General features: G+C 41.6%; 37 protein-coding genes, 3 long non-coding RNA genes and 1 pseudogene across 66 annotated transcripts; 25 read left to right on the forward strand and 16 right to left on the reverse strand.

The window, feature by feature from the left end:
• The first annotated feature begins 9,004 nt into the window (after positions 1-9,004).
• LOC6527787 (DNA N6-methyl adenine demethylase) lies at positions 9,005-13,486 on the forward strand. Its single transcript, XM_002088824.4, is given in 1 exon segment — positions 9,005-13,486. A coding segment is annotated over 1 exon segment (2,334 nt). The 5' UTR covers positions 9,005-10,599; the 3' UTR covers positions 12,934-13,486.
• Positions 13,487-30,884: 17,398 nt separating this feature from the next.
• On the reverse strand, positions 30,885-34,443 carry LOC120320786. Its single transcript, XR_005560341.1, has 2 exons — positions 34,148-34,443; positions 30,885-31,188 (listed from the first exon to the last, which is right to left on the reverse strand). It is a non-coding gene; the product is annotated as an uncharacterized LOC120320786 (long non-coding RNA).
• Positions 34,444-48,006: 13,563 nt separating this feature from the next.
• LOC6527789 lies at positions 48,007-49,127 on the forward strand. The gene has a single exon (XM_002088826.4). It carries the CDS (start codon positions 48,075-48,077, stop codon positions 48,951-48,953), a length of 879 nt encoding a protein of 292 aa, XP_002088862.1. The 5' UTR covers positions 48,007-48,074; the 3' UTR covers positions 48,954-49,127.
• Positions 49,128-49,216: 89 nt separating this feature from the next.
• On the forward strand, positions 49,217-50,396 carry LOC6527790. Its single transcript, XM_002088827.4, has one exon. The coding sequence runs from the start codon at positions 49,307-49,309 to the stop codon at positions 50,078-50,080; it is 774 nt and encodes a 257-aa protein (XP_002088863.1). The 5' UTR covers positions 49,217-49,306; the 3' UTR covers positions 50,081-50,396.
• On the forward strand, positions 50,396-51,199 carry LOC6527791. Its single transcript, XM_002088828.4, has one exon. The coding sequence runs from the start codon at positions 50,400-50,402 to the stop codon at positions 51,174-51,176; it is 777 nt and encodes a 258-aa protein (XP_002088864.1). The 5' UTR covers positions 50,396-50,399; the 3' UTR covers positions 51,177-51,199.
• Positions 51,200-51,330: 131 nt separating this feature from the next.
• Positions 51,331-52,211, forward strand: LOC6527792. The gene has a single exon (XM_002088829.4). It carries the CDS (start codon positions 51,415-51,417, stop codon positions 52,165-52,167), a length of 753 nt encoding a protein of 250 aa, XP_002088865.1. The 5' UTR covers positions 51,331-51,414; the 3' UTR covers positions 52,168-52,211.
• Positions 52,212-52,224: 13 nt separating this feature from the next.
• On the forward strand, positions 52,225-53,194 carry LOC6527793. Its single transcript, XM_002088830.3, has one exon. The coding sequence runs from the start codon at positions 52,335-52,337 to the stop codon at positions 53,061-53,063; it is 729 nt and encodes a 242-aa protein (XP_002088866.1). The 5' UTR covers positions 52,225-52,334; the 3' UTR covers positions 53,064-53,194.
• Positions 53,195-63,963: 10,769 nt separating this feature from the next.
• LOC120320800 lies at positions 63,964-65,268 on the reverse strand. The gene is made up of 3 exons (XR_005560362.1): positions 65,125-65,268; positions 64,676-65,062; positions 63,964-64,316 (listed from the first exon to the last, which is right to left on the reverse strand). It is a non-coding gene; the product is annotated as an uncharacterized LOC120320800 (long non-coding RNA).
• Positions 65,269-69,089: 3,821 nt separating this feature from the next.
• On the forward strand, positions 69,090-71,184 carry LOC120320804. The gene is made up of 2 exons (XR_005560374.2): positions 69,090-70,938; positions 70,997-71,184. It is a non-coding gene; the product is annotated as an uncharacterized LOC120320804 (long non-coding RNA).
• A 6,940-nt stretch (positions 71,185-78,124) lies between these two features.
• On the forward strand, positions 78,125-78,617 carry LOC6527796 (kunitz-type serine protease inhibitor homolog alpha-dendrotoxin). The gene is made up of 2 exons (XM_002088833.3): positions 78,125-78,259; positions 78,339-78,617. The coding sequence occupies exons 1-2, from the start codon at positions 78,181-78,183 to the stop codon at positions 78,536-78,538; spliced, it is 279 nt and encodes a 92-aa protein (XP_002088869.1). The 5' UTR covers positions 78,125-78,180; the 3' UTR covers positions 78,539-78,617.
• A 6,867-nt stretch (positions 78,618-85,484) lies between these two features.
• Positions 85,485-121,144, forward strand: LOC6527798 (pneumococcal serine-rich repeat protein). 15 transcript variants are annotated; one of them, XM_039371177.1, is made up of 13 exons: positions 85,486-85,655; positions 102,839-103,338; positions 110,410-110,958; positions 112,744-113,078; positions 113,163-114,579; positions 114,787-115,081; positions 115,142-115,300; positions 115,667-116,350; positions 116,531-117,195; positions 117,254-117,917; positions 118,008-118,074; positions 118,572-118,637; positions 120,459-120,590. In XM_039371177.1, exons 2-12 carry the CDS (start codon positions 103,114-103,116, stop codon positions 118,588-118,590), a joined length of 5,079 nt encoding a protein of 1,692 aa, XP_039227111.1. In that variant the 5' UTR covers positions 85,486-85,655; positions 102,839-103,113; the 3' UTR covers positions 118,591-118,637; positions 120,459-120,590. The 15 variants fall into 15 exon arrangements, with proteins under 15 accessions (XP_015053802.1, XP_015053805.1, XP_039227111.1 ...); XM_015198316.2 differs by lacking the exon at positions 118,008-118,074 and having other exon boundaries at positions 85,485-85,655; positions 118,572-119,858; positions 120,459-120,540; XM_015198319.2 differs by lacking the exon at positions 118,008-118,074 and having other exon boundaries at positions 85,485-85,655; positions 102,936-103,338; positions 118,572-119,858; positions 120,459-120,540.
• Positions 121,145-121,493: 349 nt separating this feature from the next.
• Positions 121,494-124,060, forward strand: LOC6527799 (CD63 antigen). Its single transcript, XM_015198331.2, has 4 exons — positions 121,494-121,600; positions 122,513-122,603; positions 123,092-123,694; positions 123,817-124,060. The coding sequence occupies exons 2-4, from the start codon at positions 122,535-122,537 to the stop codon at positions 123,889-123,891; spliced, it is 747 nt and encodes a 248-aa protein (XP_015053817.1). The 5' UTR covers positions 121,494-121,600; positions 122,513-122,534; the 3' UTR covers positions 123,892-124,060.
• A 1,143-nt stretch (positions 124,061-125,203) lies between these two features.
• Positions 125,204-127,708, forward strand: LOC6527800 (tetraspanin-6). 2 transcript variants are annotated; one of them, XM_015198332.2, is made up of 5 exons: positions 125,204-125,275; positions 125,402-125,513; positions 126,518-126,706; positions 126,847-127,017; positions 127,081-127,708. In XM_015198332.2, the coding sequence occupies exons 2-5, from the start codon at positions 125,433-125,435 to the stop codon at positions 127,564-127,566; spliced, it is 927 nt and encodes a 308-aa protein (XP_015053818.1). In that variant the 5' UTR covers positions 125,204-125,275; positions 125,402-125,432; the 3' UTR covers positions 127,567-127,708. The 2 variants fall into 2 exon arrangements, with proteins under 2 accessions (XP_015053818.1, XP_002088873.1); XM_002088837.4 differs by lacking the exon at positions 125,204-125,275 and having other exon boundaries at positions 125,325-125,513.
• A 244-nt stretch (positions 127,709-127,952) lies between these two features.
• LOC120320428 (argininosuccinate lyase) lies at positions 127,953-130,061 on the reverse strand. Its single transcript, XM_015197521.2, has 3 exons — positions 129,198-130,061; positions 128,416-128,816; positions 127,953-128,346 (listed from the first exon to the last, which is right to left on the reverse strand). Exons 1-3 carry the CDS (start codon positions 129,922-129,924, stop codon positions 128,065-128,067), a joined length of 1,410 nt encoding a protein of 469 aa, XP_015053007.1. The 5' UTR covers positions 129,925-130,061; the 3' UTR covers positions 127,953-128,064.
• A 103-nt stretch (positions 130,062-130,164) lies between these two features.
• LOC26535576 (dTTP/UTP pyrophosphatase) lies at positions 130,165-131,468 on the reverse strand. Its single transcript, XM_015199155.3, has 4 exons — positions 131,310-131,468; positions 130,998-131,242; positions 130,723-130,869; positions 130,165-130,667 (listed from the first exon to the last, which is right to left on the reverse strand). The coding sequence occupies exons 1-4, from the start codon at positions 131,397-131,399 to the stop codon at positions 130,520-130,522; spliced, it is 630 nt and encodes a 209-aa protein (XP_015054641.1). The 5' UTR covers positions 131,400-131,468; the 3' UTR covers positions 130,165-130,519.
• A 178-nt stretch (positions 131,469-131,646) lies between these two features.
• On the reverse strand, positions 131,647-137,193 carry LOC120320720 (glycoprotein-N-acetylgalactosamine 3-beta-galactosyltransferase 1). Its single transcript, XM_039371184.1, has 4 exons — positions 137,137-137,193; positions 133,508-133,550; positions 132,407-133,296; positions 131,647-132,344 (listed from the first exon to the last, which is right to left on the reverse strand). Exons 2-4 carry the CDS (start codon positions 133,548-133,550, stop codon positions 132,111-132,113), a joined length of 1,167 nt encoding a protein of 388 aa, XP_039227118.1. The 5' UTR covers positions 137,137-137,193; the 3' UTR covers positions 131,647-132,110.
• LOC6527802 (dTTP/UTP pyrophosphatase-like) lies at positions 133,751-135,054 on the reverse strand. The gene is made up of 4 exons (XM_039371185.2): positions 134,896-135,054; positions 134,584-134,828; positions 134,309-134,455; positions 133,751-134,253 (listed from the first exon to the last, which is right to left on the reverse strand). The coding sequence occupies exons 1-4, from the start codon at positions 134,983-134,985 to the stop codon at positions 134,106-134,108; spliced, it is 630 nt and encodes a 209-aa protein (XP_039227119.1). The 5' UTR covers positions 134,986-135,054; the 3' UTR covers positions 133,751-134,105.
• LOC6527803 (glycoprotein-N-acetylgalactosamine 3-beta-galactosyltransferase 1) lies at positions 135,233-137,235 on the reverse strand. The gene is made up of 3 exons (XM_002088840.3): positions 137,094-137,235; positions 135,993-136,882; positions 135,233-135,930 (listed from the first exon to the last, which is right to left on the reverse strand). Exons 1-3 carry the CDS (start codon positions 137,134-137,136, stop codon positions 135,697-135,699), a joined length of 1,167 nt encoding a protein of 388 aa, XP_002088876.1. The 5' UTR covers positions 137,137-137,235; the 3' UTR covers positions 135,233-135,696.
• Positions 137,236-138,473: 1,238 nt separating this feature from the next.
• On the forward strand, positions 138,474-140,680 carry LOC6527804. The gene is made up of 2 exons (XM_002088841.3): positions 138,474-139,230; positions 139,291-140,680. Exons 1-2 carry the CDS (start codon positions 139,188-139,190, stop codon positions 139,458-139,460), a joined length of 213 nt encoding a protein of 70 aa, XP_002088877.2. The 5' UTR covers positions 138,474-139,187; the 3' UTR covers positions 139,461-140,680.
• Positions 140,681-145,337: 4,657 nt separating this feature from the next.
• On the reverse strand, positions 145,338-150,898 carry LOC6527805. Of its 3 annotated transcripts, none has more exons than XM_015197519.3 (2): positions 150,784-150,898; positions 145,338-147,464 (listed from the first exon to the last, which is right to left on the reverse strand). In XM_015197519.3, the coding sequence occupies exons 1-2, from the start codon at positions 150,881-150,883 to the stop codon at positions 145,897-145,899; spliced, it is 1,668 nt and encodes a 555-aa protein (XP_015053005.1). In that variant the 5' UTR covers positions 150,884-150,898; the 3' UTR covers positions 145,338-145,896. The 3 variants fall into 3 exon arrangements, with proteins under 3 accessions (XP_015053005.1, XP_015053004.1, XP_002088878.2); XM_015197518.3 differs by lacking the exon at positions 150,784-150,898 and adding an exon at positions 149,335-149,915; XM_002088842.4 differs by lacking the exon at positions 150,784-150,898 and adding an exon at positions 147,563-147,701.
• A 1,011-nt stretch (positions 150,899-151,909) lies between these two features.
• LOC6527807 lies at positions 151,910-154,643 on the reverse strand. 2 transcript variants are annotated; one of them, XR_005560247.2, is made up of 3 exons: positions 154,223-154,643; positions 152,416-154,165; positions 151,910-152,348 (listed from the first exon to the last, which is right to left on the reverse strand). XR_005560247.2 is itself a non-coding variant. In XM_002088844.4 (2 exons), the coding sequence occupies exons 1-2, from the start codon at positions 154,615-154,617 to the stop codon at positions 152,548-152,550; spliced, it is 2,013 nt and encodes a 670-aa protein (XP_002088880.2). In that variant the 5' UTR covers positions 154,618-154,643; the 3' UTR covers positions 151,910-152,547. The 2 variants fall into 2 exon arrangements, 1 of the variants encoding a protein (XP_002088880.2); XM_002088844.4 differs by having other exon boundaries at positions 151,910-154,165.
• A 124-nt stretch (positions 154,644-154,767) lies between these two features.
• Positions 154,768-156,876, forward strand: LOC6527808. Its single transcript, XM_002088845.4, has 3 exons — positions 154,768-155,185; positions 155,248-155,533; positions 155,604-156,876. The coding sequence occupies exons 1-3, from the start codon at positions 154,776-154,778 to the stop codon at positions 156,846-156,848; spliced, it is 1,941 nt and encodes a 646-aa protein (XP_002088881.2). The 5' UTR covers positions 154,768-154,775; the 3' UTR covers positions 156,849-156,876.
• Positions 156,877-158,161: 1,285 nt separating this feature from the next.
• LOC6527809 lies at positions 158,162-163,324 on the forward strand. Of its 3 annotated transcripts, none has more exons than XM_015198333.3 (3): positions 158,162-158,687; positions 158,764-159,061; positions 161,801-163,324. In XM_015198333.3, exons 1-3 carry the CDS (start codon positions 158,248-158,250, stop codon positions 163,061-163,063), a joined length of 2,001 nt encoding a protein of 666 aa, XP_015053819.1. In that variant the 5' UTR covers positions 158,162-158,247; the 3' UTR covers positions 163,064-163,324. The 3 variants fall into 3 exon arrangements, with proteins under 3 accessions (XP_015053819.1, XP_002088882.1, XP_039226334.1); XM_002088846.3 differs by lacking the exon at positions 161,801-163,324 and adding an exon at positions 159,568-160,859; XM_039370400.2 differs by lacking the exons at positions 158,162-158,687; positions 158,764-159,061; positions 161,801-163,324 and adding exons at positions 159,154-159,469; positions 159,568-160,859.
• Positions 163,325-164,603: 1,279 nt separating this feature from the next.
• On the forward strand, positions 164,604-167,829 carry LOC6527810. The gene is made up of 3 exons (XM_002088847.3): positions 164,604-165,075; positions 165,835-166,132; positions 166,534-167,829. The coding sequence occupies exons 1-3, from the start codon at positions 164,636-164,638 to the stop codon at positions 167,794-167,796; spliced, it is 2,001 nt and encodes a 666-aa protein (XP_002088883.1). The 5' UTR covers positions 164,604-164,635; the 3' UTR covers positions 167,797-167,829.
• A 1,409-nt stretch (positions 167,830-169,238) lies between these two features.
• LOC6527811 lies at positions 169,239-172,029 on the forward strand. The gene is made up of 3 exons (XM_002088848.3): positions 169,239-169,808; positions 169,876-170,173; positions 170,734-172,029. The coding sequence occupies exons 1-3, from the start codon at positions 169,369-169,371 to the stop codon at positions 171,991-171,993; spliced, it is 1,998 nt and encodes a 665-aa protein (XP_002088884.1). The 5' UTR covers positions 169,239-169,368; the 3' UTR covers positions 171,994-172,029.
• Positions 172,030-172,352: 323 nt separating this feature from the next.
• Positions 172,353-174,664, forward strand: LOC6527812. The gene is made up of 3 exons (XM_002088849.4): positions 172,353-172,878; positions 172,941-173,226; positions 173,321-174,664. The coding sequence occupies exons 1-3, from the start codon at positions 172,469-172,471 to the stop codon at positions 174,584-174,586; spliced, it is 1,962 nt and encodes a 653-aa protein (XP_002088885.2). The 5' UTR covers positions 172,353-172,468; the 3' UTR covers positions 174,587-174,664.
• Positions 174,665-174,867: 203 nt separating this feature from the next.
• Positions 174,868-178,081, forward strand: LOC6527813. The gene is made up of 3 exons (XM_002088850.4): positions 174,868-175,887; positions 175,965-176,262; positions 176,772-178,081. The coding sequence occupies exons 1-3, from the start codon at positions 175,457-175,459 to the stop codon at positions 178,032-178,034; spliced, it is 1,992 nt and encodes a 663-aa protein (XP_002088886.1). The 5' UTR covers positions 174,868-175,456; the 3' UTR covers positions 178,035-178,081.
• A 406-nt stretch (positions 178,082-178,487) lies between these two features.
• On the reverse strand, positions 178,488-183,654 carry LOC6527814 (adenylate kinase isoenzyme 5). 2 transcript variants are annotated; one of them, XM_002088851.3, is made up of 9 exons: positions 183,133-183,654; positions 181,290-181,601; positions 180,980-181,122; positions 180,398-180,580; positions 180,170-180,278; positions 179,779-180,079; positions 179,503-179,719; positions 179,236-179,400; positions 178,488-179,171 (listed from the first exon to the last, which is right to left on the reverse strand). In XM_002088851.3, the coding sequence occupies exons 1-9, from the start codon at positions 183,152-183,154 to the stop codon at positions 178,770-178,772; spliced, it is 1,854 nt and encodes a 617-aa protein (XP_002088887.2). In that variant the 5' UTR covers positions 183,155-183,654; the 3' UTR covers positions 178,488-178,769. The 2 variants fall into 2 exon arrangements, with proteins under 2 accessions (XP_002088887.2, XP_015053003.1); XM_015197517.2 differs by having other exon boundaries at positions 179,779-180,278; positions 183,133-183,653.
• A 2,610-nt stretch (positions 183,655-186,264) lies between these two features.
• LOC6527815 (protein rolling stone) lies at positions 186,265-193,274 on the reverse strand. 3 transcript variants are annotated; one of them, XM_015197516.2, is made up of 7 exons: positions 193,185-193,274; positions 192,276-192,418; positions 188,412-188,654; positions 187,218-187,443; positions 187,029-187,148; positions 186,786-186,969; positions 186,265-186,721 (listed from the first exon to the last, which is right to left on the reverse strand). In XM_015197516.2, exons 3-7 carry the CDS (start codon positions 188,511-188,513, stop codon positions 186,388-186,390), a joined length of 966 nt encoding a protein of 321 aa, XP_015053002.1. In that variant the 5' UTR covers positions 188,514-188,654; positions 192,276-192,418; positions 193,185-193,274; the 3' UTR covers positions 186,265-186,387. The 3 variants fall into 3 exon arrangements, with proteins under 3 accessions (XP_015053002.1, XP_002088888.1, XP_039226335.1); XM_002088852.3 differs by having other exon boundaries at positions 193,122-193,238; XM_039370401.1 differs by having other exon boundaries at positions 193,100-193,238.
• LOC6527816 (sex-regulated protein janus-B) lies at positions 188,920-189,776 on the forward strand. The gene is made up of 3 exons (XM_002088853.3): positions 188,920-189,098; positions 189,165-189,329; positions 189,387-189,776. Exons 1-3 carry the CDS (start codon positions 189,047-189,049, stop codon positions 189,608-189,610), a joined length of 441 nt encoding a protein of 146 aa, XP_002088889.1. The 5' UTR covers positions 188,920-189,046; the 3' UTR covers positions 189,611-189,776.
• A 1,324-nt stretch (positions 193,275-194,598) lies between the features above and the next one.
• On the reverse strand, positions 194,599-198,147 carry LOC6527817 (protein rolling stone). Its single transcript, XM_002088854.4, has 4 exons — positions 197,635-198,147; positions 195,631-195,982; positions 195,293-195,476; positions 194,599-195,223 (listed from the first exon to the last, which is right to left on the reverse strand). The coding sequence occupies exons 1-4, from the start codon at positions 197,734-197,736 to the stop codon at positions 195,034-195,036; spliced, it is 828 nt and encodes a 275-aa protein (XP_002088890.1). The 5' UTR covers positions 197,737-198,147; the 3' UTR covers positions 194,599-195,033.
• On the reverse strand, positions 197,773-200,601 carry LOC26535663 (annotated as a pseudogene).
• Positions 200,602-200,730: 129 nt separating this feature from the next.
• On the forward strand, positions 200,731-202,401 carry LOC6527818 (protein rolling stone). Its single transcript, XM_002088855.4, has 4 exons — positions 200,731-201,163; positions 201,466-201,567; positions 201,623-201,809; positions 201,867-202,401. Exons 1-4 carry the CDS (start codon positions 200,842-200,844, stop codon positions 202,081-202,083), a joined length of 828 nt encoding a protein of 275 aa, XP_002088891.1. The 5' UTR covers positions 200,731-200,841; the 3' UTR covers positions 202,084-202,401.
• A 62-nt stretch (positions 202,402-202,463) lies between these two features.
• LOC6527819 (protein rolling stone) lies at positions 202,464-204,399 on the forward strand. Its single transcript, XM_002088856.4, has 4 exons — positions 202,464-203,550; positions 203,710-203,811; positions 203,871-204,057; positions 204,115-204,399. The coding sequence occupies exons 1-4, from the start codon at positions 203,229-203,231 to the stop codon at positions 204,329-204,331; spliced, it is 828 nt and encodes a 275-aa protein (XP_002088892.1). The 5' UTR covers positions 202,464-203,228; the 3' UTR covers positions 204,332-204,399.
• Positions 204,327-206,144, reverse strand: LOC6527820 (COP9 signalosome complex subunit 2). The gene is made up of 6 exons (XM_002088857.3): positions 205,985-206,144; positions 205,705-205,899; positions 205,521-205,646; positions 204,979-205,460; positions 204,585-204,917; positions 204,327-204,527 (listed from the first exon to the last, which is right to left on the reverse strand). The coding sequence occupies exons 1-6, from the start codon at positions 206,036-206,038 to the stop codon at positions 204,383-204,385; spliced, it is 1,335 nt and encodes a 444-aa protein (XP_002088893.1). The 5' UTR covers positions 206,039-206,144; the 3' UTR covers positions 204,327-204,382.
• Positions 206,145-206,447: 303 nt separating this feature from the next.
• Positions 206,448-207,383, forward strand: LOC6527821 (UPF0585 protein CG18661). 2 transcript variants are annotated; one of them, XM_015198336.2, is made up of 2 exons: positions 206,448-206,577; positions 206,630-207,383. In XM_015198336.2, the coding sequence occupies exons 1-2, from the start codon at positions 206,492-206,494 to the stop codon at positions 207,291-207,293; spliced, it is 750 nt and encodes a 249-aa protein (XP_015053822.1). In that variant the 5' UTR covers positions 206,448-206,491; the 3' UTR covers positions 207,294-207,383. The 2 variants fall into 2 exon arrangements, with proteins under 2 accessions (XP_015053822.1, XP_002088894.2); XM_002088858.3 differs by having other exon boundaries at positions 206,450-206,577; positions 206,669-207,383.
• Positions 207,384-207,516: 133 nt separating this feature from the next.
• On the forward strand, positions 207,517-208,371 carry LOC6527822 (trypsin-1). Its single transcript, XM_002088859.4, has one exon. The coding sequence runs from the start codon at positions 207,525-207,527 to the stop codon at positions 208,326-208,328; it is 804 nt and encodes a 267-aa protein (XP_002088895.2). The 5' UTR covers positions 207,517-207,524; the 3' UTR covers positions 208,329-208,371.
• A 3,680-nt stretch (positions 208,372-212,051) lies between these two features.
• LOC6527823 lies at positions 212,052-212,828 on the forward strand. The gene is made up of 3 exons (XM_002088860.4): positions 212,052-212,183; positions 212,245-212,430; positions 212,497-212,828. The coding sequence occupies exons 1-3, from the start codon at positions 212,126-212,128 to the stop codon at positions 212,703-212,705; spliced, it is 453 nt and encodes a 150-aa protein (XP_002088896.1). The 5' UTR covers positions 212,052-212,125; the 3' UTR covers positions 212,706-212,828.
• Positions 212,829-213,811: 983 nt separating this feature from the next.
• Positions 213,812-214,515, forward strand: LOC6527824. The gene is made up of 3 exons (XM_002088861.4): positions 213,812-213,936; positions 213,999-214,175; positions 214,238-214,515. Exons 1-3 carry the CDS (start codon positions 213,879-213,881, stop codon positions 214,453-214,455), a joined length of 453 nt encoding a protein of 150 aa, XP_002088897.1. The 5' UTR covers positions 213,812-213,878; the 3' UTR covers positions 214,456-214,515.
• An 11,110-nt stretch (positions 214,516-225,625) lies between these two features.
• LOC6527825 (mitochondrial 2-oxodicarboxylate carrier) lies at positions 225,626-226,642 on the reverse strand. The gene has a single exon (XM_002088862.2). The coding sequence runs from the start codon at positions 226,549-226,551 to the stop codon at positions 225,649-225,651; it is 903 nt and encodes a 300-aa protein (XP_002088898.1). The 5' UTR covers positions 226,552-226,642; the 3' UTR covers positions 225,626-225,648.
• A 26,820-nt stretch (positions 226,643-253,462) lies between these two features.
• LOC6527826 (lachesin) lies at positions 253,463-273,866 on the reverse strand. Of its 3 annotated transcripts, none has more exons than XM_039370804.1 (10): positions 273,657-273,866; positions 268,252-268,943; positions 264,519-264,625; positions 262,788-263,004; positions 261,767-261,925; positions 261,542-261,670; positions 257,216-257,366; positions 256,975-257,117; positions 255,288-255,419; positions 253,463-255,135 (listed from the first exon to the last, which is right to left on the reverse strand). In XM_039370804.1, the coding sequence occupies exons 2-10, from the start codon at positions 268,574-268,576 to the stop codon at positions 254,891-254,893; spliced, it is 1,608 nt and encodes a 535-aa protein (XP_039226738.1). In that variant the 5' UTR covers positions 268,577-268,943; positions 273,657-273,866; the 3' UTR covers positions 253,463-254,890. The 3 variants fall into 3 exon arrangements, with proteins under 3 accessions (XP_039226738.1, XP_039226737.1, XP_002088899.2); XM_039370803.1 differs by having other exon boundaries at positions 273,638-273,866; XM_002088863.3 differs by having other exon boundaries at positions 253,463-255,075; positions 273,638-273,865.
• Between the last annotated feature and the right edge of the window lie 3,833 nt (positions 273,867-277,699).

Below are 277,699 nucleotides of genomic sequence, written 5' to 3' on the forward strand. Positions count from 1 at the left end.
CCATTAGAAGGTCTTTTTGATGCGCTTGCTTCTTTCTTGTCTTGGACTGCTCAAAGTGTTTTAAAAGAATTTCTTGGCTCGTTATACTCGTATTTTATTTCCAGTGAATAAAGACATAAGCGAAATTATTAATATGTGTCGCCATGTGGCAGCCAAATGAATTCATAGTTCATTGATATTAATATAAATTTATCGCAGGTGAGAGATAGTGATTTGAATTTTTCTACCTCGAGTGTGGTTCGTTTTGAAAACAATTAATGTGACAGGCTCTCCCATATCATTGGATATTTATTGGGAACTAATGCTCTTCTTCAACCTCATACTTTTTGCATTTTTAATCACGACCTCTGTCTGTCTAAGTTATGCGAAATCTTCGAATATCCACATCGATGGGATTTGGTACATAAGTTTCAAGTCCAAATAAAGTCTATAATATATTGCCCCTGCGTCTTAACTGTATGCGTTGTAAATTACAGACTCTTAGGCCTATGGCTATTAATGAAAAGGGCAAACCAGCCTTTCGTTTCCCTCCGATATTTTATCAATATGAATTAACATATGAACGGATCTCTGAAATCTGTGGAGCATGCCACACTCGACAGATATTTTGGGGCAAAAGGCTCTATCGCAGTCGGTATTATAATGGATTTATAGATTGCGCTAACCCGATTGATGAAAGCTTCGATAGGCTGTTAACATTAAAATTTATCTGCAGAATAATTAGGCACACTTGTGCTGGAATTTTTCTACATGGTTTCTTAGTTCGATTGTTGTCAAATGGGTTGGGTGAAAAGGTGAAAAGATTCTAAAGATTCAGAGGCTAAAAATATTTATATGTAAATATACCGATTATGTATTACAATAGCATACACCTATATAAATGGTTTTTGTTTGGCTAAACTCTTTAAGTCAGTGATTGTGCCATCTTAATAATTTAATGTCATTTCTTATGATAAGATCATAAACTCTTCTGGTGGAACTAATCGTTAAAACTAAAGATTGAAACAGAGTGACCTTCTAGAAAGTGGACTGCTTGCTACAAATTCAATTTCACTTAGATGTATATAATTTGCAAAATTGTCCCGCAAAACAAAGCAAAAGCCACATCACATATACGATTAGCTCCAGTTTGCTTGGCGATTTCAGCGTTTCGAATCCGACGACCATAACCAGTTTGGTGCGGCACATATGAAAACCATTATTCACATTGGCCGCAGTCAGCGCCGGCCATTAAAAACTCATCACCAGCCAACTGGAATGAGCCGTGGGGTTGCCTCTGCTCCTCACTCTTCACTCCTCACTTCGATCTGCCACTAAATCCAAAATCAAGAGGGGAGTGTCCAAGACGACGAGCTCCTAAAACTTAAACATGCTGAAAAGTTCACAGTGTGTGCGTTTATCTGAGCTGCGCCATTTTCAAGCTCCTAATTCGATTATATTATTAAGCGAATTTCCTGCCGGGAATTTAGACGCCCAGCACTCGGGTGGACGCCCACAAATTTACAAAATATTTAAAACCAAACTTCCGCCAACTGATTTCTCATTGCATTGTCATTGTCATTCAAATGCCTCTAATTTGCCGGATAAAAGCGGGTTCAGATCGGATGGTTCGAGAACGAGATCGAGGATGGATTCTCGGTATGGTGATGGGCAGGTCACTTCTCACGACCAGTTCCATAATTACAGGGCGATCGCTGTAAGGGCCAGAGATGAGGAGCATATCACTGGGTACACATCTTGCGATCCTTCGGCTGCGGCTTCGTTTTTCGTTCTTGGATCTAATTGCAGAACGGGGCGACCTTTTTCTCCTTCCCTACTCGTATTTTATTTTTTTTTTTTTTGCCCAGCTCCGGCGACTGCAATTAAAATGGAACCACGAGCAGGGCAAGGCAAGGCAAGGCCCATGCCAGAGCATCTAGATGATGATTTCAGACGAAGCGAACAGCATGCCGGAAAAATCGACTCAAATTACAGAGACTTAGCATCGGATCTCGGGTCGCTACTGGCATAGCTACTGGTTTTTGGTACTGGTACTGGTACTGGCACTGTGTGCACTGGTACTGTGGTGCTGTGGTGCTGGTACTACCCCTACTCATACCCCAGAAAATCTCGACGGAGGAGGGAGTTTCGTGTTTACAGTAGAGCATGGTATAAAATTTGCGTGCCCTAATTGCCAGCTGTCGGCCGGGAGGATTTTGCGCAGTGTATAGTACTTTCTGCTAAATTTGAGCGATCCCTTTGCTGATTGATCTCCAGCCCCGTTCCGATGAGTAACTAGTTTGTAAATTGCCGGGGATTTTCGATTTCGCATCGCTTTGTTTGTTGTCCTTAATTTCATGCGGTCATGGGTTTCTATGAGTACTTATGGAGTTTAATGTTACCCTAAACGATACTTGGGCCAGGCGTAATTTTATGTCTTCATTGGGGATAAAGAGATGCGACTGGGTGATAGTGCCGATACAGGTGGTCTAATTATCTGCCTTACATAAGGCGGCATCAATTACATCTTGATCCCGAAAATATTCTCATTTGAATGCATTACTTTTGCCGGGTATTCCTTTCTCAGGAATCTAAGGTATTGGGTAAGGATAAAACTGTAATTATTTTGTAAGATTTCTGCTTCAGTTCACCACCATGTAAGAATTAAGTATCTGTTCATGCTTAGTAATAAATACATTTTCAAAATTATACCTTAATCCGTTTTCAATTATCAAGATTACATTTCGCAACTATTGATTGCCAAATTCATTCCTAAATTTCCCATGAAAATACATAATTATGTTTAAAGTAGCCACTAACATCAAATATGAGCCGCAAAACCCGAAGGCGTGTTTAACTTGAAACAAAAGCTCGCTTCGCTTAACAATTAGATCAGGCCCAAGTCAATTACAAAACTTTTGCTTAGTAATTACCTATGAATTAGTGAGTGGGCTGGTCAGTAAGTAGAAAACCAAACAAAATTCAACTGACCTTAAATCATTTAATCAGCACAAAAGTCCCCGGGCCGTTTGCTATATTTGCGAAACTCAAACTGGGATGACAACTGTTTGCAGATTTTAATCTTTCACAAAAAGTCCACAGTCCGAGGACTCAGCCGGAATACTATATGCATGGGGTATATATATCCATGTTCATGTCCAGTTCGGTGTCCAGAGGAGAGCAACAAAAACTTGCTGTGACACTTGTTAGACGGGCTGACAGCTGCTGGACTTTGGCCAGGAGCCGGGAGCTGGCAGTCGGGAGCTGGGAGTCGGGAACTTGGATTGGGATTGGGATTGGGATTGGAATCGGGATGTTCGGAGTGCAGATGTTGTCGTCATCGTGGCGATTCTCGTTGTCCTTCAGCCGCTGTGCAGCTGCCGAGAACTTGGGCCACCGGACAATGCGAGATGACGACAAGTTTTTCTTACCCGCCCAACGACTTTGACAGACGCCATAACTTGGGCCGCAGAGCAACGCCTTAACCCAGGGGCAGCAGCAGCTTCCTAGTAACACCATTCCACTTCCACTTCGCTACCCAGTATTCCAGCTACCCAACATCCCAACAGCCCAACATCTCGACATCTCGAGTAATGAGGACAAAGTTTTGCATTCGTAATGCGGACTATGGACTGTGGACTTGGACGACTGAGACTGAGACTGCACTGCGCTGCAGCGACTTGGGCTGCAAATGTTTCGGTGTTTCTGTGTTTCGGTGGTGGTCAGGCGTGGTGCAATTTGCAAACTTCATTTATTCACGCCCGGAGCGAAGCGCTAGATGAGCCCTTCCTTGTTGTTTGCCTTCCAGTTTCTGGCCAAAAGTTTGACGCTTTCGACAAGGCATCGGAGCCCAACAACTGAAGACTCTTCACCCTGGGCTTCCTTCCCCATTCGTTTCACATTATTGGGCTCGTCGTGGAAGTCAACGATTTGTCTGTCACTCGGCTGTTTAACCAGACTTTGTTGCATAAATGCCTCAGTTTTGAGCTAACATTTATGGGGTAATTTGTTCAGGATAATGTACTTTATTGATGTGATGCAAAGTATTTACTTACAATTTGAAGTTAAAGAGATTTTGTATCTTTAAGCTGTAATGTTGAACCTACCTTCTTCCATTTTGGATTTAAGTTTAACAGAAATACCCAAAATGATTCACACACATAATGCAATTTATCGCTTTACCTCCTCAGGCATTCGTCTCAACTTATTTCAATTGTGGCACTCAAACTTTAACTACGCAAACACCCTGAGAAATCAGGCCTGCCGGTGGATAAGTCTCTCAACTAGTTCAACGCATTTTAAATTTATTTAAATTGAATTAAATGGCTGCAATTTGCGCGGCACCGCCAATCGGAGTAGGCAGCGACAACAACCTTTAACGAGCTCGTCCCCACATCTCGTTGATAATAATGATAATGATGCGATAAATTACGCCCTGCCCATGAACAAAGAACTTCTGCAGTCGCCAGCCATCGTCGTCATCTCAATTGGTTGTATCCGCCCAAGAGCCACTAAATGGAAATATGGCGACAGTCATGCGACAGTGGGTCTTCGTATTCCATCTTTCAAAAATCATTCCTGCACCTACGATTCTTTCTGGGTATCCAGCAACTCAACGAGGTTCATATTAGTTTCAATAAATGGGCAATTCCGATTCGGATGCTTAGGAATAAGAATTAGTAATTAGTAGTAAATGGTGGCGAGAGACATGAACTTCGAGTCATTTTCTAATAATAAACATTTAAAGAGCCAACTATCTCTAGATTTTAAAGTAATATGTAATCTTTTTCAGAGATAAGTATACTTATGTATACAGAATGATATAAATCCTTTATCCCCAATAAGCTTTAAGCTTTAAAATCGCAGTATCAATGACTTTAAGTGCTTGGAAATGAAAAATCAATTCCGTAATCGCTAAATCTCGACTGCATAAAATGTCTGGCGATCTGTCTGCCGGAGGTCTGTGAAACATTTAAATTTCCCATTGTGTGGGTGGGTGCTCAATAACCATTTGGGGAAGTAAGTAAAAGTGGTATACAAAAAACAAAAAAAAAAAAAAACAGGCTGGGTAAAACAATTGCAGTCTTCCTCCTATTCTATTGATTATGATTGCCCTGGCTCGTCCTGTCCCTGCTGTCCCTCCTGCGCCGTCTAGCCATCCCGCTCATTCATATTCCGATGGCCTTACTCACTTTTCCTTTATGGCGAAATAAGTTCAATGACACAAAAATAATACAGAATAACAATAAGATATAATATCTTTGGCTCATTGTTCGCCTTGGCTGACAAACACGCCCCGTCTGTGAGCGGGATGGCAGTACTGGATGGCAGAAGCGAGCCATTATTTGCATCTTTCACTTTTCAACTCTTTGGGGGTTCGTCCTGTGAATAGACTCCATGGAATGTGGGGCAGTTCTCTCGCGCTCTCAGTCGCTCTCTCTTTCTCTCTCTCTATCTCTTGTTTCATCTATTTCTCTCATGGGGTATATGTAGATGCGGATGTGTAGTCCTCCTCTCGTTTGACCGCATAAAATCGATGACAGGCCTTCGCCGCCCCACTACCACCTTTATTGTTCAACGCAATGCCCTGCATCAAGTTCAGAGCCCAAAAACTAATGCCATTTTATTGTTCTGCTGGCGACAGACAGACAGACCATCCTAACTATTCCGATTCTGATTCCAATCCCTATGCCCACTCCCATTCCCATTCCCATTCCGATTACGACCGACTTTCACTTTTAGCCAGCCGGAACCAGAACAGAACAGAATGGGAATGGGGAAGAATGGCAGCGCCGACAATCAAGGCGAGTGAATGTCTGACTGACTGACTGACTGACTGAATGAATGAGTGAATGAATGAATGAATGCGGTACTCATCAACACGTTCGCAATTTCAATGGCCAGAACTTCGCGCTTATCATCATCATGCAATCAGGATAAACACACACACACACACAGGCAGACACACATCCAGGACGAGAGCCTTTTGTCTCCCTGTGGCAGGAATTCAAAAAGCTAGACGCCGAGCAGAGCAACCTGTTGCCAAATAGCCATACACTTGCACACTCGCATTGCCATACACATGCGAAACGAACGACCTGAACTTCGCCAGGGAATGCAATTTTCAACAACGTCATCATCATCATCATCGTCATCATCCTCATGATCCTCATCATCGCCATCGCCATCAGTGGCAACAACAGGGCCTTCCATAGCCACAACGCATATAATACATTCAACAAACAATTGAAATTTCGTATACAATTGCGAATTGAATGAGGAAATGAATGTGTAAAATGAATAAGTCTGAATAGGGTCTGTGGATGTGTCTGCGTGTGAGTGCGAGTGCGAGTGTAAGAGTGCCTCTCCTTCGCACACACGCCCCATCTCGCTCGCTCTGCCTGCAATGCGAATGGTCGTCTACAAGTGTCGAGACGGGTCGTATACGTAATATACGTTTTTCTGCACTTGTTTTTGTTCTCGGCCCGGGTGAGTGTTTGCAGATTTTTTTTATTTTGCGCCACTTTCTTTTTCGGGCGTTGTTAAACGGATAAACTCGTAAAACAGTTGCCGGCAAAGTTGCAAGAGCAAAGCATTTAGGGAACATTCAGATCCGAGTTTAGAGTCAACACGCCAGAAAGCTGGGAATGCTGGGAAATCTGGGAAAAGAGCGGACGAGTTGCGCAGAATGTGGCAGCAAGGAGTGGCCCAAAGTTTGGCCAACAAAGCGGATGCAATATGGCTTATATCACTGGAGGGGTGCCAATATCATCACAAGAACATTGACTCCAGTCAACAGAAAGAAAATTAATAATTGACTTGATGTTAATATTTGACATGAAAAGGAGAAATTAATAAATACTTAATTGATATTTCCTGTTTAATTTTCTTTAGAATTAATTTTAAGCTGTTAAAGATAAATTATTTACCTTAATTAATATTAGATTATAACATTTCCTGATCGGATAGCATTAAAAACTATTCAACTATTTGAATAGATTTTAAGTTGTTAAAGTTTGAGATTAAGATAGAATCTATTGATTTGTGGTCTGTTTAGATGTTGGCCAAGTCTTGAACGGCACCAAGTCCATAGATTCTCTTGGCTTTATTCAGATTTGCTCAACTTGTTTGCTGCCAATTCAGTGTTTTGTTGTTGCCGGCGCTGCTCCTCCTGTTGCCATTTGGCCATTGTTGTTGCGTTTTTATTTCTTTTATTATGTACGAATGTTTGCCTGTTTGTTTGTGCAATGCTCTCCCGCCCATTGTGTTTTTCTGCTTTATTTCCCAGTGGCATAGTGGTGTGTGTGTGTGAACGAGAGTATTTTTATTTCGTATTTTCATTTGTATTTTTTGTGTGTGAACAATTAAAACTCTTTACAATGACCTTGACTTTGTTTTTTGTATGGCTCATGGCCCGCCAGTTTGCGAGTGTTTGTGAGTGAGCTTCCTTTTCATTCACACGCGCCCAGCACGCTCAAACGTCAAACATAAAACATGAAACACAAAATACAAAACACAAAACACCAATAGCAGCAACAATGCCATGTCTGAGTGTCTACTCGTCGCTCATTCTGGATCCGAATCCGAATCAGAATCGGATTCAGAATCGGAATCGCAATCTGCATCGGAGTCTGAGTATAAGTCTGGATTTGGTTGGGTTTTTCGGGTTTTAAATTGTTTGCCCATTCGCAGCAAAATACTTTCTGAGCAGCAACAGTCTTCCCATCAAAAGAATCGATGCCTCGTACTCGTTCTCGTACTCGTACTCGTACTCATACAATAGCAAAACAAACAGGCAGGCCAAGTAGTACATTGATAATGAACCGAGAATTGTATTTCTTTTTCTGCATTTTGTATTTGAAATTACACAATAGCCGCCGTAGAATCAACAACGACTTTGACTTATTCCGTTTCTTTGGCCAACTTTTTGCGGTTAAGATTTGCGTTCTTGTTGTTTTCGATGTTTTTGATGTTTGGATGTTATGATGTTGCTTTGTTGTAGGTCAGTTACTGGGGCAGGTTTTGCATTGTTTGCCGGTCTTGCCTTTATTATTGTGCCCGCTTGCCCCAGTGTTTTCGCTCCATTGTCAAATGTTTAGCAATTGGCCATAAATTCATTAAGCCGACGAGCCCACATATCGGCTTTGTTTGCATTATACATTTTTAATGGGTTAGTAGCTCGATTCAAGTGTTTGATGACTTTGCAGGAAATGTGAAGACGAGGCTTAAGGAGTCGTACAAAAGAAATGTTGATTGCGCTTTAAAGGGAGAAATTATGTATTATTTATTATTTATCGAAAAAATAAACTTTGGCACGCCAAATTTGTGTTTTAATTATTTAAGAATAAAAATATTCCTCTGTAATATTTGTAGTTTACGGATGCAAACGTTTTATTTCAGCCAATTGCAAACAAAGGTATTTTTGTATATATACATATGTATATAATATTGGGCCTATAAGGGCCTATAAATCTTGGTTTAGCTCTACGAGTTTGCAATAATCTTGAATTAATCGACTTGCACCTGCCTGGCGAGTCGCTGAGTAGTTTGCACCAGCTGAGAACTGGAATCCAATCACTTTGCACTGAAATCACTGCTGAAAGTCGCACAAAAAACAAGCCCGACATTTACTCATGGGAAACCCAAAAGAACTGAATGCCAGAGTCGGCTGAAGAAAAACGCATTCATCGAGGGGTGCTAAATTAAAGAGGGGGTCGTGATGGGGGAGATGGTGCCCTAAGACAATGCCGTAGGACGGGTCGGCTCATGTGGCGGATACGTGATACGTGAGATACGTGCATGCCAAACCGCATCAAAGTTCTGAGATACAACTACCGACTGCCGGCAGCAAGATACATTTGCAGCTGCACTTGCTTAATAAATTTTTCCATCTGCCGACTGCCTGCCTGCACAATTATTCGTGAGCCACCTTGGCAAACCCATTAGGTTAATAAGAAGCGCAGCGCAAGACGCACAGTGACTATATCTATATATATATTATATATCTTTTTGTATGTATAGCTGGGCCAAAAAAAATTTCAAAAAAATAAGGAAAAAGAAAGAAAACCAGGAAAAACTATGCGCGTGAGACGCGCTCTAACGGCGAAAACGCCGCAAACACTAAGGCCCCTGGGTCTCTGGATCTCTGGACTGGGTTGAAAGTACCCCTAGCCCCCCTAGCACCCCCCTCTCTATCGTTTCGGCCATGTTTAAAGCTCGAAATTTATACGAGAAATTCCTGCAGAGTCTCTTTTGGCAGCGGAAAGGCGGAAAAGCGGCAACAGCGCTTGCCATAAACGCAGAGACGACATTTTTATGGCAGCGTTGAGCGCAACGCGGATCGATAAAGCGCCGAAACGAGATACAGATACAGCCGCACCGCTCTCACCGACCGCTGATTGGCCGCGCAGTGTGCGCAAAATCCAACCCAGCCAGCGCTCACCGCACACAGATGCACACATGCACAGCTGCGCGTTTATTTGATTTATTAGCAGGCCAGCCAGCTGTATATTCATCTCGCTCGCGCGCAGGCGACGCGCAATGGAAATGCCGACGCACACAGGGACAGCAGCGCCGCACACACACACACAGTTACACCGATACACAGATGCACGCGGACTCAAGACCAGTTTTTCCAGCCACCCTGTCTGGCGGTCCGTGGTCCGTACCGCATTTACCGCCTGTTCGAGCGGCCAGCGGCAGACGGTCTCTCATTCGACTCTCGCATTCGCCGTCGTCAGCACACGCGCACGCAACGCACGGCAGTCGCAGCAACTTCAACTCGTTTGTTCGCTGTTTCGAATTCGTAAACTCGGTTTCGTGTCGCATCGCATCGCATCGCACATCGTATCGTATCGTATCGTATCCGTATCGTATACGTACGTATCCGTATCGTTTCGCAGCGCACCGCATCGCATCGCATCGGTGGTTCGTGCCTCGTCATCAGCTAGCCAAAAAGCGGTGATACGAGAGAAAAAGAAAAATATAAAAAACAGTCATCATATAGCCAGGGAAAAAGCAGCGTAGAACGCGCACCTCGAACAGGTTTCGCCGTCGTCCGGAGAAACAGAAAGGTGCTTAATTCCGCCCAGTGTGGAGGTATTTTTTCGGTGTTCCCGCTTCTCGCTTCTACGAAAAAAAAAAACAAAAAATATAAAAACACAACCAAACCAAATATATTTACAACAAATTCAAATACAAACAACAGCAACAATTCACTGAGGCACTTTCGCGTCGGGTTTTAGCAACAATTTTCAAGTGTTTTTCGCCGCCACTCGTTTGTTTGCTAGCAAACAACATTAATACCTATATCTGATATCTGATATCTGTGACTGTGGAAAAAACGCAATTCAAGCTGTTTAGCTACAAATCCAAAGCGAGCCGAGCGCTACATTTTTGATACGCGTTGAGATACGTAAAACTACGCAATACAAACTACAGCAAAAATCTAAAATCACAAGTGCAACATGGTTTCCCACAAAATGTTCAAAATGTCTAACTAAGAAAAGAGTAAACTAAAGCTACAAAAAAACTGCATCAAAGAAGGCGAAAATCCAAGGAGAATCAACTTTGAATCAAATCAGCTTTGTCGCACTGAAAACTGGAAGCAATCCCCGCAAGATGCTGACCATGGAATCGGATATGAAGGGCAGCCTGCTGCATGCCACCATGCCGCCGCATCACACAAGTGCCGCGTTGCACGGCCATGCGGCATCGCCGTACTCCGCACTGGCACCACTCATGAACCTGGGCCAGTCGCACCTGACCCACTCGCAGCTGAGCCACCACAATCACCACCACCACCACATGAGCGCCCACATCGCGGCCAGCCAGAGCCCCAATCCGCTCAGCTCGCTGCAATCCTCCATGGCGAACACCCTCAATGGCAGCCAGGTGGGACAGCAGCAGCAGCAACAGCAGCAGCAGCAGCAGAGCTCCCCGCTGCACAGCTCCAGCGAACTGAGTCCCACCCAAAGCAGCATCGGGAGTCACCACATGACCTCGCCGGTCAGCCACCAGCAGCACACGCAGCAGCAGCAGCAGCAGCACGCGCAGCAGCAACATCTGGGCGCCGGATCCGCGCTGAGCAGCCTTACTGGAGGATCCAGCAACAACAACAACAACAGCGCCACGGCCAACAAGAACCAACAGCACGCGGATCGAGTGAAGCGGCCCATGAATGCGTTCATGGTGTGGTCCCGGGGCCAGCGAAGGAAGATGGCGTCGGACAACCCCAAGATGCACAACTCGGAGATCTCGAAGCGACTGGGCGCCCAGTGGAAGGACCTCTCGGAGTCCGAGAAGCGACCATTCATCGACGAGGCCAAGCGCCTGCGGGCGGTGCACATGAAGGAGCATCCGGACTACAAGTACCGGCCGCGTCGCAAGACCAAAACGCTGACCAAGACCAAGGAGAAGTACCCCATGGGCGGCCTGATGCCCGGACAGACGGTGGGCGGCGGAGCGCCGGGTGAGCCAGTGACGCCCACGCGGGTGCAAGGTCAGCCGGGCCAGAACCAGTCGCTGAACGGCAGCGGAGGCAGTGCAGCTGCGGCGGCGGCGGCAGCAGCGGCGGCAGCGCAACAGGCGCGCCAGGATATGTACCAGATGAACGCGCCCAATGGATACATGCCCAATGGCTACATGATGCACGCGGATCCCGCCGGAGCGGCAGCCTACCAGACCTCCTACATGGGCCAGCACTATGCGGCGCAGCGGTACGACATGGGACACATGTACAACAACGGGTATGCGATGTACCAGACGGTGTCCGGCGGACAGACCTCGCCCTACGGCAGCAGTCTGCAGCAGCCCGGATCCCCATCGCCGTACGGCGGCAGCAGCTTGCAGCAGCAGCCGGGCAGTCCGGCTCCGTATGGCGGAGGAGGAAGCGGTGGCGGCCAGGTGTCCTGCCAGAGCCACAGCCCCAGCGACTCGAGCATCAAGTCCGAACCGGTGTCGCCCAGTCCCAGTGCCATAGCGCTCAACAACAACAACAACATCAACAACAATCACATCATGAAGCGGGAATACAGCTCCGCAGCGGCGGCGGCAGCAGCAGCAGCAGCGGCAGCAGCCGCCGGCGGCGGTGACCTGAATCACCTGATGAACATGTACCATCTGCCGGATGAGCAGCGCCACCTGCTGCACTACCAGACTGACTCGCCCGATCTGCAGCAGCAGCACCAGGCGATGCAACAGCAGCAGCAACAGCAGCAGCAGCACCTCCCGCAGCAACACCTTTCGCAGCAGCACCAACAGATCCCGCAGCAACACCAGACCATGCAGCAGCAGCAGCAGCAACACCACCTGCAGCATCAGCAATCGCTGAGGGCGATGGCGCCGCTGGCACACATGTGAGAAATGGCCAGCGCCTATGGAGCAGCAGGCTCCAGTGTGAGCGTTTCGCCTCCACTGCCGCCGTACATGCCGACGGCCCCGCAGCAACAGCAACAGCAGCAGCAGCAACAACAGCAGCAGCAGCAGCAACAGTTGCTCAACGGACGGCCTAGTCCGACGGCATCGGGGTCGTCGGGCGGCCGCTCCTCGGCGCATTCCAGTGGCCATACCGCCGCGCATTCACCCGCCTTGGCAGCCGCCTACCAGCTGACCCCCTCCGCTGCCACCTCCTCCTCCTCCGCCACATCGGCTGCTGCTGCTGCTGCGGCGGCGGCGTCTGCTGCGGCCGTTGCTGCTGCTGCGGCTGCAGGCAGCTCCTTCGCCGCCTCGGCCAGCATGCTGGACATGCAGCAGCAGCATCTGGAGGAGCAGCAGCAGCACCATCACCTGCACTATCAGCAGCAGCAACAGCAACACTACCAGCAGCAGCAGCAGCAGCTGCAGCAGCACCTCCCGCAGCAGCAGCAGCAACACCAGCTGTACCATCACTATCATCCTGGCCACGAGGCAGCGGTGGCTGCCAGTGCTGGCCTCCTGGATATATCCACATTGTAAATTATTGAATATATTAACTAAAGCCCTAGGATACGCACACCCACGCCCACACCCACACCCACAACCACAACCACGCCCACAACCACACACCCACACACAGACACAATTTTAGCCTTAGTTCTTAAGCAGGTTTAATTCGAATTTCGAAGTGGCAGAGTAACAACACACGCGCATATAAATAAATGAGAATAGGATTAATGTTTAGTCATTTAAATGAAGCATACGCACTGTTGTACCACAATAGTAAGATGACAACTCACTTGCATTCCATACCGTTCTGCTTCGATTTCCCTTGATTTCCCGCTTGCTGCATTGCTGCATTGCTAAAAACAATTGTGTGATACAAATAAACTGTTGCCAATTACTGGGACAACAAATCGTTGGGTTTAGCATTTCATTTCCACTCACCTTTTGCTGTACAAAACATTCTCAGACATTAAATGTGCGTTCAATTGGACGCGGAATCCGGAATCAAGCACAAGTTAAGTAGGAGTAAAGGCAGTTGAGCCGAGAGAAAGAGAGGCGATGAAATTGAATAATTCAGAAAAGCAAAGAAAAATGTCAAAAAACATTCTATTTTATAAATTCTCTTATGCATTAAGTAATTATAATTATTATCTATTATATAAACAATTTAATTATTAATTATGCGTACAAATACCAGACAAGACAACCATAATTAATTGTAATAAAGCGAAAACAAAATTATTATTATTATTAAAACATAAATCGAATCGAAGGCAAGCATCTACTGCATAATACAAAAACCACAACCAGAAAAATGTTAGTAAACCTAAAGCAAATTTAGTAAAAAACAAACCAAGAAGCGTGCAAACGTGATTGTGAAACATGGCGCAAGGCAGCGAAAACAAACAAATCCAACAAAACATTGCCAAGCACCTGGAGATAATAAAAACAAAATCCACAAAAAATCCACAAAAAAACAAATAAAAGAAAAATCTTTACAAAAACTTCTCACCATATTTTTATTAATATTTGCCGTCGGCAAAATGGGAGGAACCGTGAGTCTTGCATACCGAATCGCTATGCAGGCTCACTAATGTGGCTCAGATGGCTTGAATTCCAGTTTGGATTTTATAGCTCCTATAGCTTACTTTTAAGTGGGATGCGTAATTCCTTAGACAAAGGCGATTAGAGTAGTAAAAATCAAATGAAATTCACGCATTGTCAACATAAATAAAAATGTCATTAAGCAAACCCTAACAAATTAGAACAAAACATGAAACGAGACGCCCATAAAAATGGTATCCCATCTACATTTATAAAATCCAGCCATGGCAATTACTTGGGAACCCCATGTGAATCGCATGCTGCACTCCGCATGCTTCAATATTTATTTAAGTGCATTTTGTCAATGATTAACTGCGATTTTCGTGACCGGAAGGCGACGCTTTGTAGCCGACACCGTGCGCACCAGTTCCACCGATCATGCATCAAGGTTGAAATACAATTATTAGGAATTTGGATAATGCGATATACAATATACCATATACCTTATTTTCAGAGCCGCTCACCAGACCCAGATTGTCCAATCACTCGACTGTCGCGACGGTGAATGGGCCTACAAAACCCTATAATATCCACTTAATATGGCTAATTTATGCTGGCCAAAACCATCACAGCTGGCCCACGCGCTGTGCCAACATTTCAAAAAGCTCATAAAAAATTATGATATGTATTATTAATGAAAATTGAAAATTCAGAGCGACTGGGGCCGAAACAAACACATTGCCTACAAAACAATTTATTTATTATGTGCAAACATTATACACTGTTTACTACTCCTCTTTCTTTTTTTTTGTGTCATTCGAAAGCTGCTGATTATTGTAATTTGGGTAAATGGTTTGGCTTAAAATGAAAGCTGCCAGGGAATTTCAATTAATATATTTTCAATTTTTCACCACTGCTTGTTCCCCTGCCTTTTTCTATTATTTCCACTTTGCAATCAATTAGTGGCAACGATTTTTAATTATAAAATTTCGCATCTAAATTATTTTTCGCTTCGGATGCTTAACCCTTACCCATACCCTCGGATGATTAAAAATGTTTAACCTTTTCCTTTGGCTTCAAAATATCCATTTTGTTGTTGTTGTTGTTGTTGTCTCTGCTCGAAATAGTTCGCATACATAAAAAACGAGCTTCGATTTGCATTTGTCGCAATTTTCATAATATTCACAGATTTTTCTGTGGGCCCTGCTTATCTTTGATTTTGAGGCCTGTTTATTTGTGTTGAAATGCGAGATTGTCGAGTGGCATGTTCGAGATACATGCATAATTTGTGTGTATATTTCTACTCGCTGTGTGAAACAAATGCAAAACGAGAAATTTATTAATGCCATATGGGTGTCATTTGAGCTAAGTTGCAGCAGATACAATCTAGCTAAAAATGCGACTTCGTTTGACATGCAAATCGTAGTGGAGAGATCGTTTCAGTCAGTTGCGTTTGCTATTTGATTTGGATTTATTTCGGAATTGTATGCATTTGGCTTGTTCTCTTGTCAGCCAGCTGTGTTTGCTTACCTTTAATTAGCTACAAAAAATTGTTCTGCTTTCCGTTTTATTTGAACGCTATTTCTCCGACTAATTTTTTGTGGCGCTGTCATTTGTTGCAATCAGTGAGAAAATTAAACGAAATCCCGATGACAACATTTTTATTGCCGCTCGCTTGCCATTAAAATTAGGAGCTAATCACACGTTTAACAAGATTTTGTTGTGTGTTTGGTGTTTGTTTATTCGGTGGTTTCTGACTTCGATCACTTTTTATTTTATTTGTCGCTGGCTTTATAGTGGAGACAGCAGACAGGTGCTTAGCTTATTTTTATTTTTGGCTGCAGCTGAGTCAGCAATCGCCGATCGTGAGAGTTTCTCGCTGGCTTTGTTTTGGATCTTTTGATTTAGTTCATTAATTGGCCATAATAGTTTTGCTTTATAACTAGGTCTGCAGCAGTGGTGAACTTGAAAGTCATTAGAACTGGTTGACATGCTCGTCAAGTGTTAGGTAATTAAATTTTAACAGTAAGCAGCGGGATTAAAATATCCATAAGTACTTTGTGCGGTTCCCTAAACAGATGTATCTGAGCTTACTCTCTCTTTCGTTTGGGGAACTTCTACTTCAACCCTTCAATTATGGATACAAAAGCTCAGCGAATGCCAGAAAGAGATGTCGAATGGGATGCAGAGATAGATGGAAAGAGTTGAACAACTAATTAAACTTGAACAATGGCGCAAAGTTGGCAAACAAATGTCATTACTTCGACTTCAGTCTGGTCAGTAAGTAGTAGACGCTGAGTGGTTCGAGTTTTTGGTTTTCGGTTTTAGGTTTTCGGTTTGGGCTGCTGGTTGACACATTTTCTGGAATGTAGGTTAACCGAGTGAGACATGCAACGAAATCGAGTGGATTCGTAAGCCTAAAACTGTAACCAATTCGGATTCGGATACGGGCCTTTTCTACACATTTTTTATTTTTTGGCTACATTTCCGAGATGCGAGTACATAAACAAATCGGATTAGTTGACAAAAATCCAATTAGCCGTGAGCCCCAAAACCCAAAACGTTTGACCATTTTCAACCGGCAGTGGCAGGAAAACTAACTCGAGCATTTGATGGATGTGTGGCAGGCGTAAGAATTTATAGAGCCGTGATTTGATCGATAGGCTCGATGATTTACGAGGCAGGTACTGGTAAATGGTGCAGGTAAATCTCTGGGGGGTGCTACATACCACACATGCAAATTCTCAGACTGCTCGGCGACCCCGGAGATAAGCTGACATCCCGTCCACCTGCACCGGAAAACGGGAAAATGGGAAAACCCATTCGCCATCGGCAGGTCGACACTCATACCTGTGAGCACGGATAATGAACCTCTAAAATCCACGCCTCGCAAATCTTCGAACGGATGCTCAGATCCGCATTCTGGCACTCATCCTCGCTTTTGGGCAATAAAGGGCTAAACAAACAAGGGCACGACAATAAGTCCCTATAGATCCCAGTGCATATTATCATAATCACCAATAAAACCCTAGTCGCAAACTAATCCACAGCAACCCATTTCGAGCCTTCGCTTGCATTCAGAGATTTGCGGTCCACTAGAACTCCCAAAAGTTTATCTGCATACGAGTAATACTGCATACTTACATTCGGTATCTCAAAGATTCTCGGTATTTCTCGACCACCACCCGCATTTTCGCCTAGTGTAATTCAATCACAGAACGCGTTCTTCCCGGAGAATAAGCGCCTGCATAAAATGCGCAATCTGAATCCCATGGGGCCATTGGCTAATCGCTGTCTAATTATAATTTTGCATTTTTATCGCTAAGGGTTTGGGTATTTTGGGTATTAGGGAGAAGGGAGAGGGGGCTGGCAAGGCCGTTCTGTTTCGGATGCGGTTTGTTTTGCAATTAGACGATTAGTCACGCCCTGATTTGTCATTGATACTCCGGTTCGCTCGATTGCTCAGTTCTCGCCGAATGTGGCACTAGATGGTACTAGATGGAACCGATGCCCTGTAACTATATAAACTATGCGGGTTAGTGGTACATCTGACATGGGGGCGGGGAGAAATATGCAGATAACAGGAAGGGAACACGATATGCGATGCCAAAGGGAAGGTCCATCACATTAAAGTATCACAGAATAATATCAGACTGTTGTAAGCTACAGCTATCACTTACACAAAACGGTGGGGCAAGAAATGCATCATATGTTTACGCAAATGTATTAAAATATCCTGGATTCTTTTTACCTAGATTCAGATGTATTGCATTTAAAAATCAGCATTCGAATAAACAAACCATCCAAGCGCCTTGATTAACTGTTATGAGCCTTTTAGAAGCGATAAATATCTTTTTAAACTTTAAATTAACATTGCACTGCAAAGTTCCCATTCAAGCGAGGCATAACTTAAAATCGCAATAAGTTTCAAGGTGGGTGGTGGGAGGTGGGAGCAAGAACAACAACTCCATGCGAGAGGAGCAGCAACAAGGCGATGCACTTGTGTCACTTAATTAAGTCGACGTTTTATTGTCGTCATCGCAGGCAGCATCGTTGCTCAAGTTAATTACTCAGCAGAGGAGGTGGCTGACTGCGAGTCTATCCCCCCAGCAAATCCCTACCTGTGGAAGGCGAAGGCAATGGCACTGGCACTACTTTTCAACTGGCTGCAAGTGAGCATAACAATTCCCCACTCTTCCCAGGATGCCGACTCCTGAGTTCTCAGTTCTGAGTCCTGCACTTTGGCGCATTTGTTGATTCGCGCACTTGAACAACGTGATGGTGATGGACCTGCCGAGGAGCAGGGAAAGTGCCGAGGGGCTGGGGCAGCGAGTTGGAGGCACAACAACCAGTAGCAGCAGCTCTTATCTTAATGAGTTTTTATGCATCTAATTAAATAAATTGCACCCTCTTTGGGCTGTTGGCGCCATGACAACTAGCAAGTCTGCACAAATCTCTCACAACATTTTTATTCGCTAGTCAGTCCCCAGGTTTTTGTTGTTCGAGGGCGTGGTCCGTGCAACTGCCCATGGCCCCTTGGTCAAAAAAAAAATAAAATAACACACCCACTAGCTGAAATTCAATTTTAATTACAATTTTTTACCTCAGTCTCTCGCCCTTTTCGCCACTCAAATCGATTTTACTAACCAATTTTTTCCGCAATTTGTACATGCTCGTGTGTGTGTGTAATGTTTTATATATGCATATATACATATATGTATATGTATGTGGCTGGTGCACTTTTGTGTATATATTTTTAATCAACCGCGCCCAGACACAAATGCTTAACAACATTTTCAGTGGCTTTCATTTCGAATGTCCGGCAGTTTGTTGAGCCGCAAAGCAGCTACAGATTGTTTTTATATATCGTACACAACTCTTTTTATGAACCGTATGGATTTATTTACTTGACGTAGCCCCTCGCATACTCGTATACCCCGTATCTACTGTACCTCCCCCATCCATCACCGCTCATCACATTCGTCGTCGTCGCATTTTCAATTTTTCGCTTGCAAATTGGAAAAGTTCAAACGCACACACGCTCTTTGGGGCTTGGGGGGTTTGGACATGGAAAAATTGGGGCGGGGACCCTATCCCCAATCCCCGAATGGCGACTACGACCTGACCGGACTCCGAAACTCAGACTCTGCAGCAGGACCAACACAGAATCACAGACACATGAGTGCAAAAGCTGCCGATAAATGCGACGAATTCGGGCGTTGCAGCACTGCAATCAGGCTGACCCATGCACAGTGGTCGGAAAGTGATTAATTTGGGAGAATTAACACACGTTCGTTTTCATGAATGATAAAGTTCCTACAGTAAGTTTAACATAGAAACTTTTTTTGTAAATAGGAAAATTAAATTATTTTAAAATATAAATAGTTCCACTGTGCAATGGTTTACTATGCGACTCAGGCATTCTTTTTATGAAATGTGTGATATTCTTAAAGATAATATTTGACTCAGTTAGAACTGCATCCGCACCACTGTGCAATGGCAATTCGGTTGTAGCTTATGTTGCATTAAGAGGGGCAAAATGGGAATGGGGCGGACAGCATTTACATACGCACACCGTCTCATACTTATTTCGAACATTTCGCCATGTCCGGCAAAGCGACGTCATTTGAACAGCAATGTCAGCCCCAATGAATGACTGACTGACTGCGAGACTGAGTGACTGAATGACTGAATGACAGACTGACGGACTGACGGACTGACTGACTGCTGGATTGATCAAGCGTCGCAGTGACCAATGAAAACCGACGTCTGTGCCGTCTAGATAGGGCGTGCAGCTTTTTTTCTGGAATGTGTGTGTGCTGATTGATTGATTATTTGTTCCGCATCACTCACCTGGAAAATTCAACTGAAGTGGCAACTTTAATTAATTTGCTTATGTTTGTTGGCCCGACTAGCCTCAAAGGCCGGGCCAAGCCACTGCAATTTATATGGCGAAAATGTACACCATACGAGTATATATGTACATATACATATGTGGCATATAAGATCCGCACGAGTATATAATTTAATAGGCCTGGGCTGGGCTGCAAGTGAACTTAATTACAGGGGCATATAATTTAATTTAAACATATACATCGTGCATATAGAAACTATCTGTCTGTGACCTGAATTCTCATCGGAAGTCAGAGTGAATATATAAATTCAAGCATACAAGTATGATGTCATGTCATGCTAAACTGGTTTACTTGCTTGTCTGCCAGGCAAAACGTCATAAACAAATCATCCTCGTAACTTATCCCCAAGTACGATTAATCGATATTAACCTAGTAAAGAGCATTGATCATTCAAAATTCCGGAGTTTACAGCCCAACTGTGTGGTAAACAAATCCACAAATCAAGATAACTGTTTTCACACATCTTGGCCTATTAACAATGGGAAACGAGAATACAAATGTATCCAAAACAAAGAAGCTGACCAAAAAACTAACAAAATCCGAGCGTTGCGATGACAAGAAAATATATTTAAAATACCAAACGAGACTTGACAAAAAGCATAACAAATTAAGACTTATAATTTAGCGTGCGCCAAAATACCGTTTTTCAGATGGATCCAACCAACCGACCGACTGATGAAAACAATGGAACCTGCGGAGAGCTTCGGTTGATTTGTTTATGAGGAAACCCGACGGGGCATCGTACCTGCATTTCGAATCCCCCGATTTCGTTGTCATTTTATAGCATTTTAAACGCCAAATTTATCATATCCCCTCTGTGTGGAGCATCCCAAATAGTTCCAACTTTCTTTCCACCCAAATGGAACTCGAACTAAGCTGCGATGTATCTGTATCTGTTCCCAACCCGGGCATTAATTAAAGACCCAATGAATTGCCTATTTGACAATGATTTCTGGCCAAGAGTGGTTCGATCTGTGCGACAGAACATAGATTTACGGACCCACTTGTGTCTCGAGCGGATTTTGCTACTATTTTTGGGTAGCTGTCTCAATCGAGTCGAGTGGCATTTTCATTGCCAATCGACAGGTGGAGAATTAAAGATTTCATTTAATATGGCTTTAAGCTTATAATAATTATGTGCATATTTTGTTTGTGCCCCCTGCCAACGGATTAATACCCATTTAAGCCACTACAAGTAGTTGCCACTTAATCATTGGCCCGCCTCAGTTGAGCCACTTGGTGCAATCCACTTAGGCTAAATTAGTTTGCTGACTAGTTGCATACCGCAGAGTGAACCAATTGAAGGCCCAAAAATGTGGGCTGGCCAAGCAATCGGGGAAACAGCATAAAAAAGGGAGATTTAGCAATAAAAAGAAAATTTGGCAAAGGCGGCAGCTGCCGAGGAGCGTGGTGTTGTCAACAAACCGCAGCCCTCTAATGAGTCGGACTCGCTTTTTGGGGGGTGATAAATGGGAGGGATGCAGTTTTGGTAGTTTTTGATTGACATGTCGTCGTCGCCGACGGCTGGACGTTGACTTGCGTGTCAATTAAAACTAGGAGACTGACAGTGACAGGAAAAGCGACGGGATGGCGGAATTGCGGGATGAGGATCAGGACGGGAATCAGGACACGGACGAGAGCGATGCCTGTGGGAGAGCTGGCCCACTTTAATAGGCTCAAAGTGGATTTTAATTTATGTTTGATTTGATTTCATACGATTCGAACATGGGCACGGGCTTGCACAGCCCAGCAGGCGACCTTTGGGGGAGGGTGGTACCAATTCCCTGGTACCAATAGCATTTCCATCCCACGGTTTCCACCCATCTGCCCACCGGGAACCCCTTTCACCGATGACTTGAGCCCGTCGGCAGGATTACAACAGCAGCTGCCTGTGTTGGACAGTAATTCGCATTAATAGCGCTAGACTGGTGCCGGCTCCCAATCAATGCTAAATACTCACGAACTCGCATTCCCAACCAAAATGCAAAGATGGGATGATGGGATGCTGGGATGAGGCTCGTAGTCCATCGCTCAACTGGCCGGGTTCCCACGCACTTACAACTCGCATCTCGAGAAAAAGTGCGACGACAAATGCTCTCGGTTGATAAATTGGGTGCCAAACCATGGCACACAGTGCGAAAGTTGTGAAAAGTTAAACGCTTCCCCTGCAAATGCCTGTGGAACACGCAATTCACCGGTCCAAAAACATTACTTACACGGCGAGAATTTTGGGGGTGATAAATACATGCGGTAATCGGATTAGTGCGCAGATTATGGCCATTGGAATAAACTAAACGAGGTCAAATTAGGCAATGAAATAATTAAACCAAAAGTGTGCATCATGGGCAGTGCAAGCCACAAGTTCAAAGTAACATTTCCTTAAGCTTATCATTCATTTTAATCTTTAAACACCTCTGTAAGCTTTATTTAACATTAGTTTCATTTTACAAAACTTTTTGCCATCGAAGGCATCAAGTATTATTTGTTTCCTTATGACTGTTGTTTATTTTGTTATTTTATATACTACTTATATTACCAAGTTACAGTTTAAGGGCAATTTCCCCCAGTGAATCTCGCATTTCCCACCTTAATATGGCAACCCAGCATAATCTCAGTGCATTGAAGTCATTATTTTATATGGCAATTAATGAGCTGCCGTGGGAGTGCAAACATGTAACACATGTAAGCATTTAGATCAAATTGTTGGACGCCAGTGGCTCTACCTTGCTGCGGCTACCAAAATATCTGCTCCTGAGTCCCAGGCTCGGGACTCGGTTTTCACTCCGAGTCGTCTGACAGTTCGTGACTTGGTCTTGGCGCTATGTGAGTTATGGCTACGTCGTCTGCACGCCAACAACGAAATTATATTTAAAAACACATAACTCAGGAGATTATCATTAAAAGCGGTGGGCGCAAAGAGGCAAAAACGAAATGGAGCAGAGTGCGAACTGAACTGGGACCCCAACTCGATTCCAGATCCCAAATCCGAAAACGGAGCACTCCAGGCGATTCGCGCGTGCGCAAAGCCCAAACGGAAGTCGTTAGGTCGAGACGTTCCAAGGCGGCCAGAGATACGCAATGCGGTGCGAGGCGATTTGAGGCGATTCGAGGAGAGGCGGCTAATGTGGCAAGGAGTTGCCCGAGGGCCAAAGGATTACCCCGGCGAGGAGGGATGAGGGCCAGTTCGGTTCGGAGCAGGACAATGCCCATGAATGAATGAAATGCCCGCGCGTTGACAATAAATTGGAGTTGCATTTAAATAAGCCAGCAAAGGGTCTGCGCGGCTCTGGGTGTGAAGTTGCTAATGCGTTTTTGAAGATGCCCTTTCCCGGACCAGGTAATCATCGATATGGCCAGGTGGGGTGGAAGGTAGCATTCATATCTATTTCACGGAAGTTGCCTCGAAAAAGAAACTTTATGTGGAAAAATAACTTAAGTTAGCAGATAAGCGAGAATAAGCCACATGTATCATGCAAATGAGCATATTTGAGAAATGATTAAATAAGAATTAAAACAATGTCAATGTCTGACCAGAGTTTTGACTTATCCACTCTAATTAGCAGCACGTAACCCTTTGGGTCACGTTTACTTGCCACCCGACATATGCTCATTTCTGGCCCGATAATTGCCATTTCAAAGGGCCTGTCCCGCACAGCCACACAAGTGTTTCGCAACCGAGCTGTCTTTGCCACAAGTTGCATGCTTAGTGGCGGAATAGCTGGCTGGATGGCCAGGACAATGCTGGATAGCTGGTAGCGCCAATGACAGACCCTTTCGTAACTTTATCGATGACAGCGCACAAAGACGGTTAGCCCGAAGACGCTATGCCACACAATTGCATTCGCTGCAGCTTCAGTTTCGTTTCTGTTGCAGATGCAGTTGCAGTTGCAGTTGCATATGCAATTGTGTTTGCTCGCTGGCTTGTGTGCTTGTTTATTTGTTTGTCGCTTGGCAATTTGTTTGCTCTGTCACACGCTTCATTGTGCCGAACCAGGGCTGCTAATTGCACTTGTTGATTGTGTGATAACAGGTTGCTTACCAACTGCAAGTGTCCAACTTGCACAAGTGCCACTGCATAAGACGAACTTGAGCCGCCCGAAGTGGGCGTGGTTGTCACGCAACCAACTGCCCAGCAGACAATTGTAAATTGCACATGTCCTTCTGCGATGTCAAACAAACTTAAGTAGGTAATATGCAACTAATTTTCAAGTGGCACGTATCCAGCATTGACATTGCCACAATTACACAAATGTCTCCACACATCGCATTGCTCATACGCAGCGTTGTCTGATTTGCCCATGCCACATCGCCTTGCATTCAGATGCTCCCCACTCGATGTCCTCCAGGTGACACCGCCTTCGGCTGCCGGTAATGAGTGTGAGATGCCTGATTGCAGGTGAATCGAGTTGCCGGCCGTGTTTGCCAAGCAGATTGCAGATTGCAGAGTACAGTTCGATCTGAGAAAATAAGGTGAAATTGTATTGTAGCAACTTGGGCGCCAAGAAGCTTGGATAAATGTCACAGCAAAGTAGTCGGTCTTCAAGGCAAAATATTTAGATTGCTGAACAATTGTTCAAACGTGTAATTCCTAATTTTAAACAATACTGTAAATGGGAAGGTATTAGTAACGTATAAATAAATATTTTACAGAATGTTAACCAAGAGTATTATGTGAACCAAAACTGTTTCCGCAATAGCTTAATTTAATTCAGGTTTTTCAGGCCGTTTACCAACCGATCAACCAGATAAATGTTTTTGAGAAAATTTCAAATATTTAATTTATATCGTGCCACATATCCACCACTCAACCGCATCCTTCGCCCTCCATCTGCGGCTGGGAAAACGTATAAATTTGAAAAATATGCGTGACAAATAATTTGCCAGGCCAAAAATTGGCATTTCTGCAAGCGGCGGCAGTATTGGTTTGGGGCTAATAAAAGTCTTCAAAGCGAACGCATAAAATTAAATAAAAATTTCACGCAGCCTCCCCGAAAACGACAGACTCCAGCTGCTGTGCGTGATTTCCGCCCGGCGATGTCGCCCATGTACGCGCCATTAAATAATTTCCGCCCTCGCCGCCACCCAAACATAAAAAAGTCAAAAAATAAAAAAATTCCAAAAAATGGAAAAAAGGAAAAAGAAAACAAAATGCGAGAGGAAAAAGTTCTTCAGTCAAGTTCGGAGTAAAGTCACGCGCCGCTGAATGCATTTCACAAATCAACTAGAAATATTGCCACGAAAAATCTCGCCGGATCGAATCTCAATCTGTATCTGGAATCGAGACACGAGAAACGAGTAGGGCTGTTCGCCGAGGCACTCTCCAGTGATTTCTCTAAAAAGGTTCGAAGTTATTATGCATAAGATGGGGCCATTAAAGCTGGCTGATGCTGCTGCTGCTGCCGGTGGGCCAACTTCACATAATTAGGGTACATAGCGGTACTTATTATGGGTGTTAACGGTTTCGCAGCGCCATAGCCGGCAGATCAAAACCCATTCGCAATCCCAAAAACCGAAAACAGAAACCGAACAGCTTGAAAACCCGCCTGTCAACTCGACAAGCTTGGCCAGAGCAGCTAGAGCTGCTAGAGCTGGCAGAGCTTTAATTTAAAACAGAAAATAAACGTCTGTCACCGGCTGCTTTTAACACGAAACTACAAAACTACGAACGCCGAGAGCATTCACAACCCAAATAGAGGCAAAAGTCGACAGAAATTTGTATTTAAAATTATGCACAACACTTAAAAATCAACGCGCTTATTTATTTCACTCTGGCGTTTTCAATCGATGGATCAGTCTGACGGCGAAAACGTCGCCAAACGAGTTTTTATGAAAATTTCGAAAATGCCAGGGCTCCGTTGCTGGAAACCTAATGCTCATAAATCCACTGGGAGTCGGGGTACATTAGCTGTTGCAATCTGTCTCGATGGCTTAGCCTAAACGACCATCGAAAAAGTTTCCATTCGATTTGATGGAAAGTGAAAATGCGCCCAGAACAGTTATCTTGCGGTAGGTCTGCTGGGAAACTGTGATGGGAAAACTTCTACTGACCTCGGCCAATAAGACTTGATGGGAAGGTCAATGGAAGATGATTCTGCAACGAACATAAATTAACTATATTTAATATAGAACCTGCTGGGAACTCTTTTAGTTTCTGGCCAATCAGGATGTGTAGTTCATATATAAGCCTGACTTTCGCCGCGATTAGGCTTATCTCCCTCGCTGCGCCCTCATGTCTGAACGCCTCCGACCCAAAACAGACCTCCCCGCAAATGAAATGGAAATGGAAGTCCCTCGCCGCATCCAAGCCGCAGATTTCAATGGAAAGCGACAGGCAGTCTGGCTGCAGTACGCCCAGCTAATCTTATCGCCGCTGACGATGCAACTATAGGAGATCGATAAGAGATCGCCAAATCAAACGAACCGCAAACGCAGGGCAGGATCCTTGGATTCGGAGCAGGATCGAGTGCACAGTAGTCCGCAAGCAATGATTACCCATGCACAGTGCGTCCTTTGTCTCTCAAATCGAATACCGCAAAAAACACACAGGGATTAGAGGAGAAGTGGAGATAAGAATCGAAATTGTAAAATGGTACGTAAAAATGCGAGGATTCATAGTTCCCAGAATAGGGCCAGGACCAACCCCCTTCCCTCCAGGATTTCAGGACTTCAGGATATCAGGACTTCGGGACAGGACCAACCCTCCCAGCTCTGAAATACTCCTACGCAGCAGCCTCTGCCTGTTACATCCTGTGTGCAAAGGTGGCAAAAACTCGGAGCTACCTGCGGAGCATCGGCGTAAAATATGTCCCTCGTCCTGGGTCTAGGTAAAGATTTATTATCCTATACATTTCATGAATGCGATATGCGAGTGAGCCAGCAACTGTATCTGCATCTGTATTCGTATCACTATCTGTGCCTGTGTGCCTGTGAGGGTTTCCCTGGAAAACTACTACTACAACCACTGCCAACTAAGGCAGAAGCAGCAAAAGCAACAACAACACTGGGAGCACAAAAGGTGCGCACCATAATGGCTGACAAAAAGTCGGCCTTAGCCTTTAATAGCACTGAGTTTAACTGCCAACACAAACGTGGCCCAACTGCCATGCACTGCACGAAAAAACCCGTCTGCGGTTGGCAACAAGTGTCACTTTAACTGGGAGAGAAAGTTTTTTATGAATTCGATTTAGAGGGGTCAAAGGGTTTTGAGTCTGAACTTCAGATGAATGATTTTATGAAGCAAACATTAAATAACTAAAATGGGTTTCATTTATTGCAAAATGAAAAAACTATTATTTTTATTTATCAAAATATAATAGGTTCTTGTACAAAAAGCTTAAGAGCTGTAAAATTTCGTTTGGAAAAGGTTCAACTTCAAAGGTCAATCACAATTTTTTTAAATTTATATATATCCACCTACAGATTTCTCTAAGTGCACAGCTGGCAACTCCATAGAACCCATTCGCTGCAATCCAACAAAATGGCAACATTCACTTCTCACTTACAATTGAAGCTGGGGCTTCCTTCGCTTTTTCGCATGGAAAAAGTGAAAAGTGAAACTATTTGCTGTTGTTTGGTTAAGCGTTTTAAAGTCCGTCCGTCTGCGAGCTGAGTTCTGGCCGGATAGGTGAGTGCGTGCGGATGGACTCCGCCAACACGATGGCACTGGGATGGTTAAGGATGGCTGAGGATGGATCTGTGTAAATGCCAATTAGCATAACAAAAAACTCAGCGAATGTCTGAGCGTGTGGGGGGAGTGCTGAGGAGTTTGGTGGCATTATAAACCGTCAAGGCAGAACCCTTACCTATTATCCCCCGATTCCAGGGGTCCCCTAAATGCGGACTCAGGTGTCGTTCCCATGTGGGCGAGATGATAATTTGGTGCTCGGGGCTGCGGACTCTCCGCTGATGTAGATTATGTTGGGACGGCACAATCAGCCAGCCAGACGTCAGTGTGGGCGCATAAATTGTTTACTTTCCACTGATATGAAATGTGAAAATCGTGATAATATACGCAAGATGTATTTGTTTGGGGAAATAAGAAAACAAAGTGTGGGAAAAGGTTTGAAAGCCCTTAAAGGGCCGAAGGCGAGGGGCATCTTTAAGTGAGTCCATGCTCATTTAATAGGCCTTAGTTCAATAAGAGTGAATTAAACGCTTACTGCATTATCTGACTAGAGATTTCGGCATTTTAAGAAAAAAATTCCATATTATGATCAAATATATTAATCATCTAAACATTAACAAGTTTTCACGAATAAAATTTTATTGGTCGTTTCGTCGAGTGCTCAAATGACCCGTAAAAAATCAGAAACCAGACCCATCCATATGCATAAAGTGCTATTTATGACTCTCAGTGATCGTCCCCACAAACAGCACGAAGGTAGATACAGTATAAAATTTACATTTCTAAATAGTAACATGAAATTCGGCAAACTATTAAATTTAGAGCCGAAAACCAAACAAAAATCTGTCAAAATGTTTATTCATACGCGGCAATTTATGTGGCATTTCGGAGAGGCGGTGACATCGGCTAGCCAGCCCATATTCCCAAAACCAATTCGAGTGTATCTTTTTCGGGGTGGCTAGGACAGGACGAAGCGAAGGATGTTCGAGGATACGCTATGTTCGCTTGGGTAATCAATTTTCCCAGCCGTGACGTCATCATGACGAATTAACACTTTTCCCCCATCGGCCACATCGAGTATTCACATTTTGGGCATTCGGGCTTGGGAATCTCGACTTGGTCGCACTGACATGCCCAACATACTCGATTCGATACGTTTGTTATAACATTTTTACTCCCCTCGCGATCCTACTTGAGCCACCCTCCGAGAAACGCCGCCCATGTCAGCTTTTTCCACTTTAGTTCAGTGTTCAGTACTCAGTGCAGTACTTGCGGTCCCCTCCGAAGTCTTACTATGTGCTATGTGCACCGAGTGGTCGAGGTAAGTGCTTTGTGCTCTGCGTTTTTTCCCATTTCGTTCTTGGATTTTGAATATTTTCGAGTGCTCGAGGGAGGGCGATACAACATTTGATGGTGACTGTGTAGTTTTGCTCCTGCTTGTGGCAAAAGCGTAACGAAATTCTTATGAATATTAATTGGCTGGCCGTGTGCGTTGGCGTCTGTTGTCACTATGTTATTTTAGAGTTGTTTTCGTGGCGACTGTGGGAGTGGCTGAGTGACAGGTTTAGTTCTCTAAACGATCAGCGGCTTAGCTGGACAAGGACTGGCATTTTAATGGCACTCAATATTACACAAATGGCAGCTGAAATTGGTTAAAGAAATTGTATCTTTAAGCGGGAGTTTTTATTCATTTATTTAACAAATCGAAGTATGGTTACTTAGGTTATTACGTTAATGACTTAAATCAATTTGTTTTCATGTGACCTATTTTCAGGTCAAGCGTTTAGTCCTTTTTATGATTCAAAATAGTTCCACGCATTTTAAGGTTTCAGACCAGTCCCTAAAACTTTCCGATTGACTGGCCTTTACAAGCAACTCAAACAAACAAAGAATGCCAGCGAATTCAAACAAAAATATTTCTTTCTAATTCACTTGTCAATAATTTGCGCTAAGCCTATAATTATGCCAACAATGCAGATGGCCGCCCAGGACTCGAGTTTGTGTACTCTCGCAAACTGGAATGCTTAATTGGTGGCAATTTCGTATCCGGCCGCAACTGACTGACAGATCCAGGTTGTGATTCACAATCAGCATCGGTTTTGGATTCAGATTCAGATTCACATGCAGGCGAGTCCGAAACGTTTAGCGAAGTAGAAGGATCGGCGCAGCAGCTTTGATTGAGAGCAGGACCAATCCCAATCCCAATCACAATCCCAATCCCCCGCAACCCCTAAGATGTATGGTTGTATGTTAGTGCCAGCTCTTGGACCTCAAGGGTTGTTTGCGGCTTGGGCTTGGGTACGGATTGGGTACGGATTGGGTTCTTTCTGCCTCGTCTGGGGAGTGGAATCGGGACGGGATCTGGATGAGTGTTGTGCGTGGTTATTGGCGGCTGTGCCCACTCGAACATCTCTTGGCATAATTTCAAGTGGACCGCGGCACTCGAGCTGAGTTGCTTGAGGTCTTCGTCTGGAAACTTGATATTTGTATTCGAGGGCACACACAGTTGTTCCTAAAAAGCTGAGATATTCATTGAGCTGCTTTAGAGATTTCATCGCATTTACACAGAGTGATTAGTAAAGGCAGCAATTCGCATAAATGTATCAAATAATTACGCAAATACATCTACTTAAGCTGATAATTGTGGGTAATATGAAAGTCCAATTAAATAACCAACTTGCGACATCAAAAATACATGTTGATTCTTTACCCTTATCATTACCTTTTAAAGGATATTTATTTTATCTTTTCGAATCTCCTTACCGCCCACCTTGTCATACTTGTGTCTACCCACCAATAAAAAGTCGAGAAGCGGTCGCATTTGCGTATCGCTGCTCAAATCCGTTTAATTGGCGGTGCACCTTGGCAACGGGCAATAAGGTTCCCATAAGTTGGCTCTCGGCAAAAGGGGGTAAATACTTGTGGGTAGGTGCTAACCATGACAACAAGCGATTGATTGGCTTCGCAACATTTGTGCAATTTATATCAACCGACCAGAAATGTGGCACGCAAGCCGCTTGTCAGACAAACTGAATGTGAATGTGAATGTGAAAGCGGCGTGTGCGCCTAATTAGTCAACCGCCGCAAGAATATTATCCTTTTGTCGGCTGGGCTACTGCACGGAAATCGGCGATGCCAATTAACGCGATTTGTGCATATTTGAAGAGTCCAAATCCAACATAAGCCACCTGCCACTCTAATTGGTTAGCCCGCAACCAAATCAGACTCGTAATGCTATACCCGAAAAGCCAGGATGGGAACTCGTTACATACTTACTCATGCGTTATGTCATAAATACTTCTGTTACTTTACGATACATTTAGGCAAGAAGTAATTACGTAGCAAGCGCAGTCAAAAAATACCTCTTTAGAGTCCAGAATTGTTGGCAATAAACTTGTGCGTTCCTCTTTCCCCGTATTTATTCAACTGCTAGTCAGCACATATTTACATAGAGAGTCGTGTTTATTTGTCCGTGGTAGCCACCTTTGCGACCTTTACCACGCATTTCACCGAACACTTGACACCTTTTTTTTGGCACGGCAACCAAATGTTTTTGAGTTTTATGATCTATTTGCATTCGACAAGCCCTCTGACCTTAAGCAAACACTAATGGCACAGGACACTTGAAGAGTGTGAACGGAAGGTGAAGGACGATTTGGAATGTCCCAAATGGGAAGGACAAGTGTTTCGATTTGGTGAGAAAATCTGCCAGAAAAGAATATATAAAAATATAAGGTTAAGTGTTATTTTTACTGATAAATCGTCATAATTCCTTCAAAATAAAATAAATGCATTTTCTATTTATGTTTCTTAGTAATACTAAAAATTATTATATTTGTGCAACTTGATTTAATAGCAGCAATAAATTACATTGATTGAATCGAGATGCAAGATCCTGAGGTAATTGCTTATTTCCCGAGTTAACCATTTGGCTACCAATTCGATTAGTCATTTACGACCGGCTCCAAGTCCGTCGTCTCCCCGGCCAGGGAAGACCCATTACCCACTACCAAGTACCCAATATCCAAAAGCAAATAAAAGCGGGGCCCGCATCTGGTTCCCTGGATTCCTGTTCTCTGCCATTGAGGAGACGAGAAGAGACGCACACGCATACAGTTGCTAATGATGCCGCTGCCAGTTTGTCTGGGCCGAGATATGGATATGGAACAGAAAAGAGTAAATAACGTGGCCCTCGACGGAGGAAGACGAGCAGCTACCTACCAAACCAAACCGAACACAACTACCTCTACCTACCTGCTGCAGTCTGGAAATATTTATCGATCGGCTCATCGGCGAGTTATGAAAAATTTACTTTCGTTACAACGACGGACATTAAGCGGGGACGTCATGAAGTCTGTGCCGACCAGACATCAGACACCAGACTTCGGAGCTCGGATCTCTGAGTTCGGAGCTCTGAGCTCGGAGCTCGGAGAACCCTCTGCACAGCATGAGGTGGTTGCCTTGGAGGTGCAAAGTGGTCGGGGCAGATGCATACGTTACTTTTATAATTTTAATGGCCCGGTCAGGTATTTTTACAGCTCTTCTCCTTCGCTCAGGCGGCTCTGAATGAGCATTGAGCCGTCGTAAACTCCTGATGAACATCATAAATAATATGTGTGTTCGATTTTTATTCCAGTTTCCAGTTTCTTCACACATTTTACGCACTCTTGAGGAAGGGACTGTGTGTGTGTGTGATTGTGTCCAGGGGCAGGAGATCAAGATCGCCACGAACCATAAAACCCATGTCAAAAAGTTAGCCCACATCCCTGCAGCCAAAAGTCAAGAATGAAATCATTGGATTTGGATTTTCGATTTTGTCCACGGTCCAGCCTACTTAACATTTCCTAACAATTTTCCCCCAGATATATGTGGAACAATGGGAGAAATGTCCACTAGCTCTCGATGCAATAAAATTTACTTGTAGGTTCCGTAGGATCCCCGTTGCGTTCAGAACCGAGCAGCTGCATTCAGCACCAAATTTATTTTCGGCCATGTTTGGCTCTTCAGGGATTTACTTCAATGTAAATAATAATATTGTCAAATGGGCTCATGGAGGCTGTTCAAATACTGGGATTCGTGTTTGGGTTTCTTCTACCAATTTGTCGCTGACGATTTTTACTTAAAATATTCATTACTAACGATTATATATCCCTTTTAAAAGGCAGCTCAGCAGTGAAATCTGCTTAATATCAGCTCACTTCGAGAGGAAAAAACTTTCTAGTTTTGTTTTTATTTTAACAACATCTCATATTTATGTACGAGGCTAAAACTAGTACCGTTATAAGACCCACACCAAAGACCTAAACTAAAATCGAGTTCAAGGCAATCACTAAGTCATCGCACCTCATAAAAGTCGATCGTAAAGTAGCCAGCGACATAAAAGCTCAACTCAACTTAGTCCAACTCAACAGATTGTCATAAAAAGCCATATCTTATTGAAAATTTGAAAATCGCAGACCAGAAGAGAGAGGGAGGACCACCGGCACGGATTCCCTCTATCTGATACGATTCTAAGTAGTCGAAAGCCATTTGGAAATCAAATTACAAAATTACGCTAAATGACAAGTTCCTTCGCATCTCAAATGTAGCGGCCCTAACGATCAATAATGTCACATAAGTCACCGATTATTTGGGGGCCAGCGGCTCTCAGAATATGGCGGTTCATTGGTTTTATGTGTTTAAGATCCATCCAATAGATCGAAGGTCGTAAAAAGTTTGAAACCCATAGATCCAGCAATCGCAGGTGCGAAATGGGCTTCGAGACCAGCTCTGTTGTGACTTTTTGATATGGCTTTACGACTTTTTCGAGACAGTCGCATAGCATCAAGTCGCAATGAACAAAGATCCCCACTCATGTCTCCTAAATGTTTCTGTTTTACGATCACACGACCGATTCCCGCGGATCGAACAAATCGCTTGGCACCGACCCTCGTCCCGCTGGTGACCCCGTCCCGAAATTCGGAAATTATGCAAATCTATGAGGTCCACCCAAAATTCTTTTCGTCTGGAATCCAGTGTGCTCGTAAAAAATCAATAAAAAATATCGTTCAACATATATTTTTCGCTTTAGTTGAGGATGTTCAGTCCGGTTTACCAATATTCCAAGGGTCATCAAAGTCGCATAAGAATATAATTCAAATTAAATAGAGCCGAATCATCATTGATAACCTGGTAGCCATTGCCTCATTAAGATTTGCCTATCGCTGGCCCCTATATTTAGAAAGAATAAAAAAGCTACAAAATCTTAAATGCCACAAAGCCGCATACCGAAGACAATGAGTTCGTCTTGAAAGCTTGCCACACACAAAGACCATAGACTACCTACGACTTAAAGTAGCTGAAAGTGTCTTTTCTATGCTGATTTTATGGCATTCTATTATGATCTATTAGTGACCATTAATTGATAAGCCAAATGAAAAGGGCGGTCTACTTTACAGCATGTGAATGCTTTCAACTCGATGTGGATTTCTATTTGTACCTCGAACATGATCTATTAGTCAGCATTAGGTGATATGCAGTAAAATGGGACATGTCGTTAGAATAAAAACCTGATTGAATCCATTTAATTTTGGTATATAAGTTTCTATCTAAATAAAACTACATCTTTTCACTAGTATGAAATCCTAGCTGAGTAGATTGTATTGGCAACCTGTTCACGTTTTACCTGATCCGTGACCAATTCCAAGACGCCTAAGAGTCTGGCGATTCCGCCGTGGTGACCATTTGGCCAGGGCGTCCTCCGCGGGTTCCACTTCCCGGACAGTTCGCAGCGTGTCCTCGCACCAAGGCCAACTCCCAGCGCGATCTGGACAGGAATAGGTCCAAGAACCTGGCCAGACAGCTAGACGCCCCGTTTAAAGTGCCTGGAAAGCGGCTGGACTACAGATTCGCTGCACAGCATGCGGCTGCTGAGTGCCGAGGATGTTGCAGTTGCACTGCTAGTTGCAGGTGTTTCGGTGCGGAATCTCCCATGCGTTTGAGCAGCGTCATGTTGTCTGCGTTGCATTCCCGGCCTTTTTTGAAAGTCATGGTCATGGAAGGGCCCTAATGATGCTTGAGACGAATTGTCATTGGTTTTGCCCGGTGTTTGGCCATCTGAAGGGTTGCGTTTGCCTATATAACTACTTGTGAATTTCAAGGCTGCCATCAGCTGCCACCGAGCATGAGTGGTGATTATGCGTATTATTCCCATTTTAGATCCTCTGAAATGCTCCAAAGTACCAGCTGAGTCGCTTGAGTTATGATCCAATGCAAAAATGGACCACAACTCAGATTTAGCTGTAATCGATTTATTAGGAATGCTGCGTTTAACTTTCACAGGACTCACACCCAACTGGGCAACATCAGATGTCGATGCAAGGATGTGCCACAACCAATGCCACGCCCACACAACCGCCGCCCACAACGATGAAGAAGAGCAAAAGCGATATAAAAATTGTTGTACATATGACAGGGCGATGCTGTGCATTAGTGTGTGTTTGGGTGTGTGTGCTGAAGCATTGAAAAAAGTAAAGAACTTCGACAGACGGAAACAGGAAACCGGAAGTCCATCTTGCTCACAGTGTCGACGACAGCAACATGGCGGGGAAAAGTGGCGGGGTGGTTGGATGTAGGGGGATGCTGCGGGGTGGCAGGTCCAAGATATTTTTATGCGTTGAAATTTTTCAGCTGGACCAAATCGCATACATCATAAATATATATATATATAGATACATATAAAATATCCGCGTGTGTGGGCGCCGGCAACTTCAATAATCATTATCAGCAGAACGACAACGTTGTCGCTGCCCCATCGCCTCACACTTTGCGGCATCATGTTGCGGAAACAGATAACGCACGGACACGACTACGGACATCTGGTGGATGGAGCGGATGGTGGGCAAGGAGGTGGGAAGCAGTCGACGCAGCACACAGCATTTAATGCGGATAGTTCGGGGTCCTGCCAGATTCTGGTCCTGCCAAGACGACAACTCGAGCTTCAAATTGAAATCAATGATGCGCAAGCTTATGTCGCAGAACCAAGTGCACAAAAAAAAATAACTACAAAATATGAGCGCTGGCTGCTCTAATGTAGCATCAACATATGGATGGGGAAGTTCCCCCATATTCCTCCCATCCAGGAGCAACAAATGATGCGAAAAACCATAGCCGCTTGCCACCCGCCAGGCAGTGACGCCGGTGTCCGGACTTCGGAGCCTGGAGCCTGGAGCTCGGAGTTTGCAGTCCAGCCGGAACCATAAAAAAGTGTTAATGTATTTGCAATCTCCAGGAAAGGTATGGCGGACAAAAAAATACATTTCGCAGAAGAAAGTATGATAGGGTCGGAATTTCCGATGCCAGAGTCTGGCCAAAAAGAAGCTTAAGCTTACAAGTTTCACGGCCGAGATAATCTCGCTTTAAGAACGAAGCCAAAGAGGTGATTGTGCGCTGGGAATGAAATTTAGTCTGTTTTTACGCCGAATACTCACATATTCAATCAGGCTGTCCGGCAGGTATATAAAAACGCCACCATGGAGTCTGAAAATAAAGTTATTCGATGCCGCCACAAGTCAACGACGAATCAAACAAATCAAACTACGGGGTACTTGGTAAAATGGTTCAACATCTACCCACGCAAAATAAATAAAACTCAGAGCTCCGAAAAAGGTGGACAAATTAGTCGATAAACTCCAATTAACATAATACATGGCCCCAAGTCAGATACAAGAGACTCAGAGACTTGCTTTGCAAATCAAATCCCATACAATCCAATCAAAATTTATGCAAAATCAACACTTTACGCTAATGATTTGCGACCAGTCAAAGATCGTCGACAGTTCCCGGACTTATCTGCATTGAGAGCATCGTGTCTGTGCGATATTATAGATATTATAGCTACGACTTTCGGACCATTAACATATTCCGATTCCAATGCGTATTTCTCGAGTGGTAGCGTTTTATGAATGATCTGGATCCACTTGACCGGGCCGGCAGAACTTTCTGTAACATTTTTCTTTAATGCCCACTTATAAATAGTTAAATATTTAAATTTAACTGTTAGTTAATGATTGCCAAATTATGCCCAAGACAGCGGGAACATTTGTGTGAAATCCTAATCCGCAGACAGGTTACCAACTCTTTTTTGTTCCTGCATTTCGAGTTGGTTGCCCCATAAATTCTGCTTAAAGAAGTTGTTAGCTGACAGCCCGAAACTGTGAATGGAACTCAGTTGGCTTTCAAATTGTCAAAGTTAAGAGTTCGACTAGAAGTCGGCTGAGAAGTGTATTGAAGACCATATAATGAGCTTATCACATAGTGGCGAAGAAAGACTTTTATACATAGAGAGGGTATTAACCAATTTGCTTAACTTAGGGGCTCTGAATATTTGAACGAATCAAAATAAACGACTACTATAATCAATCAACTTAGCTAAGACTCTAAAACAGATTTCAAGAATATTTATCAGTTATTATTAGAATCTCAATTATCATATGATAAGTAATACAAGAAATTTAGTTGCTCCTAAAAATGTAGCCATTATCTATTTGTTACAATTACAGGTGCCATTTATTAAACAGCACATTCTTTCAAGATTTCCCATTTTTATGCAGTGTTCATTCCATGAGAATACCCCTGCATGTGCAACCATAATCCAACATTACACGGCTCGGACACCCTTGAAGGTCCTTCGAGGAGTGCTCGTCAGCCGACATGTCCTAAGTCCTTGTCTCTGGCTCTTGGCAGGCTTTTATCAGGCTGTTTTGCGATGGAGTGGGGTTTTGGTGTGCGATGTTTGGTATTTCGTATTTGGTGTTTGGTTACACCACCGCAGTCCAAGCTGGAAGACGTGGCAGAGATGAGACCCTTGGGCTCGGATTCCCGGGTTCGTCGACTGACTGATGTTTGGGATGTGTAAGTAACGTTGTAGGCAACATATTGTGCGAGCATACATACTTATTTATCGATGGACGCGTGTCTGTTTATTAATTGAAGTATTTGTTCAGTGTGTTGTCGTCATCGTCAGCGGCGTCGCCGCCTGTCGTCTGTTTGTTTTTCCTTGGTTGTTGTTTCTGCGGCGCGTCAACACTTGAAATTTGAAACATTTCTTCTTTTCAGTTCGATCGGCGGCTAGAGCTACTTGTTTACATTAACCAATTAGCGTGTGGCGGGGGTTGGATTGGCAGGTTGGGGGTTAAGACCTTTGACATCCCATTGACATGTTGCGACTCATATTTGTTTTGACAGTTTTCCAAAGTGCGGCGGAGTACGTGTGTGTGCCGCTGAACAACTGGCACATAAACCGTTGGAAAACTGACACTTTAACCCACGCACTTTCGGAAAACTGTCCTTTGTGTGTCAGGTGCCCTGCATCGATTTCAATCTGAATATACTACCAAAGTTATAATAAACTCGCATGGCGAGTGTACATAAGCAAAAATTCCATATTCCACAACATAACTTAATTTTCTTGCAAAAAAGTATGGTACTATAAGTCATTTTAAAGATGTCTCAGTGATTTTCCTTTGCGATTTGCAGAACGCGGACCGATTAAATGGTTGGGAATTTTCCGTCCTCCATCCACCAACTATCTATTCACCCCAACCCGAAACGATGGAGTCCCGGTGCTTTGCGGATTGGTTTTTGTGTTATCAAAACAAATTGCACTGCCAGCAGCAGGCGCAGAATCAGAATCGCCGAAGATTGGGGCAGGAAATTTTATTTGGCAACCCCGCCACTTAACCCAGACCCCCAAAAACCCCAGAAAGCCCAGAAACGCCAGAACCCTCACCTTTTCGCCCGTCGGGGCCACATCCCACATAATGATGATGCGCAAGTGTCGCGTGCACCTTTTTTCCACCCGGATTCTGTGATGGGAATGGAGGGCACAGAATTCAGGACTCAGGATGCGATGTATTAGCCGTGGGTGAGTGGGGCTGCGGTTGTGCCTGGGATGCCTGCAAGGAGATTGGCCATAAAAATTCCATAAAGATAGCGATTTATGTGGAAAAGGGTTGGCAAGTCGATGCGTAAATTGATGTGGCTTCTGCTGTAATGGCACTTCTCATCTCGGCAGCTCTGCAACGCGGCATCATCAGCATTTGTTGCTGACATTTTCGCTACTTAGTGGGGTGCGAGATTTCGGAAAGTATATATTCTTTTTCTTGTCAATCGTGGGTTCTTTTGTGTGTGGGAGGGCGCAGTGTGGAAATGATTTGCAGGTGGTTATTAATCAAATTAATGTGCTTATTGATAACGGGCTGAATGGCATGCCGTAATGTTGTCGCCTCGCCATTGTTGATGTTTGCCGCTTTAAGTGGCGGACCAGACGAGATTGGCCTCAGACTGGCGCACATTTTACAAGCTTTTAAAAACAGATTATCTTATCCCATCTGAATGGAACAGGAACAACACGGGGCCGCACTTAATAGAAACCCAATTCCGAGCTAACCAAATTTACATTCGAATCAAAACGAAAGCGCCGCCTCGTTCGCGTCCGCGGCGGTGGGGAAAGTGTAGAAGAACCATTCCGAATCCGAAAACATTGGTAATCATTTCGACTCTGTAGACTCTGAAATTGAGACATCAAATTGGTTAGGGATCTGAGGAAAAACCACTTAAATCACCTCAGAGACAAGCGGCGAGATAACGAGAGTAGAAAAGAATCCACAGCCCCGAATAACCCGAAAACAAATCAAGTGCCTCGGTCGGAAAACCAATTTCCCGAATAGGAAGGCAGGCTGATTTATTTAGAGAGACTAATTATGTGATGTCTGTTTCGGTATTAGATTCGATTTTGAAGTTCCCCTCCCGCTCAAAGTGGCTGAAACAAATGACGACAACGGCTAGTGACCACAACAAACACACCGATGACAGCCAAAGTGCATCTTAATTTCTTGACGATGGAAGACATGGTCCAGTGGCCAGGGAGTGACTCCGATTCCGTCTCTGGGCACGCGATACTCGTTCCGAACTGAAAAATGCAACAACTGACAGTTTGCTTGGCAGACAGGTTGACAACTTAGTCAAGCGAGTGAAATGTGCAAGTTACGTGGGGCGTAATCGAGCTGGAAAGATGGGAAATATGGAATACAGCTCTTTTTGAAGGGCAGTTGTCGACAGTTTTCATTAGTATGGGTGGGTAAAACCACATCTATTCGGCTGAGACATGTTGATTACCTACCCAGCTACATGGCATCCCAGAAGATATGTGATTGAGAGCAAATAAAGAGTTAAGACTTGTCAGCACAATTTGTATATTTAAATGTGTTATTTAAGGAAGCAGAGTAAGACTACTGAAAAATCATAGATTAATAAAAAAATATTATAGATAGCACAGTTTTCTGTAAAGAAATATAAACATGAATGAATACTACGTGATCTTATGTCCATAAGAATCTGTTTCATTAACTACTTAATAATTTTAGTTTTATTTAAGGTAGAATATGTATGAAATATGTTGAGATCTATGCACTGCTTCATGCTATATTATAACAAGTAATTCCTTATTACCATTTATATTTTATTGTGAACTAGAGCCCCAAGTTATGCATTCCAACGTTCCCTTCTGGACTGCATTCCACCACGTATCTGGAAGCCAGCCGATGGCCCTGTCCCAAATCGGAGGCCCCGCCAAACCCCTTTGTCCCAATAGGCCAAAATGCGGTTCAATAACTCAGCAACGTAAACAACTTAATTAGCAACCAGGTAGCAGCAAAAAAAAAAGGAGAAAAAATGAAATAATAATGAAAGAAGCACATGTGCACACCAAGAGCGAGAAGTTTGGGCGGTAATTAATTTCGAACGCATGCCAAAAGCAATCCTGGTTGCTGTCCACCCGCTGATTATTATGTGAGTCCCACATCGATGGCTCCAGCTACAGCTCCAGACCCCCAGATCGGTTGTCTGGTAGCACTGCTCAGGGGGTTTAGCTTTCATATATATATATCTACATATATCTATATATATCAGTATTTTTTGAGAACTCGCCTACGCGCGGGGCTTTTAGGAGCCCTCGAAGCGTTGGCGGTGCGTGCGTTTTTTGCCTAATTAATGGCGGCAATTTGTAAACGTCGCAAAATGCGCGAAAATGTATTTGCCAAATGTGAGGCGGCCGGGGCCAAGTTGGTAATAAGAAACTGGTATGGAAGGGTACGGCTGCAGTTCGCTTTTTAAGGCGCTGATTGATCAGCAGCCCAAGCTGAACTGGCACCAACTTTTCACCGTCCCAACGCACTGGAAAACAAGTTTTTAACTTCTGTTTGTGTTTTTATAAAAACTGCACTGAAGTTAATGTTACAACAGTTTCTCATATTTAATAATAATATAATAATATTAAGTAACACCATTTTAGAACATGTTTTAATATGGCAAGCATGAGATTCTCAGAATTCCTCCCGGTGCACTGCCAATAACGAGGATGATGGAGATGATGATGCGCTGCATGCTGATGAACGATCATCGGAGGATCGGCCTGGATCGACGGTTTGCCCATCGCCGATCGTTTGCCACGTAGCGTGATAATATTTTTTCGAAATTATTCGACTGGCATACATAAGCAGCACGCGAGCGCCATAATCCATAATCCATAATGTCACCAAGTGTCGATCGACGATCGTCCATCGTCCATCGCTGATCTCGCCTAATAATGTTGTCGCGTCAGTTCAATGGCTTGTGACACATCAGAGGACTGCGAAAACGAGGCACAAATCGGGGAGAAATGTGGCGAATTGAAATGGAAACGGGTGATTTACGAGCCAATGGCCGACAATGCCGGTGAATAATATCGAAGGTGATTTTGGGTTCTGGGGATCGCTTGATCTCGCCGGGAGTTGCAGTCCTCGATTTATGGCCCCCCATAATTGTCATGGCTCTCTGTATGGCCAACAAGTAGCTACCGCTTGGGGTTTGCGAGTTACTTACTGGGCGATACTGGATGATACTGGGCTACCAGTGGACTGATTTCGAGAATACCACAGAGACACCACCAGCTGGGCTACCGTTTAAATTTTGATAAGGGACCCACCGACGCCACATGTGGCGAATCTGCAAGCAAATCTCCACGCGAATCTGCAGGCAAATCTGCAGGCGAATCTGCGCAACAAGATCGCAATTAATTCACGCGGATAAATCTTCAAGTGCTAACTACATGACAACAACAAAGTAGTTACACTTCTTTTCATACACCCCACACACAACAAAAACTCACGAACTTTCGTTCTCTTCTCTGATTGCATTCTGCGGCTGCAGAAACTGCAGAATCTGCCGATTCTCCTCGGGAAGATTTCGCTTCGCGGTGTCTGTTCGTTTAATTTCAATTTGTTGCCGCTGCAAAATTTATGATGGTTATTAGCAAAAGACGTGCGGCCAGCACATTCCTCATCATGATGTTCGCCCTCTTTTCTTGGGGCTTCCTGTCGCTTCGGCTGCAGGATCCCTTGGCTACCGAAACCGAAACTCCATTTTCTGCACGCCTGCGCAACTTGCAACTGGCAATTGACAACTGGCAACTGGCAACATGCAACTTGCAACTCTCAACTGGCAACTGGCAACTTGGGCCAACGTGCGGTGGCAATGTTTACTCGCCTCAGACAAATTTCATTGTAACCCGAGTAACTTGGTAGTGGATCTTTGCTCCTTTTGCCTTTTGCGTTATGTAGACGCCTTTGTTGCCCCGCGTCCGTTTGTCTAGGTAATTGCGTTTATAGTTTGTCATGTGGACTGGCTGGTTAGGGGAGGTAGTTTCCAGTTTAGCTCTCGGCTGGGGACTGGACTTCTGTTACAGTTTCAATTGAAATCGTTGAGGTAGGATTGTAAGCTGGCGCTTGTTTTGGCTTATCAAGATCCCACTGATTGATAGACGCTCGAGTATTTACGGATTACATCTGCACTGCGCAAAATACGGTTACCAATTGAAAGGGAAGAGATATTGCATACTTTCTGCTAAAATATTCCTAGTACATCGCTTACTTAGAGAGCTGGAAACTTAGAAAGTCGGTAGGAGTGCATCGTAAAATATATATTTATTACAGCCGCTTATCATTCCACTTATTACTGATGCCCGACACCGTCCGAGCTCGGCGATAATAAATTATTTAATTAGCACTCATAACCATTTTTGATCACCTATGCCCAGGTGCGTGGCAGCTCACCAAACTATTGGATAAGATCGCCAACACGTCGGCTGGGATGGCACAACGCGGTGGATCATCACTCATAGTGGAGATTGGGGACTGGGTTGTGGGTTGTGGGCATGGGGGTACCCCAACCTCGAGGGCGTGACAAATTTTCGGTCATCCCGTTACCGATTCCCCAGGGATTGCCCGGAAAATACAGATCTCGGTGTGTGGCTGGCGACGATCGACAAATGCGCTGTTTACCTGCAGCAACACGAACTCTGCGGATCTCTGGATGGGCGAGAGTAAAGTATCCCCATCCGAGAATCCATTAAGTTGTTAATCATATGCGCAGCGCGGCTCCACCAGTGCGGAGTATCCAGTGCGCAGTGTCCTTTTCGGGTATCCTTTACGTTGACTGCCAGGCTGGCTGCCACAATTAATATGCGTCCAGCGATCGTAATCAATTCTCGCCGTTCAGCGCGACGCATAGTCATCGTAGAAGTCGTAGAACTCGCACAACTCGCACCGCTGCCAGTCGGAACACGTGCGGGTCATTAGTCGCAGTCACGCATTTTGAGTCGAGCCGGTGTCCGAGATGGAGTGGAGTATGGAGTGGCCCAACCCCCACCACTGACCATCCAGATCCCATAGCCCATGCCATGCCATAACACCTCCGCCCGTCCACTCGAACAATCCACCGACATGGGCGACTCCACCTCTTCTGTGGCATGTCCGTTTCGTTGATTTTAGTAGGAAATGATTTTGTACGCTTCGTTCAACTTGGATTTCGTTTTCGGCTTTTGGCGCTCAGCTGCGAAATTTTATGAGTAGATGGAACTGAATACGGCCGGCATCTCTCGGTTCTGCCGGTCGGTTCTTTGTTTGCTTTACCTTAATGGGTTCTAATGAACCATGGCAGCCAGCCGCCTATCAATGACTACTGATTCAGAGCTCAGGGTGTTGGCCATCAGTTGACAGCGGGAGGATCTGGAGGTGCAACCGAATTCGGCGGACTTGCCCAGATACATTTAGATAGTAGGCAAATGAAAACTGGCATAAAATGAAGGACAAGAAAGCAGGACTTAAAGTAATAACAAACTTCATAAGAAAAGATTTAAACTTTAGCAAAACTCTTGATTAGGTTCGAACCAGTAACATGTTCAACATATTTGTGGTGTATTTAAATCGACTGTTTACCAGTGCTTTTAATGCATTAACTCACCAACATTAAAACACTTAATGAGTCTGCTGCCATCAATTTCCCCAGTCACGTGTGAGGAAACCACGCAGCTAAAAGCAAACAATTTAGATCCCATAAAGTGCCCTCCTACACCCCCTAGTACCACCCTAGTACACCGCTAGTAAAACCCCTAGAACCGACCCCATCGATTGGTATTCCTAGTCCTGCGAGGACGAGGCAAGGATGTGGTCTATGGGGCACCAGTAGTTTGGCTTTCTTGCGCGCTTTCATGATGGCAAAATGCCAGCAGTAAGCGGGCTTTTAACCTTTTTGGCCTGTGGGCAAAAGATTTCTTGTACTTTCTATTAATGGATACTAATGCATTGCTAATACATTAGAGGGACTTTCGGGCCTCAAAATTGCTGGCACGTGCGAGGCAAATATCGACAAATTTGTTATGATAAATAAACAAACGGTGACACATATGGAAAAATATATATTTATTACTAATATCTGACAACAATTTATGCGGCCATTAACAGCGGCAATACAACGTGTTTATTTCAACATTCTGCCAAGCCATAAAAAGTATAAAAATATGTAGCCAAAGGCGAATGAAAAATAGTAAATAAATAAATATTAATATCTTGAAAATCAATCAAAATTCACGGCATGTCCGTTTGGACGGCGTGGCGTTCCGGTTGGACGAGTGCAAAATTCGCCCATAGCCCATAGCCCACAAACTGTTCATAAATTCAAACACCCACGAAAAGTATTATTCACCCGAACAAAAGACATTCAACAATATATGGCAATATGACTATCGATCGTCTGACCAGCAGATTTGTGTGGGCCTTCAGTGGGTCAGCTGTGGGCCTCCAAGAAAAGTGATAGTAATCGATCAGAAACTGGAGTGTTAAGCTGGCAAATGAGTAGAACTGCTGGGTAAAATGTCATTACCTGGCCAGCAACTTTTATTTGAAATCGTAAATTGCATTTCCCCTGATCTACATATAAAATATGCTAATGTATTTCCTCCACTGGTTTGATATATTCAACAATTGAAGAGGAAGTTGCACAGCGGCCACCCCAACGTGGAATGCTTCCAGAACGTATAGTAAATTTATGCCACTAATAAAAATGTTGGAAAATAAATTAGCGAAATTCCGGAAATTGTAACAAATTAACATTAGCACAAATGTAATTAGTAACGCCGTGTTGGGCGGTTGGGCTTTTATACCAAGTTCATTTCTCCGTTGCGGTGGAAATGAGTCAAAATTCGTTACTAATTAGAGCACCATAACTTAAATAACTTATATACATATATAACTTATAAATATACTTAATAACTAAAATTCTAGACTTACCTTTCGGTATGGAAAAAAATGAGTTGCATATGGAATATTATTTTAAATGCATGGCAGGTGGCAGCTCATCGAAAAAAAACATTTCCATGCCTTCTAGAATTTTGATTACAATTTTATTTTTAAAAACCTTTTCACTTTCTGGCTGGTGGGTGTGTGTTTAAACAGCTTTCCAGCATTGTTGACACGACATTGTTTGTTTGCTCAACTTGTATACATTTTCGGTGACGAACTAGGAAGACCCCGAAACAGCAACCGTCGAATCAGAAGGTGTTATACAATAACTCATTAATATAATACAACGCTGGACAGGCAGCCAGCCATTCATTTCCAGCTGCCTGGCTGCCTGTGTGCTGGCTTCTGGATTCCCCGATAAGATAGTGGGGTTACGGGTCCCGTGCCGGAAAAGCCGGGAAAGTCATGCAGAACTTCCGTTTCGAAAAGTTCAGGAAGGGGCTGCTGGAACATAATTACCCGACTTTGCGAGGTGCAAGCTCCATTTGAGCTTCCGTTTTGGAGCAAATGCAGCAAATTTACCAATCCCCCACATATGCTCTCCCGCTCCAAAAATGCATTATTAATTGCTTCGCCTTTGATTTATCTAAGTAGCAGGCACCCCTTAAAACCCCTTAAAACCCCTGAATCCCCAGAACCTCCAGAACCCTTCTGAGCCCCTCCCTTCCCCCCAAAACTTATGCAACCCTTGGAGCATTCGCCATAACGCTCCACTCACAATGTTTAATTGTGGAAATGAGAAATATGCGGAAGCGTTGACGATTCCGCTCCAGCGTCTGCTGCACTTGTCGCATCACTTGATGCGCCCAGCCCCATTTTCAGATTCAGATTCAGTTCCAGTTTCAGCCCGTGTCCGTGTCCATGCACATGCCCCTGCCCCAGCTCCTGCCCCTGCCCACTCCTCCATGCTCGATGCTCCTGCCCCTGCCCACTCCTCCATGCTCCATGCTCCTCCCACCCCATCCTCCGGTTCACCCCTCGTTAGCTGGCATGTCAGCGGCATTTGAAAGTCTGCGTCTACGCTGAAAAAAATATGTTGGTGTCCTAAAAATAGTTTAACTTATATTTACAAGTTTTCAAAGTTTTTACCTTCTTACGAATTCTGAACAAAAATCATTACATGCATACATTTAGATTTCCATAATCGCAAATAGCTCATATTCGCTCAGTGTAGCCAGCATCTGTGGCTGTTGCTGTTGCTGTCTGTTCCACTCCCACACAAGCGGTCTCGGCACTTGCCGCACTGCCCCGCCCCTTAACCCCCGTCGCCCCACCAACTAAATGACACAAAAATATGGGCTTAACCGGAAACGGATGTATTATCTGCGCTAACTGCGCTGCCACACACAACAGTCAGTCGGTCGGTGGCAGCCGGGGCTGGGCCCAAACTCGGGATCGGGTTTGAGCTGTGGCTCGAGCTCGGGCTCGGGTCGTGGAACTAATAGAATATTATAAATCGTGCTCCGAGCACGTAGAATGAGACAACCTGTCTTCTCCACTGACCCACGGATGAAGCGGTGCCCTGCCCTGCCCTGCCTTCTCCTCCTCCAAATCTCCGGGCGGTTCTCGTTCGTTACGCTTCTGTAAGCTTTTTGGCTTGTGCTTTTTGCGGCTCCCGAACATTTCGTGTTCGCATGCAAAATCCCAAATGAAGTTAGGGCCGGGAAAAGTCGACGGGGGAAATGCCGTTAGTTTGTCTGAGTTGGGGTTAGGATGGCGATGGTTGATGGGGATGGTGATTGTGATTGTGATTGTGATGGTTTTTGGTCCCGGCCTGGTCCACTGCATACGCTCGCATGTCGTTGTTGTCAAGCACTTGCCAACGCTTTCACTTTCCTCCCGACCGACCTCTCGTCGTTGGCCCTTTCATCGTTGTCAGTCACCCAGTAGTCTGTGGGTGCAAAAATATAAGCCGAAAAAGTTATACCATAGTACATTGACCCGAACTGAAGGGGCCTTTGTTGAATAGTGAATAGTGCATATACATATATCTGGCCCAAGGCCGAAAAACTGCAAGGGAAAAATCAATAAACAAGGCATATAAGTTTCTCCAAATAAGTTGCTCTTTAGGCTGAAAACCTTAAAGCTTACGTTATTTTATTAGTGTACAGAGAAAATAGTAATACATCCACTGCTTGAATGGAGTTCACTTTTTACCAACTCAATAATCCAATCATGAGCAGCAGGCGAGTTAACGACTTGATTGGCAACTCAAGGGTTACACTCCATCGACTGCAAGCGTATCTATTGCATTGAGTGCAGCTGCCAGATAACTGACATTCTCCCCGATCGCCTGCTGCCTTGGCATTTGCATGTCTTTAGCGGGTATCAAGGATAAGCGTAGCCAGCTGATTGAGATTGAGTCATACCCGGAACAATGCCGTCCAACCGTCAACCATCAGCAGCCATCAAACATCAACCGTCTGTGAAAGTGATCGTGATCGAGGCCGCAGATGCGGCAGTAAACACATCCTTTCTACTCCCGTGTATCCTTGCATCCTTGTATCCTTGCAGTCTTGTATCCTTTGCTTTGCGTGTCACTCGAGCGATCGGCTAAACAACAACAAACAATGCAGAGAGGGGCTGTGGCTGTTTTGTTAGCTTTGATCGAAGCTACTTAGCATTTTCCTTTCTGGCTTTGTACTCCTACCCTTGCCATTCCACATGCCTCGCTGAGTTTTCCGCCCCGATCGAATGGAATAATACTGCTTAGACTTGGAAAATGTACAATATTATGCTTGCCATGGCATTTGTTAAGTCACCATTATTATCTCTCACGAGAATCTTAATCTTGGGGCGATTGCAATATATACTGTGTACATAAATATTTTCAATTCTTAGATCAAATTTGCATCATATGTATTGTTTTCGTTTTTTAACACTTTTCGTGGTGTGCCGTAAATATTTTGTCAAAATTTTCAAGTGCTCGCGCAGAGAATGTTAGGTGACAGTTTAAGAAACGACTGGCTCCTCTGGCCCCCTGCCCTCCAGCTGCTCAACTTTCCCTCGCCACAGCAGCAGGAGCAGGAACCTGGTCCTTTGGTTCGGTACGAGTATCCTTCGATACCCCAGCTGCGCCTGGCAGCCCGTAGATTGGGGCCTTCGCGTTTGGTTGTGGAAGGTTCCGGCGAGGGCTCCGGTGGACAGGAGAACGGAAGTGGCGCCTCACCGAGAGTGATCTTTGTGCGGAGGTGCTACATGATGGCCGGCCTGTTCTCGATCAACACTGCGATCCCCGCCATAATCCTGTCCGAGGCCATTCCTCCGCATACAGATCTCATAATGCCAGGCTTCATTTGCGCCATGGTTTCCCTAATGGTGCTCTTTGTCTTCTGTCTCTCGGCCAAGTTGCGGAAGTTCTATTGGTTCAGCTTCATCATGGCCGGGCTGTTTGTGAGTCTGGCAGGATTGGGCGTGAATCTGCTTCTCGTGGAGCGGATTATTGTCCGCGTGTGCAGTGCCCTCCTGGCGGCGTCTGCCATGACTGTGATCTGCTATTGCGCTGGTGCATGGTTACCCAAGATCATTCTGCCCGGAGAGAAGACTATGTTTCTCCTGCTCGTCATCTTCGTGATGGCCTCCATCTTTGTGATGACCGTGTTTATTTTCACGGACAATTGGATCTACCAGCTGGTGTACTTCTCGTTATTGGCCACTTTGCTAATACCCGCATCCGTTTATCACGCTCAAGTGGTTCATTCCCGGCGATTCCAGCTGCCGGAATACGAATTTGTGATTTGCGCCGTCAACGTGTATCTGCACTTTCTGCTGTTCTTTGCGGCCTTCTACTTTGTCATCTGGCCGACCAAATGGTGACGAATTCAGGGACTTGGAGTCCTTAGGAGACTGGTTACTACTGAAGGTCCTTAAACGGAATGATGGCCATGTAGTTAGCTGAATCTACTGTTTTTGGCTAAATAAAGGAACACTTTTGTAGCCATAATGTTAATATATATCTCAGCAAGAGTATCAGTACAATATTTTTATACAGCACTTATTTCTTAAAATAAAAATATTATTTTGTTAAATAAAAAGGAAAAAGAACGTTATGATGAGAAAGATAGCAATTTGTTAATAAAAGATGTAGCAGAGCTGCTCTGCCGGGAGATAAGTGTCAGGGTGCAGACCAGACGTAGTCTCAACACTCAGTCCATAAGGATTTCACCGGGATGGACAACATCTACCACCAGGACAGCGTCCGGCCGACAATCACGCAGCTGGACCCGATAACGCAGTTCATCCGCAGCATCTACAACATTGGACTGATCTTCATCGGAATTACGGTGGGCGCCTGGCTGCTGCTCGTGCTGACCAATACTCACCTGCACACGCACCTTCCGTTTCCCAGCTACGTCCTGGCCGCCATTGTTTTCCTGGTGATAATATGCATGCACTGCATCCCAAGGTTATCCTACTACTGGTTCACCAAGTGGTTTCCGGCTAGCGTGGTGGTTGTGTGCACCACCTTGTTCGGCACCTATCTGATTGACGACTTGACCACGTTCGTCATCATTGGCGTGATGATCGGCGTGGCGCTGATCATACTGATTCTCAACTTCGCGGGTGCCATGTGTCCGCAGGAGTTCCTGCCCGGTGGTGTCTGTTCCACGCTGCTAATGATGGCCCTGCTGTTGTGCTTGTTCATCGTTGGAATCGTCCAGATCTGCACCGGAAATGTGTTCGTACTCGATGCCTTCGCTAGCATTTTGTTCGTGATGGTGGTCATAGCCATTCCCATCCAGGCGCAGCTCAACCACTGCCGCCTGGACACCGTGGAGATTGTTCCCAAGGAGCACCTCATGGTCTGCACCCTGACCTTATACCTGCACTCCATGATCTTCTTCTTCTGCGTGTGCTACTTCATCCTGGTCGAGGAGAGGAAGGAGGCCATGAGGCAAACAACGGAAGGGCCAAAAATCTCACTAGAAAATGATTTTGATTGAGCGAAGTCGCGCTGCCATCCTGTGATCGCAACTGCTTAGCGATCTGACGAGTGAGTCATTGTGGATCTGTAGACCAAAGGACACTGTCTTCCAGTCTAATCACTTCGCTTGGTATAGCGTTGTTGGCACAGAAAATACACATACTGTCTCATTGTAAGGCAATTAAAATGAAGTGAGAGCACTTCAAAAGTCTGTTCCCTCAAAATAAGAAAAAGTATTCATTTACTTTACTTAGGAAAGTTTTCAAACGCTGTAATTTGGTATCCAAGCTTCATTTGTCAAAATTGCATTATATTGAATCGAAATCCTTGATCAACACATGAATAATCCCAATGGGCGCTGGAATCGTTTGGGAAGGAGCGGAAGAGATGATGGCGATGGTGGTGGTCCTGCGGAGGGACCGGAGATCTTGGTCATCAACGAGCGCCAGTTGCGGGCCTTCATCATCCGGGTGTACCTATCCTCCGTAGTGCTGTGTATCCTCTCCTCCATTCCGTGGATCATAATATCCGCACTCAACGTGAAAGTCAAGGAGGACATTCCTGTGCCGGCGTACGTGTGGCTCATATTGACTTTCATCATTCTCATTGTGCTCAGCTGCATCCGGCAGACTCCGGCACTGACCCTGCTCTGTTGGGGCTTGGTGCTGGGATGCGTGTTCTTCATCACCCTGTTCGGAACGTATTATATGCACATGATGCGCGTCTGGGATCTCTTGGCGATCATTTTGTTGGCCGGCAGTCTGCTGGGTCTGCTGCACTTGTACGGGGCCAAAGGTCCGGAGATTCTGCTGCCCAACGTCCTATGTACCTGCTGCATTTTCCTGCTGCTCACCGTCACCCTGTTCGTGTTGGTCATACTCTACTTGGTCATCAAAGACTTGCGTTACCTCCTGGCCTTTGCCATCCTGTTCGCCGTCCTGATCCTGTTCATGGCTCCCTTCCAGGCCCGCTTCATTTGTGGAAGGCTGCAGCATGTGCCTTATGGGGAGACTGCGGATTGCGCCCTTGGCATTTACCTGTACTTTGCTTTCCTGGTCAATGCAATTTTCGTCTTTGCCCTCTACTATGATCACACCCATAACAAAAACACTTAGAATATATTCTTTGCAGAAAAGGATTAGTGACTATCTTAGATAATGATGAATGTGTGTTGGCTTAAATTAAATTATTAACTGCTGAAATATTATGTTATTGTGCACTATGGATCTACAATTTCTTTAATATTCACAATTTATAAAATGGGCAGCCTAAACACGCAAGTTGTGAACAATCTTAGCAAAATGTAGAAATACATCAATTTTTGAAATTTCTCTCTCTTAAAATTCCGGCTCGATGTCTTGTTGTTCGAACGAGCTAGTGAACACGGTAGAGGGAACCGACGAGGAGTTGCTAGTGTTTATCCGTACTGTTTACGTAGAAGCCGGAATATTGTGTTTCGTATCGACCATTACTTTAATGGTCATCTCATCGCTGAACATAAGCGTTGTCAACGTCCTGCCGGTTCCGCCGTACGTGTGGCTGATCTTCGCCCTCGCCCTCCTGTCGGTCCTGATCTGTCTGCCCGTCCGGCGCATCCGTCGGCTGATCCCCTGGACAATGGTCGGCGGAATTGTGGTGTTCTTCACGCTGTCCGCCGCATGCTTTATGTGCATCTATGACATACCCGACTTGGTGCTCTACTTTACCATCATGGTACTGGTGGTGGGCGGACTGATGATCTGTGGAGCCAAGTGTCGGAAATCGTGTCTACCCAATGGCTTCGTCAGCGGAGTGATTGTGGCCCTCTGCCTGGCCGTCCTCATTCCGCTCCTCTTTTTGTCCCTGGCCTCCATCCGATACTTTTTTGTGAGCTTCTCTGCTGTCCTGAGCGCCCTGGTGATGACACTCATCCCCCTGCAAACCCAGTTCATCCACGGACGATTGCAATACTCCCCGATTGGCCTCGAACCGATCTGCTCCACTATGATCTACCTCACCTCATATGCCCTGTTCATCTGCATATGCGTGTTTTCCATTGCCATTGAATCGGAGATTCTCGGGTCTTTCGGTTTGCATTTATCAGGCCTATCCACTATTCCAATGTAAATGTGATTAATAAAAACGTTAGCTACAGTATGCGGGCAGAACAAGATACGTTTTCTAAATCGATCGAGATAGCTCTGTAGCAACTTTTCGGGTTTCAGCTTTTTACATTTTCGAGAAACCAAGTCCAGACATCGACAATTCGAATTTTATAACTCTATTAAAGTCCAATGCTAAGTGTTACCGGAACAAATTTTCGGATCAGCGCTCCGGAGGTCTATGGCGAACCGCCGGATGAGAGCATCAGTCATGCGGCCAAGATATACGGACTAAGTGCCATCCTGGCCGCCATCGCATTGACGCAGTGGCTCATCATTGGCTCCACCGAGTTGCTGACCCACAACCGATCGGAGGAGCGCTACGGCTGGTGGCTTCTGTGCACCTTCTTTGCAGTCGCCACTCTATCGTGGACCAAGTTTGGACGCAAGGTGCCCTTCAACTACATCATTATCGGTGCGATCGTGGAGAGCTCCACTATATATATAGCCATGGAGCAGAGGCACAATGAGAACAGGCTCGTCAACTTCTACGCCGGCATTGTGGTGGTGGCCCTGATGTTGGTCTCCATTTTTTGGGGCGCCTACTTTCCCATGTTCGTTGTTCCCGGCGATCTGCTGCTCAGCTGTTTGGTGGTCATAGCCAACATTATGATGATCATATTCTTCATCAATGTCCTTTTCATCAACTACCAGGGCATATACTACGCTGTTCGGAACACATTCGCCCTGGTGGCCATCTGCATGGTCATGTACACGGCCACCATTATCCACGATCGCCAGTTCGATGTGCCCAAGAACGAGTATCTGTTCCTCAGTGTCCTGCAGTTCTTCTCCTACATGATCCTGCACGAACGCATCCTGGCCATATCCTTTACAAGTACGAAAAAAACAGGTTGTTAGGTGCATGTCCTTTTTGGCAGTCGTACGGAATTTGGAATCTTAACATATCTTAAAAATTTGTTGCATAAATTTACTAAATGTTAACCTGTATCGACTAGACTCTTCAATGCGGAAGATATCTTAAAAAGCTACTTTTGGTATTTTTCATGGATGTGCACGTGCATATAATTATTGTATTGTTCTGATCGAAATTTTCGGCTCATTATTTTGGGACCACGAACAGGGTTCCTTGGCATGCGCCAGATGCAAACAATGGGGGGATTGTCTGGAAGTGAAATAAATAAATAATAAATAAAAACCGCTAAATTGGCACTGCAACGTGTCTCAATTTCGGTGGGGCGTGTGTGGCGATGCCTTTCATTCACTGCACATGTGATTCAGCAACCTTTATTGGGTAGGTAAACAGCAGGCAGGGGATTTCGAAACCGGATTCATATTTGCCATAGATTTCGTAATAACTCAGTTCAAATAGATCTTTATAGATTTTTTAAAGATTTGTGTAAATAAAGGTGCACCCGAAACAGCTTCCATTGTTAGGAAATCTAATTATTTAGGCGTGAAGAATAGCAAACTCCTCTGGAATTCCGTTTGTCCGAGATCATAACCATCCCCATAACCATCCAGCTTTAATGAGAAACTAGCGCATCGATTTGAACTGGATTAATCCGGCGGAAAACGTAACTCTCATACGAAATTTACATAAGGAATCATCTACTCCACCACGTCTATTTGATGAGCTGCCGTAACACAAGAAGTGCCACCGAAAACAGGATTAATCGAGCAGGGTACTGGACTGTCCAAGACCAAACAAAGCGGCAGCTGGCTGAGACAAAGGATCGCGAGTCCCTCGACAATGCAATATCCACTTAAGGTCCAAGCGAGGCGAGAGGAAACTCGTTATGAGTCACACAAATCTCAAGCTTCGCGGCGAGGGTCTTCCATCCACATCCACATCCAAATCCAGATTCAGATCCACCTAAGTATCTGCCGTTTCCTTTGGGAGTTGCAACCCTTTTATTCGAAGGCGTCGCGGTCAGTCGCGAAAACAATCAGCGGCCATAAATGTTGATTATCGGGATGATAGTGTGCATAGCGATAGTGATGATGATGGTGATGATCAACGGCTGCCACCACCCTGCACACTGCGAGAAATAATGGTAGTCCTTGTAAAGGGGTTACGTATGCAACACATATCTTATTCAAAATCAAGAAGAATGTGTAATTAATATTATATTATTAATATTATTGCTGTAACAAATTTTCAAGGTAATATCTTTATTTAAATATCTTTTTTATTACTTACATTTTGGTTTGTACTTTAAAGCACAAAAACCTTGTATTCAATAAATGGAATATAATTTTAAATATTTATCTAAGTGCATTCGCTTGCAGCAGCTTTCGATCCAAGGATCTGGACCCGAGCTGCGCTTAACTGACCTGAGCTAGTTACCTTTCGGAAAATCTTACACGAAAATCGTGGGAAAATTCCGAAAAGCGCATATCGAATGCAATTAAACGTTCGCGACGTTCGCGGCGGTGGTTACTTTGCCACCCGAAACCCAATCCCGATGGCCAGGGGTTGTTAATGCGCGCGGAAAACTTGCGCGCTTTCCAAACTCTCATTTTCACCCTCAAAAGGTGCGAGTGGAAAATGGGGAAAAGGGAATAATTCCGCTTGTTGCGTGGTCAGCTCTTGTGATTTACCTTTCCGGTGACAAAAAAGTAAAATAAAATACGCGGAAGCATTGTAAATCGAGCCGAGAGAAGGGGGCTCGACTTTTCCGCCCAACTTCTGCTAACGACTTTGGTAGGCGGTTGCTTGTGTGGTTGTGTGTGTGTGTGTGTGTGTGTTAACGTGGGAAACCGAGACTTCAATGTCAACTGGTAGCTGGCTATCGAAGGCTTTCGCATAATTAAGTGCAACGAAATGTGGCAGCAGCAGTTTGATTTCTCTCCCAGATAACTGCGCCCAGGGTGGTGGAATTTGTCGTAATCGCTTACATTAGGTCGTGGTCCTAATGGCCAACGAAAACTAGGTTTCGGCTTACTTTAAATAAGTTCGAAACACAGGATTAACATGTTAGTATCATTAGGCGTCAGGAAACTGTTCATAACAAGTTTTTGAATCCTTAAAATAAGTATTAATCAAATATAAGTATAATACAGGAATTTCCGGCTAACAATCTCTGCCAATGGAGTTATCGCAAATCAGCATATTCCTGTGCCATTCAAATAACTTTAATAAAGTTCGTAATTGAATTTTTAAATTAAGATATTTTATTTAATTCCCACACTCCAGAAATTCCTAATAAGGAACCCAAATTATAAATAATTTGGCGCTTATTTAGTTAACTGTAACTTAAAATTTGTATCTTAAGTTAAATTCTTAAAATCCTTTCCGCTTTGGATTCCTCTACCCGATTGACTTCCTGCTCCTGCAGAGGTTTCTGTCTTGAGAGGTTTGCTTCTTGAGAGGAATTGTGGAGGGGAAATACCAGAACCAATGGCCAATAACTCGGTGTCATCAGCATATCTTCGTTTCGCTGCGTTCCGCGGCTTAATGCGAAATAATTACAACTTGTTCGCACATCATTCAGCACAAGCTGAAAAAAATTATCTGTCAGCTCGACGTCCCCTTCATTTGTTTGCCCAATGACGAATGTGACCCTCCAATGACGAACGATGGCGATGGTGATGATGATGATGACGGTGATGATGAAAACTTGAAAACGACACTTGCCTTATTTGCTTTTTGCGTATTTTTTTATTTTTGCAAAAAGAAACTCTTGTGGGCGCGTCGGTAAAATTTCAAAGTCGGCATCATTAACACCAATGCGCCATTTTGGTATTTCGATGTCGATGAGTTGTTGAGTGCTGATGGTGATTGATGTAACTTTTGAGCCAGCCAGCCAGCACCACTTGGAACGCGATCTCGAGTGAGTGTACCAAATTGGTAGCTTGCTGGCAACCCATTCCAGGCCAACTCATCCGCCCTCCTCCCAAAAACCCTACGGCTGTGTATTTGTTGTTTTAGTCCGTAGTCCCAGGGCCGCGCTTCCCCCGGCCTATGCTAATTTGTTATTTTAAGCATGTTTGTTTGCCTACAGCCCTCCAGTCCTCCAGTCCAACAGTCTACCATTCCTCCAGTTCACTAGTCCTCCAATCCTCCGGCTCTGCAGTTCCGGACCAAAATATTGACAAATGCAACGGGCGGAAGGGCGCGGATGTGGTTGTGTCTGCACCTGAGGCGAAATATACTCTGCAACAAATAACAAACAAGTAAACCAATTAAAGCAAAAGATACAATTTGAATGCGTAATGGACTTGGGAAAGGGGAAACCGTGCTTAAAACTAAATTTGAAACACATTTAACCGAAATTTTTACTTGCTAAAGGGAATGGAAGATTTTCTCAAGGGTGGTAATCGAAAAACCTAAGTAAATTAATTAACAAATAATTAGGTAAGAACACTCACTTCAGCAATTGGCATGTTAACCTTTAACAGGACAACCTTAAGAGCCTTTAAAGGTTTCCTGGGACAATTGAATCAACTCTGAATAAGGCAGATTAATTGGAAAATAATTTAGACAATTCCAAAAAAAGATAAAGGGGTAACTCAATAACACCCAAGAGGTGTTTTGCAACTTTTACCACTTATAGGCACTTTTGAACCGTGTAAGTTTTAACCAGATCCTCAATAGCCTCATTAACCCACTTCCGAAGTCTGGGACTTTGACAAGCCTAATCTGGTTATAGACAGACCCGGGTGGTCCGGTCCTATTCCGGTATAAAAATCACCCAAAACTCTGCCCGAGAAGGGATAACAAGTTCTAACCCCAAATAAACTATAACTCAACGCACTAATTACGTGAGAGACAAAGGTGGTTGCTGGTTGGGTCTAACCAAATGGCAATTGCACATTGACTTCATCGGTGGGCCCAGAACCAGATCTCGGCATATTCAATTACCGCAAATTTGTCGGCGAAGAATAAATGCAATAATTAAGAATCAAGTTGCCAACGAAGTGGACCAGACCAGATCAGACACTCGTAAGCCGACCCTCAAAGGTTCCTCCACATATATGTGTGTACTATACGATATATGTATATATTCTTCTGCCTTTTGGGGTGAAGTGATACATTCGCACAACTTCCGTTGAAAGTCATGTAACTTATTTCGTGTTACGCTTGAGAAACTCTGGCAGTTGACATCGAGACCGGCAGGAGTAACTGAAAACTCAAAAACTAACCCAAATGGGTTTCGGAAGCTGCGGTCGACCGAACCTCCGACCCCTAAAGAGGGTTGGCCTCTTCGCTCCTTGGGTTTTTTGTTTTAGTGGTGGACGCATTTAAATGTCTTTCCAATTTGTTCGTTCTGTGGGTCTGGAACCGAGAACCGAGTCTGCTCCGTCTGTCCCATATCCCATATCCTTATCACAGCCTGGAGTGGCACTCGTGAGAGAATTCCCAGCTCGACAGACCTCGAACTGACTGCTCCGGGAAACCCCTGATTTCGACTCGAATGTGACACCACCACCTCAGCGGGCATTCGGCTCTGTGGACTTTAATTATGGGTGACAATGGCCTGCGGAATTGATTTTCGATATTTGATCATTCGCTGTGGTTAGTTAACGCTCTTTAGCGATGAAAGCGCGACAACCGCAGGCGCTGGCAAAATGGGAACGGCAATGGGAATGGATGTGGAAGTGGAAATGGGAGTGGAAATGGGGTGGCAGGGGACTCAGATGTCGCAGATGGAATTACGCCAAATGAGGCGAGTGCAGCACTTGAGGTGCACTCGGATCTCATTTGCAAGGCACTTTTTTTTAAACCCCAGGCAGGGATGATGTGGTCGATTTATTACGGTTAAATAGGTGAGGAAAAATGGTCAATGTTTTTAATGATGAATTTAAATTGGAATAAGACAACATTTAGACTTGATTAAAAGCCATTTCAAACATTTGAATATTCTTTTTAGCTATCAAATAATGTCCAGGGATGTAAACTGCATTTAGAGCCAACTGATCGGACATTTCCCGAATTCATTCCACTTGGCCAGAGTCCATTTTCAAGCGGCTTAGTGCGGTTCGTGGAAAATGCTGTAGACGCCGTTCTGTCTAAGAACTTCCACTTGGCCAAATGCCCGAATCAGGTAACTGAACAATTTCCCATTGCCCCCCGCAGCAGCGACCCTCAACTCTGCAGAGTATACCTGTTTACTGAGGCCGTGAAACGCCTAAAACTAATTGAGACCGCCCTCATTGAATAATTTCTGAAGATTTTTCTTTCGTTTTTTTTTTTCTGAAGCCAAGATTTTCCGCAGACAGAAAGGGGCCAAGAGAAGCGAGCGGAGTGAAAATTGGAAACTGGAAACTGCGGAGGGACACTGAGTTGAGCTGTGGGTAATGATGATGTATGGGTAATTTGAATGATTAATGGACTGCGCTTTATGCCAGTGTTCCGGTCACAGTTGAAGGTTTGCCCGGGTCTGTTCCAGTCACTCGGCACTCGGCAAAAGGATATCTTGAGCGTAGATGTGAAATTTAATTAAAATATTTTTATGGTAGCCCGTAAGAATGGAAAAAGGTGTGTAAAGGCAGTTGCGAAGGCATGCAAAAAGGTGCCCCTGGGGTCACTGATTTGATTCGATGCAGTAATACAAAGGTGTGAGCCACGAAGATTCGCTTTAATTAGGGAATAGTATTGTAAAATAGCAGCACAACTCTTTGTAGAGCATGCTGGAATTACCAGTTGCCTCGTTCAATTTGTAACACACTGAAAGCTGAACCCCAACTTCACTTGCATATCGCATAATTTAAATCTCTGGCGCTGAAATTATGTTTCCCAAGTGCGTTGTGTGTCCTGGCCGCATAATCATTGCCAACTATCTGGCCACAAGCCAAAGCCAATAAGGCGGCATATCCTTTTGGGCCTGTGGCCATAATCAGCACACAATCGGGCCCACGGACCGTCGAGCGGATGGTAAAAATTAACTTTTTTAATGAATTACGTAAAGGGTAGGAAATGGGAGCAGTCTGCCCTGTAGACAGTTGCAACGCAACGTAACGTGACGCCAAACGCATTATGTCATATCGCAGATTGAACCAGCGAACCGGACCAAACCGACCTGAACTGAACTGAACTGAACTGAGCTGAACTCAACTGGCAAAATGTTATGGGCCAAGAACAAAGGGCCAGGCCAAAGTGACATCCCAGTGGCCATTAAAATTGTATATTTTAATTTGATTTTCCTCTTGCCATTTCATTGGCAATAATAATCATGTAAAGCGACCTCAAACCGCGCCATCCCCTGAGTTTCCCCACCCATTTGCTCTCATCTCATTTCTCGATTGCTAAGCGGATGAAATTGGCACCGAGCGAGCTGCTTATAAGGCTATTATATCTATCGGGCCTAAGCCGTAATGGCAGGACCCCAACCCAAAGCGAAAACCCCTTCTTTTTCACTTGAATTGGAAGAGCATTTGAAAAGACAAATCCGCGTGTTAGGCTTTTGATGCATCAGCAACTGCTGCTGCAACGCCTGCAACTCCCTGCGTTTTGTTTTTTTTTTGTGTATCCCGGTAGCGTCTTTGTATCTGGATCGTTGTATCTGTATCTTCGGCGCGGCTCCTTGCCGTTGGACATGTGCGGATTTATTCTTGCCTCTATTTTCGCGCAATGAATACGCGGCTTATTCGATTATTGTATGTGGAAGTCTGCTTTCATTTCCTTTTCAGCGGCCGTGATTGAACGCGAGTTATCCTCGACGACTTAGGCGTTGTCTCTTCCAATACCAATCGGAGTGGCACAAAAGGAGGTCACACACAAGCACTCGATGCGACTGTCAGCAGATTATCCTCATTCCCCCCCTTTACCACGATACCCCGATACCCCGATACCCTGACACCCTGATACCCTGTTACCCCGATGCTATGATACTTGGGCTCCCCCGCCTCCCTGCAAATGTGTGAAGATAATTGTCAAGGTTCACGGCTGCCTGACTCGCTGATGGCTAAAACCTTTCATCACATTTTTCATTTCATATTTCATATTGCTTTTTTAATTAAACCATTTTTTGTGGCTTCTCCGACCGGCTTATGGAAGCCATTTTCCTTGCCCTGCGGCGAAGGGCGAGAAAATTATAGATATTCCGCTGAAAAGGTAGTGGCGGTAATTGCAAATGTCTATTTAACCCCAGCGTCAATAACTAAATTTCCTAAAAATACTACTAGACGGCATTATCAATCGGTTGGGCAAAAAGTTTGGCAATGAAACGTTGGCGCAATTGTGTCAGCTGTATAAATATTGCTTTTTATTTGCCCAAGGTACATAGACTAATTTTTATGCATGCCATCACATTTTCACATCTTCTTATAAAATCTTTGTGTTGTTAAATAAAATGGTACACTTTCATTTATTGAAATAAAATGGTATACTTTCTTTAATTGAAACAGAGAAGTATAGTATTAGTGATTCTTTAAAGGAATTCGCGCCACGAGTTTTTCCGACGCCAACAAAATGGCACCCAAGTGGACAAAATGGCGACTGCCATCGGTGCGGTGACCCCAACTTTGTGGATGTGCATGTATGCATGTGTGCATGTGTGCATGTGAGTTTGTGCTAATTTTTTTCCTGGCCCGGGCAAACAATATTTTGAGCGTTAAAACCGACAAACAAATAAACAAAGTCACTGGCAGCAGCGACAGCCCGACCATATACACTCATGTACATACGTACATATGTGTGTGTTTGTGTGCTGTAATAAATTATGTTTGCTTAAAATTTATGCCCATATACGTATGTTTGTGCATAACACAAACATGTATGTGTGTAGGCAAGTCCTTTTGTGCGAGAGTGTGTGTGCTCCGGTCCAATATTAATACCTTCATAATTAATGAGCGTCCGCTGCGGCCTCGTGCGCAAAATGCATATGCCCAAGCCGCCGCCCAAAAACCATCCTTCCCATCATCCCCCCCAGCACCGCCCGCTACCCCTCGAGTGTGTACTCGTATTTGTTTATGCATTTTGTGGCTGACAGCATCTGTCATTTGCCATTTTCCATTTGCCATTTGCCATTGGGGACGACGTGTTCGGGCCTGGTAATGTCAACCGACCACCGACAACCGACCCGGCTACCCGGCGGTTTAAGTCAATATCAATCCCCGCCAGTCGCCCACCAGCGACTCACTCCATCCATCGATCCATCCATCCATTCCTGGAGCAGAAGTGTCTGTGAGTAATTGCGAAATGTCCACGGAAATAAATGAAAACAAATTGGCAGGGGATGGCCAAATATTTGCCTAGTTCGGAACATTTAATCGTTTTGCAATTATTCAAAAGTTTGCAAGGCTAAGTAGGGAATTCAGAATCATATTTTAATGTGACTAAAGAAGTAACTGATAAATAAAAATATTATTTTGTGATGAACAACACTGACAGATAAATGTGTTTGATATGGCTGCTATATATATATTTTTATTAGATAATAATAAAATATAAAAAATAACAACAAATTTTATCATGAAACCCAAACAATTGTTTAACCACCTGGGAAAAAAGGAAAGTCGGAAAATTTGAGTGCATTCCCATGCAAATAAAATAGGCAAATGTTCGCACAAGGCCGTGTAGAAATTTCCCACACCAGGTGGGTCCCGGGATTCCAGGACACACAGCATGATCCTGGATCGCAGACCCCACCGCCCAGCGGGGAGAGCACTTTTCCAGCTAAACCGAACTAAGGATCGTAAAATCCTTCACACCTCCGGCGCTGCTGGGCGTCGCAGGACCAAGGCGACAAAAGTCGACTGATTAATCGGAATATATCGATCAGGCCCGAGGCGATGCAGCAGACAGCCTGGCGTTAATGTTCCGCTTGCAGGCCTGCAGGTCCTTCGACTGCCTGCTGCTTCTGTCTCGCAGTCCGAAGTCCTGCACCTGTGCGCGTCCTGCGACGACTCAGGTGTGCACATTAGTCACAGACACAGACACAAACTCGCAATACCAGTGTACGTTGACACAGGGTGGGGGTAGCAAAAGATAAAGCCAGGCAAGGACAACCACAACGACAACGACGAGGACGAAGAAGAGAACGAGGACATTAACGAGCCAGGCAGTTAGTTGCTTTGCCTTCGATGATGCAGCACTTTCCATGGTAATTTCTGGGGGGGATTGTGCTCCTCGAATCCCCTTGGTTTCGGGACCTCGACTACACCACCACCACCACCCCCTCATCCAATCGCGGTGCGTATGACAAATGTTTTTCATTGCCAGAAATTTTCACAGTCATGGTCATTTAAAGCGGTTCTCCTCATAATGCATCGGCGGGCCCTGCCGACCATTTATGCCAAATCATTTGGCCAAAATAAATTAAATATGATTTTGGTTTGTCAGCCGGACGAAAGCTGATTTATAGGGCCCATCATTCCCTCAACCAAACTGTAGTAAATTGGTCAGGTTGGACCACTCCCACATGTTGCTTAAATGTTTTGTATACCAAAATTCATGACCACCATTATCGGATTTGGATGTAATTATATATTTCAAAACTTTGGCTTAAACATAAATCCCTACGTATGAATTAGATTTTCCAAGCTGTAAAAAGAAGTTATTTTATCCCTGTTTTCTGTCCCGTAGTTTCCTTGTTGATTAAAGCATTCAGAACACATGATCTTATAGTACGATCGTATACAGTTTCACTTAATCCAGAATCCAATAAAGCTTAAGTAATGCTGAATTAATTGCAACAGAAATCAGTAAAGTATTTAATTCAATTACACTTTCAGCCTACACTTCATTAAGGAATGATTATAAAACACACAAAAGCAAGAAATACAAAATTAATACAGCTTAATAACCATGAACAATAACGGCTGCAGGAGTATTAGTGGTTTTGCGAGGGAGTTTTCTTGTTTGCTGAGTGCACGAAATTTACGATCAATTTTTAATATATTTTATGTGAATTTTTAATTTGTCGCATTTGCCCGAGAACCTCACACCAACGAATTAGGATTATGCATAAACGTTTTGCCTTATTTTCCATTTTGGCGGCTACGCTTGTTGTTTGCGTGCATTATTAATATTTTAATAATGTTGAGTGTGGCTCCCAGCGAGACGGCGACTGCCTTAATTTAATATTTATTTATATAGCTCCACGAATGTATTATAAGCAGCACCCAGCTACTAATTAATATTGAAACAAGCGAAGCGGCGTCGAAACTGCCAGTAATCAAAATTCTAAATACAGCAGCAGGCTAAAAAAATATTTAAATGGTGAAAATAAATTCAAAGCACCAACGGCGCATAAAGATTCAATAAACCCTCTGACTTTTTGGAGGAACTAGCCCCATATCATCCCATCTAGTTCCTCAGCTAAATAGTCTTGTAGGTTTTAGGTCTGGAACTCAAACTTAACTCGTTATCGAAGAATATCATCTCGAGTCTGGGCCTTTGACTATTTCGGTCATGGAGATTCGCCTATGGAGATTTTTTGGTTCCTGTGTGCGGCGCGTTGACTAATTTCAATAAAATACCAATCGATTTTGGAGTCGAAGAAAAAGGTGTGAAGTATTAATAAGATGTCAACGAGAAAATGTTAATTTCGTAAATAATTCGAATTGGGTATCATCTTCTTTAAGTCGAGGCAGGTTGTTTTGTCTTGTTTTGGGCTTTTTGGAGCTATACGCCAGACCATTGTTTTTATGCAGAAGCCATCATAATTTAGAGTTTTAAGCCCTTTGCGTATGCATACTTAAAAATAGCTTAGACTGGAAGTTCAAAAACTTTGTCAAATGAATGAAATGAGTTTTATTCAAAGGGCCTTCTTGTGCTAGGATAAATATTTGTTATGAAAACATTATGCTAACTAATCAACTGGTTTGGATTGGTTTTTAAATACTTGTAGTATATGGAGATGTTCGAAAGCTATTTATATTTGTCAAGAGTATTTCTTCCATTTACAGTTTACCATCTCCGTATCACATTACAAATGGATCGACAAGACGTTTCAATTCCTCATAACTACGGTCTCCTAAAATTTACATAACTCTCTCGTTTTCGGTCCTGAAGCCTGCCACAATCCATGAAATATCATTCCACGGAGTTATTTCAGTGTTCTGCTGAACGGGCCGAGTAACCGCATTTCTCATTTGGTGTTGCTGCTGGTGCTGTATTGGGTTGTTCAGTTTTCAGTTTTCAGTTTTCTCTTGTGAACACCCTTTCGGACCATCATCGACTTTAACTTGCACTCGATGTCTCACCTTTCGAATGATTTATTAAAGTGTCATTAGTGCACGAATGTTGGAAAAATGAAACGAAACCGAACCGAACTGAACCGCACAACCGACCCGACTATTGAGTAGCTGCCAGAGTGGCGGTCGGGAATTTGGGGGACTGGACTGGAGTGTGGTAATGAAGTTACCAAAGTCCCCATCCCATATCCATACCCGTTCCCATCCCCATCGACTGGGCCTCATCATCGATCGTGTAATGGCTGCGTTAAGTAGTTGATGTCTGAGGTGGTTGCCTCTCGTAAATTTAAATGAAGCGAGCATCCATCTCAAACGCAACTCAGACTCCGATTTCAGTCCGATCTCAATCACACTCTCTAGCCCATTACCGTTAGCCATGATGTGCAGATGCCATGATCTCTTGCCTTTGACCCATAGACGAGTCGATCTCTGACAGCTCCCTTGATTTATTCACACCCATAAACCCGACTACATTTTCGAATCGAATCGAGTCGAGGCGAGAAAATTAAGTTGTTGTCGGCAGAGTGCTGCCCCGATCTGATAAGCTCGATAAAGGCGACTATAAACCTTATATACGACTGCGCCGCACTTGACCAAACAGATCAGTTGCCAACGGTTTGTCAGCTGCTTGTATCAGTTGTAATCATCTTCTGTAGGAAATGTATCTTTAAGCATTTGGAAGTATCTCAAAGGAATGTTTGTTTATCAGAATGATGCAGCCTAAAATATTCCGTGTGGTTTCTGCTGAGGTTTCTCTTCAAAGAAGAAATGCATGTTTAATAAAGGAAACATTTTATAAATTAAAAATATTGTATACCCTTCAAGAGGATGTTTAAGCCAATTTCTTCAGGTTAACCTCCTTGTTACTGGAAAATAAAAAAATCCATTTCATTTCTTGTCTGTTTTAAGAGATACTATATATCACTGTACAGAAAGGGAACAATTTCAGGTATTTAGTATTTTAGACAATATCAAAAGCTTCTTTTGGCAAAGCCACCCTTGACCGAGACCCACGTATTTGGGCGACTTCCGATTTTGGATCAATGGATCGATGGATCGATGGCTGGAACACCTGCGCATGTCACGTAGCCCTCCTCCTCCTCTTGGCCAACTTGCACGGCTACCTTAAAGCAGCAGCAACAACAAATGATAACCGTTCACGCCGCATAAATTGACGATTGAACCGGAGAGTTGACTTGGAGCTGGCAGCTCACAGCTCGCAGCTCGCGAGCGTCCCAATCAAATATTCAAATTGGGATACGCTTATTTCTCGATTTTTTTCTTTTTTTTGGTGGGGCTTCGGCGTTCATAACTTCATCTTTAAAATGAATCGATGAAATATGTACCAAAGCGAAGCGAAGCGATGCGGCGAGGCGAGTCGAACGGCAAACGGCAAACGACGACAGTTAGTGACTGTCCCGGCTCATATATTTGCTGGCCAACTTGTTACTGTCAAAATAGCCGGGGAGTGAGTTGGGCCAAGAAGCGGATCGCTATGGGCCGCCTAATACCCCATAAATAAATGCCTGCCAACGAAATTGTAGCGCACAAAAACAAATGCCCCCTAAGTCCATGGTCGATCGCTCATGCCCACTAAAACATCCAAAAAAATCTGACCACGGGGTGCTCTATGTGAGGGAAACCCATTGTCACCCAGTGGTTCAGATCGGATCGGATTGGATTGGATCGGATAGGAACGGAACGGATCGTACTGGGGGAATGCTGGAGCAGAAGTGCCATCGTGATAACTTCATAACTTAGCGCATTTGAATAATTTGGTATGCGCATTTCAATATTGTTTTGTCGCAATGGAAATGGAAATGGAATGGGTCGGTCGGAAAATATTGACAGACACAAATGTTAATGGATGGATATGCATTCGAAATTTGATTCATCTGATTGAATTGGGAGTTTTCAAAGAGGTTCTCTTGCTGTAAATACACGTAAGACTTAAAGGATAATGCTGGCTTTTAATATTCAAAAATATTTTAGCTTGACTTGATTTTTGTTGCCCAGCACGATGCCTTAATTTTAAAAATTTAGTAAACATTTTATTCGAACTTTAGTTGTAATAAAGCGACCACAAATGTATCAACATTAATTACAAGCAACCACCAACAATAAAGTCCATAATTGCCGAGCGAAACAAAAATCGCATACAATAAAAATAATAATATTTCATAATAGTGATTTCAGCTAAAACAAAAAATGGTAACGGTTCGCAAACCTCACATTAACAAACATAAATCATCGAAATATGTGAATAAATTTCTGAAATTGGAAAATTAATAATTTACGCCTTAGAATGAGTCACAATTAACGAACGAATTGCTAGCGATAAATGGGAAATAAAAAACACGAAAAACAATACACGTTTTGTAAACAACAACTTTTTGCAAACACAAACAAAACATGTTTGACAAATTAGCAACATTAACTAAAAATTCAAAAGCTTTCAGCATTCAAGAAAATATTTAGCAGGGACTTAAATTAATACATTATTAGTTGTAGAACCGTTTTAAATTGCCTCGAGTCTCATTTCTTTTTGTCTCTAGGCCTTTTGATTATCCGCGGAGCTAATCTTTTCAATTTATCAAAATCAATCACCATTGACTTACTGACTAGTAGCGCTTTTTTTATAGGCGAACAGTTAGTTATTAGCGAACGATATCTAAATATACATATTCATTTAGATATATATATATATTTTGAAACCCGATATATTTATCTTTGAAAGCGTTTTATTCGGTTAGCTGACTGGTTAGATGTACCTTCATGTTGAACTGCGACTGTATATGAAAGTAGAGCTACAGTTATATCGTTCTCTCGCAATCGTATTCATTAAATGTTAATTTCTACATTTACGTTTAATTATATAGTATGCTGGGGTAGCGCCTGCTCAGGCCTCAGAGCCAAAAAGTCATAGCCAAGTCGGCAAAGACGGGGCCGCCATTAACGCAAATGACTCTGCAAAATGGCGGCCATATTAGGCAAGAAGCCCAGGCCAAAGCCCAAGAGCCAGTATCCAGTACCAGTAACACTACCTTCGCCTCAACGTCCACCAGCCAGCAGTAGGTTGGTCTAACCCAACCAGAAAATACGAAAATACGGACCCAGTCTGGTTTGACAAGCGCACGTTGATTGGGGCAGCGAGATTGGCAAACGGCAACAACTGTTGCCACGTTACCACGATGATGGTGATGGTGATGATGATGATGTTGATGGTTATGGCGATGATTAAGGTGACTTTGATGATGGGAGGGAGTGCGCAGTTGCCGCAGTTGCCGCCGCTGACAGTGATGACTGTCAAGAGCAATTAAAGTCAAACTCAAGTCCGGGCAACTTAGATTTTTCGCCGCCGCAAACGCAGCTGCGCATGGTCAGTGGACCATCCATCCATCTATCCATCCATCGGACTAGCCCCGGACGTGAGCTGTCGTCCAGCCGAATGCAAGCGCAGTACACTCAGAAAAGTCACAAACCACATTTTTATTTTAGAGCTAAGAGCAACACCTAAAAGTTTCTAGTTGACCTAAGCTTAAAATGCTGTCTAAGCATAATGGAAAGTATGATAAGAAATAACATTCTAATATAATATATATTTTGTATGCTATTTTTCACTTTCAACATATACCATACATATTGTTATCAGATATAGATTTGTATCTACATATAAAGAGACGATTTAAAATCCAAGTGCAATTCCAACGGCAGCCGCAGATCCAAAACCTACAATTAACAAAGGTAGCAGCTACATCAACAGCTACAGCAGCCTAAACTTTAATTTCTTGAGTTTTTCCACTTGAAAAACTATGTAATTTAGCACTTGAACAAGAAGCAGACGATGTGTTAAAAAGGAGGGCGGCAGCGAAGGTGGAAAAAAAATTTTAAAAGTAAAAAAAAAGGTAACTGGAGAAGTGCGTCATTGTCGTCATTATGATGATCGTCATCATCATCGTTATCGTCGTCGGCGTGGACAACTCAATCAGCGTATAAATTTCTGCGTCTGCATTTTGTGTGTGACATGAAGTGTGCCCAATAATGAGCAATTAACGCCTTACAGCCCACTTTTTTCATCATCCTACCTCATCATCCAGCTCGGCATCAGCATCATCAGCTGGCGGTACGGGTCGGCGGTACTGGTACTCCATGGCTTTTTGATTGCCAAACGGTAGTTTTTTCCTCTCACACTTCAAATGCTCCATAGCATAGCCATACCATAGCCATCCAAATGAATTGATGTGTGATGTGGAATATCTAGCTCCATCTCGTTTCGACTGCGGTGGAGAGGGATGGGGAGGGGGGCTCTCCAACGCCCAGTTGATGGAGGCGCGGCGGGTAGAAAGCAATTTTGTAGCGCCTTTTATCTGGCACCGCCAAGTCTTCAACACCTCTCGAGTGCGCCGCAAAGGAAACGCGAGGGGGCAAAAACAACAAGCCAAAACGAGAGAGAAAAAAACCAAAAAACCAAAAAACCAGCTGTAATAAGAAGTTGGTTAAAAACAGTAATAATAATAAAGAAAATCACCAAATCATCATCAACATCATCATCAGCAGCAGCATCCACGATCGCCGGCATCAAACGATGAATCGATTTACACATCGTTGTCGGAATCTTGGAATGCCTGCATCAGCCAACCAGTAAGTAAAACGATCAGGGAGTGCGAGGGCGGCTTTAAAAGTTCGGATCCTGAACACGAAAAGCGTTTATTGAAACGGGAGGCAAATCTTTGAACATTTTACTAAACTATCTAACTGAATGTCTGTTTGTATTAAATTCTCTTCTGATTTAGAATTACCTTTTCTTTACCCCACTATAAGCGAGAAAACAAGTTTGTTGCCTAAGTTATTCGTTTTCAGGCTACGGATAACTGCTCTCCGACACTTGATTTGCTGTGGGAGGAAAAGCGCCGACAAGCAAACGAGGCAGCTGAAATGGCGTAAACCAGGTGAGATGTAATTAATGCTGAACAACTTCATCTTGATGAGCTGTTAATTAAAGTCGTCCGTTGGCCACTGCGAAGACAACCTAAGCCGCTTAGAGTGAACAAGCCAGCGTGACTATTATTTCGCCAAATAAAAAGTGCTGCAAAATGGAAACGTCGCAGAATTTGTCATTATTCGCTAAATACAGCTCACAGCGAAGTGGAATGGAAGGAATACGGGGAAAGTGTGTTCAAAGTCACTGCTGTTCTGGGCTCGATCTCTAATTGGCCGCCGATATCTTTTTTTCGAGAGCCACTTCTGGGCTTTGGCCATCGGACATTTACCATTGTTGGCGGAGGCCACCGGGCCACCGGCTTAGCAACGCTCCAGTGACACAGATATTACCGTGATTGGCACGAAATTCATTTTGGACTATGACCGATTCGAGAAACCGCACGACCCATTGCAAAAGTCTGGCCCGAAGAGAAACTATGTGGCATCTGTCTTGGCCCAGAAAAACCACAGTGCCAAGTACCCAGTGGCACTGGCTGCATGTAATTGCGACTAAATCTAGGCATTTAAATCACATTTCCAGTCAGCAGCCGGTGTCGATCCTCTGATCCTTTTCAACCAACAAGTGCTGCCACACAGCTGCCGGTATTGCCAACCGCAAATTACGAAGCAAATGAATTGGCGAGCAAAAAACGTGAATGCAAAGAGCTGCTGGAGAAAAAAAGGGTTTTGCGGCGGAACCTCTATAATTTACCCTATGCACCCTAAACCGCAACAGATTGCAAATTGCGGGCTAAAGTCGGCTCAAGACCTAGGACCACTCACTCAATATGTCGTGTGCGTGGGCGACGAGAGTTAAACGCTGCCAAAGATACTAGATCAACAGAAAGGGTTTTCGAACTTGAAAGAGGAATTTATTTAAATCAATTTATATTCTTATTTTTCATATTCCTAGACAAAGTCTAGAAATTAAATTCAACAAATTAAATTTCACCCTTTTTTGTTCATTGCTAAAAACTCCATGTCTTTCAAGTACTGATCAACTTTCATTGCCTCTCCCCAATTGGCGTTTCCCCGCAACCATATATTAAGTATTCACAGTTCAGTCCTAATGAAGTGACAACAACCATAACTAAGTGGGCGTTGAGGATTTTTATTTGATTTTATTGTTTCTGGCGAACGTGCCAAAAGCTAACAGTTAATCTGGGGCCACAGTTTCCTCCCCTCGAAGGCACGGGCATGGCAAATTAAATCAAATGAAAAGTCAAACCCATAAACACATGCTACGCGGCAGTGAAGCACCCACATTTAGCCTGCTCTTCGATTTCCACCCTCTTGGAAAACAGTTGCGAGGGTTGCCAAGCGAAACCCACCCATCGAATGGGCCAGAAACAATTGCGATACATTTTGGCTAAATTTATGCACCCCTTTTCACCTTACACTTGTCATTTTTTACGGCCCACCGATGCGAGGGGTGCCGCCAAGTGGTAAAAAACGGGGCTGAGCTCACTGCGGTAATTTGAGCGGATCAAGCCGACTGCTGATACTCCCAGGCTAATGCCACTAAATGACCTCAAAGCCGCTCATCGATATATCACTTTATTTAGTGTCGGATTCAATTTGGCGGGATTTACTTATTTCGAACAGTTGTGGGTGGCTTTGAACGGATTTCCCAGCGATTTGTGCCAACAGAGTAACGATCATAACTTCTGCTTAAAAAATATCTTATAATTATAACATATATTTCCCAGCTGACTAACAATTACTTTCATTAAGGCAGCATCAGATGATCTCCGAAAAGTAAAAATTGCCCCAACGAGAAACCAACAAAATGAGTGAGACATTTATTTTAATGTCCAAATTACAAAGCCAGCAAGAAATGCGGTACATTTTTCCAAATACCAAGTGTAACAATCCGAAACTCGAAATTTTCCTTTTACGTTTTTCCTCTTTTTTGTCGGGTCGTTGTGGGCGCAAAATGCAAAGGGACAGAAAATACTGATAAATGAGCAGGGTAAATGTGAAAATAATGACTCCAGCCCCGAGTCCACCTATATAGCAATGATTTTAGCTGAAGCTGAGATATATACTTCTACCAGGCCGCCAATCTGATTGATGAACGGACATTAGGGCAGTAGTTAGAGGTGGGTAGCTATGTACAAAGGTAGGTGCCTGAAAGTGTTAAAAAATGGTGAGTGATGATGCGCTCTAATTGCATGCATCGATGCAATCACCCAAAGTGTTCCATCTCGGGCCTCGCAATTAAATGGAGTCTTCGTGTTTGACTTACCCAGCATCCATAGCTCAAGTTTCCGTAGATGAGTGCTGGAGATAGCTCCACATAGACGTCGAAATGTCTGACTTCGATGGAGAACCCAGATCCAAGATTCCAGATTCCAGATCTCTCACATTTGTGCGCCGCTAATTTCGGATTTTATTAAACGGTCATCGCAGCGCATATAAAAATCGGTATTCCTACTCATCTTTTCTCACTCATACCATTTTTGAATATCATCGTAAATAATTAAACATACTGGGCACGTCGTTATGGGTATGCGCCATAGGAAAAGCAAAAAAAAAACTCACATAAATATATGAAGTACTCATATTTAATTTCAATTTCATGTCACAGACTTCTGGCCGTTCCTCTCCAGATGCTGCAGATAATTATTATGCCGACTGCATTAGAGTTCTGCGCTGAAATTCTGCGCTCCATTCCAAAAGCCATTGCCAATTGCAATTAAGTCAAGTGACGAGCGAAATGCGAAATCCGGCTAGAAATCAAACATCCTTCACGGTTTTCAGGGGAAGCACAGCATTAGGAATTTGTGGACCCAAGAAACTAGTTTTTTCTCAACTATTTCTATATATGTTTTTACTTCACTTATTATTGAATATAAAAAACATTTATTTTTTCTTAGATGCTTATTTTTTTGATCAACAAAACAATTTAAAATGGCGCCCTTCCTGTTTTTTTACAAGAAGCAAATCAACTTAATTTTATTCAATTTGCGCTGGGCTTGGCGCAACAAGTCTCTTAGCGGAAAGGAAAAGTCTTCAAATTAAGTGGATGCACTGGGAAATGTGCAACAAAGTCAAGGGAAAACTCAGTTCTGCCTTCCGTGTGGAAATCGAGGCAAGGCAGTTGAAAAGCTGGCGGGAAAAACAAAATTGACAACGCGCCGCAAAATTCAATTACTTATTCATGTATGCAGAAGAAGGAAGCGCCAAATACGCAGCCAGCACAACAACAGTGCCAGCAACAACCACAAGTGGAGCCAGCCCCCTGACCCAGACCACGCCCACCACCCCCCATCTTCCCACAAAAACGCCCCTTCTCGTTCTGACTGGGCGAACCTGAAAGTCGTACAGTGGAATCTATTGTTGTACTATGAAATATTCTATTTATTTCAGAAATAAACAGTTGCTAAAGTCGTTGCATTAGTTCAATAAATAATTATTTACGGAAATAACCTTGGAGATAGTAGCCTTACCATATGATATACCATATAAACAAGTGATACACTTATAGATGCGTTATTCCCTATAAATATTCTGTGTACCTTTTTTATTACATTTTAACGTTTGCTATTACTGAATTGTATTGGGCTGCAAAAAATGTATCTTTTGCTAGTCCAACTGTTGTAAAATTCTTCCAAATATATTACTGCGCTCTCTATTATAATTTTCCTAGCACTAGCCCGTAAATTATATACAAACTTGGATGTTCACCACTGTGCAGCGCATTTTCGGTGGGTGAACTCCCCCAGGAACGCCCTTTCTTGGCACTAGACAGCATTTGATTGTTTGCCGGAGGTCTGAGTATGTGCCTGGTAGGTCTTGTGGGCATGGGTGCTGCTGTCAGTTATGCAAAATAGCTGACTTGCCAAGGAAGCAGGGTCGCTCGACTCCTTCGCCCCAAGCCCCACAAGCCCCAAACCAGCGGGCTTATCTCGGCTGGCTTATTGATAAAGGCGGCGGAAGGGCTTAGACAGTCCAAAAGGCGGCCGACGGAAGAAGCAGGCCGCAACAAAAGTATGCCGGGGAAAAAACGAAAGTCTTCTGATTTCTTTGGATACTCGACATTTCTATTAGAAATGCCGCCAATGGGGAACCCAAATAGATATGGATCCGATCGGAGGTGGAGAAGGAGAAGGAGTTTTGCGCGTGTTTATGTATCAATCAGAGGAGCGGATCCATTGGCATGATGCGGCACAAACCGAAGTAGCTGGAAATGGATCTGGGATCTTGGATCTTGGATCTGTGGAGATGGAGTTGGAAATGGAGATGGAGATGGAGATGGAGATGCACTGACTCAGCTGCGAGTTCTCTGCGATCATGAGAAAGACGAGATTAGCGCAACGAATTATGAAATTGAAATTACTCTAAAAAGTGTTTGGCGATCGAATGCGATACGAGTTCGAATCCGAAGACCAAGACTCAGCATATTTCAGCAATACAACCGAGTCATTGTGGATCAAATGCGCTATGCCGACGCCAGATATTTGTGTTTACATGTATATACACCTATATCTTGGGGGCCCATCCTCTCGAGATGCGCTAATCTCGTAGTAAGAGGAGTCTCCCGCCATCTTGGCCAATCCAATTCAATCGTATCCAATCCAATCCAATCCCATCCACTCCGATCTAATTAATCAACATTCAGCGGGCAAAGAGTGTCAAATAGTTCGGGGGTCGCCTTTTGTAATTGCTACCATTTGAAATGGAAATCGATGTCGATGTCGATGTGGAATATCGCAAGTGCCTCGCCCAGTCGACTGTCTACTGTCGATTGTGGATTGTGTGTCAACTGCGACACGGACGGTGACTGTCACCTCGCGTTCGCGTTGAGGTGACTGCAATCGATCATGGGTCCATGGAACCATGTTCATGGGGCCCTGGCCTCCACTCCAAACGGGTGTCTTTGTGGCCCCGGTCTCTGATTAGCCGCCGCATTTACCCGGCATTCCACGCTTGACATTTTTCCGGGCTCAAAACAGCTCCATTGTCGGCCAATTAAACGGTTACCAAAACTGATTGTATCCAAGCGATACGCATTCAGATCAAGCCAAAAACTCACCGTCTGCAGTGTAAATTTGCTGGAATTACATGAGATATTAACTGATTTCATATTTCAGTACGTTAATTTGGGGAAATTATGATTTAAGTGAGCGTAGTTATTATAAACGAAGGCATGCGAGTTTATTTCGGGAATTATAGGTCACGTAAATGTATCTGAAATTAGAAATGAATAAAATATTTCTTCTAAGGGATATATTTTAGACTCATTTGGTATTCCGTCCTCTTTTCCAATTAACCACTAAATGAATCTTTTATCGCCGGATCCCCACCAAAAGAAATCGTAAGTTGAGCCGCACAAACATTTTCGTTGGCACCTTCCTTGACCATTTTGGTTGGCGTCACCTGTCCATCGCACGTTCGAAGCTGTCGCTGGTGCGTTAAAAATGATTAATTAAGGCATTTGAAAATCATTTGTCATTCTTAATTTATTAATTAATTAGAATTGCCCAACACGTACATTGACACCTAAGGCGGACCCGAAACTCCAAGTCCGAGTCCCTCATCGGGGATGTCCGACTGGTAATGCGATATGGAACCGGTTCGCGACTGCCCACAGATACTACAGATATTGTCTCGAACTAAGCAATATAATGCACTGCAAAGATATTACAAAGGTCAACTTTATTTTACCCTCAACTTAAAATTTTAAATATTAATATTAAGCAACCGAAATAAATCGAATGAATTAGATTTGAAGTTCTGTTTAAGACATCAGTGCTTTTTAAAGTTGTATTAAATAAAGGTAGACGATAACACAAAATTTATAAATTAAGATGTTAGTCAACTTCTTTTGGCTTTCAATATTTACATAGTACGTATTCCCTTTTTATAAATAAATATCTTATCTTTTATACAATTATTCAATACCCACAACGCAGTTTGAAATTAACGTACTTTTGCCACAATCGTCGGTATTTTAGAGTTACCATCTCGATTTCTACACATGTCAGTAGTTGCCATAGAGATTACTACATACAAGGAGAGCTGCCATATCGATTTCTACACATTTCGAATGCTACCATGCACATTTCTACACAAGGGTATCGTTAACACCGTAGAAATCAGGACTGCAACTTATGACTTCATTAACATAAAGACAGCAGCCTCCGAAATCCTTAAAAACCAGGATGGCAATTTCAAAATACTAAAAAAGTACAAGCAATGTACAATGCACCGCAGCAAATACAAATTGGTTTCCATATCCACTAATTTCTACAATGGTTCGCCACTTGGCTGGAAAGCTTTAATGGTTCGGGTCTTTGATAACTATTAGCTAAAAAAATAGCATAACGATCATTTAATACTCTAACTGTGCCGCTGTTTAGTGAGCAGAGAAGAAGACATTTCTAACCCCATTAATATGCAGGATTATATAGTAGTCGAAATAGCCAGGTTCGGTCAACTAATTCTTCAGTTATCTGCCTTAAGCCTGTTTTAGGAAATAACTTTAAGTGATAAATGCAAATTTGTCTTGACCACAAATCATTCTTAAAATATTTACCTATTTTATTACTTCGAGCAGCACAAGCACTTGGTACGGCACTTCGTCAAGGGACATTCAATCACGTTCTAGCCTTTAGCGCTGATGAGCAAATAAAACTATAATCGCGTCATTCATTATGCGCAGTCACAGAAGTGCCATTGTAATGTGCCTTGATTCGCTTCGATTTACGATCTCAACGCACAATGGATCACCGATAGCCATAAGGAAGTTCCGATCTGACAGCAGCTGCCCCCCGATTTATGTTTTTATAGTTAAATGATAAATGTAGACGCCCATCTCGAAGAAAATCAACGTTTAGGTGTCACTTTGAAGGCCCTTTGGTGGCACCACCGATCGAGAATAACTCGAGAATAACTCGTAGTCAACTTTTAATGTCGTTCCCTTCTGCGGTTCTTGGATCCGCATTTCCTGAGCTACCCAGCATTATTAAGACATTAACGATAAGGTTTTCAAGTTTCGGCTTAGCTTGCACAGCATGTACTCGAACTATTATTATTTAATGGTATTTCTTTGAGCAATTCAAATGTTTACGACTTTACGAGTTGATTCAATCGCCTTAGAGAACTGTCAAATCATTCAAATAAATGGGCCCCCTGCTTCCCACACCCCCAACTCGGCGGTCGAAGGTGTTTGTATAGTCGTGAGGCACTAAACAAAGAAATCTAATATAAACAAATATAGAAAATCAATAAAAATATTTTGTATTGATGTTTATGCGATTTATGCGAGCGGCGCTAAGAATATCTAAGATTTGCAGATGAACAAAGAAAGCCAAACAATGGTTAATAATTTAATGATTAATGAATAATTATTAGATATTATTCAAAATAGTTTTAGTGACTTAAAACCCTGAAAATGTCAATTAGAAAAATAAAATAATTTATGTTTAACACATAATTTTTGACAGAATATAACAATACCTCAGTTTAAAAAACGGGGAATTACCTTTACTTTATAAGCACTATTAAAACAATTTGAAAAAAAGAACACAAAATTTATATAATTTTCTGCTGTTGCCAAATTTGGAGAAAACAAGAAAATTAGACATCTTATGGAAAGTTGACAAATAGATGCCAATAAAATAAATCAACAGAATTTGGGCAGCTTTGGGAATTTCTAAAATCAGTTAGCAACAGAAATCTTTTAAGTTGGTCAAACTTATTTGTGGAAGAAAACATATTTCTAAAATGTTTTCCAGTTAAAAAATAATCACTTTTTTAGGTGATTAGTTTAGGTGATCAGTTATACAAATATTTAACTTTTGACGGGCAATACATTTTATTTAACAAACGTTGTGATATTTTAATGGCACTGCACTTAGGAGTAGGTGTCAGTCATGAGTATAAGTTCTCGCTCAAACTTTCTCCCAACCAAAATGCAAAACCCAGAGCATCGTTACAGCCTTTAAGTCAGTCGTGTTCAATGCATCGAAAGGTGTCAGCTGCAGTGATCTGGAACTCGACTTGTGGCAGCTGGGGCGTATGATTGATGTGATGATGACACCACTGCCAAGTTGGTGGTAAATCACAGTTTAGAGGCAAAGGCGAAACCGTTACGAATCGCTAATGGCAATCAATCATCGCTGCCATCGATATCCATATGGATACAGATAGCTTTCTGCGTCAAAGAGTTGGCGTTGGCAGACGAATCGGTGCCAGGTCGTGTGATTTCGATTGCCCAGAAATGATGGACAATAAAATTCTGATCTTTATGGATACTTGGCATCACAAGCCGAGCATTTCCATTGGGTTTACGTCAGGTTTAAAGACTCTGTCCCGCTTTTAGGGTACCTGCTTTGAAGTTAAGTCCACGATTAGTGGGCGTTACACGGCTTATAGTATTTTATTTTATATTTAACTTACGTATTAAAGTTAATTCTGGTATTTCGGGGAGTTTATATGTCCACTTTTATTAAATGAGAATTCTGTGATTTAAGGAATCATAAATCGACAAAACTCGTTAACTTCAGAATTGGCCCATCTTTGTAATATAAATTTTGGTAATTATGGCAGTCCATTGATCAAACATTGCTAAACAGTAAGTTGTGAATACGTAGCTTACTTGTGTTTATATTAATAAGGTAGCTGAACAATGGTCTTACCTACAATATATTTAAACATTCGTATTGTGAAATGGCACATGGGAAAACACACGCGACGTACGAATTACGTTCAATGAACTAAAATTGAGTATCAGTTGTGAAAATTATTTCACTTTATATTCCCCGTATTGAAAATTTCGCACGTGTTATTGCAACTTTTAAGCGTTTGTGAATATTGTTCCTATATAAGCGTCAGTTAATTTTTTAAGAAACAGTTCAAGTCGTCAATTCGAAGAGATACCATTAATATGAAACTCCTTTTGATTCTGTCCAGTGTGGTCCTCTATGTGGCACTCATCTCGGCCCAGTCTTGCCCAGGACGTCCACGTGAGTTGCTAATGCTAATGCTAAGAAATTTTAGGAATATTTATATCGATATATTAATATTTAAACATTTTCCAAATAGCCTTGCAGGACTGTCTGCACGGCAAGGACGAAGGAGTTGAACGCGCAAGGCTTTGCATTAGAGATCCCAACCCAGAGATGTGGTACTATAACCACCACGAAAATAGGTGCATCAAGATGAGGTACCTCGGCTGCTTGGGCAACCGCAATCGCTACTGCAAGTTGACCGACTGTCAACGGGCCTGCGTTCGACGATTCTAGGCAGTGAAAATATTTCTACTCCCCAGATGACGTTATATAAAAGAAACCAAAAAATAGTATATCTTGTGCAAAACTAAAACATTCTTTGCTTGTTTCACCTTGGTAAACATCCTGGGCAAGAACAAATCTTACAAATCTTAATCATTATTTGAAAGGATTTTACATAGCTAAACGAATCATCAGAGATTTCTTTAATTTGTTTGTTAAACGTCCAACCCTCTAAATATTTCTTTGCTAACAAAATCAATTGAAATACCAGACACTTGTGTAATCTCTTGCAGCACATCGTGCTGCACCTAAATTAATCAGCACACCAACAATCGAAATAAAAGCAATTACAAGGAAAAACTCACGCAATGCATTTTGACATTTAGCCGAATGTCTTAAAGAGATCCACCGATGCAAACGCAATCAATCATTAGCATCTTTTCAGAAATTAATTCTCTCTCTCGTTTTTTCTTTTGTTGTCATGAAACACCGCCCACGAAACTCGTGTATCGAATGCTGCCATTATGTCTGGGGCATATAGAAAATCGAATCGTTGTGCAGTGTGTGGCACGCATACAATTAACACAATTGAATGAATAATTAAAATGGAGAAAGACTTAAGCGACGAACTTTATGCCAACGCTGGATGGCATCGCGTGGAGTTCGAGGGAGCAGCCCGTAAGTAAGTCAGTCAATCAGTTAGTCAGTCACTCAGTCAGTCAGCCAGTTAGTCAGTCAGTCAGTGAGTCAATGAGGCAGTCAGCTTCCCACCAGCCAAAATGTTAAATTACAAAAGAGCAGACATTGCATGTGCTTTGCAGATTTGGTGAAGCTGCTGAAATGATGCCATCAGCGCCAACGAGCGACAACAATAGACAGTTCGCTACAGTAAAACCTTAAAGGCTTATAAATGTTTAAGATGAATATAAATTAATTTTGTATGGCTTCTGGGTACTGCCCATTGCAGCTGAAAACAAGCCCTAACAATTAAGAAGAACCATTTTATTAAAACAGTTAAAAGAAGTATCCCTTGTTAATTGAAACAGTTTACATTATTTGTAATAACAAGATATATATTGCTTTGCTCTCTTTTAATACTTCAACTTGCACCAGGAACTAATTCTTCTTAGCGGGCTTCACTGTACCCATCTGGGGTGTGGGCTGCCTCAGCGAACTCTAAAGGGGCCAGATACAAAGTCGCTCCAGAGACAATGGTCTACTGAAGGATTACCCAACACCTGACCCGGCAACTCCCCCTTTGGCTCGCACTTAATGGGGCGCATAATTAACTAATGTAGGTGAATCAGCCCCCGAGACCCGTGGCACACATGAAGTGCGCAATTGTATTTTTGGAGCCCAAAACCCGCATTGGGCAACCCCAAAATCAAAGGTGTTTATGTAAAGAGGAAGAAACGCCTACTTGGACCTCATTCATTTACGGCAATTAACAGAGTGTTTAATTATGAACAACTGCCGTTCGGTGGGTAACATATAATATGGCTTTAAGCTCGCTGTTTCCACATCTTAATTGGATTATGTAATACCACCTAAACTGGGCTGAAAAATGAACATAAGTGGGTCAGAATACAAGAGAACCAGTAACTATGCAATCTCCAGATTTAATTAGCTTAAATGATATCAATCAATATCAGATTTATTCCCAGCATTGAGATCGACTTCAGCTAGTACTTTATCGTTTATTGATTAGATCATGGCACAACACAAAACTGAGCTCACCTCACCCAGCTTTCTCAGCTGGTCGGAAAAACAAGAAATTCGCATTTAACCATCTACCAACTGAAGTATTTCTTGCAGTCCATTTACGGAGACCTAATGAATAACAGCCCAGCTTACTGAGTAACTGAGTAACCGACTGACTGGCACAGACTTTATGGCATGCTGTACTCACTAAAGATGAAGAAACATTGCGAAAGTCACCAGCCAGTCCACAAATGAAAATGAATAGTAACGACAACCCGGGAAGGAAATAATAAAACTGCCATATAAACTAACCGTTTGATATCGAGAAAAAATTCAAAGTGTCTTCCAAACACATGCCTTTGGTGAGCCATGTGGATCGAAATTCGAATTTTATTCACATTGACAACTTTTCATGCAGCCTCCAGTGATTTTCATGTAAATGGCATAAAATTATAAAATTCCATTGATTAATTGCTGACATGACAAATACGTTGCGTCTAAATGTGACACAAGTTGCGCGCCTCACACTATAAAGAGTAGAATAAAATTAAAAAATTAGAAACACAAAAGTCTACTACAAAATAATGCCCACAATGGCAAAAACCACATCAGCAGCAGGCACAACAAACAATTTGTAATTAACACGCGTGGGTCTCAGACTGAGACCATCCAACGAGCGAGAACAAACGATATAGAAATACTTGAACAAGCTGAAACTCGAATTGATATTCACTTTTGCCACATGGTCCAGTTGCCATATAAGGCAGATCGATCCACTGACAGCCTATGCCAAACTTACAGTTGCCAACGAAACTGTAATGCTGCTTATATTAAATACAACTTCTTCTGCAGTTGCTTTGCATTGAAAACTAAAACGAGATTTACTAACTTGATATGATTCAATAAATTGTAATAATGTCAACTAATAGGGCAGACTCTTATAGCCATGAAACGCACTGTACGTTTTCCATATACATATATATTTGCGCTTCTCGGTAAAAACTTGAACTTGTCCAAAATCGTTCGACTGACTGATTTATATGAATTTTATTTATAGAATTTGGCAAGAACTAAGCAGAACAAAAACATTTACATGCCATGTAAATTGGCTGTCCGTGTCGGGCATTTATTTAATTATTTATTTATAATTAAATTGTTTATTTAGCGGCAGATGTGGTCTTTGCCATTTCGGTTCGCCAGGAAGCCAATTAGTTTAGCTGTATATGGCCTAAACTATTTGACGTTTCTTCTTGGCAGCATCTCTAAGCCGTTTTCCATATAGTCTGAAGATTTTTATCGCCTGATCTTTGGCTGAAGTCGTAGGAAATATCAAATATCCACAATTTAAGTTAATTAAGTGATCATCGAAAAGTCAAATGATCTTGAAGCAAACAAAAAGGACAGGAAGGAAGTCTATGGAATGCTGATGATGGCCAATAACTTTGTTTTGTTTTAAACCAAATTGGTGTAGAGTGTGGCTTAAATATTGTGACTGTAATAATCTAAAATTAAATGAAATTGTGTAAGGGCTTGTTTGGAGTACGCCGCTCTAGTATTAGACATACAATCTGTTTACCTTTTCCTTTCGCCTTAAATTCATATAATCTTTTCACTGGCTCTTTTTCAATTTCCAAAGCGTTTTTTAGCCGACTTCTGTCTTGTCAGTCAGCGAAGTCAGAGACAACGCAATAATTTTTTTGCCGGCTTAACTCTGGCATTCGCTGTTGTTTCTGTTACTGATGGCAGGCCGCTTTTGGGAGCCCGTTTAATCTTTTGGCTGCAACATGTAATAGCTCTTTAAAAGGTTCAGAGCCCAAGCACACACTCTCGACTCTTGAATTGGGTCAGCAAAGTGTTATGTACGCGACTAAGTATTTACTTATAGAGCATGTGAGCTGCAGCGTCTAGTTTGGCCAACCAACTTGGTTGCCAGCCAACCTATGTAACTTGTATGCAGGCTTTTTGGGGCATGCCACACACATCAGGTACGGAGATGAACAATGATTAGCCGGGGTCAAAGTTTACGGGGGCTAATCGTGCGCCAAACCAAGTGAACTAAGCGAAACCGAAACCGAAACTTTTGGCAAATAGGCTTTGGCAAAAACATAGCACAATATGACTCAATTTGTGGTGCGAAAAAAAGAGTTGGCTGCTTAGAGTGTTACTATGAACTACAAGGTTTGCCTAATGCTCAAGGGTTCGGTACTAAAAATCAGTCATGAATCTATCAATGCTATTTTTAATACCACTGAAACAATGATCCTGCATTGTAACCACATTCATGGTAACAGCCCACACTAATAAAATCTAGCGCGTGGCCAAAGACGATCTCCAATTAAATATTCAAAACATATTCCCACCATAAATGTCTCATAAATACCCGATTCCTTTTTTTATGTTTTTGTTTTTTGACAAAAAGGGCACGTAGCTTCGGCGAATGCAAATTGAGACGTAAATCAAACATAAATCCACACCAGACAAAAAACACTTGTACGACTAAATGTTAAACATGTTCAATAGTTCAAATATAAAGTAAAAGTATAGATATTTTCAATTGCAAACACTTATGCAATACAATGTCCATTTAACAAGTGAATAAGAGGCATAATTCCCAGAAAAATATAAGAGTGACACGTACCTTCAAGCTAAAGTATAAATTGTTAAAAAAATTGCAATTAATAAAGTGCCATGCGCTTCCTAAAACGTATTTTACCAAATCAGCTGGCTCACCTGTTTGAGTGGCGGCACCGGAAGCCTCTGGCAAACGTGAACAGGTAAACCTTTGCCCATTAGCAGGGCGTGTCTCCAAACCCAACTGAAAAAAGCCAAATATTCAGCAAAAACATCATTTTCATGCTTTGCGGCTAATTAAACATCTTCTGTGTTTTTATACCCTTTTTTTGGGTACTTTGATTTCATATTTTGCATAGCAAATCACACAATGACTTAGGTTTCTGCAGAAACAATTTATTATAACATAAAATATTGTTAAACTCAATTGGCCATGAAATAATAGTTTTTGTTAGGCATAACTTACTATTAAATAAAGACTAGCAAGTATAAAATATGCTTTATGTTTTAAGAATGCACAAAAGAATTTATTCATTAGCTCTGCAATCTGTAAGTAAATCTTTGTCGCACGCTCTAATTATCAAATTAAAAAGCATTACTAATCAAATAGTAGTGAGAAGTAAATGCTACTATATTGGCTGGGATTAGAGTGTATTTAATTATTTAATTTCTCACTTGTTTTGGTCTTTTTTACGGTTTTCTGTTTAGCAATTAGTCAGGCATGCAGTGTCTGCTCAAAATCAGGAAGATTGTCAAAACACGTACAACAATTTGTTTGAGGAAGCACCCAGGTGAACACACAAAATTTACTTGCTTACCTTTTTGGAGAGGTTTTTTGCATTTTGTTTTCTTATGTTTATTTTTGTGTATTTTTTGAAAAATATCTATGCGTGTGGCACGTGGTGAACCCAATGATGGAGTGATACTATCGGTTACGCCCATTTGCTGCCCATTAGTTGATGCATTAATGTGTGAAGCTCAAGTTTTTTTGTCGACAAGTCATTGGCATTTGAACTTGTATTATCAAATAAACGCTTTATAAGTAGGAAATAAAACATAAAGACTCAAATTTTTCCACTTTGGCCAGCTTTAATAATAAGCCTTGGCCAAAATGGATATCTTTCATTTCGCCAGGTAACACTTCTTTCCTTTTTCAGCAGCTACATTTTACTGGTATAATTCCTATGTAAAGAAATGATTGAGGGCCGAAAATGGAACACCGAAACTCTTACAGACATAGGCAAAAATAACACTTCCAAATGCAATTTGTAGACCCAACGACGACAGCTCACAACTCGTGCCATAACTTTCAAATGCGATTTGTTCAAAAATTTGTTCCAGAAAGAGGCGGAGGAGGAGAACGGCGTGACACCAGTTGGCCAGGCTACCAAGTAACTCGGGGTAAGTGCAACTCCAAGTCCAAATCCAAATCCAATTTCAATTGCATTGCGAATGCGAGTGCGGCAGCCAGAGACACGTTTTTGAACTAAGCGACCCCGAAAGGGTCAAGTGGCGCGTGTAGCGAAAGCCATGGCTAAAAGCCCAAACCGCTGCCAGCGGTAGCCGATCCAACTGGGTTTTACTGCCAACGTGTATTATATGGCCACCCACTGAAGGGTTTTCCAAACGAAGGAGAACCGATCTCCGAGCCGAGCATTCGATCTTCATGCCCCAGTGCGTGGCGAGACCTTACTTGCGTCTGAACTTGACATGCATATGTACCATATACTTATACATATAGTCTAAAACCCCACTGATCTTCGATTTACAAACAGATCGTGATTAACCGGCTGGTGCGTGTTGCATGAGTGCTGTAGGTAGGGTAGTAATCAGTCTAGACTGCATTGGGCTCATCCCACGTTCAGCATTGAGATACGTTCGCATATCGAAAGTGTGCTGTTCCAATTAATGGCTTCATTTGCTCACCCAGTCGGACCCAATGACACCTTAAGGCTGAGAACAATAAATGTTTAATTAGCCCGACTCACATGCATCGTAAAAATATTTATAATAAAGTCCAATTTCGGTGCAAGACCCATAAAGACTGGTTCAATGGCACACTCGATACGTAACGTAACGTAACGTAGGCTGCCTTTACGTTACGTTAAAAACGCCGGTTGTCTGACAAGCAAAAGCCGGCTGAAAAGAGAGAATTGGTAAGAGAGCGCCGAGTAGGGTTGTCGACGCTTGCATAAAACTTAAATAATAAAATAATTTAATACAAAATTTACATTACAAGCACTTAGTTTTTCAAGGTTTCCCATTGAGTTGACAACAGAGGGTGGAGTTGCGATAAGATATGATATCATTGGCTAGCGTTGAACTTATAGAAATCATTTCAATTGTTATTAACTTTTATTGTTCAGCTCCTTTTTGAGATGGAGACATAAATCACCATCTACCACAATGCGTTAAGCAGAGTGTGTAGGTATGGTTATTGTAAGCCATAATAAATACACTTATTCCTCTGCGAAAAATATGGAACTAACCCAAAGAGCGGCTTTAACATTTTGGCCAGGCTCTCTTTTATTTGCTTTGTATGGGGCCTAGGAAATCTCTTTCCAGCAGAGAGCCGCTCCCAACGAGGCTGACATCATCGAGAGTCTCCTCCGAACCTGGCCAAGTCGAAAAACTATAGCCAGATTGTCGGATTGTCGGCTATTTAATGCGCGGTGCGAGCGCGAAACTCTTTTAGTACAGCGTTGGCGTGCGAGACAGTCGGTTCGGTTTCTGGGTAGCTTTGAAGCCTCAAAACGAGTTCGTTATAAAGCAAATATTAATGTGTATATAGCTGTGTGTGCCAGCGCAGACACTGCATGAACACGCACACACACACTTTTCTGTGCCGAAAACAAAAGTATACAAATAATCTAGAAACAAAACACGAGTAAACATTAAACAGTGCTTGAATGTTGTGACTTCGAGTGTAGCCAAGCGTTGAGTGTGAAATGCAAAACGGGCAAATTCAAGACCCCGAGATCACAAAGTTCGTCTCAAAGACTAAGCAGCCCGGAGTCCCGAAAACAATTGCAAAGAAAGTGAAAGATCAGAGACTGACAAAAGGAAAAGTCCGAGAAAGGGAAAGGAAAAGGTTGTGGCTACTCGAGTTTTTCTTTTTAGATGCTCCGTCAGGTGCAGCGAGATTAGAAGCCTCCGGTTACCCTTTTATTCCACTGAAAGCAAACAGCTGTTGCACTCAGACAATCGCCCACTGATCATTGAAACTTTTTTGCCAGAAAGCTAACATTTTCAATAATTTTTGTCCAATGCCTGGCTGACTACGCGTTTTTCGTACTCACCGAGAGCTAACAAAAATTATTAAAAATAAGTACAAAATATCGCGTATACCACGCGTTTTTTTATTAAGTCGATTTGCCATTGATTCATTGAGCCCCCTGTCTGTGTGCCTTTGTGTGTGTGTGTCTGTGTGCCTGTGCGTACGTGAGTATTGGTGAATACAATCAATGGAGCACGGAGAAAAAAGGAAAAAAGCGGCCAAGCGACATTGATGCCAATCGCCAGTGCATTTGTTGTTGCTGTATGCATCGGACCAGAATATAATGAAAATAAAGCCAAATAAAATATAAGCTAAAACGCCTTCAGTGGACTTCAGGCTGTAAAGAGATATCAAACGGACAGGTACGTGCAATTCGTCTCATTTTGATTTATTTCAATTGAACCCAGAGCCATAAATTGTTGTGTATATTTTGCTAGACTGGCTAGGCATTAAAAATCACATGTATATTTTCAGAAATTCGGTGAGAGGAGTTAGTATCTATGATAAATTGCTGCCAGAATCTCAAACAACTAATGAGAAAATAACTATAGTCGATGATGCAATATATCAGTCAGAAAACTTAGCAAAATTTAGATATTCACTATGAAAATAATTAAGAGATAACTTGATTGAGCTTGATCATAAATTAAAACAAATAAACATATGTACACTGTACTTTATAAAAATATGCATATTTTAGTTGAGGTCATTGACTAGCGCATATTGCTTGGAAGTGCTGTTCATTTATTTCTTATTCAAAACTGAGAAACATTGCAAAAGAAAGAAATACATTCTCTTTTATGCCTAGAAACCATTCCCATAATTATAATTATGATTTCCGAAGTCATTTCGCCCTGATCCATTTTAAAGCATCCAACAATAGAAGAGAACATTCTTATGCTTTCCTTTGTCTGATTTATAAAGTTATTTTTCTCAGTTAATTATTTGGTCTGCCATGATATTTTGTTCACTCCCAAGTTTGCCAATTTATCTTGCTACCACCTCCACCCAACTCATCAGCGATCATTGGGGAACCAATTCACCCTATCCATATATCATGAATCATTAATATATTTTTGAACAATTAGGGTTCAACGATTCCAGTGCTGGGCCTGAGTTCCCAGATTGCCCATTAGTCATCAGAATCTACAGACCAGATTCCAGTATCCCACTCTAACCAAATCGGGATAGTTGTCTCGCTTTTATTATTTACACATCTATTTATATAAGAAATTCAACACTAACGGTTCATTTAATGTGCACCGAAACTTAGTTATATTTATGACTATATCCAGTGATTTCGTGTGACTAGAAGTGTCGCATTAGGAGCTTGTGGCGTGCATTAGTGCAAATTACCATTGGGGCTCAAAAGGTGTTGGCCCCAATTGTCACCTCAGAAAGATATTGAAACGGAAAACTGGGTGTGGGACTCGCAGCTTATGGCATATTGCATTACTTCGTCAAAAAACTGCGATAATACTCGATTTCTTTACCTCTACATGGTATTTTATATGTATTTTTATGGGCACGCGCCTGCTGGTCGTTTTATCGGTCGAGCTGAATGTCAAATATAGAACTTGAGTTGCTCATGGCAGCCAAAGTTGACATTAAGACCATTTCAACACCACAGCGAGAGACTTTTTAATCAAGCTGAAGTTATCCATGGCTTATAGAAAAATAAAACGAATAATCCAGCCAATTCCCAATTGAATGGATTGCAAATTAGTGTAGCTCCTCACGTTTATTGTCGCATTTGGTATGCCGAAATTGCAACTGACACTTTGATTTACACACCCTTTTCGACCGAAAATGGTGAATGCGGTCCAAAATTCATTTTTTGTGAAATTTTGCTTTGTATTCTCAATAATCATTTTTGACTTTTTCAAACGAAATATATTTCTATTGTTATGTTTAAAAAATCAAACAACACACATAATTTATAAAAACAAAGCATTCTGTTTTCATAATTATTAGCTGTACCTTGTATGGCTGGAGCATAAATAAAATTCTTTATAAATCATTTTCTAGCTTATGCTTCCAATGAACTTTGCCAGGTCGTTTGCAATTCGTTTGCATTTCGCATCCAAATATTTATCTTTTGGCATTAACTTTTCGGGTTTGAACAGGATGTTCAAATGTGATTCATAGAAAAATGGAATTAAAGCCTGTGTCAAGGTCTTTTGCTGGCTATGATGAGCTCAGCAGGCTTCCATTTAGATACAAATATTTTGGGGTGAAGCATACATTTATTGTGATTGTTTTCATAGTTTGTTATTTTCCACTTCTATCATTTTTCATCATCGCCACCCATAATTGAACCATAAACACCTCAAAACATGCTACTATATTTAAAACACTGCAGAACCCCACACATCGTAGTGGTGACCGACCCATCACAACTGGCGAACGACCCACACGACATCGATTGTTTCGCTTCATTTTTCATTTTTTCCAAGACAATGCCAAATCATTGAGCAGCCAAAAAACTGCAGCAAACAAACACCTCCGCAAAAACAGACAGCGACCACGATCCACTGAACAGTGAACAGTTAACGTTGGGGCCTATAGACGTGTTTAATCAATTTAAATTACCTTCAATTAGGCTCTTTGTTCGCGGTCCCGTGGACATTGCGAAAAGTCTTCAGTTCGGCATCTGCATCTGCATAAATGAAATGCAAATGAGGAAATGCCACTAATTTGTTTAGATTCCCCGAGTCTGAAATGGATGCATGCATATCAAACTTCGGCATTGGCCAATGGCTGGCAATTAAACGTTTAATGGCTTCATTCGATATGCATAATGGACAGAGTTGCGGAGTTTGGTGGGTGTCGGCTTTGTTTTTTAGATTTAAAAAATGCAAATGTACCACTGAGTCATAAAGTTATTTCATAGAGAATCGAGTGCGGACAGTTTTAGGAGGGACTGTGGATATTGTTATTGGAATTTATTGTAGCTCGGAGTGATTTTTGAAGGTTTTTAAGCTGATCATGAATGGGATTTATGTATATTACTATCTGATTCCTTGTTATCATGGCAATAAACATTTAATAAAGTGTATGTATAACTTTTATACAATTTTAATGAATAATTGATGGAAAATTACATTTATTTATACTCATTTTTTGTATGCAAAGCAATTAAATTTGTACATTAAGACTAAGTAGATTTAAAGATGTCAACAACCCAAAAGCTGAAAATCCTCTCAAAATTTCTTAGCTTGGACAAAGCCATTAACAAACTGGCAAAGCAGCCACTCCAAAACGAAAGACTTAGGAAACAAACTTGAACAAAATTACCTTGCCGCGAATGCATATAATTAATCTCTTTATCCAAACTCGGCGACTCTGCTCTAAGTGAAAGTTTCCATGGCCAATCGTCTAAATATCAAAGTGTCTGCGATCGTCAGCTGTCACTTCAATCCACCTCCCATCCTGCTGGTACCATTTAAATGAGCCGTCAAATCGGCACCCCAACCGAGACGCGTCTCCCAACTTGTGTCATTGAACCAACAAATCAAAGCCGCTTACCAAAAAGTCGCACAAAAACTCTTGCTTTACAGTCGTCAGCGCTCGGGATTGATGACAAGCCAAGTAATGGCAAATGACAATTATTTACGCGGCAAAGTGTCATAAAATAGTGGAATGAAAAAGGCTACAACAAACCTCATCTATAGTAAAACCAGAAACCAAATGACAGCGAACAAAAAGCCGAAATGTTTTCATTGACGTCATACCATGGAACCACCAAGTCGACAGGCAAAAAACTCTTAATGTGGAGAAAATCCAGGCTCCGTCCAGATTTTGCGGGAGGATCCAGGGGTGAGTTGCTCTGGCCAGGCCAACCAACCCCACCCGCTGAGCCGTAACCGAAGCCAAGCCAAAGCCAAAAACTGCCAGCGAATTGTAATAATTGCAAACAATTACAGAGACACTAAAGCGAGGTGAAAAAATGAGATCCGTGGAAAGGGGTCTATTTTAATAGGACTATTTGATACCCCGCTACTAAAAATGAATGCTTGCAGTTAATAAAAATTAAATATCTTTGTAAAACAGCTTGGACAACCAATTTAGCTTCCTAACAAATATCCGAAGTCTTGTAGATTTTTTTTAAATGTTAATAAGATTACCATTTAGCCACATAAAACTGACTACCCTTTTTTGAATATCACCCATTGGTTACCATTTCGCGGACATCAAACTCTGGCCATTGTCTTGTCTGAGATTTTGCCATATTTTGTGGAGCATATTTTCTCTGATCAGGGGTTAACTCATTGGAGCCATCACATGGGTGCAGGGAAGCCATATTAACTTCCATTAGTTCAGTTTGAGTTCAGTTTGGTTCAGACCTGAGTGGGCTCCTGTCCCATGCCTGGCTTTTTGCTTATTTAGTTTAAGTTGCCTGCATAAATTATGTTCACGATATTCTCGTGTTTAGAGGGACGTCACCTTTGGACTCTCGCCTTGTGTCTTGTTTCTTCGGTTTTTGGGGGGTTTTTCGGGTATGGACTTAATGTGGGGCTGCCAATTACGAGCATGAAGGTCTTTGACTGCGCAATCTAAGCAGCGCCAAGCACTACAAAACAGCTAGAAAATTTGTAACATTTTTTGTTGTCTTAGTTTTAGTTGATGTTGTTATTTCATTTCTGGCGTTTTATAGCATTTTCTGACTTGTGTTTCATGGTTTTAATTTGTGCGTCGCTGCTTATCCGATGAAGTCAAGCAATTATATTTCTTATTATTGCCTATTTTTTTCATCTTGAACGTTTTTTCCCAAATATTTTGTGAATACTTTTCACGCTCTTGAGTTGATTGGCTTGCAAAATGCTTGAGATATGGCAATGAAAATGGTTGTACAATGTGTAAGAGATAATCGCGATTTTACATGCTGGTCCAATGCAAATGCTATCCATGGCATAAAGATATAAATATTTGTTTTCCAACAATTTTCATTATTTTTTCAAGCATTTCCCACTTGCACTTTCTGTCATCATTGCAAGAAAACCGACGGCCGACAGAAACAATTTTTTTCAATTAACTCTGATCGCCAATCGCAATTAACTTTTACACGATTTCTAAATTGAAAACTTTGACAGACGAGCGAAGCTTTTCCGTTAACCCACATAACTTACTTCATCAATTGTTTGTGTTTGTTCAGCTAAATTGTTTTACCATTAAAATGTTAATGTTTTAATTAGCTGCAACCACTACCTATTAATCAGATAGAATTTTTACAATTACCTATATAAATTCCCATTCGAAAGAAGCCAACGTATGTGGGTAAATAATTGCCAAGCTTGAGGGCTTTATTGCCAGCCAACTAATTAAAGTCAAAGTGACGAATTGCACACAACACGCATTCCATAAAACAAATATATAAAAAAAATTTATTGTTAGTCTGCCTTCAAAAATGAAAATTTTAATAAAGTATTCGTGTAAATCTGTACTTTGTTTGTTGTGGCATTGTTAAACAAAGACAGAACAGCTTTTAAGCTGCTAATAAATAAACAAACGTTTTAAAACCATTTCTTAAATTGACTACGCCAAAAATATACATGATCTTTAACTTGAACTTAAGAGAAAAATGTTGCAACAGTTTTTTCGTTTCTAGTTCATTTTTGTAGCGTCGTTTTGAGCGTTTTTTGATAGCTCAATTTCCTCTGTTTACATTTTGGTCGTTAGAAAAGTTCAAGTTGATATTTAATAATGCGGGCTAATTGGATGGAGTTATATAACCGTGTTTATATGGGGCGATATGCAAATTTTTGTCGGCACACACGTGAAGGTCGTCGCTGACCTAGAATTAAAAACATAAATGGCTTTTTGTGACTATTGAGGTGCGATAACTGGGCGAGGAAATAAGCAATTTCAGGTTTCATTTTCGGGCTGCTTTCTGCGCCCTGACCCTGAAAATTAATTGACTTCGTACTGCGGGGAAATACTCAATAAAACTCTCTATCTTTGTACATTATTGACGGCTTGCCTAGTCAGGTGGTAATAATAAGTCCAATGGCCCAGCGGGTTGAGTTATCTGTCTGAGGGTGCAGTACTATACTTTGTGTTACTCAATACCAAAATGCGGAACTTCGATCAAATTTTTCCTATATCTTGCGGCTGTGCCCGACACTCAGAGACAGTCAGACATAATTTCCTTAAACTTTTTCAACTTCATTCTGCGTTTGGGTGGCTTTCACTTTTCCATTTCGCTGTTCACTTTTCCTTAACAACTCACTCTTGTATCGATTATTGATTATTGCTCTCATTTCGGTCCATGTGCTTTTTTTCTTCTTTGCTTTTGAAATGAAAAGTTTTCGTTTCGCCATTTGTCATAATTAATTTTTGCGCTTTATGATTTAATTGTTGAAAGAAATGGCAACAACTGAAAATCACCGGCTGCACAAAGTGAACATTTTGAAAGTCATTAGCTCTGTGGCTGGATTGAAGTTTGCCCCCTAATGTTGCCTTAGACGTGATGCGGTGTGATTGAGTGTCGTCGTAGGTGATAAATCGACCGAAGCGAAAGTCTCAATAAAAGACTACCTTTGGGTTGGTAGAAATACTACTACTTTTCTTGAGACTGCAGATCTGGGGAATATGTGGGTTGTGGGTTTTGCAAAACCTAATTTTAAAGCGCAAAAAGCCTATGAGTACCAAGAAAATCGTCCTCAATTGTGCAATTTCCACCACTGATTGCTGGCCATAACTACTTAGCAAAAATACAAGTCATCCTCCGGTCAGATTTGCATTTGCTCAAGCCACCTCATTATATTCAGTTTGAAAGTTAGTCGATCGGGCAGGCAAATGGCGGCGTGTTGATCAGCAATTTAGAATATTTTTCCGCCTTCAGTTTGTTTTTTCTTTGGCTGAGGCCAAAAAGCGCAGCACAAAAGACCTCAAATGGTGGAGGGCCCAGATTTCATTTCCTGTTTCTTGGACACTTTGTAGCATTGCTGCTGCTGTTGGTGGCACAGCTGTTGCATTTATCATGTAACTCACACAGCGACGGACATCTGCGAAGGGGAAAACGGGGGCCAGAGGTGGTAAGAGCCCTTAGAGCCCCGGCCAAACAAGCTGCTGCATTGATTTCCTTTTTGCTATCTTGACAGCCTCAACTTTTGGGCTCTGAAGGGGGGCCAAGGGGGGCGGATGGGGGGCCAACACTTCGACAGAGACAAACGAAATAAATGCGCGATCGGGCGATAAACTATTTTTAAAGACAGCCACAAAAGGAACAAACGACGCAGCAGCCGCAGAGGTAATAACAACAGGAAAGAAATCATTTAAAAGGAGTGTTGGGCTGTACTGATGCCCTGTGCATATCAAGGGGTATGTATAGAAATTCAAAAAAATATCTGGAATATTCCTGATCAGAAGGGGATTCAAATACATGAAACATACCATGATTTCTGTAAATTATTCATTATATAGTTATATGATTTTAGGTTGACTTAGTTATTGAGAAGGTAAAAACCCATTCTTACATTCCAATTGATATACCCCGCTAAGAACTGCCTTAGCACGGCAATCAAAAGACACCTTGAAATGATTTCTCACACAGCGAGACAGAGATGGCCGAAACCGTGGAGTTTTGGCCCTAACAAGCTGCAGCACTTAGGATGCTCTGACCAAGACCCCTTCTTCGGATTCTGCTGCCTGCGATTCTGGCGGAGGAGAGCCGTGTGCCAATGGCTGTTTGTTTAAGGCCTTGGTTAGCTTTAAAAGGAGCTGCAGCTTATTTCCTGCTGCTGTCGCTGTTGCTGTTGCTGTTGCTATTGCCATTCTGCACAGTCAGTTGAAAGAGGCATCCTTTTGTCTTTTGGCCAAAAGGCATCAGAGCTTGTTAGCCAGCCAGTCCAGCTGCTGTCTGTTTTCTGCCATTTCAAGTTTGTCGCTTGTACGTTCTACGTACTTGCAGTATTGACCATTTTAAGCCTTTTAAGTACACTTTGGTCATTGTTAAGTACTTTTGCGTGTCAGGGGCGCATTCGAATCTACAGTTCTTTGGCTGCCTTTGGGGGCACATGTTTTACCTGGTTATTTATGGGAAAAGTGTCAGTGCTAATCAAACGGCTGAATCACAATCTATTTGGTATGTGCATTGCGTTGTTGCCAGCTCGTATTGTACGAGTATTGGTCGCAAAAGGTCGAAGAACTAGAGTTTCTATAAAAAAGGAGATTCTACCACCATATTCCGTGCACTTTTAGGTCCATCCGCCAAATGCGATTCAAATCTTAAAAGCAAAGACGTGCAGTGGTAGTGTCAGGCTAGTTTTTGGCCATTTTAACTACCTGTTCAGTTCCTTGATATGGTTTCCTCCATTCACAATCCCATAAACTGCAGTTTTATGGCCCGCGTGTGTGGCGACCCATGCGGAATAATCCAAATGACGCAACATGCCGGCAAATCCAACAGCCACAATTCGTTTGATCTTTTTGCACAGGCACGTGTGCCCCGAAAAAATTTGTCATCGCCCACGCAACGGGATTATGATAGAACTCTCGGAAATCTGATCTTTAGCTCTCGTTCATTGACTGACATCCATCAGAGCTCTACCTAACCTAACCTCTACCAATTGAAGATCTGGCCAACTGATGGCAAAGCCTAGCCAAACAAGTTCTACGGGTCAACGATTCGTGACTTAGCGGCGAAATTGGCAAAAAATAATAGATAAAGTCGCAAACCGTGTGACGGACAATCAATATGGAAATTAGCCAAAAGAAAGAAGAGATATCGTAATCGGAGCTGGAGATTAACCGTCTTAATGATCAAATAAGATCGGCAACACACAGGAAGTTATAAAGATTAATCATTTTGAGAATAACATATTTGAGAATAAAAGCCTTAATGCACTTGCAAATATGCAATCTTTGTAAAGTAAAGAACGGTATCTTTGAAGTTGCTCATCATGCAAAATAAACGAGAACACAGTATTACATTTCTTCAAAAACCCACTTACTCGGCAGTCAAGCAACGTAAAAATGAAGCTGTCATCGATTATCTGAATTATTTCCGCATGCAACTGTGAAACGGCAAAACCGAAAGCAAAATAAATAAATAATGAAAATTAAATTTTTTCTTGACCGAAACAAAGAATGAACAAAGAGCGGAGCGAAATTCCGTCAAAAGCATTTCAGCTGTCAAAAGCCTGTCAGTCTGACGGATTGCTCGACCGTTTTGTCTTTTATTTTGGCCCTGTCTGTTTTTCAGTTTTTTCGGTTTTTTCAGTCGTTTCAGTTTTTCTCTTTCATTAAGTGCAACAAATGCCGCAGAGCTGCCCTTTGCGCTCGTTATTTCGTTTTGTCCAGACAAATAAAACGCAAATTACGCAAAAAAATACGAAATTAACCGTTAAGTTGTGTAATTTCACCCAAAATGCTAACGGCAATTCATAATTTGAGTTTTAACAAGTCATTCCGCTTTATTAACTGCCATTTTTCTTTGCCGTTCTTGAATGAGTAAGTGAAAACTCAAGCGACGAACTTGTCGAAATGGGCCCATGCAAGTTGTAAACCGAAAATAAAGAACGATATTACTGTGACTCAATGGGAACAGACCGCCGATTGGGCCAAAAGGGGGAAATTTCATGACAAAACGAAAAGGCTGAAAAAATCACATTTTATTTGTCTCTGTCCGTGGATGATTTCCAGTTTCCAGTTTTAATTAGCATATTGATGCGAGCCGCGTAGCCATGAGACGGCAGCCAACTTTTGCCCCCAGTTCTTTCTGTCTGATGACGCCCCCACATTGCCCGTTGATCAGTAACAATAAGTAAAAAGCAAAGCAAAAATTAACTTTAATTTCCAACCGAACGACCGGACCGTACCGTACCTTACCGACTATGAGTGACCATCGGGGCAGCGGCAGACGCTTAGAAAACTGGTTTCCACTGGCCAACAGATGTGACTCCGATCCGAATCTGAATCCGAATGCGTTTCCAACTGACACCGAGTGTGGCAGAAGGAGGCGGGATTGCTGGCTCTGGTGAAGATCTAGAGCTAAACATGGTATTATAAAGTGGAACGCCTTCAAAGTCAAGTTCAATGACGTACTCATGCCATCAAGTACTGAAAATACTCGCGGCAAGTATCAGGAAAGGTTCGGGCGATAAGATAGGTTGTTGTACAACCATAATCATATATGGCAATGACAAAGCAAACAAAAGCAGCTAAGCTCAGCTAAGCAAAGCTTAGTTGGGCATAAGGCACAACAACATCGACAACGGCAACTTGTTAAATAATTTATGTGATAAGGCTGATTGCGAATCGTGTTCAATTTGCATATCTAATAGGCCATAAACTGCTTCTGTTGCATGAAATTAGTCGCACAAAATGAGGAATACTCACCGTAGAATAGAGACACTGAGCACTTTCCCCTTCCATTGTTAAAGCGATCCGAGTTCCCAAAGAACACTCCAATATTGTGCTATTACCTGGTTTTCTTGTGCTGCCTTTGTCACGCCTGACAAATCACTTCACTTCTGACTTTCTTCTCGCTGGCACTTAAATAAGTATCAAGTTATTTTATTTTACTCTTTATCGTGCATATAATTACGGTCAGAAGACTACTGCCATACCGAAGTACTGCTCGCTTTTGCTTTCTGTTCAAGCCATGGCGCCCATTGTACCCGTTGTTTGTGAAGCACAATTGACAGAAAAGCGACACGAAGAATGTGTCATAAAATAGTGCAAAATAAAGTGAACTGAAATCGGGAGAAATGTCAGAGATTTCTCACAGCAGCGGTAGCAAATGGTATCTGGTAGCAGCCGCCAGCTGTTGGGTGAAAGTCGTTTGCTTTTCGGTATTTCACTGTGCAGTGGGTACTTTAGATATACTTCGGTGTATAATTTTCTGTAATGACATTGAAAGACACGATTGGTGTCGACGATTTGAAGAATGAAAGTTCTGTTTTCGGGCAAGGGATGCTGAACTAGTAGGAACTGGTTGGACGCAGTTATTTTATCTTAAGTAAGAAGAAATTAAACCAATCATTAAATGTGCTATTCTTTGGGATTATTCCCTTAATTCGCTTAAAACTGTATATTTCATGAGATCTACAACTCACTATTTGAAAATTCCAGCCAGTTCATATAAATGGTCCCGGACCTGATGTATAAAATATTATGTGCTAGTTCCAAAAATAATTCCAAATCAATCTTAAAAGCATATCTCTGGCTGTCAATTAACATTCTGTGAGCCGTGGGTGCTCGCCAGCAGGAGTCTTTCACCTTACTTAACTCCATTTATGTAAATGAAAGCCTAATCTATCTTAATCTGCAAGCAAAATTCGCACACCGCCCATGTCATTTATCGTGGCATCCCCAACTTTATATGCAAATTTGGACACCACTTCTTTTTTGTTGCTTTCTTTCGGTATCTATGGCAAAATTTTGCATGTTTTTCTCTACCTTCTCTTGCCAAAATCGAAACCAATTAAAGCCAAACAAAAGACTGGGGCGACAAATGCGCGCACACAGCTTGTTCGAGGTGTTCAAGGTGTTCAAGGCTGCAGATTAGCTGGCGACAAGAAATAAGCGACAAGCGGCGCAAATCAATCAGCAAATAGCGCCAAATTATTATGTAAACTATAATTTCTTACTGACCGCGTTGCCTTGCCAAAAAGTAAAAGTTTTAAACAATGATGAAATTATGTTTCAGCAGCTGACAAAAAGGAAACCATGAAAAATTCGCAAAAATATATGCTTGCAGCTCATATTTCACTTAACCAACTCAGGAGTTTGTGGGCCACCCAGCTGGTTCAGCTCAGTTCCCTGGTAGGCGTCACTTGTAATTAACTTGGGGCCCTGCAGCGGCCCTTTCCACCGAAAACCCCATCCCATCTTGGGTTGGATCATGTGCGGTTACCCCTTCCGTTTTCCACTCGTTACGCTTCATTTAATATGCAGTTCCTGATTTTGGTTCGCTTTTTCTTTTCGCTCTGTCTGTTCGCATTGCCAAACGGCTCATTTATTTTGTCACATTGTAGTCCGAAATGCATGTGGGAGCCCGAAAAAAAAAGAAGGGCGAAGCTGGGCCACAAACTCACATTTTGCGGCCTGATCTCTTAACTCCGATAAACTCTGGATGTTGGCTTTATTTATTGGCCCGTTTCACTTTCGGTGCAAACCGCTGTGAGGGCGGTTATTTTTGTTGTAAATGTTGCCTGACAATCGCAGGCGCCGTGGCATGCAACTCAATTTGTTTGCTCCGCTGAATGGTATTTATGTGACGAACTTAACTTTAGTTTGCCAAGACAGCTCTGTAATATGTTATTGTTAACTTGGAAATACTAATGTCTGTTCAGTGACTCACGAAAGATTTGAATAAAATAAGCAAGGACTGATTCGAAGTTAACCGAAAAAGGAACAACAACTTTTGAGTCTTAACTCTACTTACTATTTCATTCATATACGTCTATAAGGTAAATTTATGACTCCATTTCTCAATGTAAACACCTTTGATTGTTTACGCAGACATAGCGCTCCTTTATGTTTACTGTTGATTCAGTCTATGCTTGCTAATTGAAATCTCTAATATTTGGTTTCAAGCCAACGACAAGTGCAAGTGTTAAAGCTAACTGTATTTGATTAACACCCAAAAAATGTATAATTTTCCAACTTTATAGAGCGTCATAAATATGGAAGATGGTTGAAAACTTTCGAAAAAATTAGCTTTCAGCTTTTGCTTCAGCAGAGAGTTGTTGCACAAGTTGGATATAAAATTGCACATTACGCATACGCATCGTTTGCATATTACGCATACGCACTGACTTATGTGTGGTGCCCGTTGTGCAGGTAGCGGAAAATTGATCGCACGGGCTGCTTGTGGGCGTCAGCAGGAAATCGTAAAATTACAATTTTCATTGGACGGAACAAGTAGATATATCATTATACTTATATCTATGATATGTCTGTACATTTGAGACACGGCAGCAAAAACAACGACCACAATTACCTGTTTCGTTTCGTGGGCAGAGTGTGAATGGCTTAGGGGCTGGAACCTGTCTCTGCTTTTGGCACTCTGGCGTGCCCAAGTTATGTAATTGTGGAATACGAGTGAAATGCTCGAAGGAACCATTTACCTGAACAACAAACTGCACATCATAAGTATTTAGTTTTCCATCTAATTTGCCTAATTAAATAAAAATGGGAGAACACACTGATACCTTTTACGGTTAATTCCAGTGCGGGTGCTGCTAATTGGCTGGCATCGTTACAATATTCCAGCGTCTATATAATTAACTGATTTGCGCATTTGTCTATGGCTCCACATGTCTCATACGGAAGTCAAACAAAGACTCAAAGATTATTTTGCGTGTGACTAATAACGACGGCTAAACGAAGTCTGCTCCTATCCAAGTTCAGTTTCAAGTAAGCAAATCAGGAAAAAAATATTAAATATAAATTATTTTCCAAGCCTCACAAAACCCATTCAGTCATAGTGTATTGAAAACCCAGCCCAGGCAATAAAAGACGGAAGCTTGCCTCACTTGTGTTTTTTTTCATATGTAGATAGATATATTTATGGTTAGATATATCAATAGACACATAGAGGCGTTGCTGTTCAATTGTGGCGGCGATCAAAAAGTTTTTATATTCTGATAATTGAATTGTAGCAACGCAAAAAAACTGCCTTTCTTCAAAAACGAAGCCAAACATTAAAAGTTGATTGAGACACACAAATCATGAGGCCAAAGATTACTGTTGAAAGGCAAACGAGATAAATAAGAAATAAATAATTATGAGCGGGTGAGATTTAGGAAAACTTGTGTATGCCAACAAAGACAGCGAGAACGTGAAATGATTGATCAGATTAAAAAACTGGCTGTGAATAAGTTCTCTTTTAACACATGTTTGAAATAGGTGTCTTCCACTAAAATTAAATTATTGCGACTTTGGATTGGCATTGTCTACTCTGCAGCTGTCTTAGGTATTTTGCAAGACAGCCTTTGTAAAAAATAAAACTGACAATTTATTGTTGTGCCAACTTTTCTGTTCACACTTGTTGTCCAAGTCTTGTGGAGCGTGCTGCTTCTGTTTTTGTGTCGCACAAATCAAATTCAAATTAGAACACACGAAAAACACGCGAATGCGGGCCAATTATGCAAATTTTCAACTGTCTGAAAGAAAAAGAACGATTTGCATATCGGTCAATTGCTGCACGATTTTCGTGGACTGCGCACGCGTTGCAAATACTGAAAAGTGTGAATTACATTTTCAGTTTCTCGCTAAAATTTTGTAACACAAATATTTTTCCTGTCACGCACTTTCAATGTCAATTAAACAACCTCACATCTCTGCTGTCTGTTTTTAGGCTCATATCTTTGTGTTTATTAATAAACATGGACCTATTGTTTTTTTCGCAGCCCACTCATTTCAAACTATTTTTAAATAGTTTGCGTGTGGGTGGGGAAAAAAGTAATGCAAAACCAAAAATGAGGGATTAACCTACATAGGGACACTTAACCCATGAAAAAACAACAATAATTCGAACGAATTTCTGGCGAATTACGCATCAAATTGATATTGAAATAACTGGAACCCAATACAAAATCAACCGCAGAAACCTCAAGCAAAATGACTTTCGTTTTGGCCAAGTATTGCAACGGAAATAACCGTTGTGAACGGCCAAAGCATTTTCAGTATTTCCTTACTGCGGTTGGGTGACAGCCAAACTGTAAAAAATACAATAGTAATAATTACAATAACCTTCATCGTCACATCATTGCTGGTATGGGGCCTAAAGTCGCCAAGTGGACGTGAACAACTCAAGTTGAAAATTGTACTTCTGTGGTTATTTCTTCCAATGGCTAGAATGCGACTATCGTCATATTAACTGGTTGAATACAGCTTAAAATTTAAGCGAAACCAAAGACTTGATCATCTCATTTCTTACAGCGCCAAAAAAATATAAATCAACGATAGGATAACACTAATAAATTGGCCATGCTTACGCCCCAGCGCCCAGTTCCATGTCATTAAATTTATGCCATCGCTTAATTACACTAAATTACGCCTAATTAAATTTTAATTAACACAATCAACTAGGGCGCATACACTGGGATGCATAAACACAGAGTCACCAAAGAAAACCGGCAAAACGTGTCCGAAATACGAATCCAATTTGTGAATGTGGAGTAAGTCTGCGTGCCGAAGCAAAAACAAAAAAAGGAAAAAAAAAGTTTCAAGCAGCTTTTATTTCTAGCCAAAGTGCTAAAAGATTCAGCGACGCACTCGCCAAAACCAAAACCAAATCCAAAAACCAAAACGAGTGCAAGTTCAACGGGGAAAACAAGTTTCCACCGCCTGCTCTTTGGGCATATGAGGAAGTTAATGGCTGAGCAGCTCGGCTAACGAAAGCCAACAACATACAGCCAACAAGCGAGTCGAGCTGTGGAAAATTTACTAACAGTTACTATTTAGCGGCCAGCCAGAGCTAAAATATTTGGAAAATTGGTTTTCTCTCTCCTTTTGTAAGTGTTTTTGGCGGGGGAGGAGGGTGCTGTCCACCCAATTGCATCCGCTGTTTTTCTTTCCACTTGAGACCTCGGGATGGGGATTGGGCCAAATTTGACTTTGCTCGTTTTATTTTTTTTTTATGTTGCCAGAGCTACAAAACACAGGTATTTCAGTGTTAATGCCGACCGACACCTATTTGGACAGCCTAAAATGGGGGGAAACAGTGTGGTGATAGTGGTTATTTCAAGAATGAAAAATGTATTTATTGTACATATGTAAATAACTTATTACAACTATTCCCCAAAATAAACAAAATTCAAGTTAACAATCGTTTTCCTTTTTGGAAATATGGAAGAAGTTCTTCGAACAACGAAAGACTTAAGCAATGAACTTGATTTCCGAATTTTCGAATTTTCTTAACGCAAATGTTAATAGAAATATTTATGCTTATATGCTCAGTAAATCAAATTCCATGACCAAAACTCCATTAATTTTGTCATCTACCGAACTGAAATCATTAGTTTACCCTAATAACTTTTTGGAACCTTAACCTTACCTTGATGACCAACCACTGTGCCCCAAAATAAATGAAGTTCTTGCATAACTTTGACAATTACAAATGATGTGTCTGACATATGACGACAACGCCAAAAAAAAAAAAAGACACGCATTGGAGATGCGGACTTATCGCCCGACTACCTGAAATAATAACGAAACAGCAGAATAAATTGAATTAAAAAGAGAAACAACAAGTGGACACACATGTCCGCCATTAACTGAGGGATCTCTGAGGCGGAAATAGACTGTGACATCCGCTGACAGCGAGAGAGTGGATTCAAAAGAATCCCAGCCTCTGCCGCTGGCGGCTATCAGTCTCCATGAGTATAGACTGGTCTCATATCCGTTGGTCGTTGGACGTTGGCCGCAAATTTAATTAGAAATCTGCACGACGGCGGTTCAAAGCACTTTTGCTTCCGCTAGAGATCAGCAAAAAGTTACTTATATATACCATATACCCATATACCCTATAGCTCCCAGTTTTGCAACATAATTAACTAACGAAAATTCTATCTACTCTGTTCTTGTCATTTCAGCACTCAACATACACCAAAGGCACACAGAGAAGTCTCAAATTAGACCGTGAAAGCCACAAAGCAAATAGTTAGCAAAGCGTGCAAAAAGAAAAGTCGAGGAAATTATTATAGGTGTGGGAGGGATGAGGGAGGCAGCCACGTGCACACACAGTAGCAGGGCTAGAATAGCTAGAAAATTATTATTATGATAATGAATTAAAGTTGCCATTAATTTAGCCAAAACGGAACGGAACGCGAACGCGAACGAGGCCTGGGAAGCGGCCACGAACAGCTAGACGGTAGCATAATAACAATAAATAATAATTTGAAATAGGCGAGCACCAGAAAGCAGAGGAAGACGACCACAAAGCACTGGCCAAGTGCAGCCTCCCATTTCCAGAGGAGCAGCCAGCAAAGCAGCAAGAGTAAAAAAAAGTGGAAAAGGCAGCTCGAGCGCATCGAGCGTGCAAATTAAAAGCGCACCACAGTAGCCCCAGCTCCATCTTCTCGACATGGAAGTGGCCACAACAAACAATCACAGTCAGAGCCATCATCATCACAATCATCATCATCATCTGCAGCCGACGGCGGCTGTCGGAGGAGCGGGGGGCTCCCGGTCCCCCTTCCAGAGGGAGGTGCGTGAATGGCAACGCATCGATCCCAATACCGGAGCCCTTTTCAGCGGACGCTTGGAGGCAGACCGCTGGATAAACGGACCGCTGAACAGCTACGGCAAGGTGAGTGGCTGTAGACTACAGACTAAAGGTGGCAGCGTGATCTGGAGTTGCCCATCAGTGGGTATGTTTCCGGAAATACAGGGTATCTGCGGCTTATATAGGTCTCAAGAAGCTGCAATACCTATATTGATTTTACAAAACTTTTAACCCTTCATATTAAGCCGTGAATGAATCTTTTTCAAAGTTCACTTTAAAGAGTATTTAAAGCATTTTATATTTCTTTGTTCTATATTTAGCTTAACAGCAGTTATATTTAGTCTAATTTTGATCATTCATCAGTTTCTCGAAATGACTTCCTAGGCTGTAGGTAAACACCGGTAGCACTTCTTCCACTCACGAGTTAGGCACTCATCCCTGAAGTATGGCCCCGACCACAATGCGATTACTTTTGGCTCTGATTGATGGAACCAGTGGCTCCAGTCCATGACTAGCTGGTCGCTCTAGTCTGCTCAGCTCCCCGCGGGTCTAGACCTAATTGCTGGGCTCTCTGTTTGTCCATCGTATTTTAAATGAAATTGAAAGGTCCAGACTCTCTAAATGGGAAGGCGTTCACTAATTTAGTAGAGTCTGCGGCAATTTAGGCTTGATTGCTAGTTTCGGTTTCCTTGCTGTTCGATTTTAATCAGTTAATAGTTTATTTAGTTGAATACTCAAAGCTTGGATCCATGAGCAAGCAAACAGAAACAGAAGTTGATCGATAAAGGTGCATAAATTACACCGGAATTCAAAACGAAAATAACTTAATAGTTCAATTTAACAGTTTTTAACTTTATTTTCAAGTAACATCTGATGGTTAGATTGCTGAGCTCTTAAGAAATGTAAGCGCAATTAAATTCAACACAAATTCTCGAGATGAAAACTCAAGCAAGTGGCTTTCAATAATTCGGCAAGAACGCAACGCTAACTACGCATAGCATAGTTAATCGCTTGAGAACCCGTCAGCTGCTCGATGGCGGTTACGGAATACCGCGATTTCGATAAGCCAGTTGAGACTGTTTTGCGTGACAGACGGCTTTTCCCCAAGTTCCCATTGAAACACACACATTGAGTTGCACATGGACGGAGATTCGTTGACCGTTTTTACTCAACCATGATTAAGAGGTCACACGCATGGCTCTGATAAGTTGGATGCGAGTTCCAATTGCTGCTGAAGAAAAGAAATAAAATACAATTAATAGAAAGGAAAGGAAAATAAAGAGCTTTAACGCAGTTGCACACGCTGTGCCACTTACGGTTCGATTTCGCATCAGTGAGATGTTCAGCAAAAGGCGAAACACTTTGGCGTTTTCGTTACGGCCGTACTTAATTAATTCGTGCTATTCTTCTGCAGATTTCAGATTTAAGATTTCACTTGTCTTTGGGCTACGCTTCAGCATTGATTGCTCTAGAATTTGTCGGTTAATTATAAATGCCTTTGGCTGGATGGCACAGCAGCACTTCGGGGCCTATCGTTAATTTTATGCCATTTCATCCACTGGCAGCCGTCATCAACCTAGCCCATCATCATCAACTGGCCATGTGGCCATGTGGCCATGTGGCCAGTTGTCCATTTGGCCATCCAGTCATGTTTACTGGCTGGTAGAGTGTGTGTGGGGCCAAGTTGGAGTTCGCGCCTCGAGTGCTCGGCCCAGAACCAAATCGAAATAGAATCTTGAATCTTAGTTCGTGGCTCTGCTCGTGGTCCGGTCAAACTGAAATAGCCCAAGATACTTAACGAGATCTGGACTTTAAGATACTCTAGCCAACTGCGAGCTATTCGCTTTGGACTGCCCGGGAACGTCCATCAAATGCAATGACATCATGGCTTTGGTATTGCCGCACTCGAGCTGAAGAGATTGATCCAAATAATTAAGTGATTTTTTGCTCTAACTGAATACTGATCGGCTTACGAAACAATGGAATATCCTATTCCCCCGTCGATGAGATCATAGCGAAATATCTAAAGACTGTTGACCTTAGGATTGCCCAAACATCCGAGAAGTTTTATGACATTTTGAGCTATTAGAATTTATCTGTACTTAGATTTGGGAGCAGCTCTGAAACAAGTGGTCTGATTTGTATGATCCCGCAGATGATGAAGACTATACATTATGGCAGCTTATTACCTCTCATTTCCGTACCAACATTCGATCGAATGCGGCTCAGTTCAAAGTTGACATTTTAAATGCATTCTTCCTGCAGCTAAATTCGAGACTATTTAATGGCCAGACAATCACTCAATTTGGCAACTGTTACATTCACCCGATCAGTGTTGATATGCCCTTTTTGAGCCATACTTTTATGGCTGCAGGGTATTCCGCGGAGATACACCGAAACCCGAAAGAAAAATACCTCGGAAAGTTGTTTTATTCCGCTGACTTTGTATCTTATCGCGATTGAACTTTGTTGCCACTGCGGCTGACGATGCAGAGAGCCTGGCCAAAAGATGAAAGGGTAATAGAGTGGGGGCACTGGCTGGGGAAACGATCAATACAATCAATTGGAAACGATCAGTCGAAAGAAGACACCAAGTCCTTGCCAGTGATGCGAAAAGTTATCCTTCTTTGGTGTCGGGGGGAATAGAATTTAAGCTATAAAATGAAATAAAAACCATATAAACATATTTTGTAGTATGTTATCGAGAAGTGCTTATAAATAGAAATACTTTCCAACAATTAATTTTCAAACAAAATAACAATATCAGAGGCGTTTTTAATAGCACAGGGTCTTTAAATAATTATTGTAGTTTCTAGTTTCTTCTTTGTAAACAAAAATTCAGACCTAGAAGCTTGCCATCGCTGGTCCTAGCCCGCATTAGTTTCAGTTTAAAGAGCTCGACTCGGCTCTTTTTGATGGCCAAGTCCGGGATTTATATCACCGATGTCCCGCTGTTCATTCGAAGCGCTTTTGCCGACAAAGACAAAGTCAAAGGCAGCGATTGCCGCCACGGATCGCAGGGAAATCAATTTGGCAATAGCCATTATCCAATATCGAATTGCCACGGTCTATGGAGCAGAGCATTGGAGAGCAGAGCAGATCTCTATGCAGACGCACCCAGACACCGTTAGGCAGCCAGATGGACGGAGCAGGGATCTCCTGACAACTTCTTCATTAGCATTATGGTTGGCGGCTTGTGGAGAAGGAAAGGCAATGCAGAAATTTACATTTTGCTAGATTCTTTTTTAGTTTTTTGTCTTGGTTTTGCAGCATGCAAGCGCAGCAGAGTTTGAATTATTCGCCGGCAGTTGCAGTTGCTTCGCAGTTGGGGCTTCAGTTGCTGGCCATGTTGCCACAATGTTGCCGCCTAACGGTACCGGGCCGCTGGCAATGCCGCCGCCTTTGTGGGTCACTGGGTTGCCACAAGTCTAACAAGAAATAAAAACAAAAACGAAATAAAATCCAGAGACGCTGCCCGCGGAGAAGATGCAACCGGCCACTCACGGGACTTACCTGTGGTCAACTGCCAGCATTTCATTTGTCTTTGTACCCGAGTGCTCTTCAAGCCATTTGGCCGACACACGTAAATTACTTGCAACTAATTGAGGATGTCAACTGACGTGTCTTGCCGCAATTAAGTGTTTCCTCTGCCGCTAATGAACTCCACACTGAGACCAAGACTGCGACCGAAGTGAGTTTCAGGTGGCTGGTAGAGGAGTCAATGACGCAAATATAGGCACTCTTATGATATACCGACTGCACTCAAAAGACTGAGCATATATAGAGATATGAAGCCAACGAGATCGTGACAGAAATAATGCATTTACAAATGTATATTATTATGGCTTAAAGCACAGGTCGTAAGGTACGAGGTTCACAAAATGGCACAAACCAGAACAGAAAACACTTCACAGTGCACTGTGGTGATGCTCAGAAACATACTTCATATGAGTCATTCAGCACGACCTTGAATAAATGATTAACTACATATGCCTTAATCATTAAAATAATATTTTAATAAGTGTTTACCATGAATTTGTAAAAATCGGATAAGGAATGGTTTTTTGGCTATAAGAAAATGCTGCCTGGGAAAACGAAAGCTCTGTTCAAATGCACTTGAAGATATGGCAATTTATGAATCGTAGACCCTGTTTTCCTTTTGCCATTACTTAGTGCCATGAGATCGCATCCCACTGTGCAGTGATCTGCTGCAAAGTACCAAAGTCAGTGCCAGCTAAAAATAAAAAGAGTCAATGGTTTGGCATGTCTATGCCGACGATCTGTGCGAACTGCCAGCCAGAAAAGCCAGAAGAGCCGGGAGAGCCAGAAAAGGTAGAAAAGGCGACATGCATGCCACGAACTGGAGGACATCTGGACGATGGGCCGGACTGTATGCCACATGGAAGACACGGACGTACATGGCAGATGCAGAGGCAGAGTCACAGAGTCACACGGCAGAAGTCGGAGTCGGGAGATAGACAGTCAATCTTATGGCCACAGACAGACTGAACCGAACACGACCAGGCAGACGACTGCGTCTGATGATGATGATGACCATGATGATGATGCTGCAGCATCATTAAATTCGTTTCAAGCGCAGGCAACGAAATATTTCGGCATATCCATGAACTGAACAAAATATTTGTACCTTAACATATGCTTGTTAACATACGCTCTAAAGTATTTAAACGACTTTTTACTTGACAGATTGATTTTCGTATTTAGATAGTTTCAATAGTCTTCAGCGATTTGTGTCAGTGTAGAGCCGAAAGCCAAGTCTTCCTCTACATCATCACGACTTTGGCTGGCATATAATATATGCGAGTGCTGGGCTCCGTGCAAATCGTGGCAAGTCTCTGCATTTCATTGAACCTTCAACTTGACTTTGCGCTTCGGTTCGGTTCGGTTCGGAACGGTTTTGGATCCAGCGCTTTCAATTATGTGGTTTCCTTTTTTTTGGTTTTTGGTCGGGTGTACATCATCAGCTGGTCGTCGGAGGCTGTACAAGATCATGACACTGATCGCTGGCTGACTAGCTGGCTGGCTGATTTTGGCCAGGTCGGAATAATTCATTTACAGTTGGCTTTCGTTCATCGCCAGCTGTTGCCATGATTGAGCCACCCCCTGGGCCATGCAGATTGGTACCAAACAGCTTAATTAGCCTGGCCAAGATCAAGACCAGCCAACCAGCCAACGAGCCAGCCAGCCTACACATGCTGGCCTAAACTAAAACGGCGCAGCCAGCTGGAAAATCAGCGAGCCAGCGAAAAGAGGTCATCGATAGATAGACAGGCATACACATATTGCAGCGTTCACTCCATAGGAAATTGCGAGGCATTACGGAAAAGCGGTCCCGAATCGCCAAGAGTCTCCTTCTGACCATCGTGAGAAACTGCGGCAGAACGTGCATGGCCGCGGGTGCCAAACTGGGCTTATAATTTATGTCTGCCACGCTATTCTGCACTCTTTTGTTTTTGTCTTTCCAAGTTCCAAGTCCCAAGGATGAGTGTGACTTTAGGGAGCCGCTGAAATTATTATGCATTGTCCGTTTGCCCTCGGGTCAATGGGAAGCTTGAAGAATTAAAATCACCAGCCAGGCAGAAATCGAACCAAACTGCATTGTGAATTAACCTGAATAAGTGAAACCGCCTGATGGAGAACGTTGAAAGGGATTACCCTGAACTCGTACAGTATCCATATTAAAGAACATATAGCTGTTGCCAAGTCTTTAAAACTTCCCAGAATTTGCGTATTCCTATTTATATTCCGTTCTTTATTCAGCCACCCGCAAAAATTCCCATCTAATGAAGCTAATTACCAAGGGTGGAACCACAGAAATTATTTTCGCCATTCGCCAAGTTATGAGTTATGAGTTATGAGTTACAGCACAAAAAAGTCAAAACTTCCAGTGAGAACCTAGAACAGTGAGGTGACTCAACCCACAACTTGCATACAATATGCAATTTTCTTTGTTTCGAACCGCCTGGTGAACATTCAAATTTTTATATTCTATATAAACAATGCTGCACTTTGACTCATAGTCAAATGTGCGGCTGCATTTTGGTCATTGACACGAATACGCCGCGAACTGGACAACCGGCGGGTTAAAGTTTTCATTTGGAGCACATTATGCATTTTAGCACTATAAATCATCAATGCAATCGATTGCCACAATCGATCTTTTGGCCAGTTCGATTCGAGTGTGTTTTGTACATGTATTTCTTTTTCTGTTTCTGTTTCCTAGCTTCGATGGTGTGTCATGGCACGATCCAATGAACGGATCTGCTAATTGTTCCAAACGATGCACAAGAAATAATAAAATATAATCAGAATAATTTCTTAAATAATTTTTTATCATTTATTGGAGACAGAGCCTTATTTATTAAATATTTCGCTATAATAAATGAAGCTGATTTAAAAATCAAATTTGATTATATAGCTTAGGAGTTAATAAATATACTTTATATTGCAGTAGTGCATAAAATAAAGCGTTTCTTCGAGTGCATTACGACAAAAGGGTGCAGTTGCTGTTTTGTTTGCCGCTGCAATTGCAGTTGCTCTCGAGAGTCTTTTGATTTGTGGCTGGCGTTTGGTCACGTGTGCCAAGCGGGCGAACTGAGCACGCCCAGCTGTCGAGATAAGAGGCATCTAGAGGCATTTTCAAGGGGGGGGCACCTTGGAACGGGGGGGAAAAGGGGGGCTGACGGTCAAGTGTTTCGTCTGGCAACTTTCATACGCCCCGTTGCCAACGGCCGACTGCCATGCGACAAAGCACTTTTACGCCTCGCATGGGACACACCCACACCTCTTGTGGAGTTTAGACAATCACATTAATGTTTTATTTATCTTATTTTGCACCCATTTATATGCTATTATGGGTAAGAAATCGATATAACACGGCATCTCTTGATGTATTAATTAGATCAGGCAACGTTAAAGTGGTTATATTAAATTTGAAAATCAGATTAAGATATTTGGTAAAATTATAAGTATAAGTTTATCCCTAGAGCACACACCAACTAAACTTTAAAAAATCGTACTAAAATCCTAATACCACATTATGTTTGTATTAATACCGTGATAAATCCCCCTGGAACATCCACTCATTATCCTGCCACCACTGAATCCCCCTCTCTCTCTCCGCTCTCTCCCCAGATATCCGACTCCCAAAACATCTCACAGCCGAATGGCACACAGCACACGCAGCGCAAACAGTTGGAGGTGCTGAAGGCCCGCACCGCCAACGGCGCCATGCAGGTGATCCGCACCCAGACGGTGCAAAAGAGCTCGTCCTCGTGGTCCTCCTCCACATCCACCACCACCACATCCACCACCCACCACCACCACAACCACCGCACGAGTCAGAGTAATGGCCACGATCCACCTCCAAAGTCCACTATCCTCCTATCCCCCATCAGCAGCCAGGGTGTTGACATCTGCGAGCTTAGCGACGATTGCAGTCTCAGTGGCAGCGATGCTGGCATTGTTCATACTCCATCCGCATCCACATCCGCGGCCACATCCGCCTCTGCCTCCGCGTCCGCATCCGCACTCAGCCAGGAGCTAATCGACGATCATGTTGATTTTGTTGTGATTAATGGCGAGGCGAGCGATAAAGAGGACGCTGCCGACGAGCCTTTGCACAAAGGCTGCCACAATTTGTTACCCGATACGGCTCCCAGTCTGAAATTAAGCAATCTAATGGTAAGTTTGGGCCAGGCTCAAATGCAGTGGTCCACAGTCAGGGTCTCGTTTCCATCGTCTTTGCTGCACTGCAATAAATAGAGAGTTCTTAAGACCCTAGAAAATGAACGTTTTTGAAAATATTTCAGTAAACGCTTTTAGTTTATTCCACACTTCCATAATCATAGAACTTGTCTTTACAATAACAACACTCTCATATTGATTAAAACATTTAAAGTAGTGTACCTTAAGGCTTATCGTAGTCTTAAAATAATAAAAAATGAAATTTTAAGCAACAGTTCTTAAATAATTCAGTTTAGCAGGTAGCTTATATTTCTTGCCATTTAATACAGAAAATATTTAAGTTGCTCATCCTGTTCTCTCCGTGTAGTTGGCTTTGTTTAGTTAGCTCATTAGCATGAGCCAATGTTTGCTTTCTTCCACTTCGTCTTTTATTCAGAGGTAATCTTTTGACCATGGCCATGGCAATGACCGAAAATGGCCAGTTGTTAACAGTCGCCGATTGTCGTGCTTTGGGGAAAATGTATGGCTCTGGGAAATTCAAGGAAAACGTGTAATGAACAGGGATCGAGCAGTATCTTGGAAAGTCCTAAGGTGGTTGTTAACTTTACAACATTAAGATTTTATCGGAGTGCTTAAAATAAATAATAGAGCTGCAAGTAAAATCAAAAAAGATTTCTTGAAAATGTTAGTTTCTTGCGTGTCGCTATAGTCCAAATCTCATAGTCCAAATATTCTAAGCCAAATGAAATCAGTTATAAATAAATGGCAATGTTATCTCATACAGTTACCAAAATAAACTGGTAAAAGTAGCTTGATCTCTGCAATTGGCCATAGCTCATATATCAAATTCAGCTTCACCAGACTTTCCACAAACTGTCTGGTACGGCTGAGTATTTGACTCATCAATCGAATCGAAATCGATTGGAAATATTTAATAATAGCGTGGCTCAATTAGGCGTTGCTTAGCACTTCAGCTGGACATTTGGGTCATGACCACAAAGGAAATTTCTACGCCAACTCTCTCAAAACGCCATTCGCATAGTTAAAAGTGTCTAATTATTGGGCGGCAAAAAAAAAAGATGAGAAAGTGTCTTGAGACAAGATCAACGCCCACAGTCACAGTCACCTGAGGTTCTGGTCATTAATCTTGCTGCGAAAACGTATTCGGGGAATTCCAATTTGTTGCTCAATTTGTTCAGCTTAGAAAATGTACAATAATATATGTAACTTTATAGAGAAAATATAAAATATATTTATTTTATTTTAAATATACCCTAAGTTCTATATACTTTATAATTGCGAACTTTATATTAAGATAACAATCACCTAAGCTACTTAATCTGCATTATATTATAGGACTTCGCCTTATAGCAATGAGCTCTATTTCCATAAGCTACTTATGGCCTAATCTGTTCCATTATTAGTTCTTTATTTATTCGAGGACTCAATGCTTCTAAAGCCATTTGTCTGCAATGCGGAAATTCATTTGCCACGGCTTATTCAGCGCTTATATGCGACTTGAGTGCCCAGCTTCCTTAAGCAGTTCCTGTCAAACACTGCACCCACTCCTATATAGTATAACAATTCCCATGACAACGGCATCAATAACGATAACCATACGAAAGACACCCGCACTCAAGATCGCCATATAGCCCGGCTATATAGCTATATAATGCGCTCAGTCGGACTGAGCTCGTCTTTGTGCTGCTTTTGAATATGGCTGATATTGTTTAATTTTGCTTTTAATTTTTCGCCTCTCGTTGTTGTGCTTGCCATTTACAGAAAAGCAGCTCGAGCATTTCCAGCCAGAGCAGCAACAATTCGAACCTAACAACTGCAGCGCAAGCGGCGAGCAACACCCACAGAAGTGCGGGCAAAATAAGCCTACATGCAATTGTGGGACCAGAATCATCATCATCATCATCATCGCCAGCATCGTCAGCGGTTTGGGCCAAGCAGGCTGACTTATATGGCCAGCTACCAAGTGGCGTGGGCGGTTCTGGCGGAGCTGGTGGTGCTGGTGGTGCTGACGTAGCTGTTGCCCCGCCAACGCAGCGTCGTGATTTGGAAAGTTTCCGGCATTATAACGATGACGACGGCGACGACGACGATCTGCGGTAAGTCGCGCACACAAATTTCGGTCCATTAGCCGATCGGCCCTGAATCCAGTAACACATCCCCATCCCAATCTCCACACACAGACTCACCGCTCGCCATCAGCGTCGCCAGCAGGTGTCCCAGTCGGTCTACGCCCCTCCATTGCCCTCGATTGGATCCACACTGCTCCAGCGCTCCCGCTCCATTTCCACGGATGATCTCAGCAACGACTGGGAGCGAGAGGATCCCGCCGAACAGCCGGTGGGTGAGTGGCGCAGGGTCAGCAAACTGCGTCGCTCCTTTCAGTCGCAGGATCACTACAAGACTCCAGCATCCTCCGTCCGACCACGACCCCTCGATTTGCCGAGTAATTCGGTGAGCGTGGCCCGGCTGCGGGCGGAACTGGAGAACGGACGTCGCCTGCACACGGCCATGCGGAACAATCACGTGGATCTGGCCGCTCTGGACAACATATTGAACACGCCCTCGACCAAGTCCACTGTGGCAAAGAGGAACACCTTCCTCACCGCCGAATCCCTGCAGGAGATACGCGGCAAGCTGAAGAAGCTCTCGGACGAGAGTCTCTACAAAGAGGACTTCCTGGCCTATCACCAAAAGAAGCCAGTGGTGGTGCGTGAGATTAGCGTGGAGAAGATAGATCCCACACCGCCCACTCAATCCACGCTCTCGGCCTTTCGACCCGTCCACAATACCCACAGCTTGGAGTCACGCCAGCGGCAGAAGGACACCAGTTCCAGCGAGTGGCATCTGCGGCGCAAGTCGTACGGCTTCGAGAAGATGTCGCCGCCGGAGGATAAGAGCATCTTCCGGGTGGACGCCTCCACGGACAGTGGCCTAGGCCGTTCCGGTGAGCAACTGGGCAACTGGTCGCCCACCGAAAGGGAGCGGGAGAGGAACGAGAAGAATGCCGCTGCGGCACAACAGCAGAATGGCGTTGGCACAATTGTGCATTTTGGCCGTTCCGGGAAACCCCACATCCCGTCCTCCAGCCCCACAGAGGGGGAGCTGAGTAAACGCCATTCGATTGCCGTGGAGGAAACCTGGCGTGATGTGCGCAAAACCTCGCAGGTTCATGTGAATGGAGGCACTGCCGTTGCCAGCACCTCCTCCTCCCACACCACCACCACCAGCAGTCACCTGGGCAAAGGTAGCGCCCAGAAGCGTGTGGAGTTCTGCAAGACGGAGGTGCACTTTGCCGCCGAATCGGGTCGCGTTAATATCGTGGAGACCGACGGCAAGCCGCCGCCAACGCAAAACTTTCGCCGACGCCGCCGCTCCAACACCACCACCACCACCACCACCAGTGGTCCGCTGCAGAGTCTGGTTAAGTCGGCCAGTGTCGTCGGCGGAGGAGGGAGCTCCAGCACCAGCAGCAGCAGCACTCCGAGCAGCGAGGTGACCCACTTTGGCGACGACTCACAGCGCCGCAAGACGATAGCCACCAGCACAGTGGCCTACCGAGCCACGCTCATGGATCCGCCGGAGGTGGTTAGCCAGCCGGTGAGTTAAATTCCAAGGAAATATATATATATATTATATATATAAAACCAGTATGAGTTTCAGCCAAGTGAATGAATAAATGATATACAAGATGTATGATATAAAGATATTTGCTTAAAAATTCGATGTACTGAAATGGCTGAACTTGAATTACTTATATAAATAATTTTATCAGAATCCAACTAATATTCCATTCCGTTGCTGCAGATTTCCAATAGCAGCAGCAGCAGTCAAGTGACGGTGACCACGGTGGCCAAGCCGGTGCACGAACCACGATACAGCCTGATGGAGTCCACGTCGCGGAACAGCTACACCTCCACCAGTGGTGTGGACACCACGGACAACGAGACGGACGAGCTGTCTAACATTCGGGGCATCCTGAAGAACAAGCCTGTCAAGCCGAAGCCCTATCACCTGGGCGAGAACATAGAGAGTGCCGACGTCCTTTGGAGTGTTCCAGCGATGAAGGCGGATCGGGAGAGTCCTTCGGCAAGGGATAGTGGTAAGTATACCGAATAGTATGCAAGTAATGAAAATAATAAATTGTATTTTTTACCACAAGGAATCACCAGTGATTCACCCATTAGTCCCAAGTCGGTGGCCGAAAGGATTCGCATCGTGGAGCAGCGCCAGCAGCAGCAGCAATCCTCGCCAGCTGGCAATGGGTACTCGACCAAGATCAATGTGAGCCTGGGATCCGAGGATTGGGCTGCTGAGTCAGGTTGGTGCTTTAACTATACCCAAGTATACTTAGTTGTACATTTGATTAGCTAGTTGGAATGCCTGTAGTTTGTAGTACCTTGTCCACTGAATTACGTTGTATGATCTAGTCTATCTGGGTTTTAGCCATGGACTCCTCTACTTGACTCGAACTCTGAACTCTGTACTCTGAATTGTATTCTTAATGCATGTTGTGAGCTCTGACTGCCGCTTTTCTAAACCACATCTAATGCTACATCTAACACCACCACCGCTAAGCTCAGCTCGATAACCACGCTCTAAAAAAAAAACTCAAACAAAAGAAAAAGAAAAAGAAACATGAATTTCCAAATCCACCAACGACACTTTCCGCACATTTCCCACACAGGCACCGCAATGCATCACCATGCCAGCTCGAAATACCGCCAACTCCGACGACCCAGTGCCCAGGAGCTGTTGCTGGAGGATCTGCGCCAGCATCAGCGCATCCTGGACGAGGGCCTGAAGTCCACGTCGCTGATTATGAGGACCATGCGATCGGCCAGTGAATTCGATGAGGCCATGCGTCGCCTGAGCATAGCTTCGATTGAGTCCGCCTTGGTTCAGCCCACGATAGTGGTTCCCACGCCCATGCTGCGATCGCACAGTTACCAGGAGGAGGGCTCCTACTCCTCCTCGCGCCGTCCCTCCACCATATCCACCACCTCCATTACGAGCAGCGATCTCTTTGGCAGCGCGTTGTACGATTCCCTGCCCCGCACTCCGTTGGCTCCACCGCGTCTGAAACTCCTCGGAAACACCCAAATCCCGGTGAGCCAACAGTTGACTCAACTGCGCCGGCTCTACGATGCCGCCGAGCAGGATCAGGAAGACAGTGCCGATGAGGAGGTGAAGCGGTACTTCCGGGACAGCAACAGTGACAGTGGTGGAGGCACCCAGGCCAGTTCCTCACCGGATCAGCAGCCAACAGAGACGTTCAGGGGCAGCGAGTACTCCAGCAGCTGGAGTCGCCTCAAGGCCAAGCGAACCATCTGGAAGATCGAGGCACAGGATCAGATGCTGAAGAGAGCAGGTAACGCCTGCCCAAAGTACAGAGCAAAAAAAGAGGGTTGAGTTAGAGGAGTTCATTTAAGGCTTTTGAATAGAACATTGTTGGGTGCTGCATACAAAATAATAGGGATTACACCATAATATACTTAAGTATAAGTAATATTTAAAAAGCTCCTCACTTATTTCCTCATCTCCATTCCAGACCTTCCCAAGTCGAATGTGATGAACATAGCGCTCCATGCTCCCCAAATCGAGAAACCTAAGGCTACACCGCCCACTCTACGAATCGGCCAACTGATCCCAGTGGCCAAGCCAAGAACCCTCTTTATTCAGCCGCAAATCCAAGCGCAGACTATCATGGACAATGCCGATGAATCCGGCAGCGAGTCCTTGAAGATTGTGAAGGAGGCACGCGGTGCCCGCAAGTTGCGTGAGCACGAACTCTCCTACTTTGGAGTGCAGCAGAAGCAGCAACAGCAAACGAAGCTCTCCACAACGACCACGACCAATCCCAGAAGGACACTGCCCAGTCGCAGCAAAGTGAGCCACAATGATGAGCTGAAGGCAAACACCACGACCACGACCAAGTGGCAACTGCTCAACGATCGACCCGACCTGCTGAGGCACAGCAGTCCCCAACATAACGACAACGACTACAACCACGACGATGATGATGATCTGGATGAGGACGAGGAGCACTGTTACGAGAACATTGCCACCGAACTGACCACCACCTTCAGGGTCAAGTCACCAGTCCACTCGCCGGAGAGATCCCGATCGCCGGGCAGCTATGAGCGAAAGGCCGACCTGCAGAGGGACGCCCAGATCCTAAGCGAAATGACCCGCAACGCTGATCAGACTTTGAAGGCAAGTTGCTTACTTATAATTATACCTGAAGCTTAACTAAATTACATTTCTGTAACAGGCTCTCTCCGACGAGGCAGCCATCAAGGATCAGCGGCGCAGATCCTGTTCCCTGCAGCGGCGCAGCGCCAAACCATTGGAGACCATTGACGAGAAGGTGAAGGTGTACCCGCAATCGATGGGTGTGGCCCGCGGCACCTTCGCCTCCGAGGCGCGTCGCAACTCCAGGCAGTCGACTCCTTCGCCGACGCGGGCTCGCAGCTCGTCGCAGTCCTCCATCGAGTGCTGTCCACGTGACCGTTCGCGCTCCAGTTCGCGGGAGTCCATGACCCACGGCGGCGGCTCCTCCGACGACCAGGTGGCCACCAAGCAGCGCGCCGAGCGTCTGCGCTTGCGTACTCCGAAGAGGGAGAAGTCGCGCCACGAGCCAATCGAAGTTCGAGTCCATCGGACCAGCAGCAAGCCAAGGAGCAGTTCCAGTGCCACCGGCGCAGGATCATCTTCGCTGGAGTCCAAGCGCAGCTCCCATCACAGTCGCCACAGCCGCGAGGTGGATCAATCCGCTGAGTCGAAGACCTCGTCTTCCAGTCGCTTGATAAGATCCTCCCGGGTGGCGGATGAAAGTCGCTCCCGGCCGAGCAGCCATCGGGATCGGGAAAAGGAACGCGATCGGGAACGCTCTCGTGGCAGCGAGAAACATCGCGATGAACTCACGCGCTCCAGGGGTAAGATCAAGAAAAAAGGTTACAAAAAGGATATTAAAAAGGATGCAACCGAGTGATCGAATCCGGTTAATCTGATCCTGTCTCTTGCAGAACTTCTTGTTTTGGGCTTACTCATTATGGGTGCCACACAGCCGCAGAGGCTGAACAAACGTTTTAGGTTCGCCAGATGAATTTCAGTTTTGATCAGATTAATTAACACTTAAAAAACACACTTATATCAAATAGAAATCACACTGATCAAATGATCTAAGCCACACTTTGCATTGTTCTCACGAGAAGAGTTGATACACAAAACTGATAAATTGCTTCTTTTTGATCTGAATTTCTTGCAAAACACACCCACATAAGTTTTACACGTTTTTACATTTAACAAATTGTTAGAAACTAGAACTGATTAAATTGTTAATAATTTACTTTTACACCACCGTCACACACACTCAGCACAAAGTAATTTAAAACCAGGCCCACACTGAGACTGCTTAGTTTGAACTTTAAACTAAATGAAGTAATTTGTAATAATTATAAAAGGCAATCGTAATCAGAAATTTTATAACAAAATATGATAAAAAATCCTTTTTAGCAACATCTTATATTCTAGTTTAAGGTAATATTCCCAAAACATGTTCTAACAATACTCCATTTTCCCAACTACAGGTCACTCCAGTCGCTCTAGGCACAGTGAGCACCCGTCGTCGGGAACCCGGGAGAGCAGTCGGCCAAGTAAGACGAGATCGAGTCGCAGTAGCCATGACTCGGCAACGATACACAAAAAGTCGACCACGAGCACAACAGCCAGTTCGAAAGCATCGAAAACCACAGCGCATAAACCATCTGCATCTGCATCAGCCAGCACCACCACAGCACCACCCACGCACCACCACGAACTGACGTACGTATACGTAACGAATTTAGCCCCTACCGAAACCAGCGAGGAGTCACCCGGACAGCATAGTGCCGAATACGCCGCAGAGCCCGCCAAAGAGGCGGACTACGCGAGCATTGATGAGGTGGAGTCGGTGACGAAAGCACCGCAGCCACCACAGCCACCACAGCCACCGCCGCGCAGCAAACGAAAGAGATCCCTGATCCCAGTGCCAGTGAATCCGCCCGCCAGCTATGAGTACCGCACCAAGCTGCAGATGATACCGCCCAGCTACTCGAATCAGTCCACCCTGCGGTGTCGCAGTGTGGCCCGCAAGAAACCCGCCCTGAAGGCCACCCAATCGACCAGCTCCAGCTTCGCCTTTCTGCCCTACTTGCCGGCCAAGCGGAACTCCAGTGTTAGCCATGTCTACGACAACTATCTGCTCTATGCCACCAGCGAAGAGCTGGGCAAGGCGGACAAAGCGGACAAGCTGCGTCCTTACCAAAACAATCTGAGCAATGAGCATGCGCAGCTTTTTGGTGCTTCAGCGGCGGGGGCGTTGCCTCGCGAGGGGCGTGGCCGGCTGGGCGGCTGGCCAAAGAGGCTGAAAATGCGGCAAGTGCGCAGCAGTGTGTCCACACACCAGCCGTTCGGCATCTGCACATGTTCATAGTTAGCGCGGGACAGAACTAAGAACTAAGACCACAAGACACCAAAAATATAAATATAAATTAAATACATATTTTTTGGCTGACAGGATCTCGTCACAAAAATCACACAAGCACACCCAAATAATTCCAAATGCACGATTACGTTTGATATCCCACAGCCGGGCAAAAAGTGAACTGCATTTTCCTAACCACCACCCAAAAACCACCCAAAAACCACCCAACCACTGTGTTCCCCATACTAATACTAAATCCCCAAAAATAATATTCGAGTGCGAGAGAGACTTTCGTTGTTAATTTTGATTATTATTTATTTTGGAGCGCACACACAATCAAAAACTCGGCCAATGCACACAAGCACAAAAAGAAACAAGGGCCTGTCTGGGTTCTGTTTTTACTTTTCACAGCGTAAGCGTTTTTTCCAAATTCCTCTTACTTTTCTAACCCCCAGTATTGCATGTTGGGATGTTGAGATTTTGGGACTTAGTGGGAAGTACGAAAAGTGGTTTGGAAATGGGCATTAAAATATAATTTCACTACTATCAAATGTAGCACTACTATCAGCGTTTTATTCGAACAGAACTCAAACTCCACTAATATAACAATTATATAATTTAACCAATTAATACTCGTTTCTCAATTGATCTTGCATGTTTGAACACTATTAATGAACTCACAGCACTCAAATTTCTAACCCCACGCACACTGCGCTCTATCAGTAGAATCAACTCTAAAAACTGACTATGAACATGTTGCTGGAAAGCAGAAAAAAAATGAATCAACAGAAATCATCAATGAAATTGGATTTGGAATTCAAAAAACCAAAACACAACATCAAACGGCCTTGCTCTATTCTATTTCTCTCTAGCAACTGGAACTACGTAGCAATTGAAGTAGCAATTTGGCAACACTATCCTAAGAAACAAAACCGTAGAAAAATCATTAAAAATTATTTGTACTATCAGAGGTGTCATCTGAAATCTAACAGGGTATTCTCCTCCTCCACAGACACGGTAAAAGCACACTGAATGGACACCAGCACCATCAGCATCATCAGCACCAGCACAGCAGCAGCGGCAAGCATCAGGGATCTGGACATGGTCATCGGGAGCAGCAGCCACATCATGTCCACAGCCTGACCACCTCGACGATGGCGAGTGGCAGGCATCCGCGGGATCGCCACGGCAAGGATAGGAAATAGGATGTGGGAACTCCGGCGCAGAAGCAACGAACTACTAAGAAAAGAAAACATCTAATTTAAATGATTTATAAATGAATACGTTTGTAATACGCACTAACACCTGAACGACCAACCCGATTCGATGAGACTTTCTTTTGGTAATTTGCGAAATTTTCTGGCAATGCGATAAATTTCAAACAAATTACTCAAGGTTGACGGCACCCCAACTAACCGACTTACTAATATTGCAAAATGTGACTTTGAAAGTGTTCCAGTTCCCAGTTCCTGTTCGCATTTCCACATTGCATTTCCCACACACTGAGAAAAAAAACATGAAATCACACGCTTTGGCATTGCACTCGAAATTCAAGTATTAAAATTATGCCAGCAACTCCACAAAATTAAACTACAAACTAAACATATAAAATAACAAATGATACTCATATATATTCTTCGATAGCATTTAGTGTACGACAAGCAAAGTGAATGAAAATAAATATAATACATTTTTCAATTATCATTTTTTGAAATACAAATAAAGTTACTTTATTTTCTATGAAGAATTGGGATAAATCGCGTATGCGACGCGTATTCCATGTTGGCTGATATAAAGTCACGGCGAACCATAGTTCTATTTGCAGTCCATACTTTAACAAGAGACAAAAGTTCGATAGAGTGATGAAATATAAAATATTTGCCCATGCAATTCGAAACAAACAACGTGGAAGTTCTCTTTTCGCAGACCCGTGCTAACTCTGTGAAAAGCTTTTTCGCAGCTTTTCCCCAAGGTATTTCGTTATTTATTTCACTTTTTATCACCAAACTCACGCAAACCAACAACTCGATAGGTAGCAAAGCTTATGGGTGCTCGCAATAATAATCCTCTGCGAGCGATTCGGTAAATGGAAGAGCCTCTCAGTTGATGTCCAACTGCCGTCAGGTTAAACTAAAATTGTCCACTTTCAGTGCCGTGAGTAGATTGAAAAAACAGTAAAAAGTGATAAAGTAAAACTCAAGTGTCGCTGCGTTATGCTTAAACTGGGCCACTGATAAGAACCAATACAACTTTAAGATAACCGATTGGTAGCGATCCGAAAAGAAACTTTCGAAAAACCCACATAATTATGAATGCCAATGTGCGAAGTGATTTGAGGCACTCTGATGCACTGCAGCACCTGGTCTGGCATATAAATGAGTCATCGATCCGATAGGCAGAGGAACCCTTAACACTTGGCTTTCTTATCTATAGGCATGATTATAATCTTCACTATCGAGCCTAATTAATACATATATGTGTCTTCCAAGGAATTTTAGTGTGTTTTTAGAATGCTTCCCTTGCCAAAATGAGTCATATGAATTATTGGCACAAAGTTCGTTCAATTCCTTTTTTACATCCAAAATACAGTTTATATATAAAATGAAGGGCCAAGTTGTTAATCAAATGGTACTCGCAAAAATAAAAAGCACTTAGATTGAGTAGGTTTTATAGATATTATTGTTACTATTTATGGTTATGTTTTGTAATTTAATGTGCAAACTTTTCTATCAAACTTTATCATATCTTATCTTATTCTAAACGTTCGTTTATCTTGTCTGAAATGGCGGTCTCGGCAACATCAGCACATTAAAAATACAACAGTTGACCACCTTTGGCTTAGACAAAAGCTATGTGCCATATCATTTACTGATAAGTTAATATATATATATTTATATATATATTGGGTTTTGTTGATTAGGAGTCAAACCTTCATTGGTGTCTTAGTTTGGGCTGCAGTCTATTTAACTTTTGGCATCGATTTGCGTCGGTTGTGTTTTATTTTCGACACGTACATAAAATCTATCTTTATTGGTCTAAAGCATTTTACTAATATTGATTTTACAGCGCATTAACTAAAACAAACAAGATGTCGCTTCTAACGGGCAGCGCCAATGCCGTGAAGTACACGCTTTTCGGATTTAACTTGATCTTTTTGGTGAGTAAATGATTTGTTCTTTGTTTGGATGAGTCAACAGTCACAGGGCACTGATAAAGCGAATAACATATATATTTTGAATAAACGATTGTTGGTCATTTATCAAAAACAACACAACATATACTAAATAGGAAGAAAGAAGATCCAAAAGGTTATTCCAGCCATTATTGGACTTGTCCATAAAATATATTGGGTATTATTACAAATAACTACAGGCTTATGGGCTATTTTTCCTCAGCCCTATAAACATCAATAAGTTGCCTTTTGAAAGGGGCTTAAGCCGCCACAATTAATTTATTTTTATTTTTGGAAGTCTTACAAGCAATATCTTATCTCTTCGACAACAAATTTCATTTAACTTAGATAAATAATGAGATCTTTTCCTAGAAATAATTGTAAATGAATCAGTAATGATAAATCCAAATGATGAATTGCTAAAAGACCGCAAACAAAGACGTTGATATTGATCACTATATCCATCCATCCAGATCACTGGCATTATCTTGATTGCCGTTGGAGCCGGAGTTGGCGCCGTCTACACGGGCTACAAGCTCTTCCTGGCCGGAAAGTTCTTCGCGATACCCACGTTCCTGATCGTGATCGGATCGTTCATCATCGTGATCTCCTTCTTTGGCTGCTGGGGTGCCCTGAAGGAGAACTACTGCCTGGTGCTCAGCTTCTCGGTCATGCTGGCCATCATCTTCATCCTGGAGCTGGCCGCTGGCATCAGTGGCTATGTGCTGCGTAACGACGCCAGCAATTTGATCAAAAATTCCCTGACCTCCTCTCTGAACCAGTATAACAGTGACACTCAGAATGCCACCACCAAACTCTGGGACGACATCCAGGAGGAGTTCGACTGCTGCGGTGTATCCACCTACAAGGACTGGAGCGTCGCCTTCCCCAACGGCGACCTGCCCATCTCCTGCTGCAACATTCCGGTTGGCGCAGTGGGCACATTCACCTGCAATGCCTCTATGGCCAGCGTTGACGACCGACACAAGGTCGGATGCCTCGACGGATTCTCCGCCTACATTTCCGCCCACGCGGTCAGCTTGGGGGCGGCGGGCGTGGTCATTGCCATCCTCCAGGTGAGTTAAGCTCCTTTTCACTAATTACTGGATGTATTGACATATAAATAGACCAACGTTTGCGAATTTCTATTTATTTTCTAGTACCTTTAATAACAACTTTTTATTACGTTACTTTCCAGTTCTTTGGAGTAATCTTCGCCTGCTACATTGCACGTGAGATCAAAATCCGCAATGGAATCACTGGCTTTATGTAGGCCACTGGAAGAACTCGATTCTGTAGGATCACGAACCAGTTGAGGGTAGTGCCGATATTTACTTTAAGACACTGCTGAATTCGATGATGTTCTTAGACATATACTGACTTTTAGCCTTGCTTGTATAAATAAATAAATATACTTCTAAACCAAATCTGTAACAAATGTATATCACCTTTGTTTTTGCTATTTAAAAAGGCTTATCGTCTTACTGGTGCTCTTTATGATATCGGTCGCATTTAGCAATGCAATCTTATCGTTCGGATTGCCATTGCGATCTATAAAACTTTTAATGCATTATTCTGCTCCTCTAAATCTTGTCGTATCCCTTGTATACTTACGAACAGATAATGGAAGTTTGTCGATCAAAATACTGCGTTCTCACGATTTCAACTTAAGCTTTAAAAATGATATAATAATAATATATAATCTTATTGAGTTTAATCACACTTTTTAATTATATTTGAGCCGAGGTGTATTAATATTTATAATATAATATTTATATTATAAGATCTATATATGAAATTTTAAAAATAGTCATCGCAAGTATATAAAAGTACATAAATAAGTATTTTTCCTGCGAAGCCAGGCAGATAGCTAGCATGCTTATGAGCAAGCACACCTGTGTTTACCTGTAAATAATTCAAGCAATTTTGAAGTGCAGCGCGATTAAAAAATCGATAGTCCATAGAAGTTGACTCACTTAAAACTGAACTTAAATCGATAATATACTCTACTCAGCCACTGCCATTGACATGTGAACTTGACCAGCACGGCATATGTGGGTTTATGGGGAGTGAAGTCTTATAAGTAGATGAGTTCCTGTTAGTTTCAGTAAGTTTAACATTTTCAAAATCACTGAATAGTCGATATTAGAAACTTCGTATTATTGCAAAAACTTGCCTAATGAAACGAGGAAATCCCTATCTTATCACATATTTGTCCAACTGATAACGGTCGCTTGGAAAGCTTTCCAGAGAGTCGAAGTGGCACATTCACTGGAAAAGTAAATGCCAGCTAAAGGTTTTATTTTATTTACGGCTCAGGAATAGTAAATATAAGTAAAAAAATATATTTATTACATATATTTATATAATGTAAAACCTAAATTATATACTCAAAAGTGATACTTTTTCAGACAAAGCATTCAATTGTATACAAGGAAATAATCTATTTAAAAAGCGAATATTTATATTACATAAAACTTGTATTTAAGCTTGAAATTTCTCGCAGTGTGTGAGCGAGTGGGAGTGAGAGGGCGGCAAGGCCGGACGGCCCCTTTCGGAGCGTGGGAGAGAGACGGCTGGCTGGCAATTGAAATCGAGTTGGCCGATTGCCTTAACCGTTTTGCCACTCAGTTCAGGTGAGACTAGCAAAAGTTAAAGTACGTGCACTGTCGGGTCGGTCGACGGCAAATTAAAGCGAGCAATACACTATACTATATACCATAGTGTTTATATATATATATATATCGGAATCGGTCTGGGATTAACACTTCCACAAATTGCAGCTAACACCCAAGCGAGACTGCGAACAGCGAAATGGCGAACAGGGAACTGCAGCTGAATTCGGGCATGAGGTGCGCCAAGTACATGCTCATCATCGTGAGCTTCATGTTTGCGGTGAGTAGATCCTGCATCCTGCATCCTGCGTCCTGCATCTTGGATCCTCGAACATACTCCTCCATCAATGCCAACCATGAATCACTACTCCGCCATCTTGGCTTATTTTCCATTTTCTGCGATTGCCTTTTTTATCACACAGAGCACCTAGTCTTATCATGGAGCTAAATTTGTGTGGGTGCAGCACTTTATTTTGTGTTTTGCACCTACGTAAGTCGCTGATAGGAAAATAAATGAGAGCGAAATTGGGAAATCGGAGGGAAAGAGAAACATGTCAAGAACCATTTTCTCTTACCAACTTTTTTTTGTTTGCTTTCCAAACACACATAAATTACCAACTAGATCAAAAATAGTAGAGAATTTACCGTGTCAACTGTTGATAAATATATTTTTGGTACTAGAAAAATCATGAGGTTCAACATTACACTCATACCAATCCGGTTATAAATATTTTTATTTCATATTTCACCATTCCTTACGATAACTCAGCTTTGCAATTACTCATTTTGATAAGATAGCCAGACCAAAATGAATTCATAGTGTGGGCTGAACAATGATGTACACATGTGTGTATTTCCGGGCCAGGTGATAAATGTTTTCTGCACTTTGTTGTTGATCTACAATATTCAAATATTAACATACTTGTTTCTAAACAAGCCAATAATTACGTTAGTGTGTAAAATGAGTGGGTGTGCGGTTGAGGCAAATATGCTTTAAAAAAGCTAACAATGCCAATCCATTATCTGTATCGACATTGCAATACTTTTATTATTTAAAATATAAGTAGAATAAAGTGTTAGCACTCTAAAAAACAAAGCTAATTCGCCATTTTTGATCGTTCAGAATGGACATAATTATAGATGAACAACCCACTGAATGCACTCACTGCAAATCAACTGCATTCCATGTGCTCACAAAGTCACACTGCATATCTCACCGCAAATTGGATTTGACATGCGATTCCCAACGATTTCTTACCCTGTTTCCCATTTTCCCCCTCCCAGCTCACAGCCATACTCCTGATTATGGTGGGGACCACGATCCAGACCATCTTCGGCGACTTCAGCCTCTTCATCGATGGTCACTTCTCGTCGCCACCGGCACTGCTCATTGCCATTGGATTCATCCTGATCGCAGTCGCCACCCTGGGTGCCTATGGAGCCGTCAAGGAGAGTGTGATGGTCATCAATCTGGTAAGGGCAATAACTCCATGGAATATCCCATGACTAGCTAAGCCTTTTATTCTATCAAGTTGAAAGGACTTCATCTAGCTCTTACAATCTCAACTGATATTTAAATGGGTTCTCTGCTAATATCCTGACTTTTCTTGCAGTACGGAGTGTGCCTGTTCCTGGTGTTCATCCTCGAGGTCTCCGCCGCCATCGCCGCCTTTGTGATGCAATCGCAGGTGAGGGGCATGCTGATCCGAACCATGAACCAGGCCCTGGCTGATTACGAACACGATCCTTATGTGGAAGCTGGAGTGGACTTCATGCAATCTATGGTGTGTACACTGAAAGAAAAAGATATGAATCTAAATGTAATTTAACGTACTTCCTGACTACAGCTTGAGTGCTGCGGAGTTAATGAGCCGGAGGACTGGAAGAACTACTACTCCCCCAACATCAACTCCACTCTGGCAGCCGATGACGTGGTGGTGCCCAACTCCTGCTGCGGCACACCGCCCAGGAGTGTGGACGGCGCCACCGAGATGACCTGTCTGGAGACCTTCGACTACGGCTGCTTCCGCAAGATGAACTTCATCGTGTCGCAGAGCGCCATGCTGATTGCCACCGGTGCCACCACGGTGGCCTTTGTCCAGCTCCTCGGCGTCCTCTGCGCCTTCATGCTGGCCAAGACGCTTCGCCGTAACAAGTCCATCCGCGAGGCCCGTCGCTGGCAGCTGCAGCAGAGCCTCGGCGTCCTCATCTCCGGCGGCAAGGTGGGTCTGCCCCAGAACTCCGCCGTCACCGGCTACCAGCAGCTGGACAACGGCGAGCAGGGCTCCCACGAACCCTACACCTACACGCCCCAGAGCCCCAGCGTCAACTAGGCAGCGATTGCGATCGAAGCCCTATTTATACCGTATAGCATTCCCAAAGAGATACCCTTGTAAATGTAACTTTTTAATTTGTTAACTACACTTACAGTTAAACGAAATAAACGCGGTGGTACTAGACTACCTGCTAAAGGTATAGAGGCATTATTTTAGAAAGGACGTGGCAGTGTTTTAATAGCCTTGCATAGAGTATATTGATTGCAGTTAACAGCGAGGGATACTAAATTATACATATTCTGGATCTGGAGGCATATCCTCAGTTTTTCAGTTCCAAGCCTAACTCCATGAACAAAGAAATCTTTTTCTGATCAGGACACTATATCATATAGCTGCCAATGAAATAATTAGGAAATAATTTGGAAACAATTTTCCTTGTTTGCTATTATTTTTAGTATGTTATATTTCGGTAAGCACCAGTTTTTTTGACAATATATAATTTCGGTTTTCATTTGATTTGCAATCGGAACAGTCGGATTTTGCAATGTCTGCGTCCTAGGACTGTTTGGCCAACTCCCTTGCGAACTTCTTGAGCAATCGCAGTTGTTCCACGATGCTGCTACTGGAGGTTCCACCAATGGCATTGTATTGTTCGACATTGTTGGAGTAATCCGCCACCGCAACGATATCCGATCCAAAGAGAGGACTGAATGTCTGGAGCTCTCCCAGCGGCAGATCGGTGATGTCCACACCTCGCTTCTCCGCCTCCGAAACCACGCGACCGATAATGTGGTGCGCCTGGCGGAATGGAACGCCCTTCTTCACCAGATAGTAGGCCTGAAGAAAGATAATGTTTGTAATGTATTTTATGCAATTTTAGTTGAGAATCTCTTTAGGCGCACTCACCCAGTCAGTGGCCAGCATGTCTGTGCTAAGTGCCGCCTCCATCGATTCCGGCTTCAGCTGCATTGTCTGCAGCACACCATCGGTAACCTCGAGCACTTGGGTCAGCTTGTCGAAGGACTGGAAGCAGAACTGCTTGTCGTACTGCAAGTCCTTGTTGTAGGTGGACGGAGTGCCCTTGATGGTCATCATTATGCCCGTCAGATTGGCGGTGATCACTCCGGCCATGCCGCGAATCAGCTCCAGGCTGTCCGGATTTCTTTTCTGGGGCATCAGACTGCTGCCACTGGAGAAGCCATCGGCCAGTTTGATGAAGTCGAACTCCTTGGTGCTGTAGATAATCAAATCCTCCGCCAAGCGGGACAGATGGAGGCTCACCAGAGAGCAGCAGTAGATGAAGTCAACTAAGAGAATAAACAATCAACAAATCTAATTAAAGTATATTTGAAATCCATAGAAGTCAATTATCAGTGTACGATGTTTCTATTAAAAATATATCAAAGCCTAAAGTTAATTTAAAAAGTTGCATTGCGGCGCTGTTAGTTAATAATTATACAAAATTTTAAACAAAACATGCTGTTTTGTGGGAAAAAACCCACAAGCCAAGAAGCGCAATCAAGTTTTCTATTTTTGTTTAATCTGAGCAATTATACCAGCCACACCTATCAGTCTCTCCCCTTAATAATCAAAAGTGGAGCGATACGGCGATAAGAAATCAATCGAAACCAAATCCATTATCAACGACTTTGAAATGACTTAAGTGGGCGATTCTCCGCCAGACTCACCCACAAAATCTCGATCTCCCACGGCGTGCATGCTGTTGGCTGTGACGCCCGCGAATCCCAGTCTCTCGGCCAGCCACAAACGATCGATGCCGAGGGGATTGCCCGCCAGAGCGCCGCTTCCAAGGGGCAGGACATTGGCCCGATCCCGGAGCTCCACCAGCCGCTGGCCATCTTCCCGGAGGGCAAAGGCGTGCGAGAGCAGCCAGTGGGAGAACTGAACGGTCTGGGCTCGCTGCAGATGCGTGTATCCTGGCATGAGGACGCCCAGGTGGAGTTCCGCCTGCCGGGTGGCCGTTTCGATGATGCGACTCAGGCGGCCCAAGGTCTCACGTATGGCCTTGCGAAGCCAGAGCTTCATGTCCGTGACCACCTGGTCATTTCTGCTTCTGCCCGTGTGCAGCCGCTGGCCCAGTTCGCCGGTAATCTCCACCAGCAGTCGCTCGTTGATCGTGTGCACATCCTCGTCACCGGGCAGGATCTTCACCGTTCCCTCGATCCAATCGAATCGCAACAGCTCCAGATTCTTGACCAGCTTATCCGCCTCGGCCGCGGTGATGAGACCAGCTCGATGGAGCGCCTCTGCATACGCCTTGCTGGCATCCAGATCGTCCGCATAGAGGCGGGAATCGTAGGGCAGGCTGTTGTTGAGCGACTGGAGGGCCTCATGCGGCCCCTCGCTGAACCGTCCGCCCCACATCTTATAGCTGCTCTCGGGGATCTGTGTCATGGTGGATCCGATTGGCGCAACAGTTGTTTGACTACTGCGGCTGTGCCGGTTGCTCTGCAGCCAAGCTCGTAAATACAGCACTTTATTGTGTCGTAGAGCCCATCTTATCTTTAAAAATAAAATCGCACACTTTTAAATGGTTGGGGCACGCCGAAAGCGAGATTCTCTCAGTGTTAACAGTAGGTTCAAACAAATGTGGTAATAAATAACAATAGTAAAAGAAGTCTAAGAATACCAAAGTTTGTGAATAGATGGTTTGGAGTCAAATGCCATTGGTTTATGTCCATTTGCCAACTGATAACATGTATTAGGTTTAACAAAATTATAAAATCTAAGTCAATACGGAGTTTACATTTTTCTTCAGAGTTCAAAGCAATATGACCACTGTTCCCTGCTCTCTCGTACAACATGTACTATAATTCTTCTGCTCGCTGTTGTATGACTTTTTATTTTTAATTGCCTTGGGCTAAAAAGAGACATATAGCCGCTTATCAATCAAGATTAAAATCGCTGGAGTGTGTGTAGCCTCTGACGCTTGTTTCCGCATAAAGCTCAGATAGTTTGGTTGTGATGACGGCGACGATGACACCAGCTTTTACGAGAACAGATCCTCTAGGAAAAGCTTATTCAGTTCACAGCACAGTCGATGCAGTGGCAGTCCCATGACACAGTAAAAGTCCCCATCGATCCGGTGGATGAGCGCACCCCCAGGTCCTTGGACACCATAAGCACCAGCTTTATCTCTGTAATTTAAAAGTTACAATATTGCTAATAATATCTTCTATGGAAGCTGCTTACAGAGGATCTCCGGAGTCCACGTAGCTCTGAATTTGTTCCGGCAGCAGATCACCAAAGTATACGTCCGCCGTGTCCGTAAACTTGCGAATGCCGTTGGCATGTTTCAGCACAACGCCGCTGAAAACGCGGTTGGAGGTTCCAGAGAGACTGCAAGACCATTTAAAAGCAATTATAGCAAAATCTTATTAGATGTAGGCACTCCTACAACTGCCTGATATACAAATTATTGTATAGCCTTCAGACATTGTATGTATATCCTAGGGAGAGGGCATTACTTGGTCAGCATGCGTACGGCATCCGCAGGATCCTTGGGTTTTCCATAGATCTCCTTTCCCAAGGTCACCATCGTATCTGCGGCTATGACAATTAGGTTTCTGGAGTCCCCCGCGGAGCTCAATCTAGTGTACACCTCCTCGGCTTTTCCCAGAGCCGTGGCTTCTATATAATCCGAGAACTCTTTGAAATCCTCCAGGTTTAAATTCTCCTCAAAAGTCGATGGGCACAATTCCGCATTGAGGCCCTTAAATGTGAAAATGGTGAAAATGGGTTATGCATTGAATTGGATTTCGATTTCTGGTGTTGCCTACCAACATCTTGACCAGTTCCTGTCGCCGTGGAGAGCCGCTGGCCAAGACAATGCGATAGTTCCCCAATAAGTGCTTAATTGGCGCCAACATTATTACTAATTTTTATTTACAAACAAAACATGTGTTAAAGAGATGGCAGGCGAACCGATAACTGATAGCTGAACCGATTGTGCACACATACCAAGTAGCTGAGACACACACCGATATCAATAGTCTCACCAATTGAATCGATAGAACAAAGTTGCAGTGCATTGGAAATTAAAATTTAAAATTGTGGCGGTTACATCCGAAAAATAGTTACGTGAAATTCATTTACACATCAACAAGAAAAATCACATCCGTTGTAATACATTAGCATTTTATTCAATACATGTAGAAGATTAAGATCTATAATACGTAACAATCTCAATCACAAAGGAGATTAAATATACAACTACATATGTATAAGACTTAATGGCCAACTTAGTGACGGAAAACCAGAATGCAATAGTAAATGCGCCCTATTAGTGATGACTTTATACGGTTATAATTACAACCTAGATTTAATTATAAACTACAGTAACGTAACTAAATTATACCTAGTTTTGGTATTTGTACAAAAGGAACGAGCTCTACAATAGAGCCCAAAACGAAACCTTTCGGGATGTGGATAAATGGACCGACGACATAAAGTTGATTAATGGAAGTGGTAATGGCATTGCTAGGATAGCTTGCAGCGATTTATCATGTAGGATTACACAATTATCTATTCATATATACAAAAGCTATATGTACATTGAAGAGTCTACCCGTGTGTCTCTATTATTGCGTCTTTGTCTCGGCGGATCTCTTGGAGACCCCATCACTCGAACTTTCCGTCACTTGCTCCTTAATCTCCGGCATCAGTTCGCCCACGGCCAGCTTATTGGGCAATGCTTCGGGTGTGTTTATGATGCCGTACGGTCTCAGATGGTAGATCAGATAGTCCAGCACATACATTTGATTGGGAGAGACGTAGTGGAAGGATATGGCATTGTCCGAGCAGCAGTCGAGACCCTGAAATCAAAAGTGTTAGTTTTAACGAATGTAATGAGACTTTTAACTGATTCTGGTCTTACCTCATCCGTCTTGTAGAAGATGTACTGCCAGTACCAGAACTTCTTGTCCGTGTGCGATGGAATCAAATGGTGCTCCGGAACAAATGGAAAGAAGCGACCCCGACCATTTGAGTCTCGCGAGTCCCCAGCGAGCACGTTTACATTCTGCAGGCACTTGCCAATCTCGACGTCCTCGGCACCCGAGTTGTCCGCCTTGCACAGCTTCGGATTGGGCAGGGCTTCGACCACAAAGCGACGCACAGCCTCTCGGCTGAGGACGTATCCGGCACCGCCGGACATGTAGCCTTGTTTCACGTACGGCTTGAACTTGCAGCCGAAGTAGACTGGAGTTTCCGGATTGTACGGATACAGCATGTACCGCATGTTCTCCACTATCGTGTACGTGTCATCGTCCGCCTTGAGGAACCAGTCGGCGTCGTTGATGTGGTGCTCGTAGATGTACTTGTACGCCTCTTTCGTCTTGCCCCACAGGTTGTTGCGACCCTCGCCCACGGGCAGAGCCACTGCGTCCAGCTCGTCGTCCTTGGCGGAGCTCATGAAGATCAGCTTGTTGCACCGCTTGCCCCAGGTGCGCTTCACGTGGCGCGCCTTCTTCTGATGATTGCTCGGATTAGTCATGATCCAGCAGAGCACCCGCACCTCGCTATACAGTCGCTCCGCAATGGTCGAGTTCTCGTGCACGTGCTCGTGTCCACCCACGTCCTGTTCCGGCCCGGACATCTCCATCATGTCGTGGCTGTGATGGGCATCGTTCACGTCGCCGTGCCGATGGCCATCGTATGGCATAAACTCACTCCGCTCCGGCGTGGAGTAGACAAACAGCTCCGCCAGGCAGAAGCCCACGATCAGACCCACGATGAGGGACACAAATGAGCGCTTGTTTGAGCGTCCTGCGGAAAATGTAGGCTGTATTAGTGCGGATGTTCATTCACAATCACATTAGCATTTCTTTAACGCTGAGTTCTTAAGTTTTATAAGGATTTATAAGAGCATGCCTTTAAGATGGCTTCAAACTTAATGCAAAAAAAATTTAAACTGAGGATACATATCTGAAATGTCTCTTGAATTTAATAAAAGGTACTGCATTGCAGTATTACTCACCTTCATTGAGTATGGACCTTCCCAGCAAACTGTTGGCAGTCATTTGGCTTTAGTTTGAGTCAGCCAAGCTCGTAAATACAGCACTTTATTGTGTCGTAGAGCCCATCTTATCTTTAAAAATAAAATCGCACACTTTTAAATGGTTGGGGCACGCCGAAAGCGAGATTCTCTCAGTGTTAACAGTAGGTTCAAACAAATGTGGTAATAAATAACAATAGTAAAAGAAGTCTAAGAATACCAAAGTTTGTGAATAGATGGTTTGGAGTCAAATGCCATTGGTTTATGTCCATTTGCCAACTGATAACATGTATTAGGTTTAACAAAATTATAAAATCTAAGTCAATACGGAGTTTACATTTTTCTTCAGAGTTCAAAGCAATATGACCACTGTTCCCTGCTCTCTCGTACAACATGTACTATAATTCTTCTGTTCGCTGTTGTATGACTTTTTATTTTTAATTGCCTTGGGCTAAAAAGAGACATATAGCCGCTTATCAATCAAGATTAAAATCGCTGGAGTGTGTGTAGCCTCTGACGCTTGTTTCCGCATAAAGCTCAGATAGTTTGGTTGTGATGACGGCGACGATGACACCAGCTTTTACGAGAACAGATCCTCTAGGAAAAGCTTATTCAGTTCACAGCACAGTCGATGCAGTGGCAGTCCCATGACACAGTAAAAGTCCCCATCGATCCGGTGGATGAGCGCACCCCCAGGTCCTTGGACACCATAAGCACCAGCTTTATCTCTGTAATTTAAAAGTTACAATATTGCTAATAATATCTTCTATGGAAGCTGCTTACAGAGGATCTCCGGAGTCCACGTAGCTCTGAATTTGTTCCGGCAGCAGATCACCAAAGTATACGTCCGCCGTGTCCGTAAACTTGCGAATGCCGTTGGCATGTTTCAGCACAACGCCGCTGAAAACGCGGTTGGAGGTTCCAGAGAGACTGCAAGACCATTTAAAAGCAATTATAGCAAAATCTTATTAGATGTAGGCACTCCTACAACTGCCTGATATACAAATTATTGTATAGCCTTCAGACATTGTATGTATATCCTAGGGAGAGGGCATTACTTGGTCAGCATGCGTACGGCATCCGCAGGATCCTTGGGTTTTCCATAGATCTCCTTTCCCAAGGTCACCATCGTATCTGCGGCTATGACAATTAGGTTTCTGGAGTCCCCCGCGGAGCTCAATCTAGTGTACACCTCCTCGGCTTTTCCCAGAGCCGTGGCTTCTATATAATCCGAGAACTCTTTGAAATCCTCCAGGTTTAAATTCTCCTCAAAAGTCGATGGGCACAATTCCGCATTGAGGCCCTTAAATGTGAAAATGGTGAAAATGGGTTATGCATTGAATTGGATTTCGATTTCTGGTGTTGCCTACCAACATCTTGACCAGTTCCTGTCGCCGTGGAGAGCCGCTGGCCAAGACAATGCGATAGTTCCCCAATAAGTGCTTAATTGGCGCCAACATTATTACTAATTTTTATTTACAAACAAAACATGTGTTAAAGAGATGGCAGGCGAACCGATAACTGATAGCTGAACCGATTGTGCACACATACCAAGTAGCTGAGACACACACCGATATCAATAGTCTCACCAATTGAATCGATAGAACAAAGTTGCAGTGCATTGGAAATTAAAATTTAAAATTGTGGCGGTTACATCCGAAAAATAGTTACGTGAAATTCATTTACACATCAACAAGAAAAATCACATCCGTTGTAATACATTAGCATTTTATTCAATACATGTAGAAGATTAAGATCTATAATACGTAACAATCTCAATCACAAAGGAGATTAAATATACAACTACATATGTATAAGACTTAATGGCCAACTTAGTGACGGAAAACCAGAATGCAATAGTAAATGCGCCCTATTAGTGATGACTTTATACGGTTATAATTACAACCTAGATTTAATTATAAACTACAGTAACGTAACTAAATTATACCTAGTTTTGGTATTTGTACAAAAGGAACGAGCTCTACAATAGAGCCCAAAACGAAACCTTTCGGGATGTGGATAAATGGACCGACGACATAAAGTTGATTAATGGAAGTGGTAATGGCATTGCTAGGATAGCTTGCAGCGATTTATCATGTAGGATTACACAATTATCTATTCATATATACAAAAGCTATATGTACATTGAAGAGTCTACCCGTGTGTCTCTATTATTGCGTCTTTGTCTCGGCGGATCTCTTGGAGACCCCATCACTCGAACTTTCCGTCACTTGCTCCTTAATCTCCGGCATCAGTTCGCCCACGGCCAGCTTATTGGGCAATGCTTCGGGTGTGTTTATGATGCCGTACGGTCTCAGATGGTAGATCAGATAGTCCAGCACATACATTTGATTGGGAGAGACGTAGTGGAAGGATATGGCATTGTCCGAGCAGCAGTCGAGACCCTGAAATCAAAAGTGTTAGTTTTAACGAATGTAATGAGACTTTTAACTGATTCTGGTCTTACCTCATCCGTCTTGTAGAAGATGTACTGCCAGTACCAGAACTTCTTGTCCGTGTGCGATGGAATCAAATGGTGCTCCGGAACAAATGGAAAGAAGCGACCCCGACCATTTGAGTCTCGCGAGTCCCCAGCGAGCACGTTTACATTCTGCAGGCACTTGCCAATCTCGACGTCCTCGGCACCCGAGTTGTCCGCCTTGCACAGCTTCGGATTGGGCAGGGCTTCGACCACAAAGCGACGCACAGCCTCTCGGCTGAGGACGTATCCGGCACCGCCGGACATGTAGCCTTGTTTCACGTACGGCTTGAACTTGCAGCCGAAGTAGACTGGAGTTTCCGGATTGTACGGATACAGCATGTACCGCATGTTCTCCACTATCGTGTACGTGTCATCGTCCGCCTTGAGGAACCAGTCGGCGTCGTTGATGTGGTGCTCGTAGATGTACTTGTACGCCTCTTTCGTCTTGCCCCACAGGTTGTTGCGACCCTCGCCCACGGGCAGAGCCACTGCGTCCAGCTCGTCGTCCTTGGCGGAGCTCATGAAGATCAGCTTGTTGCACCGCTTGCCCCAGGTGCGCTTCACGTGGCGCGCCTTCTTCTGATGATTGCTCGGATTAGTCATGATCCAGCAGAGCACCCGCACCTCGCTATACAGTCGCTCCGCAATGGTCGAGTTCTCGTGCACGTGCTCGTGTCCACCCACGTCCTGTTCCGGCCCGGACATCTCCATCATGTCGTGGCTGTGATGGGCATCGTTCACGTCGCCGTGCCGATGGCCATCGTATGGCATAAACTCACTCCGCTCCGGCGTGGAGTAGACAAACAGCTCCGCCAGGCAGAAGCCCACGATCAGACCCACGATGAGGGACACAAATGAGCGCTTGTTTGAGCGTCCTGCGGAAAATGTAGGCTGTATTAGTGCGGATGTTCATTCACAATCACATTAGCATTTCTTTAACGCTGAGTTCTTAAGTTTTATAAGGATTTATAAGAGCATGCCTTTAAGATGGCTTCAAACTTAATGCAAAAAAAATTTAAACTGAGGATACATATCTGAAATGTCTCTTGAATTTAATAAAAGGTACTGCATTGCAGTATTACTCACCTTCATTGAGTATGGACCTTCCCAGCAAACTGTTGGCAGTCATTTGGCTTTAGTTTGAGTTTACTGGCTTGAGGATGGAAGGAACTTTGAGGAGCCTTTTCTGAGGACTGGCAGCTTCTTTGGTTGCGTTTCTTCGGCTGGGGAACTTGGTGAGGCTTCTCCTTACATTTTCTGCAATAAAGTCGGGCAAATTCCCAGTAAATTAGCCACGTGTGTGTATTTTTAGAATAAATCGTTGCGTTTTTCGGCTCGCATCTGCACTCGGTCATTTGTGTCAACTATCTGAGCATGGAGCTGCTTGTTTCTCCGCCCGGTTAACTCGAACTGTGTTAATCTCATGCAAAACGTGACAATTGCCGCCGCTCGGAGTTGCATTCTGCAAGTGCGGCGACGTTGCTGATAAATATTTATTTCAGAAAACATTTTAATATTCCTATATTTGCTCTTTTTGAGTTTTGCACGTGTCTGCGCGTTTTTTCCTTCCGAGATAACTGCAATACGTTGCCTTTTTGCCCTCGATGGTAAACATTGCAAAAAAAGCCAGAAAAATCAAGAAAAATAAAGAGTCTGCGCAAAGAATATTTTGCTATTTTCGAGTTTGTGTCATAAAACAGCGGACAACATGGAGAATCTCATGGGATTTTAGACACCAAGTATTTGCCTATTTTGTGGCAAAGTGCAAATAGAAACGCAATTACACTTTTGACACCGTAATAAAGATAGCTTTTTTCGTCATGGGTTTCTTTTAGTTTCACAGTTTTGTTTACTCGTAGTTAGGAATGAGCTAAACGAGCACTAAACCAATATAATTGAATGCTTTTTGTTGGTGTCGTTGAACTAGTCACACAATTAGTGATAATTGCATAATTGATGTTAATTAATAAACTATATTTCAACTAGAATTCACTGGTTTGAATGAACTATGTTTAAGTGGTTTTAGAAGTGCACATTAACCCCTAAGAATGACTTCATTCACTGACCAAAAATAAACTTTATTGAAGAATAATTAGTTGCAGTTGTCACATTTGTTAGAACCATTAAATCTTTGATTTGAGCACGAAAATCTCTTTGTTTCGACTCGACTCGTCTTGTCGCAGTCATTGTTTAGTGACTCTTTTGTTTAGCACTTACTTAATAATTTTGTTTGTGTGGATAAAACAATAATATTGGTAGTAATACTAGCAGGTGTATGCAAACCAGCTGCGCCAGTAAATCAAACTTGACTGCAGTTTTGGACCCGAACAAGTTGGCACTTGGTTTATAAATGTGGCTAGAACACCGAAATGCAGATGGTTTTTAAGCAATTTACAATTACATTTTCCGCCAGTTCGCCGCTTTGTTCTCTTTTCATTTCTCGCAGTTGTTTTCACTTATCAGTAAAATAGAAGTAAAACAAGTAAAGGGCCTTGCAAATGCATTTATGTACATACATCTGTACATACATATGTAGATATTCATATGGGCAGTTTGGTAATTGATTTTTGGTGAATCACATGGGCTTGTCCATTATCAAGGACGGGTCTTATCATTCTCCACACTACCTGGACTTATCAGCAACATATTATTAGTGGTTATCACCAACATGCATTGCAGATTACTTCGGCTAATAACATTTTCTGGGTCAATTTCCGTTGCCTCTATAAAATTTTGGACTAACAGACTATTTGCGGCATATATTGATTTCGGGGAATTGGCCATATAGATGGAAACATACTTCAAGTGCCCATGGTGGTAAAAAAATAATTATCTTGAGATAGTATCTATATACTGTACACGACTTATTAATAGTTTAAAGAAAACAAAGGTTGTTTTGAATCTAGATGTATAGGATTCTTTTCATATCCGGGTCTTGTACTTGTATATACTGTACATGACTTATTAATAGTTTAAAGAAATCAAAGGTGGTATTGAATCTAGGTGTATAGAATTCTTTTCATATCCGGGTCTTGTTCCCTTTATCTGAGAGATTACTGTATGTTTGAATGCCTGGCGTAATTTTTGTTTGATCAGTTGGTGGCTCTTTGAACTCGATATTTCGTTTTGACTTTATTTCTCATTTGGAACTCTGTCATCAAAGTGTGAAGTGTGATAAAAATGACATCGTCTTGGACTAAGCTGCCTTGGTCCTCCAGCCAGGGTCTGCAGAGTTTATAAATTTAACAAAAGACAGTATACTAATATATGATGTGTTTTCTAGTGCCGCCCAGTCAAGTGATTCTGACCATTTTCCTGTGCTTAGCCATCTTTTTTGGCCTGGTTAAGCTCGTCGCCATTCCGCTGCGCATCGATGACTTTGACAGCTTCAGACCAAATCTCACTGAGGATGTGCAGTCACCAGATACCAGGTCAAGGATTTGGAAAATCTGAGATAGACCCCTGAGCCCGGCCAGCAATCATCTGCGTTCTGTGGCAATGTGGGAATGCGATGCCAGGTTGTGTGGGTGGCACATCGGAGACCAAAGCTTGGCGCTGCGCTTTGCAATTGCAATTGTAATTGCAAATTAATTAAATTTAAGCATGAACAACATGTCAGACGGCCCTAGCGCCGTTCAAATCCAATTTACGATGGGAATTAAACGCAATTTAACAGCGTATTTGCTTATCATTGTAGTCTACTGAGCAGATTCGAACGCTTTTTGAACGCCCGATTTGCGTGGAGTGAATAACAAACAAAAGTTTGCGAGTTTGCGAATCGCGGCAAATATTGTGTCTACAAATGTTCTAATATTAGATCCATTGCCAATCCAAAACTATTCCCATGCAGTGCAGCGGCCAATTGAAAAATTACTAGACGAGCAAAAAAGAAAATTATATAATCACATGTTGTTCAGTAGCACGAATATGAACGTGTGTATAATTCATCCAGCAATTCTGGCCTAGCAATTCTATTTTAGTGATCTATTTGATATCCATGGTGATTAGCTTTATTCGTGCAATTACGTTTTTGAGTAGTTATCTTTGAAAATTCGGATTTTGTGGCGCACTCAGATAACGCCAAAGATAATAAAACATTATAACACCAGACTGTCTCGTGAAAAAGGTAGCAGCTTGCGAAGATAATAACAACAAAATATATTTTGTGACATTGTAAAGCTTAAGAAATTCTCGAAATGAATGTGTGTAGAACCCTTGACATAAAATGTTTTCCTCACCGTAACTTGAATAGATAAGAGCAACTATGTTTTGCCTAAAAGTCGACCTATGTAGTTTAAATAGTTACTAACTATATATAATTTTAAGTTCCGAAGCTACTTTAAAGAGCTACATTCAAATATGTTAAATAAAATTGATTTTCTAAACTAATTAAGCGAAAGCGCGCAATGGAGCATCTGTTAATAGAAATTAAGCTAAACTAAATTTATTATTATGTCATTCAGTTAATAGAGTGTTTTTTTTGCTGTCCTATACTCAGACTAGCGTGACAGTCTATTCATCGTACTTCAACAAATGAAAACAGAAAGACCAGTAACCAAAACCAAAACCGAAACCGAAACCAAACCAATTGTACAATTGTTTTGTTTGGCCGCTGTTCATCTGCGGTCAATAAAATCAGCCACGCTCTGCGATCCCGCAAATATTTCAATTCAGTAATTGTTTTTTATTTTTGGGACCCTCTACTAAATGTTCCCGTTCTTTATAGTTCTCGTTTTATGTCAACTCACTTTCAGTAACTTCCTTTTCTGATAAGCAATACAGTAAGGACTGTCACAATGGAACCAGAGTTGTTTATCAAAGTGGAAGCTATCAGGCATAAAACAGAAACATGGCGTTCGTATTTAAAACTCAGTTTCTTTGTTTATTCATTACAATTCATGATGATTTATATACGGAAATCATACTATGATTCATTTAAAGAACGAACACAAGTTGAAAACCCATAAGAAAACAAACTGATTACAGTATTAATACTCTTTAAAATTCCATTCCTTAAAACTTGTTCTACCGTATGGAGTAGAGAGCTTATCTACAAGTGTTCTCAAGTAACTATTATTTTCTGTCCCAATTAACAATATCTATTACTCGGTTGTTCAAATGACATGGACAAAAGCAATGGATAAGAAGAAACGTCGGAATCTGAGTTCTTAATTAAATATTGATTAAAATGCGTTGCTGATAGATAATTGATTGCTGATTAATGAATAGGTATTGGTCTATTCACGTCAATCTTATGTGAAATGGCACCTTTCGAAGGCCATTGAACATTATTCTATAGTAAAGCCCGCAGGGCACAGCTGATTTAAGGTTATTGGGTTAGTCCATTCAAATTCAAATATACATACATTTGCGATGAAATACACCCAATCCAAGCATAATGAATTAAAAAACTTTTTGAACTCGCATTGTATAGTTTTAAAAATATTGTTTTTGAAATAATTTAGAGTTAGCTTTGAAGACATTCATAATCAAAGCAATAAATTGATGATAGGGTTACATGCATGTAGAGCAATGTTAACATAGAACTAGCTATTATCATTATAACATCCCATATGCTGTAAATACAGTTCATTATGTTGATGTCAGACGGTAATGGTAATGGCGATAAAGTAATACTTTATTTCCACTTGACACAGGAAGAACATATGCTTGTAGTGCAAATTCCAGCTTCCATTATCAGTTGAATTTGAATGGTAATCACTAGGTGCAATCTGCATACGAATTGTGCCCACAACAATAACAACAGGAGACTAATCAGAGAGCAGCGGCGAGAAGTACAAACACAAATGCAAGCACAATGACATGTGCAGCTCTCAGTCGAGAGCACAAAAGAGAGGGAGAAAGTGACGCCCACTGGAACCACAAATAAATTAAAGTAAATGCGTTTCGGCTGCAGTTAATTCACCCCCCGGATGCAAAAGAGTGCAGGGGGAAGCAGAGAGTGCATGGCAAGGCATAACGGAAATGACAACTGAAGAGAGCCGGAGAGCGAGAGACCGAAGTGCAGCTGTTTGGGAATGTCAATGCATTAATAGTGACAACAACAACCACCAGGATAAGACACCACGATTTTGAAACCCACTTCTCGCCTCTTTATCAACATATTGCTTCTTTTTAGCGAGTTTTTAAATATACTTCAGACCAACGACCCTCGCACAGATAGCATGTTAGAGTTGATTGTGCCGCCTTTAATGACTCAAATACTCCTAAAATAGCACATTGCATTTTAACAATAAATTTAATAAATTCTTTTTTGGTCCCTTATAATTTGAACTCAATATATAAATTCGATATTTAGGAACTGGCATAGGATCAGAGTTCACTAATAAATTAGGAACAGTTGGAAAGATATTTGTTGGGACTTAAGATCCTAACTGGTCACTGAAACTGTCATGTTTTTTTTTGAACTGTTCCCAGTTCTTTTCACTGGCCTATATGAACATCCTGCAGCAAAGGGGCTATGAAAGTGTGAGAGGCCGGACTGGAAGAAGGGCCGTCAGCGGCGATTCTTCCTTCCACTTCCTTCTAGTCAATTTCAGTTGCCATTCCAATCCATCCAGTTGGAAACCAATATACATATGTATAAATGTATGTACATTCTCGTGCGTTACTTGCCGTAACAGTGACTTAAACTTGTCTGTTCTTATTGTTTTGTTTTTGTTCACTCTTCACCTTCGTTTGGTCTTCACTGGCACGTTGTTCTGGCACCCTATGTACATACATATGAACATCATATGCACAATTGTATATAATATTTATTGCGCTTTCTGTTTTGGCACAAAACGCTATTTCTGCTATTTTTGCTGACCGAATGGTTTGGCGTTCAGGTAAATTCCGCACGCGTTTCATTTCAGTTAGTTTTTAAATCACCGTTTTCCGCGTCGCCCATTTACTTACGAATTGATTTTTCCTCACGCGTTTCTCCATCGCAGGACGCTCCCAAAAAGCTTTTAATTTCGCGATGAGTACGTTTTATTGACTATTGCATTCACGTTTTACACATTCGCTTAATTGCTGTGTTAGTCGAGGCACTCAAAATATTTAATTAAAATTATTTTCCGCGCCCTTTCCTTGATTTTCGAAAGCGCATCAGAGAAGCAAGCGAACGCGCCGGACAAACAAAAACAACTGCCGCGAATTCTAAAACTGAGCACGAACGAGAACGAGAAGAGGGTACACAGGCAAAAACAAGTTCATAGTTGCAAATCCAGAAATTATATTATTTCCATCGAACTTTAAACAAGATATATAGATATCTTTGCTTTCTAGTGCAAATTTAACGAAATCAAATTTTATAATTAGTATTTTAATATCAGTAGTATTAGAAGTATTTATAATATTAGTTTCCAATAAATAGTTGTACCTATTTAACATTTTATTAGGCAATAGTTTAATAAATAGATTTAATTACCCCAGAAGTATTAGTTATTTGTTTTTACCTGTGTAGCCAACAGAAAGCTCTCTCTCTCTCTCAGCTCTCTCGCTGTTCTTGTAGTGACAGTGTGTTGAAAAGGGGGTGTAAACCGGTACCGGCTTTCTATGAAGAGCGAGAGTGATGATTTGGAAATTATACGAAAACTTAAATTAAACCTAAAGATTCTAATTATATACATAGTTTGTATTTATAAGTGATGTTAGATTTGATTTTTACTTTGATAAGGCTTATCTCTCTTATCACTCGCTACTATTCACCCTATATCGCGCAAAACAGCTGTTGGAAACTATGTATGTTAAGGGTTTGTAATTGGGGTGATTTTAGGACTTGCAATCTCTTAAAATGAAATAAATTGCGTGAGTCCGCTCTTTCGAATATTCATTCATGTTGTTTATTTTGGTTATAGAAATGTCTCAAAGAAGGTTTAAAAAATATAATATATGTGCATTCAAAATTGTGAAGCTTTGTAACCTACGTACAACAACGTTACAAGCTCCCAAGGACATAAAATACACAATTTTTTAAATTTAAAAGCAAGAAATTTGTTGCATCGTATGTTCGTGACAAATTGGAGAAATTGCTTTCTAAGTGAGTAATAATTGACCTTTCCAAAATCATGTTAATTGCTTCGATTAGACTGTATGTAAACAAGTTATGTATACGCGATAACTCGTTAATATACGTCTTTGTTTGATCCGTTATCTTCATTAACAACCGGCTGAAATGCTAAAGACTTCTAATACTTCATTTTCGAAACCTGAACCTAGACTACTTAAAAATTTATTAAAGATATTGCATGGCGTCAGTCCAAAGTAATGAATACACATTAAGTATTTTAAAACTCAGAAATTGAAATTATTGCAATTAGTGACGAATGCCTTGAATAAATATTTATCGATATGAGACTGGCTAATGACTTCACATAACTTTTTGCAATCGATCACTTCAGATAAGATAGTATTTCTTGTTCACATCCAACAGACAACCCTGATAAGGCCAAATTTGATCATTTAATTAGTGAGAAACGAATGAACGCTCGCCCCAGCAGTAGTTTTAAAACGCAACAGTGGAGTTCCTTGACCATCAGATAGTATCTGGATAGTATCTACTCATTACTTAATTGGAGGAGGTGCGTAGGAGCATCAACATTTTTAGGCACATAGTTATGAATAGGCAAAAAAAACAAAAAATATTAATTATATAATTATTTAATTATCTGATATACATTTTCAACGAATCTAGTATACCCTTTTACTTTACAAGTAAGAGACATACAAATGGTTGACAAATTTTGTATTTTTACTGTAATCTTACATATTATCTACACAATACACAGTGTAGATCTTTCAGGGTAGGAACCATAGATTTATAGCAATCAGCTTTATTTCGCTGACGCTCCCACTGATCTGCTAAATTTGAAAAGGTTTTTCTTCCCGTTTTCTAAAATACGCTTTATTGCTTAATTCTGTTTATACAATTTTATTGATTTCTTTCTTACTTACTCTAATGAAACTATGTTAATCGGATAATCCAAGGCACTTTGTTTACGCTGCTCAATTGAGTGAATAAACTAAAAGACTAGAAAGCGAACTAAACCATTTTTTAATGACAATGTTATTCTCCCTCATTTTTTATGTCAACTGCAGGCATGTGTACATTAATTGGATGTAAATATTTGCATTACTCCCGTGGCCAAATTAGGAAACGAGTCACACACAAAACGATCGGCAAATTAGCTTTGAATGCCAGACTTGTGTGTGAATTAATCGAAAATAACTAGAATCAACAAAATTGTTTTCTGTCCTGAAACTGGAGCCAGTGGAAAATATTCGGCGGCAGCGATAAAATGTAGGCTTTAAATATAAAATTAAAAATTACAACTCATTATATATTTATTAAAGAACTAATGGAAATTACCTTTAAACTCAAATCACTAATACAAATTCAACAAAAGCGTTAAAACTAATTCATTTCAAATGAGTACATAAGAATTGTCTTTAAAATGTGTTCAACGTAACGATTTTAAAGTAAACAAAAAGATCAAAGTCGTTTGTAAAATGAGAGTTATTGATTATGTTGATAAGTACTACAGTTCTTTCTTAAAATTACATCGTATCTACAATTATTTGTACACAATATACAATTTATATATATATATATTTTTCCTTACATTCCTATTTTAATCTGTAGATCTTAAAATGCTGGAGTCTTAGGCTATATTGACATTAAAAGCTACGAATATTGGTAACGAATTGTTCAGACTGTTCATTTCGTGTGTATAAACGATATGGAATATTCTATGGCTACTTTAAAAGCTCTCGTCTTGGGGCCGGCCATAACGTTGATACACTCACAAGCAAGTATATCACCCGGTAGTTACCTCACCATAAATATCACAATAGTATTATTTATAATATTGGATCAAGAGGACTACTACAGGAAGGAGCAGCAGAGGATCAGGACTAGCACCGTAATGGGGAAGATGGCGTATATCTCGCTGCGCGGATGACAGGTGGAGATCAGGTTGGTTATATCGTCCGCCTCGTGCTCAATACCATCCCGAGTGGGAACCTCCACCACCACGATCTCGTCCGAGAGGAAACTGATGTTGAACGTGCAATTTGTGGTATTCAGACAGCTCTGCGAATCGCTCATGTTCGAGTACTGATATGTCGGCTTGTAAATATCGAATATGGCATGGATCTCGTTCTGCACGTGATCGTTGTCGCTGTAGAATATGTAATAGTAGTACCCATCCTCGATGACGTTGTGCACCACCATCGCACTCTTGTTGGGCGAAGGGTCCATTATGTGGGGATTTGAGCACTCATTATATGGCCTGAAGAACTCCTGCAGCAGAATCATTCCATCGAAACAGACACGTAGTCCAGTCTCAAAGCTGGACACCGAATTCGACTCGTCGGTTTCTGTAAAATTCATGGCATTTCCTCCGTGTATCGGCTTTCTATCGTAGACATTCTCCCTCTTTGATCTTTTATAAAGCGTATCGTACAGATCCTGTCTCTGCTGATTCCTATGGGATGATAATCCCCTATTGTGTCTTTTGAGACGTTCCCGATGAGGCGCACTTTCCGCACTATGGTGGGTCTTACTCGAATTGTGATCTGCAACATCTTCGTATTGTATGTGATTGCGACTGGTTTCTTCGTTTGTGATATTCGAACTCGGACTTTGATGATGGACAGTACTCTTATGATGATGTGCGGAAGAATTGGAGCTGTAATCGTGGTGATTCAATATGTGTTCCGTGTGATGTGATCCTTGCAAATCTGTTATAGCATGCATATCGTGTTCACCACGATGAATTGTGCCTTTTTTCAGTTTTTTCCTGATCAACTTAGGTTGTATAGTACTGTTTGGCTTCACAGATATGTTCAACTGCGGCTGTAGAGCATCGTCAGTCAAATCCTCTCCACCGTGATTCTCGTGCTCGATAAGGATATCCTGGTTGCCCTTCTCTTCCGTGATCTCCACATTGTCTTCGAAGAACACCTGCACATCCTCGTGTCCTTTGGCATAATTGGGTCCAAACTTGTTCTTATTGTGATCGGTTAGACCGCAAAGATTGAGCTCCCTTTGACCATGGATGATCAGGATGCTGGATCCATCGTAGCGGGAGCAAAACTTCACACGCACCTTGGCGCCTTTCAGCAAGAAGAAGCCCCAGTATTCGAGGGTATCGTCCGGCAATGTCATAGACTTCTTCAGCCTAATGTGTTTGCGATTCGTCGCAATCTCCGGCTTATTACGTAGTTGAAAAGCGTTGAAATTGGAGCTCATGCGCAGTGTGTGTTTGGAACAAAAGATCGACGAGATTCCTGCCCGAATCTCAATGATATCGGACTCCGCCATGGGATAGATGACGTCGGCAAACACCGACTTTCGCAAGTGCAGCGGCATAATGATAAGGATGGCCGGCAGTATCACAATCATCAGGCAGAAAATCAGCACCCTTTTCACGCCGTGCATTTTGCGGGTTTCTGCAAATAAGAATGGAGAGAAGATAAAGATTACAATCTGGAGATATAGAAATGGGTTTTTCATATATGTATATTTCTTATATGGCCTGACGGGGCACCTTCAAAGTGATATTCCGTTAGCGGCTGCATTCTGGCGGCTTAAAGTTTTCCCTGACTGTGAAATAGTTTTCCTGCGACCACGTCTGACTGCCAGCCAGGTTTGTTGTACACTGTCTGATTGCGCGATTATCAAATTAGTCTGGGCCACTGGAACCGGCATGTTTTCACGCCTCCCCCTTCTTGCGATCTTATAGGTTCCACTGAGTATTTGTGAGAGGCGAGATTGTATCAACAGTCCAACACGATTGTTGATATTGGCCGAGTGTATAACTAAGCTATTCACAAGATTCAATTGGCAGACTCAGATCGATGGCCAGCCAAGTGACAGTCGATGTTTGATCGATGTTTAGCGACCCGCGACTCTGGATCATTCCCCACAATTACTAGGCTTTGCGGAAAAAGATTTGCTTATCGCGGTTAACAAGCAAAAAATTAGACCAGGAGCGGTTTCTTTTTCTAGGGTGGTAAAATCATAATAGTTTTATTCATTATATAAATGTTAAAACTAATCTGTTTGCTGGTGAATCCTTTCTGTAAATCTAATTCATTAAGTTTGAGTCGAGATAGGAAGAAATTAGGTATACTTTATATGATCTACAGACATGTACCCTATTTTGCTTTAATTACTCTGCGATCACATGATTACGAATAGTTTTTGGTACCTTATCAGGGGCGTTAGCTAATTACCGTCCGCCTATTGATGCCAACTGTGATAAGCCCTGTTTTGCCTTCACAAAATGATCTTAATATTAGTCAGGTCTTATCGACGTCAGCGCGTTGTGTTCAGGAATAAATAAATGTATATAAGCCATACCTACATATGTATGTGACATAAATATAGTATTTATGGCATACACGATTAGTGCTTCTTTGTCACGTTTTTGTCGAGTGCTTTCTGAACCCGGCTGAAATGTGAAATGTGCTTCGAGATAAAAACAGTATCATAAACACATTTTGCTGCTCGCCAGCTTATCAACGATTCATGTGAATAACTTTAGAAGAGAATAAGGAACCAATAAAAAAACTTCACATGTGAATAATACAGCACGTTAATTAGCAAATCTAAAAAATCATATATAACACAACATTGGATGATACTTTAAAATAGCACAGAGAAATATTAAATCAATCAATAATTTAAATTCATATATTTTTTTAAAAATAAAATCTCAGTAATCGAGTTAAGAAGTGTGAGGAACTTGATTTGATACACTTTTTCTGCCCTACTTTTCGAAGACTTGTTATCAGCAATAATATTTACAGCCCTGGTCTAAAACAATTTTAAAAGGCATTTATTAAGTGGAATTTCTTTCTTTCTATTTTTGTATACAATTGCTTCGTTTTCATTTTCCTTTGTCAGGTTTTCCCAGGTGTTTCCCATGACAACGACACACATATGTATGTTCGTACATACATATGTGGCATAAAAAAATGGTATAGGTCGTGTATTATTTGTATATTATTATGCTTTATATTTTGCTTTGCATTTCTGGCACTGTTGACATTTGTTTCCGTTGCTGAGGTGCCAAGCTGACTTAATTAAACAAATTTAACTTTTTAATGAATTTTATAAATTGCTACAATGGTTTTGCAAGTGTGTTTCTTAGCACATTTCTTTGTCTTCAGTGTATCGTGAAAATCCTTGAAATAACCGTAGCCGGTTTTTATCCGGTTTTGAAAATGATTTGTAGCCGCGACGGAAATAGGCATTGAAATGCAAAACACCTGTGGAAATGTTATTCTTGTTTGTTTATTTAAGCGTGGCACTTACATTCTGTATCTTTCCTATGGTTGTTCTATATCTTTGGGATGCGACAATTGCGATTTGATTTGTGAATTTCACATGTAGTTGTCGATTTCGTCTTCTATTCGTTTGTTTGGTTTGCTATTTGTCGTTTAACAAAGTAGCTCAAGTGAGCACATATCCAAAATTAGAAGAATGCATTCGGTTAAATAATTTATAAGTCCGAGTACTGCGGAACACACGTGCCGCTTCCCATGATTATTATCAGAAGCAACTGACTGTTCAAGCGGCTTTATGTTTTTGTATTTTGACACACATTTTAATCAACAATTTTCTCTATCTCGCTCAAACGCTTATCGCGACACTCTCTCTATTTTTCACTCTTTTATTAACACTTTGTTTCCGCATATCTGTGTTTGTTTTTGAGACACGTCGAGGAATATTTATAAATAAAGGGCTACTTTTATTGTCCCCTCTCGCACAATTAGGCTTTTTTTCCCCATTTTCCAAATGCTTAAATATTTATCCAGCATTATTATTACGAAATTTTCATCAGCCTGGACAGGGGAAGAACAAAACGCTTCAATTCACTACAAAGCAACCCAACGAATGAGACGGGAAACTGCTTCAGTGGAAATTTTAACCCCAAAGAAATGTAGCCGCTCTATGCGCTCTTTGTTTTAAGGGTGCACTGTAAAAAATGGGACTTTAAATCACTGATATTAGCATTTACCATATACACAATGAAAATCAACAAATTTTGAGTTCGACGAAAACTTTTTATTATGTATCCGTAAAAATAAATTAGTTTTAAAGCTTATTTAAAATTTTATGATTATGTTGTTTTTATAGTCAGTATTGTAATCTTAGGAACATTTGTTAATTCTGTTTTTTTAATAGAAATCAAATTTCTGTATTATTTTGACTAAGGTTGTAATAAAGATTTTATTCCTCATTTTAAGAAATGGCGGCCTTTATTATAATTTTATATTAGCACAAAAAACGTCAAAGTAAAGAATTGATAAACATTTTTTTAAGTGTTTGCTCTCGCTCTCTTGTGGGTTATTGTGTGTGAGAAAAAGAGAAATCTGCTACTCGGGAAATGAGAAGTGAAGTTGGCTGCGATGAAATTTGGGTTGAGAACTGGCTAACGGCGGGAATTTACGATTGTGACGAATAAAAATTTGAATTGTAATTGTAATACTCAAGTAGTTTCAGAAAATTGAGGAAAATCAAGTAACGAGGGATTAAAACTAATTTTATTTGGTTAGCACTTAAAAACAAATTCACGTGGCTTGCAATATAATAGCTTTGAGAAATGCATATTAAAATCAACAAACATAAGGGAAATAAAAAGATATAAAGGTATAAAAATAAGAGAACTAAAATATTTTAGCATATACGTACAAAAATACCATTTTCAAATTTAAAAATGAATGAAAGATTTACTTGTATCCAATTTCCCCCAGTACTTACTATGCAAATCCGGCATTGAGTAATAGAAATCCGTGTGATAGTAATGCAATTGTCCAGGACTTACTGAGGTAGTCCTGTTGAACATCTTTTTGTTCGCCATGCTGGATAATAAATTAAATTTCTTTAAAGAACTGAAATGGAAGTAAAAACTGAACCGACGGCTGCGAATTATCGCAGCGAACTAATGAAATGAGTATAATCCAAATCGGGACAGAGCCAACTGTGGACAGTGTTTGGGATAACGATGACGCTTAGTCCAAACAGACGTCGCACAGTGGTTCACTAAAGCAAAAAGCCAACAAATTGGTTGAGTTTACTGACTTTAGGTTCTTAAAATCCGTAATTCATATCCTATTAAAAGATTGTCTAAATTTCTAAGAAAAAAATATACATATATTATTTTAATAAGAACAAATTAAATATAAAAACCAAAAAAAAACTTTAACTGCGCCACTGTGCTTTGGGGGTGCCTGTCCTCATCTGAACTGATACTGATAGCCGTCGGCCTATTATCATAATGAATTAGTAAACAATGTTAATAAGTAGACAGAACACAGCCTTTCAAATGATAAGCGACTAATCATGAGGCAGAAGCCCTGGCTTTGAACCTGGACACAACTATCAATTTATCTGACGATTTGACAAATTGATTGGATATTTAATATGTGACCCATCACCATTCCCACAGTAACAAGAATTAGGTAAGTGCTTTAATTTCCGCTTTGCAAACTAATGGCATAGCAACAAAAATAGTACAAATTTTTGTGCTGGTGCGCTGCTATATCTCAAATTATTACCTATCACCTTTGTCGTTTAGATAAAACAAGAGAGAACGCTACCCTTTACTCAGCTAGATGGAGTGCCCAAAATTTCCCCATTTCTTATAGCAATTCTCTAGAAATAGGCAAGAAAAATAATAAAATGCCAAAAAATCTCGACGTTCATACGGGCAGACAGACGGACGTCTATTGATCCTGATTAAAGTATATACATTATACAGGATCTATCTGTTACATACTTTTCAACGAATCTAGCTACTCTTTTACTCTACGAGTAATTGGTATAATTATTTCTTGACGCAACCCCCTTAGTATACCCGACTTGAAAGTTCTAGACAGCAAATAAATTAGGGATTTACGGCCAGATAATCTTATCTACTGCAAATTATTTTATTGCAAGGGTGGAAAGTTTTGCATCGCAAATGCAGGCTGAATTTAATATTTTTTGCTCTCTGGTTGTAAATTTTAGAAATTGCATTGCATAGTTAAATGGCATATACATTAACATGTTATCTATTGTGATTAGCCCTCGTTTCGATAGGCTACTATGTCCTGGACCTTTTATATTGTGGTTAACGTTATCATTAAATTTAGTATGGTTATGGCATTTTCTCTGTTTGGACAATATAAATATGACTGCTCCGGTTGGTGGCTGGAAGCTGGGAGCTGTTAAGATAATGCACCAAGAATTTTGCAGCATAATCATAAATATTGTTTGAACTCAGTAACTCATGGGCTTGATTGCGTAAGCAAGATGTATTTGAGGTTGTTTTTATCAAGGTTTACCTGGAAAGGTAAAAGTGAGATAACACCTTTTATAACGTTGAATTTCAGGTGGCATAAAGTGCTTAACCTTGTATTGTTCAAATCACTTGGACTATTTCCAGAATGAAGGGTAATAAGATCCAGATGCTAGCTTCACGCGATGGATATGTCAGTCACAAAGATTGTTCCTGAACTTGTTAAAAAACTTAGTGCATTAGTTTTACAACGAGATAAATTCCATGTTCTGTTCGCTTTCTCGCATCTCTGGTAGTTCATATAAACTATCATCTATTTTATTTTTATTCCGGACTACATTTTTAAGCTCTTGAATGCTGTGTTGTTCCATTAGCTTACTTTTCTTCTGTTTTTCCACATTTCCCTTAGCAGTAACTGAAATATCCTCTAGAATACGACGCTTGCATATACAAAACTTTCTGCCTCGTAATCTTCGCATGCAACTCGAGTCATTTTGATAGTGATTCAATCGGTTGATGGACTCTACATTTATATATTCCAGTTCTTGGCGCTCGTGATTGTAGCGAGTAGTTGTGGAAAATTCTGGGTTTTTTGGGTTGGCTGTGAAATATACTCTATAGGTGCTGGCACTTGATAACTTTCTGTCCTTTCGTTGCATCATCATTTTGACTGATTTAAGAGTTAGATTGTGGCACAGCTTCTGCAAGTTGTGATGGTAAAGAAATTGATTTATGCTGCGCACGAGTAGCTTTCCCAAAGACACTTGCTTTATTTGATTGGTGTTAAGCAACTTGTAGGTATCACAAGGACAGTTGGATTCTCCTATGCCGGCATCTGAACAGGTTCGATTCTCGGGAACCGGAGCAAAAAGGGTCTGACAAGTGGGACAATCCACCAGTTTGTCCACCGCTCGAGGCCAACGTTCACCCAGTTCCAGGAGGTGTTGCAGTGTGAGATGAAGATCGTATGGGGAAGTAAGACGTTTACTATTGATCCTCAAGGCTTGAACTATTTCAGGACGCAGTTGTCTTAACCAGGGTGGTAACCAAATGTACAAGATGGGTAAACTTTTCGCAAGAATGTTCCTTTTCTTTTCTTTTACAGACGAGCCAGGATAGCTGAATAGAACGACAATTGACTGGGCAAGAACACCCATTTTCTTGAATTTCTTCACTTTATCCAACAGTACAGTTTGTATTTTGTCATTATCATAGGATTTATGGGGTATTCTGCTCTCAAAGAAAATTCCGAATAATGGTCGGGATGAATTAGAATGTCGTTTTAAAAATTCCTCACAGTAGTCGTATCGTCCATCAATGCAACTTTGGCCATTCTTCTGCTCCAGAATATGCCGAGCATAAAAGTCCATGGGGCCTTCAAAAAACCCATACTTATCCGAATTAAACATTGTCAGATCGGACATTCCATCGCCATAGGCGGTTATGTAACCCTTCTTCTTAAAACGCTTCCATATCAGCGGAACAGTTGTAAGGCATCCAATTCCACTCGAGTTGCACTTAAGATTCATCAAAGTGTGAGGACTGTATCCAGTCAGTACAGCCATTAAATTGGACTTGGTTTTCTCACCAACTTCTGTGTATCCGTCCATCTTGAACCAGTCCTGCATTTTAAGATGGAAGTTGCGATGAAAGTTGACCTGTGAAATGCCATCGATTCCAATCATTATAACACTAGGTCTGCGGTGCCAGGAATTAAGTGGTGCATATTTTTGACGCGGCTGGACTAATGCAAAAGTATCTGATTGTAGATCCTCTGCCAGTTCATTTCGACAGGCTGCTCTTATACCCTCCACCGTACGGGGAACAATATAGCCATTCCAAAAATTAACTTCGTCACCAAGGCTATTTAGAAATTAATATCAAATTACAAGACTTTCACCCAATAAATAGCATACATACACAACAGGTGCGTCAATAGTAAAGTTTATCCTTCTGATCTCCCGATAACTGCAATTGTATCCAATCAAGTTGGGGGAGTTCTTTTCCATAGACCTGAGTTTCAGCTGGGCCACAGAATCATTCACATATAATACATATTGCTGGATTTTCTCGTCGAAACCAAGCTTTATTAAAGTCTCTTTGGAACAGACCTTGTAATGTTTTATATTCATTTTTTTATTATTTACTGGTTTTATGATGTATGGAATATGACACTCTGATGTCTTGATATGGTGTTTATGATGGACTTGAATAGATTGTAAGTTTCGAAGAACTGGATGCCTTTTTGTGCTTACAGACAAATGGCTTTGTAGGAATAAGGGTATCAACAAAATCAGCGTCCTACTAAGTTCCATGTTAACTCCTAACTGAACTAAGAATTTTTTAACGTTTTTCTTCCCAGTTGGTTTAAATAGGATAAAAAATAAAAACTCACCGTGAAATTAATTTCTTCTCGGTAGCCTAGCCAGGTTTTAAAAGTAATTAAAAATATTAGTTGGCTGACATATTTACAATGACGCGGTCTATTTCATACTCGTTTAAAAGACTTATCGTGAGTTTTCTGGCTGTAACCTTAATATGTCTGTGGAGCATGAATTCCTCAAAATTTGATGAAAAGTTTAGGACTAGTGTTCGGGAATCTCAGGTAGTGAAAAAAATCTTTTATGTGAAATCCGGAAAGTGTGAGATGCGTTATGTGGATCCCTTTAATGCGGAGTTCTTGAAAATCAATCACCCGAAAGAATTTATACCGTGCACCAATGAAAGTGATCTTGTTTCCGCACACTACGATAAAATATTGAATAATTATGTGCTTCACATAAATGAGGAAGTGCTTCATGAGCTGTCCGAGTCAAAAACAAATGACTTTGCTTGCTTTTATCAGAAAATTATTTATGGCCAATCAGCGGATCATTACGACGGGTAATGGAAGTACATCATGCAAAGCAGGGTTTTCCATAAAATTTTCAATTTTTTAAATACAGGAAAGGTAGAAGAACCAAAATCATTCAGAACTATCGGGTGCCCTTGGATGTCGATGGCATGCTGGTGGAGTGCAGGACTGCTGACGAAATGAAAGTCCTTCAAAGAGATGCTTTTGTGTTTGTGCAATACAAGGATCCTCCACAGAGAGCAAAGCCAGATAAAAAGGCCAGTGTAATTATGTACGGCATAGATACCGTCTCAAGGACCAATCTTCGTCGAATGATGCCCATGGTACATGAGTTCCTCAAGTCTCCAGGATGGTACGAAATGATGGGCTACAATAAGGTCATTGAATGCATTTCATTGAAACTGTTTTCTATCGTTAAAAAGCTTTTCTTAAATACTCCTAATTTAGGTGGCTGATAATTCCTTTCCCAACATATTCGCTATGCTAACTGGATTTTCCCCCGAGTCGGCCGAATCACGAATTTGTAATACGGATGTTGATGGATGTTTGGATAAAATACCCTTCATATGGAAGGAGTTCAAGAAAGACGGTTATTTAACGGCCTATGCCGAAGATGAGGAGCACTCAAATACCTTCAACTATGCAAAGCCAGGCTTTGCCGTGAAGCCCACAGATTATTATTTTCGTCCATTTCTAACCGCCCTGGAAAATGAGACATCGATCCAATATTGCCCTGGTTGCCTAATGAAATATTGTCTGGGTCGTCGACTTGCCAGCAGCTACATCTTCGATTACTGCCGCCAGTTCATTCAACGATTCGTTGCCAAACGCCCCATCTGGGGCATGTTTTGGACAAACCACTACAGCCACGATGATTTGTTTATGCTTTCGGCCATGCAACACAAGATCCTCGAAGATCTGCTCGGTTTTGAAAAGGATGGGGCCTTCGAGCATACCATAATGATATTCTTCTCGGATCACGGAGCTCGTTTCGGTCCCCTTATGTATACGAAAGAAGCGTTTCTAGAGGAGCGGCTGCCCATGATGTTCATTTACTTACCGCCCTGGTTCCGAATAAAATATCCCCACTATGTGGAGGCTCTGGCCCAGAATCAGAATCGGTTGAGTTCCAACTTTGACCTGTACAATACCTTGAAACACATTATAAACATTGAAGAATCAGTAGAGCACACCAAACGCTCCTACGACTGCCCTCAGTGTCAGTCGCTTTTTTATCCACTACCAGAGAATCGAAGCTGTTCGGATGCTGGCATAGCGGAGGCTTACTGTACGTGCCACAACTACGAGGAAGTCCAGGAGGACCAAAAGACTTGGCGCATGGCCGATCTGGTGGTTGATCGCATAAACAAATACCTTCACCATCATAATCTGCAGAATCTTTGTAGCAATCTAACCCTGAGGGTAGTGAACAACACCGAAGTAAGAATACTCGACATGGATGAAAATCTAGTGAAGGGAATGCGACACTACCATACCAAATTTCAAGTTCATCAAAATTTGGCTGAGTTCTTTGCCACCATTCTCTACGATAAGGAGACAGAAGAGCTCCAGATAAATGTGGAGCTCATCAGTCGAACTAATATGTATGGTACCGATTCAGAGTGCGTTAACAATAAGAATCAGAAGTTATATTGCGTTTGCTTGTCAAAGCTACGCGCTATAATAAAGTAAACATAAACTTGAAGTTCAGTAAAACAAACTAATAGGCTTTATTCATTACTTCAGAATGGAAGTTGTGTTACACTAATAATAAAAAGTAAACATTTAATATCATCGTCGATAAATATTCATCTCTATTTATTCGTTTTTACTCTATTGACCTTGTTTATCGATTGCGATCTCCGGGAGCAGCTCGAAGTCAGTTGTTAGACATAGCTCTGCCCAATCGGATCGGTTCACTTCTTATTGATATACATACATAATAAAATCAGTTCAAGTTTATACTTTACAACCCTATTAGTTGTGAAATGTGTATGATGAGCTGACGATTAAAAACACGGAAACCGTTTCTGCGTAAATAGCTCAAAGCGCCAAATGCTGTACGTGAAACCGTTCAATACCGAGTTCACAAATCTGTACACGCAAAAAAACTTTGCACCCTGCTGTACATTGCAGTACACTATGTTCAGCGTTTCAATAAGGAGGTGCTTCAGTCGTGTTGTAGAGTCGAACAGTAATGACTTTGCTTGCTTTTACCAGAATATTATCTACGGACAATCGGAGAAACATTACGATAGGTAAAGACATCGTTAAAGTGAAGTTCAGGTTTTACAAGGCTTTTTTATGCTGATTAGGATGGGGAACAGCTCAAAATTCACTCACGACTACGTAGTACCCCTGAATGTCGAAGGAATGTTTGTGGAGTGAAATCCTTGAAAAACATTATAAACATGGAAGGATTGGTGGAGGATACCAAGTCCTACGACTGTCCCCAGTGTCAATTACTCTACTGCCCGTGGCCAAAAACCAGAAGCTCGGAGGCGGGCAAAGCGGAGGCAATCGCAATCGTTTAAACAACGTTTAAACTGGCTTAAACGATATAATTTGTAAAAAAAGATAAATACAAAATGTTATCATACATTTTTGTCCATAAAATAATGCGGAATATTGCGGTAAGGAAATTTTAAATTCTAATATGAAATGCGGAAACTATTTCAAGTGGTTTGTAAATACTGTTAACATAATGTGGCCTTGTCACGTCGGTAGTTCTAAAACGTATGTTCGCTATAGCAAAGAGCTACAAAATGTTACAACTAGTGCTTGTATAATTTTAAAAAACACTCTGTCTAAGAAATAATTTGATTGAACTCATCGAACATCCTACGTGGTGTTTGCCGCAAATACCCGAACCTGACCTATCCTAAAGATAACACTGCTCGTGCCATTTGACATTCCATTTTCTACAGCAGATGTGCACAGAAGCTTGAGTGTGGCCTCGAAAATAAATTTTCGTGCACGCGTACGTCGTATATTCATTGCAAATGATAACGACACCAGGGGTATTCTTATTTAGCGGTGTTCTCCTCAAAATTCGTCTTAGTGGCGTCGTGTATGTGGTCGAAGGAACACCATGGAGCTGCGAATTTGTTACACACATTCGCTGTACAAGATCCTTGCCTTGTGCTGCTTTTTGACCATCGCGCTTTTTCTAATATATCCATTGAATTCCTCTTGGAATGCAAATAATAAGTTTTATCCGCCTACCACGCGATTTTCTCGAGTTTCGAAGAAGACTGAACCGCAGAAATACTATGTGAAAACATCTAACTGCCATATTCCCTTCGTTGATCCTTTCAACGACGAAGCTATGGAGTTATACAAACCGCAAACACTAATCACCTGCTCGAATGAGACCGATCTCATATCAACCAAATACAATAAAGTTATCAAACGTCATGTGCTGTATATAGACGACGAAGTCGCCCAAAAATTGCTTAATTTCACAGATACTGATTATAATTGCTTTTACCGCGAAATCAAATATGGAAGTCATGCAGATACTTACGACAAGTAAGACAAGTGGGAGACTCCTATTTCACTTGAAAATCATTACCCATATCTTTCATCATCATCATATATTTCGCAGTCTTAAGGGCAAAAAGTATTTCACGAGTGGTTACGAGGTGCCAGTCCACGTGGAGGGAATAATCGTCGAGTGCCAGACTGCTGAGGATCCGATAGTCGTCCTCCAGAAGGACGCCTTCACCTTCATCCAACATCGGCCGTTGCCCAAGGACCTCATAAAACCCAGGGCAGCTCGGAAGCCCAGTGTGATAATGTATGGAATTGACTCTCTTTCTCGGATAAACTTACGCCGAACTATGCCCAAAGTTTTCAACTTTCTCCAGGGCCCAGGATGGTACGAGATGCAAGGATACAATAAGGTAAGAATATAAGTTACATGCCTCTGACATACTATTATATTTTTATATTAATTATATTATAATAATTAATATAAAATTAAGTTACTAAACTCATTTTTAATAAGCTGGATTAATTATAACCACATCAAGAAAATGTACATATTTCCATTTTATAACTTAGTCGGGAGCCAAAGCTTCTTGGTGTTTTTGTGTGACGACCTATTCTCATTATTCAAGTGCATGTATGTATATATCGCATTACTTAAATATCAACCACCTGTACAACTGTTCACATCGTTAAATATTAAACCATTTTTCCACCGACATGGGGTAACAGCCCCGTCGAGAGTAAATATCTTTGAGTACTTATTAGTACTTGTTGCTAAAATAAATAATTATTTAGCTGTGGAAAATTTGGATATTGGACATGTTGGTTAAATATCGAATCGTTATCACCACCTAAAAATAAGATGTGGGTTAAAAATAAAGTAATACATAAACAAAATTCCACGTTTTATTCCATTCAGGTGGCCGACAACTCATTTCCCAATATACTCGCTATTCTCAGTGGATATTCGGCCAGTACGGCAAAAAAAAATGTGTGTGATACTGATGATGAAGGCTGCTTAGACAAAATGCCAATGATATGGAAGTATTTCGAGAATGCCAGTTATTTGACAGGATACGCGGAGGACGAGAGTGACTCAAATCATTTTAGCTACCTGAAGCCCGGCTTCTCCAAGAAACCGATGGACTACTACTTTCGTCCATTGCTTAGGGCACTGGAGTCCGAAATGGATGTGTATCGATTGCCGGAACATGACTACATGCGATACTGTCTGGGACGCAGGATAGCGAATCGTTATATCTACGACTATGCCCTGCAGTTCACTCAGCGTTTTGTCCACGATCGACCCATTTGGGGAATGTTCTGGTCAAATCACTTCAGTCACGACGATCCATTTCTGCCGTCGGCCATGCAGGAAAAGATTCTGGGAGATCTGCTCGATATGCATAAGGATGGAGCTTTGGAAGAAATGATAATGATATTTTTCGCAGACCATGGAACAAGATTCGGCAAGTTGACTACTCTGAAGGAGGGCTACCTGGAGGAGCGGCTGCCCATGATGTTTATATATTTGCCCCCCTGGTTCCGTGAGACATATCCATCTTATGTGAGGGCACTGGAGCTAAATCAGCAAAGGCTTAGTTCCAACTTCGACCTCCACAATACACTCAAACATATCATAGAGATTGGAGGTACCCCAGATGGTCAAAAGCTACCCAAGTCCTTCGACTGCCCCACCTGCCAGTCGCTATTCTATCCCCTGCCGGAGAGTCGTACCTGTTCGGAGGCGGGCATTGAGGAGCACTATTGCACCTGCGAACCCTACAAGACTATTACGGGACTGAGTTGGACCACTCCAATTGCCCACAGTGTGATCGATCGAATGAACGAGTATTTCGTTCAAAAGAACCTAACAAGTCTTTGCAGCAATCTGACGTTAGACTATATCCATAAGACTGAGTTGAAAACGGGTCCGAACATCGATTGGCATCAAGAAGTAAAGGAAATGGAAACTGCTGTTTATCGTACAAAGTTCAAAGTGAATCAGAATAGTGCTGACTTCCAAGCCACAGTAGTTTATCATAATTCCACCCAATATGCTGAAGTAGATGTGGAGAAAATCAGCAGAACGAACTCCTATAAAGATGACTCCACATGCATTGATGATAAGCTTGCAAAACTGTATTGTATTTGTTTCAGTGACCTCAAAGAAGACTCTTAAGTACAAAATAAAGTTTAAGCCAAGTTTAACCTTTACGTTAGTTCTGAATGTCGATCGGTATTGTTATGCGCTTAACATAAAGAAAGTTTAAGGGACAACCGACATTTGAGGATAATGAAGTGATATATAAATTGACTTTGTTGATATCAAAGTTGTTAGTCAAGATGCGCAAAATCTTATCCAACAACGCAATTGGAACAGGAAACTTGGATAGAATTCAGCGTGCCCCAATCTTTATTCTAGGAAAGTACAAATGTTGAAAATAAAGTGCTTTTGGAGAATTATCAACAAAGTGAGGAAACCCAAAAAAGATTTGGACTATCCGAAGGAGAGGAAACGTAAAAGGAAAATGATAATAGGATGATAAGTTCATGGAATGTTTGGAGTTTATGCGAGTGCATGAGCGGTATTCTTGAAATTTTATCGAAATCGTACATCCTAACGGCTATGCCTTACTCACTCTTAGGCAAAATCGGTACTCGTCCAGTGAGCATGTACCGGAAATCGTTGGGTACGGGTTGGCCCACGGGTCCGGTTCCGGGTCTGCCCGGAACGTGTCCGTTCATCATCTGGCCGTGGGGTTTCCCACTCCCCAAGGCGACTGATCGTAGGCACGGCACCTGGGACATTGGACATTCCGGGTCGTGGAGATTGGCATCCGTTTTCTCGGTTTTGTTCAACAAACGCTGAATGTGATTCCAGCGGTAGTTATTTGTACTGAGCAATACAAAAGGGAAAAGAAGTATACAAATGATTAGAACATTAGCAAATTTCCAAATGTAAAATAACTTATAAATTAAGATTTAGCCACCGAAGAGATTACCTTGTTCTCAAAGTACTAGACTTGCTACAGGTTTCTTGGATACATTGTCTGGGAGACAATACATTATTCCATAACAAAATTCCACACTTTATATAATTAACAACATAAATAATTTTCTCATAAATAATTACAACGTTTTTCTTTCAGGTGGCCGACAACTCATTTCCCAATATACTCGCTATTCTCAGTGGATATTCGGCCGGTACGGCCAAAGAAAATGTGTGCGATACTGATGATGAAGGCTGCTTTGACAAAATGCCAATGATATGGAAGTATTTTAAGAATGCCAGTTACTTGACAGGATATGCGGAGGACTCGAGTGACTTGAATCATTTTAGCTACATGAAGCCCGGCTTCTCCAAGAAGCCGATGGACTACTACTTTCGCCCGTTGCTTAAGGCACTGGAGTCCGAAATGGATGAGTACCGATTGCCGGAATATGACTTAATGCGATACTGTCTGGGACGCAGGATAGCGAATCGTTATATCTACGACTATGCCCTGCAGTTCACTCAGCGTTTTGTCCACGATCGACCCATTTGGGGAATGTTCTGGTCAAATCACTTCAGTCACGACGATCCATTTCTGCCGTCGGCCATGCAGGAAAAGATTCTGGGAGATCTGCTCGATATGCAAGAGGATGGAGCTTTCAAGGAAATGATAATGATATTTTTCGCCGACCATGGTGTAAGATGGGGCAAGTTGACTTATCTAAAGGAAGGCTATCTTGAAGAGCGGTTGCCCATGATGTTTATATATCTGCCCCCCTGGTTCCGTGAGACATATCCATCTTATGTGAGGGCACTGGAGCTAAATCAGCACAGGCTTAGTTCCAACTTCGACCTCCACAATACACTCAAACATATCATAGAGATTGGAGGTACCCCAGATGGTCAAAAGCTACCCAAGTCCTTCGACTGCCCCACCTGCCAGTCGCTGTTCTATCCCCTGCCGGAAGGTCGTACCTGTTCGGAGGCGGGCATTGAGGATCACTGGTGCACCTGCGAACCCTACAGGACTATCACGGGACTGAGTTGGACCACTCCAATTGCCCACAGTGTGATCGATCGAATGAACGAGTATTTCGTTCAAAAGAACCTAACAAGTCTTTGCAGCAATCTGACCTTAAACTATATCGATACGGCTGAATTGAAAACGGGTCTGGGCATCGATTGGCACCAAGAAATGAAGAAAATGGAAACTGCAGTTTATCGTATTAAGTTCATAGTGAATCAGAATAATGCTGAATTCCAAGCCACAGTGGTTTATCATAATTCCACCCAATATGCCGAAGTAGATGTGGAAAAAATCAGCAGAACGAACTCCTATAAAGATGACTCCACATGCATTGATGATAAGCTTGCAAAACTATATTGTATTTGTTTCAGTGATCTCAAAAAAGTCTCTTAAGTACGAAATTAAGTTTTAACTAAGTTGTAAAACCTTTATGTTAGTTTTTCCCTGGTTTCTATTATTCGTTGTATTTAGCCTCGACAATCGTGCCAATTCTATTCGTCAGAAAAGTATTTACTAAAAAAATGTTTATAAAATTTAATGTTGAATTTGATTTCGAGAATTATTTTGTATAACCAGATTTAAACATCAGAAGTAAGTTTTTCAGCGTAGACAAGTATGAAAATAAAGGAAGATCAATGATAAAGGAAGAACAAACTGATTGGAAAAGAGTTTTCCCATGAGAGCTTCTGAAAAAGAGCGAGGTAGAAATGAAGATCGAAGACCTTGCTGAGCGTGTCGCAATGTAACATTGAGAAAAAGAGGTAAAATATAGAAAGGCAGTTCGAGTTGGCCCTCCAAAGAGAACAGTAGAACTATGTATTTTCCCAGCAGTTTTCACATTTTACCATTATCAAATACGGCAAAAAATTACATTTTCATTTTTTGAGCTCAGGTGGATTGGGAATTTTGTTACGAACTCAACGAGGTATGGCATTCCACTTTTGGACAACTATTTTTTTTATAAAAAAAAAAAAAAAAAAAAAAAATGTTTGTAAAAAAAATTGGATAAAAAATTTAAATTTTAATTTTTTGAGCCAGGTTGATAGGGAATTTTGTTAGGAATTGAACGAAGTATGGCATTCAACTTTTTTGCAACTATTGCACAAGGTATAAAATAAACGCAGGGTAGTCGAGTATTCCAGCAATTACAGAATCTAAATATCACTCATATGAACTTGAACCATTAACGGTGTTTAATGCCATCAAGCACTTCTGCCATTATCTAACAGGTAGGTTAGGTTAAAGTCCTTTTGGAGAATTATCAACCCGTGAAGAAACCCAAAGAATATTTGGAAAATCCGATTAGAGGTAGAAAGAGAATGCAAGTTTTAATGGGTCGGTCTGGATGATAAGTTCCTAGAATGTTTGCAGTTTATGCGAGTGCATAAGGTATTCAAACGGTCTTCCAAACCATGCTCACTTCTCATTCTGGGGGAAATTTCTGGTGTACCACAAAATAGCAATTGATTAAATAAATAAAAATTATAAGTGTTAATTTCGTGGGCAACTTTTTGAATCTCTTGAGATTTTATTGAAATCGTACATTCTAACGGCTATCCCAAACGCACTCTACGACTCTTCTGAGTCAGTACTCGTCCAATGAAATAAAGTATTGAATTTAATTCTTCTAACTTTTAATTGAGGCGAACTAACTTACGCATTAGTCCTCCGCACAACTTTCGACATCCTTTGGCATCCCTTTGCCCGTTTCGCATCTTCCGATTATCCAAAGGTGAAAGGTGAAAACCGAACCTGACCTTTCTCAAAGATATTACTGCTTGTGCCACTTGACAATTGACAGCCGATGTGTAAAGAAGCTTGAGTGTGGCCTCGAAACCATATTTTCGGGCGCGCGTACTTTGTTTATTAATAGCAAATGATAACGAAACCATGGCTATTCTTATTAAGGGGTGTTCTCTCCAAAATTTGTCTTAGTAGCGTCGTGTATGTGGTCGAAGGAACACCATGGAGTTGCAAATTATTTACACACATTCGCTGTACAAGATCATTGTCTTGTGCTGCATTTTGACTATCGTGTTTTTTCTAATATATCCATTGAAATCGTCTTCGAATACATATAATAAGTTATATCCGCCTACCACGCGAGTTTCTCGAGTTTCGAAGAAGACTGAACCGCAGAAATACTATGTGAAAACATCCAAGTGCCACATTCCCTTCGTTGATCCTTTCAACGACGAAGCTATGGAGTTATACAAACCGGAAACACTAGTCACCTGCTCGAATGAGACCGATCTCATATCAACAAAATACAATAAAGTTATCAAAAGGCATGTTCTGCACATCGCCGATGAAGTCGCCCAAAAATTGCTTAATTTCACAGACACGGATTATAATTGCTTTTACCGCGAAATCCAATATGGAAGTCGTGTAGATACTTATGACAAGTAAGACAAGTGGGAGACCCCTATTTCACTTGAAAATAAGAGAGAACGCTATAGTCGAGTTCCCCGACTATCTGATACCCGTTACTCAGCTAGAAATCAAGAAGAAATTTCAAAACTGACAGTTTTTGGCGGTTTGTGGGCGTTAGAGTGGGCGTGGCAAAAAGTTTTTTGGCAAATCGATAGAAATTTACAAGACTAATACAAAAATGAAAAAATATTAAAACATATTTCAAAAGTGTGGGCGTGGCAGCTTTGGGCGGTTTGTGGGATACCGATAGAAATGGGCAAAACAAATAGAGAAATGAAAAAATATCACAACATTTTTCAAAACTGTGGGCGTCGTAGCTCTGGGCGGTTTGTGGGCGTGGCAAATACATTTTTGGCACACCGATAGAAATTTACAAGACTAATACAAAAATGAAAAAATATCAAAACATTTTCCAAAAGTGTGGGCGTGGGTTTTTGCGGTTTGTGGGCGTTATAGTGGGCGTCTCTGGAATCTGCATGCTGAATCTCAACTTTCTAGCTTTTATAGTTTCTGAGATCTCGACGTTCATACGGACGGACAGACGGACGGACGGACATGGCCAGATCGACTCGGCTATTGATCCTGATTAAGAATATATATACTTTATATGGTCGGAAACGCTTCCTTCTGCCTGTTACATACTTTTCAACGAATCTAGTATACCCTTTTACTCTACGAGTAACGGGTATAATCATTACCCATATATTTCATCGTCATCATATATTTCGTAGTCTTAAGGGCAAAAAGTATTTCACGAGTGGTTACGAGGTGCCAGTTCACGTGGAGGGAATTATCGTCGAGTGCCAGACTGCTGAGGATCCGATAGTCGTCCTCCAGAAGGACGCCTTCACCTTCATCCAGCAATGGCCGTTGCCCAAGGACCACATCAAACCCAGGGCAGCTCGGAAGCCCAGTGTGATAATGTACGGTATTGACTCTCTTTCCCGGATAAACTTACGCCGAACTATGCCCAAAGTTTTCAACTTTCTCCAGGGCCCAGGATGGTACGAGATGCAAGGATACAATAAGGTAGGAATATGAGTTACATGAATACAAGTTATACATCTAAACTCTGAACTGCGAGTGCTTGATTTAAGTTTTTGGTAATAATTAATATAAAATGAAGTCATGAATAGATTTATTTTTTAAGTAATCTAGATTGATTAGATTCACATTATGAAAAAATATATATATATTTTATATAGTAAATACATAGTATATATCACTAACCACGTGTACAACTGTTCACATAGTTTAATAGTGAAGATCTGTGCGACCGGCATGGCGTAACAGCCCCGTCAAGAGTAAATATCTTTGAGTATTTCTTGGAACTTGTTTCTTAAATAAATAATTATTTAGCTGTAGAAATCTTGGATATATGACATCTTGGTTACTACCTAAAAATAAATTTGACATTTTATTCCATTCAGGTGGCCGACAACTCATTTCCCAATATACTCGCTATTCTCAGTGGATATTCGGCCGGTACGGCCAAAGAAAACGTGTGCGATACTGATGATGAAGGCTGCTTAGACAAAATGCCAATGATATGGAAGTATTTCAAGAATGCCAGTTACTTGACAGGATACGCGGAGGACGAGAGTAACTTGAATCATTTCACCTATAGGAAGCCCGGATTCTCTAAGAAGCCGGTGGACTACTACTTTCGCCCGTTGCTTAAGGCACTGGAGTCCGAAATGGATGAGTACCGATTGCCGGAATATGACTTCATGCGATACTGTCTGGGACGCAGGATAGCGAATCGTTATATCTACGACTATGCCCTGCAGTTCACACAGCGTTTTGTGCACGATCGACCCATTTGGGGAATGTTCTGGTCAAATCACTTTAGTCACGACGATCCATTTCTGCCGTCGGCCATGCAGGAAAAGATTCTGGGAGATCTGCTCGATATGCAAGAGGATGGAGCTTTCAAGGAAATGATAATGATATTTTTCGCCGACCATGGAACAAGATTTGGCAAGTTGACTACTCTGAAGGAGGGCTATCTTGAAGAGCGGCTGCCCATGATGTTTATATATCTGCCCCCCTGGTTCCGTGAGACATATCCATCTTATGTGAGGGCACTGGAGCTAAATCAGCACAGGCTTAGTTCCAACTTCGACCTCCACAATACACTCAAACATATCATAGAGATTGGAGGTACCCCAGATGGTCAAAAGCTACCCAAGTCCTTCGACTGCCCCACCTGCCAGTCGCTATTCTATCCCCTGCCGGAGAGTCGTACCTGTTCGGAGGCAGGCATTGAGGAGCACTATTGCACCTGCGAACCCTACAAGACTATTACGGGACTGAGTTGGACCACTTCAATTGCCCACAGTGTGATCGATCGAATGAACGAGTACTTCGTTCAAAAGAACCTAACAAGCCTTTGCAGCAATCTGACACTAAACTATATCCATAAGACTGAGTTGAAAACGGGCCTGAACATCGATTGGCATCAAGAAGAAAAGGAAATGGAAACTGCTGTTTATCGTACAAAGTTCAAAGTGAATCAGAATAGTGCTGACTTCCAAGCCACAGTGGTCTACCATAATTCCACCAAATATGCCGAAGTAGATGTGGAGAAAATCAGCAGAACGAACTCTTACAAAAATGACTCTACTTGCATTGATAATAAGCTTTCGAAACTATATTGTATTTGTTTCATTGACCTCAACGAAAACTCCTAAGCACAAAATAAAGTTTAAACCTTTTTGTTAGTTTTTCACCTGGTTTCCATTATTCGTTGTATTTAGCCTCGTCAAGAGGCCGCAGCCCATGTCGTCCGTGCCAATCTATTACTTTTTCCCAGTATTGGAAACTGCTGAGATGCGGGAAGTAATGTTCAATCGTGAACTTGACGACCGCTTGTGGGAGGGAGATCAATGATAAAGGAAGAACAAACTGAATGGAAGAGAGTATTTCCATGAGAGCTTTTGAAAAAGAGCGAGATAGAAATGAAGAGCGAGGACCTTGCTGAGCGTGGCGCAATGTAACATTAAGAACCAGAGGTAAAATATAGAAAGGCAGTTATAGTTGGCCCTTCGACCAGAACAGTAGAATTATTTAAAAGAAGTAACATTGCGCCTCGCTGCGCTGTGAAGGCAAAATAAGAAAGAAAGTGAAAAACAGCGAACAGCCCCAAGAAGGTGCACAATTGGTGATGATACTAAGCAAATCGCTTTCGGCAAGGCGATGACACATAATAAAATTGCAATATTACTGGTTCTGGCACATACATCATCGCAAATTGATTCCAACTCGCTGGAATTGAGCAAGGCCTCTAAAGGAAGAAGAACAAAATGCATTATAAACTCAGAAACAGGGCAAAAGAGTACCGAAAGAGAAGAACAGTAGAAAGAAACGAGACCAGACCAGTCCATAGCAGCGGCAGATCAACATTAACGTGTTTCCAATGCGTTACCGTAGCACATATTGCAGTGTGTAAGAAGGAACCAGCAACAGCGAATATAAGCATCGAGAGGAGAGTGAACATGTGTGTGGTAATTCAGCCGAACGGGATGGCAATATAATTTGGTAAGCGGTTTCCTTTTTTCTTTGATTCTGGTTCCGAATGCTCGTTAATAAAGAAAACAATCAGCGAGAGGCTAGCAGGCAAAAGATGCCATAATCTTAAAATTTTGAGAAGAATAGGCCACAATGTTGTCAAGAGCAATTTGCAAATTCTGTACACTGTCCAAATTTCAGTATTTAACTTTAAGCTATTATTTCACGTAGTGGATAAATTAGAAATATGATATATTAATTGCATGAGATATTTTTCAACTTGGATTTGGAGTAATGTTAGAGAATAACATATATTTAAATTTGAAATCAAATGGAAAGCACAACCTGAGGTAATTCGTCGAAAGATCATTAAAATCTTATCCAGTGATCCATTATTAATAATTATTCGACACCCGATCATCGTACTCACGTGGTGACTGATCGTGGGCACTGCACCTGGCACATTTGTTTCCAGGTCGTAAAGAATGGCATCCCTTTGCTCGCATCTTCTGATTACCCAAACGGGAAAAGAGGAAACCGAACCTGACCTTTCCCAAAGATATTACTGCTCGTGCCATTTGACAATTGACAGCCGATGTGTAAAGAAGCTTGAGTGTGGCCTCGAGACCATATTTTCGAGCACGCTTACGTCATTTATTTATAGAAAATGATAACGAAACTATGGTTATTCTTATTAGGGGCGTTCTCTTCAGAATTTGTCTTAGTAGTGTCGTGTATGTGGTCGAAGAAACACCATGGAATTTCGAATTTGTTACACACATTCGCTGTACAAGATCCTTGCCTTGTGCTGCTTTTTGACCATCGCGCTTTTTCTTATATATCCATTGAATTCGTCTTCGAATACATATAATAAGTTATATCCGCCTACCACGCGAGTTTCTCGAGTTTCGAAGAAGACTGAACCGCAGAAATACTATGTGAAAACATCCAAGTGCCACATTCCCTTCGTTGATCCTTTCAACGACGAAGCTATGGAGTTATACAAACCGGAAACACTAGTCACCTGCTCGAATGAGACCGATCTTATATCAACAAAATACAATAAAGTTATCAAAAGGCATGTTCTGCACATCGCCGATGAAGTCGCCCAAAAATTGCTTAATTTCACAGACACGGATTATAATTGCTTTTACCGCGAAATCAAATATGGAAGTCATGCAGATACTTACGACAAGTAAGACAAGTGGGAGTCCCTTTTTTACTTGAAAATCAGTACTCAATCATCATCATATATTTCGCAGTCTTAAGGACAAAAAGTATTTCACGAGTGGTTACGAGGTGCCAGTCCACGTGGAGGGAATAATCGTCGAGTGCCAGACTGCTGAGGATCCGATAGTCGTCCTCCAGAAGGACGCCTTCACCTTCATTCAACATCGGCCGTTGCCCAAGGACCTCATTAAGCCCAGGGCAGCTCGGAAGCCCAGTGTGATAATGTATGGAATTGACTCTCTTTCTCGGATAAACTTACGCCGAACTATGCCCAAAGTTTTCAACTTTCTCCAGGGCCCAGGATGGTACGAGATGCAAGGATACAATAAGGTAGGAATATGAGTTACATGAATACAAGTTATTCATCTAAACTCTGACCTGAGAATGCTTGATTTAAGTTTTCGGTAATAATTAATATAAAATGAAGTCATGAATAGATTTATTTTCTAAGTAATCTAGATTGATTAGATTCACATTATGAAAATACATATATTTATATTTTATAACTGATCTAATGAGTATTATTTTTCGGAAGCCAAAGCTTCTTGGTCTTTCTTGTAATGACCAATTCTCAATATTCAAGTGCTGTATCTATAAAGTATGTAAATAGTATGTATCGCTAAAACTTAAATATCGACCACGCGTACAACTGTTCACATCGTTTAATAGTGAACATTTGTGCGACCGACATGGGGTAACAACCCCGTCGAGAGTAAATATCTTAGTTTTTGTTAGTACTCATTGCTAAAATAAATAATTATTTAGCTGTGGAAAGCTTGGATATTGGATGTGTTGGTTAAATATTGAAAACGTTATCACCACCTTAAAATTAGCTGTGGGGCAAAAATTGAGAAATACATATAACAAATTCCACGTTTTATTCCATTCAGGTGGCCGACAACTCATTTCCCAATATACTCGCTATTCTCAGTGGATATTCGCCCAGTACGGCAAAAAAAAATGTGTGCGATACTGATGATGAAGGCTGCTTAGACAAAATGCCACTGATATGGAAGTATTTTAAGAATGCCAGTTATTTGACAGGATACGCGGAGGACGAGAGTAAATTTAATCATTTCAACTTCAAAAAGCCGGGATTCTCCAAAAAGCCAATGGACTACTACTTTCGCCCATTGCTTATGGCACTTGAGTCCGAAATGGATGAGTACCGATTGCCGGGAAATGACTTAATGCGATACTGTCTGGGACGCAGGATAGCGAATCGTTATATCTACGACTATGCCCAGCAGTTCACGCAGCGTTTTGTGCACGATCGACCCATTTGGGGAATGTTCTGGTCAACTCACTTTAGTCACGACGATCCATTTCTGCCGTCGTCTATGCAGGAAAAGATTCTGGGAGATCTGCTCGATATGCATGAGGATGGAGCTTTCAAGGAAATGATAATGATATTTTTCGCCGACCATGGTGCAAGATTTAGCAAGTTGGCTTCTCTGAAGGAGGGCTATCTGGAGGAGCGGTTGCCCATGATGTTTATATATCTGCCCCCCTGGTTCCGTGAGACATATCCATCTTATGTGAGGGCACTGGAGCTAAATCAGCACAGGCTTAGTTCCAACTTTGACCTCCACAATACACTGAAACATATCATAGAGATTGGAGGTACCCCAGATGGTCAAAAGCTACCCAAGTCCTTCGACTGCCCCACCTGCCAGTCGCTATTCTATCCCCTGCCGGAGAGTCGTACCTGTTCGGAGGCAGGCATTGAGGAGCACTGGTGCACCTGTGGACCCTACAGGACAATCACGGGACTGAGTTGGTCCACTCCAATTGCCCATAGTGTGATCGATAGAATAAACGAGTATTTTGTTCAAAAGAACCTAACAAGCCTTTGCAGCAATCTGACGTTAAACTATATCCATAAGACTGAGTTAAAAACGGGTCTGAACATCGATTGGCACCAAATGAAAGAAATGGAAACTGCTGTTTATCGTACTAAGTTCAAAGTGAAACAGAATAGTGCTGACTTCCAAGCCACAGTGGTCTACCATAATTCTACCAAATATGCCGAAGTAGATGTGGAGAAAATCAGCAGAACGGGCCCCTACAAAAATGACTCCACTTGCATTGATGATAAGATTGCAAAACTATATTGTATTTGTTTTATTAACCTCAAAAAAGTCTCTTAAGTACAAAATAAAGATACAAATATGTTGTAAAACCTTTATGTTAGTTTTTCACCTGGTTTCCTTTATTTGTGGTATTTAGCCTCGTCAAGAGGTCGCAGCCCATGCCTATCTATTCTGTTACTTTCTAAGCTCCGTGCTACAATAAAGTAAACATAAGCTTGAAGTTCGATAAAACAAACTAATGCTATATTCATTACATCAGAATTGAAGTTGTGTTGAACAAAGCTATTGCCACACTTACACTAATAATAAAAAGTAAACATTTAATATCATCGTCAATAAATATTCATCTCTATTTATTCGTTTTCACTCTATTGACCTTGTTTATCGATTGTAATCTCCGGGAGGAGCTCGAAGTCAGTTGTTAGGCATAGCTCTGCCCAATCGGTGCATTTCTTATTGAAATATATAATAAACTCATTTTTTACATTGCAACCCTGTTAGTTGTGGAATTTTTTTCTGGTGATTTAGGACGATGTTTAAAATTAAAACGTATTCTTCGGTGTCATCTAAACAATTTATTTTATGCGTATTTATTTTATTCCTATTAATAATGTGGAATATAACGTCTTTCGGAGTGTATGATGAGTTGACAATAAAAAACATGGAAAGTAAAAAACGTTTCTACGTAAATAGCTCAAAGTGCCAAATGCCGTACGTGGAACCCTTCAATACCGAATTCACAAATCTTTACACGCAAAAAAACTTTACACCCTGCTCCAATCAAAGTGATCTGATTACAGTAAACTTTGATTCCATTTTAAATCACTATGTCCTGCATGTCAATAAGGAAGTGCTTCACAAGCTGTCGCAGTCGAACAGTAATGACTTTGCTTGCTTTTACCAAAATATTATCTACGGACAATCGGCGGATCACTACGATAGGTAATGTGAATGTTTAAAGTGAAGTTGAGGTTTTACAAGTTTTATCGTTTTATGATGAGTAGGATGGGGAACAGAACTAAATTCACTCACGACTACGTAGTACCCCTGAATGTCGAAGGAATGTTGGTGGAGTGTAGGTCAGCGGACGAGAAGCGTATCCTGCAAGAGGACGCTTTTACGTTCGTTCAGCATCAGAAATCTCCTCCGAATTCGGAAAGAGATCGAAAGGCTAGTGTAATAATGTACGGCATAGATACCGTCTCAAGAACCAATCTTCGGCGCTTGATGCCTATGGTTTTCGAGTTCCTAAAGTCTCCAGGATGGTACGAAATGATGGGCTACAATAAGGTAAGGAACTCAGAAAAAGTTATTCCCTAAGTGGTGTATCGCTTATAAAACCCAATCAAAGCACTGTTATTTTAAGACGTGAGTTTTATTGCAGGTAGCTGATAATTCGTTTCCCAACATATTTGCCGTTCTAACAGGATATTCCCCACATTCGGCTGTAAATCAGATATGCGATGCAAGTCAACCAGGATGTTTAGATAAAATACCCTTCATTTGGAAGGAAATGCAAAGAGAAGGCTATTTAACAGCCTACGCCGAGGATTCACTAAATATCAATACTTTTAATTATTTAAAACCAGGTTTTTTCAGAAAGCCCACAGATTACTACTTTCGTCCCCTTTTGGATGCCCTGGAAAAAGAAACATTTAACCTGTATTGTCCAAGCTGTAAAATGAAATATTGCCTGGGTCGCCGTCTTGTAAATAGCTACATCTTTGACTACTGCCGCCAGTTTATGCAACGATTCGTGGCCAAACGTCCCATCTGGGGCATGTTTTGGTCAACTCACTTCAGTCACGATGACTTTACAATGCTCTCGGCCATGCAACACAAGGTCTTAGGCGACTTGCTTAATTTCGAGAAGGATGGATCTTTCGAGCATACAATTATGATATTCTTCTCGGATCACGGATCTCGGTATGGTCCCCTAATGGCCACGAAGGAATCGTTTCTGGAGGGGAGACAACCCATGATGTTCATTTACTTGCCGCCCTGGTTCCGAATAAAATATCCCCACTATGTGGAGGCTCTGGCCCAGAATCAGAACCGGTTGAGTTCCAACTTTGACGTGTACAATACCTTGAAACACATCATAAACATTGAAGGATTGGTGGAGCATACCAAGTGGTCCTACGACTGTCCCCAGTGCCAATCGCTCTTCTACCCGTTGCCAGAAACCCGAAGCTGCTCGGAGGCGGGCATACCGGAGGCTTACTGTACCTGCCACAACTACGAGGAAGTCCAGGAGGACCGCGGGACTTGGCGCATGGCCGAACTGGTGGTCGATCGCATTAACCAATACCTCCAATATCATAACCTTCAGAGCCTGTGTAGCAATCTCACCCTGAGGGTAGTCAACGTCACTGAAGTAAGAATGCTAGAGAACGATGAACACGTAAGTCAGGGCAAGGGATTGCGCAATTATCACACCAAATTCCAGGTTCATCAGAATTTAGCACAGTTCTTTGCCACCGTTCTCTACGATAGAAGAACTGAAGAACTCCAGATCAATGTGGAGCTAATTAGCCGAATAAATAGATACAGGACGGATGCGGAATGTTTAGACGACAGTGTTAAAAAGTTGTACTGCATATGCCTATCAAACATAAGAAACAATGAAACCATATTAACTATCCAGTAATCAAAGACCTCAATATATATATGCAAAACAGTTATATATTCCATTTAAATTGAACAAATATTTTCGAATTTTAACTGGCTTAAGCAATATAATTTGTAACAAGAGATAATGCTTCTTTCGAGTTTAACCACTATCTGATATCCGTTACTCAGCTAGCGGAAGTTCGAAGGGAACATTTCAACAATAATATTTTTTGGTGATTTTTGGTCGTGGAAAATCAATAGAAAATTAAAAGACTAATAAATAGAATAAAATAACAAAACATTTTTCAAAAGTGCAGTTTTGGGCGGTTTATGGGCGGTAGACTGGCAGTGGCGACATTAATGAAAAAACTGTAGTCCCTGAGATCTTGACTCTCATACGGACAGATGGACAGACGGACGGACGGATTGACGGACAGGGTCAGATCGACACGGCTATTGATCCTGATCAAGATTGTGTATGTTACATAGTTTTCAACGAATCTAGAATGCCCTCTGCAAGTAACCTGTATAAAAATAGATAAATATAATATGGTAAATTTTCCATTTTTAAATTTAATGCGCAAGTTATTTTAAGTTGTAAAATAATGACTAGCGTTGACAGGTCGGTAAATCTAAAATCGCGTGTTCGCTCGAACGTTACAACTAGAGCATATCGAACTCTAAAAACACTCTAAACTTTAATAACTTTCAAAGTGTTTACCGAAAATTCAATTTTTGTCAGCCGATGTGTAAAGAAGCTTGAGTGTGGCCTCGAGACCATATTTGCGAGCACGCGTGCGTTATTTTTTCATAGCAAATCATAACGATTTTTATTTAGGGGCTTATTTAGGGGCTTTCTCTTTAGAATTATTCTTAGTAGTGTCGTGTATGTGGTCGAAGGAACACCATGGAGTTTCGAATTTGTTACACCCATTCGCTGTACAAGATCATTGCCTTGTGCAGCTTTTTGACCATCGCTCTTTGTCTATTATATCTATTAAATACGTCTTCGAATAAAGGTAATAAGGTTTATCCGCCTACCACGCGAGTTTCAAAGAAGTCTGAACCGCAGAAATACTATGTGAAAACATCCAAGTGCCATATTCCCTTCGTTGATCCTTTCAACGACGAAGCTATGGAAGTTTACAAACCCCAAACACTAATCACCTGCTCGAGTGAGACCGATCTCATATCAACCAAATACAATAAAATTAGCAAACGGCATGTTCTGCACATCGACGACGAAGTCGCCCAAAAATTGCTTAATTTCACAGACACGGAATACAATTGCTTTTACCGCGAAATACAATATGGAAATTGTGTAGATACTTACGACAAGTAAGACAAGTGGGAGATCCCCTATTTCACTTGAAAATCATTACCCATATATTTCATCGTCATCATATATTTCGCAGTCTTAAGGGCAAAAAGTATTTCACGAGTGGTTACGAGGTGCCAGTCCACGTGGAGGGAATAATCGTCGAGTGCCAGACTGCTGAGGATCCGATAGTCGTCCTCCAGAAGGACGCCTTCACCTTCATCCAGCAATGGCCGTTGCCCAAGGACTACATAAAACCCAGGGCAGCTCGGAAGCCCAGTGTGATAATGTATGGTATTGACTCTCTTTCCCGGATAAACTTACGCCGAACTATGCCCAAAGTTTTCAACTTTCTCCAGGGCCCAGGATGGTATGAGATGCAAGGATACAATAAGGTAGGAATATAAGTTACATGAATACAAGTTATACTCTTTACTGCGAATGCTTGATTTAAGTTGTTGGCAATAATTATTATAAAATGAAGTCATTGAATAGATTTCATTTTGAAGTAAGCTGGATAGATTAGAATCACATTAAAAAAATTTATATATTTCTATTTTAACTAATAACTGGTCTAATAAGTAGTATTTGTCGGCAACCAATTCTCATTATTTAAATTCATGCTTATATCGCTAAAACTTTTATATCAACCACGGCTACAACTGTTCACATCGTTAAATATTGAACATTTGTGCGACCGGCATGGGGTAAGAACGCCGTCGAGAGTAAATATCTTTGAGTTCTTGTTAGTACTTGTTGCTAAAATAAATAATTATTTAGCAATGGAAAACTTGGATATTGGACATGTTGGTTAAGTATTGAAAACGTTATCACCACCTAAAAATAAGCTGTGGGCCAAAAATAGAGTAATACATAAAAAAATTCCACGTTTTATTCCATTCAGGTGGCCGACAACTCATTTCCCAATATACTCGCTATTCTCAGTGGATATTCGGCCGGTACGGCCAAAGTAAATGTGTGCGATACTGATGATGAAGGCTGCTTAGACAAAATGCCAATGATATGGAAGTATTTCGAGAATGCCAGTTATTTGACAGGATACGCGGAAGACGAAAGTACATTTAATCATTTCACCTTCAATAAGCCCGGATTCTCCAAAAAGCCTGTAGACTACTACTTTCGCCCATTGCTTAAGGCACTGGAGTCCGAAATGGATGTGTACCGATTGCCGGGAAATAACATCATACGATACTGTCTGGGACGCAGAATAGCGAATCGTTATATCTACGACTATGCCCAGCAGTTCACGCAGCGTTTTGTGCACGATCGACCCATTTGGGGAATGTTCTGGTCAACTCACTTCAGTCACGACGATCCATTTCTGCCGTCGTCCATGCAGGAAAAGATTCTGGGAGATCTGCTCGATATGCATCAGGATGGAGCTCTCAAGGAAACGATAATGATATTTTTCGCCGACCATGGAACAAGATTTGGCAAGTTGACTACTCTGAAGGAGGGCTATCTTGAAGAGCGGCTGCCCATGATGTTTATATATCTGCCCCCCTGGTTCCGTGAGACATATCCATCTTATGTGAGTGCACTGGAACTAAATCAGCACAGGCTTAGTTCCAACTTCGACCTCCACAATACACTCAAACATATCATAGAGATTGGAGGTACCCCAGATGGTCAAAAGCTACCCAAGTCCTTCGACTGCCCCACCTGCCAGTCGCTGTTCTATCCCCTGCCGGAAGGTCGTACCTGTTCGGAGGCGGGCATTGAGGAGCACTATTGCACCTGCGAACCCTACAGGACAATCACGGGACTGAGTTGGACCACTCCAATTGCCCACAGTGTGATCGATAGAATAAACGAGTATTTTGTTCAAAAGAACCTAACAAGCCTTTGCACCAATCTGACATTAAGCTATATCCATAAGACTGAGTTGAAAACGGGTCTGAACATAGATTGGCACCAAAAAATGAAAGAAATGGAAACTGCTGTTTATCGTATTAAGTTCAAAGTGAAACAGAATAGTGCTGACTTCCAAGCCACAGTGGTCTACCATAATTCCACCAAATATGCCGAAGTAGATGTAGAGAAAATCAGCAGGACGAACTCCTACAAAAATGACTCCACTTGCATTGATGATAAGCTTTCGAAACTATATTGTGTTTGTTTCATTGACCTCAACAAAAACTCTTAAGCACAAAATAAAGTTCAAACCTTTACGTTAGTTTTTCCCCTGTTTTCCTTTTATTCGTCGTATTTAGCCTCATCAGAGTTCCAATCGTATCTATTATTTTTTCCTAGTATATTTAAAGGTTCCTTAACGAACCAAACTTTTGATATTAGTTGATAAATAAGTACTTAACATCAAACATTCTTTGGTCTCAATCGTCAAAAAAGTACCTATAAATTTCTTAATAAAATGTTATGTTAGAAAGGATAGAAAGTCCTTTTGACGAAATTAACTCTTTTGATATCAAAGTTGTTAATCAAGATGCTCAATATATTATGCAACAACGCAATCGGAAAAGGCCAAACTCGGAAAGAAACTCGGTTAGTTCATGGAATGCATGTGGTAATCGAGTGGTCTTCCGACCATTTCCTGACGAAAATTACTGGTGTACCACAATAAAAATAAAAATTATAACTATTAATTTCGTGAGCAACTTTCGACTCTCTTTAGATTTTATTGAAATCGTACATTCTAACGGCTATCCCTAAGGCAAAGTCGGTATTCGTCCAGTGAAATAATGTATTGAATTGAATTCTTCTAACTCTTAATCTAGGCGAACTAACTTACGCATTGGTCCCCGCACCACACTCGATAACTCAACAAGCCAGCATTAACAGTACGCTTAGTCTAGATTGTTAGAAAACTATAAAACTTAGATATCCGTCTGCGCTGCGGATTCCTTTGAGTCTACATCTACATCTACATATACGAGTCGACCGGATATCGCTCGGCCTCCTCGAGCATGTGCCGGAAATCGACGGGTACGGGTTGGCCCACGGGTCCGGTTCCGGTTCCGGGTCTGCCGGGAACGTGTCCGTTCATCATCTGGCCGTGGGGTTTCCCACTCCCCAAGGCGCTTCCGCGACTCTTCAGATGGCCGTTCATCATGCTGACGTGGTGACTGATCGTGGGCACGGCACCTGGCACATTGGTTTCCAGGTCGTGGAGAATGGCATCCGTTTGCTCGTTCCGCATCATCTGATTACCGAGGTTGGCTGAGTCGTCTATGTCCTCGGTTTTGTTCAACAAACGCTGGATGTGATTCCGGATGAGACGCTCGAACTCGCGCTGCACAGATGGACTATCCGTGTCTCCATCGACCTGTCAATATATTCATATATTATGTTATAGCTTATTTATGTTTTCTGATTTTTCGTTTACTTACAATCTGCAAACGATTACTGGTATCCAGAATCTTAAGCATAGGCAGAGTTTGCTCACGAAAGAGCTCCAAGCGGCGGCGAAAGGAGGAAACCGTGTCATCTATACGTCCTCTGCCTAACTGAAGTTTGGAGCAATCCAGCAGGATTATAGGCGGTAGTTGCTTGTACTGACCAATACAAAAGGAGGAAAAAGTATAAAAATTTTTAGAACAATAGCAAATTATCAAGGGTAAAGTATAGTAACTTAAACCTAAGGATTTATAAATTACCTTGTTCTCAAAGTACTTGACTTGCTGCAGGTTTCTGGGATAGCCATCTACGATAATTCCAGTTCTATCTCGCAACTGGCGCAGATTGGTTTCCAGGAGCTGATTCAGCGACTTCTCTGGGGCCATATCCCCAGCTGCCAAGGCTTCCTTGACGGCGAAGCTCTCCGTATTGGCACGTGGTGCAGAGTCCGTGATGTTGCGCAAAAGACGACCGACACTAAAAAATAATATTAGTTTAAGCAACATTTTTTAGTGAACACATCTAATGCCACATACCTGATGTGAGCCCAGCCAGGATTTAGTCCCACTGCCTTGAGGCAAAGTGTGGCCTTGTTGCTGCCCGGACCGCCGATCACCCAGATAATAGGTGGCAGATCCGATCCCGGCTCACCTGGTCCAGCAGCCAGACGCAACTTTGGCTGCTGGGTGACCACAACACCGCTGTCATCATCCGCACTGGTGGTGCCCGTTTTCAGGGCTGTCACGGCTCCATTTGGCCCACCATCAATCCGTTCGATCGCCAAATCTCTGGCCAAAACCGTTCCCGCAGTTTCAGAGGCATTGGTCGCGATGTCTTCTGCAATTTGAGTCCCTTGTTGGGCTTGACTTGGTGCCGTGTCTACGCTAACTATACTGCCGGGTATATCATGTATCCCTCTGCCCATACCTGTAACTCCATTCATCACGGCCTCTTGGTTCTCGAGGGTGCTCAGTATATCGAGGACAGCGGTGCGAAAGTCTTTGTATACCTCTGTGGGCGCACGTTCGCCATTTACCTGAAAAAAATAAAACATAATTTAAATATATTTTATTATTAATTTAGGAGCACTAGCAATTGTAATTGGTTTTTTAAACTTCTCATACTTTAGAATTATTACAATATGGACATACTTACGGCCAGCAACATGTCGCTCTGATCAAAATAATCGGCGACTGGCATCACATTTTTAAAGAAATTTTCTAATTCCATTTTGGCTAAGGAGAGTACTACATGACCTAATTTGGCCCCATAATCGATTTGCTTCTGTAGAACCGATTGACGCCAGGATATTAGAATCACGCCATTCACGACTTGAATCTGAAAATAAGGTATAAAAACAGTCGATCAAGGAAGATTAATTTTTTATTTGTGGCTCCAAATTGTTATGTCCTACTTATGCAATGATAGGTCTGTATACCATAGTTAACGCCAGGTGTTTGAAACTCCCCAAGTGCCGTTTGCACCAAGTCTGTCCAATTAGCACTTTCATATATAATATACTCGTATATTGAAGACAGTGTAAATCCATGGGAATTATGGCCAAATAAACACACTGTCGGCGACCCATTTGCCAGTTAATTAGTTGAAATAGTTCAGCAGCAATTTACTGGGCAAATAAAGTGTGCGGCAACCAAAATGGCTTCATAATAATAATTGGGTGACCTGGTGAGCTGGTGGGGAAGACAGCGAAAAATGGTCGCTAGCGTGGAAAATTACCTTTTCAGAATACTCGACTACGTCGCGCATGGAGCGTGGATATCCCGATATCAGGTATGCTTTGGCAGCTGGAGCCATTTTCATTTCCAACATCAGCACCTCGGTGACTGTTTTCGACGACAGTTGCGAGAAGTCTTGCATGTCTGTGGAAAGAAAATGTTATAGACTTGCCAACGAGCTAAGGTGTCTAAAAGTATGCAGCACTATATCTATAAAGCAGAGTGCACTTAGGTCTGTCTCTCCTTTAAAACGTACTTTTGTATACCTTCTGGCCTTAAAGCCCAAAATACTCGTATATACTCGTACTTACCATTGCCCATTGCATATTGCTGGAGGAGATCCATCATATTGATGTGCGTTACGCCGCGTCGCTCCTGCATGAAGGTATCGCAATGGGTGACCTTGCCACTACCGGGGCCGCCTAAAACAAATATCACTGGCACTTTGGGCGGATCGAATTTGATTTTTCCAGCATTTTGCATATCGATAGCGCCGACATTGGTAGAACCCAATCGTCCTGCCGCCGCAGCGGCCTCCAAATCGCCAGCATTTTGGGCATTTCGATTCCGTGTAAGATTCCAATCGTTGCCTGGTTCGCCGGTATCTTGTGCCGCGCTGGCATCTAGCAAATTTAATTATTTTAAATGAATACAAATAACACAGTATTTTATTACAAAAATACAAAATCAACGACTAGCGAAAGGCAAAATTGAATGCATTCCTTAACGGCAACTCTTTGGTTGTATCATTCATAGATAGGAAAAGATAACTTAAACTCATTATTTAATAATTCCAATGCTAACCCTTTTCTTTAAAAGACAATGTTTCAAAATGCACGGAATATTATTACATATGCTATATAATAGACTCCGAAAATGTTTTGGGTCCCAAGTAGAAGCAACAGTTGACTTCGGCAAAAGCGCAGAAATTTTCCAACCGGAAACCGGATGTGTTGGCAAGTTAGCGAAAGGAAGCCGGGGACCGGAACAAGGCAAGGGCAGCCATAACGTGCCAAGTTGGCATTAGCCATTAGCCAGCCTTCAGCGAGGCCGGAAGCAATTTGCCAGGAGTAGGAAATTAGTGACAGAAAACACACGCACCTGATGGGTGGAAGGGAGCCAGGGAGCGAAACAAATCGCAAAGCCCATCATTAAAACATGTTTAACAATTATTTAATTGTATGGCAACCGTGTTTAGTATAGAATGGCGTCACCGCTGAATTCATTCATGGAAAATCAGCTGCGGCACCGCGATTCCATAGCATTCAATACGGAGCTCATTCCACTCTTAATTTCCCCATAGAATTTTCACGTTTTCCCACCCGCGGAACCAGTTCAGTCTTGTGACATTTTTATTGATTTTCCTGCAGTTTTATTTAATTGACATGTTTTGTTATTGTTGCTATCCCTTTTCGTCTCGGGGATTTCCCTGTTGTATCGTGCTTCCTTTTTGTTTTTGTGAGTGACGCCAGTTTCAGGATTTATGTGTACTAGCTTCGGTGGTCAACGAACATGTCCAAGGACCTGGCAGCCATGGAGGCCAGAGAGTCCAAGTTCCGATACAAATTATAGCGTTGTGCAAGGTCTCGATTTTGATATAACGCTATGTGTATACATATAAAAGCAACGTTTTGTCACAGGTAATTGTTTTTTCTTTCAATAAATTTCAAGCAAAGTGATTGCAGTAATTTCAATTGTACCTGTCCTTTGAATTGTGGTCAATTGAATATGTCACCGGGACTAAAAAGAAAAAACTAAACTGCTGCCATGGGGATCAAAAATGTAGAGTGCCTCTTTAAGTTTTGTAGTTCAAATAAATTTCTGTTTTCACATTACTTTAAAATATATTAAATTTATGTTTACTGTACACATGCGTAACTCAAAGATAGGTACAAAGAGAGTATAGACTGTACCCCCAAAGTATGCTGCAAAATAGTTCATAAGTGTTCATTCAGTGTTCATCTAGAAGCTTTTCTATTCCTAAACCGATTGACATTGAAAACTCGTGGTTAGAAAAACCCATAAAGTTTCTATACTGCGTTTCACCTGTCGTGTTCGCCTGCGCGACTCATTAGGGTCCTTTTTGTTATCTTTGGCCGTGGAGAGGCAATGCTAATCTTTGATTACAAATCTCATGCATGTGGCATTACTCACCTGTGTCTAAACAAATACCCATTATCCATTCGGTGGCCAGTATAGCTGAATTTTCGCAATAGTGTTTTCCCTACCGCACACACCCACACACTCGAGCCCACTCACTTTCCACTTTAAAATGATTATCTCGTTAAAAATAAAAATTAGATGAAGCGTGCAATTCAGGCGCAGTTCTCGATGGAAATTGGTAGGATTCCACAAATGTTTTGCACTCTGTAACTGCGTCTGTCCATGACTACCGTGTGTGGTATTTGGCCGATGTATATTATAAATATGTGTAGATTTATTATTTGGTATCTCTGGGATACTTGTTCTCGCGCTTTATCGTCGGCAACACGCACCACAGCGAACTACATGACGTTGCCGGTTTTGGTGTTTTGATTCCTGCATTAGCCGCGAACTACTCAGCCGACTTGGATTCCGATTTTCGATATCCGAGTGCTCCACGGTGCCAACGGTTCAACAGTTGAACAAACCGAGCACGTACAACTCAACGAACGTCCGAAACGAAACTGAGTTTCAGAATTGACAACTGACTCGGTTTTTAGCTCTACGAGCCCGGTTCCCCTGGTCACTATTCCAATTAATGAATACTTTATGAGCAGCGGTTCCAGCCGTTTCGTACCCCCAATGCAGTTCCAGTTTAGCGTGGGTGGTCGGGATTTCCTTGTCCTGCCCCATTGGAAGCTTCACGCACGACCTTAGAACACCTCAGTGCCCACCATCTGAAATCCACCTCACATGTCCGTGTCATTCATGGGCCGCCATTTGTTTATGCGCTCCAAACAAAGTGTCCTATGTCCTGTGTCCTGTGTCCTGGAACCAGCGGTGCGTTTCTCATACATCTCTCACACACATGTGTGGGCTCTCTCGTACATGACACGGTTTTTAAAACATTTTCCCGGTTTTTGTTTTGCTTTCCGTGCTGGCGTGCTGGTGTCCTGTCGTCTGTGCTGTTTGTTGTTGGCGGTGAGCCTTCGGTTTTCATAGGTGTAAATAAATCCTCTGACTTGCAGCTGTCCAGGGCAAGAGGCAACGTACCAGGTAACGTGGTTCAAAAAAATAGTTACAGCTAATATAAACCAACTTTGCAGATTTCAAATTTAGCTTAGTGACTTGTGCATTTAAACAAATACTTAAGAAGAAGGATCAAAAAAAATTAAAAGCTGGTGTACATTGCAAGATAGGTTTTACCATGGGAAATGTGTACTTGCAGGATATTATTGTGAGCATATTAAGCCATATTAAAAATTGTAATTTCTAATATCAACTATTATAGTTAAAATAAAAGAAAAATATTATACTTTCCATATAATTAAAAATCAGGTATAAAATCTATATAATTATTTAAATAAAGTACCATACATAATTGGCAGATACGATAAAGCTAGCACTACAAAAATGTCCTTTGGTGCTTTTTGAAAGTGTGTTCACCCATGAGTCTGCCAGAAGGTATGTGTTCATTGTAAATCACTTTCATAACTCCGATGGCGGAGAAAGTGCGCAGTCATGGCGACTCACAGTGACAAGAGCCCCAAAATTGATAAATCCAGTGGGGCAGGGGGAGTGGTAACATAGGGTTGGATTCTTTATACAATAGGTGGGAATTGGAACACTGGACTGTGTGTTGTGCAGTGGGCGGGCTTTCAATTAATATTTCACACTATTAATTGGCGTTATTTATTTAGTTTACTTTCAGTTGCAGTTCAATGATACCTCATTTTTGGGGGAGGACTAGACGCAATGTGGGGACAGCTGTCAAAGTTTCCAAAATGTGTTCAATTAAAATTCTATTGGATTCGTTGGGGGTTTTTTGAAGTTGACACTGGGCGAGGGTGTAGGTATCATAGGCCTGTCAAGGACACTAGAAGAAGTTCAAAGCTCAAGGAAACTTCATATCGATCAAATTGGTCTCATATCGATCCGTGGGCAACCACAGATGCGACGCCTAATTTGTTGGAATTTTCGACATGTCATGTGCCGTCGACACAAGGACGGCAACAACAAAGATAACAACAGCCGAATTGACCAAAACGAACCACCAGCCCACCAGCCAACCAGCCAATTGACATTGAACTCACACCTGACCAGCAGTCCTGGGCTTACTTGTCCAGCTTATGCGTAAGGCAGATCCTTGCAATGACCACCAGGGAAACAGTCGCAGCTCGTGTCCCGTGCTCGTCCTTGGGCCCACTGGGCGGGTCATTTGGCTATTAAATCCCCGTTTCCAGCTTAATTAAGGCTACGCGTTTTGGCCAACGTGTGTACACAATGGCAGACGGGGGGCGGCCAACTTAGGGTTAAGCAACTCGAACCGAACATCTGTGATTAAGGACACTGGCTAAGGAGCTTCTTTGTTGGCGTAAAGTGCGTTGAAAGGATGAGAAATTATGAAAATACCTTCAATCGAATTACAGGTGAGATCTAATAAATTATTCGAGCACATTGTTGAGGATGGTCTAATACAAATGTAAGACACATACATCCTTAAATTGAATTGAAAATAATGACTTCCAATACTCATATATTATATAATATACATTTTTAATAATGTGAACTTGAGCCGCATAATAAATACAACTAATTTTGTTTTAAAAATAATGGCTCCTTTGAATTACTTTAATGGGAGTTTCATAAGGCGAACAATGGATCTATTAATATAATTAGATGCAACTCACAATGAAAATCTCTTGGCAATGGCGAGCTTTTATAAATAGATAGTCCTTGCCGGCTTATTACCCCCAACTCAATGTCCTTCGGGCCTATTTGGGCTAATGCGACCATTCAAAAGTGATTAGGGGCTTGAGTAAAGTATTTACACAATTCTTACTCTGCCACACTGATAGGTAATTGGCATGGAATTTTTCTTGGTACACATGTACCAAGTCATCCAGTCATCCGAATGTGGTCTGATATAAATTCTTAATTATCAACTGTGAAGTTCCCAAAGGCGGGCGTGTCAAACGAATTGAAAAACCCCGAAGGCTATTGGGTAGATAGATTTCTGCTTTCCTTTTCGAACTTTTAACTATTTGAATTTTTGATCAGAATTCTTGAGCATGTTTTCTGTTTAACTATAAATATTGATTCCACCGAAGGACACAGTCCGGGCCTGCCTTCAAAGCCGTTGGGTAACAATACTCCACAGAACGAGTTTATTTACTTAACACAAAACAATATAATATAATATCACTGGTTATAAATTCTACAAGTTGATTTGACTAAATACTACCGACTAAATCTTACAGTGATCTATTAACTCTTATTCGTCAGTTCGCCAGTGGGCAAATAAGCCTGATTCTCATAGCCAGCGAAATTGCCCAATACCATTGATATGCGCGATGGTGAGTGCTGTATTCCATTTCCAGATTTATCATCTAGTCCATTGGTTTGCCCATTTGATTTCGCACTGGTGGGCAGTACGAAATTAGCATTTCGGCAGCGTCGATGGAGGAATAATCGCAGCTTGAAGAAGGCAAAAAGTAGCACATAAATGCAACAGGACAAAATAAGTACGCCAACGACCGTGATGAAAGCGTTTTGAGGTTTGCTCCAGTCAATAACATGGTAGATATAAGGCTTGCCTTTCCTATAGAGAATGGGGTATTTGTAAATCAGAGCTCATTGTTTGCGGTTAGAAATGTAAAACTCACTTATTAATGCCGCCACACAAGTGATAGATATAGGAAAAGATGGCAAACACAACTCCAAAAACCACTGGCAGAAATATATGCAGCAAACGCAGGGGATGCGCTACAATCCACAGATCGATGAACATGCAAATCGAGTTGAATGCATGAGTGAGTACATTCGTGGCGTCCAAGGCGCTTTCATTAGCTAAAGGAAACGAAAACCGGTCAATGATGTATGGGATCTTTAGTGCAAGAATAACTCACCATTATATAGAAGACTCCAGTAGATGATGGTGATGACGATGGACAAGACCAATGCTATGATGTGCATACCCCAGTACAATCGAAAATAGCTAAAGGAGCTCTTCATATTCAACAGTTTATCTGGAGAATATAAAACCATGCATATTAGCACACTGTTTTGTTCTTATGAAATTGCCATGTCAAACTCACCCGCATATTCTGGATGATAATGCCATATAGTGACTAGAACAGCACCCAAGACGTTCGTCAACATGCACATCCATATGCCCCAGTTGGTCATGTAGATAAAGTAGAGCCAATAACTGCTTTGGTCGTCTGCTTCTGGCCACATTGAGATTATTACCACGACCACGAAGAACAGGGCCATGAACCAGCGATAAAACAAATAGGCCATACTCTTGGTACACGACTGCCACTGCAATGGATACAAAAAATATTCAAAAAAACATGAATTATTGGTTTATTTAAAATCCCCGGAGAAAAGGAGAAGTGTCCAAATTTTCACTTTATATTTTGGATTGCATTGGCTATATTTCTATAACCAAATACTATAATTTCTTTATAAAGCCCTCGTTGTGAATTTTAAATCATGAAAGCACTGCACCGAACCGTTCAGCATTTTTACATTAGAGGGGTTAAAGGTCACCATTAGTGAGAAGCGCAATTTGTTGTACCTGTCGCATGTTTAAAGTATTGCTTTTACTTGACTTGCCGCACAATTTGTAACGGCTTGCTGCTTATGAATATTTCAATACAGTAATTTACAATGCAAGAGCAATTGGTGTACACAAGTCAAAATGTACTGTCATATATATCAGTATGTGCATATATATTCGTATCCATTCTGTTGATACTCTGAATAAAAGAAGTCATTAAAAATGCTCAAGGTGAGGCCCATACAAAATAGTTAGACAATGTCTTTTACGAATGGCAAGGAGATTCGATTCGGTTAGGTATTATAAAACGAATTGACATTTTTTTGGGTGAGGTTTAAAAATAGCAACTTTTGCAATACTTCAATGTGTGATCAACAAACATGTCTGTATTGCATGTAATGAAATACTTCAGTTTTGTGTTTAAATTAAAGTAAGCTCGTGCTTTCAATCTAAGACATTCAGACCGCTAAGTGAGTGAAGACCTTTGACTAGAATAACCAGATTGATCTCTAGAGCTATCTTACAGTTTCGTGGCTTAGGACTGTCAGCACTTTTCTATGCCCACCGTGTACATTGACCTGAGTGCAAAGCAAACAGAAGCACACCTGCTCAGGTGCGTGTCGAGTGGAGGCGTTTTTCTCGTAAGCCCAAGGACGCGATTATTTGTGCTGTCGTCAACGTTTCATTGAACTATTTAAATTGACCCATACCCCGAGGTAATTCTTACCTGAGACTTGACAAAATCATCGGGCGTATCATGATCGAATCCGCAGCTCTTGCGCTGGAACTCTTTCTTCACGGGATGCACGATCACCTGTAGTTTGCTCATCTTGTTAGGTTCTGAGCCCTTAAGAACCAGACTTTATATTTGAATTGCAGCTTTTGCAAAAGCAGTGATTCCCAGCGCGATTATGCAATCACAATCGTACTCAGCGATTCCATTCTCCGCGCAGCTGTGTATTGCTTATCGCTGTAATTAGTGGGAAAATACACTATTAAATAAACTGGAAAATAAACTTAATTAATTACATTTTGGGCCACTAAATTATTAAACACGCAAGAATGTAGTAATTAATGGCTGCCTGTAATATAATCTAAAGATAATATAATCATAAAGAACATTTCTTAAAACAATCTGATTACAGAAATTGATTCACATCGATGGATATGTTTTTAATTTCATATTTAATGTTTATAGAAATATATTTGTAGTCGTTGTTAGCAGCACACAATTTTCCGAACCTCAGTAAACATTCATAAAGAACTTATCGGTCTTGTTTGAGACCTTAGGTTATTCACTTTCCATTCTCAGTATAGTCGACAGCACGTACACAAATAAAAATAAAAAAATATTTTTTTGAAATGGAGTTTGCTGGAAAATTTCTTAAACCCCTTTGGCGCCCAACGATGCAAGGTAATTAACCATTCATTGAATGACTAGTAGGTTATACTATTTAACAAGGAACATTTATTAATTTAGTGGCTCGTCTTTATTGTGAGAAGCCGATGCGAAGTCTAGTCGCATTCCCTGTTGCCAAACTGGAAAGTGGAAAGTCCAAGTACATGATGGCCCACGTTTACATCCACGGGGAAATGGGCAGCGCAAAGCAGGTGATTCGTAGCCATTCCAAGGCCAAGTACCATCGTGAGTTGAGATAGTTCTCATGACCTTAAGGTTACAAGCATTCTTCCATTTTCCCAGTTGATGTGTACGATGAGTTGAAGAAGGAGGCTGAGGCGATGGGCTTGTGCACCCAGGGTCTTGGAGGTGGTTACTTGGTACACGACAAGGAAAAGAAGTACATCAAGCTCTATGGAAGATCTCAGGCCCTGGGAAAGGCCGATCACGAAGCGGCCCGGGAGCTACTGAAACCCATCTATAACGATCACAAGATCGATGCTGAATCTGGTGGAATGGAACCTTAGAAAAATGTGTACTTTCGGTCCGGCCAATATTTCCGTTTTTATAATAACTATTGGTTCGAATTATTTTTAAAAATTTTTGGTCTTGCGACTGCGTGGATACATTACTTTAATTTAAATTAAATTTGACTATACGTAACAAGGTTTTTCACCAACATTTATCCCTGAACTTTTGACCCATGCTTGTGCTGTTTTTTATTGTGTTTAGTTTATCTACTAAGCCATAACCATAGCCATAACCACGTTTTTAAGATTAAGCTGACCCAAAAAGGTTACAGGCTAGTGTGCAAAATGCGAAACCCAGGTTGCGAAGGTTCAAAAGCTGGACGATGTAGACAGCTTATCGTGCTAATAATGCTACTATTGTATGACTGACTATTCATATAATTATATAAATTGGAGCGGTGGGGGTAGCATCATTTATGGATCAATTTACCACACAGTTCATTCGCTTCGTCGAGCGCACTATTATTATGTAGTCAGTGAATAATTATTCGCTTCATCAGGGGTAACAGACAGAGACCCTCAGCAGTTTATTGTACTGTATATTGCCTGTCATGTGCTGATGGTTAATTGCAAAAATTAAATATAAGGCTACCCAATAAATTTATTTATTAGCATACTCAGGTCCAACAATGGGGCTCTATAAAACAAAAAATTCCTTGAGGTAGGACGGCAATAAATGAGCTGAGCAATTAATAAAGTACTTAAGCTCTACAGAATATTTACAGCAATCTGCCATAATGGCCTATGACTAGATAAAACATCTTTGTTTTTCTTCTCATTACCTGAGCAGCCTCAGCAATTCCGATAAGATAGTGCTCAAAAAGCCAGTTTTTCTTTAACCTTGGTCTCAAAATCATTTAATGATGCAATAATACAGTAATTAGCCTGTTGTGCTAAAATAAAAGGCTAAACATCAATAGAGGGACTAAGTATTCATTAAAGCGGCCTATGCTTGGTCTAGACCAGAATCGCTAACAGCTTTTTTGTCTGAAACACTAGACCCTAAAATTGTATTCAGTCATAATTTTCACGGCAATCGCGTTGACTATACACAAACATGGCGCCATAGCCGTCTAAGTGTAATTACTTCTCCAGAGTATAACTCTGATATAAACATTTTCGAGTGCTACATTCATTGTCCCTGAACTTGCTCGCATGGCACGCTAATGAATCTTTTTAACGAGCTAAAAAGTGAGGGTAGGAGGGCAGCTAATTCAGTTAACAAACTCAGAGCCATCCGTTTTGGTGGCCAAGACATTTTGGTGTCTTGTTTAGTGTGCATTTTATTTACACGATTTTTCGACTGTCGCTTGAGCTTCATTTTCGTCAACAAAAGACGCCAAAACTACCTTCAGCCCGCAAATGTTTAACTTGCGTGACGAAACAGTAAGGCTAAAATGTTGTTAAATTCATAAATGTGTGTAATGTGTTTGCTGTTTTTTATTTCAAATAGTTTACTTATGCCTCACTACATTTTTGTGTGTTTAACTAATCTTAACTTTATTCTGAGTGTTTCGTTATGATTTAAACATTCATTATAATGACCAAACTGTTGATTATTTCGATGTACACACGATAAAGCTCTTCAAGCATAATTGAGTCACTTTCTTAAAGGGCCCCTTACTAATGAAACGCACTGTAGGCAAATGATATATAGGTTGATGGCTCTTGAAGTTGTACCACATTGAACCTTAAAAAATAAAACTTGTTGACCTTTACAAGCTGTGTAAATAAATTTTCGTCTTGAATGCCGTCAAACCACTCGAATGTGAATGGCAAGCCGAAGACTTTAGATTCCCATGATATCTACTCCCTCATCAAGATCCACTCGATTAGATAAGACACGTCATCTACTCAGCAGTCACAATCTTTTCAATCACTCCAATAGAAAGTGAAATCAAAAGAGTTCAACGCCATTGAAAGTGTTTCTTATGTTAATGTTAATCATAGCCAATCGAAACTTTCATATGGTCTTCAAGTGGATGTCCAAAAATGTTTGGTCCAAAAGCCAATCGAAAATGATCATAAAAATTCTTGAGTTTTTAATAGGCCACTTTTTGACGTTAATTAGCCAATTGATAAATCCTGATTGGCGATTGGAGCCCTCAATATAATTAGTCTGCCAATTGTTGATTAAGCGCAGAGTGCCAATTATGATTATTTTGCTAATTTGTTTTTATTTGGTCAAAATATCTGAGAAAAACAGCTATATAGATTAGTGCTGTCTGCTTTTATTAATTCTTACTTAAACTGGCTATCAGATTGCTTTTTAATTTTTCATGTAGCTCATAATCAACTTATGCCCCATATTCTCAAAGACCACTTTTTGTTACGAAATAAAGCCGGTTTTCCGATAGGTGTCATTATGGAATTGAACGAGGTCAGTGTACAATAACTGAAAGTGTAAAAAAATAATTATCTCACTCGATAATCAAGCGGAAGTGAAATACTAAAGTGCTAATATATGCATAATATTTGTGAGAATATAAATATAAACAAATCCAGCATGGCCTGCATTTGCTATTAATTCAATACTGAGCAAAGTAAACCGCAGAAAAATGCCCACTAACTAGTTTGCTAATGCATACCGGTCAATTAGCTAACGCTAAAGATTTAATGTGTATTTAAAGCGCATTTGCAGATTTTACACGGCTGAACTCACCTTCAAGCTACCACTTTATACTGTGATTTACTTTGTTGTCCAAATTGGGTTGTCGCTCCTTGGAATTGTTGCTATTTGGTGAACAGGAAACTTTTAATCGTTCACTTGGCTCGCTTTTTCATTAACGTTTTTTGGGGACGTGCCTAAAATTGCAAGCGTATCGTAAATCCAATGAGCCAATATGTATGCAAAACTGAGGCCACAAAATTAGACAAATTTACATCTAAGAACGCTTATTTACATGAAATGTGAATAAAAAAAGAGTATGAAATATTGGCAGGGCCTTGAACTAAAAGAAACCCCCGTCAAGATTTATTCCCAATTTAAGTTAAAGCATTTAGATAAGTACACCTTTCTAACTCTAATAATACATTTGATTAACAAACTTTGAATACAATGGAATAGATTAATTCTACATTCTTTGTTTAGAATAACTTTTCTAGGTGTGTATTCAGCTTGTTGATTTGTGAATTATTTGCCTTTTAAATTAACTGAGCCCATACAGCGCAATTCTATAGAATTCTTTAAATAAATGTTAGCTATTTTTCTACCATTGCCGGTTTGTTTTCTAAGTTTGCCAATTTGTCAAGTAGCACACAGTTTTCTTCATTTTTTCGCCATGTACTTTGCCGATTATAAGCGCGGTCTCTTGGTTTGAATTGTCTTTTATTTTTTGGCCCGGTTTTCGGTTGGTAATTTCTATTTGGGTCACCACAGCAACAGCAACAGCTACAACAACTTTGCATAACGGTATCCAGCCATTTCGAGCTTGTTTGTTTGTTGGCTGTTAGTGGATTTGTAGTCTGTTTGAGTATTACACCCACCGATCACTTCACATTCACGCACCGTTGCACCAGAACAGCCATAGAAACAACAGCAACAACAAAATAATACTACTAAGTAACGCACCAAAAAGTTGATAAACGGAGATCGGCTCGGGAAATCACAACTTCTCGCTGCGAAGAAAGAATCAAAACTGATCGTGGCTTGCCATTTTGTGCTGCTTTGCTGGAGTCACCGTATATCGTATTACGATATAATATCGTAAGCGCAGACGCGGCTGCGCAGCCGACGGCGGCGGCGACGTCGACGCAGGCAGGTGTGTTTGCACATGTATTTTATGGCAGAGACGAGAGAAAGAGAGAGGGAGAGAGAAGCTGTACAGAGAAAAATCAGCAATACTAGTAATTGTTATGAATTTTAGTTTCTTTTATTATTATTATATTATATTATTATATATTTAAAACTTTCCCATTAACTGTGTTATCAATTTTTGGGAACTTTTCAGTTGTGGAAATTCCGCAAAGGATTTTTAACAATATATATTTAAAAAGAACCTTCCCATTAACTGTCTTATTAATTTTTCGAAACTTTTTAGTTTAGTGGAAGTTCTACAGAGGTTTCTCGAGAATATATATTTAAAAAAAACCTTCCCACTAACTGTCTTATAAATTTTTGGAATCTTTTAGTTGTGAGGATTCCGCAAAATTATTTATTCTCCAGAATATATTTTTAAAAATAATTTTCAGTTTATTTAGATAACTTTATTTATGTCTTAAATAAAAAAGGCTAATTGAAACGACTTTTTTTATAGTGTTCGGGTATTGTATTGACAGAACGACCAAGTAGCCATAAAAAAAACGATGGATGCTTTTTGGCTCTGTTTTTGCCCTCCTCTTTTATCCACTTTGGGCTTAATTACTCGCTCACCTAAATATGTGCATTTGTGTGTGTTTTTATTTGGCAAATGTTTGCAGCCACATAAAAGTAGATTTTACCTGCGGCTACAGTTTGGTAAGAAAGAGTAGAGAAAAGCTCGATCTTGCTAATGTCTTAATTGTTCTATTTCGTAATATTTAGAATGAACTTAACATTTATTGTGCTTAACAATAAAGCTGGTCCAATTGCTACATTACAAAGAAAAAAGCATGGTCACCATTTCATTGAAGAACAACAGAAGTCTTGAAATTTGGGTTAGGAAAAGTAAGCGCAAAAGTAAGTATTCCGGTTACCGAAATCTTTGTGTCATTCAACCTGTTCCACTTACAGTAAATATTTGAATGACCTTTATCATGCTTATAAAACGAGTTGGGGTATTAAAAACATTTTAACACATTATTTTCACATTGCTTCTAAAGACTAGAGATGAAATTGCTCGAAAAGCAGATAAAGTAACATTTTACCTTTTGTTATAATTGTTTCAATTTCGAATGACATATATTACTTATATAATTGATTAACTGCAAAAAGGTACTAATTTTAGAAAAAAAATTTCACTAGACCTTGGAAATATTGTTCATGCCCAAAATAATAACACATTCGATTCCCATAATTAAATTAAATAACGCCACATTTCTTTATTCACTTTCGTTTCTTTCGATTTTTTGTATTCGTTATACATTTTTATACAATTCCATTATTCAGTTGGTCTATCCCTTAGGTAGAGTATTTTCAACAAATTTCATATTTATACTATTTAATCCAAATATGTAATAACAACATAAAGTATAAGCATTAACCTAACTAAACCAATTCAGTGTTAAGGAACCAGATGATTAAAACTTACGATATGAAATACTAGATATAAATAAATGCATGCAATTGTGTGGTGTGACTCCCTTTCAGTGTCGGTTTTGGATGGCTTGTTAATGGAAGTTACATAATGCTGGCGATGCATATAGAACCTGGTATACGTGCGGGTGCCAATGAGGTGATATTACATGACTGTGTGTGGTGTCTATAGTGTGTAGTAAATCCCTCATATCAGGCCAACTGCATGAGGAGACCAAACCACACTGAATGCCCTATTGAACATTCTCTTCAGCTTGTAGAGTCCAAAGAGCAGCACCCAGTAGCACATGATGAGCACGAAGATGCCCGCAAAGGTCACCATGCAGCGGTTGGGATTGTTCCAGTCCAGAATGGGATACACATAGTGATTGCCAAATCTGCAGGCGAATTGTGGAGGTGATTAGCTTGAAATGGCAAGGTATACGGGTAATACTCCATGTACTCACTCATCTGTTCCCCCGCATAAATGGTAGATCAGCGTGAATATAAAGAAGAATATGGCCAGACTCATCGCGTACACCATGTGCAGTATCCTAAGCGGAAATGCAACAACCAGGAAATCGATGAGCATCATCACCGAATTCATTCCGTGGGTGAGTATGCTGATGGCAGGGAAACGCATGGGCTTGTCTGTGAAGAACGGAAATTCATTAATACAATAAAATGAAATACGCACTCTGTCTAATGTAAATGTCGCTAGGTATGTAACAGCTTGCACACCCACCACTTCCATTTCTTCAAGCAAAGTAAATAATAAACGGCGATGCGATATGGCAGTACTCACTCATTTTTCCATGAAGGAACACCCAGTACACTGTTGATATAATCAGTGCCAGCGCCAGTGTCATGTTGTAGAGCCACCAGTAGATTTTCAGGCCCCTCGAGGTCTCCGCCTTGTGACCGGATTCCTGTACCAGGCTCCGGGTGCTCCTCACATCGAAGTGCCAGCAGGTGACTTGTACGGCGGAGAGCAGCATGGTGATCGTGCAGAGTCCGAATCCCCAGTTGGTCATGTAGATGAAGAACTTTCCGTCGCAGAACTGAACGATAATGCACAGGATGTACACGCCCAGGAAAAACAGGGCCCATATCCATCGGTAGAGCAAGTATATGGTGTTGATCTCATCTTTTTGCCACTGCAATGCGAAAATGATATAGTTTTTGCTATTAAAGTAATTTATATAATTTAAAAACATTATACAATTTTACATGGGCTATAATTCATAATTACATTGTTGCTACGACAGCGACTGATAGCGAATCCTTATCGCATCGCATGCCATATAGCCTGACCCTTACGTGATCATCGATTAATGATCATGTAATATTTTTAATTAAAATATTCCACACCTTTGGCCGCGTCAATTAGCGAACACACATATGCTAATGACAGCTATGTGCTTATCACTGGCAATGACGTAGTCAGAATTAGGGCCTGTCTAACTGATAACGCCTTGGCATCGCAGTTCTTAGTGTCGCGTGCGTAGTATTTTTCAAATTTATTTGTTTTGAACTTAAATATCGCGGAAATAAAATCGGTGATTCCGCAGATTACGCGATCCTCCATGGATGTTTATGGACATGGGGCCTTATGGGGCTGTCTGATAAGGTCTACCCAGAATATTTATGGCAAGCACCAAAACTATTGTCTGGTTCCTGTTTTGATTTGATTAGTATTTCATTCGTGAGAAATGTGTAATCAGCATTATGGAAGAGTTTCAACAACTATCAGAAGTTCCCACTACTTGGAGAATTCAAGGGAATTTATTTTGGTAATTTTAAAATGACTCATTATGTTGACACATACCATAATGTAGCGGATTGGTATTTTCTTGCTTGTTTATACTCGGAATGAAAAGGGGCTGCAAACTACATCATTGTTACCTAACGTGGTATTATCATTTGGCAATATAGATACCTTGTGTCCATATAACTCTTATATTTGCTCATGAGTGTACAATATTCTAATAACACTCTATTCTTTCACTCTAAATGGATGGTGTTTGTTGCCTGGCTTTCATTCATGAACAGTTGGTAAAAAACATAGTTTCATATCTGCATATGTGGGTTACACATTTGTTCTTTTTATGTGTGATATTTGTTTAGAGCAGTACAAGTTTGAATAGAGCGCAGCTTTTAGTTTAGCTGTGCTAATTAAATACGAATTAATTAACAATGCCTGCGTGCGTGTGTAGTGAGTTCTCACCATAACATTTTATGTTCTCTGTGAACTTCGCTTTTGGTTGAGCACACTGTAATGAACTTCTGGTATATAAGCCACTTTTACCTTTTTAAGTGTATTTCTAATGTATGACAGACACACAATGCCCTGGGGAGCTTGGGTTATGTTTTGGCTTATTGCACGACGCCTTGTTATATTGTTGCCATAGGAATTTTTAATAGTTTACTTTATAGAAACCCATATTTTCGGGTGTTTCGCTTATCATGTTTATCATGTTTTTAATTGCACTTATCTACTTAACTTGCTGATAGCTGCGGTCGAAGTGCGTCCTCGTCTGTACAGAGTAATATTTTTGGTAATATCTGTCTGTGGAACATCACTTCAAACTTAAATTTATTGAGTTATCACCCAACTAACCCCGTGGCTTTTCATATTTAAGGAACACGTGCCTCTGTGATCTCACACGAAGTTTTTGCACGGTACACTAATGACAGTGAATACTATGTGTGTACTTATTTTTGCTACTGCTATTTGCATTGCTCGCATGATACCACCTGAGTTGTAACAGCAGCGATAAAGACGAATATTACGTGAAACTGTCCTCACCTGAGATCTGTAGAACAAATGGACTCGATTGTACGCAAAGCCGAAATTCGCCCTTTGCAATTCCTTGTTGAAGCTCTTGCAAAAGTCGTCGAAAAGTTGCATTTCATATGATTTTCTTATATATTTATTTAACTTGTTTTATTTATTTATATATTTCTTTTGCCTTTTTCTCTTTTTTTTTATGTACACCCTTATCGCGTGGAGGGGATTTTCTGATTGCCAGGAGCGGAGACTTCCGACCCGAGTCGCGTTTAGCCGGCTACTGACTTCACCAGCGCTTTTTGAGTTATGTTTACGACCGACACGAGTGCCGAACTGGAGAGATAGAGATTGAGAGAGCTAATTCGAAATACGAGCAAGGAGCGATGCCCTGCTCTCTGCCGTGATCTTGAAAAAATAAAGTAATATATATGTTTTTGAAGGTACACATAGGATGGGTTGGGATTGTCTGGGGCTACTGGGGAGCAATCCAGTTGACACGCGCACTCGAGCTCTTCAAACGGCGGACTGAATGCCGAATCAGATCGGTTCGGATCTTTTCGGATCGTATCGTATCGGATCGATTCGCAAGCCGATCGAGAATTGGTGGATCGCTCGATTCCAGTCGGTTTCCTAACGGGAATTGCACACTTCGACTGCGGGCGTACCACGCTTTATAGCGAGACATCGCCCCCCAAATTCAATTTAGTGTAATGTGGAGCACTCGCCCGCCGAAAGAGTGTCAAATAGCAAGTACCGCCCTCTGGTCGGTCGGTCGGTGGGAACCGTTTAACGAGCGGCATTAAAAGTATCAGTGGCATTATTGACAGCACTCACATATGTCACGACGATTGACCAGCACTGAACTTGAAGCCATGGAGGTCGGCCAATTAAGATCTCCATTAGCGAGTAACACTCGAAGAGCTCCGAAACCCAAATTGGCGTGCAGCAGTGGATGCTCGAAATGCCAGCTGACCTATATTCTATATTTCTATTTTTTTTGGGATTTCTGCAGAGCGATAAGCAAAGTGGGCTGGTTCTTATCTAATCCATCGGAGAGGGCACCTACTATGCACTTCAAAAGTGCCAATTAGTAATAAATTAAGCTCTGTGTTTTAGATAAGCAAAAATCTATTTTTTACTTTAGCATGTGTGATTTATTTATTTAGGTAGGAATTATTAGCCGTATTCACGTGCAGTCACTTTCTATCAATAAAAATACTAGAAATTTGTATGAGAAGTTGCTATTAGTGATGCATTTCCAGATACAAATAATACTACCTACTGGGCAATCATTATCAATTTCTCTTTTTATGGAATTTTCAACAGTAACCAGTATTTATTATTATTGATACCCTGTTGTTGAGCTAGCCAGCAAGCTGCGCTGCAGTTTGAATTTCTGCCTGAACTTGAAGCAATTTGAGCGGCTAACAAACGGGAGGCATCGATTACATTGGACATTCCATGAACACTTATTCTGCATACCCATTTCGTCAAATTTACACCCTCATCGTAAATCATCAAAAGATCAACTAGATTGATACCCTATAGCTGACCGTGCCATTGGCCGACAACAAGAAATCGAAAGTGTCGTTGGCATTTGTTGTAAATGAAGAAACTTCCTCGTTCTTGAATAAATTTAATTCTGCTCTGTAATTGAAAGCCAATTTCAATGGAGACGTATTAATTTAACCTTTGGCTTGCTTCTGTGGGAATACCTTGACAACTGACAGATTTTTGTGCGAAATTTCGATGAACGATAGTTTGCCGGTTTTGAAATCAGAGATAGGTTGTTTACAAATAAGCCGGACTTATCAACTGAGTGTTCGGCCTTGAAATCTAAGAATTTCCCCTGGAATTCTCCCAAACGAAACTTTTATTAATGAAGTTCGATAGGCGTATTTACATTTCGCATATATAACGCGTAATTTAAAACAAACTTTTAACAAATCAAGTAAATACCTTTTTTATAGTCCCCAGAATTTTGTATCTTATGTGATGCTTTTATAGTAACAGATCGACTACTTTTAGTTTTCCTATTGCGAACATAAAAAGCACCCTGTTTTGCTATAAAGCTCTGTGTACGTTGCTCGTCGTGTGTCTTACTATTTTTCTTATCACAGAACGCATGATTCATTCAACAAAGTTCAAGTAAAATACCTTTTTAAGTTTTTTTCAATCATTTGGACATTCCCTAAAGCTTTCGCAAAATATTTGCCATGAGTATACTGAAAACCTTTTATCAGCAAAGGAAACAACGTCAATCAAATTTCCTCCACTTTGAACATATGTACATATAATAATAGTGGAATCCATAAAGTGGGCAAATGAGTGTGACAGGCGTTCCCCTTTTACGAATTTTTTAAGAAATAAGTATGCATCATTACACCTTTAGATACAAATGACTTTTATAGCAGACTCAGAGATATTTTAAGATTCATAATTAAAATCATTTGAAGAATTCGTGATTACAATTTTAGATTAGACTTTTAGAAAAAAAAAGTACAAATATAAAATCACGATCAATTATACTTTTGATTCATTGAAAGGACACAACAAGATTATTTGTGAGCTTTCTTAAGAAAAGTCATAGTGTTTACGGTCATTGATATAAAGGGCTTTCAATCAAATTTGATTTGATTATTTTTCGGCGGACTCTTATCGCGTCTGAGTCTGAGGGGTATACGACTGTTGGCTTGTCAAGGAGGAAAAACCGCTAGCACTTGAGGAGCACGTTTGTTTATCAATATGTTTACTACCTTGCATATGCGAAAATTCCCAAAAATGTTTAAAAATTCAGGGCCATTGATTGCTGTGGGTCTGTGTCCAATCGGGATATTAATGGCAATGATACGCGAAAAGTTCCATTCACGGACCACCCGTCTGGGCTCAATTCAGTCTATGACTCTGACCGCACTTATACACAACCACAACCACGTCCAGGTTTTTGGGCTTATCAAAGTCGTGTGCTGCCGACGAATTTGACATAAACGATACTTGTCCAGGTGATAAGGATCCAGATAACTGAAGCGTTGCCTATCACAGCCGATTACCTCGATTCAAGCCGAAACGATTTGCGGAAAAAATGGCCATCCATTCAAAGTACTTCACACCTGTGCCGCTTGGCTCCGTCAGTCTGCGATCTACCGGCAAGGAACCCACCTGCTCTGGACTCTGTTGGCCCTCCTAGTCCAGCGAAACCGACGACGAGTTCACCCAGCCACCGAGATGCGCGACAAGAGCCAGGAGCCCTGTTGCCTGCCCCTGAAGGAGGAGTTCCAACGTTCCAAGTTCTCCCTGCACCACGATGATCCTGGCGTCTTCTGTCGCTCGCAATGGCAGAAGGGCGATCGCAACTTCATCTGGCTGCTGTACCGATGGATTCTGGCTGCCTTCTTCGCCGCCGGCGTGATTGGCAGCATGGTTCAGACCTTCAACGGTGGTCGCTGGTTCATTTATCTCACGGATTGGGGATTTTCCCTGTGCTTTTATAGCTGCACCTATGGCGCCATAATCGCCACCATCTACTTCATAAAGCCCTCTTACTTCGGTAAGTATTTTTGGAAACGAGTATAAATTTTGTTCTTCAGCAACAACCAAATTAAAAATATATTTCTAATCATATTATTAGCATAAAATTCTGTTATAAATGCAATTCATATGCGGTTACACATAGCTGTTTAATAACTATTAATGGGTGATTGATCGAGATAAGGCTTAATTACCAAATATAAATTCGAACTCTGGGAATATTCCGCAGACTCGTAGTACTAATGTACTTGACATTACCTCTCTGGAAATACCCCAAAATAAAAGGTGTATTATTTAACTATTTTCACTTACAACTTTTAGCTCCTGGCAGTTGGGCATTGAAGATCTACTGGATATCCCACTACACAACTGTGGTTCTAGCCATGATGATCACCCTGGTCTTCTGGGCCGCCCTATATCCATGTGAGTTCTGGCCATGAGTAATCACCAAATATGTACTCATGATAGTTTCTTATAGCCATGCCTGGAATGGGTGCTGAGCTATACAACTTGTGGGCGCATGCGTTTAACTCCGTTTGCATGGTCTTCGATTGCTTTATGGTGGCTTTTCCCACCAGAATTATGCACTTCGTGTATCCCTTTACCGCTGGCATTACCTATGGAATATTTTCCCTGATTTACTTTTGGGCTGGCGGTGTAGATCCGTAAGTAAGACGTTATGCAATGTAATGCAAATTATTATTTCCATGTTATGTTCACAGAATGGGAAATCGCTTCATCTACTTCATCTTAGACTGGGAGCGACCAGGTCTGGCCATTGGAACTGTGTGTGGATGTGTGGTTCTGGTCAGCTGCTTTTGTGTGTTGGTCTTTGGAATCTACAGGTTACGTATCTCTATCTACGAGTCGTGCTGTAAGAAACCTGAGGAAATTCCAGCTACTTCTGCTCCATCCAAAGAACCAGCACAAACCGTTTGAGTCTAGTTATACCGATTTTATTTGGATTCCAAATAAGAAGGCTGTGGATATTTGAAAAGCTATTAAATTTCGATAATTTTTTGAAGGACCTGCAGAGGCTCTACTATATATTTTCCAATAATCTACCTCCATAAACCCAAGCATCAGAGGACTCTTCTTATTTCTGAGCAAGAAGTCCTGTGGCAAATGGAATATTCACAGAATGCTCTTCGCCACGAGTTTGTTGTTGAATGAATGAATTATTGTTTAGAACTTCAAATTGAACTTGTTTTAATGTTACTAATGGATAGCCAAATAAACAATTACAAATTAATCAAATTACCTTTTTTTAAAATCAATTCATGCCTTCGGAAAATGATGTACTACTCCTTATATCAACAGGCGAGTTGCTTGTAAATTCATATTCATATTCACACAATAATATTTTTGAATTTATATACGATTACTTCAGTCTATAAGTGCCATTGTACGCCTTAACATATATAATGTTGTTTGATTGGGCAGTATCAATGGCCACTATAAACTTTAATTTTCATATCTGAAAACGATTTGGTAGACAGGTCGATAATGGCTGTCCGAGTGTTAGAATCGAGCTTTTATTCTCTATCTGAGCAACAACTACTGATAGGGTTTCCGTGATTCGCTGCTGGGGAATATTGTATGAACCGATCGGGTTTATCATGGACTCTGATCAAGAATTCCCCCTGATATCTGCTATAAGCAACGAGTTTTACTACGGAGGCAAAATCATACGACCAATTGTTTTATGCCCCATTAGTAAAACACGAAATTCCGAAAATGACTTTTCAAATTCCAATAGCTTTCAACGCGGCTGCGCCAGATGAAAGATTAATGGTATGTTTCTCGCCCCAAAGTTCGATTTAGTCCACCGCTCTGACCGACCTTGTCCACGTTGGGGGTCTTATCGGGGGCGTGCTTGGCTGCCGAATCAGGCATAAAAGGTTCTTAACAGGATGATAAGGATCGTGATAATTCATGTGGCTTGTATCACACGATTACCTCTATTCAGAGCGGCAAATGTGGCTATTAAGCCAATGGAACACCTGTTCCTTCGTCAGTCTGCATTTTACCATCAAAGTAATAACTAGCTCCGGGAGCATTTGTCCAGTCCAGTCCATTACATAATGGACAATCCGAACAAAGAGTCCTGCTGCCAGTCCCTAAAGGATGAGTTTCAGCGGTCAAAGTTCTCCCTATACCATGAAGATCCTGGAGTCTTCTGTCGCTCGCAATGGCAGAAAGGAGAGCGCAATTTAATCTGGGTTCTGTATCGATGGGTTCTGGCTGCTTTCTTTGCCGCTGGAGTCATAGGCAGCATGATGCAGGATTTCAATGGCGGCCGATGGTTTATTTATCTCACGGATTGGGGATTTACACTGTGTCTGTTTACCTGCACTTACGGTGCTGTAATCGCTACTATTTACTACTTTAATCAATCGTATTTTGGTGAGTATTAGTTATGCCGTTGATAAGGGCCTTAAAAATCTTGAATTTAACCTCGTCACGTAATGAAACTTGTACTTTCGATAGGTATCAGTTTTTTGTAATAACGTATATAGAATAAGTAAATGTAATATCAGTATAGCCTATACTAACCACTTTCAGCTCCCGGACATCGTGCTCTGAAAATTTACTGGATCTCCCACTACACCACATCGGTACTATCCATGTTGATAACCACCGTCTTCTGGGCAGCTCTTTCGTCAAGTAAGCTAAGAACTAAAATCTAAATAGCCCAATTTTAAAGCCTTTTTTATCTCTCTTAGCCATGCCCGAAGTGGCAGGTGAGCTTTACAACTTGTGGTGCCATGCATTCAACTCGATTTGCATGGTCTTCGACTGCTTTATGGTGGCCTATCCCAACCGTCTCATGCACTTTGTGTATCCCTTTTCCGTTGTGCTAATATTCTTGGTGCACTCCTTGATTTACTATTGGACCGGCGGGACTGACATGTAAGTAAAGCTAAACAATCTTATCCAACTTTACTGAGCATCTTATTACGTTTGCAGCGACGGAAATCGCTTTATCTACTTCGCCCTGGACTGGGCTCGACCTGGACTGGCGATTGGATTCGTTTGCGCGAGTTTGGCATTGATCTGTTGCTTTTCCCTCGTGGCCTTTGGAATTTACAGGTTGCGAGTTTCAATGTACAACTGTTGTGGCAAAAGGCAGGAGGAAGTACCGACCTTAAAAGCTACTCCCAAGGAATCATCACCTACTGTTTAAGATAAATTCTGGCAAATTTAATAATTTTCATCGTATTGAATATAGCTGTGCTTAGGCCATTTTCTGGACAACGGCGAACTGCAGCGATTGGATTTGGTTGGACCATTTCTCCAGGGCATTGTACCTCGAGGCACTGCTGTTGATTTTGTCCAGCTGAAGCACCTGGTTCACCTGGTCGATGCGTCCCTTGATTGTGCTGGGGATGAAATAAACGTTAGTTAAGTTCACATCATAGTTGATATTTTAAGCTTACTCATCTAGAATGCAGGATACCAGCAAGCTTTCCACCTCAGCTGGTTCTATGTTAAGCGCATTGGCTATAAAGGGTATTGCGATGTTCTTATAGGGCCTGATTAGTTTTATAAGCACCTGGGTGCGAATGTTACGCAGCAAGTCCTCGATGTGTTCCCGTATAAACTGATCGGCCATTATATTGCTGCGGTGTTGCCTTAAGATGGTTTCAAACTCATTAATGTCGTTGTTTTGATAGGAGTTGACCAGGTTGGTCATAGCTAAGATTTCTGGATCATTCTTATATGGTTTTGCTTCCTGTGAGTCGAAAGGATTTATGCCTGATTTCATCAGCCTGAAAGTTAATTGAATAATTAATAGGGCTGTTGCCTTCTATTTTTGCCTGTATTACATACATGTTGGCTAACACCAAGTACTTTAGGCAAGTGGTTCTGCGTGGCGAACCGCTCTCATCGTAGTTCTTGAACGCCTCAAAGAAGTCCGTGTGTGCCTTTTCGAACTCTCCCTCTCGCAGATGCATTTTACCGCCGCACTCACGGATCACACCCATGATGAGGGGATGGGGAATGGCCGACTTGATGTGGAGTGACTGCTCGTAGAGGGCCTTAAGCTTCTTGTTGTTCTTCTGCACCGTGTACATCTGAATCTCCAGGGCATAAATTTCTAGGAGCTGGGTGCCTTTCTTCAGGTCGTCCTCGCCATCGTCCGTCTGACAACTTTGATGCAACTGCTTTAGTATCTTCTGCAGCTTGGTGAAGTCGCTGCGGTCGAAGTAGAGTTTGCCCAGCTTGGTGTTGGTCTTAAACCACAACCGATCGTTTTTGGCATCCCGCAGAGCATCCAGTGTGGTCTCGTAAAAGTTCTGAAGCAGTGCCATCTGAAATCGGGTATATTGTGGTATAAATTCAAGGGAAGCCCACTTTTTTCAGATACTCACATTCTTGGATGTGGATATATAGTCCAGGATCGAATTGATGCTCTTCTCCGAATGATTCCTGGTGACAGCACTTTTGATGTAGGTAAGAAGCTGCTTATAGCGCACCATCATTTCATCGTAGTTACACTGATAACCATAAGCCATTAGCTTGGGATGTATGTCAACCTACGGCACGATTTCTTACCAGCCTAAAGTTGATCTTGATCATCTGCTTCAGCGCCTTGAATCCCCACTCTCCTTTTTCGCCATTTTCCAGGTCGAGCACCTTCTGGAAACTGGCCAACGCCGCCTTGGGCTCCTCCTCCTTTAGCGCCTTGCTGTTGTAGTACTGATTCTCCAGATCCACATCCGGCTCCGAGTTGCTATCCTCCGAATATTCCTATAAGTTTTTTTAAAGCGGGGAGTCAACAGAAGCCGGCTTTATTTGCATTTGGCGAAATCAGCCAAATCGCTATTTTAGTTACCAATCCATAATCCTCATCATCGTCGCACATGAAATCATCATCGTTGTCGGACATTTTTTAGGGTTTGGCTTTGTAAATTACGCTTTATAAGTAAATAATTGCCAATCTAGAATATTTTTGCTAGAAAAAACACAAAGCACAAAAATTGTGTGACCGTTTACTGACTAGCAAAATATTGCTGCCAAATGTGGCCACCAGCTGTTGGAATCGAGAGCTGTCACTAATAGAGATGCTCAAGCTAAATTGTGACTGTCTCATAGTTTCCTTAAATTAAAAAAACATATAAACAGTGAAACATGGAAATATTATTGAAATTTGTACGCAAACGGAACTAAGCTATATTAACCACCCAATGCTCGCGTTTACATCAAACATGTTTTTTTTAAATAACAAAGCAAGAAAACTTAATCATTCAGTACTCGATTGAATAAGAAATTTTCTATTCCCATGACCGACATTTCGTTCTAAAATTCTGTGATTGCTTTCCTGCTACTTAGTTTTGCTGTAATGATATTGCCCATCCCTGGTTTCAGACAGTGCTGCCCATCACTTACATCGGCGTTTTTGTTTGTCCTTTTTGACCGTAAAATGAGGTAAACAATCTGGATATCGAAACTTTTAGTTTATTAAATGCTGAACAAATAGCCTGACCAAGCGACTCCTGCACATCCTTCCCCGTTGCAGCTTCGCCAAGAGCTCGCATCCATCGGCGGATCGTAATTCGCAACCGATTTCGGAGGCGCTACTCTCTCAGGTGGACAAAACCACCAAGAATTTGCAATTGCTGGAGATTGCTTCGGGCTCAGGACAACATGCGGGATTCCTGGCGCCCCTGCTGCCCAACATCAGCTTCCAGCCGACGGAGTACGAAAGGAACCAGTTCGGTTCGATTGCTGCCTATGCAGCGGACTGTCCCACTGGAAATATTCGCCCACCATTCCATGTGGACATCACACGAGATCCCAGAGACTGGGAGGCTCCCCCAGCACCTGGCAGCTACGACTACATGTTCAACTCCAACATGATGCACATCAGTCCCTGGACCTGCTCAATAGGACTATTCCGGGCCGCCGGACAGCTGCTGAAGAAGGGCGGAAGGATGTTCACTTATGGTCCATATGCACAAGACGGCATCCTCGTTCCCCAGAGCAATGTGAACTTCGATCGGAGCCTTCGCCAGAGAGACGCCTCCTGGGGCGTTCGCGACATTAAGGACCTAAAGGTATTGGCGGCCGAAAACGGCCTGCAGCTGGAAAAGCTGGTGGAGATGCCGTCAAACAACAAGTTCCTGACCTGGCTAAAGCTGTAAAGTAGTGCACTAGACTAAGGCTATTGGGCGATTACCCCCTCCTAGATAACATGGTTTATTTTGGCGGCAATAAAGTTTATGATCGTCGAAGTGCCTGCTCATCAAACTAGGCCAAGTGGACAGAGCGAGGTGAGGCGAGAGTGCAGGAATTGACCCTGAAAGCGCAGTCGATAATAGCTTGATCGATTGGCAAACTCTATATAAAGGCGGATTTCGTTGCACCTGCAGCAAATGCGACCGAGCATTGGATTGACCGGCATGGCAAAGACGATTCTTCAGCTCTTTCTCGGCGGGATTCTCCTGGTAAGCCTCAGCTTAGGCGCCACCGTGAGGCGCCCTCGCCTGGATGGACGCATTGTGGGCGGCCAGGTGGCTAGCATAAAGGACATTCCCTACCAGGTTTCCCTGCAGCGTAGCTATCACTTCTGTGGCGGCTCCCTGATCGCTCAGGGCTGGGTACTCACAGCTGCCCACTGCACTGAAGGATCGGCCATACTCTCATCCAAGGTTCGAATTGGATCCTCTCGGACGTCTGTAGGCGGTCAATTGGTGGGGATCAAGCGAGTCCATCGACATCCCAAATTCGATGCCTACACCATCGACTTTGACTTTTCGCTCCTCGAGCTTGAGGAATATAGTGCCAAGAACGTGACGCAGGCTTTCGTAGGGCTGCCCGACCAGGATGCGGACATTGCCGATGGTACTCCGGTCCTGGTTTCCGGCTGGGGAAACACGCAGAGCGCCCAGGAGACCTCAGCCATCCTGCGGTCCGTTACGGTGCCCAAAGTCAGTCAGACGCAGTGCACAGAGGCGTATGGCAACTTTGGCAGCATCACGGATCGCATGCTCTGCGCCGGATTGCCGGAGGGCGGCAAGGACGCCTGTCAAGGGGACTCAGGAGGTCCTCTGGCTGCTGATGGTGTCCTTTGGGGCGTGGTCTCTTGGGGCTACGGCTGTGCCAGGCCAAACTATCCCGGCGTTTACTCGCGCGTCTCTGCGGTTCGTGATTGGATTGGCTCCGTTAGTGGCATCTGAGATCATTGAAACCAAATTAAACGAATAAAATAGTATCAAAATATATTATGACTTGAGAATTGGTTAAATAGTTACTAAAAAAATAAAATTTTGTATTGGTAGCCCATTTACATAAAATTCATTTTGCTAGCTTACTTTTAAGGAAAATATTAAGTGCTGTTGTAAATAAAATTGTGAGGCGTAAAAAAACAGATTTCAATGTTTTCGAAAACAATGCAATCAAGGAATTTACAACATTTTCCTTGCACCAGCTGCACTTCTCTATCGGTCCATTCATCATCGCTCACTGAAGCAATTGACCCAGAAAAACCCCAGGACCAAATATTGGCATAGTCTGGGAGGAGCAAGTGGCATGGATGACCACATCATATCAATAACTGCAGACAGACGAGAGAGCGAAGATCAAATTTACCTAATGATTGGACCGAAGGCAAATAAAAGTTTTCGGGGAGAGGAAAAAACACAAAGTTGGCATAGGCAAAGTGAATTGACTGGCCAGAGTGGCATAAGTATCCATTTCGGGGGAAAGAACTTTTCATCTGCGATTGCAGTCGCACGGTGGCGTCTCTTCTGGTTTTCCCAGCCATTTTCCTGGCCTCACTAATTGTTGATTAAATGCTGCAAATTGCTGCGAGGTTCCCCACTGCCCATTGTCGCTTTTCTTCTGGCTTTTCCGTTGACTTTACGGCTACTCTTCACCATCTACGGTTGTCATGGCAGTTAGCAGTGGAACCACAGGTGCTAAAAGAGGTGGGACGGGTGGAAAATCGCCCGGCAGGTGTGTCGTCGTGTCCTTTGGGTCATTGCAATTTCGCACGTGAACTTGTTAACAGCAAGGAGCTGCAAAAAGTAGAAAACTGAACTAAACGAAGCCAAGACATGAACTGCAAATTGAACGGTTATGTCGAGAGATAGGGTACAAGTTTCAACTTTCAAATGAACTCAAGTGGGTCAATGTGCAGCACACTTTCAGGGGTATTTAATCAAGAGGGTAAGGAATGGTGTAGCTATGCTATACTATTTGACACAAGATGTAGGATATCTTTCCATATTGTAATATTTTATTATTGAAACATTATCTTGCATTTTACAATCTTTCGTCTTATAATAGGTACATACAGCGTACTTAGATTATAAGCTGCAATCATACTTGCACATGTCACTTGCCAAGATGCAATTAGCATACTTCAGCTTATCCTTTAAAGTTGAAAACTCCCCTTTTTAGTAGTGGCGACCTCGACTAACGACTTGTGGCAGTACTTAAGCTGCTTTTGTTTTTGTTTTTCTTACTGAATCCTCCTTTTGACTAGCACTTTTTTCCATTTCCCCTTTTTGTTGTTCATTGGAGCCACCGACATAGACATAGACATAGAAAATGTAAAATTTGTTTGTTTCCTTTCATTGATGTTGAAAGTTTTTGCAGCTGCTGCAGACAATGCAATGGACCCGAGTCGGGTCCCATTTTCCCGCCCATATCTCCAGTCCCTCCTCGGACTCTAATTTTATCTGCTGGCATGCCAGGGGACTGTCTTATTATTATAGTTGGTCGATTTGTTTGCATTGTAGTCCACATTGTTGTTCTCTTAGCCAGTCCAAGAGCGAGTGTGTGTGTGTGGGTGTAGCCAGATGGTCCAACAACAATCGATTGTTATAAATTATTTTGCAGCTTTTGTAATTTGTTATGTGAACAACAAATATTGTCGAAAGCATAGGAAATCTATTGAATCCTTGCTTTCCCATTGACAGACTGCATACTGATGAGGACAGAAAAGAGCTTTGTAATACCGTCATTGTACTTCTTAACTTTTATTTTCAATCCAGGATAGCAAGGAAATTTTAATAATAATATTAATTATTTGGGTCGTATCTCATTAACGTTTAAGCATTCTACTTAAACACTATTCCTTTTATTAATGTTTTATATTTCAAAAATGTAGGTTTGTATTCTTTGAGAACAGAAAGTATTATTTCATTTGTGCTAGCGAATTCGTCTTTCTACCAATTTAAATTTGTTTATAGGGCTAGAGTTGTATGGCAACCTATATACATATACATACATATATTTAAAAGATTAAATACATCTGCTCTAGGGCCATTGCGAATTGTCTATGTCTACGACTCTGTTAGGTGGCCAACGCGGCGTATGCTTGATTTGCCGGGATGGTGCCGCAAGTCGCTCTTCCTGGGAGAGTGTGTATGTTTTTTATGGAAATAATATTCTTGTCAGGATTAAAAAGGATACGTGACCGGAATACGAGTGCAATGTGCAAGCGGAAATGTGGCCAGGACCTGCGCGTATCGGGACAAAAAGGGCAGGAACAAAAAGCGGAAAAAGTAGACAAACAGGAGCCGCAACAGGACTAAAATGTATCTGTCAGACTCCTCGACTTTTGCTATCGTTGTCGCCTGTCGCGTATCTGTATCTGTACGAGTATCTATGTTTTTGCTTGTATTTGTCTTGCCAGCTCTTAGCACCACTACCATCGTCATCACCATCATCATCATCATTTCGATGCTTATCCTTGCTTATTGTCCTGTCGGAAAGAGCTCGCTACTGCTTGTTGTCTGCTGCTTTTTTCCTTTTTAATTTTTAAGAAAGCATATTGTAATTCTGTTGTTTACCTGTTTGGACACTCGGATACACGTACTTTTTAAATCTCGACCGCAGGCGATCCCTTATTTTTTGTTTTTTTTTGCTTGCCAAATTGAAGTGCTCCTTCCCAATGCAATGCAAAGTCAGTCATTGGTCCTGTCATTTGTTATACTCTCCTACGCATCCTTGACAGCGGCTTAGCATCCTTGTTGTTATAGCTGCTTAGCTATTCGTGACATGTCCGGGGGAATGGCCACGATTGTGATGTATGATTTTCAATTCCACCTACGGCGAGTCTTCTGCTAGTATTGTTAAAATTATTCTTTGGCTTGAGCAACAAAAAAAAAATAAAAGAGAAACATTTTTTGTGGTTTATCGTGAGTTTACTTGGCGGCTAAGCTACGTGTTTTCTTTCTTGTGACTAATTCCTATATTTAATTCTTATTTTTAATAAAGCATTTATATTTTTATTTAGTTCATTTATCTTCACAGCCCGATGCAGACCTTTTATTTATTACTTAGAAATTTCATTTTATGCACTAATCGGTCTGTCATTCGTGTACATCATTAATTTATATACTATGCCTCGAACTTATAAACTTTAATTTTAATAACTATAACAAGTAACAAGAAACGAAATACTTATACAAATATGTGATATAGTAATAATACTTAAACATATATACACATATGGTATCTGTTTTTGATAGCGTTTTGTAGTCTCATATATAAAACATGTTATAAACAGTATTCTTTATAGGAATATTATCAACTAATAGTCAGGATGTTAGATATCAGGTAAAATAAGCCAATTGACAATACTTGTAAATGATGTCACTTTTCATAAACGCCTGCGGAAAAGCATATAAAACTTGCCATGAGTTCTGTTCCCATTTTTGTTTTAGTTATCGTATTGGAATTTAGTTGATAACAGGTATACCCTGAACAAGTAAACATATACTGACCTGGAAGTGCACTTCAGCAGCAGAAGTCCCCGTTTTGGGGCTTAGTCAACAATATCTGACTCAAAGTTGGATTGCGCCGAGTATCTAATCTTTATAGCCGGCATAAAAACCGCTTTTATTATGGAAAAATGTTGGACTACAAATTGAGCAGCTATCGGCTACACTTGATTCAGTTTCGCTGAGGCAGCCTGACGAAGAGTTACTTTAATAATTATTAAAGAAAATATTAACCTATCGCCATGTGGAAGAACTTGATTTTCTGTGTGGTCCTTGTGGCCTTTGTGGCAGTGCCGTTCGGTGAGAAGAAGAAGTGACCACAAAGTTGAATCTTTGCTTATGGAATATTTTCATCTAATAGCTGACTCGCTGACCTGCTCCAAGTGCAACTCGCCGTCTGGATGCAAGAGTCCCTCCTCCGAAACCTGCTCCAATTCGACGGCCAACGCCAACAAGAATTTCCTGGAAGGCTACCATAGTAATGTGCCCACCGTTAATGGCAGTCTCAACTTTTCCTGTGCCAATCTCACTTACTACCATGCAGCAAGTATGTTTTTTCCACATTTATGCTGGTGAAGGGGGTATCCTTACCTTATTTTTTATTTTTCCTCAGACTACACCCACACCTTTGAGTTCCTGGGCTGCGTATTCAACGAGACAAATGTCTGCAATCTTTCCCTGAACAACACTTCGAGTGGATGGTCCAAGAAGTGCCTAACCTGCGGCACCGACTACTGCAATCCGGCTGGAACTTTCAGCAGCAGTGTCTATACCATCCTGGGATCCGCCATGGCCGTGATTTTGGCCAAGGCTCTGAGCTAGATGCAAAAGTCATAATCTGGCGACTGAGCTGTGCAGTATTCCAACTACTTTTCGATGTATATTATTTATTTGAATTAAAAATAAAATCATTTAAGATGACAAAGAAGGGGAACCTGATCATAATAAGTGCGTTAGAGGCTCTGAAGCAATGTGCAACATTGGTTTTAGTTACAAATTTATTTTCTTTCCACAATATAATCTGGCTTTATCGCTATATCTCTTCCAAGCAGTTCCTGAATGTTTGTTTAAGTGTTTTATGAGTTCACACTTAAATTTCTATTAGATTACAAAGTATAAGTTGGGATGTATCATAACAATTGCAATCTATATGGTATTTATAACTTTAAGCATTTTCTTTAACAAGAACAGAAACTAAATAAAATGGACTTAAAGAATCCAATATGTACTGTACTGCTTGCTAGAAAGTAACAATTTAGACAGTATTTTTTCTATAAATTTATTTATAGCGGTTAATCAACTTTTCAGGTTAATTGGGTAAAATATTCGAATTCCTGATGGCTACTTGTTGTACCCAACGGTTTTATCTTTTTATTGCATATAGATTGGGCGCGGAATAAGATAAGAGCTATTTATTAAAGCCGCTCAGGTGTGATAATGCCAGCTGTGACTAACTCTTGAAACTGTGGGCTAGGTCCAAAATGTTCACAAATAAAATGGGGAAGAATGAAAGCTTAGATATATACATATGTTGCTGGAAGTAATAAAAAAAGTATAAATGTTAAATTCGTCAGCTTTGAACAATTTAAAAAACAAAAACGTTATCGTCACAAGACAAAAAGGACATGCTTTAATAAGAAGTTGATGGAAACGCATGGAAAATTCCAATTTTATTTGTTATATTAAAATGAGTCTCGGAATACAGAAATGTATCCCAACTGAATGAGTTTCGGAAGGGGAAACCCCTAATGCTTGTCCATTGAAATTCTTATAAGTTTATTACCCAATAAACGTAATGATAAGATTAGCTTAACAAAAATGCACATATGTGTATGTACACGCTTATCTCAAAGAATTGAGTAATGTGCGAAATCTGAAGAGAAAAGCCTTATAAAAGAGTTCATGACATTAAAAAAGAGTTTAGTTTAAAGCGAATAGACGACTTGAAAAGTTGGTATTACTGCTAAGTGTTAAGAAAAGAATATACGAACCAAAATGTATAGAAAAGCTTTAATAGTCAGCGTGCTTGTGGCATTTGTCTGTGTGCAAATTGGTGAGTCAATAGCGTAAAATGTGAAATTCGAATTAAACTGATTATTTTTTAACATGGATTAGCTGATTCTCTGGTGTGTTACACCTGCGTAACGCCAAAGGACTGCAAGAGTCCCAAGAAAGTCACCTGCACGAATGCGGCTGCAAACGAGACTAGTTACTACCTAGGTGTCTATCATCAGAATGTTCGGAACCTAACCAGCACGCGATTCGATTGCCTGGCTCTGAAGTACAACTGGAGTGAGTAGCATGGTCCTTCAGAAGCAGACTAGATTGATTTATAAACTACATTCCGTTCCCAGACAACGATGTGATCCATCAGCTGCATGGCTGCGTGCATCCAAATGTTGGAGCCTGCAGCTTGGCCCTTAAGCCGGCCTATGCCCACTACAATAAGACCCGTTGTCTCACCTGTTCGGGTGACAAGTGCAACAAGAATCCGGCCGGAAAGATGAGCAGCAGCACCATCACCATAGTGGCCAGCGTTCTGGGTCTCTTGCTGGTCAAGATCTATGCCTAGTGCGACTATTAATATAGATGAGCTCGAGGCTATGCCATAATAAATTATTTCTTTTTCGTATGTCTCATAGAATTTCGTTTCTTATCACCATTGATTAGATTGGCTTCTTGGCCATTCCAGACGTTCACGTTTTCTCAATATTTTACAAGTATTAATCAGTTGATGATTACAATTTATGATTCCGTTAAGTTTCACACTGCTTACGGTAGCATTCTGAAATGAGTTTCTTATGGCCAGAAGTCTGATAAGCCATAAGTATCCATTAACTACTTTTGGACACAAGATTTAGAATTATATCTATGAATCATAAAACATTCTGGCACACACAAATATTTGCCTTAAATATTTACATATGTTTTACCTCGCACTTAACCCATTAAACAGATGGAAGTTTGCAATGGTTGTAGATTTTTAGAATTACTTGCCAATATAAAAATGGTTCACAGAAAGTGTGTTCTTGGCCACATCTTGCCACATGCCAATTTCGTTTGCTGCATTAGCCATCCAGGGAGCTCTAAAAGTTTCACTCCGTCACTTAAATTGGCAAAATATCCCAGAGAAAGTCGGAGTTTCAAACAAGCCGAGAAACAAGAATAAATCTTTAAAAGTGTTGCCGGCTGCCTAAAAGGCAGGCTCACTTTTGCATGCCGAACATTATCCGGTGGGTCATGTTATGGTTATCGTGGCTCGGTTTGTTTGGAGCTGCATTCAGGCATTTAATTGATTGATTGTTGCTCGTCTATGTCTGCATCGATTTGGACGTGTTCACGCCCCCCTCACCCTTCTCCAAACCGCCTCCGAAATCCCGTCACAGCGTTCCCTTTCGGATATTTCATAACCAAAACGGAAGGGATCCATGCCGCCCTTCATATCCTGCACGGTTATCAAATCGACTTCCTGGCTATGCGCTCGCATACATGCATATAGTATGCCCCACGTTTTTCCTGCTGCCAATTAGTGTTGGTGCGTCATCTGTGTGGCTGCGTGTGTGTTGGTGTGTGTGTGTGTGTGTGCACGTCATCAATTAATTTTTGTATTGTTACTTTGTTTTTTGACTGGTTTTTTGCCACCCTCGGTGGGTTACGTGGGGAATCCCCTTGTTGACTGATTGGCTTCTTTTCGATTCAATTGTTTCATGTGTGCCTCGGAATGGGAATGGATGTGTTTGCTGAACAAAGTTATGACTATGGCCAAGGCTTAGGATGGATTATACCTTACTATAGTTTTATTACAGAGAAGCAGGATTAGGAAGCTATTGTTTGCACAAGATATGCAAATAATAATAGTAGTTAGCAATGGGAACTCACCACCTATGATACAAATCGTATCTTCTTGATTCAACCAATAAATGTAATAGTCTTAAATACTTTAGTAGAAACTACTGCTACACTTGAAATTTACCAAGATTCAAAAATCAAATATCAGCGCCACAACGAATTTTCTTGCTTTCCCCCTATCTGTGCTCCAAATCCACCCTCGATATGCGGAACTTGTTGGGAACTCCCGGAAACTAAATTAAGTTTAGCTTCAACTACAATATGTACATTTGATTTATGCATTGAGAGACCATGGAGCAACCTGCCCGCAACCCCGGAAAATTTCCTCCTTCGAAAACGTAGACGGGAACCCTCTGATAACTAAGCCAAACCTATTCAACTTTCACGTTCGCATTGTTTGCACGAGCACGAAAAGTTATTAAGATGCATAGACGTGATTTTGCATGTTTTAAAAAAGAATACATAATGCCACAGCTGAGACGGGGGACTGAAAGTGGTATTAGTTGGGGGAAGCTGGGATCTTGACTTGCACTTTAAGTACTTTTAATTTACTAAACAAATTTCCATTCTTCGCGACCGAAAATGTTGCATTCAAGAGGCCAAAAGAGGCCCGAAACCTGAAACTTGTCTCCCACCGCAAAGACAAACTCATTGACATGCCTGAGACAGGAATTGAATTAAAAGTTTTTTCCTTCTGCGCGGAAATAGAATAACGAGATGTAGAAGATTCATTGTTTGGCTTTGGGAAAAAAAGTTTGGCGCATTTAAATTGATTTGTAATTCGCGGTTAATTTGGTTTTTTCAGCTTCTTCTTTGGTAACTTTTATAAATTTTACATTGTTAGTTTTGGCCATTTCTATGCGATTATATTATATTATTATTTTAATGTGACACAGAATGCCTGACAGTTGTTTCAATTTCCCTTTGTATTTAGTTTTTTTCTGAACAAACGCTGCAAATTAAATATGTATTATCATTTTAAATTGTCGCAAAATGTCTGCGGTATTGCTTGATGCTTTGTGAATTTTTGGTATGTAAATCAAGGAAAGGCAATTTGAATAATGATGCTGCAATCTGAATTAAATTTTGACATGCTGATGCTAAAGACCAAATAAGCATATCAATAAAATTCGAATTGCTTTACGATTTGCTTTATGTTCATCATGGCATGGGCATTTAATTTTCAATGAATAAATGGGCCCGTTTGAATTATTCACATTTCAAATTAATTTTTCTACGCAAATGATTAAGATGGAAATTGAAATTCCATTATGTTGGCATAAATACTGCAGTTTAGTGAATTGTTTTAACTATCGAATTGAATTCAACGTTAAAATTGTTTGCTAAGACTCGGTGCAAATTGAAGTACACATTATTTTTACAAACTAGTTGAAATCATTTCAAAAGTCCCACAATCGAAAGCAGCGTGAGCACTTTGATCGAAAGTGTTATCCGAAATCAGCACAAGGACAGAACAGGCTGCAGGCCCATAAATTGAAAATTTCAACATGTAACAAATAAATCAGATCCAATTATAAGTAGACAAAATTTACACATTCGCTTGGTAGTTTTAGAATTTTCCGCACATACATTATCAATTGTTTATATACAAAAATGGACATCATATACGAGTAAATTCGGAGAATTCATAATTTATGAGAATCAGCCAATGTGTAAACACCAAGAATTCGTACATAAAAACGAAAATCCCAACGAAATAAGTGGGTCAGAATCTGGTTTAATGCAGCTTAAAATTCCTCGCCTCCAAAAACTCCTAGTAACTCTTTGACAATTATTATTGTAATATTTTCCTAAAACGTTTATCACATTGCCGTAAAATGCAGTATAACGAGCTGAGAAAGGATTGGATTTGGGGTTTTGTTGAGAGATTAGCAAATGTCTTGGTGTTTCTGCTGCCAATGTAACTTTTGCTCAGCCTTGTTTTTGGGTTGAGTTTTTGGTTTGAGGCTTGTTCGTAAGTAATTAAAAAGATATTTGTCCTATATGATGGTGATTTTGTGTCGACCCAACAACTTTATTGTTATGCTAATAATGATTTGAGAACCGACGCAAGTTTAAGCTAATTATTTTCAGATCTTGTGTGAGTGAAAAGCTGTGTCACAGAGAAAATTAGTTCACACATGAATTCCTTCAGATAAGTAAATAAATTAAGTCAGTTTAATAAATTGCTAATTAGACTGGCGTAACATCATTGGGTTGATTAAAAAAGCGCTGTATTGAATAGTGCTTGATTTGTAGAAATTAAGGATTTTAGTATTTCTTCAGTTATAAACTCGAATGGAATCCCGCACTTTATAATACCTCTACTGCATTAAATTTGGAACTATTTCTTACCCACGCCGGGTCCTTTTTCGTTGTACAACTTGCAGAATTTATGCATGACAGCAGCATGACTTAATCCTTGCGAGGCGCCAACGTGAGCTGTCAGATTCTGGGAGAAAATCCGAGAGATTTCGCAGGGACAGGGAATTAGAGTGCGTCGTGTCGTGTTTGTTATTAGGAAACAATCGCTGAAGCAAAGCACTGCTTATATTATTATTAACACCACAATCGAAAACGATAAACAAAAGCAGACACTGAGAGCCAACGAATTTAATTCAATCGAGTAGTCAGTTGCATTTCAATTAGGCTGAAAATGTGTTTCAAGCTTTATATTCGCTCAAGCTGAAAATCATTCATTACTTGCACCCGTAGAAGCGATACTCCATAAAGTTATTGTTTTTTCTTTAGGAGCATTTAACCGTATTAAAAGTGAAATGCAGGAAAAATTAAAATATTAAGATAGACTGAGAGAAAAAAAAAACAATTTCATTGGAGGCGACAATGAAAAATCGCTGCCGCATATGTTCGACAAAAACCTGACATTATTGACTGTTAATATCCTGGAAAACAGTGAAGGACACTACTTTTTGAATGCTGAAGTGTGAATACTCTTACTCTTTGAGCGCTTCGACTTTTTGATTTAATGAAAAGACTTTTCGATTCAATGAACAATATTATGAATTAAAAAACTGCTTCAAGGATAAAAGCCTGGATAATATAAAATCATTTTTTTGTAGTTTCTGCATTTTGTTTAAAATAATGTTTTTTCCAGCATTTAAAAAAAATCTTTTCACTTTGTCATGATGCCGCGATGCATAGGGCATGTATAAATCGATCTGAGTGCAACATTTCAATAACTGAAACGCCAATTAAAATTGTACAATGGCTTCTCGGTCAGGCAGTGACTCCAAACAAAAAACCCAAAAAGTTGTGGGGCGGTGAGGCGGGTAGAAATAACACTGGACGAATGTCAGTTAAACGAACAAACAGCAAAAAACAAACACAAGCAGACATCTGCATTGGCCATGGCTGACACACCCATACACCCATACACCCCGCTCACCCACGTGCATATATATCTATATGAATATGTGAGGGCAGCCAGGAAGTGCTCACACACACACACACGTACGGGATCTCATATCCTCATATCCTCCAACCTGGCACATATCCAGTGCCGCACCGTTACGCGCCTGGTAATTGGTATTGTTTGCCTGAACGCGTGTCCAGTCTCCGGGAATGGCCATGGCTGCCACACCCACACCCGCATCATTCCAACACGGCCACCGAAAATGCGGAATGGATACCAGTGGGGGAATGCAAGTCAGAAACAGAGGCCGTTGGTCGCCGGAGAATGCATAAACAAGCAACTAGCGACTATTAATTTTCAATTATAAAGATGCGTCAACGTGAATCCCAGCGCGAGTCGAGGTACAGTTGTGCAGGGTGACGGGAAGCGGGAAAGTCCACAGCAAACCGGAAGTGCGGGTCACTGGCCTGTCACTTTCGCTTTCGGTGACAGCTGTCACAATATTTGTCAGCCAACGTTGAGAGAACCGCACGATATGGGTCAGCAATTGGCGGCAGATGGAAAGGGATATGGCTTGAATGCGAGTGTTTGCGAATTGGATCTCGGATTGCTTTCAGGCTGCTGTCCAAATGCATTGCCAAATACAAAAATAAAAAGTTTTCCTTAATTATAATGAATGGGGCGCTGCATTGAAAGATGAGTGTTTGTGGGTCTGCCATTAATTTTTGCTGTCCTGAACTCGGCACATATTCAATTACCAATGGCCACACTTCATTATGCTTGCAGTTACGATAACATTCGCAGATACCGCCCACTTTAACAGTGGTTCGATCAAACCTGCTTCACTTACAACTTGCTTCAATGTTCGAGCCGAACTGCTTTAGCCATCTTAACACTCGTTCAGTTCCTCGGCAACTGCTGTTGGAACTGCCAGGACTCCGCAAGGACTACGCTCCTTCGGATCTTGAGATAATGTTAAAGTTACGTGTGCCACGGGGCGTATGTGTAACGTGCATCGCTTTTTGTGTGCATTAATTCCTTGCCAAATTAAATTGTGGAATTATTCCCCACTGCATATGCGCCAACCAACAGAAACTCACAGACACTCGCACACATATCCCTATTAAACTTCCCTTCGCACACACACTTTCACATTTTATTTCATTAGCGCGTAAAATTCCTTTTAATTAATATATATAAAATTGTTGCTGTTGTTGGTCAGCAGTGGCTCCGTCTACTTGCGGTTCAATTTGTGGAACACAGAGCCAGACATGAGTCCCCATCCCATCTATGCCCCAATCCCCCTGGATTTCCCCCGCTGGGCCCCAAACATTTTATTTCATTTTTGCTTGAGCATAAAATGTTGAAAGCAGCCGCTGCACGTGCGCAGCATGTTTAATTATCTCGAATGTGGATGCCTGGATGCGGATATTTAGCTGAGTGGGGCAACGGCGTCATGTGGCTGCCGCCCATGTGGTCAGCGTTTCAAGTCCAAGCTTAATGACCCGGCTCGGATCTGGGTCTGTTTAGTTGGCATTAAATTACACATGAACATGTTGGCTGCAATCCGAAATAGTGCAGAAATTTGCAATGGAATTAAATCTTCAAACTGAAAATTTGATTAAGTCCATTTTAGAGGGTAGAAATGTGTAGTTTCGCTTGGCATAAATCTTACGCTTTAACAATATTTTCTCTCATAGGTTGGGAACTTTCATTTTCGAGTTCCCACTTTGCTGCATAATTTGCAAAGCAAATTGAAAAACACTTGCCATGCATTGCTTATACTGCTGTATATTGTTCTCTTCAGTTTGTCCACTGGATAAATTTACATATCCCAGCAGTTGTGGGAATGAACATTTTGACTAACTTAACTAGAACTTGATATGGTCTGCTTGGCTTTTCTTTTCAACAGTTTGTTTTTCCATGGCGTAAAGTTGTTCACAGGGACTGCAGCTTAGTGTTATTGGTCCTGCAGTTTAAGCTTCTAAATGTGCATACATTGTTATTGAAACTGGTTATAACTATCTAGATTTGAAGATTTAGATTTAGTGCTTTTATTATGAAATGTAAGACTGCACATATTTTGAGCTATTTTAGACTTTTAAGGAGACCTTTAAAATGCCAAAATTGGTATGCAAGTCTGACCTTCTAGCGTCTAAAGTGTCGTTTCTGCGTGCCGTTGTTATACCCGTTACTCGTAGAGTAAAAGGGTATACTAGATTCGTTGAAAAGTATGTAACAGGCAGAAGGAAGCGTTTCCGACCATATAAAGTATATATATTCTTGATCAGGATCAGTAGCCGAGTCGATCTGGCCATGTCCGTCTGTCCGTCCGTCTGTCCGTCTGTCCGTCTGTCCGTCTGTCCGTATGAACGTCGAGATCTCAGGAACTACAAAAGCTAGAAAGTTGAGATCAAGTATACAGACTCCAGGGACATAGACGCAGCGCAAGTTTGTCGATTCAGGTTGCCACGCCCACTCTAACGCCCACAAACCGCCCAAAACTGCCACGCCCACATTTTTGAAAAATGTTTTAATATTTTTTCATTTTTGTATTGGTCTTGTAAATTTCTATCGATTTGCAAAAAAACTTTTTGCCACGCCCACTCTAACGCCCACAAACCGCCCAAAGCTGCCACGCCCACACTTTTGAAGAATGTTTCGATATTTTTTCATATTTGTATTAGTCTTGTAAATTTCTATCTATTTGCTAAAAAACTTTTGGCCACGCCCACTCTAACGCCCACAAACCGCCCAAAGCTGCCACGCCCACACTTTTGAAAAATGTTTTGATATTTTTTCATTTTTGTATTAGTCTTGTAAATTTCTATCTATTTGCCAAAAAACTTTTGGCCACGCCCACTCTAACGCCCACAAACCGCCAAAAACTGTCCTTCGCACTTACACTAGCTGAGTAACGGGTATCAGATAGTCGGGGAACTCGACTATAGCGTTCTCTCTTGTTTTTCTCTATGGTATATCTCGTTTTTGTTTTTTTTTTGACCAACAATATTAATATGAATGACTGTCATGCCTTGGTGTTGGTGTTGGTGGTCCTGCCAGTGTGTGCGTATAATTATGTGAATGTGTGTGTGTGCAACGGAACGTTAAATGTGCACGTGACAAGCGTGTAATGAGGAAGTCTTCAGTCTTCGCCCGTCTAGGACGCTAGCCAGCCAATATATAGTCGGGATGTGTACTATATATGAGGCGATGTCGTGCCATGTTACGCATATATGTATGCGACTCTACATATATTTCAATCATTTTAAGTGTGTTTGTGTTACAACGTCAGCAGGACAGCGATGCCACCGCAGGATGGCCCGTATTTCTCCGTCGCCCTGGTTCAGAGTTACGAATCCTGAATCCTGAGTCCCCAGTTCCGAGTCCAGTCTCCCCAGTTCTCTGTCCCCTGTTCCCGTATCGTTGTCGTCTGAAAATTGGACAATGATTTATGAGGCGTTAAGTCAAACTTCATATTAATTTCATTTCATTTTCAACCAGCCCTCTGTCTCGTTCCTGTTCCTTCGGCTGCTTTAAAGTTGAAAATGAGCGCACATGAGACACGTAAAGTGCCGGAATGAAAGCCAGTCAAGAAGGATAAAATCCGAACGAACAGTCAATAGCTAGGCGAAATAAGGTAACTGGTAGACGTGTTATGAATTTATGGAATGTGATCGTTTCAGAGGAGAGCGAATGCTGAATGTCCTAGCAACAAATGGTACATAATCATGTGGAATAGTCTTTGGGCTAGAGCCAATCCTTTAACTTGATCAACACTTGTTTGGTTTTGATTTTCTGTATTTGAAATTGTACATTGAATATTTAAGTACCAATAGCAGTAAGCTATACATGTCAGAAGGGTATATAAATGGAGTCGTTGTTCATTTTTCGGATTAACACCTCCAAGAAGGCACACAAAACCCACGTTTAGACATTTCAAAATTTTGTTGAGCGTGCTCGGGATTTTGCTGGCCTTTTTCCCCCGGAGCATAATCATATTTTCTGCCAACAATTGTATAACATGTGTAATTTGAGCATTTCATTCATTCATTCATACATTTATTCGTTCGCACACAACACAATCACAATCACACACACACACACACACGCACAGACTCAGCCACGCACACACTTGAATGCCTGTTGTGTGAGTGAGCTGGGCTGTGAAATAACTTGTGGCATGCTTTGAGGCGTTTGTGTGGGAAGCCGGAACTTTGAGCACTCCTTTGCACCACTAGCACTCCCTGGAAAATCCCACAATTTGGCATTCTCCAGTGGTTTTTGCCTTTTCCACGCCCACATCCACCACAGCCCGCCCCCTTAGCCTGTCTCTGGTTATTGGCCAGTGAAGCGTTAACCATGGTCAATAAAAAATTTATTTAGACAACCACAACGGCAACACAAATTTTTGCTGTTTCCTGATAAATAAAAAACAATTTTATCCTCAGTTGGAACATTTTTGTGGCAGGCAATACACAATTCTCCACAATTCGGCAACACGAAAAAATACTTGTAAATTTTGCTTTCTCTGGCTTTGATGGTGTTGAGTGTTGGCATTTGATTTATTTGGTACGTTTAAATATTTCAAATAATTCATATTTTATTGACTAGACCTGACCAGCAGAGGGAGGAAAACACTGGCAACTCACTGACCAGTGCAATTAAATTGTATTGTGCACTTCTGTGTTAATTCAATTTGTTTTTCGAAATTTTTCAAAGCGAAATTTGTTTAGCAATTGATTGAGCAACTGAGTGAAAATGTTGATGATCCCTCGTTGGCAATAATACTGGTTACTGGCTTTTATTTTGAATGGCTTCACTGGCGATATAATCAAATTAGTTAGTTGTTCCGTAAGTGAGCGCACTATAAATTACCAACTGCCCCATGTTTCACTCAATTAATGAGGCATTTTCGAAAACCATCATTTAAATTTGCCCACTATATGTGTACGATAAATTTTAAACCGCTTGACAAATTGCCAACAAGCTCCAAACACTTGAAGCTGGCAAACAATTAAACAAGCTGAGTAACAAAAAGCAAACAACAAGGGCACAAAACAATGAATGCGTTTTCCAATGCATTTTCTGGCCAACGAAAATGTCTCCAGGGTCAATTTCAAATGCATTTACATAGGCAAACACACACACGCACACATGCAATCACACACTCACACACATTCGCATGCTCAGAGGGATACACACAGATACTCGAAATATAGATTAGTGTAATTACTATACCATGGAAAATGACGTCGACATGAACATGGCAAACGGCTCAAGGGCATTTCCACTCCATTGGGGACGAAAACGAATGGGTTGGGGCTTGTGGGCGGTGGGCGGTGGTCGGTAGTCGGTGGGAGGGTTCGGAATTGGACTGCACATATCGGAAATTCTGCTTTTGATTTCATTTCATTACGCATTTGCAATTTCGTCTATGAATAATTGAAAATGTGCACGGCATACTTTAAGGCCCAAATTGGTATTACAATTGAATGTTTGGCCTCTGATGTCGTTGCAATCGCAGTTACGGTTGATGTTTTTGGCTAATTCAGCCGAAATATGCTTATTACGCATTAAAACTAATTAAGCATGAAACTGTATTTGATGACCCACCCTTCTGCCCGTCGCGATGGGGAAAAGTTCCTGTTAGGTCTCCAAAATTTGATTGATGGCAACAAATGTTGATTTGCTGCCGCCCAAATTTGCCTGGCATTCAACTTTGATTTATAGGAATTACGGAAATTAAGCAGCTTAATTGGGTCTTGATTTAAGATATGATAATGCAGCATCCTTCTGTCTCTGCACCACTTTGCTCACCGTAATGGCTCTTAATTGCCATTCCGTTCGTCCTGCAAGGACCCTTCAATTACCGTACAATTAGGTGCGAGTGTCAAGTGGAGTGAAACCAAAAAAAAGAGAGCAGAACAGAGGAGCGCAAAAACTGTGGGAAATTAGGAAGAAAACCAAGTCAGTAGTTCACTTAGAGGCGTCCGAGCGAACACTTGCTGAACACCCGGCATAAATTAATTATAATTCCCCCTCTAAGTGTAAGTGCTCCTCCATGTAATTGTAATTGTTGTTATGGCTGGCTTATAATTGTCGGTCTTGTTGATGCCGTTCCCGTTGCTGTTTTCGGTACTCCTGTTGTTGTCGTGCTAAACAATTAAGTGTAAAGTGTAAAACATGCTGAGCTGCGGTCTGCGGTCATGTCCCTCTCTCTGTCTGTGTGTGTGTGTGTGTGTGGGTGTGTGTGTGGGGAAGTCCCGAAACGGAAACGGAAGTTGAAACGGAAACTGATGCTGTAACCAAGCCATTGGACACACTATTAAAGGCGCTTTTTCGAGTACCGAAGATGAAATTCTATTGTGTGGGTGGCCATTACGAATAAGTGTGGGAATAGATTTTGTCTAAAGTTAATTTAAAGGTTTTTTGTAGAAAAGGGGTTTTCTGATGAATTAGATAACTTAGATTGTAAGTTCAAAGCTAAGCAGCTTAATTTAGCTAGCTGCACTAGATGTTATGTTCAAATATTGAAATAGATCAGATATATTTACTCTTGAGGAACTCAAATAAATACTCGTAGGTCACCAGGAGCATGGCGCCTCCGGGGCCGGCACGCAATATCAACGCCCCCAGACCCTTGAACAACGCTCGAAAGCCCTCCTCCCTGAAGGTCGTCCTTATTGTGTTTATGGTCCATCGGTACTTCACCTCGCCCTTCACTGGCTGGGGTCCTTGAATCCTGCACTTGGCCATATCCAATGTAACACTCATCACGCACGCCAGGGAGCTGGCTAGCCCAGCTATGATGACCTTTCGAAGGAGGTCGTATGTACTATTCTCCGGGCTTGGCACAATGTCCTTGATCGCATTGTAGAAACCAAAGAATCCAAAGTGAAAGACGGCATTTCGGGCCACTAGTGCAGTGATACCTCGATACAAGCCCTTGATGCCGTAGCCATCGTGCTTGATGATGTACTTGACCACCGACAGTGTTCTCAGGTGCTTCTCTCGATGGGACTGCTGGGTGATCTTTACCACCTCGAAGGGATTGACGAGAAAGGACTCCAGGATGCCGGCTACTGAACCGGAGACGGCGTGGGTCAGCGGAGTTGGTTGAGGGGCGCCAAAGTGGAAGTAGGGCTTGAAGTACTCGTACATCAAAAACTTGCCACCTCTCTTTGGAGTTTCCACGCAGATCGGCGGCACAATACCCTTCCACAGGGAAGATAACCCCTCATAGCGATATATATTGACAAACGCGTCCAGGGGACAACTGTAGACCACCTCGCCGTGTAATGCACGGGTGCCCTGTATTTGCATCCGGGTCTTCACCACATCGAGGGGATGGAAGCAGATGATCTCGATGAAGCCCGACAATCCGCCAGCCAGAAATTGCAAGTGCGCCAGTGGACGGACCGTCACTTCAAAAAGGATCGCCATCCAACGACAAAAAATTTCGAATTTCGTCTAAACACATGTTGTCGGAAAAACAAAACAAGCACTTTCGACTGTGACTTAAAAGCCAAGTAATGTGAAGATGATATTTACCTTGAGCTTATAGAATGTAGTTCATAGAAACCTTAAACCTCTTATAGCAAAGCGATATTATTAATATTTATAGCTAAAGTTTTTCACTATTGATTAGAATTTAATGTAGGAACATAATCAAGGGTAATGCAATTATTTAGCAGCTTGAATGGGAATTCAAGTCTATGCTAGTAGCCATTTAAGTTCAGACAAATATTTATTCCAGTTCAACTAATTAATATTCCCTATAGATATGAGCCATAGAGCGACTGCGAAACAAGCAGCTTTGTAAGTAGTTTCTTTAAGGACCTCTCTGGTTATTTTTCGCCTCGTCTCACATTGCAGCCACGTTGTTTTAGCCACCCTCTAATGAAGCTCCGAGTGCCATGTTAATGAATGTCAAGTGCACTCCATGTAGGAACTCCCCTTTCCATGCCCATGCCCCATATCAAAATGTCGGTTGTGCTGGCGGACTCCTGGGCGATCTCATAACAACAATTATGCTAATGTGGCCCAATCCGGGACGTCAATCCAACATAATTGCTAACAAATTAGTCATGGTCGCACAGGCCAGTGCCAGCCCTTTTGTGAACCCCATGCAGTACTCATCCTCATCCTCATCTTCATGTCCATGCCCATCCCAGCTATTTTGGCCCAGTTATGTAGCAATGTGTGGCGTTGGACCGGTTGTGGGGCGGAGCGGGGTGGAGTGTAGAGAAGTCCATTCAGCCAAGTTTAACACGCGAGTGGAGGAGTGAAGGACCCCATATTGTCTGTGGCTAGGTGTATATCCCGGCAATTTGCCTGTCACGCTGCACAATTGCAGACCAAGTCCTGGTGGCAACCAACTGTGGAGCGTCCTGCTCTCTTCGTTGTCCTGATGGGGCAAATGAGTTTCGTTTCCATGTCCTTCAGCTGCTCCTTGAATGCCTGCCTTGTTGGCCTGAAGTACCTTTTGGCGTCGGGTTACCCAGGTCGTTGTTCATAAGTCAGCTCATTGCCGCCGGCTGCTCAGCTCATGCCCTCTTCTGTTTTGGTATCCTGACATCCTGATGGAGAGCGTTAAATTTATATTAGAATATTAGGGCAATGAGCAGGGCTCTTAGGTGAGGTGAAGTGGCGTCAATTTGTGGCTTAAGCTGGCCGCATTTGGAGTTGCCCCAGTGACTGATGACTTGGCTATTAAGTCGAGAAGCTCACAGAGTACAGAGTACAAAATTACCTTGATAGATGGCAGTTCAATGAGAAAGAGAAAGTCTACGAAGCGGACTTAATGCTTAAAGGAGTAAGTAACCATTTTAAAAATACTCAAATACTCCTTTTTTGCATATGTTTATTTGGTCCGAACATTTAATATTCTGCTAACACAGCTCATTTCATTAGCTGAACCCTTATCTTGTGCAAATTTTTGACTGACCAGTCCCATGTCAAAAAACAACCCACAATTGAGTTTACACATCAACACTTCAGTTATTCGCAGGACATTTTTTTCAACAGCAGAAAAATAAGCAGACTGCCATAGAATTTCACTCTATTTTTTCTCATCTCCGCAGTTCCCTGAATAGAAGCGCATAGATATGGGAAAAACGGGGCAAAAACCCGGCCAAGGTTTTCCACCCACTGTCAGCAGTACATCAGACGTCTCCTTGTCATTTTAAAGCCATTTGATGTATGACAAATCAAATTTGACAAACTGCCAACAGTTGTTTTGCATCTTTGCAACATTTTTCACAGCAGCCACCCTTGCTGAAGGGACACATGTGAAATCAACTCTGTACTTAATACAGTATAATGGCATAGGGAACACCCATAAGAGCTCGCTATAGAAATACCACGATGAACAGGAGGGAACTGAGCAAAAAATTTACATACTCATGTTTCGCAATACGCCGTGTGACATGCAAAAATGTTGCTCCGGACTCGAAGAGAATGGTAGTGGAATAGGGATTGGGTTTCTGGGTTCCGCGTTGGATTCGGGATTAGGGTTCTGCTCAACGCATGCACATTTTAATGCTCTTTGATTAAAGACAATGATGTCGAAGTTTGAAAACTCATTTGGGCCCCAGGAATTCCGGGCTCACGTCCGACTCCGCAGCCCAAAAACTAAACGAAAATTGCCGCAAACTTATCTCACATTCACGTGGGAAATGAAGAGCTTTTCTCCCCGCCCGGTTTAATTTCAGGGCTTATTCGGCTATGCACTCCATTTCATATATTTTGAATAAAAAGTCGAACGTAGTGTGCACTCCGTCTGACAGTCAAACCGAAGACGGATACGGAAAAGCTGGAGCTGGAGGAGTCAGATGGCCCGGAGAACGGAGTTGGAGAACGTGAGCTCAATCAGGCGCCTCTAAGAGTCCGACAAGGGAAATTTACAAGTCACACACGAGCGTACAAAATATAGCATAGCACTAGCACTAGCACTCGGAAAATGGCAAAGGCAAGGAATGTGGTTGGGCTTCAACTTTTGGTCCTCATCTTTTTCTTTTGGCCAACGGGGAATGCATTTTTTGGGCATCGGAATGGAAATGGCGGCGAAAAACGAGAAAGGATCTGCCGTCGCAGTCGTGTCTCAACTGCAATTCGCATAAAAAATTAAAAGTCGCCAGCGTAGAAATAAGTTATATGCAATCTTCTCGATTTGTGCATGATTTCTCATTGTTTGCCAAGGCGGGTGCAGTGCGAGAAATGCAGAATGGTATTTATCTTTGTGATTTTAATTATATAAGCTAACTTAAGGGTTTTAAACTAGCTTAGATATGCATAGGCATACTATACTATTGATACTATACTTTTGTAAACCAGAAAGTGATAACTACCAATTACCAACTATGGTGTAAAAAACGTATTAATTCTTTCTGATTATTAGTTTTTAATTATAAGTTAGTATTTCATCAATACATTATTAATCTATAATTTTATGATGCCTTAGAAAAAACTGATTATTTATCAAATAAATATAATATGTCATATAAATATATATGGATTTACCATATGAGTGATTCCAATAAAATCATATGGGGTGACATTTTTGCACTGTGTAATCCCCAGGATGTCCACCGACATATAATGAACAGATACACTATTTCAACCGCCCCCAGTGCCACCCCTCTATGGATGTGGAGCAGCCGTTATCGATACAACGCGTTCTCTTCCCGAAAAAAGGAGGCCCCAAGGACATGGTGTCAGTATGGGCAAGTTATTGCGCTGCACATGGCCAATACCCATTCGCTGGCCTATTCCCAACTCATTTCCATGCCCATTTCCATGACCAGTTCCACCTTTTTTTTATGTTGGTAGTTCCAGTTGCCCAGCGGCGTCTTTGACTTCAGAAACGATTTTTTGATTGTTGTGCTGCGATGTTCGGCTGCCGTTTGACTTTATGCATGAATGCCGTTGAGTTGGAAGTTGGACTTTATGCGGCTGGAAGGCATTGCTAGGATGGGGAACGGAATCCGTGACTCCGAGATTCCGATGATGCTCTCTGACTGTCCCCTGCTGTACGGAAAACTATGCTGTACTACCTGTGCTTTGTACATTTTAAATTACGGCAAAGTTGTCCAGCGACGGGACTCAAACTCCAGACTCCAGACGCATGTCTCAACTTTGGTCGTCGTCGTCGGGTCGTCATGTTAATGCCAAGTTTGGCTACCTAAAATCGAGTTATCTGCGTCTGTCTGCCTGTGCAGCTGGTCTGGTGGTACAGTCAATACTCTTATTCTAGAACTATACAACACAGCACTTGAATATATGGCTCTTAAATGGTATATTTTCATTTAGCTAAAATAAACCATTTTGCATTTCATGGCTTACGTAAAATGAAACTGCTACTAAGCGACAAGATCGAGTGTTCCACTGTAGGATAAGTTTTGGGGAAAGTTGATAGAGTGCTGTGGCAAGTAAATTACTAATCAATATGAGGAGATTGAAGGAACCCCGGCCGGATACTCCTAGGCAGGACTCCTTCTGTGGATGCATCGCTAATCCCATTAGCTGCACATGCTCTACACCAGCACTTTACTCCCGACACGCACTTGACGTGGCTTTAATAAGCTACCAGGGGAAGGGACAGGCCCAAAAAGAACCCACTGACTGCCGAGTCAGTCGAGGCACTCGAGTTTAATCAAAAAACTTGCCGAGTCTGTTGATGGAATGCTACAGGAGCCAGAGCCATAGCCATAGCCACAGCCACATCTAGGAGGACCCATCTTTCAGCATCTTGTGGCACACATAAAGCACTTTGTATGCATGTCGGGAGCCCCTTTCCTCGCCTATTTTCCTGGTCTTAGCTTCCTGGCTCGTTCTGTGTGTTATGAATATAAATTTATTTCCCAGGTCACAACACAAACACCGACACCGACACTGGCAAAGAATCAAGTGGGCGGGAAGACGCCGGACTTAGACATTTCACACATCGCGCATAATAATAATAATAAACGATAACGAAATTTACTTCCTACGAAACCGCGAGCACGAAGATGGAGCGGATACGGACGCGGATGCGGATGCGGATGTGGGTGCCACAAAGCGCATCCTTCCCATTTTGGGGCAAGGACTCTTGTTATGAAATTTTATGCCACCCAACTAGTGGAATAGGATTACTAGGGAAGCGCAGGAAGTGTGCACTCCTCGGTCATGGATTTTAATTTCGCTAATGCAAGGAAAGTCGAAGGGATTTTTTCGTATTTTTTTGGCTTACTCGTGTACCTGTGATTAAATTTATTTTTAAGATTAGATAATCTTAATAATAAAAGACTTTATTGGTAGATTCATACAATATGAAGTCAGTGAAAGGAATATTTGAATATAGATGCTGCATTACAGAATTGAAGCATTGTAGTTTACAAAACGCATTGAATGCAAAAATCTTTAGCTAAATCCAATCCATTATATATCCAAAACTGTTGGTAAAAGGATTGTTTATCCGCATTTTCAAAATGTTTCAAAAGAAACAACTTTTATTGTGAACAGTTATTATGCGTAATTGTGGATTATCTAATAGTTCAATCCACCTGAAAGCACTTTCACATCCCGTTTAAAGACCACTTATCTGGCATTCAACCCAAGTCGGGGGCCACATGTGCTCGCAATTTCTCTAATACTCGTGATATAAGTTTTCATTATGCGTCTGGAGGCTAAAGAAGACGGCTGCTGATGCCTGTGGGTGGATGTGGGTCCTAGAAGACCGTATTCTGGGGTCCTGTGAGCAGCCACATTACGAGCGAGATGATGACGTTGACAGACCTACGCAGACATCACCCAAAAGATGGCTTAAAGATTCGCATTTTTGCCCGATTCGGGACTCGGTATGCGGAAGCGGCGACGAAATCGCAAGAAACTCATCTAGAAAATTGTCAAAGTGACAGCTGTGCGAAAGTATTGTGACATGTGTTTAAATGAGCTGCATTTGCCGGGGCACAAGCACAAGCACAAGCATAAAAGCACAAGCAGATACAGATACAGATACGGATACGGATAAGGCTTAGATACTTGTAAATCCTTAAAGCCACTGCGGAGTCAACTTAATTCCATTTTGCATGAACTTTTTGAATGCCAAATGCAAACATTTGTGAAGCCTGACAGACGTTTAGCAAACAAACGAACAAACAAGCGAACGTTCACAAATGAGTGGACGATGAGTTGGTGGAGTTGGGGATATGTGGGGATGTGTGGGCAGATGGGCAGTTGGGTGGTTGGGTGCATGTGAGGTTCGTGGTCCAGTGTCCTGCGGAGCTTGCATAATTTAAACGTTGCCTGCACAAAGTTAACTATTTTTGTGGCGTGCCAATGGATTTTCGGGCCCCACAGCCACCCACTTTTCCGTTGAGCTAGCGCCAATTTAAACAAGTTGGCAGGCCTAGTTGGGCAAACGAATTTTCCGCGCTTTCCCTCGCCGCGCTCTTCTGGTTGCTTATAGGCCAGCCTGATCTCTTTCCCCGTTGTGCTTTTGTTTTGTTGCAAAACTATCCGCCGCCAACTAAATTATCTGCATTGTTTGCATTTGTCCTTTGTTGCTATTTCTGTTGTTATTGTTGTTGCTTTTGTTGTTGCTATTGCTGTTGCTTTTGTTGTTGCTCTTGTTGTTGCTGCTGCTGCTGTTCTCGTCCTAGCCTGCCGAAGGTCCTTGGTCTGCGAAATTCATTTAGTGTGTGGCGGCATAAATTTCATGGCTAAAATATGTTTCCCGTTTGGCTTTTAGTCCATCCCCTTCCTTTATGCACTTTTTCATGGCTCTTGGCTAACTAGTTTATTTAAATTTCTCCCTTTTTGGGCCTGCAAGTGGCTGCAATGAAATCAATTAGCCTGAAAGGGAGCCGGAATTTGAAATTTTTGGTTGCGAAATGTAAACGTCCTTAATAAGAATACAAAAGTTTAGCATTTTAAAGAAAACTTGTATTGCTAAACATTTTTTTTAGTTTTTTGATGCTAGCATGCTACCGATACTTTAAAAGTGAAAAGCGTAAGATAATATATATAATATATTTATAATATATTTATGGAATGATAAAGAATCGGTTTTATTTCCTCATCATACATACATCTTTCGAAAGCCCACTTAAATTGGCTTATCCAACACGTACTTACGTTCCGCCTTCTTTATCAATTATCTGATGGCCAATTTCCCGCATGCTGGAGTCAAAATATCCGGAAGGCCGCGGAGATAATCACCGCTAAGAGTCGCATATATGTATGTACATATGCCCAGTAGAGTTGCTGCATTTGTATTTCGGCCCCGCCCCGTCACTATCCGCCGCCCCCGCCAGTGATTTTCCTGGGGCGACGTTTAAGCGACAGCGGGGCGACACAAACAAGCAGCGCAACTGACAGTTAAATGACAGTGGGGGTTGATCAAAGGGGTTGGGCGCATGTTGGGGGTGGCTCCATTCGCGAGCTGCGAAGCCAGACAGACTAAGGGCTGCATAAAAATGTGCAACAATATCGCCAACTGACGGAGTCTTATCGCATATACATACGTAAGTGCACCAACGACTTGTGTGGAGCGAAAATCCACTTCTTTTTCGCCGAGAATCCATTGACTGTCTTCAGTTGCTTGTAAAATTGCATTTGTCGATGCGATTGATACGAAGCTGAATTAGTGGAAATGTGGCATAGATTGCGGTTGAAAGCTTATATTGATTTTCCCTTGTGTCTAATTAAGGAGTAAATCCCTTTCAGTCACGTCCTTGGTTCGGCAAAACTTTCGCCCAACTATTTTAATTGCAATCGAGGTCTTCCATTGAATTGTCTTGAAAGTTTTTTGGCAACTGCTTCCCCTCCGAACGACTGACAAATTGCTCGACTCGGTGGAGGTGGGCGCTCATTTGCATAATTTTATCCCCGAATGTCGCATCTCATCTCAGGTCTTTGCCCATTTCTGGGCAACAAGCCAGTTCACGGACTCACCTTGAACTCAACCGCAAACATATGAAAATTTGGGGGAAAGAGCAGGGTTCTGAGGTCGGGGAACTTTTGGGGCCATTTATCAAACGATAAACCCTTTTGTTCCACTCAAACCTTAACCTTGTTTCGCTCCTTTACCCGCTTTCTTTTGAATTCTCCTTGTGCCGCTTATCTGACCGGCTACACTTGACGTATACGTAATTTCTAGCCGCAAATGATTAACGATTCAAGTGCCGACTCGTCTGGTCTATGACTTCATGACATTAAAATAGGGTGAAGCATTTGTTCGCAGGGCAATATTCTTACCGCTGAAATGAGCATTAAAGCTTAGAGAAAGTGTAAAAATCCTAGAAAAAAGAAAAAAGAGTTAGCTTTTTACACTTTACAAACTATTTGTGTGAGATAATTATGAGAAACAGTTGGCGAAGCTATTGGCTAAAGTTTTTCTACCTTAAGTTACAAGTTTTAAAAGTATTTTCGATAAGATATGAACTTTAAAAGAGGGTTGACCAAGCAGTTCCATATATAGATTTTTGAGATAGTTAAGGAAGCATAAGAAATACATCTTATTTTAAAATTAGCATTAAATACTCATGATGCTAGCTTCTCTATATCAGATGAAAAGTAAGTCGTGCTAACATTCAGACATTGGCTCTATGTTAAATTTGCTTAGTGTTAACCCTGTTGAACCCCTTAAAATAAAGCCAACTGATCTTTTGGCTACTTCTTTCATCAAATGCCCCTGCTTACAGTTCCTTATTTGCGGATTACGGCGCCCTTATGGGTAATTTCAATCACATTCAGGTAATGCGCTGCAGCCCGACCAAATGTTTAACATACCCGTGCTGCAAATGCAACTTAAACCTACAAAACAGCCACTGCACACACTCCCCGCTCCCACACACACACACATACACACACACACAACACGTGTGTGCAGGCAAACACACTCGCATAAGATTTGCACTCAACCGCTAAGTAAGTTGCCCAGAAGCCATGCCACAGTCTATAAGCAGCGATACGTAAAGCCCGAGGAGCAGGAGCAGGAACCCCGGCTAAAATATATAGCACACACATGTGCTGAAGGCAGGAATCGTGAGTGGAGGGGGTGCACCCGGGTGGAGGGGGGTTCCGGCCTGGTTTTCACTATATATATGCAACCATAAGTAGCCTGCAGGCTGTCGGCAGCAATAAGGGAACTAAACCGTAGTGGGAATGACGGAAAGAAGAATCCCAAGGATGCATTTGCAGCTCATGTGTGTGGGTGGGTGTCCTGTTCATGCCCATTACAAGAGCTCAATATTTTGCCACATTTTATTGTGTCGTCTTCGGTTTCGCTGGGCTGTGCGGCTAAGGAAAAAATGAAATTTAAAAACAACCAGCGAAAAGTTGCTTAACAATTTACAAGCCTGCCGGCTATCCATGCTTAATCCTTTATGCCGCATCCTTTCGCTGGCCGCGGGCAAGAGGAGCTGGGAAAGAATGATGGCAGTGGGGGGAAAAAAAAAGTTACCAAATACTTTGGCGCATTCCGCAGTCCACCGCTGTTGGGCAACACTCAAAAATGTTTGCTGGCGGCCCAATAAAATCATCAGGAAATCCGCAGCCAGACAGCCCAGCACCAGCAGCAGCTACTGCTGTCTTTCAATTTCTTTTCTCTGGGGCTCGGTCCTTGTGGAAAAAACGCCTTTTTCCTAGCTTTGGCCTCTGTATCGGAATTTTGTTCTCTTTGTTTCTGTGCACTTGAAACATTTCGCCGGGCTTTAAAAAATTCAGCCAGCCAGAGGAAGAACAGAGGGGAAGAAATGGAAACTTTACAGACGACTTTGCATTAAATTGCCCCTAGTTGCATAGTTTGACTGCGATCTGATGCCTTTTGACCACAAACAAATGGAATTACTTTCGTTTCGGCTCGACGAAAAGTTAAAAAAAATCCAATCCAGTCCAGAATTCCAGTAATGCCGAATCATTTCAAGTGTCTGTCTAAGGTTCCTAATTGGCCGGGATTAGCCCACTTGCTCAGTCCTTTTAACCAATTAAATTCGCCATAAGGCCAATATGCCGACACAGGCCAAGATTCCTGGGGGTGCAATCAAGTTGAATCCTTTTTTTCACTAAACACAGCCATAAAAAGCATTGCCAGGACTCCCCACTAGTTGAGTGTTAATGCAGGGGATTTGGAAAATGTGGGGAGGGGGAGTGCCGGGCAAAGCAAATCCTTGCCGAGTACGTGTGGCATTCTCGGCGCTCATAAAATCACAAAGTCACGTCCCACAGAACCAGAGATGGGGTCTTGGCAGGACCTCGACTAGCCCGTGTCCATCATATACCTCAACCTTCCCCCTTTTGATTCCTAGGCCAATATAAACCTGCTCCCGCCCTCTTCCTCATCCTTTATTATGACAAGTTGCGGTTTTGGGTTTTTGTTTTGGGAAAGCCCTTGCCTTTCCCAAATGTCCTGGAATAAGTCAGTCATGTATGCATATGTGTGTGCTTATATTTAATAGTTTGCTGTTGTTGCGCATATTTATGGGGATTTTGGGGTTTCTGTTTTGGTTTCTGTGGGCAGCAGATTTCCGTTGGCTTGGGGCTAGTTATCGTGATTAATGTTGGCGAATATTCCAGACAATTGTTGCTTTTTGTAAATGTTTTTTCCATTTAGGTATGCCTTTCTTGAGCGGGAATTATAAGATTTCAGGTGAATCATGGGGCTTAGATTCGTTGCTTGATAAAATTTCTAGTAACAGAGAAATATTCAAAATCTGAATATACCATGAAAATGTATTAGGATAAAAAATAAGCTTTTAAAGCAGAATTTCAAAGGCCGAATTTAACTTAATTTAAAATTAATTTCTTTCTTCGTCCGTGCATATTTTTGCTGGTCATTATGGTGACCACGAATTCATTCCTTCATAATCCATTCCATCCCATTTTTTCCTCCCTTGTCAAACACTTTATGACCACTCAAATCTCACGCCTTCATGATTATCGCATATATATTTCATGACTTAACACAAAAAATGTGTTCAGAACATTTTCGAGCTTTTGTCTCTCGTGTTTGTGGTTGGATTCCGTTGTCAGTTTTTTGTTCGGGGGTCTGCCCATTGTATAATTTATGCAAATTTAAATTTCGCACTTGACGGCACTCGCGGCACTTTGCCTTTGCCTTTTCACAGTTTTTTTTTTTTTGGAAATTTTGTTTTATGGAACACTTGGTAGCTGCTCGTTTTACGGTGCGGCTTTTCTGTCATTTTCTACAATGTTTTATTTACAATGTGATCTGATCCCACGCTACCACCGCTCATTGTCCTCATAAAATTGGGGCATATGTGTACGGAAAACCAGCTTTTGTCGAGTAAAAACTTTCCGCAATTATGGTCCTTTGGTCAGGCGTAAAAGTTTCATACCCGCTACATTTTAATGAATCATTTAAAGAGGTGGCAGCTCGTTACTACCCTCTCAAGGAAAACCCCTATAATCCGACAATTCCACTGCCACCGGGCAGCTTTATTTAGCGAGGTCTCAGATCCTGATTTCACGGCTAAGCCAATTGCCCGAGCTGTCTCAGCCTCCTTTTCAACTGCATCAAGATGTCTTTCGTGTGGCCAATTAAGCGCTTATCGATTTGGGCGTCTCCACTCCACTCGCTTTCCGAATTGGCGAGGATTTATAGCCCTAGCCCCCGTAGGTATGCTACACTTTTTCACTCTCTTTCAGCGTCCTTATCCGACTTCAATTAAGCGCTTGAGCGAAGGATACTCCTACTTTTCGACTGCGTTTGTGTTTAAGTTGGATGAGGATTTTTGCAAGGCGAAAAGCGCTGACTGTGAAATTTGTTGTTCGCTATCTAAGCCTCTCATATTCATAACTGGCTTAAGTTGCCTAAGGGAAAAAGAACTCAAAACACTTTGAAAAATAGTGCAAGAACATGGATTTTTGACAAAAAAAAAGGCAATTAATAACAAAAAAGTGGTGTATAAATAGACCCATTTGTAATGACGTTATTAAGTATGTACCTAAAATGATGAAACTTTTTAAAGTAAATCAACAAATATATGTTCGGTTAAGAAATTTGGTTTCATTGTGTAGAACTCCTTTGCCGGTTTAAAGTTGTATGTATTTATATCCCTTCTAATCATAGAAAATGCTGCCAAGAGATAAGCAGGCAAATCGCCAGGTTTAAGGCGCACTTAAACATTGTATGATTTAATCATAAAAGGGGGGCGGAGACAGTGGCTGCCACGCAGGGGGGGGGGGGAGGGAAGGGGGCGACGTGAGTAAACAGAACGCTGGAAATCATTGCAAGGATATATAAGCACAACAACGATGACTGCATTGTGGTAATGGCATTGGCAACCTTTTCCCACAAACCCAGCGAAAGGATCTTTGTTGCCCTACCCAGCGACTTTTGTTTGCCTTTGCCTTGGGTTGCTTTCATCCTATCTGATGGCCATGGCAACCAGCGTTTTCATTTTCATAAATTCTTAAAGCCCGGCTTCCATGGTCGCTGGCACATCATCATTGAAAAATTGCCAGCAAAACTGAACTTTGTGGGTGATTGAGTCGAGTAAAAGCTGGTTGACTGTTGGCAACCTTTACTTTGATTTGAACATGAAATGCACTTTCAGGGCAGTCAAGTGAGAGTTGCCATCGGTGTGCTCTCCCAGGACCTCCACACCCCTGCTTCCCTGCCTCCTGGAATCCTGTGGGTGGTTCCAGAGACCTTGTAAGCATTGAAATGCAACCTTTTGGCTACACGGATGTATGTATGTTTGTGTATCCTGCTTTCTAAAGCTAATGTTTGCCTAAAGTGGCTTACTGCTGATGTGATTGGGTTACGGCAGTTGAAATGAGTTTAAAGAGCCGCATTTAATCAGCAATTCTGAGTGATTGTAAACATTGAGTTTGGTCGTAGGAAGTGTTGTATATTTGAGGGCGTGCATTAAAAGTGTAGGGTTCCAATATTAGCCGGTCATAGATATTGCCAAACTTGAGAATATTTCCATTAACATTTTAGTAGCTTTTCATAAGTCTGCTTCACCTATATATATTCTGTAAATAACATTTTACACACAAGAGCATATTTGACTTGCTTTCTGAAAGGGTACAAGATTCAAAAGGTGTTAAGCTTTTATCATAAAGATAATCCGGTTTTTTTTTTAAGTTGCAGCTTCAATCAAATTTCGCCTTTTCGCCGGAATTCTTCGATCTAGCCTGCATGAATATGGGCTCGCACTTCAAACAGATCCGGATTCTTTTGTGGGCTATTTTTCTTGGTATCCTGTTCGTCATTAGGCTCTGCATTTTTTGCCAGGCTTATCGCTCGCTGTCTGTCTTTATTCAAGATATTCTTTTTTTTGTGTTCTCTTTTTTTAATTTTTTCTGGGTGCATTGCACTCGGCGGAAATCTCTCTCGCACTTTCCGTGACGCTGCAATTTGAACACTTTGAAGTCCAGTCGAATTTGGACGTCCTGTGTGTTGGCTTGCGTTTTTCCCTTCGTTTTCTAATTTTTCCTGCTTTTTTTTTCTGTGCGCCCTGTGCCGGTCCTCTGGTGCTTTGCTACCCGTTTCCTTTTGCAACTATTTCAACAAAGCGCAGTGCAGTTACTTTTATGTTTTGTACGTGCCTCCGAGGAAAGCATCAGAGGAGACACGACGAGGTGGTGGTGGGAATGCTGAGGGAATCGCCATCTATGATGATGTAGCACGTGTCAACATCAGTTGGAATGGTAACGAATGACGCTCACACACACAACACACACTTCCCAACATGACCGCCTGTCATCATAAATGTCGGATGGGATGGGGAAACTCCGGCGCTTCGCCAGATGAAACCTACTCCGACATGTGCCTGCATATCAAAGTGAGATCTGACAAAGGCGTTTTTGGGAATAGGCCTTCCAATAAAATGCAACATCGCTGTTTGCGCATATCATAGCAGGATATTTACAGCATTTTAGTTTGCTTAATACTTTGTTTATTTCATGTTAAGGTTAATAATAAATAATTTTTAAACATTGCGCTTAAGTGATACGGATGACCATCTAATTTCTCTCTTTTCAGTCCCCTGGAGGATTGAACTTATTTTAGTCAAAATGAGGTCGAATGAAATACGACAGGAATATTTTATGAGGCATAAGCATTATTTTGCTTTGATTTCAACATGCTTTTAAGACTAAATGTTCACATAAGAGCGCTGTAATAATCGTCTCTTATTGGCTGGATATTCACAATGGGCTTACTGCCAGTAACGACCCGAAGGGAATTTTCGGGGTCGAACTGGAAAATGGAAATCCCTGCCACAGAGCTGCCACAAAACTGTCAGAAATTCAATGCGCGTTGCCGCGGCGAACATAATTTCAATTAATAATCAAATCAGACAAACGGGCCACGGACGAATCTCGACCCCGGTGCCACGTGAGTCCCAGAAGTCAGGACGCGGACTCTTCAAATTGAAATTAGCAAGGGGCCGGGTTGAGATGGGGATGTGATCCTGGTAACCAGGTCATCATGGACGACGACGAGTCTGAAATTAGAATATAACTCAAAGGGGGCGGGGCGACACGTTGGAATTGTGTTAATGAAAGCGCCGACGTCTGCAGTCGAAATCTTTATTATTTTGTAATTAAGTGGTTGTCACAGAGTCTCAAAAAGTTGGTTTCTCTGCACAGAAGGCCTCAAGTCCTTTGGTCACTTATATATGTACTGAAAACAAGAGCGCAAGACATCGAAGACGACGACAACGAGGATGATAATGATGATGAAAATGATGATGATGATTATGATAATTCTGGCAAAGAAAATTGTGTTGATTCAATTTGAAAAGAGTCGAATGCTTGGGCGGGCAGCTGAAGACGTAGACAAGTTGTGAACTTGAGTGGGTCTCACTCCTTCAAGTGGGTATTAGGGAGTCAGCCACAACTCGACAGCTATTCAGCTTGTTTGCCTTTCACCCAACTACTCAATTCCCTTATCCTTTCATCAGTCGAATGAAATATGCAAAATAATTACGCTCTTGACCTAAGAATTAGGTTGAAAGGAAAGTGACTTTTTGTGTGCTATACCGAGGTAGAAGATACTGATTGTTATTTATTTTCTTTAAATATAATATACAGAAATATATTATATAAAGTTTTCATAATTTTTGCCTATAAACCAACATGTAAATTTTCTAAAATAAAGGTTAACAGTACCTATAAACTCCTTTTCCTCTATAAAAAAATATAGAAAGTTATATATATTTGGAAAAATCAGAATCGATGGCAGTGGTTCAAGCATCTATACTCCTGCCCCTTTTCCAGCCCATCCCCCCAAGAAAAGCCGTAAAGCACGCGCTCCATTTTATTTCACTTCTTATCTGTAATGATAGATGCCACGCCCACACGCAACATGCCCGCTGGGCGTGTTGGGGTGTATTGTACAGACAGCAATTTACAATAAATGGAGTTAAAAGTTACAATTCAAACGGTTTCCGCGGGGCTGCAGTATGCCGCTGATATTGTTGTTGCTGCTGCTATTTTAAACGTGCGATAAGCCGACGCAATTTAATAGGAAAAATAACAATAAAATACGAGACAAGCGAGACGGGCATTTTTTTCTTTGGGGCATGGGGCACGGCGCATGGGATGGAGAAAAGCTGCCAGCCTCTGCAAACAATCGAAAAATAAATGTCGCAGGGGGCGTTGGGCGGTGGGAGGTGCAGAAAAACCCCCCAAGTGACAAGGACACGAGAGAAGTGTGCCACAGCCGCCAATGTCGTCGTTGAGCATATGTAAATATTTGCAAAGAGGCGACACCATCGCGGCCCACAAACAGCAACAACGAGAGCAGCGGAAAATCTGGGAGTCAGACTAATGTGGGCATAATAGCTTTCGATTATCGAGGGGCAGAAAGAAAAGAGGGTAAGGCGGAGGAGCCTGGTGGAAAAGGTGCCTCTATAGGCACTCTTTAATGCCTTTAAGGGGTAACCGAAATATATATATTAAAGAAGAAGTGAGCCAATTATAAATAGTCACTGTAATATCAGAATAAATTAAGTCTTAATTAGAGCTAGAATTGTAACGCAAAAATCTACCCAAAATGGTTGTAACAATTATGGGCAACGCATTCAAAAGAACCACTTTTGTTCTTCTAGATGTAACATAGTTATGCAAACAGATTTTGGCTTAAAAGGAATTTAGCTGCATTCAAAGCATTACCATTTCAAGTATCCTTAAAATTTCTGTGCCAATTTCGCCAGCACATTCGGCAAAATAGTTTCCGCCGCTAACCAAGAAAAAACAAATGGGAAAAACCGGAAAAGCGTTGAAAATTCTTTATGCATTCCTGCCTAACAACAGAGTTGTGCCCCTTTGGTTAGGGGGGCGTGGCAACCATATAACGGAGGGGGCGGAGAACATATGGGAAAAAGTTTTTTCGTGGAACATGCTTGCCATATTCTTTATCTTCTTTGGAGGAAAGGAGGAGAGTTTATTAAGGAGAAAGCACAAAAGAATCCCAAATGTGTGGAAGGGAAAACGTAGTGGGGGTGAAAAAGTTGTAAGTGCATTTCGCATAAATGGGAAATTGTTCAATTTATCGAGATAAACACAAAGAATTGAAACTCGAAACGTGGCCAGAGGAATAACTTTATGGAATTGAAAAGATAAATATTTTCGATGTTGGTCAACTCGGCTAACCCCAGCAAAGTTTCATCGAGTTAACAGTAAACTGAAATTTGAATAAGCCAACTTTCCTCTTCGCCATCACCATCACCACTTCAATGCCTTGAAATTGCCACAAATGAGCCGCATAAAATTTGATTTGAGCATTTAAGCCATAACAGGGATTGGAATAAAAAAAACAATGTAGATAACAATCGCAGGACAACACTTAAAACACAATAAGTGGTGGATGAGGCAGAAGGGAAAGTCGATGTAGGAAGGATGAAAGTATCAACAATCCAGCAATAAAACATTCAGCCGGCGAAGTGGGGATAAGAGATCTGAACCGAGGCAGCCAAGTGAGCACTGGAGGAGTATTGTCCAAATGACATCAATAAAACATTTAAACCCAATAACAATGCCGGGCTAAAAAGGGAGAAGTCCTTGTTTTGAGAAAAACCCAAGAAGAGAATGCAGGAGGTGGAAAGCTCCGGTTGAGACTCGACGTGGCAAACGAGCTTAACAGGATAAACAGGAATAAGGATGTGCATGAAAACTCACTTGAAGCTGGAACTGGAGATGGAGCTCAATCAGAAGCACTTGCTCCTCGTCTCCGTTTCATTTTGATGTCGTGGAGGGGATGTAGGATGCAGGAATTTGAATTCAATTGCAATCGCTAACCAATCCCTCTTTTTTATGCTATCTCCCCTCTGCTCACTTCCGTGCACCCCTTTAACCAGCAATAACAGAGATTTTATTGCGGCTTCCTTGTGGCTTGAGTCATTTGTGCGGATAGAAAGAAGCCTTCTGCCAAGGACTTAGACTTGTTAGCATGGTCTTTCCGCTGTTTACGGGTCTCGGGCGTTTGAATAGAGGCGAGGGTGCCGAAGGACTTGAGACTTAAGTTTGTTTTGCCATTGCGTTGATCCGCTCAAGAAATCGCGAGGGCCAATCAAAGAGGGAAGGGGAACCAGAGAGGGCTTATAGATGGGTCGCCCATGATAGGATACCAATTGAGATGGTAGATAGCAAATGGACGATCCAGGAATCGTTTTGGTCTGCTGTGGATATGCTCCTATTGCGGTTGCTTTGCCATAATTGTGTATCCGAACATTCCTCTTAAAGAATCGATTCGTTGCACAATTTATTTTGGCAAAAATTTGCATATTTTAATCAGAAATGTTCGATTTCCCAACGGCAATCTACTTGCTTGTATGGCATCGCTTTTCTCCCATTTTTAAGACTATTGCAGATTTAATCTTTGATTTGGCGTCACTTCTAGGCCTGCGGCAAGATGTGCTGGAAAATGTTAGGCTGCGAAGCGTCAAGGATTCTTTAAAACTGATCTAATCCCGTGTCGACGCCTTGGATATCCGCCATGGATTTTCGGGCTGCCAGCTGTCCGCCATCGTCGCGACCAAAGCTTACAGAAGTCCACGCAGAATGATAAACGACTCCGCCAAGTTGGCTTGTCTGTTGCTTGCTGGCAAATTTGCATTTAATTTTAAAGCATCCGTGGCTACTTGCCAGGGGTATGAATAGCAGGTTGAGTTGCCATGGCCAAGTCAATAAAATATCAAATTAGCATTTGAGCCCATGGGCCATTGTAAGCCTTTGAACTGCCTCGCAATGCCCGCAGGCATGACTTCTCAGCTGCGGGGTAAGTCATAAACTAGTTACAATTTCATTTTGATGGCCGTGGTGAAACAATAATTAAGTTGGGCTCTACGTTTTGGATGGGTTATTAATATTTCCTAATTTAGTTTAAATGCTATTAGGTAGCGATGCTTAGAATACTGGAAATTAAAACAATATGTATCCGATAAACATTTGAGGTACTTTCCTTACTGAAACTGCCTTAAACTCTACATACACTTACATGTTTAAAAGTTCAACCTCGTTCATCATTTATCATAAATCCACACAACCTTAAAGCATAAATATGTGTCAAAATTGAATTTATTTCCTTGCTAGCCCTTCTGCTTTATCAAGAGGAATTTCCTGCTTGCAGACTTTCCCTAGTTGAATTTCCCCCCAATCGCTGCCTTCCATTCCGTTCCAGCACATTGTTTTCCCTGGCTTTTGTGGGAAACCTTCGCGCAATTAATACAATTATCTCATTTAATGCCCGTGCACAATGCATATGGAAATTTCCTGAGGAAAATCCGCGCAAGCAGACGGCTAGAGGGAGACAGCGTATGATGTGTAGAGAGGGACAGACAACGTTGGCGTGTGCTGCTCATTTCGAGTCTCGTGCCAAAAGTGGAAAGTGGAGTTTCCCTAGGGAATGGCGGAAGTCTAGGCCATTCAATTACACCTGCTCACCACAGAGGTGTTTGAATATGAGTATTTGGGGGGGTGGTGGTGGCTTGAAACCAGCCCATTTCCCATCCGCTTTTTTGGCACTCGTCTCGCCTCGGAAGTTTGCCAACAATTTTATTACATTTTCGTTTGTCGACACTTCCGCACTGATTTTGCTAGTTGTTGCGGTTGCTTATTACTTAGCAGAAAGTGCCAACAATAATAATTGCAACAGCAGCAACAACAACAACAACACTTTGCCTGCCAGACGGGAAAAGTTTTTTGTCAGCAAGTGCCACCAGGAGGAAAATTCAAAAGGAAGAGAAACGCGGCATAAAACATAAATGAATAACAACAACAATTAGCAGCTAAGAGCAGACAGAGACAGGCTGATAGACTCCACCATTCGCTTTTGCAATTTGGCAGCTGCAGGAAAAATCCAAAGCAGAAGTGAAAAAAAAAAAAAAATTCAAGGAAAATCCACTTGTGCTCCGAACATTTTCGGTTATTAAATTTTCAATGGGAATTTGAATTGCTCTTCAGCAGCCAGATCCCTTCGCTTCTCCCCCCAACCCCCTTCTTCACCCCCACCACTACCACCCACTTGGCCTGTTGTTTTCCGGCTAGACGCAAAGTGTTAAAACATGTTACACCAGCAGCTACTGTTAAGAGAAAGAGAGGTATGTATATGGCTAGTTAGAGAGAGATGGGCGAGATTCTGCTCTTTTGCTTTCCGGGTTTTCCATGTTATTTCGTGCAGATTTAATTAGTTTTTATTACCACAACTAAGCAAAAAAGGGAGGAAGATTGTTTGTTGTTGCATGTGGAACTTTTCATGGCTGTCTGCTGTTTTCTGTCCCTTTTTGACATTTTCCTCTCTCTGTTTCTCTTTTTCTCTCTCTCCCTCTTTCCATTTGATGGCGCCAGCTAATAGTTCCATTTCATGTTGCATACTTTTCAGTTGTCTAGGTTGTGAAACTACATCCTTGGCACTCACAACTATTTAAATATTATTTTATGAAGCGAATGTCGGGTTTGCACACACATTTATTGAGAAATCCTTGAAAAAAGTATAAAGGATAAATAGGTAAGCCTATTACTCATACGTACCGTTCATCGAAAGCATTAGGAGACTTATCTAGGATAAATTGATGTGATTTAACTAAACTTATAAACTTATTTAGCCCTGATAACCAGTACTAACACCAGCGCTGAACTCATTATGAAGCCTTTCGTTTGTCTGTTAATTTCCTAAAATACGAATCAAAGCGAGCAATACTCTTTGGCACGATCATCCTGATTATCCTTTTAGCTGACTAAACTTAAAAGCTGGCACAAGCAAACTTTCCTCTGCACAGGAGCAACAAAATGGGGAATTGTGAACCGAAGTGATTGCAATATTTCTCTAAGCAGTTTATCATTTTCCGGTTGCCTGGCGATAAATCAGGCAGGATAGACGCAATGTGCCGAAAAACAACAATCGGAATGAGAATTGGAAATGATGACAACAACATGAACAACTAGCGATAATGAAAAAGTGGCAGCCACAGAATTGATGCAAAACTTTGCCACTAAATTCACAAATTGCTCAAGTTTTAAAGTTTCGACAGGAGGGATGAGGATGGCAACTGGGTTGGACTTCATCCAGGATCAAGGGTGTTTGTGTGTGTGGGCAGGCCGGGAAACTATTCAGAAACAGAGATTTGGAGCAGCCACAGTAGGAGTGGGGTGAGATTCTAGTTGGGAATGCAGATTTGCCTACACTTAAAATAAAAGCGTTCCACGTTCTTTATCTGCTGGATATGAATGCACAGTTTTGTTTATAAATATTTATATTTTTGTATATAAATATCACGAAAATAACAACAGCTATTTTTTTTTAGTGTACTTTGAAGTTGCTTCTGATGTTATAGTTGCTGCCTCCTTTTAACTTCCCGTTGAAGGTTGATGCTCGTTGTTTTGGGTGCTGCCACACGGCGGTTGTTTTACTTGTTTTAAGTTGGCTTAGTTGAGTTATTAAAAAGCAATTTGTGGCCGTCGCTAGTTTGGGAATGTGTGTGGCAGCAGATTGAGCGAGCAGCTGGGCGAAAAAGTTGCAACAGCAAACTTGCTAGCCCGAAGATGGGCATCAATGGGTTAAGTAAGCAGCTCAGCAAAATTGATCCAATCAATTGCCAGGAAGGGGTAAATGTACTTTTAAAAGGCTTAGAAAGACTTCTTATTCAGGCATAAATATATGTATATATCTGAGCATACCGGTGATTAAGCATTTAAATATTATGCTACGTACGAATGCTTTAGGATTTGCCAATGTGCTCAAATAAATGTAATGAAATGTTCCTTTATAAAGAGGTTTCAATGCGAAGTGTTGTAGCTTAAGGGAAGGATTTAATGGACACCTTGTAATCGCAAAATCAATGAGATTCGGCATTCTGTCGTTGATTACTAAAGTTCATATTCAAAAGGGGCTTATAAATTTGGTCTCAATGGCAACTCTTTTCGTTTTCCACTTCCCTAATCCAGATTTTACCTTATAAATGCAGTCCAGAGTCCTAGACCAAGTTCATTTGCTGCGCGCACAAAAGTATGCAATAAATTCCGCACAGCCACTAAACCAACTTCAAAGCAAAGTGAAAAATCGTTAAAAAAAAGACAGGGGAGGGTTGGGGGGAAACCGCATAAAAGAGGAAGCTGCAAAAGAAGAAGAAGAAAAAATGGCATGCAAATAAAGCCAAAATCATTATCTGCACATGAAAATCTGGTTAACTTCGCTTAGAAAAGAACCGCGAGAAGTATAGTGGGAAAATGAGAGCAAGCCGAAGAAAAGTTCGCCAGGTAGAAGGTAAGCATTTTTCAAAATGCAGTCAAAAAACCAACAAACAAACAAACACGGGCGGAGACTAAAATGCAAATTCTTTTCAAGTGGTGAAGGGAACTAGGTGCCAACAAGTTTGCGTTAAAAGTTGTTGAAAGGGGGCAACTTTCATCATGGGGATGGTGAAGGCACCGCGGGGCCTTCCCCATATATTATGTTAGTCGGAGGCAGCAAAGGCAGCCTGGCAGCTTGGCAGCCAGGCAGCTGGCACCTAAAAACAGCACGGACAATAGCAACAAACAGCCTTGGCTGGCACTCGCATTAAATAACGGAAATGAAAACAAAAGACTTCAACTTCCGGTCTGGGCGCAGAGCGAGAGGGAAAACGGAGCCGTAGCCGAATTGCACTCGAGTGAAAGTGGAAAGTAGCAAGTAGCAAGTGGAAAGTGGCAATGTGGCATTGTGGCATTGTGGCTTTTGTTATTTGCCTCTCACCGCTCGCTTTGATTGCATTGCCAGGTGCAAAAGGGTCTGAGGTGTGTTATTCCCCCATGTGGCATAAATAATTTGCACTCAGTGGTAAAACAAAACGCGAGGCGAAGTCAAACCAAAAAGGCAAAGTCGGCACTTGTAGCGCTTTAGTTTGCCGGTGATGGGGATTCCCCTTTTTCCGGATGTGCAACCGATGTATGTATGCGTGTAGGTGTGGGTACGTGCCCTGGTGGTTTGCCTTTTGCCGTTCCAGAGTTTTTCCGTTGATTGCATTTGTTAGTGGTGCTCAAGTGCAAGGACATGGCGCAGGCACAAGTGCGTCTGTTTATGCTCTTCCGCAAAGAGGCTTGCCCTCCGGGGAATTGTGGTTTCTGAATGCCCTTCTTGGGTTATTTAAATTTATTTTGCAAATTTAAATCCAGTACACAAAGCAGAGAACAAAATATAGACAGCTTATATATAGAGCTGAGATTGCATTTTTAAATCATATAGCTAAAAGGAAAAAAACACAAACAAATAGAATTTAAATAAAAAATCATAAATACTTTACTACTAATACTAATACATACTAATAATAATAAATAAATACTTTCATCAGTTTTTAAAATTTCACCAATATTTTTTTTTCATAAATTTTAAAAGGTTGTATAATTGGAATATCACCCACTCCAACTTGCAGTTTGTGTGATTTGTATAAAGAGCATTGCCAAGTTGCATTAACCATTCTTTGCAGCCTGATAGTTTTATGTGCTGCTGGGATAAAATGCTAAATAATGTAGTCACAAGCAAGTAGAGCTATGGAGCTCCGGTTTTCCGAGCAGCTGCCTGCTGTTTTAGGGGTATGAATAAGTGGACGGGTTAGCTTGATAACAGTTGAAATTTATAGGCAATTCGGAGGGTCGGGTAACTTGCGGCCGAAGTCGCTTAATAGAATTGCAGCCGGACAAAGGCTTAAAGTCGCGGAAAGTAAGTAGATGTGGCGTCCAGAAAAATAGAGTGGCTAACCGTGAAGTTCAAGTTGAAGAACACGAATAGGAGCAGAAGCTTTCAGCAACTTGAATTTGTATTTATGATGACATTAAATAGCCGCTGCGGCCAAACAAAAAAAACTGGACAAAACAGCGGAAAAGGGCTAAGAGCTGAGTTGGTAACCAGGCCAAGATAAATAGGAAAACAAAAACCACTCACAGCTGCGTAAATTGAAGATCCCCCCAGCCGTCCTTCGAGGGGAAAAGTTTTCCCGCGATGGCGATGGCGGTCAACTGGAGACCCAGTCAGACAGGACAGCCAGGACACTTAGCAAAAATTTCCTTTTCTCATTTTTTGCGCGACTTATTTTCTTATTCATGTTTACTATTTTATTGTGGCCCCAAGGGCAGCAGGCGGCCGGAGCGGAAAACTTAGCGTTAAATTACTGCGAACTCTCGGGGGCATAAAACCGAAAATGGAAATTTATGTCCCAATTGCATTTTCGGGTTTCCCGGCATTCCCCCTTCCTCGTTATCTTCCCTATCTCAGCGAACCTCAAAGAAAGTTTGCTCAGGCTGATTATTGGTTTTCCTCGTGTTCAGCCTTCTGCCTCCCTCCACTTCGCTCATTTCCACTTTAAACTCGGCGCTTCCGTGTTGCCGCCTAATTGTATTAAATTCATGTTAAAATTTTAAAATATCCTGAACGCATTACTAGGCCACAAACCGATTCTGGACGCCATAAAAACGCTACATAGGCATGCGGAAAAATGCGGTAAAACACTTAACGTGATTGCTCTGGAAGGACGAGACGGGCGGCTCATTAAGCCATGTGGAATATTAAAAGGTAATTTGATACTTTATTGACTCTGAACTCTGCGGGGGTGGACATTTAATAGAAATCCACTTTACCATGAAGTTCCGCCCAGGTCATTTATCATTCCGGGGACACCTCTGAGTTTTGGTCGGCGGACACCTGACATTCTAAACACCTTTGAATTCCGCTTTTGCTTAGCCTAAAGTTAAAACTCTCAAAAACCAATTTGCAACAGTCCAACAAAATGAACTTCAGTCAAATCAAAGAGGAAATCTCCACTGAACTAAAAACGAGACTGAATCTGAGGCAGAAAGTATAGCAGGAATGTTGCCGCAAATTGATTGCCGTTGGGAAATCGACAATTTCTGATTAAAATATGTAAATTTGTGGCAGCAAAATTTGGAGCGCCGAGATACGAGCTCTTCAAAGGGGAATGATTACAGCAACGGAACAAATTCCAATAGCAGTGCACAAATTATGAGAAATCAAGAAACGAGAAATGGAATCCAAGGCAGCACATCCTTAAAGGACTCTACATTGGGTTGTCCATTTGCTATCTGCCATTTCAATTGGTATCCTATCATCGAGGACCCATCATGCGTCCTTTCAGTGGCTCCTCCTTTGCCTGACGTTCGCGGTTTCTTGAGCGGATCAAGGCATTGGCAAAACAAACTTGCACACTCCTTTTGGACTCCTCTCCTCTCCATTCAACCAACAAGTTAAGTCTTTTGCAAGGCGTGTTTGTGCCGACAAGTGATTCGGGCAAAATAAAAGGGTGAAGCCGCAATAAAAACCCGGTTATGGCTGTTCGTTCTAAGGGAGGAATATAAAAGAAGGATTGGTTTGCGATTGCAATTGAATTTAAATTCCGTCTTGCCACTTCAAAGTCAAGATGAAACCGAGACGACAGACTCTAGCCAGGATTGAGCTCCAGCTCCAGCTCCAGATTCAAGTGAGTTTTCATGCACATCCTTATTCCTGTTTGTCCTGTTAAGCTCGTTTGCTACGGCGCCACTCAAGTGGAGTATTCCGCCTTCCGTCTGCCCCTTCTGAATATTTTCCTCATACCACTTGAGGGGGCGTGGCATAAGAACATTCGACGCTGCGATTCCCCCATCTTAACCGTGCCTGGTAGCTGGCTTTAAATATTTTATTGATGTCATTTGGACAATACTCCTCCAGTGCTCACTTGGCTGCCTCGGCTCAGATCTCTTATTCCCACTTCACCGCCTGAATGTTTTATTGCTGGCTTGTTGATATTTTTATCGTTCCTCCGCTTTTACCTCTCCCCGTTTTCCACTGATTTGCCTTTAGTGTTGCCCTTCAATTGTTATCCTCAGTGGTATTGCTGTGGCCTAAATGCTGAAATCAAATCAAATTTGATATGGCTCATTTGTGGCAATTACAAGGGATAACGGGGATGGAACAAAGGAGTTGAGTTAAATTACTTAAAATTCAGTTGACTATTACTTCGACCAAGTCTGTGTCAAATATTGAATTATTTTTCTGGACCCTTTCGGAAGTTTATAATCTGAGTCCCATTTATGCATGATTTTGCTCTACCATTCCACATGTTTGAACTTGTTTTGTACTGGCTCCACAATAAAGCACTCTCATTCCATGGAAAGGACCAAAAGAATGGGAAGCATGCTGCAAGAACTTTTCCGACTGCCGAGTGCCATATGTTAGCCCCATCCTCCCCATAGAACACGTAGCATCCAAGGAATTATCTCTGTTGTTAGGCTCGCGAGGCATTCACAAAGACATTTTGGCCCTGTTCGCGTTTTTCCATTCTGTTTCAAGGCAGCCTAAAAAGTATGCAGTCGCAGCTGCATATATTTCGAATCAGATTTCGTGGTTTTTTCCAACTTTTCAACAATGGCTTGCGCATAAAAAGGGCCTGCAGGCAATGCAATGGGTTAATAATGGCGTAGGGATGCGATTTCTTAAAGCATTTCACATATTTAGTGTAGAGGTCTTTTATCCATTTTCTTCGAACTTAATTTGTTTCATCTGGTGCTTATTTTGTTTGATTGAGTTTATTAACTTTACATAAATTCAGTGCCTTTTGCAGCGCATTGCGGAAATTGTTTTGAATACTTCATTTCAGCAGTTTTTCCTAGGAATAATTTATCCATCGTTTTTGCCATCATTCTTGGCAAAAACTTTGTCCAAGCAGATTGCAATTGCGAAACGGAGAAGGAGAACAAGCAGCAAAAAATAGGAAAAATAATTTCCCTTTTATGCAGATGAGCCCCGTTTGCAGTGTCCTTTTATGTAATGAAATTGACATTTTGTGTCGCGATTTCAAGCTGATTTCATTTTTGTTCCACTTCTTTATGCTTCCTGAGTTTTACGAATTTCCTCATCAGGCATTTGGGACTCTCCACAACCACTCTGTTTTCCTTTCTAGGTTAAAAGTATCTTTTAATATCCTTCTTCGTCGTTCATTCGTTGTGTTTTATCAATTCAATTTTCGCATTTTCTGACCCTAACACTGCGCATAAAATCTATAAGCTAAATCGACTTTATCTCTACTATAATTAAAAATTAAATTTTTGGCATAAAGAAATGGTGTTGCTTGCATTATTACATCAAGCTTTGTTAAGTACCTTTCTGCAATTGAAAGAACAAAATTTCGTTATTAACTTATACCATGTTTTTTTGAGTACCATTTTTATTGACATAATATTCATCTATAAAATCGACATCCGGAGGCGACAATAATTCGTAAGCTTCGGTAAACCATTAACGTGAACGTCCACATCCGCTGGGATGGCTCATTAACCATGGCAACAAAGGTTGCACTTTCAAATGATGAAAAAGCGTGATGAAAAATGCATGCTAAAGTTTGGTGCATTTGTGTCATTGAAATTCAAGTGACACACCGAATCCCATCCCGCAATCCCTGCTGTTAAACCCTCAGACATCACACGTCCGCATAATAATTAAATTGAATATGGCAATTTTACGCAATTTCCCATGTTTCATTGCCTTCTCAGAGGGTATTATGCTTTTGGCAAGACATTTGAAAAAATCACATATTAAATGATAATTAAATGGACTTATAGCAAACCCCGCTTTTCAAGCTACACTACAATTATTTAATATTTTGAAGTAATGTCTTTATCTATAAATTAAAATACTTCAAGGGTATTCAGACTTCTGCTTATCGATTTGAGTGAATAGGAACGTTGTTATGGTTGCTGTTTTTCCACGGGATGGGTATGAAAAATGGATACAATAAAATTGCATAACGAATAAAATGCGGTCAGAGTGAACTGGACCTCCTTTCCTGTTGCAGCCGTCTGCTAGATCGGAGTGGAAAAAAATATCAACCAGGTTAATTGTTTATTAATGTTTTGCAGGGTTTTTTTCTTTATTTTGTTTAATATGAATGTTTGGTGTTTGCATGGGCATTATTTAATTTGGTTGCTAATTAAGCATTTAATACATCATTCTTGTTCCTTGCCAAACGAAATGCATTTCGTTTTTATTTCAATTTGCTCACTTTCATTACTTTTAATAATTTCCGTGACTGCCCCCTGAATGGCATTCTGTAGCTTTATTTGTCTTTTTGGGATTTTTATTTAATTTAATGCCTCAGTTACAACTCATTTTATATGTTATGCTTAAATACATGTTACATAAGTGTAGTTCGTGTATGCGTGTTGTTTTCTTTGTATATACGTAGTCTATATTGGTATATAATGTAATATATTTGTATATTCTTTTTCCATTGTGTCCATAGCTCTGCGTTCAATTCAATTATATTTCTCAACATCCAACATGCTTCCTTGCTTCTACTTTAATTTGTCTTTAAAGCAACACAATTTAAATTTATTTTATTTTAGCTTAAATGTTTAACATTTCGTTTTGTCTTTACATTAGTAAATTTATAATTCTGTTATTAGTTACATCATAATTAGGCTGTTGCAACAATCAAACAAGATCTTATCCGATGATCCTGGGTGTAAATACTATGTGGACCATATTAAAACAATATTATATAAATGAATGATAAATCGAATGTTATATTGTGACATACAGAGATTACACCCCTTGTTAAGTGTAGGTTTTATTCTATTTTACTCAATTTTGATGTAATTTTACAAATTATAGTTTATAGTGAAACTTGCCTATGTCTACAAAACTGTATACGTGTTTCGATATTTTTGGCCTAATTAAACAATTTCCATGATCGATATGTGTGATGGCTTATTTTTCTTAGCCTAATTTGCATTTCTCAGCTTGCAATCCTTAAGGCATATGCATAATAATATAATTAGGTGTATGTAATCTTATATGCAAGTGTGAGTCAGCAGCGTTTAACGCACGAATATATAGATGTGTATGCATCGCTTTAAGTATAGACCGTGGTAGATTATATATGATAACTATGAAACTTTCTCAGTTTGAAGCACAGCATTGAAAGCAAAATGAAATTGCATTTACCCTTTGGTTGGTTCATCTTACCTTCTAGAAATAGATGTATATGAGTGTACATAGACCCCAGAGAAAGGGCTTGTGATTGATGGCTGGTGGCTGATGGCTATACATATGCTTAACGAGCTCAGTCGGACCTGGTCTCTCATATATATAGATATATATATGTATACCTTGTGACGTATATGGGGAAAGGGCGGATTGTATTTAGGGTCTCTTATACTAGGGTCTAGTTGATTACACATACATCTTTGGTACGAACGTACGTAAATGCTATTCGCGAACGTTACGTGTTACGTGTTACGTAAAGCCTTACAGCTAGTACCATACATAGTTGAATGTGGTAACTATAAGCTAGATTTGCATTAACTAACATAGACTTAGACTAAGGCTAGAACCAACCGCAGATCGGATTGTTAACAACAACGTCGCGACGACGACGAACAGCCACGCAATGGCCATCGAAGGGTTGTGACCCCGAGTGGTGACCCCGTTGGATTCCGCATCCGCCTCGTTGGCGTTGCCATTGGCCAACAACGGATTCTGCGTCTTATCTAGGAAGGATTTTTGTTCAGATAAACCGATTTCGTTCAAATTCGATTGATATCGCGTATCTGAGTGGATGGCCATGAAATGGTGGGCATGGAATGAAATAGAGCACAAATAGAAGCCGAAGAAATCGTGAGAGTTGGAAGGAGTGAATCAGTGATATCAGTAGGGTGCTCGGGTATAGAAAGTATAATGTAGGCATAGTTTATTCACTCACTTTTGTCCTGCGCATAAATCGATCGTGTGGAGTCGGGGCCACCATATGCATAGTTATTGTTGATCCCATTTTCCGCCCAATGCGAATCCGTGGAGTAAATGCCCGATGAGGCGGTGGTCGGGGGATATGAAACTGAAAAATATTTAGGACAATTTTTATTATTATTTAATATAAGTGTATTATAAGGTATAAAAATAAAACTGAACTGGCTACCTAAAACTGCGTCTATAACTCTATTGATATCTGTGGGAGGTGTTTTACAAATTTTATTAAAGACAACAATAGGATCAACATTTTTGGATTCTTTTAAAATGTACTATAAAAGAACGGTTTTATTTTATTGCGACATTTTATTGTACTGAATTTTTATTTGCGTTGTCCAACTCATCGACGAACAATAGCATACATAAGAATTCTATTTGTGGAACACTGTACTTGTTTTCATATAATTTACATTTTTTTATTTGGCATTTGCAGCACGTTTCGTTAAATTTTATTTTTATGCACTGTTTGGTTCTGTACTTATTTAAGGTTTGATGGAGTCTCACTTCACAGATTTTTTTTTGTATCGTTCTGAATAATTTTTGCAGTTGTCTCTCTTTGGGTACTTCATACGCCCCAGTGGCTTATGCGAAATGCTAATTATTTTGTATTTTCATAATAATATGTCAATATGAATATTTTTGTCTGCCGCGGGGTAGCGCAATAAATGCCGTCAATAATAAAGGGCTATTGCTTTGTTCGCTTCCCGTTTCGATTTGTTGAAACTATAATTGAACTGTTTAAATTTATGCCAGCCGTTTCAACAGCTGACATTTTCCGCTGAATAATATATGAAAGGATTCTATCAACACAAACAGCTATATCCTCTCACATTATAAAACAACATTTTATTCTTACTCTTTGGGAACTTCTAAAAAGAAGTGTGTTTCATCATCAGTTTCGCATTTTTTGCACACTTTAATCTCAGTCAGACTTTCAATCCACTGTCAAGAAACAGCAATAACCATTCCCCAAATCGATAACTTAAAAACGTTCGCTACCATCGAATCCATCACGTAATTAAACTAAATACGTGATATTAACTTGCTACCAATCTTATGGCGCATACACGCTTTCCAACTTTAAGGCCAAGATTCGCCATTGACTCATATGAGACTGAAACTTCTCAGCGCTCTTGGGCGAGGATAAGCCAGAGAAGCCTGGCCAAAAATTCCACACCTTGGTATAGGGACGTGACTTGATTTTTCACTGGCTTGATTATGGCCGCTCAACGAGCTAGAACTACCACATTTCTGGCCGGCTATTTCGGTTCATTCGGGCCAAGTTGCACATGGCACAAAAAAGGAGGAGAGTGAGTTCTCGTAGACAGGCAATTAAGTCGGGCCACGAATGTGAACGAGGATTTTTTGTACGCCCCTTTCATTTTGGCATTTCCTTTGGATTTGTCCCTGGCACGGACAAACATCTAAATGACTTAGATTTGTCAATTTGTGTTAAGGCCAATGCGGTAGTTTTTCAATGCCTCGAGTTCTCGAATCGGACCCACTGGACATGGAGAGCTTAATTAGTTGGGTTTGAACTGGCAATGAAAGGGCTTAAAGAAAGAAATGCATTTCTTTTCTTTTATGCTATGGGCTCTTACGTAACTGATTCTAGTTAAAATATTTAGGTGCTCTTAACTTACCGTACAATCGTATAATGCCATCCGTTTCCCCCCTTGGATTCTTGGCCACACATTTGTAAATGCCGTCATCGCCACTGCTCACATTGATGATGGTCAACTTCATATGGGTTTTATAAGCTGGCAATCCGACTGTGGCCTCCACTCTGCAGCGGAAAAATATGAATGGAAATCGTATTAACAGGATATAATGCATAATTTATTTAAATGTGTTTTTTAAGCATTTTTGAACGTGTTTACTCACTTGTACTTGTGCGAATCGTGAATGATTGGTCCCTCGCCACGTGTCCAATAGTTCAGAGATGTGGGATGCGCCTCAGTGAAGCATTCGATGGTGACGTTGAAACCTTCTGGAGCACCAACCAACTGATGGGGTATAAGCAGCATTGGGGGAACTGCAACGAATCATATCAAGATTTATATAGTTAAGAGCCCGCAGGAGCCCTACCTAAAATTCTACATTCAATCATTTTGCGTTTCTCCATCATCTAACTGCTGCTCGGACATTTCGGTAATCAAAAAAGTTCAACTCAGCAAATTTATAAACTCAACTTGGAAGAAAACTTGTGGTCAAGTTTTCTATAATTCATTTGAGTTAGTTCACAAGTATTTTTTCTCATTTTTTATTGACAAACTACAAAGTTTCAAGACCAAAATATATATGTGAATATGTTAAATATATTTTTTGCCTGTTTTTATTTTTAGTTTATGCAAATGCTCTATTTTAGTTTTGATTTAAGCAGGCATTTTCTGCTCAGGCTGATTTTCATTTAAATTGCAAGTCAAGCCGAGTTACCGAGCCACCAAGAGAAAGTTCTCGAAAGCCTTGAATAATGCGAAAAAAAGAAACTATTTTCTTTCAACGAAATCTTATGAATAGCATTATTCGGAATTTTTTTGCCATCCTGAGTCGGCTTGAGTGCCAGCTTGCAACGCCTGCACCTTTGCAATTATATGCGAGGACATCTATGGAAATCCAACCTTTGCCACCTCGAGAAACCAAACATAAAAACCTCCCGCACTTCGGGCGCATTTGGCGCACAGTTTTAATTAAGATATTAAATGGGGAAATGCCGCAGAGAGTGGGACTAATGAACACTCGAGCACTACGTTTTCCTATCATTATTGTCAGCATCCCAGCAGCGTCGGCATCTTCATCATCATTAAGGGGGCACAATGGATGTTCTTCTGGCATATTTTTTGTTTTGCCTTGTCATTTGTCTGCCTGTTTTACCTTTTGTTGATTTATGTCCACCAAGAGTTGGCAATTAAGCTGAAGGCAAACGAAAAATGGCATGGAAAGGGATTCCGCCCGATGGTCCAATTGAATTTTTAATCAGCTTGGACACAAATTAGCGTCGGTCCTGCTGGCTTTTTTGTACGCTTATGAAAAGTATCTCGTGGATCTTTTGTATTTTTGATGAGGTGCACAGAGCCATCAGAGCTGGGTATAATCCTTTTTACCAAAACAAGCTTAAGTGTGACGAAGTGAGCAACTTAATTAGCCTGTCAGCGAGTTGGGTCAAGTGGGTTAGTTGGTACTCAAATGGTTCTCTCCACGCCAATTACGAATAACAGAAGAGAAGGAAAATCCAATTTCCCGTCTCCCATCTTTGCCTTTAGATTTCCCAATCTACCAATAATATTTTGATTGGCAGATTCTTTAATAAAAACACGAAGATTTTTCTTTGATTTTTCAAACTTATGGGGCAGCACACTCTCGCACACACACTCGCACACACACAGGAAGAGCCCGAACAATTTGTTAAAACAACTGTGACAGCTTGCATATGTCCTTTGGCTGGGACACACATACATTTACATCGGGCCACACACGCATACGTTTATTTTTGTGGCGTGCGTTGCTTAGCAAGCAGGAAGCAACAAATTCAGTTTCTGTTTCCGGTTCCGAAGAGTGAGACAGGGAGAGAGAGTGAAGGAGAGAGAGACTGGTTCTTATATGTACATATTTCTGACTGCATACTGATTTGTTGCCTTTGTGCAACCGACACAGAAACAGCAATAGCACTAGCAACAGAAACAGAAACAGAATCAAAATCAGAAACGGAAAAGTTCGCCGGCAAAAGGGCAACATATGCTGCAAACGACCCTTAACCTGTCCCAATCCAAAGAAAACCGTCCAAGGCAAAAGCCAAATGCGAAACATTTCCCTCACTTATTTCGTATGCAGCTCAGATATGCCATATTGATATAATTTCTGTTCATTTTTCGCCAGAAGACAACTTTTGAGCGCAGCTTAAGCGAAAGTCAAGCAGAAATCACCTTGAAGTTGTCGTTCTCCTTTATTTCCATTCATTTTAATTGCCCACACAAAAGGGAAACTCGGAACCCGGGACCAAGTGCCGACTGTACGGGATGGAAGGACAAACATTTGTCCGGGATAACAGCTTCTTCCACTCCTTTCGAGCACTGATTTAAATTACAATTGAGTGGCGACAATATTGGCGAAAGGAAAGCCGGAAAAGCCAGCAAGCCTGGCCGGCAGTCGAGTCAAGCAGCTGTTAAGTGCCACAAGGACTCGCGTAGAGTCAACAATAATTTAGCTTGGGAGGTGGGACGCGGTGGCCTGGACATTGAGTGACATTCTTTTCTTTCCGCCCCCGACTCCGCAGAAAATTTCTAGAAAAAAGGTGAGCTGACTGCGAGTGTAAACAACTTGAAAATTAGCCGTTAATGAAGCCTCGTTAAGGGGTTGAATGGTGGCCGAGAGGATTACTGTTGAAGTGGCAGCATTGTCGAACAGTTGCGAACCATTGATTGCACCACCGAGCAGACCGGGCAGAGCATCCTGGAAAATGTCCTGCGACAATATTTGTGGAATTAGTGCGGGTCGAATTGGGAATGATGGCAAGGACTTGATTGTCGCACAGGAAGATTGTGTCTGGGATTCCTTTATCCTGCTCTCGGTAATCGTCGATTGGTAGAGGCTATCAGTCGATTGAATACGGGTATGGATTGTAATGTAAGCTGGTTCAATTTCCTCTATTAGTGTACGTCTTAAGGGACTTGAGCATACTTAAAGGAAATCAAAACGATATAAGCTCTACATAAGAGGACTCGCTTAAAAAAGGAGAAAATTCTGCTAGAAATTTAAATATTTGTATTTTATAATCTTTTCCAAAAAACCCAAATGTTAGATGTTTCATAAATTAGTGAATGCCTGTGTAATACGCCCTGAAAAATATTTAAAATCTATACAATTCCCTTACCTATTTTTTTTCAACCACGTGTTCACTTTATCACCATTCCAATTTAGATACACAGATTCTAGCTACAGAACCTGAACACTCACAAACACTCGCATTCAACAATTCCTTTTTTATGGAGGACATCTGCAGCAATCAAGGTATTTTCGACTCTTCTGTTTGTATTTTGCCCATTTTTTTGCGACTCCCCTGCCACAAGTGTATTTGGTATTGCACTTTTTGCCGGCCAGAGGTTAGCCAGTGTCGACTGTTAACGGAAACTGGAACTGGTTTCAGCCCAGTTTGGTATTGGGCATGGTATTGCGAGGGGGAATTGGAACCACTGTTCGACGGCGGTTTGTTTGGTTACAGCAGCGAATGTCGTGTACAAAACAAAAATAGATTTATGCTTGCGGCATTTTTAAGTGACAGCAAACGAGCAAATTTCTGTGACGACTACGACCACGACCACGCCCACTGAAAGCCCTAACGCCCACCTCCCAGGGCATGACAGGACTTGACAGCACATGTGATGTGTCTGTCGCCTGTAATAAATCTTAAAAAAGTGCACAACGGCAAACGCAGTGATTTGATTCTGTCTTTCCATTTTTTTTCATGTGCCGCTGCCATAGTATAAGCCACAAACTGCAGCAGCTACAAGTGTGCTACCAATTGAAAAAAAGTCGTAGCCATGGGCCTCTTTGTGGGGCTTTTGCGGGGACTTTGGTACCGAGACATGAAAAGCAGCTTTAAGGCATTTGCCAGTTGTATTTCCTGACCAGAGAGTTGTGCACTATAACAGGTTACTCTAAAAAGAACACCCAATTTTATTTTGTATTCCTACTTAATGTATAATTATTGTTTAAGCACTGCGATCGGAAGGCACTTGTTGCACGCTCAATGCAATTTATTCACATTTTATTTGATTATTTTAAACAATAAAAAAATATTAAAACATGATAAAAAGCGAGACAAACACTTAATCAATTAATCAGTGCTATGTAAAATAAAAATAAGCCATATCCATGGTAGCTTCAATCAATCCCTAACAATTTTTCCCGAAAGTTCGACTTTAATCCGCTGCAGCCAAATGGAAATATGAGCGGTAACGAAACGAAGTAAACAAAAAAAAAAGTAATAAACCCAACCATTTCAACAGCAAAATAAATTCCCAGTACGCACGTAACAAAAATAAATTGAAAACCAAAATGAAAAACTGTGGAATGCAAATGGAAACAACAACGCATTTATTTAGATTTTAACTAACTTTTTCGCGAATCTGGCAACTATTACTATCCAGCAAGAGTGGAATTAAAGGATCCTGTGGTTACTTAACTAGTTGTTCAAATAACTAATGTACTTACAGTCCACGCTGACTTTGATGCGCTTGGAAACCGTGGGAGGAACCCCATTGGAGGCGATGCACAGATAGGCGCCCATGTCCAGTCGCGAAATGCGAGTTATCTCGAGGGTGTCGCCCTCCCATTCGTTCACTGCAAAGGTGGAGCAGAAAAAAGGGGGGTGACAATCAGTTGGGGAATGTGACAGGGGAGAGCGCTAAATGATTGATGCAGTGCATCCGCACTTACCTATGTGATTCTTATTGATGGCTATGCGCGAGTTATCGTCGCGCTTCCATTTGATAATGGGTCTGGGACTGCCACTGGCCCGGCACCTCAGCGAAATGTTGGCGCCCTCCCGCACAATCACATCGCTGGAGCTCAGCGAGTCGTCGATGTTGGGGGGAACTGGAAAAGAACGGGGTGGGGGGAAAAAGGAATTTCATCAATATCCGCTAAACTCTGGTAATCCTCTTAAATAGGTGCAGTCAGCAGTCATTTAAAATTGAACTCTGACCTCGTATTTATGCATGATAAATATTTGCCAGCACATAAAAACTGCAGTTTGGCATCAGGAAATTGCTTTTAACGCAAACTGTGCTGTCGCACAGCAATTATTTTCCAATTCCTCATTATTCGTTGCAATCGAATAGCATTTATTGGTCATGCAACGGGGATCGCATTCTACAATTTTCATTTCATTTCGGACATTTCGGTGTGGTGCTAGCTTATGTGCCAGCACAATTATCAGTGTTTTTAATATTTCATTTCATTAGAAAAACATTTGATGTAAGCGGATACATGCCGTACATTTTCATATATCGCACTTGTATGATTTTAAAGTTCGCTCTATATCTTTTTTGTTGTCCGCGTACAATTTCGTTTCTTTTGCTCGCACTTTTTAATTAAAAGCACGCGAATTCGCTCCCTTTTCCACAAATATGGCATGCATTTTTAATAATTTGTTTGTTGTTTGCCCTGGCAGGGAAAATAATTTCGCCTCGCCAAAGGATTCACTGAACTGTGCTCCGTTCCGGCTACTGGTCCTCGAATCCCGATTCCAGGACTCCGCTCTGGACTCCACTTCGCAGCCGGCTTTCTCCCGTTTTCGGGGTTTTTGTTTTTGTGTGTTGGCCATGTTTGCACCATGGCCGCTTTAAGGCACATAAATAATTTTTTAATTCGCCCCTTATTTGCACAGGACTTTCCCGGCAGTTCCTGCGAAAGTTCCCGAAGCTGCCACACCCTGATTAGATGCCCCGAAACTTACCCACAACGTTCAGGTAGCCAAACTGCGTTTTGGCCGTCACCGTATTGATCTGGCACATATATCGACCCCGGTCCTCCTCGTGCACGTTGTTTATGTGCAAATACCACGTGCGGTGCCTGTCGTGCTTGTCGTGCGTGACACTGATGCGCGGATTGCGCGTGATCACGTGATTGTGAACGGTCAGGATGGCGGACTGCTCGAAGTGCATCCAGGCGACCTGGAACGAGGATTGGGTGGTATTAAGCTGGAGTTACCATGTCGCCAGTTGATCTAAAGATCTGATTATGTAAAGGGATCACTCATGAATTACACTATTGAATATTGTTATGTTCCTGAGCATGAATGTTTAATTTACTTCATCTTGAAATGCTTTATTTGATATATATCTGGAATATGTGCAGCTTTAACGGCGCTGTAATTGAACTTTAATTAATCCTAGCGGGGTAAACAAAAGGCTTTTAGCTTTAATCCGATTTTTAACTATTTTTTTCCGCACTCAACCACTGCTGGTACTTAAGAAAAAATTGAACTTTTTAATAACATCCTAACACCAGTCATTTTTTTCGGTCCTCCACTGCACACGTACTATAAGGAACATACAGCAATTTCACAGCTCAGCATCAGCAGTCAAAATGGAGCAAAAGGACAAAAAAGTGGGTGGGCTGGAAAATTGGGTGGTGACAGAGAGCGGAAGCGAGAAAATTGCATCATAGTGTCGCACATAAAAATAAACGCAACCGGTTACAAGTCGCAGGATGTGCGGCAAACAGAACTGAGTCCTGTGAGAGTGTGTGGTGATAGCTATGAATTACATGCAGCCAATATATGTACATATACATCGGGGGGAAAGGATGTAAAGGAAGCCTTACTTACAGACGCCCAGCTACTTAAACATGCCATTCGACTACAGCTAAACCAGGTCCCACCGCCTTCGCCACCTTGGGCAGGAGTTTTCCAAAGGTTTTTCCCCATTTCCCTGCATGCACTGCACGTTTCTCGTTTTGCAGCACATTTTCTTGTTGCTCTCATTTACACCTCAATTTGATTCTATTTCCTGCGTACCGACAGACTATCGAATGGGTTTCTGGAAGCCAACTGGCGCTAACAAGGCCGTCTATGATGGCCACTTGAGCCGGGGAAATCTGGCACTCCAAGTGTCCCCTAATGATGCCCCCAGTTGGTGCAAGTAAGCCGCTTTCGCCATTCATGGTAATGATCTGCTTAAGCCCCTTAAAACCACTGGCATTCAAATGCTTGATTCGGGAAGAATGCAAACTGCAGTCTGCCAGCTGAAGTCAATGGAAATTAATTAGTGGGCTCGTTCCCCATTGCGCTGCCAGCTCATTTGCTATGCACTCCCGGTCTAATCTTTTAAGGCATGATTTTTATGCCAAGTAATCAAATCATTAGCACTCATTACAAGCTGCTTAATTAATAAATCATTTCACGTCCCTCCTCGTACAAGCAACCCCATTTATTGTGGCTCTTTCGCTTTCCTTTGCTCTGTTTGGACTTCTTTTTGCCGCTGAAAGGAAAACGGCTAATGGTGCATAAAAACTAAGCGGTTCAGCGTCAGCACTTTTCTGAAAAGATTTCATGGTTTTACATGGCAAGTGGTAAAATTATTTTTGTCGCTATTTAAGTTCGTCATGAAGTAGGGATTTAAAAGGCAGACTGCACTATTACTGTAGCTAATTACTACTTATGTATGGCATGGTATTTTGAACTCACCTTATATGAGCCCAGATTTTTCACGGAGCAACCGAGTTTAACATTTCGTCCAGCAGGTACAGTTACGTTTTCGATGTATTCAGTAAATTCGGGTTCTTCGACGACAACTACAAAGCACAGAGATTAACAAAACAAGAGGTAAAAAAATTAATTTATTTTAATTTAGTGCATGAAATATTCAAACCGTTTTATTCCTATTTGACTTAGTTCTATGTCAATATGCCGCTCATGAATTTGCATAATCAAATAAACCATAAAAATCAATTATGCGAACGAAATTAATTGTAAAAATGTTTCGAAATTCGTGTGGCAGCAAAGTGGGGGTGGTGTTGGCGTTGGTTTGAAAAATGACACTTCGGGGTGCAAAATAATTATTTCATTGATTTTTGCGTCGGCTCATTATTTTTGCTGCTGCTGTTCGGGAATTTGCTGGCGGGCAAGTCGAACAACAACAAATGTGTACAATTATAATTAAACACATGTTTGATCACACAACCGTAAAGGAAATTTCACTTAAATATTTGCTTCCAACATCAACAAGTTAAACTCTTTTTCGGAAACCCTCGATGCGAAAATATTCAGCCAATACTGCAGCTGCATCGATTATCCTTTAATGACCATACAATTTGGTCGCAATGCATTTAAATTGTGCCGTGAAGGCAACTATGAAAGCTCCTAGCGGCTTTTCCCCCATTATTCAGACAAATATTGATAGACCACCACGGGCGACAAGTGGACAAATGGGCTTGCCAAAGAGAAGGAGACTTAGCTTCATTCATTTAGCTGCTAATTTAGTTGAGCCAAGCAAATATTTAATTTAGGAATTCAATTTTTGTTTGCTTTGAGCATGATAGCCTAACGAAATAGCTTCGGCAATTCAATTAAACTGTTTGAGTTGCAATTATTTAATCGCATTCCTGAAAAGGCAACAATTATGCATAACAAATCACACGATTTCAATGAAGTAGAAATGCGACTCAGAGGGACAGTCAAAGACTTTTGAGATTGTGTATGAGCTTGGAATGATTTCAAAATCACATTATTAAACTGCTTTTTACTCAATTTAAAGTTTATTTGAAGCAAAGGGTATTACTTTATAAGCCAAAAATTTAATAATCCTATTGAGTCTTTTCCCGAATTATTTTACCATTTTAATTTTTATTGGGTCTTTGTGAATTTGATTCTGCTTTGGTCCTCATTTAGAGGAACACAGGCAATGTGCAAATTTTAATTAGAATTGAGCTGGCCGCATTTCTATTTGGGCAACTTAATTTCACGACCCAGAAATGGTGTCGAACTATTGCTTTAGCTTAATTAGATATTTATGATGACGACTGTGTGCCTGACAGTCATGTGTAGGTAGTATGTATAATGTAAACTGAAACCCAAATAGAGAGTTATGTACAAATATGCAATTCCCGAATCGAAATGTGCAGAAGTCGTTAGAATTTGACTGACTCCACGAGGCCAGGGGCGATGCAAACAATAAGCCAACCTCTCCGCCTTTTCGGCCGCACCCTCCAGTAAAGTGCAACTAATTATGAAACAATAGCACAAAAGTTTCAGCACAGAAAATAGAGACTGATTGAGGACCAACATAAAAATAATATGTTTTATTACATGAAATTAATAAAAACTTTAAATCATTAAAAAACATAGGTCATTTAAATATAAAGTTCGTTATTAGGTTGTGAAAACATCACAGTGAATTTGGCAGTGAATTTATTTAATTGAGAATAAGTAGTTTAAGTTTTTATTATCGGGATACATATTGAATATAAACACTTTTCTTCAGCTTTCGCCAGTGGGTAGGTTCTTTTAAGTTATTCATATTGCAATGAAAACAATACTACTTTTTTTGAGTGACTTATACAGGCGAAAAAACAGGACCGATGGGCATATTCTGCGACCCATTGATGCAATTCTAGCGTGGGAAGTTTACGCAATGGGCACCAGAGGGGGAAAATGGCCTGCATAATCATGGGATTTCATACAGCTGCAATTTTCGCGCCAGAGCGCGTGTCTGCATATAAATTTTGTTGAGGTCTCAGCCTTTTGCTGCCATGCCCCCACGCCCACACGACCACGACCCTAAAATAGAGGCAACAAGCAATCAAATGGGAAGTCTGATAGAGATGACAGTTGTTAACTTTTTAGAATTCAAAAACATCAAATGTAGGCTTAAGAATGCTATTTTTAAGAATTTTTTAAAAATATTAAATAATTTTCTCAAAATATGCCATTCTAGAGGAAAATAACATAGTAATGATGATCCTAGATGTAACTTAAAATTATGTATATTTTTTTGTGTACCTTATACAGAAGATTGTGAACGAAAGAATAATTTCATATCAAGAAACTATGACCTCTATATGGAGAGAAACTGTTAGTGAATAAGAAGGAACTAAAATATTATGGCATTATGGCTATTTATGATTAAAATATTGATTCTATTAGTAATTTTATTATTGCGCAAAATGTAAAATTATTACACAAACAGATAAGATTTCATGTTGCCTTTAACTAAATATTCAGCAGTTAATTGAAGTTGATATTGCATTTTTGCCTGCACAGTGAAGGTGCTCGACTCATGATTAAATTCGCAGCTCGCAATGCATAAACACGCTTCCTACGAGTATGATATTGGCCATCGGCAGTTGAGACTGGGCGACAGGAAGACGAGTCGGCGGGAGGATATCCACGAGGATGTGCATAAGGACGAGGATGATGCGGTGGATGTCGCCTGCTGCGACATAAATTGCGCTGCCTGAATGAATTTTGCGCGCAGTTAAATGGCATTATTGCTGTTGCTGGTTGCCACCGCTTTTGTTGCCGCTGCACCTGAGAACAATGACAGCCGGCACTCACAGCAGTTGAGTGGCAAATCGGAGTTGGAGGCGTGTTCACCCCGCGGCTCTGTCACCATTCGGGATGCATTTTTCCCCCGTCACATGGCGTCACACTCTGAACTATCGTTTCCCACATCGGAAATAAATTTTGGTACATTTTCTATAAATTCTATTCTATATGTATTAAAGAAAAATGGAATGTTTATGGGTATTCACCGAATTTACGAAAGATAAAATGAATGAAGCTTTTCCTAAATGCGCCCGAAATCATCCAATACATTTTTGCATATAACAAATAATTTAAATAAAGTTTATCCCAAGTGCAGGATCAGTAGCGTTTTTGTGTGCTGCCTTTGCCGCTCATTCTGCCCAGGTGGCTTTCCATTTTTGGCATAAAGCCTTGTACCACCTTTGCCCAGCGGCTCAAATCTCCCCCAATCTGTGGGTATTTGTCCCCTTTTCCCCATTTGTCTGTGCAAATATGATTGGCTGCGGGGGCCTTGGTCGCCTACGTGGTATCAGAGTGTTATTGATGGCATCAGACATCAGGCAGCGGGAGTCGGAAAGCAGCCAAAAGGCAATCGCGGATAAAGATAAAGTGCGATTGCAATATTTACACTGCCCTACAAAATTGCCAGTCCGTGCGAACATGTCTTTGGAAGAAGCTAAACTTTGTGAATTCTACGGTTATAGGGCAATAAAAGTGCAGAGAATTTGTGAGAATTAAATCATATAAATAAAACTTGAACTTGAACTTGAAAATTTATTTAATGGGCTTATAGGGTTGTTATTATTTTAACAAAAAAACATTTACATTGTGTACCAGTGTACTGCCACTTGAGCTAAATATTCATTTAGATATGTCACGTCAGATAGATACTCACTGTTTAAATTCGAGGTCGGCACATTGGCCCCGCCTCCGGCCACAATCACGCCATTGCTCCCGACCACCGTGCTTCCAGTTCCGCTGCCAGCCACTGGTCCTCCTCCTCCGCCCGCTCCATTGCCAGCTGCTCCTCCAAAGTTTGGAACCACTCCCGCCGCCAACGTCTTGGATCCAGACGGATGTTTGCCCTGGGCAGTAGCGATGCCCCCGCCGATGCCGCCACCGTTTAGAATCTGCGGCAAGATGATCTTGTTGGTGGAGTCCCCCGCTGTGGCCGCGAGCACTAGGAGGGCCCCAATTAGATGCCAGGACGGGGGCAACATCAACTTGCCGTTGCGGTCGACTCAGCCACAGCCAGGAGCCCCAATGATGGCCTCGCCTCCTGGCCAAAGTGCATCCTCTCGGATCTACTGGCTCAGTTTTTACCACCTCACTGCCGCGGACTGGTTTTCAAAACGCCGCGGGGTTTGTTTGTGTTTTCGCTTTTGTTCGGAGTTTTTCACACGGTTTTGTTATCGCAGCTTTTGGCTCGTGGCAATTACCAAATTTTAGATTTTTTCACAGGATTATTTCCTTCAGGCATTTACTTAATACGTTCTGTTTGTAAGCAACGCCATTGTGGTGGAATCATTTTATTAAGCTCGGGTGCATATGTGCTTTGAAATGGGTTTCACCACACCTACAATGTGCCTAAAATGTAAAATTATTTTTAGTTGAATGCTTATATAGATTGACAAAATGACTAGGGGAATACATATAATGATTGATAAAATGACTTATTCAACTCGGCCCCTACTACTATATTTAACAATCACTTTCAAGTATTGTTAGGCTTAAGAAACTAACATTTTTCAAACTAGATTTAAAAATGTACATATACAAGTTCTTTCTAGCTTTAAAGTCCGGGATATTGCCATAGGCAAAACGAAGAGAATACAGCCCTAATTCTCGAGTTTTCCATTTGACTTTGGCACCCATAAATTTGCTTTCAATGCAGTGGATTCCCACATTCCTGTTCCCTGCCCAATTGTTTGCTGTCTAGTAACTTTCCACGCATGCACACAGATGCCATGCAGATTTGCTGGGGAATTCAATAAAGTTTGGCAAAATATTATGCCATAGAGCCGCCCGTTAGCTGCCGGCCACGCCCCCCGATGCGTAGGCGTTTCGCACGTGTTGCAGCAAAGTTTAAGCCACCAAAAGGGAAAAAGGGCCAACGGAATAACCAAAAAGTCATAAAGATTTGCCTCAGAAGTCGCAACTTGAGCGCCCTCTGGCGGCCAGTTGATAAATGTTCTTTTTTATATGGTTTATCTGTGGGAAAAAAATGAAATGTCAGGAAAGGCCTAACCAGAACTGATAAAAAATACATTTATTTTCTTTTATATTTGAGATACTTGAGTCTGCGAACTTTATGAAGTCTTGGAGAAATAAAGTTTCTATACCGCATGTGCTGACAGCCAAGTTTATGCCAATTAATTTAAATGCTCTTTTCATTTGTTGTTTATCTTAAGTTTTGGTTGCTCCTCCTGCTCCCTTCCTCTCAGACTATTCGTTTTTTACTTCTACAACATAATTTTTGTTACGCCGTAGTATCTAAAGTTTATCCAAAGAAATGTGCACAGCAACTTATGACAGGCGTACAGTGCGTTTCAATGATACTAAAAAGTCGCAACTATTGTAGAAACAAACTGTAGCTTTGATTAATAGTATTGACATATTATTTTTAAGAGTCGAATTCCTTACATTTTTAACCTATATTGATATTTTTATCATTAGGTTACAATGTGTCTCAATTTGTAGTTTAAATTCATAGATCTTTGAAATATAGTAGTGTCAAATGTGCACAGCAACTTATGACAGGCGTACAGTGCGTTTCAATTGTACTAAAAAATCGCAACTAATATAGAAACAAACTGTATTTGACTAGCTTTGATTAATAGTATAGACATATTATTTTTGAAAGTCGAATTCCTTAAATTTTTAAATTCTATTGATATTTTTATCATTAGGTTACAATGTGTCTCAAGCTGTAGTTTAAATTCATAGGGCTTTGAAATATAGTTGTGTCACGCGCAGTCCTCTACTTAGCTTCCTGTTTCGTGGCCATCTCATCCAAAACTTTCTCTTAAAAATTGTATTTTTTATGGCTTTTGAGCGTGTCGCCTTCAGCTTTTTAGGGGGTCCACACGCAGCTTGCCAAACACTTGCACAGACACAGAGACAGAGACAGAGACCAAACTTTTTCCCTTATGACTCGCTTATGAAATTAAGCAATTTTGGCGCCATCTCCTCCCCCAAAAACCACGCACACATGATAAAGCTCTTTTGGTATGGACCGAAACAGATTTACCATCAGAAACAAGAACAAGAAGTCCAACAAATTTTATGCACTTTTTTATGAGTTTGGCAAAGTGTTTGTAATTAAATTAATAAATTGTTGTGGGAGGAACTTGTTCCGAATGTGTTTTTCTTGTATTTTTATGCTATGAAATTAAATTTTAATGGGGCTATTTAGTGTTTGTTTGGTTTTTGGCTGTTTTTATAATGATAACTTTTCGGTAAAACAAATTGGCATATAATTGATGGGGGATTAAAGGGATTTAACTAAACGGATGTGTAGATAAAGGATACAAATTTATAAAAAACATTTTCCTGGCTTCTGTTTCGTTTATGGTGACTAAGATCATATGTACTATAATATTTTAAAGTGGGAATAAGAAATTTAAATTTTTCGAAAAGGTTTTGTGTAAACGTAAATTAGACTTGACATTGTCATTAGCCCAAGCAAGATGTTCCTAGCTCTCAGGTGATTTTTCCTAAGCTTCTATTAATTCCTGACAGCTTTTAACTTCCAGGGTTTTGGAGGGTAATGGAGGGGAGAAAAGAAGGTAGCAAAAAGGAGCCGAAATGGAATTAAGGTATGTTTACCCATGGTCGAATATATTTTCATTAAAAGGACCATCAAAGAAAAAATAAGCTAGGTGGATTGTACCTATCACAATTTTTTTGGCACCTTAATTTAAGGTTTAAATGCAATCTTTTAACACAAGCAGTTTGAAAATTAAATTAAAATATAAAATTAAATTTTAATTTTAAAAGCCATTTAAACTTTTCTTTAATCGAAAGTTCTTTAATTTGTTTTTATTCAGATGATACATGTTTAACTGGACATAATTTACCAGTTATTTTTCTGGTTCCAGTTCTTTACTTTCAGAAGAAGTGACATATAGAACATAAATTTACCAAGTAAAAGCACCAATAAATATAAACTTTTGATCAAAGCTCACACATAATTTCGACATCATCATCAGCAGCATCATAGTTTTCCAATTTTGTGTGTTTTACTCTGCGCAATTTATAAAGTTCCTGTAACTGCAAACGGCAAACCAAACTCGAGCAAACAAAACGAAACAAAGCTGAACTCTAAAAAAAATTCAAAAAGGATGGAAATAAATAAAGAACCAATAAGCCCCGCACTGGCTGCTGAAAAAAGTTGTGAAACAGCTGACATCCATGAGTTTCCCATCCTTCTTTTGCTCTGGGTGTTTACGTGTCTTACTCAAACTGTATCAGCTCCATATTGCCATTGATCTGCAATGATGCCTGAATGCAAAACATCCCATTCTACAGTGGATACCCAATATCAGGAATTATTGCACATATGGTTCTTGAGATATTGTACATTGTTAAATGGAGTTAAACTATATAGACTTTAAAACCAACATTTTGATTTTATTAGAGAAACCATTGTAAATCTTGCCTTATTTAATAAATTTGTACTACAAGTTTTGTAGTTTCCAATGTTGTAAATTGTGAGCAAACTGTAATAGTTTTTCTTAAATATTTTCTTGTACAAGTACATTATATAAATAGTTTAGAACACAAGCCTCACTGTACTCTATGCGTTTGCTGTTTCTATCTCCTACCCCATTAAGTATGCAAGTTTTCAGCAGTTGGCAGTCTGGTCCTGGCCCTTTTCCCTGCATATCCTGGATCTCATGGATGCAGTGGGTTAATGTATTTTTAAGCTAAATTCTTTGTTTATATTTGCCTTGCTGTTTTCGGTTGTGCTTGTGTGTTGTGCATTGCGTTGCAGTGGCAACAACTGTTGTCCTTTATCAATCGCAACAAAATTCCCCTTCGACTACTTTTTTTCGAGTTGTCCCAAAACTGAACTCTAGTGGATTCATTTATTCGCTTATAAGTTTGTTTGGGAATTTTTCAGAGATTGAGTAGTGGCGTTGTGTGCGTATCTGCCGCTTTTCGGGACTTAAGGACTTCGAGGGTCCTGCAGTTAGTCTCGCTGTTTGTTTACTTTTTGTTGGCATGAAATGTGCATTAGCAGAGTTAACTGTTAATTGTTTACCCATTTCGAGTGGCTGACAAGTGAGATGTGAGTTTGTGGTCTGGATTGTAGTTGTGGTTAACCTTAAAATAGTGTTCAGCTGTTTGTATTACTCGCACTAAGATAATTCGAAGGCTTTAATTGCATTCAAAAGATGTGCAGGCCCACAATTTGTCATTCTACTAAACTATATACTATAAACTATGAAACTATATACATTAAATTATGTATTAATATTTAACGAAATGAAAATCATTACTCGCAAGATTTTCGTACCGTTCGATTTCTGATTCTTCTGTCTCTAATCTTTTTAATTATCAAAATTATTGTTGCTTATTGTTGTTCAGACGAACACGAATATTTAAAGACATACAATTTTGGGATCCGTTCATATTTGTGTAAATGAACCAAGAGTCATAAATTTATATTTTATATTTTGTAATCTAATAGGCGACATGGGTGCGGTGCCGAAAACATGTAATCAAAATGCACACCACATATGTAAGTCCGCCACTTGAGATCGTTCCCCGCCTCCTAAATTAGTCCCTTAGTGGGAGGCCACAGATAAGGTCCTTACCGCTAAACATATGCAGATGTGCCGGAGCGTGGGACCTCGATAAGGCTATTATAGGGGACTATTTATGTAGGCCTCTACGTAGGGCAATTACTTCAAGACGCGATTCTTATGTCACCTATTGAAGCCGAAGCTATGTCTAAATGAAATTAGTTTGTGTCAAAAACTCGCCGAATGAATCTCTTCTTATTTGCCATTTAACTGAGTCCTCAAAAACTATGTAACAATAAAATATTTTAGAAAGTAATAAACTTGAACTATCATATTTTAACATCTCTGTCCCGATGATCAAATTATTCTTCAGATTTAAAAAATAGAATATGTACTGAATAAATTAATTTACATAGAGTAACTTTTAGAACCCAAAACTATTCTATATTAATTCTGTGTTACTTATGCTATCTGCTTTCAACTTTACAACCACTTCAAGAAATTGTATTATCTTACTAGTAAAATGCTTACAAGTGACGGTATTTTTTACATTTTATGAGCAAAAGGCTCGATTTTTTATGTCATTTCTGAGCACGAACACGATCACGTTGAGTCAGGTGCTTCTAATTTTTCACCGATCACATGACACTTGAGTACGACTTTCTATTAGCCGGGGATCTTTCACACATACTCGTAAGTTTTTGGGGTAACACCGATAAAACGCGTCCGCTTCGTGCAGAATCCGTAGCGAAACTGATTTGCCGACGAAACTCAATGCTCGCACAGAGCCGGGCTCTGGCTTTTCCGCCAACAACAATAAGGGAAAATCTAACGAATGGGAAGTGCTGTTACGTATACGCCGCGTTGGCCGAGTGATAACAGGCGGAGGACGAGCCGACAGCCGACGGCCGACAGAGCGAGCCGAAGTGCGGCTTCGGTTTAAGCCAACCAAAGGACGCAGGATGCTGTCCACTGGTAGTTGTTGTTGCTGCCGGTTGCTGGATATGCCCGGTATCCTTGTTATGTTCGTTGGCTTGTTGTTTGCGTGCAACCGCAACCACAACAACAGACCGCAAAACACGCGACAAAAATGTTAACAGAGTCGAACCGGCAAACACCATGCCCCAAAATCACCTTTCAACGTTCGAGTTGGAAGCCAATTTCGCTGTCGAACATTTTGGCTCGTTTCGGCTGACGCTGAACCCTTTTAATAATAATCGAATTAAGATAAAATGAAAACAAAATCAAAATAAATTTTTGCTTTCCGTGGGTTGGCTGGATATTGCTATTTGGAGCCAAGCATTTAATTAGACAAGTTAATTAAATTTATTTGCATTGCATTTCAAGTCCATGTGCGTATGTTGAGCGAAAAAAGTGCAATTAATTTGAGATATTCAATTTGCATGCGTTGCTTATTTGATTTTCGCTGATGCAGGACCAACTAATTGAGGGTGATAATTGCGTTTTCTGGCTGACTGAGCTAGCAAAACTGGTCAGTTGGTAGAAAGTTAATTCTGAGTTCAAAGTGCATTTGCTTTTTTATGCTTAGAAAGAGAAAGAAATGGTTTTGATCTTTAAAACTAAACCTTGTTATTAGGGCCCAAAAGTAAACCAGATTTGGCGAGCTAAAAACATTTGTACATTGTTTTTACAACTTACTAAGTCCTTCGGCAAGATATACCCGCTGTAATCACACTAGACAAACACTGGCCAGTTTTTGCAGAAGGATAATAAAACGATGCACACTCGTACCGAAAGCCAGTCAATATATAGACGTATTGTATGCGATATGAGAGTGATGAATGCTCCCTGTTGGCCATACGGAACTATCTTAATGAACTCTTTCAAATCACAGACATCGCTCAATGCCAAAAACATTAAAACTGACAAGGCTAGACGGCAGACAAGATGACTGCTCTGTGACCCTCTCCCTGGGATTCCCCTGCTGCACACCACACACCCAAGGAGATACGTGCACCAGCGCTGGGCAAGTTCATTGTGGGGGAATCCCAGAGGTGCTGGGCGGCGAGTGGGCGTGGTCGACTGTTGCGCCAGGATGTGACCAAAACAGGAAGAGTGGGTGGCGAATGAGGAGGCGGAGGCGGAAAGGCCACAAAGGTCGTTGCAACACATTCGCTTCGTTGGGTCAAAAGTCAAGCGTTGGACGGGGGATCCCCTTGGATGCCAACCATTACAACACTTTGTTGGCTGCTTTGTAAAGTTTTTCTCACCATGGAAAAAGTTTTTTTTCTCTCTCTCCCAGTCTTTTTGTATTTTTCACGCCTTGTCCGAAAGTTTCCTGCCTTTCCCCTCTACTTGTTTTGCTATTTTTTCCCGCTGCCGCCTTAACAATGAAATTTTTGACTGCTGATTGTTTGCTGTTCAATGTTATTCTTCCAGTTCAATGCGAGTTAAAGTAGACAGGGCTACACAAAATACTCGTAGAAAAAAGAATACAAAAGCCGGTCGGAAATATTGGACCTGCATCTTTGGCACTGGTGGTACTTAGCCAAAGTCTGCAGCAAATTGAAAATGGAAAGTTTCGTTTCTGTTTTCCTGTGTAGATATATTCACAATTTCTTTTGCAGTTTGTCTGCAACTTTGGTTAAGTATGCCTTGCAGTCTAGTCTCTCTGCTAAGGACTGCCCAAATGAGGTAAAATAGTTTGGGGAATACTATCGGCAAAGTTTTTCCCCGGCTTGTCTGGTGAGATTTATACTTGGGATATTTAAGTTTACGAAAGAAAACAATACATGTACCGAAATTCGACCGAGTAATAAAACAAGATTAAAGATGAGAATCAAAAGTTTAATGGGCAACGATTTGTAGACCCTTTTATGGCCAACAAATGTAATAACATCACGTAATGTGAGGGTTGAAAAAACCGCAGGCTGACGTCGCATTTCCATTTTCCCAGCGGAGTCGAAATTGGAATGGATTTAAAACCAACTCCCCATAAGCATGCATTCATTTTTCCAGCAATTTTCACACTCAAGCTGGCATGCACTTTGCTGCATTTCCCCCTGATGCAGCCCCTCGTTTTATCTGACAGCTGCACTTACGCAATGTTACGCATAAGTGCCCTTTAGCACCTAGCAAGTTGAACATTTTTTATTTCACTTCTTCTGGCAGTCGATGGGGGCTTATTATACGGAAAAACATTTGTACTTTGCACCCACTTAAAAGGGAGGACAGATACTGCTTTGAGATGTTCTCTGTTCCCCAAAATTTTCTCCACTGAATGTGCGATTGTTGTTTGCGTGCTATTCAGGTGTCGAGCTTAGTTTCATTTATGGAAAATTCTGTATTGCTTTCTGTAAAAGGAGCATGATGGAATCACTGAAAACTAAAAAGATAATTGCACTGTCATTGCAGCCTAATGAAAATTAGCATATCCACCAGTTATCAATACCATGACGATGGGCCTCGGACAAATTCGGCGAAATCTGTCTGCACTTTATTAGCAATCATGACTTTGCGCGACTGATGAAACTTTTTCCCACTGACAAATTGACTTGCCACATGGCCTGAAAGCGAGCTGCCACGTTGCGCGGCTAATAACTCAATAAAGGAAGTCATGGCCTAAACCATCCGCCGCCACCTTCGGCGGATTTCCTTTGTGGTAAGGCAAGCCTAAGCCGATTTCCGCTTGTTTGTCACACAATTACAATTTGTCAGTTGAGGCTTAGGTCGTCGGGATTGCTTTTGTCCTTCGCCTGATTGGTTGGCAAAGGTATACATATATACCAGGCTAATGAGGGATAATCGCAGAGCAGGAGGTGCAAATAAGATGTAAAATAAAAAAAATATTTAACAGGTTTAATAAGATGAGCGTAACATAAACGCACGAATGGAAATTCTTTTTCATTTATTTTTTTTTATTAATAAAAAACTGGAAAAAGTCCATTTATCTTTGACCTCTGCTGTAATGTTCCAAAAGGTTTTTAAATATGCCTTACAATTTATAGAACTTTTATTGCAACCATCATTGCAAAGTTGGTCGTGATACATCGATAACCAGTACAAATTGCTTTCATATGGCTAGGCGGTAACGCCTACAGGCCTAATGACCGCACGTAGAACATCTTGTCCTGCGGTCACCATAAATAACAGAAAAGCGCATTTGTCATACGACCTCCTTTCACCTCAAATCCCGCTTTCCGATTCCCGATGCCAGAGTCCCGATTCAAACTTCCCTGCCATTCACCTTTTGGCAAACTGCAGTCCTTGGCCTTTGTCCTGGACGTGTTGGGCTGTAAATCAGCTCATTAGTTAGTTGGCAGCACCACGAGCACCTCGGCTAAGACCAGTCTATGAGTAACACGTAGCAGCTGCTCCAGTGAGAGAAATACATGTATACCAATAGGTTAAGTTACACAACTGTAATTAGTCTAATCATAAAAGCAAAACTTGCTACTCTTCTTACGTATATACTTTAAATCGATGTTGGCATAATAAACACAATTATGCAGGCAAAGACTTTACCAACAAAGGGATATATGTGTGTTGCAACTACCACCGCGTTATGCTTTTTAAAAAAAATTTATGTAATTTCTAATTAAGTGTACTTTTTGCCGGTGTACTTGTTTGTGG

The sequence above is a fragment of the Drosophila yakuba genome, chromosome 2L (genome assembly GCF_016746365.2).
Source record: "Drosophila yakuba strain Tai18E2 chromosome 2L, Prin_Dyak_Tai18E2_2.1, whole genome shotgun sequence".
NCBI lineage: Eukaryota > Metazoa > Arthropoda > Insecta > Diptera > Drosophilidae > Drosophila > Drosophila yakuba.

Coding starts and splice junctions, on each gene's coding strand:
- LOC6527789 (XM_002088826.4), top strand. CDS start 48,075: ATGTTAGGTGACAGTTTAAGAAACGACTGGCTCCTCTGGCCCCCTGCC.
- LOC6527790 (XM_002088827.4), top strand. CDS start 49,307: ATGGACAACATCTACCACCAGGACAGCGTCCGGCCGACAATCACGCAG.
- LOC6527791 (XM_002088828.4), top strand. CDS start 50,400: ATGAATAATCCCAATGGGCGCTGGAATCGTTTGGGAAGGAGCGGAAGA.
- LOC6527792 (XM_002088829.4), top strand. CDS start 51,415: ATGTCTTGTTGTTCGAACGAGCTAGTGAACACGGTAGAGGGAACCGAC.
- LOC6527793 (XM_002088830.3), top strand. CDS start 52,335: ATGCTAAGTGTTACCGGAACAAATTTTCGGATCAGCGCTCCGGAGGTC.
- LOC6527796 (XM_002088833.3), top strand. CDS start 78,181: ATGAAACTCCTTTTGATTCTGTCCAGTGTGGTCCTCTATGTGGCACTC. Junction 78,260..78,338: donor GTCTTGCCCAGGACGTCCAC/GTGAGTTGCTAA, acceptor TTTTCCAAATAG/CCTTGCAGGACTGTCTGCAC.
- LOC6527798 (XM_015198316.2), top strand. CDS start 103,114: ATGGAAGTGGCCACAACAAACAATCACAGTCAGAGCCATCATCATCAC. Junction 114,580..114,786: donor CGGAGGTGGTTAGCCAGCCG/GTGAGTTAAATT, acceptor CCGTTGCTGCAG/ATTTCCAATAGCAGCAGCAG. Junction 115,082..115,141: donor TCCTTCGGCAAGGGATAGTG/GTAAGTATACCG, acceptor TTTTACCACAAG/GAATCACCAGTGATTCACCC.
- LOC6527799 (XM_015198331.2), top strand. CDS start 122,535: ATGTCGCTTCTAACGGGCAGCGCCAATGCCGTGAAGTACACGCTTTTC. Junction 122,604..123,091: donor GATTTAACTTGATCTTTTTG/GTGAGTAAATGA, acceptor CCATCCATCCAG/ATCACTGGCATTATCTTGAT. Junction 123,695..123,816: donor TGGTCATTGCCATCCTCCAG/GTGAGTTAAGCT, acceptor GTTACTTTCCAG/TTCTTTGGAGTAATCTTCGC.
- LOC6527800 (XM_015198332.2), top strand. CDS start 125,433: ATGGCGAACAGGGAACTGCAGCTGAATTCGGGCATGAGGTGCGCCAAG. Junction 126,707..126,846: donor GTGTGATGGTCATCAATCTG/GTAAGGGCAATA, acceptor CTTTTCTTGCAG/TACGGAGTGTGCCTGTTCCT. Junction 127,018..127,080: donor TGGACTTCATGCAATCTATG/GTGTGTACACTG, acceptor TCCTGACTACAG/CTTGAGTGCTGCGGAGTTAA.
- LOC120320428 (XM_015197521.2), bottom strand. CDS start 129,924: ATGACACAGATCCCCGAGAGCAGCTATAAGATGTGGGGCGGACGGTTC. Junction 128,817..129,197: donor GGGAGATCGAGATTTTGTGG/GTGAGTCTGGCG, acceptor TTATTCTCTTAG/TTGACTTCATCTACTGCTGC. Junction 128,347..128,415: donor ACATGCTGGCCACTGACTGG/GTGAGTGCGCCT, acceptor ATCTTTCTTCAG/GCCTACTATCTGGTGAAGAA.
- LOC26535576 (XM_015199155.3), bottom strand. CDS start 131,399: ATGTTGGCGCCAATTAAGCACTTATTGGGGAACTATCGCATTGTCTTG. Junction 131,243..131,309: donor AGGAACTGGTCAAGATGTTG/GTAGGCAACACC, acceptor TTCACATTTAAG/GGCCTCAATGCGGAATTGTG. Junction 130,668..130,722: donor GTGGACTCCGGAGATCCTCT/GTAAGCAGCTTC, acceptor TTTAAATTACAG/AGATAAAGCTGGTGCTTATG.
- LOC120320720 (XM_039371184.1), bottom strand. CDS start 133,550: ATGACTGCCAACAGTTTGCTGGGAAGGTCCATACTCAATGAAG. Junction 133,297..133,507: donor AAGGTCCATACTCAATGAAG/GTGAGTAATACT, acceptor CATTTTCCGCAG/GACGCTCAAACAAGCGCTCA. Junction 132,345..132,406: donor TCTTCTACAAGACGGATGAG/GTAAGACCAGAA, acceptor TTTTGATTTCAG/GGTCTCGACTGCTGCTCGGA.
- LOC6527802 (XM_039371185.2), bottom strand. CDS start 134,985: ATGTTGGCGCCAATTAAGCACTTATTGGGGAACTATCGCATTGTCTTG. Junction 134,829..134,895: donor AGGAACTGGTCAAGATGTTG/GTAGGCAACACC, acceptor TTCACATTTAAG/GGCCTCAATGCGGAATTGTG. Junction 134,254..134,308: donor GTGGACTCCGGAGATCCTCT/GTAAGCAGCTTC, acceptor TTTAAATTACAG/AGATAAAGCTGGTGCTTATG.
- LOC6527803 (XM_002088840.3), bottom strand. CDS start 137,136: ATGACTGCCAACAGTTTGCTGGGAAGGTCCATACTCAATGAAG. Junction 136,883..137,093: donor AAGGTCCATACTCAATGAAG/GTGAGTAATACT, acceptor CATTTTCCGCAG/GACGCTCAAACAAGCGCTCA. Junction 135,931..135,992: donor TCTTCTACAAGACGGATGAG/GTAAGACCAGAA, acceptor TTTTGATTTCAG/GGTCTCGACTGCTGCTCGGA.
- LOC6527804 (XM_002088841.3), top strand. CDS start 139,188: ATGACATCGTCTTGGACTAAGCTGCCTTGGTCCTCCAGCCAGG. Junction 139,231..139,290: donor GCCTTGGTCCTCCAGCCAGG/GTCTGCAGAGTT, acceptor TGTGTTTTCTAG/TGCCGCCCAGTCAAGTGATT.
- LOC6527805 (XM_015197519.3), bottom strand. CDS start 150,883: ATGGCGAACAAAAAGATGTTCAACAGGACTACCTCAGTAAGTCCTGGA. Junction 147,465..150,783: donor CTCAATGCCGGATTTGCATA/GTAAGTACTGGG, acceptor TCTTATTTGCAG/AAACCCGCAAAATGCACGGC.
- LOC6527807 (XM_002088844.4), bottom strand. CDS start 154,617: ATGGAACTTAGTAGGACGCTGATTTTGTTGATACCCTTATTCCTACAA. Junction 154,166..154,222: donor ACTATTGACGCACCTGTTGT/GTATGTATGCTA, acceptor ATTTCTAAATAG/CCTTGGTGACGAAGTTAATT.
- LOC6527808 (XM_002088845.4), top strand. CDS start 154,776: ATGACGCGGTCTATTTCATACTCGTTTAAAAGACTTATCGTGAGTTTT. Junction 155,186..155,247: donor TCAGCGGATCATTACGACGG/GTAATGGAAGTA, acceptor TTTTAAATACAG/GAAAGGTAGAAGAACCAAAA. Junction 155,534..155,603: donor AAATGATGGGCTACAATAAG/GTCATTGAATGC, acceptor CTCCTAATTTAG/GTGGCTGATAATTCCTTTCC.
- LOC6527809 (XM_015198333.3), top strand. CDS start 158,248: ATGGAGCTGCGAATTTGTTACACACATTCGCTGTACAAGATCCTTGCC. Junction 158,688..158,763: donor CATGCAGATACTTACGACAA/GTAAGACAAGTG, acceptor TATATTTCGCAG/TCTTAAGGGCAAAAAGTATT. Junction 159,062..161,800: donor AGATGCAAGGATACAATAAG/GTAAGAATATAA, acceptor TTTTTCTTTCAG/GTGGCCGACAACTCATTTCC.
- LOC6527810 (XM_002088847.3), top strand. CDS start 164,636: ATGGAGTTGCAAATTATTTACACACATTCGCTGTACAAGATCATTGTC. Junction 165,076..165,834: donor CGTGTAGATACTTATGACAA/GTAAGACAAGTG, acceptor TATATTTCGTAG/TCTTAAGGGCAAAAAGTATT. Junction 166,133..166,533: donor AGATGCAAGGATACAATAAG/GTAGGAATATGA, acceptor TATTCCATTCAG/GTGGCCGACAACTCATTTCC.
- LOC6527811 (XM_002088848.3), top strand. CDS start 169,369: ATGGAATTTCGAATTTGTTACACACATTCGCTGTACAAGATCCTTGCC. Junction 169,809..169,875: donor CATGCAGATACTTACGACAA/GTAAGACAAGTG, acceptor TATATTTCGCAG/TCTTAAGGACAAAAAGTATT. Junction 170,174..170,733: donor AGATGCAAGGATACAATAAG/GTAGGAATATGA, acceptor TATTCCATTCAG/GTGGCCGACAACTCATTTCC.
- LOC6527812 (XM_002088849.4), top strand. CDS start 172,469: ATGTTTAAAATTAAAACGTATTCTTCGGTGTCATCTAAACAATTTATT. Junction 172,879..172,940: donor TCGGCGGATCACTACGATAG/GTAATGTGAATG, acceptor TATGATGAGTAG/GATGGGGAACAGAACTAAAT. Junction 173,227..173,320: donor AAATGATGGGCTACAATAAG/GTAAGGAACTCA, acceptor GTTTTATTGCAG/GTAGCTGATAATTCGTTTCC.
- LOC6527813 (XM_002088850.4), top strand. CDS start 175,457: ATGGAGTTTCGAATTTGTTACACCCATTCGCTGTACAAGATCATTGCC. Junction 175,888..175,964: donor TGTGTAGATACTTACGACAA/GTAAGACAAGTG, acceptor TATATTTCGCAG/TCTTAAGGGCAAAAAGTATT. Junction 176,263..176,771: donor AGATGCAAGGATACAATAAG/GTAGGAATATAA, acceptor TATTCCATTCAG/GTGGCCGACAACTCATTTCC.
- LOC6527814 (XM_015197517.2), bottom strand. CDS start 183,154: ATGGGTATTTGTTTAGACACAG. Junction 180,581..180,979: donor TAGTCGAGTATTCTGAAAAG/GTAATTTTCCAC, acceptor CCTTATTTTCAG/ATTCAAGTCGTGAATGGCGT. Junction 179,401..179,502: donor TCAAGTACTTTGAGAACAAG/GTAATTTATAAA, acceptor TGTATTGGTCAG/TACAAGCAACTACCGCCTAT.
- LOC6527815 (XM_015197516.2), bottom strand. CDS start 188,513: ATGAGCAAACTACAGGTGATCGTGCATCCCGTGAAGAAAGAGTTCCAG. Junction 187,444..188,411: donor ATGATTTTGTCAAGTCTCAG/GTAAGAATTACC, acceptor TATCCATTGCAG/TGGCAGTCGTGTACCAAGAG. Junction 186,722..186,785: donor TTGTGTGGCGGCATTAATAA/GTGAGTTTTACA, acceptor CATTCTCTATAG/GAAAGGCAAGCCTTATATCT.
- LOC6527816 (XM_002088853.3), top strand. CDS start 189,047: ATGGAGTTTGCTGGAAAATTTCTTAAACCCCTTTGGCGCCCAACGATG. Junction 189,099..189,164: donor TTGGCGCCCAACGATGCAAG/GTAATTAACCAT, acceptor TTATTAATTTAG/TGGCTCGTCTTTATTGTGAG. Junction 189,330..189,386: donor TTCCAAGGCCAAGTACCATC/GTGAGTTGAGAT, acceptor CCATTTTCCCAG/TTGATGTGTACGATGAGTTG.
- LOC6527817 (XM_002088854.4), bottom strand. CDS start 197,736: ATGCAACTTTTCGACGACTTTTGCAAGAGCTTCAACAAGGAATTGCAA. Junction 195,983..197,634: donor ATTTGTTCTACAGATCTCAG/GTGAGGACAGTT, acceptor TTCGCATTGCAG/TGGCAAAAAGATGAGATCAA. Junction 195,224..195,292: donor TTATGCGGGGGAACAGATGA/GTGAGTACATGG, acceptor ATTCGCCTGCAG/ATTTGGCAATCACTATGTGT.
- LOC6527818 (XM_002088855.4), top strand. CDS start 200,842: ATGCGCGACAAGAGCCAGGAGCCCTGTTGCCTGCCCCTGAAGGAGGAG. Junction 201,568..201,622: donor CTGGGCCGCCCTATATCCAT/GTGAGTTCTGGC, acceptor AGTTTCTTATAG/CCATGCCTGGAATGGGTGCT. Junction 201,810..201,866: donor TGGGCTGGCGGTGTAGATCC/GTAAGTAAGACG, acceptor TTATGTTCACAG/AATGGGAAATCGCTTCATCT.
- LOC6527819 (XM_002088856.4), top strand. CDS start 203,229: ATGGACAATCCGAACAAAGAGTCCTGCTGCCAGTCCCTAAAGGATGAG. Junction 203,812..203,870: donor CTGGGCAGCTCTTTCGTCAA/GTAAGCTAAGAA, acceptor TATCTCTCTTAG/CCATGCCCGAAGTGGCAGGT. Junction 204,058..204,114: donor TGGACCGGCGGGACTGACAT/GTAAGTAAAGCT, acceptor TTACGTTTGCAG/CGACGGAAATCGCTTTATCT.
- LOC6527820 (XM_002088857.3), bottom strand. CDS start 206,038: ATGTCCGACAACGATGATGATTTCATGTGCGACGATGATGAGGATTAT. Junction 205,647..205,704: donor TCAAGATCAACTTTAGGCTG/GTAAGAAATCGT, acceptor TATGGTTATCAG/TGTAACTACGATGAAATGAT. Junction 204,528..204,584: donor GTATCCTGCATTCTAGATGA/GTAAGCTTAAAA, acceptor TTTCATCCCCAG/CACAATCAAGGGACGCATCG.
- LOC6527821 (XM_015198336.2), top strand. CDS start 206,492: ATGATATTGCCCATCCCTGGTTTCAGACAGTGCTGCCCATCACTTACA. Junction 206,578..206,629: donor CTTTTTGACCGTAAAATGAG/GTAAACAATCTG, acceptor CTGAACAAATAG/CCTGACCAAGCGACTCCTGC.
- LOC6527822 (XM_002088859.4), top strand. CDS start 207,525: ATGCGACCGAGCATTGGATTGACCGGCATGGCAAAGACGATTCTTCAG.
- LOC6527823 (XM_002088860.4), top strand. CDS start 212,126: ATGTGGAAGAACTTGATTTTCTGTGTGGTCCTTGTGGCCTTTGTGGCA. Junction 212,184..212,244: donor CTTTGTGGCAGTGCCGTTCG/GTGAGAAGAAGA, acceptor TTCATCTAATAG/CTGACTCGCTGACCTGCTCC. Junction 212,431..212,496: donor CACTTACTACCATGCAGCAA/GTATGTTTTTTC, acceptor ATTTTTCCTCAG/ACTACACCCACACCTTTGAG.
- LOC6527824 (XM_002088861.4), top strand. CDS start 213,879: ATGTATAGAAAAGCTTTAATAGTCAGCGTGCTTGTGGCATTTGTCTGT. Junction 213,937..213,998: donor ATTTGTCTGTGTGCAAATTG/GTGAGTCAATAG, acceptor AACATGGATTAG/CTGATTCTCTGGTGTGTTAC. Junction 214,176..214,237: donor GGCTCTGAAGTACAACTGGA/GTGAGTAGCATG, acceptor TTCCGTTCCCAG/ACAACGATGTGATCCATCAG.
- LOC6527825 (XM_002088862.2), bottom strand. CDS start 226,551: ATGGCGATCCTTTTTGAAGTGACGGTCCGTCCACTGGCGCACTTGCAA.
- LOC6527826 (XM_039370804.1), bottom strand. CDS start 268,576: ATGTTGCCCCCGTCCTGGCATCTAATTGGGGCCCTCCTAGTGCTCGCG. Junction 263,005..264,518: donor AAAATCTGGGCTCATATAAG/GTGAGTTCAAAA, acceptor TCCTCGTTCCAG/GTCGCCTGGATGCACTTCGA. Junction 257,367..261,541: donor CATCAAAGTCAGCGTGGACT/GTAAGTACATTA, acceptor GATTCGTTGCAG/TTCCCCCAATGCTGCTTATA.